Below are 256,898 nucleotides of genomic sequence, written 5' to 3' on the forward strand. Positions count from 1 at the left end.
AAAGAGGCTAGAAAATTTGAGTGAAATCTTAGCTGCTGTAGGATGAAACAAAACAGCAGAGACCCTGCACTAGTGATGGGGCACAGGAGGAGTCTATCTGTGGAAAGAAGTCTCACTGCCTCTCTGCTCAGACAATCCTGAAAGCTGTAAGATTCCCACCTACGGTTTATAAGAGACAGAACTAAAGGCTTAATATTCAAAATGGATCCATCTAAGGTTTTCCTATGCAGACACGTTTTATAGAACAGCACATTGTATTTCTAGCCCGGTGCTTGAGGGAGAGATTTTAGGCATTGCTTTTAAAAATATAATCAAACAAAGAAGGTTTTAGTGGCAATAAAGCACAGATGAAATTAAACTTCAACCAGCATGTGATCAGCTTTGGCCCGTAGGTATTTTAGGTGTGTTTCATGTTACTAGTTTAGCTTCCTAGGCCTGGTTTTGTTTGTACAAGTCTGAGATGTTTTTTCTCCCTAAGGAGCTACTTGTTTTGACAACAATAACACAGGGCCTATACACTAGCATAGGCTCTTAGGCCCTTCTATAAGGCTCAGGAGACCACTGGCACCAAGGTTCCTAGCAGGGAGGGAAATGGTGCTGAAGCTACTGTACCCGGGAGGTTCCACAGCACAACCAAGCGCATCACCTAGTCTCACATCAGGATACTAACAGGGTAGAAGCGGAAGCCAGTAGATTCCAACTTTAGCCCAGCACTAATCTTTACTCTGTCCTCCATGCCCTCACCCATCCCATCATACAGACCCACCTTCTCCCCCCTGACTCCCCACTTTCTGCTGTATGGAAAACAGTGACCCTTTCCTATGGTCCACTGCAACCATCATGCGATGTGTCAGAAACCACAGCCCACCCCTACCTAACCTCAACATAACAGGCAGGGTCTTCTTCTACCATAACCTCCCCCCCCCCCCCCCCACACACACACACTCCTCATTCATACCAGAGACCTCTCCTTCCTCCCATTCACTCATTTTCTACAAGTGACAGTACCCATATGGAGACTAGAGGAGAAAATATAACCCAAAGGTATAAGTCACACAAGCATTTCCCTATGGGGATATGACTTTGGGGCTAATGCTATCTAGCTTTGATACTTAGATGACCCCCATTACTGGGGTATTTGAGCACCTCTCAATCATTAATGTATTTAGCCTCATGTACCCCTGTGAGGTGGAAAAGTGCTATTATCTCTATTATACAGCTCGGGAACTGGAGCCCAGAGAAGTTAAGTGACTTGCCCATGGACATGTAGAAAGTCTGTGGCAAAGCAGGGAATTGAAGCCCTGTCTCTTGAGTCTCAGCCTAGCACCCCCAACCTTCCACTGACAGGTGTTGAGCATTTCCTGGGATTTACCTCCCATTGACCTGAGGGCACACAGGTCTGAGCCACAGAAAAATGATCATATGAGAAACTAACGGCCTTCTGCTCTCAGGATCATGACTTGTTAGTCCCCATCATTGTTAACACCCTCTGTCTGCCTTTATAGGCAGCTCTGAATTCCTCTAGCAATAACCTTCCTTTCTGGATTTTGCTCTTTTTATGAGAAGAGTTACTTGCTGTATAGAAAAGCTACCCAGCAGCTTCACTAGGGTCTTTAGAAGCAACTTTACCCTATTGGAATTAATTTAAAGAGATTTTTCATCAGAGTCTCCTCATCCTGTTTAATTTGGCACCTGCAGTATCCTTCCTTCTGCTAGCTGACTTGAGAGACAGCCATATCTAAGAGCTAGCAATGTCTGTGCCTTATCAAGCTTTACACAACGCACAGATTTAAAGGGCCTGCATCACTAATAATGCTGTGATGGGCACAGGTAAGTGAAGTTACTTTGTGTCCAAGAGGAAGGCTATAGCCATACTCATTTGTGTTGTGATTCTTAGTAGATTCCACAAGCCAGACCAGGTCAGATCTGGAATGGGAACCCTTTGAAGGTGTCAGCCTCTCCCCAGTCAGGGTTTTGAGGCATATTGGCAAGAGTGGGGGAGAGTTTGCACTGCCATAGTCCACGCTCTACTTGTTCTGCTGTCAGAGGACTTGAATCCCCAGGGCTATTAGCCTGATCCCTTTCATTTCACGAAGTTCAGCTTTGTAATTATTACTGTGATGAAGAAATGTACTGATTTTAGATTAGAACATTAAGGTGCCCTTGAACCAGACAAACTAGATACCCCCTGTTAATACCAGCATTATGTTAGTAAATCCTTTTCCTGTGAGCAGAAAAGAGCTCCGTGTGTGCATGTGTGCGAGCAGGAGAATGCGTACATGTAGTATTAAGGGAATGCTGCACGTCAGCTGCTTTCCCTGCCTGAGACAGCTACCCAAAACATGACTGTCTGGAAGGCTCAGCACTCCCTCCCCGCTCCTTTTGTCCCACTCCCCTCTTATATTAAAAAATAAGTCTCTGGCTTGTCTAAGAACATAGCTGAGATTGGATCCGGCCCAGGAATTTAGTGTACGAACATAATGAAGAATCCATTCAGCTTTGCTGTGGTAACTCATGTATTTATGTATTTAAACCACGCCGGCTTTCTAGTTCTTGAGAATAAACAGTCAACAAAAGAGAATCAAAATGTTATGTGACTTGAGCTGAAGTCTGAGCTAGACTGTGGACTCGCTAGAGATACGGGGCCAAGCCCTGGACTTCAGATCCCAGCTCAACCTCCCCAGTTTGGATGAGTGCTTTGATCAGGCTCAGGCCCATAGTGAGGATTGCCTCTTAGGGCCCAACCCTGAGAGAAGCTGAGTGGCCTCACTTTGCATTGACTTCAGTGGAAGACGACAGTGCTCAGCATTCAGCAGGAGGTTCTCAGCATTTCAGAGGATTGGGCCCTTGCTCTGTAGCCAGAGCACCCACGAGATCTGTCTGTGTCTGTGGCTTGTGTTTGCATTTTGCTCAAGCTGCCTTAGGCATCAGGGTGCCACTTCTGAGCATAGTAACAAGGGATCTGCTCTCCTCATGGCTTTTCAGTCCCGGAGTAGCTGGAACACCATGAGGAGACCAGCTTGCATGATATTTTGTCCCATACATAGCACCCCAAAGAAGGTGCAGGGGGGAGCCTGTAGAGAAAACACTCACAATTGTTGTAGAGTTACCAAGACATTCGGGTTCCTGTGGAACTCAAATGAACAATCCTGGTATGTAATGTGCTGTGTGGAGGGGGTGGGGATGGGGGATATGGGATGCTATCATTCACTCTTTAAATGACAACGCTATTACCCTATTTCTTCTTAGTGAAGCAGGTGGTCTCAGCATGGCTACTCCCTCAATAGTTACCAGTACAATGGTGATGCAGAAACAGAGCAATATGTGCAAGCGTCCAAGATTATTGCTACATAATATTTTGTTATGGGTTCCTCACCCCTCCCACATGCTTTTCCTTGGGTAGTTTCTTCCAGTCCCTGCAAGCCCTGGTGTGTGTATCATTAGCAGCCATATACCAGATTCCTGCTTAGATAACCTAATGATGGGGAGTGCGTTATAAATACATAGAATAGCAAGACTCATTTGCCTCCCAAGGACATTGACTCAAAGCATTTGATCACCACTTAACCCGACCACCAGCCCCATCCTTTTTGTCTTGACCAGCAAATGAGACTCACCTCCAGAGCAGGAAGCAGCATCCATCTTGGCCAGTGAAATGGAAGCTGGTGCCATTTTCCACATCCCAGCGGGAGTTACCATGGGACAGGGAAAGGGGAAGTGATGAACTAGAGGTTGTTCTTGAGGTGGTATCTTCTATGAGGTAGCTTGGGATAGGGAGAAGTCATGGCCAGAAAGCTTGTTAGAAAACCCCCTCACATTAATATTTGTGAAAGAGAAGCCTTGTTATTCTCTAAAACCAAGCCTATAATTCACACAGTATTTTAGTACATGGCTTCAGCCACAGATGGGCTCAGCTTCAGGGGACTTGTGACATTTGAGCTGTCTCTGTTACAATGACAAGTCAGATGCATTCAGGGGCAAACGGTAAAGTTCAGTTGTTGCTTCTTGAGTGGTTTTTGGGATGCCTCTGGTGCTAACCCAAGAGGTTGTATGACTCCCAACTGCCTGCTCAGTCTTTCATGTCTAATATGTGGGCTGGGCTCCCTTCTGGGCACGGAGGACTAGTTGTGCGATACGTGGCTCTGCTCTTGGCTTAGAATTCATTTACATTCAGAATGTTGCTATGAGTTCCCAAAGCAAAGGGCATCATTGCACTTAATAATTACTGTAGAACCTCATTAATTCACGCCAGTGCCTAGGCCTGGGAGACCCATTGCAGATCCTGCAAGGAACTCTAGACAGACAGACGACTGAAACTGTCTTAAGTGGGGCTCCAGGCAATGAGGCTTGGCCAAAAGGAGTTCATTGCTGCCTTTGTGCGTCCAGGCTTGATCTAGCACCCACTGAAGTCAACTGAAAGATTCCGTGTCACTTCAATAGGTCTGAATTCAGCTCCTAAGTGAACACTTTTTTTTTTTTAGAATTCCCGTATTTATTCCCATGCCACCAGCATAACCCTGACTCCCATCGCTAGGCTCATGCCGATACAGTGATGGTTCTATCCTGCAGTGGTCACTAACACTCCTTGCCCTCCCTCCCACCCAACCTGCTCTCCTAAGGAGAGGAGGCTTTTCCCACCTAACGTTATGCCTGCCTTTCCTCCTCCTCCCCTCTAATCACTCTCTGCCACCAGTACTTTGTATCCCACTTGCTTTAGCTGTAATTAGTTCCTGCCCACTATGCTAGTACCTATTATGTTTATTTTATGCAAGTAATGAAACCTTACTAAGGCAAGCTCTCACTACAGAGCACTGCTAACAACTCTTTCTTGGGCAGAAGCCACTCTTTTTTGGGGGGGTTTGTGGGAAAAATCAGGCCTGCAGATTAATCAAGTGAGAGGTAGCAGGCTTCAGCTGGAGTTTGATTATTCTGTCACTTTGTGAGTTCTGTAGGACTGCATTGGGGATTTGCTGTAGTGCCTTGCTCAGCCCCTCTGGCAGCGAGTGGATTCATTCTTGACATTTTTCCCTATCTAACTTCCTCTTTGGGTAAGAAGCAGTCCAGCAGGTCTAGCTGTGGTGAGGTGCCAATACCCTGCAACTCTGCAAACCAGTAATTTTCCAGTGCTTTGAACAGGAGTTGGAATGAAGATCAGAGGCACTGGGGCTTCCTTAATCTACTTGGCAGAGGGAAAGTCACTATCTTTGCTGAAGAAGAAGAAAATGCATGTGAAGCAATCCATGGCCGCCACCCAAATTAGAGGTTACAAGTGGAAGGTTATCATATGTGGTAACACTACTAGGAATGTATGGGGGAGGTGTATTTATTTGCACTGCACCGAGCTTTAGTTGTGTGCTGGTTTTGGGCAGAACGCCTACTGACTTCAGGGGAAAGACTTGCACAATCGGGACCATATTCAGCATCTACAGCTTCAGAGAACTGTTGGACTCTGAAAGCAGCAATGCTGGGTCCTTTTATGACATTGGAAGCAGGAAGAAACAGCTTTTACCTAAGCAGAGCCAGAGTGAAAAGGATGGATTTAGATGGAAACACTGGAGGGTCACAGTTTTCACAGTAAAAGGCTTCCTTACTTAGAGATAACTGTTACCTCGCACAGGTAATGCTTGTGAACAAATGAGAGGCTGTGGACTGCCATTGGGTCAATGGGTGGGGAGAGCGGGAGAGAACCTTTTCTACCTCTTCTGAAAATGTCTATTTTCAACCTCCTTCCCCTTTGTTGGTTGTGGAGACTTTCTTGATACATATTGGTACTCTCCATACCTTAGAAGACCAAGGCCAGTGAGACTCAGGGGCATACCACTGTTGGGAATGAGGTGGTATTTATAGTCATCTTGTCTACTTGAAAGGCAAAGCATGGTGAGTGCTAGCAGCTGATTGCTCTTTGTGGGAAGGTTAATAGGCCTTTACACCACTGTTGGAATTATTCAGGGCTGGGCCAAGCAGGTTTTAAAAAAGAATCCCTGTAACTCTCAAAGTCAGACTAAACGTATATCCCCAGCTGTACCCCTAACCCTAACTTTAAAGCAGAACACCCCAGCCCATAGTGGGAATTTTAGATGTACAAGGAATACAGGACTAGCCTCATATGTGCAGCCTGAACTACACCACCGCTATCATGGGGCTTAGGGTACTAATCTAAGAACAACTGACCTCCACACCTGCTAATGCTCCTCAGAGGCGGTTTCCCCTTTGTCTACTTAGAAGTTGTTTTCATATTTCATCAACTCTTGCACTTTTACACTTTCCTGAGACCTAGACAGAGACATGACAGAGGAATTAGGAGAAATAAAAATAGCACATACATGGCACTGTAACTACCTTTTAGACAACAGATTAGTTGTGGTGTTTGTTCATTAAGGCCTTGTCATGTCAAAAAGTTTGGTAGTTCTAAAGATAGGTCTATCAAGCATTATGTGCAAATACCAAAATATTAAGAGTGAGTGAGAATTTGCCTAGTACCCAAACCAACTGCATTTCTGCTGTGAAAGACCAGAAGGATACCCTTTTAATTTCTGTTTTAAAGCTACATCATTGCCTTAGGATGCCTTGGGAGGGATTGATTGAGCTGTTATTTATATCAAGCAAGTTCCACCTTTTAATATCAAGCAGACAGTTTACATCTCATAAACAGCCCTCTACAGTTATATTCTTGGACTGGGAAAGGGACTATATGTTTGATTTCAATTCAACAGAGAGATAACCCGTGTGGTAGCATTGCCAATTGACAGGCAAGGCATTGTTCTTCACCACTTCCAGTGGTTTAAAACTTGTATTCATTCTAATAAAGTTAAACTTGAACTACAGTGGTCATCCAGGCAAACATCTCTGTAAAAGGAGCAGCTGTGAGGGGAAAAAAAGCATTGCGCCTTCAAATCGAACTTCCTGATATATATTCATACAAACAAACCTATTGATTTAACAAGAACATACGTAATGATCTTTTAGAACTGTCCATTCCTTGAACATTTAATTTGTAGGTGTTTTTTAAAGTCCACTTCTGAAGGGGGACTGTCATGTTAAATCTTTAGATAGTAAAAAGTTTCTTTGGGTTATTAATAATACCTTAGATTAATGAGACCCAGGCCCGGATCCTGCAAATGCTCATGCATGTGTTTAACTTTGAGTAGTCCCACTGAGTTAATGTACATAACTGTGTGCAGAATTGGGGCCTAATTTACTTATTACCATTTCTACTGTTTATTTTGTGTACTTCCTTCATCCTAGACAGTGAAACTAGCCTAAAGAGTTAATTTCAGTCTCATGTTCTGATTCCAGGGCTATAGTACCTGAGTTGCAAACAGCGTAAGAGAAATGTTTCAATCCAAACCCAAAACTGATTTAGTTGGAATTTTAAAATATTTACAGTATTTGTATTAGTACTTAAATTTGTTTTTAACGAACCTAAATGTGTGGCTTGAATCACCTGACAGTGGGGAGATGGAGATTTTTAAGGTACCTTGAACTTCATGTTGTTGGTAAATTATACGCTCATTTTGAAATGCTGTTCAGGAGAGGTGATTTAACCTTGAAGGGTCTAGTTTTCCTCACATACTGGCCTCATCCTGGTGGAACTCCATTGACTTAAGTGGAGTTACCTCTGATTGTGTGAGAGGAGAATCAGGACCAAAATGCTTTTGAAAATAATCCGCATCTGATGTATTTTCTGCTATGTCTGTCACATTATCTATTGCACTGAAATACTCTTGTATGAAGACCTTCTGTCTGTCTAGAATCTGACATGAAGAGCAGCATCAGAGAGGAAGGCATTTTCTCATTGATGCCTATTTTTCCATTGTATAAAGATGTACATACAATAATATACAAGGATCTTTGTGAATGATGATGGGTGTTTGCTACTGACAGGTAATGAAATAATAATGAAGCAGATGGTTGGAAAGAAATGTGTTATTTCTCTGTCCATAGTTCTATATTTCAACATAACCAACATTCCAAAGCACTAACATGGCTTAATAAATGTTTAAATACATAGAAATATCATCTGCATTTAATTTACACTAACCCAGTTTTTGGGAAGGGGGAGGAAAGAAACATTTAAAAATGCCACAGTCAGTTTTGATAAATTGTGCTAAAATATTCAGTTGAAATGCATAACATCTCTTTAAAAAATTCATATGGAGTCTAAAACAAACTACTGACTTTTCAAATTCTGCTCATACCAGTATTGAGTTCACTAAAATTAGTCCCATCACTAAGGCAGACACAGTTTGGACTGGACATAAGACCAGAATAGTATTTTGGGGGCAGATTGTACTACTTGCCATGTCAACAGCTTTCACAATTTTATCACAAGTCTCATGCTACTTGGTGGTTTTCTTCAAGCCCCAGCTCTTGGAATCCTGTGAATATGTGAGAATCTGCTTTCATTTAAAAAAAAAAAAAAAAAAAAAGGTCTGGGGGTGGGATTACAAAGAAAAATGATTGCAGATGAAAGTTTGAAAATGTGGCTTGAGTGTATCCTAATACTAAAGTATGCAAATTAAAAAAAACCCACAAAATTATTACCAATTAGAACATGATTTTAAGCCAGTTTCATGACTGGGGAGAGCCTGATGCATTATTTTTGAATGCTTGGCATTGGCAATATTGCACTTGGCTCCTCATGCAAAGGAGGCCCTCATGTGGACGGGGCTTTGTGGATTGCTAGGATGGGCTCCATTCCCAATTCTGCAAGAGATCCATTGCAAAGTCCATAAAGCCTGAAGCTTTCACAGTTTTCTGCTAAGCCCCTTCTCTGCTGTGGAACACTCCTTTAGAAGATCGCAGGGGAAGAGCTCCAGGAAGATGGCCAGTAGTAACCTTTTGTACAGATGGCCCTGGCCTCCAGTGGATTCCCATCGCTCCATGTAGGTCATCTGGAGCTGAGCCACTGACTGTTCTGTGGGGGAGGCTCAAAATCCGCCCCAGCTCCCATGTTGGAAGTATGAGTAAAACTCCTCAGGGGTCCTCACTGACCTTTCCTTACCCCCGTCCCTGGTTGTGGGTGTTTCTGTAAGATGGGGACATCGAGCTCTCTTGACTGTTAAATAAATATTTCTGTTATAAACTTTAAGTTATTTGGTTTCAACTCACTGCTGTCTGCTTCCTAAGCCAAGCAGTTCTGTGCCTTATACCAAATACATGTAAAAGACAGGCAGCACACAGTACGTGAATCACAGACTTTCAAGAATTGAAGGCAAGGCTTATAGCAGCAAAGGCTCTTTGTAGCATCACTGACAGGGTATTTTTCGCTCTGTGTTGTGAAACCTGCATGCGAGCTGAGCTTTAGAAGCAATTCCCTCTGAGAAAACGTGAGCGTCAAAGCTCTACAGCCAAAGACCGGTGCCTCTTTGAGCACAATTTCACTGGTGTCTGGGCTGTATCGAACCATGGTTCCGTTTATTGTACAGCTGCATAGTAAGTAACCAGACATCCTCCACATTCAGCAAGTCATGTGACAAGGCAAGAACTGAAAAATAATGAGAACATGTCTTTTTAATTACTCATCTCACCTCCGAGTCTGGAGGACTTTTGTTCAAGATGAGCCAAGAGGAATAGAGTTTTTTTACTGATATCAATTATACAAAATAAAGATTAACCTTTTCCATACTGCTAACAAAGGCATGGGGGGGGGACGTGGACGTGGACAGGAGGAATCACCTTGTTTGCAGGGCTATCCCACATAATTTGTGCTTAGTATGCCCTTACTGAAGTGCCAACATAGAAGAATGCCACCACACTGCATCTGATCCCAGAAAAGCAGATAAAGCTGGAGCAAATCAGGAAAGGGGGATGGGTGGGAGGGTCTTTGGGGCAGTGTAATATGGAGATCAGAAATCAGACCATCCAGGAGTGGGAACTTGCTACAGGGGGTATCTTGTTCTCATGCTTTAGTAACCTCCGCTGGCAGATATGAGAGTTGGCCAGTCCCAGAGAGCCACCTCCACGTGTGACTGAGTGAAGTATTTAATGGTAGAGAGCAGTATGTATAAGTGGAGAGGGAAACCTCAAAGCTCTGAAGGAAAAAAACCCACAATATTTGGTAGGGGGGGAAAAGGATGATAATTAATAGTGAGTTTTATTTGCAACATGGTTCTATGAACACTGGCTGTTGCGCGTCTGAAAGTTCCATGAGCATCAACCATGAAAACTTTCTATGCCACATCAGACCGAAGGAGCTTTCCTTTCTGATGCAGGGGATAAAACTGTCTCCTTTTCTCAGTATAACAAATGTTGGTGACTTCTGTCACTTGTGAAAATATCAAGACCTGCCTTCTCCTCTTGCCCAGATCTGGAAGAAGCTCCAGTTAGATTCTCATTTGATGTTCAGGGAACCTACAGCTGATACACCTAGTGGTAAAGGAGTATTAAATGAAACAATTTCAATACAGTAATATCACTTGAAAGACCTTCAATACACATTATTTTAAAAGGACATTGTCAACAGGGCCGGCTCCAGGCACGAGCCTAGCAAGCAGGTGCGTGGGGCAGCCAATGAAGAGGGGGACGGCATGTCCGGCTGTTTGGCGGTGGGGCCGTCACTCCCTCTCAGAGCGAAGGACCTGCTGCCGAATTGCCATCGTAGAATGAATGGCAGCGGTAGAGCTGCCGGCGGTTGCGATCACGGCTTTTTTTTTTTTTTCTGCTTGGGGCGGCAAAAATGCTAGAGCCGGCCCTGATTGTCAAGGAATTTTCCCATCTTTTAAAGTCTTTTTTTTTTTTTTTTTTTAAACTCATGGTTTACAAAAACTCTTCAAAATTCAACCACTTTGTATCACAGCACAGTGTTTTTTCATGGCAGGGTCCATAATAATGCTGGGTGACTGGCACTAAGTGAAGAAAAACAAACAAGCCGTGTAGCAATAATTTGAAAAATAGTCCCCTAGAAAGCATTGCGTGGACTTTGCAGATAGCTAGGATAGATGCAATTTTGGGATTTACCATCTTTGAGAGCATCCCTTTATGTCAACTTCACCACTAAATACTTCTCTGTGGCCTGCGGGAACCCATGCCCACAGCTCTTCCTGCGGCCCTCATGAGTTTTCTGTTGAACATCTCACCCAGATTCAGATGGAATAGCAATTGAATTCTACAGCTGCAGAGTCACAAAAGGCCATGGGAATTATTGCTGATGAAAAGAGCTCAGTGTTATTCCCGTGACAATATTACATGTCACTCCTAGGTATTAACTGGGGACAGCTATCATTACACTGTCAGAGGAGTTTCACTAAGTGGCCCATGGCATTGTGCTTTGGAGTTGTTTATCTTCTGTTTAATTCACAATTCAAACACCCACATCATTTCTTATTTTGAATATTCAACCCACCCACAAAGAGAAAATATTTTTATGATTCTTTTATTGAGATGATGTCAGTCTGGAAACAGACGGGCAGATGACAGGGAGAAGGGAAAATGTCAAATTAATAAGGGTGACACGTCTCATCAGTCATTTTCAAGATGCAATCTGCTACATGCTGTAAGATTTTGTCATTCAGATCATCCAAAGAGAAAAACCCTTCCAACATGTCCCTAGACCATCTAAGCACTTATCAACACTGTGACACTAATAGGAATTCATCAAACTGATCCATGTTCATGTCTTAGCAGCAATGCAGTGAATATGTGCGGAGTTCCAACACAATGCCCAGTTCCTCCATTCCTGAAAGCGGGTGGCCCGTTGCTGTGCATCAGAGCAGGATGCTCTTCTCTAGGCTCTCCAGCTGCTCCTCGAGAAATTTAATCTGCTCCTCAAGGTCTTTCTGTTCAATCAGTAAAGAGGTCTTCACTTGAACAAAGTGTTTGTAGTCCTGGAGTTGCTTGTCAGTCAGGTATTTGGAAAGGATACCAGAAACCACTCTTTCCCTGCGATCCAGGTTTTCTTTCAGATCTTTTGCATCTTCCCGCTGTCTAGACAGGAGGTTGTGCCGCTCATTTAATGATTGCTAGTAGGGAAAAAGCAAAAGCAGCATACACCATGAAAACCAATAATTTCTGACAGACTCTAGATCTTCATTCAGGAGCCACAGTGTATTAAACTTAATTACTTCCCCTTGTGGCTTTAGATTCTGGATGGCTTCTCCTAGACTGAAGTACTTTCCCTTGTGGCTTGCAAGGTAAAGGTGGCTGGCAATTCCCATCAACATTCACTTCTTTCATGTTGTCCACAGGAAGCAAGTCAAAGGTAGTAATAATTATATATTTAAAATCCTAATCATCTCAGTATGTCCTGTCTACCCTGCATCTGTCTTGTGTAGATTGCAAAACCTTTAGGGCATAAAGTGTTTTTATTCGTGGCCTGAACAGAGCCAAATATAGTGTCAGTGCATAACAAATTAGTATTACTAATAATACATTAGTAATATAAAAGAATAAACTATAACTATTAGAGAGGAACTTGCTAAACAAAAGTAGTTACTAAGCGAGGGTGGCTTTTAAAACAGTTTATAGTAATTTGCTTAAGCCTGGCCTACATTAGGGAATTTTAACATTTCCCATCACTGCTAACCCTAGTTCAGCTGGACTGGTTTTAGTAAGGTTAGCAACGTGGGAAGTTCTCAATTTTCAGCACCATATCAATTAAACTTGCTCAGAACAAGTCTAATCAACTCCATGCTACACAGGGCTGTTTGAGCCTGAGAGGTGAGGCTCCCAATGTTGCTAAAGCTTGTGCAGCTGAATGATTGGAGATTTTTGTCAAAATTCCATAATATAGACAAGGCTTTAGAGCACTTTATCCAAAGTCCTGAGTAAAGTACCCTAACTAATGTGAAGAGCTCTCAGTCTAGCTGGTTTAGGGGAACTACCCCACTAGAAATTAACTGTTCGCTGGGAACATCTACAACCAGTTCAGCTAACAGCTTAAATGTGCTTTGGCTGAAGAGTAGAGGCCAGGCGTCGCCTTGTTTTAAACCGTGTTAGCCAAAACCAGTTTAAAATATTGTCTAAAACCACTTTTGCTACCATGAGCTCAACTCCAGGGCAGACTGCTCCTGAATCTCCAGGAGGCATCACAGGGTAAGATTCTGGTGGTGAGTTTCTGAATTTGGATTGATTATATGCATTTGATAACGTAAAGGAAAACGATCCACAAGAATACAAAGCTCTGCAGAAAAGGAGCAGCGCTGCTCATGGGGTTAAGATCACAGAGGAACTCTGTCCTCAACTTGTTCCTCATTTGGGAATCAGCAATGTGGGTGGTATTGTGGAAAGGGGCATGTCTTATATAACAAGGACAGCAGAAAAAAGAATCATTCTTAGGACATAATGGCTTTGTCTGCGCTATGAAAAAAAGCAGTGTTCCTAACTCGAGTTAGCTAACTTAAGTTAAATTCCTATTGAAGACAAGGCAATTTGTGGCGTTCACATGAGTTAGAAGGTTGAGTTAAAGACTTTGGGGGATTTCACCTCCAGTTAGGAACACACTTTTCCCCCCCAGTGAAGACAAGGCCATTGTGTTAAATAGGCTTTCCAAACTCAGAAGAAATGATCCTCAGTAGAAAATATCTGGAATACAGGTTTTTGTTCTACACCAACAGGAGACGTTTTAGTGGCTTCCCAGATCATCAGTCCCATATACTGACAGTTTCAAAAGCCACAACTACAGTTCAGCATCTACACAGTGCTTACCTGTTCCTATTACCACCTTGCACTCCTGCTGAAGGCAGAAGCCTAATTTTTCATCCACTGAGCAATTATCGTTCGTGTGAGGCTCACTCTTTTTCTGCTATGGAAATACACCACGCTAATTATTAACTACTACTGGCAAAGCCAGCCAGGGTTCAGATCTGGGTCTAATTTTATGCAGAACTCTACAGTTCTGAGACAGAGAAATGGGTCCAGTGAAGGCCTATCTTGAAAGAGAAGTGTGAAAGAAATAAAGCAGCTAAATCTCCAAGCCTCTTGTGACTCACCTTCTCCTCAGCATCTGTATTCTCGTTGATTTTCCTCATGGCATTTTGGACGCGAGCGAGGCGGCTGGACAAACAGAGCAGCAGGCTCACTACCTTTTCCAGATCACCAATGAACATCAGGTAGCGCTCATATTCATTGGGCTTGCAGACATCTTGTACCATTGCCTCTAGCTCTTTGCCACGCAGAGCATACTCCTTGGTTTCGGATAGGACAAGTTCCCTTTCTTCCCAGAGGGTGTGCAGTTTTGATTGGATGCTAGAAATAAGTTCCTTCTGCAGGGGAAATAAAAAATATTGGAAACTTTGTTACTAACTCCCAGAATCCAAACTGCTTACAGACACTGTTTTTTTCCACAGATTGCCTCCTCCAGATTTTAAACTTTTTTTTAATACTTTCAAGCCTATACAAAAGACAGTTACAAACAAGTTCCAATGACGTTATAAACTATATTATTATTATTTTCACCCCCAAGAGTCAATGTCTGGTAGTTGCCTCAGTAAAGTCAAAGAGTTTGCATAACATACCTGGCAAGGGTAATTAACACACAAAAAAAAGGAAGGGGGAGGAGGAGGAGGAGAACGGTTATAGTATTAAGATCATGTGGTTACTCAGTAAGACACGGACAGTGTGATGGTTCCATTACAAGCTAATTCAACTCACTTCCTGTTGTCAACATAACAGAACTGAATTCTAGGGGGGGGGATTTGAATGAGGCAAGGGAGGTAGGTTGGTGAACAGATTTGGGGAGGGTGTTCCATGCATAGTGGGCAGCATGAAAGAAGGCTCAGAGATGAGAGTGGGAGAAGGATCACACCACTTTTCACTGAAATGCAGCCAACTCTGACATAGAAGGGAGCAGCCGCTAAACAGTGCAGAGGGAAGAATACCACCACATCCACTGTAGGAAGAATTTTAAGTAGGCAGATTATAATTAATTTGGCCACGTTTCTACAACTAACAAGCTTAATTCTTTTGAAGAGTGATGTGGGTTATTTTTAAAGAAGCACAGTATTTCTACTTCAGGAATTATAGTCTAAGCTTATCTCTTTCTCACTACACATGTGAAAGCCAATAGGCCGATGCTATCAACAGAACCTGCTGCCAGTTCTCTGAATGTAAAGATCATCTTTCACTTAGACTGCCAGATGTCATCAATTTAGGGTTCAGATCTGGTCTCAAATACTGTACAATTGTGAATCAGCTAGTGCACAGAAGCTAGTTTTGCAAGGAAGCGTTCAGCTCAGAATCTATCCCTGATCACTCCCACAGTGGATGTCTTTGGCAGATGAATAAAACAGGACAGAATTTAGACAACACCAGTTACAATCAACATACCAAATTCATCATGACTTTAAATGGAGTTATAATAAAGATGAATTTGGTCCAGAAAGTCTCAACGCACTTTGAAGTAATGATATTGTGTGAAAGTATGTTGATAAAAGTGCTTTCCTCTAACACTACACATACCAAATTTATGATAATATCTCAGTTACTGTAAAGAAACCCACACAATCCTTTTCACATTCATATACCTACTTTCTTGGAAGTGATGTCATCAAGGTCACTTGAGCCATCTCCATTCTTAATCAGGATTTGGTTCATGTTAGAATTGGGATCTTCTGTACTGTGACCTGCACTGCGTTCAGCTTCAGAACATGGTTCTGTTGGACCGTCAATACTTTTCCTGCTACTGAAGCAGAAAATAAATATGTTAACAAATGTTTAGAGCCTAGTTCATGAACAATGTGGTTCCTATTCACATGTTTCTAGACTAGCCAGAATCATTTTTCCCCCCAAGCAGGGATGTGTCTAACCTTTGAAAATATCTGGAGCATAAGATTTCTGACAGCCAAGAATGATCATGTTCTCTTCTAATAACTCCAGAACTACTTTGGGATCTCTCATGAAAACATTTCCAGTCTGGCACATTGCATGTGATACACAAAAGAAATCCAACCAAGGCACTATCATAGCTATTCAGGGCCCTATTTCCCAGTCAGAATCCTACCTCTCTTTCTTACTATTTCCTTAGACATTCCTTGGTGTGCCAACCAGAAGATGGGCCACAGAATTTGTTGCTGATTTAAAAAACAGGATCCCCAGGTATTCTTAGCTCCAGTGAATGCATGAGACAAATAGACATTGAGACAGGAAGGAATATGTAATCTCAAACTACTTACTCATTTTCTAGAACAGGCTGCACCTCTTCTCTCATCCTAGCTCCCTTATTCCTGTGTGATCTGTCAGACACTGAAATGTTAACAGGAAAAAGGCCCTCCAGGAGGTCTAGTGCAGTTTTTCTAGTAGGACAAGGGATGAGGATATCAGCCAGAGAATTGTCTTTGGCAATGATTTCCATAGCAAGTTCTTCATATCTCTGGTCTTCAGGGGATTTCAGTCTCCTTTTAGGAAAATCTGTCTCCTTTTCTGGCAGGACACGATTCTGGCTGTTGTATGCTGCTTTTTCATTTAAGGCTGAACTACTGATTTTATCTCCTTGCTCGGACTGAGCTGATGATGCCATGTGGCAATTTATTTTTTCCTGGGAAAGTGCAATATCATTTGCCTCTAATTGAAGACGGGGGGTTCCCTTTGAAGCATTTCCAGCCAGACATTTTACTCTGCATTCTTTTTCCACCTGAGTCTCTTCATTGCCTCCTCTTCTGGGGAACAGAATAGGGATTTCAGGAGTTAGTTCCTTGACATCTGGACAACATGAATTCACAACTCCACTACTGTCTTTATTCTCCTCATTCCTACTCCCAAGACTGGATTCGTCTTTCTCAGGAATCTGGAGTCTACAGGAAAGAAGAAAGAAGTTGCATTCACTGTGGACATTCACTGCTCCACCAGAAGTTCTGGCAGATCAAGACATTGATATTTTCATGGCTGCCTTTTTCAAAGTCTCAGAGCTTCTGAATCTGTGAAAAGTGTTCACTTTGCTTGTGGGCTGGAGGGCCGGGCCAATGCTATATATGTGTTAAATGTGCAACTGCACAGGCCCTCACATTTCTGGGGTCCTCACTTAATCGGCAGTCTCCCATTTCCAGCTCCATCCCTTTGAATTACGCCTACTTTGAAAACATTTAAAAACCCCATTGTACATTGACACCTTGAGATGAATGCATAATACACAAGGAAGCAGAGCCATTGTCGCACTGCTTGCTATCCTATTGTGCCAGACGCCACAGGAAGACCGACAAAATACCAGGAACGTGGTTGAACTAGGGCACAACTTTATTGAGTAACATCTGGGAACCATCTGCAATAACTTGTCCAGTGCAGGTCATTTTTTCTTTGTACCACCTGGTGGAGGGCTGCTGTCAGCCCCCACAACTCCTTTAACTTTGTCCCAGCACTATTACTGGGACTCCATTGCCCTCCCCTAATATGAGGGTTAAGGAGGTGGAGAAGAAGGGGTGGTCTCCTCTCTGTACCACACATCCAACCCCATTCCCCACCTTCCTTAGGAGCTCAACGAGGGTGTACATTCCCACCGAATACATTGATGATGCATTTAGCTGAGTATGGTTTTTCCATCCGCGCCCTTTTGTTGCTTTGTTCTCACTGAATGTCATCAGCTAGAAATTTGGTCCATTCATAATAGTTTCACAGGCGCATGTAAAATACCCCCAATTTTACTAATGTCTTTGTGAAATCTGAAAGCTTTGTAAAACTTGATATTTAAATATCTGAAAGCGGCAGTTCAGCTGAGTGCCCAACCCCACAGGGTTGGAACTAAATTCCTGCCGACCTCTTAGGCTCTGTAATGTTGTTGCTTTGCTCAGCTCCTAAACGCCACAGGCAACTGACTGGCAATGGAGATCTGCTCCTGTAATTGAGGAACTGAACTTATCCAGAGATTTGATTCACCAGAGTTCAGAAAATCAGGATTAGATTTTGCCCTCTGTAGTGAAGGGAACCTCTCCCCAGCCCCCAAGTATTTTCTCCAAAACAGTTTTTGTGACCCAGCTACAATATTGTGAATGGAAGAAACTTCACTGTGTACCTTCTGTTTATTTCTACAGCAAGTGCCCTCTAACTCAGGAAACTGGTTTCAGAGGGGTAGCCGTGTTAGTCTGTATCAGCAAAAACAACAAGGAGTCCTCGTGGCACCTTAAAGACTAACAGATTTATTTGGGCATAATCAGCGGTGAAAGTAAGCCGGTCCAGTCTGGTATGGTGTACCAACAAGAGCCAGTATGCTGTGCCAGACTGGACCGGCTTCCGTGGCGGTGATTTAAAGGGCCCAGGGCTCCAGCCACTGCAGGGAGCTCTGGGCCCTTTAAAGCGCTGCCTGAGCTCCGGCAGTGATTTAAAGGGCCCGCAGTTCTGCGGTGGCCGGAGCCCTGGGCCCTTTAATTTGCCCCTGAGCCCCTGGGCTCCCAGCTGCCTCTGCAGCTGGTAGCTCTGGAGTGATTTAAAGGCCCTGGGGCTCCCAGCCACAGCCGGAGCCCCAGGGCCTTTAAATCTTGAAAGGACCCGCCTCTTCTGGTTGAGGCCACTCCCCCACTCAGGACTCCGGCGTACTGGTACGTCCTTTAAGTTACTTTCACCCCTGGGCATAACCCAGGAAGTATCACCTGAGTTTAGGTAGCCACTCCCTCAATCTGTTCTTCACAAACGACACTCATTTTCTAATTCTAATTCTTTATTAAAAGAGAGGCATAACAGCTGACCGTTTAATATTTTTCTCTTTTTAAATGGGCTGAATACAGATATGGAAGCAGAAGGCAATAGGCAAAGGGGAAATTGTTCAGTGTAGCTGAGCATGCTGGCCCTTTAAACCTGAAAGAGGCAAGAAAACCCTGTTCCAGAAACAATGAAACAAAGACTCAGGAAATGGTCAAAGCAGTAATGGGGAATTAATAGTTGGATGGGAGGAAAAACCTAGGACACTGTCCCTTTAAGGCCCTGGGACCAGGAGCCCTGTGGTGTAGGTGGGGCAGGGCTCCCCTCTCTCCCAGCCAACTAGGAGGAGCTCTCTGAAAGCAGGCAGTATATATGCTGCCTTCTCCCTCAGAACAGGGGAGATGCTGACAGAAGAAGGAATCCAGGGCCAGAAGGCTGTGCTCCTGCTGAGAAGGGCCAAGAATGAGGACTTCATGAGGGGCAGAGTGGGATATAATAGGAAAAGAGCTCTGTGTGGTAGAAGGGGCAGAGCGGAGTATAAATGTTTGGGTTGGGGAGATGGGCTTTATTTTGAGGATTATTTTGAACTCTATTATATACTAAACCTCAGCCTGGGGGGGAGGAGGGTGTTAGCCACAAAAAAGACTGTGTGGGAGTCTTAAGGGGACTGAAGAGGGAAACCAGAGGTAAGCTGCAGTGGAGCCTCTGCTGGCCACGAGGAGGCGATCAGGAGGCAACAACCCTGGTATATTCAGCTATTGAGGTTTTGTGGGTTGCTGCTGCTTTTTGCGGGGGAGAGGTTGGGGGGCGGGGTAACACTTGTTTTAGAGATAAAAGTGAAACATTTATTTAATCCATTCAGTCAGTAGTCTCAGGAGTCAAGGCTTCTCCTTTTGTGCTGGTTTCCTCCTAAAGTTTTGGGCTTCTGCTGCAGCACTTCAAACAGAAGCTTTGATGGCAGAGGCTACTGACTATAGGGAATAAATCCTTTTAGTCATACTGCATTTGCTATATAGAATAACCACAGCCATCTTTTTAAAGTACCCTTTAAATCCAGATTTTGTAACAACTTAAGTGCAAGGATGAACGCACAAAACTGGTGTAGTTTATGCAGCCAGTTTGCTTGTGCAATTATGGTGTTTGTTTTGTGTATGCATGTTATTGCACATCCAAGTGATCATGATATTTGCACATGCAATTACCAAATTCATGGTTGCATTATTGCACAAATTAGTAAGTGTGTAAATGGCCAAACTATCTGGATTTCTGGCCATTCAAATTTCTTAATGAGATTATTATATACAGTGGCTTTTTCACAATGACTATTTTTTCCTCTATCTAAAAATCTGTGATAACTGAATGGAGTCTTATGAAGAGAGAGCATGGAGGATAGGGTTACCATCCATCCAGGTTTCCCCGGACACGTCCAGCTTTTTCAGCGTTAAATGGCCGTCCGGGGGGGGATTTCTAATCAAGTAGAAATGTCCAGGATTTCCCCCTTCCCCTCATGCGGAGTGCGGCGTGGCTGATTGGACGCCTGGCCTGATTGAAAGCCGCTCGCAGCCACTAGGGCCTCTAGCAGCCAGAGTCCCTCCCCCTCCCCCGCTCCCTCCTCCCCCACAGAGCAGCGCGGCTGTGTTTGATTCCACGTGGAGCCTGCATTTCTCCCTCTGCCGGGGGAGCAGGGCAGGCGGTGGGGGGGGTGTGTGTAGAGGCAGGGCAGGCAGGGGGCGCAGAGGCTGCAGGGCGAGTGGGGAGCAGGGGGCACAAAGGCTGCAGGGGCAGGGGGGGCGCAAAGGCTGCAGGGCGAGTGGGGAGCAGGGGGCACAGAGGCTGCAGGGGCGGGGGGGTGCAGAGGCTGCAGGGCGAGTGGGGAGCAGGGGGCGCAGAGGCTTCAGGGGCGGGGCAGGCAGGGGGCGCAGAGGCTGCAGGGGCAGGGCAGGCAGGGGGCACAGAGGCTGCAGGGGCGGGGGGGTGCAGAGGCTGCAGGGGCAGGGCAGGCAGGGGGTGCAGAGGCTGCAGGGCGAGGAGGAGCAGGGCAGGCAGGGGGCGCAGAGGCTGCAGGGGCGGGGGGGGCGCAGAGGCTGCAGGGGCAGGGCAGGCAGGGGGCGCAGAGGCTGCAGGGCGAGTGGGGAGCAGGGGGCACAGAGGCTGCAGGGGCGGGGGGCGCAGAGGCTGCAGAGCGAGTGGGGAGCAGGGGGCACAGAGGCTGCAGGGGTGGGGGGGTGCAGAGGCTGCAGGGTGAGGAGGAGCAGGGCAGGCAAGGGCATAGGGGCTGCGGGGCGAGTGGGGAGCAGGGAAGCACTTAGCAACCCCCAACCAAGATCAGAGCGGGAGGGAGGAGGGGGAATGTGGGGTGCTCAGAGGAGGGGGCAGAGTTGGGGCAGGGACTTTGGGGAAGGGGTTGGAATGGGGGCAGAGATGGGGTAGGGTTGGGGCGGGGAAGGGGCGGTGTTGGGGCGTGGGCGTGACCGGGGCCCCGTGGAGTGTCCTCTTTTTTAAATGTTTGAATATGGTAACCCTAATGGAGGAAGACTGTAGAGATAGGACAGGAGGCAATATCTCTATGCCTTTCTGCTTGGTATGGTTTTGTACCTGTGATTATTTTGAAGATCACATGTCAAATTATGCACACAAAGCAATAATTCAGGAATAGAAAGGTTACCTGGCTTTTTGTTCTGCTTTACTTTGCTTTCCCTCCAAGGCAACTGTCAGGAGAGATTCTGGCATGTCTGTCCTTGAAACTAAAGTATCAATTTGTCCATAGAGACAAGAAGGCTTTGACGTTATTTCTAAGCCATTAGTGACGGAGTCATTGAAGAAAACATTGTCTTCTTCCACAGAAGACAGGGGCAGTGGAGAGTGAAGAGGAGACTCTGAATGTAGTAGTGGAGATTGCAATGTGCCCAGGGAGGATACACACCATGGGGGTAGATTTTCAGTACTTAAGGAAATGCCATAGGGCTTTGTTGTGCTAGGAAGCCTTTCAAGTTTTTGGACTATTGTATCTGATCTCTTGAGCCCCACAATGTCTTCAGTATTTGTTTGTATGGGCAGATTTCCTGATACAGACTTGGTGCTGTGCAGATCACTTTGATGGTTTGCAGCTGAGCTGTTTTTACCACGTTCAAGTCCAGGCACTGGCAAGATGTACAGGCTTTTCATGTGATGAAGCTGATCTGTGCTTTGGCTCAACAATGAAAGTCTTACAGTTTCTGAAATTCCAATTTCTTCCATAGACTTTCCTCTTCCTCTGGCTGTGCAGACTCGCTGCTTTTCATCTCTCACACAGTCTTTTTCCTCTGCCAACTCGACTTCATTCTTTGCTAGAAAGCTAAAGTTTCAAATCATATTTCACATTAGCTAATTACTAACACCACCATTTGGAGGCATTTTATTTATTATATGGAAGTATTTAGTGCAGGTAAAATATAAACCTCACATGACCTAAAGCCAGTACTTGTAGTCTAGGCCCACCAATGATACTCAACTGCTGGAAAAATCATTTTGTCAATCAGGGTTGAAGAGTGTGCCACAAAATAGTGACAGCCTGACGTTGTATTGTCAAGTTTGAGTCATGGCATTGTATCAGTGTGATGCTGTTGTATTATGACTCAGCATGATCTCATATTGAGACAGCATCATGACAGGATGGCACAATTACTTCATCCCTTTTGTCCACAATCTTAAGGGTGTGTTTACACGGAGACGTAGCACACAGCAAGTTGGGGTGTAAATTTACAGCTATGTGGACCCTGCTGGCACACACTGAAAATTCCACCATGCACTTTGATGTAGCAGACTAGTGCACTGTATTTTCACAGCCGGGGTTGCTGTGCACTAAGTCTCTGTGGAGACAAGCCCTAAGAAAAGCACTGTAGACATGTCAGAGACTTCTTGGGCCTGACCGACAAAATGCCAGAGTGAGACCTGGACTGCAGGGTAAATGCAGCAACTGTAGTTATTACGAGGAGAAAGTGGTAGGTAATGGGTAACAATAATGGGGAAGAAACAACTTCAAATGGGATTACAAAATAGAATGGTTACCAGAACCTGGGTAACTTCTGGATAAATGCCTTGAAGTTAGCCAGTTCCTGTCTGGGGGAACGAGATCCTTCTTGCCAGCAGGGTTGGTGTTGCATTAACACAATACACACATTGGGACAACTGGAATTCTCCAACCAATAGTAAAGGCACATGTGTGAGGCCTGCAAGATACTCTGCTCCCATCTTTTGGAGCGATTAATATCCAAACATAGTAAATCTGCACCATTTTCACCGAGAGGTTTGGATTTGCCACCAGAGTTCAGCAGAACACAGCTACTGTATTATGTTGCACAGTAGCAGAACTTGGTGGGTTGGGAGGTAGAGGGAGAGATTATTGTACAGTAGGCGGCTATGGCTTCCTCTATAAATGTAGTACAATGAAACCTGAACTTACAGTCACCTGCATTAATAGCCAGCAAAATTGGTCCCTACAGGATTTCCCTTCTCTCCCATATTCACTTGCCCTGTATTAAGGTCACCTGTGAAATGTTTCTGACCATACATGGACTCACCCACACTTCTAGTTGCATAAAAAATGACCTGCTAACGTGAAGCTGCTCCACCTGAATCAGGAATCTCAGACAGACCACTGAAGGCCTGCTGAGAAGGCTACCCTGTATCAAGCAGCCCCACTACTTAGAATGGCCAAAACAATGGGTGTCATTTTTTTTTGTTGTTGAAGCAGGAATTGATTGCTCCTCTCCCAATTCTTCTGGGCAAGCGAGACAGGGTTAAAATACTAGCAGCTTTTCTATGTAAATATTTATTTAAAATATATTTATAAACTCCATGCTTTAAGCATTCTGACAGGATCTCTATGTTGTTCTTCTGTGGACAGGTCTGGCCTACCCTTTAGGTGCTGTTTTTGGCAGAGATCAGATGGTGGAGCAATGCACTCAAGTGAGAAACGACAGAAGCTATGGTGGTTTGCAATATGGAGTCTTTTACTGTAAAGAGTTCCAGCCCTTTTCATACATATTTTATTGTACATTTTACACCTTGTTGTTGTTGTTGTTGTTTCACAAAGAGGCAAAAATGATTTTTAAAGCTACCTAAAAGGAAAGAAACTGATTTGGGGAATAAATAACCCTATTCTAAGTCTGTGGGATTGTAGGGTCACTGAGAAGAAACAGAGAAGTGCTGAGCCCCTGTGACTCCCACTAAAGCTCCACACCTCTCAGGAGCAGGCCCTGAAGTGATCTCTCTTCAGGTAAAAGCCTTTAGGTGGCAGATGCAGCTCTGTGGGGCAATGGCTGTATTATGCCTGGCTAACTGACATCATGTGAAGGTTGGAAGTGACTCAGCATTTCAGAGCAGGCTCCCAGGCAACACTGCCTTTTCTGCGCTGCTACAGCAGTCCCTGGTGGCAAAAGCACAGAGTTGCTGCCTTTAACCAACATTTCTAAAAAAGCAACCCCTGTCCCTCCCCTTTGGATCTTCGTCGCTTGGAAATAAGATATCATTATTTCAGCTGTCGCCACGTAGGCAGCACAAAGGCTAAATAAAAGAAGGGTAAATAGAAAGCAGAATAAAGACAGCTGTTCTGAAGTCTATTTCCCTACAGTCAGATGCATAATAAAGGGCTAAATCCTGTGGTCCTTACTTGGTTTTCACTCAGTTTTTACTCAGATAAAACTCCCCATAACGAGGTTAGGACAGATTGAAAGCTGGATTAGGACCTCGGGATTAGCCAACAACAACAATTTGGCATGTGCATAGCACTTTGCATCTCTAAAGTGCTGTACAGATATTAACTAACTGATCCCCACAGCACCTTTGTGATGCAGGGAGGCATGGTGTTCCCTCACAACCTCCACTAAAAAACCTCAGACTGAGGGGTCGTATAGAATGGAGGGAAGAGCACAGAGCTGGAGAATCAAACTCCAGATTTCTCTGCCACTGACTCCTTTTGAGGCATTGGCTAAGTCTAATCACCTCTGTGCTTTGGCTTCCCCACTTATAAAACAGAGAGAACATCACTTCTGTACCTCAGAGGTGTTGTGAGGAATAGCTAATGCACCTCTACCTCCATATAACGCTGTCCTCGGGAGCCAAAAAATCTTACCGCATTATAGGTGAAACCACGTTATATCGAACTTGCTTTGATCCACCGGAGTGCGCAGCCCCCCCCCCCCCCCCCCCCCGAGCACTGCTTTCCCGCATTATATCCGAATTTGTGTTATATCGGGTCACGTTATGTCGGGGCAGAGGTGTATAAGGGAAATGCTTTGAAAATAAGCAGTGCTTTTAATGTCTCCAGTCCTTTTGTCTCTGAACTAAGCATGATTTCCTCTGTGATCTTTATAAAAGATTAAAATCTCTAAATAGTATTTTGTACATTTTGGGCCCAAGAAATGCTGAGGGCCTACAACCCCACTGGCTTCAAATGGGAATTGCAGGTACTCCACACCTCTCAGGATCAGACTCTACATTTACAAGTTTTGAGGTAGATTTCCCCCCACTTTGGCAATTATTAAGGCCATGATGATGCTCTCCATTTCTTTTGGGAATATCCACCCTAATATGACAGCACTTCCTCGCTGAAAATGCAACACTGCATTTTATTTGTATTGGAGAGCCTCCTAGAGTTGATGTGTTAGGTTTCCGTTGAAGCGCTGTGAATTATATGGTACCAGTGTCAGTCTGAGGGGCTATGGAAGTTCATGGATTCATATATCAGACTACTTCACAGGTGACTTAATGAGAAGTCTCTCTACTTAGGCCCTGTCCACACTAGGACTGAAGCCATGCTAGAAACAGCAGTATCTAAACATGGCTGATGGGAGCAGGGTTTTACCAGCTCTTGTCTAACAGAGTGGCTGTTTACATTCAGGATTTTCACAAATTCTCCCACTGTTGCTTTAGCACTGGTGCATCTCTATGGCTGTAAATAGCAGGAGGAGCATCCTACCCTGCTCTGAGCTACCCTAGCATTCTCAACAGTTGTTAGCACTAGTAGAGATGCACTGGTTTTACAGCAATGGTGAGAGGTGTTCACAAAAAAACCCACCTCATTGTAGACAAGGGCCATATGACCAGGTTTTTTTTTAAATTCTATTTTATGCCTGAGAACTAAACTAGAATTCCGTAACAAAGTCATAAGAGAGACAACAGATTAAACATGTTTGTTAGTAGCCACATGGCTACCTCGGTGGGGATTAGGCTAAAGCATGGTTTAATAACACCTTTCTGATCCTTGTGCATGCTTGTCAGGGAAACAGTTCTTGAACCCTGCTAGCAACAACTGTGTTTAAACACTGTTGTTGCTAGCGAGCACATGTTTGTGTCCAACATTGGCAGGACCCGTACTTCCAAAAAAATTGGGAAACAACAGATTTCAGTTAGGAATCAACCACACTGTAGGGCATAAAAATTAACATCACATTGAATTTACTGTATTGCAAAGAAACATAGTGAATGTAGTTGCCCACTAGTGTTTGAAAACATTTCTAAAGCAATGTTTATCTGGGGAGGGTGGAGTAGTTCTCACAGCCTTACCTGGGGATGATTGGATAGTTTTCACAACCTTGAATTGATGATGCTGGGAAAGTTGTACATCTAGGAAGGTCCTGAAAATGCAGAAGACTTAACTTGAGCAGCATTGTCAAATTTTTATTGTTTTTGTGTACTCAGCACCTCCCCACGCCTACTAAGGTGGAAACTCAACAATAGCTCAGGTAGCAGTTTACTAAGCATTTTAAGTGTTTGTTTCCTTTCAGTTATGTAATTCCCATCATTCTCTCCCAAGTTAGCATCAGTTTTTTCCCCTTAGAAAAATATGTTTGTTAAGGCTTCTAGATTTACAGACAAAATTGGGATTTTATCAGCACTTCTCCATGACAGGAGAAGTATCAAGGAAGGTACATTTTACATGCCTAAGTATGTGTGAACATTTTACACAGTGTTCAACCCTGCCCCACAATCTAATGAAGCCTAGACAGTCAATAATGTGTTTCATGGTTGTTGAATCATAGAATCTTTTGGATTGGAAGGGACTTCTAGTGAGTTGTCCAACTCATCCCAATGTATAATAGTGGTTATTACTGGCACTTGGATACTACAATGAGTGGTATCCTACAGACAGATACATCATAATAAAATTTATTCTATTCTCCCTAAACTATCCAAAATAGATGGGTTTTTCCAGGCTAGGAGGCAGTCAATTAGGAACATACTAGACTAATTATCTATAGGTTCTTCTCAACTGTGTATCGATCCCCTCTGCTTATCAGAGAATCTAGTCTATCCTCCAACCCAGAAGTAACCCAGACATTCCTGGCCTTCACAGGTATTGTTCTGGGTTACTCTTCACAAGGCTAAGCTCTAACATGCTCACGGTTTGGAAAATTCAAAGCTACAGCCATGGGAACATGAGGTTGAATGATCAAATAGATTGCCTATCAGCATGGCAGGTGAATATTAGCAATACAGGAGCAAAATATTGACTCTACCTTTGCTTGTCTACAGTTCTGAAAATAGGCATCTTTGGTGAGAGTTTCTTATCTCAGTGGCAGTTCCATTAGCTAGAAGACGCTAATGGGGGAAAAGACTCTCTTCTCTTTCCCCTTTGCCTCTGTTTATTTTCCTTATCTTTCTTTTACAGAAATATTGACATACATTGTCCTCCAAATTCTGGCACTGAAAGGTGCATATTTCTGCCCTGACACTGGGTCAATGTTCACTGAGCATGTAGGAAATAAAGCAAACGGCCAATTTTACCTGTTCCAGCAGGCTTCTAAAGTGTTAGAGTTTGCCAGAAGCCACATCATCGTATTACTTAAATTCAAGGCTGTTGTGTCAAGAGCAAGGGCAAAAGGAATCATTCATAAAGACTCAGCATTGTAGTCTTTTATGGTGTGTGGTGAGCTGACTGTTGGTAGCCAAGCAGTTTTGTTCTATATATGTAAATATCTACATCACATGCTCTTCACGACAGTATCTGAGGTATCAGATGAGAACCACTGTTTTATTTTCCTAATTGTGGTACCATAAGTAGCCTAGAGACCTTCTTGCTATCCCAGAATGAGTAATTTTGAGATCTAAGTAGTGTGTGGGAAGTTGTATTATGAGAAAAGATGGATCCATGAAAGGTTCTCTCTCTTCTACCAAATGGAGAGCCACCAACCTAGGAAACAGAAATCTCAGTCCTATAAAACAGATTGCTAAATAAACAGTGATGAACACATATTCATCCTGTGCCAGTCTGCAGTGTTCATGGATTACTTCTACCTGAGAAAAGCAGGAAATCTAATTTCATCAGGGTAACTATCCAAAAGTATCTGTTTAGCTATTTTCCGTTTTTTAAAGTGGCCAAGTGTGAGATTTGAGAAAATTGGAAAGGATGCACAGTTGCAATGTATAACTAGACAAAGCTCAGTGGTTTCTGCTGAGTTTTACTTTGAAAATCTGGGTTCAATTAAAAAAGTCAAAAGTGAAACTCAGATATGGGAAGAAAGACTTCATAAGAGCCAAAATAGACAGACAAACATAAATAAATACATACACAAATAAAATATTTGCACTAATTCTGTCAACTGAAACCCATGGATTTCTATATGGCTTTGCTTTTCAGGCCAAAAAGCACTTAAAAGGTGTTCCCTCAAAAGACTTACCCGGGAGAAAAAAGTTTCTTCTGGTTTCCTCATGGATACTTGGGATATAGCAGGTTTGCAGACTACCCCCCTACCTCCTTGGCAGCCCACCCAAATTCCTCTCCGAATGGTGAAATCAGGCTCAAAATCCAGAAATCTATCCTTGTGGAGTTTTCAGATGAATTTCTACCTGTCCTGTTTGTTTGTCCCTGAAAAAGTATGTAATACTTGGCATGTAAAAGCTTTTATCTATGGCAATGCACTTAAGTTTTCAACCTCCAGGCATACTTATTAGCAATTTGCTAATAATTTAATTTCCATTAAAAAATGAAAACCTACAGTTTGTCTGCAAAGCACTATGCATGCCAATAATTAACAACCATTATTGTCATTAATTAAGCATAATATTTTAAAACATTTTGGTAGGATTGCTTTTAGAACTCCAAACAATTAATTGTATGTTCTCTCTTCTAATCTATTCCTCCAACCAAACTCCAAGGGAGGTATGCACATACGGTTTGCAAACAACTGTGATGTTTCCTATAGAATAACAAACATAGCATCCTCATTTTTTTCTTCCAGGTTACAAGAACAGGCTATAGCTCACTAAGGGTCAGATTATTAATTCCTTACTTCCATTGGTGAGCAATGGGTCTACTCATCTGAGCAACTACTCACCAGTATAAGCAAAGGGTTCACAGTCTGGCCCAAAACTGTAAATTACCTCGTAATATATTTCTTACCCATGCAGGAGAAGGAGATGATTTTGATCGTTCTCGATCTTTGCTGGATGCAGAAGTCTCTGATGGAAGGAGATTTTCAGCTGAAGCACATTTGCCGGTGCAGTTTCTGTCTGTTTCCCTGGCAGCAGACTTGGGTTTTGAATGTACTGCCTCAGTAGCAGAAGAACTAGCACTGTGTCTACTGGTCCAGATCCCTGTGGCAATTAAAGCAGGGGAGGGTTCTGGAATTCTTTCTGGAGAGAGAAATTGGCAGATTACCTCATTATTTTGGGTCTTTCTGCTAATATCTGCACTGGAAGTCTTGCCCTCAGGAAGCCTCTTAGCATTGGAAGGCCTTTTCTGCAGGGGCGGTTTCTGCAGAGCACTAGCGGGCCTTTGTGCAATCTTTCGTTCCATGTATTCAATAAGTGCAGTATGCTGGATTTGCTTCAACTCGGTCTTGGAGAGATTGGAACTGGCAAGCGCACTCCCTCGGTTTTCCAGAATCTTTCTTCTGCCTGCCATTGCATCTTGTTCATTAATTTCATCCGACCTGACCCCTGTGCTTTCTTCCCTCCATGGTACACCCTGATCTTGCTGATCGTCCAGTTTATTGAGCTTCTCGGGTTCAGAATAGCACAATTTCTTTTGTTCTTCTGTTATCCTTTTTCTTCCTCCTATTCGAGCAGCTTGTGGCCTCTTTGTTTCTTCATCTTTACTGCTGTTTTCCAGACACTTGGGAGGATGAATCAATTTAGCATCCTCATTTGCACTGGATAAGGACAACGATCTGAGATGATCAATTGAAGGTCTTTTGGAGGGTTTCTGCTTCAGCCTTATGGGCAAACTCATCTGTAAATCCTTTCTTTTGAAAGATGTTTCTCTCAGGACCTTTCTTTGAGCAACTTTAAGTTTTTCCCTGTAATCATTCTTGAAACTCTCATCCACTGATGAAGCAGAGCTCCCCAGAATTACATCACCAGTCTCATTAATGGTATCATCCCCTGTGCACTGAAGATGGTGTTTGTTCTTTTGAAGCTGGTTAATTTCTCTTTGTATCTCTATAGGTTGTGCAGAAACAGGGCGATTGCTCCTTGGAGAGGTCTTAGGCAAACTCCCTGAGTCCTCATCTTGCTGAGTGTGATTTTTGTGACTCAGAATGTTGGTGTTTTTCCCACCAGAAAGGTAATAAAGGAGAGGAGTTGTCTGCCTGTTTATCTTTTCACTGGCAGAATCATCCTGAGGCTGCCTTTCAAGCTTCTTTTGAAATTCAAGTTGGTGTTTTCTATGATGAACAGGATTTAGGATGTCCTCTTCCTTTGGGTTCATGCTAAGGTCAGGACCGCTATTGTTAGCTTGTGTTTCTCTCTGGAGTCCATTTAGAAATTGGGATGGGGAGTCATCGTTTGGTCTGTAATAAGATGTTTGGTCAGCACTATCAGAAAATTGCTTATTTCCAAAATCCAATTCCCCATGGTGAGTAGGCTCTGTTTCTATACCATCCAAGCAGTCGGACAGTGGTGATTTCTGCATTTTGATCTGTTGATTGGGAAGTAGTTCCCAAACATCATTCCTGTTTTCTTCTTTGGAGCCGGAGCACCGATTCTTGTCCTCAGAGCTGTTCAGTTTCTCCGACATATCTTCACTTGGAAGAGAACTGTCCATGTATTTTAAGCCTGCACTACTCTCCAATACATCCTGATCCAAGCTTGAATACTCTTCAGTCCAGCCTGGGCACTGAATGCAGGGAAACTGTCCCTTTTGTTGGCTGGATTCTGAGACCCGGCTTTGCAAACCTGCTTCTCTAAAGAGTGGTTTGTGTACACCACAGGCAAAAAGATACTGTTTGTTCTCTTGTGTATCATTAACAGCACTGAGGTTGGTATGCAGTGAATGAGAGGACTTAGAGGTCATCTCCTCAGGAATTTTATAAGCTTGGACTGAATTCTGAGTACAGAAAAGATCTGGGGTCTTAGCCAAAGAATCAGATTTTAAATATTCTTGAAAAATAATAGACGAGGGTCTGATGAAAACATGAGGCTTGTTTTGCTTTGTGCCATCTTGGGATGGATCCCTCTCTTCGTTTTCCTCGGTCATTAGCCCCTCATTCTTTGACCTGGATACCCAGTTTGTCCCTGAATCAGAGGGGAGAAGGACATTGCTAATATCCTGAGCACAAGTAGCTAGTTGCACACTATGGTCAAAATGATTTCCAGAATTAGATTTCCCTCTTGTATTTTCAAAATTTCTGGTAGCTTTATAGCTATGAAGTCGTGCTGGTGGTGATGGTGGATGAGGGGGTAAAGCCAGAGGTGATGGTGGCTGATATAAAGTCCCATGGGTAGGAGTGCTTCTGTATTGTCCACTGAGCCCAGTATTGTCGGAGTTCTGATGACTACTCAGCTCCAGTGACTTGTGCTGATGTGTGGGTTTAGGATCAGAGTTTATTGCATTAGGATTATAAATTCCTTTTACATATTCCGAGTCCATATATGGCAACTGCTCTAAGGGCAGACAATAGTTTTCATTATAATATGATGGAGGATGATATTCTGGAACGTTTGAGCCACCAGAGAAAGAGCTGTAAGCAGAGTCTAAGAGGTGGTCTATGCTGCTGATGGATTTAAGTGGCGAGAGCCTGTTTCCATAATCAGGTGAGGCCACTGGCTCCAACAGTTCTGCAATTCTGCCAGCTTGCTTGAGGTTCCATCGTTCTATCTCATTCCCATAGGAAGCCATATCTACGGACAACCAGCTCCTCCAGGAAAAGAATTCAGATTAAGTCTCCCTGCTTGTGACTCGGCACATTTTATTGTATTTAGCACATTTCATGTGTAGGTAGATGATCCTGGAGAGAAAAACAAACATTTGAAACCCAGCCATAGAGAATGATGATTACAGATTTAGACAGAGCCGTAACTAGGCATTTTAGCACCCCGGGCGAGCAAGTATATTTGCACTCCCTACTGGATTTTCCCCTTCATTTCTCTGCCCCATTTCCCCACCCCCACGGCTTTCAGTCTGGGCAGCTACCCCGCTCACCCCACCCTGGTTACAGTCCTGGCTTTAGAGACTATGTACTAGATCCTCAACTGGTGTAAACCAGTGTAACCCCATTGAACCTGAAGTAAATCAGCAATATTGACATCAGTTGAGACTCTGGCCCTAAATATAATCAATGGGGTCTGAGTGAAAATTTTACATTCAGCATATTTCAACCAAATTGTTTTCATAAAGGAGCACAGATTACATGTGACCTTTAAGAAGTGGGAAATCCTGGGATTCCATTCTTTCTCTCGTTATATCAGCAATATCCGGGGTATGTTTCATGTAGTACTGGGGCGGTGTAGGTTTCATTAGTCACTGTGAAAGAGGGAGTCCACTGATTTAAGCACAGGGGTGGGAGCCAAGAAATCCTGAGTTCTAATTCTAGTAGCTTAACTTTTAAAAGTAAATGTTAATGTCTGACTGGAATGTGAAATGTATGTATTTAAATGAGTTACATAGAAAGAAAACACGTGCGACGCTTGCTTCTAAACATAACTTTTGTGCTCCAGTGCCTCTGAATTCCACTGTGCAGGAATGACATTTTAAAAAATAAAATAATTAATCCTGAAGAGATGAAAACTAGATTTCAATCCATTTTTTAGAACCCGATCCATGAATAGCTCCAGGATCATGCTAATGCCTGGCAACTTTATCCAATATTTTCCATGAACTGGTGCGTAACAGGAAATGTACAGGGGGTCATTCCATGCAACACTGAATACAGCAGTTGTTATAACAGCACAAGTCAACTAGTCATCTCTTTAGGACAGAAAGTGAAGACTATCTTATTCATTTGAAAACAGAAAATGTAGGGTGGCAGAATGGAATTACTTGAGTTGAAATTTTGGCAGGATGCTAGGATTATCATCCCAGCTAACACAAAAAGTACCCTGGGGTCTTTTGGATAAAGCAGAGATCCAGACCATTTTACCATTAAAGACATCACCTGCAAGTGGACAGCTCCCCCAACACCAGGCTTGGACATCAATTCATTACTGACTCAAAGGGAAAAGCACCTCCTTCTAAATCACTAATGTGTTTTCCTGCTAGTAGCTTGAAGATCTTTTAGGGTATGTCTACACTGCACTAGAAAGGCCCGCGGCATGGTTGGCCTAGGTCAGTTGACTTAGGCTCATGAAGCTCAGGCTGTGGGGTTACAAAATTGGAGCCCAAGCTCTGAGAGCCAGGATCTAGCCCAAGTCCGAACATAGACACTGCAATTTAATAGCCCTGCAAGCCCGACTCAGCTGATCCAGGCTCTAAGATTCAGTTCCGTGGGTTTTTTTATCACAGTGTAGACATATCCTTAACCAGGTACTGACCTGGTCTGATGTGGAGTTTGTGAGGGCTGGTGGGATTACAGTGCAAATTGGTCGGGCTACAGGTGTACTTGCCCTATTAACCTTTTAAAATGCATGTTTGGAGCCTGTAAGCTGGTATGACTTCCTGCATATTGTAGCTTTATAAAACTGAATCCGTTACTACATTTAAGGTATCACTTATCTATATCAGCTGTTTGTTCAGAACTGAAATAAGTCTCAGTCTGACATTTCACAAATTTTATGCCGGGGCCACTCCAGTGGCATTATTTCTGATTTACACCAGCATACCTGAGAAAAGAACCAGGCTCATTCTCAATGTACCAAACTATCATACCTCCTAAATCCTTTTCTTTTTGTCCTGCTATGCTTGTTAGTCGAAGATACTATCTGTTAGGAGCTGGTTTCAGATTAACTGAACAGAATTGTTTTATAGGAAGGAATAATGATTAATCACCTTTATCAGTATAACTGTCACTCTTCTTTCTAAGTAAGTAAATCCAAGCCTGGCTAGCACACCAGCCCCAATCAAATGAATGTCTTTTGTCAGTATCTGGGCTTTACATAAAGAGTTACTGTACATCTGGTTTGCATGTCTCAAACCCTATTCTGCTCTATTAATATTTAGTTACATTAGCCACACCAAAAGACATTGCTATATAAGCAAAAGGAAACTAATGCAGATTTCAAGAGATTCCTGTCATATTTCTAAGTGTATTGATATTTAATGGTACCAGAAACTGCTGACATCTGTAGTGGTAAAAAGTAATTCACCAAAACTCAGCAGTCATCAGACCCTTTTAAAAATGAAGAGTCCAATACTTTTGCACAGATCATGTCCATTATTTCTGTTCCTCAGGGTAGTCTTCATTGGAACAGTTACTAGAAGGATCCTAATGCAGTGGGAATGCAACAACAGGCTAGAGCTCAAGTTAGCACCAATCATCAACTGCTGATCCAATCACTCTGTGGGTATGTCTGCCCTTGGCAGAGGAGGTGTAAAATCCAGCTCAAGGAGACATACCCACACTAGCTTTGGTAGAGCTAGCACCCTAAAAGAGTGTAGCTGCAGTGCTGTGGGCTAGCCATTCCAAGTACATAGCCAAGCCCGCTGATGGGGGTGGGGTGCAAAGGGGGCAAATGCCTAGGAGCCCGGGTGACTTAAAAGGGCCTGGGGGCCCTGGCCGGTGACGCTCCCGTAGTAGTGGCGGCCGGGAGCCACGGGCCCTTTTAAATTGCCCAGGTGGGCCACAGGGCTCCTAGGTGCACGCGACCGCTGCGGAGCCGGGTCCCGCAGGCCGGCATGGGGTCAGTCCCACAAGTGACAGGATGTCATGGAAGTGACAGGTTCATCATTTCCGCCCTGGCCCTGGGGCCCGGAATTCCTGTCGGCAGGCCTGTACATACCCATCCAAGATGCTAGGCATGTAGTCAGGCAGCCAGTCCATCCTGCCACTCATGCCACCACAGCTACACTCTATATTAGCATGCTAGTTTGATCAGAGTTAGCGGAGGTATGTCTCTCTGAGCTGAAATCTACCTCTCCAGCTCCAACGGTAGACATACCCTGTGCTGCTAATCCAGTCACTCTGTGTAGCTCAAGTGTGGTATGTAGTGCTAAACTGTGGTTTGAACTTATTGCCTCTTGTCCTGCCTGCTGTGGCAAAAGAGAACAACTTTTCTCCATCTTTTTTATGGCAGCCTTTCAAGTATCTGAAGACCGAATTGTATCCCCTGTTAATCTCTTTTCCAAAGTAAAGATACCCAGTTCCTTCTGCCTTTGCTCATATGGTTTACATCCCATCTCTTTGATCATCTTTGTCGCTCACCTCTGGATCCTTTCCAGTTTCTCGACATCCTTGTATACACTGGTGACCAAACTGGACGCAGTGCTCCAGCCGAGGCCTAACCAATGCAGAGCATAGAGTGGTACTATCACCTCCCGTGACTTGCATGCTATGCCTCTGTTAATACAACCTAAATTGCATTTGCCTTTTTGGGGGGGGGGGGCAACAGCCAGGGCCGGCTCCAGGCACCAGCCCACCAAGCTTGTGCTTGGGGCGGCACCTGGAGGGGGGCGGCACGGCGCTCCGTCTCCGGGGAGAGCAGAGCCGCAGTGGGCTCGCCGCCCTCCCCCGGCGCTCCAGCCGCCAGGGAGAGCGGAGCCTCAGCGGGCTTGCCGCCCTCCCCCGGTGCTCTGGCCGCTGGGGAGAGTGGAGCCACGGCGGGCATTCCACCCTCTCCGTGGCGCTCCGGCTGGTCGGGGAGAGCGGCCCACGGCCGGGCTCGGCGCCCTCCCCTGCTGCGTTGGAGGGGGGGATGGGGGCACGGGAGGCTTTTTTGCCTGGGGCGGCAAAAAAGCCAGAGCCGGCCTTGGCAACAGCATCGCACTGTGGACTCATGTTGAGGTTGTGATCAACCACAACTCCCAGATCCTTCTCAGCAGTGCTGCTCCCAACTCAGCTTTCCCCCAACTCTGTATTTGTGCATTTGGTTTTTCTTCCCTAAGTGTAGCACCTTACATTTGTCTTTGTTGAATTTCATTTTGCTGTCTATAGCCCAGTTCTCCAGTTTATCAAGATCCCTCATATTAAGCATGTTCTTAAGTGTTTTGTGGGTTTCTATTTCTAGGACCCTATCCAAAGTCATCTGAAGTGGTACTCTTTCCATTGACTTCAGTGGGCTTTGGTTCAGGTGTTTAATGAAAAGAGTCAAATTAGGGTCACTGTCAATAATACATTATAGCCTAGGCTTGTCTTCACTGCAGTGTATCTCAAGGTAGAACTCAATTATTGCCCCTAACCTGACTCCAGTCCACATACAAAAATCTCTAGCTCAAGTTCAATAATACTTTAAGCTCTAGCGAGCTGGCCCATCTGGGGAAATGGATTGAAGCTTGAGTGCTGCTAACTCTGGAGCTGGTAATGCTGTGGGAAGGCAGCTACATGGTACAGCTTGTTAGCACCAGCTGTTAATCCAATCACTCTGTGTAGCTCCCCTGCCATTGCACAGTGTGGCCAGATTCACTCTTGATTTAATGTTAGCTGGGATTGGGTTTAACATTTAGGGGGTTGTGTATGTGTTTTTAAAATCTGTTTATCTAGGAAAGATGAAGTTTTTTTTTTTTAAATGTGCCATTGTCTCAAAAGTCAAGAGGAAAAATGAACTAGAGAAAAGGAGGGGATAGAGTGAGGAGGAGAAGGGAAGCGGAGAGGAAAAGCAAACTGAGCAGAGGAAAAAGTGAGGAAAACAATGTGATAGAAGGAGAAAAGCAAAGGGTAACTGAAGTGAAGAGGAGGAGGAGATGGAGGAAAAAAACAGGCAAACAGGTATAGTGGAGTAAAACCCAGGAACAAAGAAAAGGTGAAGATACAAAGACAGAGAAAAACACAGAGCAAGAAAGAAAAGATAGCACAGGGAGAGAAGCCAAGAATGAAATAAACGGGGAGAACAAGAATATGATTAAAAAGAGAAGAAAGGAGGTGGATTGACAGGAGACAGCTGGAGCATAAAACAGAATAAGTTGTCCCTACATAATTTCCATCTAGCGTTTTTGCTGCCCCAAGCAGAAAATAATAATAATAAAAAAAAAGCCGCGATCGCAAGCGGCGACAGCTCTACCGCCGCTTCATTCCACGGTGGCAATTCAGCGGCAGGTCCTTCACTCCGAGAGGGAGTGACAGCCCCGCCACCGAACGGCCGGACGTGCCGCCCCCCTCTTCATTGGCCGCCGCAGGCACCTGCTTGCTAGGCTTGTGCCTGGAGCCGGCCCTGCATCTAGTCATCCAAAAGGAACATGCACAACTGATAATTTTTCATGGTACCTCTTACAACGCCATACTCAACCACTCGTAGCAACACTGTACTTCAGCGTCAGAACTGGACATGCTTTTTACATTCAAAATAAATAAAACTCGAAGGAACTAGATTACTCTTCGGGGACTAACCCTACGATAACAAGACTATCTCCTCTAGGCCACTGGTTTGAATCCAACACAGGTCAGTAATGAGTCAATGTTTGCATATTAGCATCCATCACAAAAAGCCACCATCAAAATAGGTGTTAATTAACAACATGATGCTAAGCTCAGCAGAGGCACCATCGAGTGAGCGGTGTGTCAGATATGGTCAGGCTCCTCTGATGGCTTCCCACCACATTGCTGTGAGGGAAATCCCATCTCTGGTTTCCCCTGGCATTTTAAACTTCCCTGGGTCTCAGCAGGTTGCACATCGTTACATCCCTTGGCCCCTCTGGCACATTACTGGGGCACCAACTCTGTTTTGTTTCTTCTTCAAAGAGCCCCTCAACCCACCGGCCTAGGCCTCCAGAAGGAGCACTGATCCCCAGGATACCCCAGTAGCTTAAACACACCTTCTCCCAGAATCTCACTGAAGGTGTGAGCCTTCTGGGTTACAGTTTAACTCTCTCAGGAGGCACGTTGTGGCTGTAGCATATAATACACAGACACTTTGCCCAGAGTTCTACAATGCAGTTGCTCTTTACTTAATCACACATGCAATATCCATACAAAAAATAAACTCTACACATATTTTCCCTTTCTAGCTTCCCTTGAAAGAGCAAAGGCTACTTCTGCCCATTATAAACATCCAGTCTCTTCTGTCAGGTGACTCCCTGGGCAGCATGAGCAGGTGACCACAGAATCTTCCCAGGTGACTTCATTGTTAGGTGACCTCTACCCTGCTAAACCATTTCTCCTGGTTGGCAGCCAGTCTTGTCTAGAACTATTACATTTCAGAGGTATGGCAGGCACATAAATTAACATTAGCCCTCTGCCATCCACCTTTTGAATTTAAATTTATGGAGATATCCTATCTCCTAGAACTGGAAGGGACCTTGACAGGTCATCGAGTCCAGCCGCCTGCCTTCACTAGCAGGGCCAAGTACTGATTTTGCCCCAGATCCCTAAGTGGCCCCCTCAAGGATTGAGCTCATAACTCTGGGTTTAGCAGGCCAATGCTCAAACCACTGAGCTATCCCTCCCCCCAGAGGCAGTCTACCATGGAGGCAAAGGGACACTAAGAAGGCAAAATGGAGTTTGCAGCTTGGCAAAGATACATATAGAGAGTTCATAATCTCACACAGAATTCACAAATTACACAGACAGTTTTCCCAAATTGACACTGAGCCATGAAGACTGAACTGTTCACTCATGCAGTGGCAATCCCTCTAGGTCCCTCTAGGATATGGTTAAGGTGCACCAGCAGCTGCTGTCATTCCCTGTGCTTTATCTATTCTGAGGCTAAACAGAGGACCCCAGCCAATCTAGCACTTTTCACCTGCACTAACTTCACTTTAAATAAATAAATAAAGCTCCCCATCCTAAAGCATTATGGGCTGACTTTGCTCACAGGCTTGAAATACATGTTGAGTAAATCATTTCTAATGCAATTACACAACACAAACAAGGGGCAGTGTACTGTCCAAGGGAAAACACTGGTCAGTTGCTTTTTGAAAGACCTCCACAAAGACTCATTGAGAAGCAAGTACTAGTTGATGCCTTGTTTGACGGGTGTAATAAAAGCTGCCCATTGCTTCAGTGAAGCTTTCATGCCACTCATCCTCTAGCTCAAAACTATACATCCTGTGAAATCTTTCTTAACTGATAGCAGAGGGACCACCAAAATGAAATGCTGCTAGAGACTCCATCTGTCTTCACAGATTGTGCTGTCAGTAGCAAGATATACATCATAAAGACAGGCAAATACTTTCAGCCCTGGGAGCCTAAGAACTCTCTTACAAACACTTCAATGCAATGGAAAAAGCAGCAGTAGCCGCTAAGAGTTCACATATAATAAATGTTCTGTACATGAGTGCAACTCTGCCAATTGTTTAAAAACCACCCTATGTTTATAGGACCAAATATGGAGCACCTGACATTTACACAACACTCTTATTATTTATGATGCATGTATAATGAGCAACATCTTTGCAAACAGTTCACTTAAGCAGATAAAGCAAACTGGCTAAAGACATTTGGAGCTCTTAAACATAACATAGATATTCACACAGCTAACCCACCTCAGCACAGAACCTCTTGGATGTATTCACAGAAGGTATTAAAGCTTGGTAGAGTCAGAGAGGGCCCATCCAGTGACCTGATTCGGTATTTCCCTTTTAAAACTGCACTTAAACCTGATGATCGCAGTGGTTTTAATTAGTTACCAAAATAAAAAGAAACCAAATTCTTCGAAAGCTTCAGTGCCAAGCTCCTTAATGCTGACCCACTTTCCAAAGAGATTCAAATTGTATCCAAACCCAGGCAAAGTTACAGATGATTTTTTTTTTTTCAAAAAGGAAGAACTCACCAGAATTTTAATCTACAATCCCCAATGATGCACAATTCCAGCTGGCAGGGGGAGAAAGATTTCACTGGTGATGCTGCTGTTTGAACAAAAAGCCTCACATTCCTGACTTGTTTCAAAGACAGTCTTGGTATCATTCATTTTGAGCCAAGGGAGAAGGTGGAGAGCAGCCAAGCAGAGGGGCAGCTACAAGTTAATTTATAAAAGGAACTTGGACTTGCAAGGCACAGTAAACAAATTAATTAGCTTCTGGGAAAGCTACAGAAGAGCAGGAGCATAGAGTGGAATTTTTTGCTGGGTTCTTTGGGGGGATAAAATTGTTTTCATGCAAAATAATGCAAATAAGAAATGGAATTAACCAAACTATTTTTAAGTCTGAAAGATCTACTTGACTCTTGGAAGAGTGCTCTCTCTCTCTCTTTTTTTTTTTTTTTTTTTTTCAGAGACAATCCAAACAGACATAGAAGTTATATTCTGGCCCTGAATGAAGAGGCCACCATGTGAAAATGCCAAGCATAATAGGTTTACTAATGGCAAAACTCCCATTGACTTCAGTGGGGTAGGACTGGGGCCACATTTAAGAAGTTCAGGCAGATAAACACTGAGTATCTGGAAAAGAGCAGAGTCCTGGAGCTTTTGAAGCTGCAATAGAAAGACAGAAAGTTTGCTTTGGAATTAGGGGAAGTGATAGCACTGACACAGTAAGGACATAAAATTAGAATCAGAATCTAATGCATGTACCTTCATACTAGATACACTGTTTACATTTGTTAATTTAGCAGATGAGGAACCTTTCATATAGTGCTGACAAAGTGCACAAGAGGGGCATGATTTGTAAAGTGCACAATTGTGCTGCACTCCTAGACCCTGCTGCAATACTCTAAAATATATCTAGTTTGTGTTGATGTAGTTCTGTTTGAAACTACATTGGGAGTTGGGCTGCGATGACCTAGAAGACTTTAATACAAACTCTTAGGGCAGTGGAGAGGCCAAAGGGTTGGACACAATGCTGGTAGTGGTCCCTGACAACTACAAAATGTAGGAAACATCTGTGAGATGGGTGCATGCCTATATGAAAATAAGTGTCCGGCAGGTAAAGAGAGACAAACCAATCTCCTGGATCCAGGAGGGTAACTTAACTCCAGAAGGTAATTCAGTACTAGGGAGGAATATCTCTCAGTACCACTCAGCAAAGGTAACTCAGGTTCTTCAGGATCCAAAGGTCTTGTGGGAAAAGGATGATGATACCTGAATAATACCAGGAAGCCTAGATAGTACTGAGGGGCAGTCTGCCATGTACTCTCCACCCATGGTCTGAAGACAATTTAGCCTTGTTCATAGAAGAGTCCTTGTGCTTCGGAGACACTGAGTCCGGTATTGGTGTCAATGCTGCTCAGGGTTGTTTACCAGATGGCTTCTCAGAACCTGGCATGATCTTTTTAGCTCGTGCTGGGGTCTTGGTACTAGAGGAAGTAGAAGCCTCAGCAATACCTATGCCAGGACACAAGGTCTCCTTAAACCCAGTCTAAGAAGGTGGCTTTCCCCTTCTCTTGGATTCTCATTCTAGACTATAGGGTCTCTTCTTTTTTGGCAGTCTGGATGACTCTGAAGGCACCCTCTCTCCCCGAGTCTTTGCTTACCACAGCAGGAATGGTCATCGGGTCTCTCTGAGCAGCCGAAGCCAATGTACAGGAAGGAGACTCGGAGCCCTCAGTTCTCGGAGAACACTGCATCAACAATAGTTTTAGTCTCCGTCCTCCCTAAGTTTTTGAGACCTGCTTTGAAACCTGAGCAGGGAATAGGAGTCTCTCCAAGGCAGCAGAGGCAGCTTGAATACCTGAGGGGAAAAGACCTGTCTGACAGGGCTTGAAGCCGGGGTCTTGGGCATAACCTGTTGGAAGAGGCTGCAGATTGAAGCCCGAGATAGAACAAAGGCCCACACTGGGCAAAATGAAGAAGGGAACAGGGGAGGAAGGGGCAGGGGGGGAGAGGGGCGAGGTGGAGCACAAAATTGTGCCAAATTAACCACCCCACCCCCACAAAAAGAGAGAAAAGAAATTACTAAGAAAACATAAAGAACAATGAGAGAAAAGTCAGCAAGTGGCATGGCTGGCTATAATGGACATCACAATGCTCTATCTCAAGCTGCAGGCAGTTGAGAAGGAACTGGAGCAGTGGCAGATCCACTTTCCCCTATGTACACTTGTGCTGGAGCACAAGGATGCCTAGACTCATGGACACTGCTGACAAAAATCTCCAGTCAAGAGTGCCCAGGTGGTGCCACATCTTGCAGTGGAATACCATAGGGACAATAACTGGAAGAAGAAGAAGAGGCTTCTGGTTTATTCACAAAACTTTAGAAAATACCAGTTTGTTACTCTAGAGGAATTTACAGGTAAGAACATCTGGTTTAAACGAACTAGCCAGCACTGAATGGGACAATGCACATCCATGCTGTTTGTCTGAAGCCGAACCTTGTCATTTCACATCTTTGAAGTGGCAGGAAAATGATAAGAAGACCTGGAGTGATGGCATAGTGTCCAAATACCACCTCCAAAATGTAGATGTTATGGTAAATGAGACACCTGTTACACTCTTGGGCTTTTTCCCCTAAATCCTGAAATCGGAAACTTCAATCTGAATGTGTTTTAAACAATTATGTGGAGCCAAAACCCCTTTGCATAGGGAAAAGGGAAACACATTCAAAATGCAACTGATATTAAAATGATGCTATTGTTTTCCTAAGTTGCTAAGTGGCTAAGTAGCCACATAGAATGCTGTCTCTGGGTCTTAGACATGTCCCAACAACCTTCTAGTACACAGTTATGGAACAATGTACACATTCCAGGCATGCAGCCTATATTGTCTTTTCCTTGTCAGAGGATTACAATGACATGCATTAAATTAAGAAACGCAAGAAAAAACAGCAGATGGAGTCAAGTGCATTAGTAGTGTATCATTCAAAAATCTAAGGAAGAAATAAAGTCACTAACCATTCAAGGTAGATATTTGATATGGAAAATTAAAGCCAACTTGATTTTCATATGGTTATTATTTACTGTATGTATTACAATAGTGCACAGGGACCCCAACTGAGACTGTGCCCCTTTGTGCAGGGAGAGACAGTCACTGCCTTGAGTAGGGCAGTGGGGCCCAGGACACACACACACACACACACACACCCTGCCCCAGGCCCAGCCCCCACTCCACCCCTTCCCCCAAGCCCGGAGAGTTTACCATCTGAATAAATAAGAAGACAGAGTGTGGCAGGGGAAACAGAGCCACAGAGGGAAAGTGGCTTGCCCAAATGTCACACAGCAGATCAGCAGCAGAGCTGGAGTAGAACCCAGGTCTCTTAAGTCTCAAGAGGGTGCTCTATTCACTAGACCATACTACTTCTGAATTGCCCATACAATGCTTAGCACAATGAGGCCTGGGTCCTTGATTAGGTTCCTAAGCACAACAGTAATATCAATAATAGCAGGGCAATGTAGGGAAGCTTACACTGCTATTGTCCATTCTGCATCTCTTCTGTGGACAGTAACTCTGCTCAGATCAGGTATGGATAACGTGGCGATAAAAACATGTACCCTGTCTGCATTAGAACTCCCACGGCCACTAGTGAGAGTGTAACAATGAGAGATCTCCTGAAAAATCCTACTGAGTATACTTGTGCAAGTGATTCTCTTGTGAGTAAAGGTTGTAGGCTCTGGCACCAGTCCTAAGGCATAGTACAGTTATTCATGGAGTACTCTACTGCTGTTAAAATATTAGCAGCCCAGTTAATAGGGCATGAAAACATTTTAAATTTCTGGCAAATATCTCTGTACAGAGGGAGAATGGTGATCCTAAGCTGCAGCCAGTTAACAAGGACAAATCTTATCCTTCCTTTAAGGATGCGTTTTCCTCCTCTCTTTAATTTGCTCTTCTTTAGATTATGTTGGTTGCTGTTAATTAATCAATTAACTTTCTTGGCATTCTGTACAACACTTATCCAGACTAGACCAAGGCCTGTCTGAGTAGCAGAGATTTTTTTTATCGTGTCTCTAAATTCTCCTGACAATCCAGGGAGAACAGCTCTCCTTGCACTAAACAAAGCATGCAGTGCTGCTGGTTTAGTTACATTATAAATTCACGGGCACAATCTTTCCATCAGTGCAGCCTGAAGCAACACTTAATAAATATGAAGCATGGTTTGAACCCCTGGGGCAGATTTCCCCTACACTGAGTGATTCATGCCTGTGAATAGGTTTAGTAATTGTGAGACATGTATGCTCACTTTGGGATGACCATTTTAGTCTTGGACACTCTTACTTTGGAATGGACTTTTCCAAAGTGAAACATGAAGTCAGTCTATAGCATCCGGAGTGGGTCAGGTCTGTGGGAGAGATGTCAGCCCATCTCCCATCCAAAAATCAGGGAAATTACTAGAAACATCAATGATTCAAAGTGTATCTAGAACAAGCTTTCTGGAGAGGAACAAGGGGTCTCTGGGTATTTCCCTCTCTCCCTTGCTGAGAATCTCTCTGTGTCCATGTTTTCTTTCAGACTATTTGTCATATTTTTTATCCCTTTTTAAACATTTCAGTTTATTCCTCATCACTTCTCTCACCTCCATTCCCCTCTCTGTTCCCCTCTCCCCTACATTTTCACTCCCCTCAAACTTCTAGCCCACTTCCAAGGAGCACAGGTCCCACTGGTCCTCCAAATGCAGCTAATATGATGTGGACAGGTGACAAAATTAATTTTTAGGGGTCACCTTCCAATTGGAGGTGAATTGATGTCCCTAGCAGGCAGTAATTAAGTACTCCACACACTGTGTGCACTATCAAAAATAATTCATCCTGTATATTTAGCATCTAACTGCTTTTCAGTTAGGTCCAACTCCAGCACCATAAACAGTGGAACCTTATTACATTTGCTCCTAGATGATTAGTGGGAGTTAAACTCACATAATAAGTGCTGTAAGACTGAGCCTTATTTAGTGAAGTCATTTTTTTTCCTACTGACCAGCTCCATTCCGGACCCAGTCCTGCAGCCATTATTAATACAAGTACTCCTCTTGACTCACATAAACAATGGCTGCAGCTAGGATCAGGCCCCAGTCTAGGCAGAGGCTTGCATGAACCAGAATAGCAATCTACACAGTATGATGCACTGATACACGTGGGCTTTTCATTCCTCTTCACTACACACTGAGTTACAGTATATGAGAATTTACTCTAAACAGATTGTAAATCTCTTGATCAATGGAGTAAAATCAATCACATCTGAATGAAAGAAATATTTCTAGTTTGATATTTGAGACAGGGAAGGTTGAGGAACTGTTTGCCCCATCTCCAGAGTGTATAGCTTGTTGTTTTTGCCTGTATGTGCAAAAAAGTGTCCATATATGTGCACGTGGACTTCTTTAAACATATGAGAGTCTTTGGCAAGCTTAGTTTTATCATTCAAGTTGAAAGTATAGGAGAAGTGACTTACTCAACAGTCAGTGGCATGTTCCATAGGCACTGACTCCTTGGGTGCTTCGGGGCTGGAGCACCACGGAAAAAAATAATGGGTGCTCTGCACCCTCCAGCCACAGCTCATCAGCGACGCCGTCAAACAGCTCATCGGCAGCTGGGGGAGGGGTTTGGGGAGTGCAGAGCACAGCGAGCTGAAGGGGGCCTCAGGGAGGGGATGGAGCTAGGGCAGAAAGAGGTGGAGTGAGGGCAGGACCTCGGGGTAGGGGGTGGAGTGGGGATGGGACCTCTGGGGAAAGCGGGGGTGGAACACCCCTGGGGAAAAGAAAAACTCAGTGGCTATGGCCTGTTCATCTTGTATTGTGTATGCAGAGGAAAACTGACCTATTTTAGTCCTGCACGCTGCTTGAGAACTGAGTGTTCTCAGGTCCCACTGAAGTCCAGGGCTCTTCCAACAATCAAGCCCAATAGCAATAAAACTCTGAAATCTCATGTGACTGCTCAGGTTTGGCTTTCATTAGATAGAAGCAGGTGGCAAACCATGAACGTTTTAATGGACTCTGTCGCCCCTCTTGATGAATATCTTTCAACCACACCTGTTCCTCTTCTAGCAATTAAATATTTAATATTTTCAACTTTAATCCAGTATTTCATTAATTAATCAAATGCACATTTCCACCTACTGTGTTTTACAAAGTAGGAAGTAGCAGCACTTGGAAATGAGAGCGTTTGTCCCAATCAATGAGTAACCAATCCAACCCAGCAGCTACATTATATAAACTCTAATCCCTGACATATTTGGCCTTCTCTGTCTGTGCAATCTTATTGACTTTAAAACACAGCTGTGTCAATCCCAATACTAAAAAAAATCAAACTGCAGTTTAATGCAGTTAAACCTAGTGGGAAAAAACCCATTGCAGACAATGAGCGTGATTCTCCTTGACTTCAGTGGCATTGCACCTAAATCCCACCATTGTGAGTGAGAGGAGAATCAGGCCCAGTCGTCCCAGAAATGACTACAACAGGCTCATTGTAACTGAGCGATTAAAACATTTTTAAACCCACCCAACACCCATCCCCCTTATACTGCAACACAAAACTGAGTAGCATTCAAGAAACTGTCCAATGTTTCTTTGTGGTGTTTCAGTATAAATGAATTTGAAAGAAAAAGTAGGTTTTCTTTTCCTCTAAGAGCACACACAATCTATTGGGGTCTGATCCTGAGAGCGCTCAACTCCCCCTGGGTAGTCAATACAGGTCAGGGGCAACTACCACCTTGCAGGAGGCTCTCAACACCAGGTAGTATTGGAATCCTGGTTAACATAATACTTCTGCCTTCTAAAATACAGGCCTGATCCTGCAGATTCACAATGCTTGGCCTTTTTACAGACTTCAATGGGAGCTGAGGGGCCTCAGAACTTCTTTAGAGACACCTGCAGCTCCTATGGAGTTCAGTGGGAGTTGCAGATGCTCATCCCTTAAGTATCAGAGCGGTAGCCATGTTAGTCTGGATTTTGGAAGTAAGGATTTTGCTCTCAAATGGCTTCACTGTTGTCTTCACTGAGCTTGATGTTTAATAGCACAAATGGCCATATGGTCAGCATCAGTGAAAGCAATCAGGACATATGGGGGAATTATTCTAAAACTCTGAAAATGGAAATCCCAACAAATTGTCCATTCTGGGAGGGGCTTATTGGCCAGGCAGAAGTAGCACAGGACATTAGATACCAAACAGATGGAGCCCAGTGATCCATGGGAAATCCTGCCCCTTATGTAGCAGATTTAGGATCATCCCTGCAGCATAACTTCCCAATCCATCCCACTCTCCAGTCCCTCTGCCTCCAACAGCATGGCTTACCACTGATTCATACTGCTATTGGCCCCCCCACTGTGTTGTGTGCTCCCACTCCTTCTGAAGGAATAAACTTAATGGAGTGGAAATTATTGATGCTCTGAGCAGCATTAGTGTTAGTGAACTTATCCATCTGAAAATACAAAGTTTCCTCAGGGCATCAGGAGACCATCTCGAGCAGCTGCTACCCTCAAGCCAAGCACAGCTCCTAACCCCAACAATTTTCATGGTGTTCCTCCAAAATAACCGCTGAGATCTCAGGAAAAATGGGGGAGGATGTAGTGCAGCATTCTGCAAATTCCAGCTCTGTTTTACTAGGTTTTCTGGTCCTTTGCTCTCCTGTCCTCTCCATAGTCCACAGCACGAGGAAGCACACAGCCCATAAAGTATTTGCTGGAAAAATATAATCATATGGTTTTGTCTCAGTTACCAGATATGGCCCTAAACTCATATAGCATGAGTTTTTGAGTATTATAGAAACTGAACTACATAGACACTCAAACTATAATGATTAACGAATCCATCACACACACAAAATGCAGTAACTGAGACACTGCTCAGACAGAGTAAGTTTGTTTTATGCTACTGTATTCATTAAAAAGTAAATGGCTTACAATAAGCAGAACAGAAAATGATCACATCCAATTCTTCCCTTTGTTTTTGTCACTAACTACGTACACTGTGTCTGAGAGAATTACATGGGAGGGGAGGCATGTGGAGGGAGTAGTTCATAGCAACTCAAGTTTGCTAATCTGATTTTCTGCCCTGACTGCCACATTTGAAGTTAAAATTATAAACCGCCATCTTCAAGCATGTGAATACACTGTGTCAGCCAAGAACAATGCATCCTGACAGTCTGCAAGTAAAGTACATTATACTTGCAAAATCCTTCCCTGCCCAAAATGGTTTCCTATTTGAAGTAGAACTGCAGAGTAACAGACAGATTTCATTGTTCAACCAGCAAGACAAACATAATCAGGTTAAAAATTAGCGAATGCTAGACAGTTAAAAAAGCTGTCCCAATAGCCTTCAACACAATCCACAAAGCCAGCCCCATGTTGGACAGCCAGTCTTTGATGAACAGCATTTTTTATTACTCTAATTTATTAAACATTGTTGAGCGGTTGAAAGGTGCTATATAAATATCAGTTGTTATCCTTAAGAAATGTAGACTAGAGAGTATAGCAGTGGATTTGGATTCAGGACTCCTGGGTCCTATCATAGCTCTGGTCCTCCTATATGTACTGTATATCTGCTGTTCTTTAGGGAGCTTTATAGTAGTAAATTTCATATTCACACCTGAACATTTTATTATATATTGTTCACGCCTTTCAACACCAGAAAAGAAAAGGTATCCTCTAAACAAGTGTCCATCACTTGATGATAGATCACGGTTGGGAAAAGAAATGCCATTGGAATGGCTGGATGATCTTGGCATGGATTCAGAATTCATATCTCAATTGTAATTTCTCATATCCAGGTTGAAATTATTGTGACAGACACTGTCCAAGTGTCAGAAGAGAGAGGGAAGGGGATGGCTTGCACATTATTCATGTTACAACTCCTCATCCTGGGGTATCAATCCCATAGCTCTATGTTCATCTTCTCCCCCCCACTGTGAAATAGAATAATAATCACGATTAAAGGAAGCACTGCAGTCTTGTTCCAAGAGATTTGGATGTACGTATCTGTGTAGAAACAAGTACGAGGAAGAGAGAGCGGCTGTGGGGGTAGGGTAGAAAAGAGAATAGTTTGGTGAACTGTAAACAGCTACGCTTACACTAAAAAAACAAAAAAATAAAGCACTTCAGTATTTAAGAGCAATGACAAACAACACCAATATGCTAAGCTAAAATGGAAAGACAGTTTCTCACTGTTTTGAAAAGAATCCTTTGTAGATAATGGAATTCACCTTTGAAGCGAAGCCTATAGGAAGGAATTTTTAAAAATACTTTCAGCTCCTCCAAACAATCTAGTAATCAACATTACATTAGTGAAGAGTCTCTACTTGTCCCAGACAAAATTCGATGTCACTGCTGAGACAAAGGCACATATCCTGCAAACACTTAAACATATGTAAAACTTTATTCACATGAGTACTCCTACAGGAGTCAATCTGTTTGCAGGATCAGGACCTACAACTGTATTGTGACTCGGTAACCCACAGTTTGAAAAAGGGCTCTTGGGATGAGATCCACTTATAAAGCAACATAGAAATTGGTTTCTTGTTTATCAATATGATCAGAAGTATTTGTTCATATTTTGGGAAATACAGGAAGACTTCAGGCCAGAGTCTCAGCTGATGTAAATCCGGTGTAGATTCTCAGTTGATGTAACAGGTTTTACTCCTGGGGGAATTCTGCAACACTGCACAATGCAGAATTTTGAACAAATTAACATTGTGCACGCAGAATTTCCTTTCCCCCACAGAAATAGGCTGCAGTGCTGCTAGCCACCACTAGGGGCCACTGGACTCGTCAGAGCCCAGTTTGCACATGGAAGACGCTGCTGGGGGGATGGGGAGGGAGCTGGAGTCCTGGCAGCTGCATTTCCCAGCATGCCCAGAGGGAAGGAGAGGGCACATGCAGGAAACTCCATGCAAACCTGGGACTGAGCATCAGGTTGTTTCTCCCTCTGGATCCCTGGGCTTGGGGGGAGGGGATATGGGTGTCTGGGAAAGGGGGTGGGGGCCACAACTGTGCTCTGGGCGGGGGTCCAGGTGTATTGGCTGGGGGCCCTGCAGGTGGGCTCTGGGGAGTAGGGGTTGTGAGTGTCTGGCCCCCCAGCTGGGCTTGGGGAGGGGGAGGAGATAGGGGTCAGAGAAAGAGGAAGTGGGTGGTCATTGGAGTTTCTTTAACTTTCTACTCCTGGGGGAATTTTTGTGTGTGTCTATATTGTTACAGGCATACTTGCCGACAGGTATTTTGAAATAAATTGCCAAAATATTTGCAACTGGCATGATTACGTAGTGTTATTTTGACAAATAAAATTAGCAGAATTTTAAAGTATTGTGCGCAGAATTTTTAATTTTTTGGTGCAGAATGCCTCTGGGAGTAAGGTTTACACCAGCTAAGAATCTGGCTCTTCATGTTACAGTTGAGGAATCTATTGAAAGATAATACATATTAACCAGGCAAGCAGCTTAAGGTGGAGCAGTGGTTTAGGCAGGGGCGGCTCTATGGTTTTTGCCGCCCCAAGCACAGCAGTCAGGTGGCTTTCAGCGGCACACCTGTGGGTGGTCCGCTGGTCACGTGGATTCAGCGGCATGCCTGCGGGAGGTCTTCTGGTGCCATGCCTTCAGCGTACCCGCCGCCGAATTGCCGCCGAAGCCGCGGGACCGGCGGACCTCCCGCAGGCACGCCGCCGAAGGCAGCCTGACCGCTGCCCTCACAGCGACCGGCAGGCCGCCCCCCGTGGCTTGCCGCCCCAGGCATGCGCTTGCTGCGCTGGTGCCTGGAGCCGCCCCTGGGTTTAGGGGAAGGGAAATCAACTGTTCCAAGCCTGGTTAAGTTTAGGGGTTGGTAGCTACTGTATAATCAAAGTGCAAAAGCCTTTACAAAGGCTGCAATAAAGTCAGACTGTATATTGTAGCCAAAAGTCTACCTTAGTTACTCTCTGGTCATTATAAAGACTCTGACATCAATGTGAGGAAAGAAACAAGCACAATCTGCAGTAATTCCCTGAAGCAAATGGAGCTACACAGGAGTCAAAGCAGTATAAGCGAGAGGACAGTCGGGTGCACTGTTTCCCATGGAGAGGGACGTCAGAGGGAATAAATAATTGTTCAATACCAAGATTTATAGGTAAATCTGTTTGCAGTCACTGAGCAAAAGAATATTGCAAATGTCAGCTTATTTCATTGGTGTTTGGTGAATGTTTCCCCACATACTCATGCAGGTTTGCTGTGGCATGCAGGTACAATGTTATTGGTTAAAGTTAGGGAAAGGCACAGCATGTCAGGGATTCTCAGCCCTTTCTCAGACTGCAAACTCTCTGGGGCAGGGATTGTCTTTTTGTTCTCAGTTTGTACAACGCCTCACGCAGTGGGGTCCTGGTCCATGACTGGCACTATCGCATTACAAATAATAATATAAATACATGAACAAAAAATAAAGGATGTTGATGGATAAGATTGCCTTTTTAAAACCAGCTCCTGGAAATAAGAGAAGAAAGAAAATTTTCCTATTCATCTGCATAAAGTCACAATGTGCAACAGACCTCAGAAGAATGTGAGCGATAAGCGTGTGAAACACAAAGCAAACACTGTTACTAACCTGCCCACATTGTGTCATATACATGATTGTGAATGACCCATTCCTTATCAAGGGACAAATACCCAGGGTAAATATTAGACCAAATTCTTCAGATTCCATTCAGTCGCACAGTCTGCAGTAATAGGTCTGTGTGTCTTACAGATAGAGGCGCTGTTAAATACAGTCACCAGTCACAGGACAAAAATCACCATCACAGCTGATACTAGCCGACGATCTTATTGGAAATCTCAGCCGAAAGGCCAAGGACTGAACGTGCTCAGGAGCCTTTGCTATCACAGACTGCCTGTGCAAGTCATTTGTATGCCAATTTAGATTCAGCTTCTCTGAAAATCAGGACACACTCTCTTTGCCTCTTAGTTTCCACTTCTGTAAAAAGGAGATAAAATCTCTAAATGTTGCTACTGCTATTATAATCAAGGATTTGAACCTCCAGGGCCTTCAATTTCATCAGCAGCAAATTGATTTAAAAATTAGAGGTAACATAAGGAAATACAGCTGATGATGACGACACCTACTCTGTAAAGGTATATATGTTCCTTGCCAATTATCCATATCTGACATGCAACGTTGTCATCTGAAGATATTATACAGTACATCTGGCAGTTAGTGAGATTTCCAAACCTATGTTACAGTTAATTACCTATAAGCTACTCTCAAGGAGGAAAGATATCAAAAGCTGAGGTGAAACATTGCTAGGTTGTAACATACCAGCAGAGGTGGAAATTCACCCATCTGCAGAGAGCCAACAGAAGGCCTGTGCACCACTTATGTCCCAAAAATAGGGCCTATGTGGGACTTGGAGTGGTGCACACACCTTGTGTGGGGCTTCTTCAAAGGGGTGAATTTCACCCCATGGTGTGCCGGAACAAAGGGATTGCAAATCTGCTGCTCTCACTGCACTCTCTGAAGTCTTGCAAATGTCTTGTCCCTTTCCACACTGCTCAAGACCAACAACTTATGTCCAGATCACTTCTACTTTTTAGGCCAAATCTTGGCTATCCTTACTCAAGCAAGATTCCCACAGACTTCAGAGGGAATGGTGCCTAAGCAGTGATGCTAGGATGTCCTTTGGGCAGCTTCTTATCTTGCATACCTTTTGGGACTGAAGATCAGGGGTTTGATCTCTGGCCACAGATTTAACAAGGAAGATCAGAACTCGCTGCTCACAACAATGCTCTGAGAGAGCAATGCTCAGCATCTAGCGGAGTTTGATTTTTTAATAAGAACAGTCACCCACCATATACGTCTCTATCATCACCGACATCAGTGATGTTCCTTATTTGGCCTCACAAATTTCTTGCGGCTTCAATTATCTTGATTCTTGTCTGCACTAAACAGTTTCTTATCTCTGAAAACACTTCCACAGGGGAATGTTCTAGTAAAATAAAATAAATAAATACATAAAATAAAATCTGCTCCTTTCTGAATGCTCCTGTCTTCTTCCTCACATCTTTCCCACTCCATCCCTTTTATCTCCCTATCTTGACTCCCACCCCCATGTTCCAGATCTAGATCTAGATCTGGAACATGGGGGTGGGAGTCAAGATAGGGAGATAAAAGGGATGACCCTGTAAATTATTCTTGTCATGATTTTGTGTTTTATTTTTCCAGGCAACCAGAATAGACTCACTATGAAAACATTCAAGAGCATTTTTAAAGACTAGACTCTTGAAATGTCAGATTGAAAATAATTAATGATCATGTATATGTTTAGATTTAATCACGGTCAGTCTGAATCAAAAAAATTTTAAATCTAGTATCAGGGAAGAAATGTAAACAAAAACTCAAGCTAAAGAAAAAAAAAAAAGACTCTCACCTTTAGATGACTGACTCCCACTGATTTCCCCCAAGACTTCCTGTTTCTGATATTCCTAAAGAATGTCTCCTTCTACCTTAAACACTACTCAGGTAAAATGGTCACTAATAAAAGGAACATGAAACTTCTTAGGCCTAAATCTCCACTTGCTATACTGGCATAAATCAATCGTAACGCAACTTAAGTCAATGGTGTAAAACCAGTGTAAGTAAGAGGAGAATCAGATTTTCTGTTTCAAAAATCTGCTTTGAAAAATGATGTGTATCTAAGAATCACCTCTCTCCAGACCAGTCCGGCAAATTAAAACCAGTGTGGCCATAATGCAACACATCTGTATAAGAAAACCAGGCTACAAAGATAAATTTGTTGGCAACACTAACTACAGCCGAGCCCATTTTGTTTTATTTAACTTATTGGATTGTGCAATGCCCAGGCCTGACTGCAAAGCTATTATGCTCCCATCCAATCTCAAACAATTAGGGACATTTGCTTCTCCCTCCCTCTCCCTTCTCTGAAATTTCTGGATTCTATTCTCTGTTACCTCCTGTCACCTCCTGTAAGGACAGAAGTTGGGCCTCTTCAGTGCAACAATACATTTTAGTTTTTTGTTCACTCAACTTATTTACATGGCCATTCTAAAAGGGGTGAAACTGGGATAAATCCAACACATTCAAAGTCTGGATTTTTTTTACTGATAAGGGACTTTTTTTTTACCACATCAGGGTTATATTTCAAAATAATATAGAGTTCAGCATCAGCACTCCATAACCTCCCACTGGAAAGAACCCGATGGTATCACATAAGTGACATTTTTCATCTGGCTCAGTCCTCAAGCATGCTCCAGTGGGTGACCACGGAACCCAGGTGTATGCCTACGGAGTATATATCACACAGCTGCAGAAATGCAGGGCCGTGATGTAGCTGGTGATGTGCAGTAAGAAGGGACAGGATAATAAAAAGGAACTGGAAGCCCAGAATGAAAAGGTGAATTTAAGGCCAAACGATCCCCACCCAAATCTGTGCTTTGGTAATAGGTGCCTTACATAATCTGCCAGAAGGTTTAGGGAGATAGACATCGGAGTGTAGCCATAAACGCCGAAGACTCTCAAGTGCAATCTTGCCCTGAGCAATGAAGCCTGAGCATTTGAGCCAGCCTAACAACTCCTAAATGGTTGGCATTCCCATGGAGTTCTTGTAATACGCACTGGCATCGTTACAGTGCATCTTTCCCAAAGACAGGTCTCCATTTTATTCACTCAGCAACTGAGGTAATGAATACATGCACTGACTTCATCCACGGTTCTGCTCATAGTCAATTGTCCTGACAGGTTGGCTTTGCAAAACAGATCTCAGTAACTGTCTTGTTGCCAGTCTGCACTCCTTCCCTCTGCTCATAATCTTGACTGAGTACAGCAACTAAAGGAATCTTGTAAGCTCTGTTCTCTTAATGGCCTGACCCTAAAAGATCATTAGAATACACTCAAAGGACTATTTTCTCCTTGATGCAGTAGTATAGTTCCTGTGATGGGTTGGATCACAGAAACCCCCTTGGGAACTGTCAACTGATGTGCCAAGACTATACAAGCCCCTGCTTTCCCTGCCAGCCTGGGACTCCATCACCCTGTCTTGTTGAGCCAAACAAGCCAGTCTGCTTCAACACAGACCCAGGGTCTGAACCTTGTGCCCCAAAGCTGCAGACTTAACTGAAAGCAGCTAACAGAAGTGTTCCTGTCTTTACACTCAGATGCCCAACTCCCAGTGGGGTCCAAACCCCAAATAAATCCGTTTATACAGGGTAAACTGATAAATTGTTCGCCCTCTATAACACTGATAGAGAGATATGCACAGCTGTTTGCCTCCCCCCCCCCAGGTATTAATACATACTCTGGATTAATTAATAAGTAAAAAGTGGTTTTATTAAATACAGAAAGTAGGATTTAAGTGGTTCCAAGTAGTAACAGACAGAACAAAGTAAATTACCAAACAATATAAATAAAAACACTCAAGTCTAAGCCTAGTACAGTAATAAAACTGAATACAGATAAAATCTCACCCTCAGAGATATTTAAATAAATTTCTTTCACAGACTGGACACCTTCCTAGTCTGGGCACAATCCTTTCCCCGGTACAGCCCTTGTTCCAGCTCAGGTGGTAGCTAGGGGATTTCTCATGACGGCCGCCTTTGTTCTGTTCCACCCACTTATATATCTTTTGCATAAGGCGGGAATCCTTTGTCCCTCTGGGTTCCCACCCCTCCTTTTCAATGGAAAAACACCAGGTTAAAGATGGATTCCAGTTCAGGTGACATGATCACATGTCACTGTAAGACTTCATTACCCACTTGCCAGCACACACACGTATACAGGAAGACTTACAAGTAAAACAGGGCCATCTACAGTCAATCGTCCTAGTTAATGGGAGCCATTAAGATTCCAAACCACCATTAATGGCCCACACTTTGCATAACTACAATAGGACCTCAGAGTTATATTTCATATTTCTAATTTCAGATACAAGAGTGATACATTTATACAAATAGGATGACCACACTCAGTAGATTATAAGTTTTGTAATGATACCTTACAAGAGACCTTTTACATGAAGCATATTTTAGTTACATTATATTCACACTCATCAGCATTTCATAAAATCATATAGAGTGCAACGTCACAGTTCCCATATACATTAATGTGCAACAAGGAGACAAACCTATTGGTCTTCAGGGAGAGAGGAAGCTGCATCACAAGTGACTCTAGACTAGAGCACATTCTGGAGGATTACCAGTAATAGCAGTCTCAGAAGATACTGGCTGATGGCTGCCTCCTCACTGGCAAGCAGGCATGATTGATATGAGAACATCAGGAAAGGCTATGAAATTCCCACAATCCCGCTAAACTAGTCTGACATCTTAATTTATTGTACTGGGATCCCCACTGGATTATGTATTCAGGCAGGACAGTGGGGTAACAAACAGGCCAGGCTTGAACATGTGGAGTCTATGTAGCTGGTTGAACATTCCCTTCCATTGACTTGACTAAATATGCTATTTGGCTCCAGGAAAATTAACAACAGTAAAGATCAGTCAGCACAGCCTATGCAGAACTCAAGAGATGGATTGAAAACCATGTTCATTAGAAGCAGCGTATGTTATGTAAATAACAGTGTGCAATCTGCTTGTACCGGATATGGTCTGAACAGACAACTATCACCACCACCATCCCCAGGCATATTTCCCAAACCAATCATAGTCAAGACATAAGTTATAATAAGCAGGATCTTGGATTAGAACCAGTCTTTCTGGACTTTTACTAGAGCTTGGGGTGAAGAAAAAAAGCTCTCTCAAGTCTATGGAGGAGAGCAGGCAAGCAGAGAACTGGAATAAAGTGAGCTGGTTTTATAAAGAATAGTAATTTTCCAGCAGCTGTGTATATTTTCTTTAGTTGGAACAGAAAATTACTCTGAGAGACTTAACGACTGGCTCTATCAGTCTGAGAGGCCCAGCAAAGAGGAGGGTGCAGATTTCAGCTTCTCCATATTATCATTATCCTTTCCATAGACAGAAACTGCCGTCAAAACAAACATTCTTCTCTCCTCCAGTTTCAGGATAGATTGATAGAAACACATTCACCAGGCTGATTATGGCTAGTGTCCAATTTCTTTAACAAAAGTCCTGTTAAATCAAACCACTGCGGCCCTGCTCTCACCACAGATCCCTACCACATGACATCCACGGTTACTGAGGAACTACTAAAACCATGGCATTTAAACTTGATAGAGATGTATTATGGGGATGATCCTACGCCCATTAAAGCTAACAGGAGCCTTTCTATTGACCTCAATGAGGTTTGAGATTGGACATTATGAGCTTCATTAATCTGGACTACAATGCATGAGCAGTCACACTGCCCTGACTCCACTCACAAAGGCGTATCCTATCATACAATGGGCTTAATGTAAAACCTGGGATAGAGTCTCTTGTTTCATTATTCAAAAGTCTTGGTGCCTTCTGGAATCTGGGGAGAATGTCCCCAAGACATTATTTCCAATTTATTTTAGACAATGGATGGGATGGTAAACACATGTGACAGTTAGTGGATTCTATAATATCTGATGTGGGGGGAGGAGAGAAATGAATATATATTAAAAAAAAAAAAAAGAGCAGAGGGGTGTGAACACATAGTTACAGCTAACAGAATACAGCGGATGCCGCTTATTAGCAACTAGTCAGTTCCCAGCAAAAGGTTGCTATTATCTGAAAGTTGCCAATAAGCAAAAGGCAGGTTTATGTGGCTGCAGCCAGGAAAGGAAGCATAGGAACATGTCTTAGCACTTCCTTCTTGGGCTGCAGCCCCACAAACGTGCCTGCAGCCAGGGCCTTTCCCTTTTTTGGAAAAGAGTTGTCAATAAGTGGCATGGCAGTTGCTAATATCCAAAACTTATTAACGTTAAAGTCCATGGGATGGGACTGATTCTCAGAAAAAATGTTGCTAGTAACCGAAAGTTGTCTTTATCGGGACTGCTCATAACCAGAGTCCAGTGTGAAAACTAACCATTTTAGTCACAGCACAAAAGAAGACACTAAGGATTGGGGTTTCAATGTTTGTGATTTAGGAATCTGGATATATAAACCAGGTCTGCTGAAAACAGTTTCCTGTCTGCATCTCTCTGAGGTTTTAGTTTGCACCTACGAGCACAGCTCACAATAATATAGAATACATTGCCTTTCTACAGCACCTCTTTTCAGAAGCTCTCACAGCATTCTACAGACAGACACTGAACAAACCGCACAATCCCACGGTGAGGACAGTACTATCATCCCAGTTTTTCAGATGTGGAAACTGAGGCAGAAAGAGGCTAAGGCCCAGATCCACAAGGGTACTTAGGCACCTAAATCCCAGTTTTAGGCTCCACAAAACTCCTGCTCGGCTGCCACCAAACCCTGCAGGTGCCAAAACTAACTCGGCATCTAAGTGTTCATAGTAAAAGTTCCCTAGGTTCCCTACGTGCCTAAGTTTCTGCCGCTGAGCGTGCCTCACTCTAGACATCCAGATGCTTGTCTCCCACCTAAGCCCCAGAGTGATCCATAAAGCCAAGGAAGATAGGTGGGCAAACACCTGTCTTGCCTGCGGAGCCCAATCTGGTAGGCATGCTCAGAGGCCACCTACTGGATCAGATCCCATTCAAAATCTGGCTGAAGGAAAAGGTGGCAGTGCTGCCCCCCACCTTATCTTTTAGCCCAGTGGTTAAAACACTCACCCGGGATGCGGGAGACTAATTCCCTCCTCTGCCAGAAGGGGAGAATGGATTTGAAGAGGGGTCTCCCACCCTTCAGGAGAGGGCTTTAACTGCTGAGCTATGGGATATTTTGATGTGGGGCTCCCTCCATCTCTCCCGTTGAAGCTGTCTCCCTGTGGATAAATAATTAAATAGTCCTTTGTGCTGGTGGATTGGACCCTGGGTGTCCCAAGGTGGGTGCCCTAACCAGCAGGCTATAGAGTCACTCTCACACTGTCTCTGGACAAATCGCTCTTTCATTACTTACCCACAGGGGAACAGCTACAACAGGGGAGACTGTCGGAGCCTCACATCAGCCTGCCCCTTAGCTCTGTGGTTAGAGCATGCTCCTGAGAGGTGGGAGACCCCTGTTCAAATACTCTTTTTCCCCTTTGCCAGAGGGGGTGAGTGAACCTGGGTTTCCCACATCCCAGGTGAGTTCTCTCGCCACTGGGCTAAAAGTTATAACCAGCGGCGGCACCAGCGCTCCAAGTGCGTTCCTGGGGCGGCAAGCTCCGGGGGGCAGCCTGCCGGTCGCTGTGGGGGCTGCAGTCAGGCAACCTTCGGCGGTATGCCTGCAGGAGGTCCGCCAGTCCCGCGCGTTCGGCGGCGGGTACGCTAAAGCTGTGGGACTGGCGGACCTCCCGCAGGCATGCCACTGAAGGCAGCCTGCCTGCTGTGCTTGGGGCGGCAAAAAAAGCTAGAGCCGCCCCGGTTATAACAATGTGAGGCTGGTGCCCAACTCATTCTCACATGAAATGACTTAGCCACCTGACTCCAGGAGAGGGATTTCCAAATGTAGATCGCTAGCAGAGAGATTGGTGCGTCCCTGCAGCTGGGACACAGGCACCTATCTCGGAGAGAGGGACAGGGTTTAGCATACACCTCTCTGGCTGGTGTCTCCCACTGGCTGGCTTTGTGGATCAGTCTATAAGGCCCCTCTCCTCATTCATTATACTGGGAGCCCAGGCACCTAACTCAGGCTTTGTGGATCTCTTTGTTGGTCCAATGATTTCCTATGCACCTAAACATTAGGTGTTGTGATGCTTAGCATCCCTTTGTGGATCTGGGCCTAGGCAACTTTCCCAAGGTCACAGCATGAAATTACAGCATGATTGGAAAGCGAATTGTAGCATGACTGGGTAGCTCTCCCTCCTTCTAGTCCTGTTCTTTAACTACAAGACACTTTTTGTATAATTTGGTAGCCACACAGTTGTATTTGACTTGTTCTTTCAAAGCCAAGTTGCCAGCCTACAAAATGCAATTACTAACAATAATATTGAGCACTTATATAGTGCTTTGTACACGTTAAGAGCAATGAATAAAACATTATCTAATTAATCACATTTAGTGCCTAATGGAAACTAATGGCTTACTAACAACCTCACTGTTTTGACAACTACCCCTTTCCAAAGACTCTCTTTCTTCAATGTATTTCATCCAGTTGTTAAACACCATTATAAATGTACTTGGACAAGAAACTAGTGTAATTATCCAAAGTCCTCTGAACATTCAGTAGAGAAAGAAAACAAAACAACCAATCCAAACCCAGACACACACACAAATATTACAATAGAATGGTACCTGAGTACAATACTTATCAGAGGAATGTATTTTCCCACATCCCTCAGTTCTGTAAATTTCATAATCATTTATACCTAATCTCTTGCTACACATTGCTATCACTGGTTTCCAAAAGAGTAAATGAAACAAAAGTGTTCCACTAGTTAAATCTAGTATGAGCATATCAATTAGATATGACAATGCAGGTTTAATAACAGGCTGTAAATAACAACTCAACAGCACCGGCTATAACTGAAAACCAGGATGAGGCAGACAGAACAGTAAAGTAAAAAATAAAATGAAATAAAAGTTTTAAAATGTGGGGGTTGGGGGACAGAGATCTCTGTGACTGAAATGTAGGTATGTTGCAATGTAATTTTGGAGCTTCACTGGAGACATGCAATAATAAGGGCGACTGCAGAAGTTAGCTAAAGCCTAGTCAGTTGGCCTTGCCTTGCTTCCTAGAACATGAGAGTTTTTCAGTAGATGGAGGTAGAAGAAGTCTCATTCATCCAGTCATGTGGTTTACAAATTAATCTCAGAGGCAACCCAAGACATTTCACTCCCAGTAATACTTTACACTGCTGTAGCAGCTTCTATCCAAGCATCTGAAAGGACTTTACAACCATTAATCTAGCCTCACAATACCCTGTGAGATCAGCTATTATTATCCCTATTTTAGAGATTGGGAAACTCAGGCACCGAGAGAGTAATCCCCAAGATCGCACAGCAAATCAGTGGGCAGACATGAGAAAACAACTCAGGTGTCATCACTGCATAACCAACTTATGAAATGGAAAACATCACCCTCTGCCTGACATTTCAATGTCAAGACTTTGCAAGATTAGAAGCCCTCACTACTTTTTGTTGAAACATTTTTATGTACATTTTCAAAATTCTTCCTCTCCAAATGTACCAAGTTATTTCTGAGGAACTTGCATTCACCTTTATTTTTCCAGCTGCTCAAACACTACAAAGGGGAATTCTCAGATAGTTGAAACTATAACCAATGTTTCCTGGAGCTGGATTTTCTATGAGCTGAATTCCCCTTGTGCGCCAGTGCAGGGACTAGGGGGCAGACAAATTGCACGTCTCTCATCCAGAACCTGCCCTAATTCATAGCTCAGTTCTCATTGCTCCTTGCAGCAACTCAGCAATAGCTGAGGCATAGGAATTCCCCCAGTCACATTTCCTCCTGCCCCCAGCACATCTCTTGAGGCAGTGGTTCCTGGGGAGGTTGCAAAACCAGCTTAGTGCTTACCAGAGAGGCTACTTATGCTGGGGTTATTCCCCAGAGGGGCTTTATAGCTGCACTGCAGCCTGACTGCAAGGACACAGCTAGCTACAAAGGTGCTGTAGGGCACTGATGTATTGGTCTCCATACAAAACTAAGTGTTTTTAACCCACAGTGTAATCAGCCCTTGTGGGTTCCCTTGGGCATGGCCTCGTTGTTTAACCTGTTTTATAGAAAGTTTCAAAAAAGTACTCATATGCCTCCAGCTGCCAGACCGTCTCTTCACTATTTATCATGTACCTGGATTCCCTTTACCATGCAAATAAATGCATACTCTCAGATTTAGGCCCAGCCCTGCAGGCATGAGATGACCCCCAGTAATAAAAACCTGCAAGCAGAGCTCCTGCGTCTGTACTAGACTGAGCAATATACGAGCTAGAAATGCCCTATTAGATCATCTTTCTCTACCTTGTGCGCAGGATTGTTCCCTACAGTCTTGGGTTCATGGAACAGTGATGGTTTCAACAACTCTGCCGTTTCATTTTTTCTGGTAAATTTCATTCTAGCCTTGTGAATCTAGTCCAATCATGTGTCATTGTCACATATTTTCCAGTGAAAAAGGTCAAGACTCTGGTCATCAACCGCTTCTGCTCCCAAGTGGGTGATACTTCCTGTGATTACATGCCCCTAAAGTCAGCCTTGCTCTTGAGGCAAAACACTTCAAAACATGGTTTTTATAGTTTCCAAAGAGCCCCAGCAAAGCTCTCTTTGAATGGTAGCAAATGGATTCTGGCAGCAGGGATACTGGAGCAGAGCCAAGGGACGCCTCAATGGAGTAATGTGGATAAGTTACTTCTACAGAAAACACAGTTTCCTTTTCCCTTTTGCCATTCTCCCCACTCTGTCCTTCTGTCACAATGTCTCTGTAATTACCCCCATTACTCTGTTCTTCCTGGGGTAGCGTCACAGGGGCCCCCAAACCTTTTCACTTTATGATCTCACAGAACCACCACTTTCTCTCACAGACTATGAAGGAATCTCTTAGGCCCTGGATCAGCTGAATCTTCACTCTGCCCAGATTCACAGCAAATGAGATACTGGGAAACATGGAGTAACTGGAGCGCCACTTTCTGTTATTCAATGTCTGCACAAAACAGATAGGGATGTACATATCATAGTGATTGATGCATTCTAAATAGAGAGATTAGACAAGATGGAGCCATCCAAAATACTCATACACACACTACACTGGTATCTGATTGACCTGCCTTTGGTGAATAATGGACTGAATTAACCCTCTCAGACTTTGAACCTTTGGTTCCAGGGAATCTAGATTGTTCAAATGTTATAACCTCCAGTCTTTCACTGCAAAATACCGAGGTAACACATTATGGTCACAGTCCAGCTTTGGAAAAGATCTGAAAGAATGTGGCTGAGAAATTCTAAAAACAGGACCCAACACACCTTTCAATGGGATTCAGATAGGTGTCAGGGAAGTAGCTTCCTACGCTGTCATGTGACTTGGAGGTTTCATATAAGCAGGACAACACTATGCAGTTTACAGAGATTAAATACCATCCAGCTTCTGAAGCCATTTTCTTCTGTAATTTGTCTGCTCAACAAGTGGAAACTGTTCTTTGATTAATTACCTTCCACCATGTTCAGTGTTGGTGCTGCATTGGAAAGGCAAGGAAAGCAAACAGCAACCACAGATATTTCTTTATCTTGCTAGTCAATTATTAATTAGAGTTTCATTTTTGGCCATCCATTTGACCAGTGATCATGACTCCTGCACTATTTGTTGCTTTGCTGTGGGAACAGAACTGAAAACTTTCATGAATCTGGGAACACATCAGAAGAAGCAGGTGGAAGCGACACTCATCAGGAACTAGTATGCAGAGGTCCTATTTGTTTCCCATAGAAATGTAATTGCTCCCCGTGGCGTGGTGTTCAGGCCCTTTGTCACTCCAGAGAGAGGACCCTGAAGATCTACCACCCTTGTCCCATGGTTTTCCTAGGAGGAGGCTGCACCAAGCCAGCCAACAGTTTTGGGTTTCAGGAATCTTTTTCCAAGGCAGGGTTCAAAGGCAGCCATGGGAAGCATTACTAGCTGAGAGTTAATTAAATGCAATTGAAAGTACTTCATCTCAGCTCCTTAAAAGAAGAATGTGCTACTCTCTGGGATGAGAGGTGGGGAGGAAGGGCAAGGGATTGTACATATGTCAGGACAGGATGCTCTGGGGAAACATAATACCTACCCTCTATGGTTTGCCTTTTTTTTTTTTTTTAAATGTTTACTGTTTGTAAAATTGTATGGAAGGAATGCAGTTAGAAGCTTGATTAAATCAGAACTCCTGCAGTAAAACCCTAATTTTCCACAGCCAGTGCATACATTCGCTCAAGAGATATACAAAAGAAAAACAATTCCAGTCCAGCACTATATTACACAATATAGACTCCTACTCTAACAGGATGAAAATGTCACACTTTTAGGTAGAGGCCATCCATAAAATAACCCAAAATAGCCAATCCAAGAGCACTATCACTCCTACTTGAACTGCCAAATGGTTAATTACAGAACCTCCTGGGCAATAAGGCTCAAATTGTGAAAAGCACTAATTCCAGGGAAAACTGGAAAGGCTTTTAAAACATCCTTTAAATGTTCACCCCCTTTGTGGCTAGATTTAATTTTTTATAAAGGGCAATCCTGGTCTTGTTTTTAAACTGACTTCACCACATTCTCTGAGCAGGCGATGGTGAAGTCACTACAGTAAAGATCGAGAACACTGTTTATAGTTTAGTGAAGAGAAAAAGCAGGCAGAGGATGTGGGTTATTTTGATAAGTAAATCATGCTGACCTCTGAAACTGCCTGTCTGTCGAGTGCAAAGGGCATATAGGAACTTCCTGATTACAGCCCTGGGTTTGTTAATTTGAGATTTTTCTGGAAGCAGCAATTCAGGCTCTTTTAAAAAAATAAAATAAGTCACAAACTACCATAAATCTGTCTCCAAACAGCCACAATTCATTACCAGTAATTTTCAAGCACCTACAACAGAGATGACGGACTCGTCAAAGTTTTGCAGACACAAAGACCCAGATCCTCAAAGCTATTTAGCTGCCTAACTCCCACTGAAATCAATGAGAGTTAGATGCCTACATACCTTTGAGATCTGGGTGAAAGGCCTATCCTACTCCCGGACCTACCTGACTAAAGAAGGAATAATATACCCAACAACCAAAGCTGGAAAACACAGAAGTGGAGCTCATCATTTTATAGTGTTAAAATCTCTCTTCTGAAGGCTTTTCAGAAGTGTGCACCGACTGAGTCTATGGATAGATCAGTAGTCTGGCACCATGTTGGGTCTTGGGAGAGTTGGGTTCAATTCTCTGTCCTGCCATGAGCTTCTAGGTGCCCTTCAGTATGTCACTTATGGCCAGATTTTTACAGCTATTTCGGTGCTTTTCTTCCAGCCCCAGGGATGAAGAACAGCCTCTATGAAAAAAGAAGAACAGGAGTACTTGTGGCACCTTAGAGACTAACAAATTTATTAGAGCATAAGCTTTCGTGGACTACAGCCCTTCGAAGAAGTGGGCTGTAGTCCACGAAAGCTTATGCTCTAATAAATTTGTTAGTCTCTAAGGTGCCACAAGTACTCCTGTTCTTCTTTTTGCGGATACAGACTAACACGGCTGCTACTCTGAAGCCTCTATGAATGGAACAAACAGGAGCTCTGGTCGTAGACTCCAGTTTGTTCAGCGCCTGATCTGAGCAGGAAGGCTCTGAGGGTGGACGAAGAGCCGCCTCCATGGAAAGGAACTTGAGTGTGGCTGCTCTGTCCTTTTTGGGACGGGGCTTAAAACCCCGATGAAGGTGACATCTGTCACTAACACGTGATTCCCCCAGGCATTTAAGACAGGAAGGGTGCAGATCACTCACAGGCATAAGTCTGCTGCAAGAGAGACAAGACTTGAAACCTGGAGACCAAGGCACAAACTGGCACCCAGTTGGGAACTGGGGAAACCAAAGTCTTAAAAACTAAAACCTAACTTTCTAAATATAGCTTTACATGCTCTGAACTAGGCAAAAATGGGTGCTATATATAAGAGGAAGGAGGAAAGGACTTGCAAAAACACAGGCTCCAACAATCATCACAGGGAGTAAGAAGGAACTGAGAGGGCTCAGTGAAAGCCTTATACCTCCGCACAGTAGTGTGAGGCAGCAGAGGGTGCTCATGCCACCCTGACAGATGCTGCTGAGGGGAAAAAAATATCCAACAACTCTGCACAGGATGTGCACACACCTACAGTGGAATGGACATGGGCAATGACTCGGAGAGGAACAGAATTTCCTACTCCTGGTTGAAGCTCTGGGGAGGATAGCAGTGCAAACGGTGCAACAGCTGGCCCTCCTGTGCAGAATCCTGTCATTTGTACCTGTGCACCGGTGGGATGAATAAAGCCAAGTCTTGCCACTAAACACAATGGCAGCATTTGCCAATTACAGAATGATTCCAATATGTAGACCAAAAAATAAATACCTGAAATTTTTTCAAAAAACATTGCCTATAGGGCTGTCGATTAATCACAATTAACTCATGCAACTAATTCAAAAAAATTAATTGCAATTAAAAATGTAATCGCAGTTTTAATCACACTGTTAAACAATAGAATACCAATTGAAATTTATTAAATATTTTTGGATGTTTTTCTACATTTTCAAATATATTGATTTCAATTACTACACAGAATACAAAGTGTACAGTGCTCACTTTATTATTTTTGATTACAAATATTTGCACTGTAAAAATGATAAACAAAATAAATTTTGTTTTTTCAATTCACCTAATACAAGTACTGTAGTGCAATCTCTTTATTGTGAAAGCGTAATTAAAAAAAAAAAAAAACTACATTTGTGTTACATAACTGCACTCAAAAACAAAACAATGCAAAACTTTAGAGCCTACAAGTCCACTCAGTTCTACTTCTCGTTCAGCCAATCACTAAGACAAACAAGTTTGTTTACATTTACGGGAAATAATGCTGCCCACTTCTTATTTACAATGTCACCAGAAAGTGAGAACAGGTGTTCACATGGGACTTTTGTAGCTGGCATTGCAAGGTATTTACGTGCCAGATATGCTAAACATTCGTATGCCCCTTCATGCTTCAACCACCATTCCAGAGGACATGCTTCCATACTGATGACACTCATTAAAAAAATAATGTGTTAATTGAATTTGTGATTGAACTACTTGGGGATGAATTGTATGTCTCCTGCTCTATTTTGCTCACATTCTACGATATATTTCATGTTATTGTGGTCTCAGATGACAACTCAGTACATGTTGTTCATTTTAACATTGCTGCAGATTTGACAAAACGCAAAGAAGGTACCAATGTGTGATCTCTAAAGTTAGCTACAGCACTCGACCCAAGATTTAAGAATCTGAAGTGCCGTCCAAAATCTGAGAGGGATGAGATGTGGAGCATGTTTTCAGAAGTCTTAAAAGAGCAACACACTGATGCGGAAACTACAGAAACCAAACCACCAAAAAAGAAAATCAACTTTCTGCTGCTGGCATCTGATTCAGATAATGAAAATGAACACACTGCTTTGGATTGTTATCGAGCAGAATCCGTCTTCAGCATGAACACATGTCCTCTGGAATGGAGGTTGAAGCATGAAGGGACATATGAATCTACATGCATCTGGCATGTAAATATCTTGAAACACTGGCTACAACAGGTCCATGCGAACAGGGCTGGCTCTAGGTTTTTTGCCGCCCCAAGCAAAAACATTTTTGGCCGCCCACCCACCCCAGCGCTGGGTGCTCTCCCCCACCCCACCTGCACCCCCTGCTGCCCCAGCCCTGGGCTCCCCCTGACCAGTGCTGACTCTGCCCGCTCCCCCCCTCACCTCCAGCCAGTCTTTTTATTTGCCTTAGGGTTTCTGTCCCTTTAGAGTGCACTCACTTCACGTTTAAGTTTTTCTCTATGATCATGATAGCTAAAAATTAGATTTTTTTTAAATGAAAGCCAAGATACTCAGGCAATCTTTTCATTCCTGCAGCTCAGGCTTTAAGAAACAACACATGAAATATCTCAAAGTTCGCAATAAAAATTGCAAGAGCTGGCAACAATGCATGCTTACTTTGTGAACTCTGACAGGATCACAGCACAAGTATGAGAGGGGTAGCCGTGTTAGTCTGAATCTGTAAAAAACAGAGGGTCCTGTGGCACCTTTAAGACTAACAGAAGTACTGGAGCATAAGCTTTCATGGGTGAATGCCCACAAGGTGGTATGGCAGTGTTGAAGTATTACTACAGGCCAAAAATTGCCTGTTCAGTCTACATTATAAATCTGTTACCTGAACTGTACATCTTTAGTATGTATTCTGCACTCCTACAGTGTTACTTAGAATGACACTGACCTCCATTGGTGGAAGGAGCGTAGAATCAGGGCCGGCTCCAGGCACCAGCTTAACAAGCAGGTGCTTGGGGCGGCCAAGGGAGAGGGGCGGCACCTGCGGCAATTCCGGGGCAGCAGGTCCCTCACTCCCTCTAGGAGCGAAGGATCTGCACTGAACTGCCGCTGCCAATTGAGGCTTTTATTTATTTATTTTTTTCCCCAATTGCTGCTGCCGGTCGCGATTGTGGCTTTTTTTTTTTTTTTTTTTTTTGGCTTGGGGAGGCAGAAATGCTGGAGCCGGCCCTGCATAGAATGTGCAATAACGGTGTACAACTGCTATATGAGATGAGATTTTGCCCACAGTACTAGCACTTTGCACTATGAGGTAGTTCTTTATTCTATTCTTTATTTCAGCCACCTCTGTTAAGTTTTCAATAATTATAGACGTCAGCCAAATTTTAAGTCAAAATGACTCCTAACAACATTGAACATTTTTCCTCCTTCAACTTCAAACACAACAAACTGGTTGCTACCCGGCCTGATGAAGAAGATTTTAATCAAGCATAAAGTGAAAAAGGAGCAGGTAAAAAGAATTAACAGACCAGATGGGCACATAACAGTAGAGATTGTGAAAATAAATGAATGAAAAAGATAATCCACTAAGTACTGTATTCAAGATTTTTTTTCATTATCCTATAACACTCAAAATCTTATGCACACCTGGGTGTGTAGCCTGCTTTAACGTATGCTCAAGAAACCAGAACTCCAAATGAGGGTAAAATGCTGCAAACACAAATACCAACCGCTACCTGTAAAAACCTTAAATCACCCATTGGGGATATTACCTTATACTGTTATTTTCATTACTTGGCACCAGCAGGGCTACAGATGGCTGCCGAGAGTGTTGGTTTCGAAAACTAGGTCAGCGGACGCACAAACGCAGAGTAAAAATAAAAAATATTTCCTATTTTCCCCCAAGATCATCCAAGCAGCAGCAGCCTGACAGGCACAGAATAACACTGCTGGAAAAGGTTTCCTAATGACAGACGTCACAGATATGGTTACACTGACTAGTAAATCAACCTAGTTAGTAGGACGGAAGATTGAAATACTGATCTCACAGACATACTTATTCTTTTCTCATTGGAATCCTTCCTACTCGAGTTAATCCCCGGTCACTGTGTTAGAGCAGGAGTATGTTGTAGTTATTCAGTAATTTCTACCAATTAATGTTTTTACAGGACTTTGTCGCTGTATGGCAATATTAAATGCCCATTATTTTAACAAGCCTTGCAAATGCACCATGGGCCAAATCCCAAGGTTCTCACTAGGTTTTTAAATCATTCTTCACTCAGGCAAAGCTGCAAGGAGAGTTTGTCCCCATTAAAATATACTAACACAGACACAAAATCTACTCACCCGCTTTGACTGTAATGATGACCACTACAACAATAAAAAGAACAATGTTATTACAATGGTGACTAACTGCCCCACTTGAGATAGGGGCCCGATTTGCTAGCCACTGCACAATGATATAGGGATTCATTCACACTAGCTAGTGTGCTAAAAACAGTAGTAGTAGCTGGGGTAGCACTGGCAGCTGCTAGTGGTGGCGTGGACTAGCTGCCCTGAGTACAGACCCACTGGGTTCAGGCAGGTTTGTACTCAGCATAGCTAGCCCATGTCACTGCTTGTCACTGCCCATGCTAGTACTACACTAATATTCTTAGCACTCTAGCTCAATGAGAGCTAGTGCGAGTATGTACAAAAGCTGAGAATTACACCTCTACCTCCAAGTGTAGACATAGCCATAGACACACACCCTGCCCCTAGACACTTTAAAGTCTAAATGGCGAAACAAAGGGTGAGAAGAGGAAGAGAGGTACGGAGAGGGGAAGTGACTTGCTCAAGGTAATACAACAGCTCAGAGCTGGGAACAGAATCCAAGTCTCTTGACTTCCAGGAGACAGCAAGGCTGCCAAGGGGGGGGGGGGGGTCAAGTGTGGCAATTTGCCCCAGGCCTGCAGGGGCCCCCAAAATTGCTTTGCTCCAGGCCCCCTGAATCCTCTGGGTGGCCCTGGGACACAGTGCTGCCTTCCTTTCCTCCCGCCAGGTGAGTATTACCCAGGCACATGTGTGTAATTGAGAATAGGAGCGTGGGTTTGCAAATGCATAGAAAGTGAATAGAAGAGTCTTTTGACCTGTAAGACCACCTAGAACTCTTGGATGAAGGCAGGGTTGCCGACTCTGCTCCTCTGGCTGGCACAATGAAACTCTTGTCAATAAGAATAAGGTTCTTATCTGTGTGAGAGACAGAACTTTCCTGGGATTGATCAGACTGTGGAATGAACTGCCCCAGGAACAAAGGACCATCACAAACCTCTCCACCTTACACTCCAAGTGCCAGGTGCATTTGTTCACGCTTCCTTCTCTAACATAATCACATAGCAAAGTGACTTAAAAAAAAAAAACCTTGTTAACCAAAACACTCCACTGCATACACAATTCTTTCACTGGGGAGAGGATGAGAGAATAAGCCACAAGAGACATATGTCAGGATATGTCTGTACTGGGGCTTGAGGAGATAGAACGGCACTAGCTCTGATTGAAACAAAAGGATATGGGGAGCAGTATGAGTGATGGGAGGGGCTGGCGACCCTAAGTACAATCCTGGCCAAGACCCGTACTGGGGTGGCTAGACCGTGACACTGCTCAGGCCACTTCTATTTTTAGCTTGATCAGAGCTAATGCAGGTATCTCTCCTCGAACTGGAATTTACACCTTCCAGCTCCAGTGCAGACCTACCCTCAGACACATCACTAAATGCACTACTGGAAAGCGCTCAGATACCCTGAAAATGAGCATGGTATAAAAACCTATATAGAATAGAATAGCCTGTGGCAATGATTTTATGAAGTCTGCAGATAGGAATGTCCCTTTACCTCAATTCATATTCAACAGAGAGTTTAAATTTGGTTTTCTAAGAGGACACTATTTTAAAAACTGAGTTGGGTTTATCAACCAGAACATGACCACTAACTCCTTGTGTTGTTTTAAATACTTGTCTGGTACTGAAGTAGTTCATGAATCTTTAAGTCTGAACAATCAAGTCATATTTCAACGTCCCATTAGAAAATAAAAACAAACATCAAACAAGTTTCCCACATGTTCCTTTTAAGGACGTACAACTTCTGTTCTATTGAAAGCAAAAACCTAAATGCATTAATTCTTGAATAGCTTCAGCTAGAGAGGCTGCTCATTCCAAAAACTGCAGGACAGTGTTTTATACTTTAATATTAGCCCCACAGTCCTGCCTTCATTGTTACAGAAGACAAAAAGATGAAAGAACGATATTAGAAAATTTACACCTTTAGGCTGCCTTAATTCCTGGTCTATAGGCAGTGGAGTAAATATTCACATTTGAAGATGCTGGGTAGAAGCACAAGGTTTGGGATAGTTTATATTATTCAGTTTGAAGTGATTTGGTAAAACAGAAGCCACTTGATTCATTAGGTGACCAAAAGATCAAGGACATTTAACAAATTACATTTCAGATCATCTAACCTTGAAGTTGTTGCAGCTCAGAAAGTATAGGGTCCCCTTAACTTTCCCATATGGTAGCCAATAAAGCTAATACTTACCCGCAATGAGACTACTGGAATATTATGTGCAATTCTGGATGTTATGTTACAAGAAAGAGGCCAATAAATTAGAGGAACTTCACCGAGCACATCAACAGAATATTAATGGTTAGGAGGGATTGGTTTATTAGATATGATCAAAAGAATAAATTTGCCTAAATGATGACTAAAGGAAAATATAACCAAGTACATATGTTTGAAGGGCTTAAATCCTATTAAAGAGATCAAATTGTTTAACCTGGTCTCAGGAGTTATAACTAAAATTAGTGCCATGACATTAGGCAAAGGAAAAATTTAAGCCTAGAATGTGACAAATTCCCTTTTGAGGCAATACATCATATATGAAATATCAGGCATTACATTTCATTTGATACATACTGTGAATCTGGATAATCATAATCTGTAGGAGGAAAGTGCCCTATTCCAACCGATGTGATTTACCTTGCTACATAGATAGTTTGTATTCATGCAGCACTACCCGAAGGGAGAAACGATGAATTTATCCTTCATAATGCCACCTGATATGATGACTAAGGGCATAAAAATAGAACACTGTCTGAATGAGAGAGTTGCAGCGGTAGCTAAATGTGGACAGGAAATCAGACCAAAGTTCCCAGAGGAGGCAGGTAGCTTTGAAATTATATAATTTGTGACTTTCTGTAATTATTTGTTGTAATTTTTAGGAAATCTTTCATTTTTACCTTTGGCCTCCTCAGGATGCTAGCATAATGCTAGCATTATGGGCCTCAACCTGCAGTGTGCTAAGAGCTTCGTGTGAGGTGCTGAGACTGTCAACTCATTTTGAAGCCAATGGGAATTGACACCTCCTACTGCAGCACAGGAGACACTCAACATTTTGCAAAAAATGACTGTGTATGAGCAAGGATTTTGCAGCTCTGTGTCGCCCTGTATGATGCAGCACCATTCAGCCAAGCTGCTTTTTTTCTGGCAGCTATCTGCTCGTGTGCACTTCAGGGGCTCAGAACGATGGTATTGGGTCTGGTCCTCCAACAGAAGGAAAACAGATACGTGCTCCTCTGTGATTTGTTTTATTTATACTGTTTCTATACTTATAGGGCCAAGACTTTCAGAGGGAGTTGTGTTTATTATCACATATGCATACACCACTGTACGCACAAATGAACACAGACAGACCATGTGGTGCTTTCTAGTTCTCAATCTCCTACACTAACTAAACAGCCTATCCTACCTAAAGTAACCACACAGAATCTCAATAGTCTTCCCAACGGAGTAGAGAAAGCCACATTACTTGTGTCATTTAAAACTAGCTTGGGTGAAGGTGCCACATGGATAAGCAAATTTCTTCTTGCAGCCTCATTAACATGCCTCAGTCCTGAACCAGTGGAACCACTGAGAGAGGTCTCCATGGCATCCAAACCATGACAGCGGGGATACCAAAGTAATGGCAGTTGTACTGATGATAGTAGATGTTGTGATGTGACCACTGATCCATTGGCAGTTGGATGAGACCACCAACTTGAAATGCAGTTTAGGGCTAGGTTCTGCGCCCATTGACATCTAGGATCAGACCATTATTAGGTAAGAAGCACAGACAGAACTGCCAGCCAGCTATAGGAAGCTGTTATTGCCTTAAAGTCTGTTGCCTTCCCCTCACCATCCCATCTTCTTCTATAGATAACAGTATTATATGTCTGGGGCTTAAATGTAATAACAATTCCCATTTAGGAGAGACAATCAGGAATCATGTCTGTAGCTAAGTACTGATAAGAAACAGTACGGCAAAACTCTAATAAAACACAATCCCCAGCAAACTGCAATCCATTTGTTTCTCTTCCAGGGAAAAAAATGAAACACGTAAAACAAAAGAGGGATGTTTAGTTCCCAGGAGACAAGGACCCAGCTGAAGAGGCCCAATAACAGCTAAGGCCTGCTTTTGTCATCAGGTATGCATTCCTTTCTTTGTATACCAAAAAAAATAAATAAATAAAGAGGGCTTCTGTTGGTGTGTTGATATAGTTACACAGCAAGGGCAGAGCCCAGCTCTCTGTTTTCTCTCACAACACTCAGGCACAATGGTGTCCTTATTACAGGGAGCCTAAATAAATAATACAGCCGTCAGACATAAGAAAGGGAAGGAGCATTACAATATTAAATTCTAAAACCAGAATGAGGGACCTTTTCCTACTGAACAAACAGGACTTAGCCCAGTATAATTTGGAAACCCATCAACTTAGACAATGGTCTGATCTAGCAGTTCTTTCAAAGGCAAAAATTCCATTGTCCCAAGAGGGTTACACCAATTACCCCAACTGAGGATCTGGCCTATTTGCTTGGATCCAGGGTACTAACTAAAAGCAGAAGTTACTTACCTTATGTATGTTTTTGTTGGTGCTTCCTTGACTTCAATGGGAGTTTTGATTGTACAAAGACAGCAGTATCTGGCCCAATCTCTCTCTCTCTCTCTCTCTTGAATGCAGATCTGACTCATTAATCTTTTGAGGATTGCAGGCATATCTTCACATTCTGCTAAGCATTCATTTGGCTGGTATTCTGGAAAATGCCAGTTAATCATTTAAAGTTTGGAATCTCTCTGAACTTCAGAAGACATTGGGAGGGCAGAACAACATATAAATCCATTAAATTCCCCACTTGTCATCTTTGTGACCCTGACCTTTAAAATGGGATTTTATGTGTTTAACATTTATATTTTACTAGGAAGAATCTCTTTTTACTAACTAAAAATTTCACTGCCAGCCAAGTGCCTGATCCAGTAAGAGTTTTGAGTGTGGAAGAAACACAAGATTAAGTCCCAAGAAAGTTAAACACATGGATGGTAAAGTTATAAATAATGAGGAATAAATAATATTAACTGAAAAACAAGAGACATAAGGATTTGACTTTTATGGACATTATTTCTTACATGTCCGAAATGTAAGACACATTATAATTGGTTCATTGTATTTTTAGTTTCATAATATAATTAGTCTCAGACATATTAAGTTAACAAGAGAAGGAACACTACAGTTCTCTAGGAGATAGATGGGGAAATTAAGGTTGAAAGCCTCACTTACTTTCTCATGTAATAACAGACATAATGACTGAAGATTTTACATCCAATTGACATGCCTGGCTAAACTTGTAAGTGTTATCAATTAAGTGGAAAGAAACAAAAAGGATTTGATCAGATTTAGTCCAATTATCTTTTGTGGAGGTTTATGTTTAATACATTTCAGGCAAAATTTCCAATGAACACTTGAAAAAAGACCTGGGATTAAAAGTGATATCCAAATAATTAATAAATGTATACATTTTGAAATGTAAAATGTGGCAAGGACATCTGTTAGCAGGAACAACTTGAGGTTTTTACATGTGCACAAGGATAAATATAATAAAAATCATACTTCGTACTTAAACAGCACTTATCTATATACCTTAGAGCACTTATATTACATAGGGAAATCTAAATTCAGAGTTATAAAATAATTTGTCCAAATGCAGATAGTGAGACCGTGGCAGATCTGGGAATAGACTGCATGCCTTCTAACTCCCAATCCCATGCCCTGTCTATATTGTTTCCTCCTAGACCAGGTTACTATGTTGCATACATGTTTCGTGACAACATTTTCAGAGGTCCATTAAAAATAAGCCCAAAATCTTCAAACTCAAAAGACTTAAGACCGAGGCACTCAAATCCATAATTATTTACCTAAATAGAGGGTTTTCAGAGGTGCTGGGCAAACTCCCACTGAAATGCTATTGAAGCACTGTGAAAAGTCACACCACTTATTAGGTGCCTTAATATGGATTTAGGGGCCTAATTATATATCCTGTGTCTGTGGAAGGGCTTCCATATGTCTTCCACATTCTATGGCATGAGGTCTGCCATTTGGAATATGAGAACAGCTGGGGAGAGAGGAAGGGTTGAGGAGGAATAGATACATCATTGAATCATTCTCACCCATGTAATTCTAGGCTTGGTTATGTCTGCATCTGTCTGCTGTGTGTGATTCCTCATCCCCTGCTGGAAAACACCACATGACTGCAACAAGAGCCAGTCTGACTGAGTAGCAGATGCTACTTGTAGAAAAAATAACATTCTCTGGCTCAAACAGCTTATTTCATTCAAGTTATTGTGAGCTATTCTCACAAGACTTTGGTCAAAACTATGGAAATCAGCATTGATATAATATACCTGGACTTCTGTAAGTCATATGACTAGGTACTGCATGACATTTTGATTAAAAGTCTAGAACGATACAAAATTAACATGGCACACATTGATGGATTCAAAACTGGTTAATCGCTAGGTCCCAAAATGTAGTTGTAAATGGGGATTCATCACAGCATTTCTAATGGGGTCCCACAGGAAGGAATCAGTTCTTGGTCCTACACTTTTTAACATTTTTAATCAGTGACCTGGAAGAAAACATAAAATATCACTGACGGATGGACACAAAAATTGGGTGAGTGGTAAATAATGAAGAGGATGGGACACAGTTACAAAGCAAGCTTTATAAACTGGCTTGGTAAACTGGGCACAAGCAAACAATTTGTGTTTTAATATAGGTAAATGTAAATCATACATCTAGGAACAAAGAACGCAGGTCATTTTTACAAGATGGTGGACTCTATGCTGGACGGCGTGACTCCGAAAAAGATTTGAAGGTCATCGTGGACAATTAGCTGAACATGAGCTTCTGATGTAACAAATGGCAAGTGAGATCCTTGGATGCATAAACAGGGAAATTCTAGTAGGCAGAGAGGTTGTTTTACATCTGTTTTTGGCACTGGTGCAACTGCTGCTAGAATATTGTGTCCAATTCTGGTGTCCACTGTTCAAGAAGGATGTGGATAAATAGGAGAGGGTTCAGAGAAGAGCCACGAGAATGACTGAAGGACTAGAAAACCTGCCTTATAGTGATAGACTCAAGGAAAGAAGGTTAAAAGATGACTTGATCACAGTCTACAAACACCTACATGGGGAACAAATATTTAATAATGGGCTCTTCAGTCTAGCAGAGAAAGATATAACAGGATCCATTGACTGTAAGCTGAAGCTAGACAAATTCAGACTGGATATAATGCATAAATTTTTAATAGTGAGGGTAATTAACTGTTGGAACAATTTACCAGATTCATGGTGGATTTTCTATCACACACAATTTTTAAATCAAGATTTTAAAAAATAAAATAAAATGCTTAGTTTGAAAAAAAAATTGAGATATCCTATCACCTAGAACTGGAAGGGACCTTGAAAGGTCATTGAGTCCAGCCCCCTGCCTTCACTAGCAGGACCAAGTACTGATTTTGCCCCAGATCCCTAAGTGGCCCCCTGAAGGATTGAACTCACAACCCTGGGTTTAGCAGGCCAATGCTCAAACCACTGAGCTATCCCTCCCCTAAAAGGAGGGATAGCTCAAAAGGAATTATTTGTTTTGGGAAGTTTTATGGCCTGTATTATACAGAAGGTCAGACTAGATGAGCACAGTGGTCCCTTCTGGCCTTGGAGTCTATGAAACTGGGTTAAATTCAGGGCAATCACCTGTGTTGTGAACAAAAGAGATTTTTATTTGTTCTTACAAAGAAAAGATAAATATCTGTCACTCTCTTCTGGGGGGAAATGAAAGTAGTTCAGTATCCATCGCCCCTTCTATCTTTTTCCTCTCTGCTGAGGCTGACAAAAGAAAAACCAGTTGTTATAGTGGCTTTTCCCAATCCCCGGTCCATCCAGTCTTTATTCATAAAAGTATGCTGAACACTTGGGACAAAGTTCTCCTTTCAAAACAGATTTACTGTGACAATCTTAGTACCTTTCCCAGACCTGAAGAAGAGCTCTGTGTAAGCGCGAAAGCATGTCTCTCTCACCAACAAAAGTTGGTCCAATAAAAGATATTACCTTACCCACATGTCTCTCTAAATTACATATACACACACATTTGCAAGAACAAAAAGCACACAAACTCGGGCTGTTGCCAGGGTCCATGGCAGAAGGCTACCCTGAATAGCTGCATAGCTGACTACCCTGAAAACATGCAGAGATCTGACTCTACAGGGCCTCTAGCAAGAATCATGGAAGGTTTAATGAGGAATGGTACACATTCTTACGCAGCAATACTCACCACCCTATGGCCTCTGCACACAGACTCCCGAGCATTTGACTCCTACTCTCAGAGGAAGAAATTGCACCAGGGAACATGTTATGCAGAAGGTCAGACTAAATGATCTAATGGTCCCAGCTGAATCTGTGGTGGAGTTTGTAAGAGAACAGGGGACTTGGCCTTTACAGGTTCAGATAGCAAGACAGACTCTAATCTTTTGGATGGATGTATTTCTGCAGGCTGTTTGCAGCCGGAATTTGGACTTTTTCGACAGCATACCTGGGCATGTTTGGCGCCCATTTGGGCAGAATCACACCTGTTTTCAGAACATGGCCCATAATGTAATTTTCATTCCATGAACTCCAAAGAAAGTCCAAGCATGGAAGAAGTGCAGACATCCACCTTGTGGCTAAGAGATCTATATGTGGATCAGAGCAGAGCCTTCACATTGCAATCGAATTGTCTTACAAAGAGTCATGTAAAATGGCCTTCTTCAGCGGCAGAGAGGGATTTGAAGGAGGGAAAGTATGGACAGGTGCAAATTGAACATTTGCCATTAGCAGAAAGACCACACTATTTGTGGATTAGACAAAAACATGAATAGTATGAGCTCAGCTGATCTTTAATTGGAAGGGCCCTTAAACATAAATCCCCCAGTAATGTGGAGCATGTGCATACTGCTATTGTGGGGAATTAGTAGAGACAATCTTTTAGACTCAATGAAACAAATATTCCTGATGCAAGCTGAGCTGTTAGTTTTTGAAATTCTCATTTGGCATACAGTATAGCAGAGAGTTTATGTTCTCCTGAGATATCACACAGCTGATGTTCTGAGCATGCCAAAGTGGGGTGGGTACCACATACCATAGTCTGGATGAGTCTCCTTATCAGACCAAGTGGGTATTGGCAATATTGTTTCCTTAAAAGATTTATAAAGGTGAAGAGCCAGTGAGGTCAGTTTGGAAAATTTAGAAATGGGTTGTTTCTCAGAACCCCTGTTTGTTCCATGGGACAGTGTCAATTATGTACAAAGCAGCACAGAATCTTTAATTCTTGTTTCTTTGCAAAATACGATCTTAACTGGGTCATGTTGGCTAGTAGCACTTTAGACAGCAAAACACTGATCAGTAGCAATAAAACTGAATCAAAAACCCCTCAGATGAACACCACACACTTGGACAGCAGGCAGAAATCCAAACTCAAATTTTACAGATTAAACGTATGCTTATAATGGGCCAAGCCAGTTAGGATTTCTTGGCTTGTAACACAGTGGCTAATTTTCTTCATCTTATCGTTGTCATCTAAGGGTAGTTCTTTCAATGCTGTGGAGAGCGGAGGGGAAGGTCACATTTTAAATTAAATGTAATACAAATCTGCAACAATGGAATGTATGTGGTCAAGTTAACCTAATTTGTGTATGAGAGAAAAATGAGGTATCAGTTATATAATGCCATATGCATGGTCTTACACGGTGTGGCATACAGAATTTATATTTTCTATCTTATGATATCACCCAAGCGCATATACAGAACTTGAACTGGGGCATTATATACAAAACAGCATTTAATTTTTTTTAATTGTTTATTTGTAATTCTAAATTGATTTGGACTGAATGACAATGACAGCTTGGAACCTGCAATAGTGGGCCGGATCCAGGACTTGTGTAAATAGATGTAATTCCATTGACTTCCAGTTTACACCCGCTGAGGATCTGGCCCAATTCTCAACATATGGAACTATTCAGTGCCAAAAATGCAAACACTTTATGGCCATAACATTACCATCCTGCTGCCAGTTAAGGATTTTCCAGACCACCAAAAAATGTTCTGATCAGACTATTTATAAAGCACTGGACCATGTTAATTTTTTTTTTAATATAAATGGCTTTTGCCTCAACAAAATTAACATTTCATTGTTCTGGTTTTGTTTTTTAAACTTTTTATTAAGGCAAAGTTACAATACAATGTTTCAATATTCAGTGTAGTATGTTCTTATTCAGGATCAAATTAACTACAGAGAACCTGACTAAGGATTCTGGCCTGCTGGCTGGGGAGCCCTCCTCCTTGAAGTATGGCAGAAAGGATGACCACATTTCTAAATAAGTATGTAACTCTGAGGTTCTACTGGACACCTCGGGGATGGAGGTTGTCTGTAACTCTGAAATGTCAGTAAATCTGAACAAGATGTTATGGACTTCAGCAGTGGGGGCGGGGCGGGGTGTGTGTGTGTCACGGTTTGTGACCCTCCAGAGCACCAGGACTCAGCTTTAGATGTGGGGGAAGTGCTGGTGCTTGGGGCTTCAGCCCCATGGCTCCATTCCGGGCTGAAGCCCTGGGGGGAGGGGGGGCACCAGGGCTCCCCAGGGATCTGCTCACAATTTCAGTGGAAGGCATCGGAGCCTGGAGATTTAGCAATGAGGGGAGCGCTGGGGCTGAAACCGGTGTTCCCCTTGTAGCTAAAGCCCCAGCGTCCCCCATGGCGCTAAAGCCAGGAAAGGAGCCACAGGGCTGAAGCCCCGAGTCCCATCATCCCCTGCAGAGCTGAAGCTCTGAGCCGTGGTGCTCCCGAGGGTCATAAGCCCTGGGGACCCTGAGCCCCACCCCCTGCCCGGAGCCCTGCCCCACCCCTCACCTTGCAGCTGCAGTCCTAACTCCCACCCATCAGCTGAAACTCTGTGCCCCAGGGCCACAGATGCTGCCTTCCTACAGGTCCCAGGGATGCTCAACCTCCTGCTCCACCCCACGCCCCGCCCCCACTTGACCCCTTTCCCTAACCCCCCACCCTGCCCTGCCTCTCCCCCCCCACAAGTGCACCCCATCCCTGCTCCTCCCCCTAGTGCCTCCTGCACACTGCAGAACAGCTGATCACGACAGGCAGGAGGTGCGGGGAGGAGGGAAGAGAGCTGGCTGTTGGTAGGGGCTGAGCACCCACTATTTTTTTCCCGTGGGTCCTCCAGCCCAGGAGCACCCACAGAGTCGGTGCCTATGCCCAAGGCTAAAGCCCCAAGGCAGTAAATTGCTTGTGTGTGTATGTATCTGTCTGTCTCCACTGCTGCCTGATTACTTCCAATTCCAGAGGATGTCTGGTTGACTGGAAAATCCATAACTCTGGTATTCATATCAGAGTACTTGGTGTGAAAGCTTTTCCATCACAAAGACAGTCCACATTATACCACACTTCCATAGGAGGAGGGGGGTCACACATTTCCAATAATCATAGAAACATAGGGCTGGAAGGGACCTCAAAAGGTCATCTAGTCCAGACCCCTGACTGAAGGATTAAGTACACCTAGATCATCTGTGACAGGTGCTTGTCTAACCCATTCTTAAAAATTTCCAATGATGGGGATTCTACAACCTCCCTTGTAAGTCTATCCCACATCTTAACTATCCTTGTAGTTAGAAAAAAATTTCCCTACTTTCTAATCTAAATCTCCCTTGCTGCAGAATGAGCCAACTACTTCTTGTCCTACCTTCATTGGACATGGAGAATAATTAATTGCCATCCTCTGTATAACAACTCTTAACATATTTTAAGACTTATCAGGTCTCCCCTCAGTCTTCTTTTCTCAAGACTAAATATGCCCAGTTTTTTAACCTTTGAAGATGTATATTCCCTTTCCCATATAGAGACCCACTCATCCAGATCAATTTCTTTGTCCTAATCCCTCTCTGATTATTTCATCTGTGTTGTTTTCTTATCAATATCTTTTTCAATCAAAATTGTGATTATATAAATTCTAGCTTGCTCAACTGTGATTAAAGTTCTAGACAGAACTACCTGATATCCAGATTTTATTATAAAATATTTAACTTGTAAATATTGAAAATATGCAAAAAGAACAGGAGTACTTGTGGCACCTTAGAGACTAACAAATTTATTAGAGCATAAGCTTTCGTGGACTACAGCCCACTTCTTCGGCTGCATCCGAAGAAGTGGGCTGTAGTCCACGAAAGCTTATGCTCTAATAAATTTGTTAGTCTCTAAGGTGCCACAAGTACTCCTGTTCTTTTTGCGGATACAGACTAACACGGCTGCTACTCTGATACCTGTCATTGAAAATATGGGATCTTTATATGGTTTACCTTATTACATATCTCCTGGTATGATTTCAAATCAGGACACAGGAACAGCTGTCAGAATTGAGTAATTTCACTCTCAGCTTTTACTACAATGAGTAGTCACTCTAATATTTCCTAGAGAGAAATTTCTGATTGTTAATGCAAGTAGCTAAAAGAGAGGACTTTGGTGACAGGAATTTAGAAAATTTGTCCAAAGCAGCTAAAATGGCCTAGGTGAATGGGTGACTTTTTATTTTTGGTAACTTACATTTCTTTTTAACCCAACAGTTGTACAAATAGCTATAACTAGACCTCAGTCATGTTCATGATCTACTGCTCACCTGCAATTGGTCACATCTTTTAGTTGTGATTCAGAATATAATGAAATAATAATATGCGAAATTAGGGAAAGCTAGTCTACCCCACTTTGTAGTCTTATAGAAAACTTTAGAACTTTATGTTCCATATGAATTTTAATAGCACATCCTGCAATGTTTAATGTCATGTCACAGATACAAACAGGAATGCACTGAAGCAAAAAATAGTACTTTTGGGAGGACATTAATCTTTACTGTATCTACCTTCCAGAGACAAGAAATTTGATATTCGTTCCATTCCTCCAAGTCTTTTATTATTTTATTCCCCATTGGAGGGTAATTTGCATTTAAAAGATTTTTAAAAGATCCAAAAGCCCACTGAAGTCAATGGCCGTCGTTCAATGGACTTTGAGAGGCTTTGGATCAGGCCCTAAATCAGCCAGGAGGAAATGGAGAAGAAATATCCAAAGCAATTCATTTTCCACATACTATTGAAACTAATGTATCCCTATTTTCAAGAAAGTTTTACATTTCTACTGATTCTACTGTATAAATGGTGATGAACAATGAGCAAAGAATACTGATGAACTGAAGAAGGTCAGCAGACAGGGAACGTAGGTGTCCTTAATTGTATGGTTCCCTGCTACTATAATCAACTCTAGGCATTGGAATCAGTATTTTTGCCTTGCCGTTAAAGGTTCAGATCTTACACGGCTGTAAACTGGCATGATTCCATTAATTTCAAAAGCTGATTTATACCAGCTGAGGATCCAGCTAAACGCTACTGGTGAACAAATTCAAACATTATTGAAAAGTTTATAAAGGCACTGCTTACAAATAGGGGGAAAAGGGGTTATGTCTATTATTTTAAAGGCCTGAAATGTTTTCATTATGTTAACAGCAGTTCTTCCCCCATTTCCAGGGCCTTAAATTAGAAATTTGGGTCTTGTCTCCCTTGGAAGACCCTATGGCTAACTGGAGAAACAATGAAATTATCACATCAAAATACTAAAGAAGTGAAACTTAGTCACATAAATCAAAAACTGTTTTTTATTAAGGCTGTTTAAAATGTCTGAGGGATGATTAGACTTGACAGTAATGATATTCCTAACCCAGGTTTTTTCCTTTGCAGGTCACTTTTAAAACTACTGAGCATGCTCACTGAGAATGGACTCTTCAGAGATTTTAGCTGCTAACAATTAAAGAAGTCTCTGAGTACATGCAAACTGCAATTTTCCAAAGACTTATAGTTTGGCCAATTTGGGCAGATTTTTACGAGGGACAGCAAAAAGCACAACCCTGCCATAAAGGCCACTCCCTGGGGAATTTAAACTTTCTGTTCCAAGGCATGGGATCACTAGAGCTGATCAAATAAAAAGTTATCAGAATTTTTTAAACACAGGCAAAACAAAATATTTCCCCCTAACTTCTTTTCTGAAACTATTGAGCTGTTTTGGCTGAAGTTTAAAAAAAAATAATAATAATCAGCCTGAGGCAGACACAAAGCATGGAAAACGTCAGCCTAAACGGTTAACATTTGGCAAAGTTGTGAGCAAATGAAGACAGAGTCTTCTAATGGGAGGTATCAGGCAGCCTATAATTTTGCCTATTGTGGGCCAGATTCTGATACCCTTACTTAGTGAGGCCACTGGTGGATTTAAAGTGTTATTCAGCATGAGAAAGATATCAGGATCTGGCCCTCTGCATGTTATGACTTGTACCTAAACACCAACTAATGCAAAATGACAGCCTCAGTATGCAAAATATTCATAACAAGAGTCTTGAGTCTATAGGTTTTGCATTTTGCCCTCAATTTTTGTAAATATGATCAGTTTTATGAAAGACCTGTGCAATCTTGTGTGTCGTGTCACTTGAAAACAAGACCACTTCTAAGTGGGAGGAAAAAAACCCCACTTTCACTCAAAATGGATCTCTTTTTAAAAAAATATGTACCAAGACATTTTTAAAGTTTGAATTTCAATATTTTGTTTTGACATTAAGTTTCACATCAACATGCACAACATTTTGAAATTCTGTGTAGTTTCTTTTTTAAAAAATTACCAGTGTGTGAAAAAAATTGTAAAGGACAAAATAACCTGCAGCTCTATTATGAATTGTTTTCTGCAATACCTTGTGAAGAAAATTTTTTTGTTGTTGTTTCCACACAGCTCTGCTCAATCCCTGCAATACTGGCATAAAATGCTGCTATAGAGAGTTATTTCTGAGATAAGCATCTTGTTAATGGGCTTCTGCACAACAGGGACAGAAATTTCAAGGCCATTATTGCCCCCGTGATTTTCACAGGAAATAATTGTGTAGATCAAGACCTTAAAATAATAATAAAGGTTCAAATCAGCTACTGAAAGGAGCATATAAATAAAACCACATTGCTGCTTGTCCAATATGTTATAGTAGTATAATTCCAGCACATTCTGAATTATAAAAGGTTTCTTTTCACTTATAAAATATTATCTCAATATATAATGTCCTTTTTCTAAAACCTCCTCTGTTAACAGACAATATTACATTTTCTGATAGTGCACTTACTCGTTTAATACTGCAAAACTGATCAAAAGGCAATGAATGCCCAGGAAACAAACACCATCCCTCCCCCCACCCTCTTTTTTTATTTCAGGTATAGCTGTTTACAATAGGGGATGGGGACTGTGCTTATAATTCACACTCAACAGGTTGGCTTAAAACATCCATTTTTCCAAACATTCCAAAATTTCCCAAACATTATGCAGGATCATTGAACTTTACATTGTTTCATTACATCGATGGTCTTTCTCCCACCTCCCTCCAGCATCACTAAATTCCTCTAGCTCTGTAGCTTTCCGTTCACCGTCACAAAGGCAAGTTAGTTACCTCCAGAAGTGCACACACATTTACAGCAATTAGAACCAATCAGTGTAATTTATATAGCTCATCAGCATGAGCATTCATCAAATCAGCATCCAGCTTTGTCAACAATGATTGCAAAAACACAACAGCCCGGAGCCCTGGCTGCAAACAACCATAATTACCTGCATCCCACTACTTGACCAGTCTCCCTTTGTGCTTCCCGTGAACGAGCTTGTCTTTTTCACTAACTATTGCAGAGAATGCTGTGTCCCTTGCAGTGCCAGCACGTAGCAGAGGCTTGCTATTATTCCTTTACACAGACCCAGGCAGTCTAGAAGGAACTCTTTCCTTACTCTCAGCCGCAGATTAAACTCTTCCAGTTTCTGCAGTTCCCCTAGCTACTTTTAGACGGTAAAGGTAACTGGAAAAGCTCCCTGTCCAATCAGATGAAGGGAGGTGGGGTTAGAATAATGAACCTGAAGCTCTGGCGTCAGAGTAGAAGCATTTCAGCATGACCCAGATCTCCTCCTGCAAAAGGGGGGAAGAAAACACCAGCCAACCCTGGGCAAAAGAATAACAGGCAGTTTTTGCCACTGCTTACAGTACTAGTCCAGAGTGAGCTGGCAGTTAGAAAGAATCTTCAAGGTACAGACACAGCATCTAGGACAGCCAGGGATTCATAACACCTCTGAAGGTGTCCTAGATGCTGGGAGGGAGCAGAGCTAAAGGGGGAACCTCATGTGATTTGTCTTTTACTTAAGAACCTGAGATGGATCCAAACTAAAATCCCCAGAACCGAATGCCCCAGACTTTAGCAATGGATCTGAATGTTGTGGTCTCGACCCAGCTCTGTGAAGGCGCTGTCTTTACAGCATCCAGTCTGAGCTTGTACCTTCCGACAGAGATTGCTTTCCTTTTGGATGGTGTAAAGAGAAGCAGCTACAGAATCCATCAGCTGTTCTGCTGCTCCACTTCCCTAAAAGTGGAGACGCTTTTTTTTTTTGTAAAGTCAGCTACAGATGATGCTATGGAAACTCTCCTGGATTTATTACTTCACTGTCTGTTTGAAGTTACCAATAGGAATTTTTATATTTTAATATTTAACTGCAGCTTGCATTTATCTTACAGATGTGAGATACACCACAAATCCAATGGCAGAATTTATCCTCAGATTTGTTATCCTACTAAGAGATAATAAGGCCCATGCTGAATGAAATCAGAACGGAAGAACTGTGACTCTCAGTCCGGATACTGCTAATAACTAGTTGAGCATTTCCCTTTGCTCAACTGAAGGACTCTGTTTTGGGAGCAGTGGGATCTGAATTTATGGCAGAATTTAAGGTAAAAGGGAGCATCCCTTGAACACAAGCACATGGATTAGTTAGGGAAATACATATATTCTTAGCACATGAAAAACATCTAACGTGAATTTACAACCAAGAGCCAATTTTTATAACTGGAATCTACAATAGAAATGCTGACAGACTAACAATATCATTAATGACTCCCAGTCCTATGTTCACTGGGAAAACCTAGAAGATTATTTAGTACAGTGGTTTTCAACCTGTGGTCTGTGGATCCCTGGGGGTCTGCAGACTATATCTAAGATTTCCAAAGGGGTCCGGCACCTCCATTTGAAATTGTTTAGGGGGCCACAAATGAAAAAAGGTTGAAAACCACTGATTTAGTAGAACAGAAGAGTTGCCTTGCATGGGTACCGTTGAAGGCTAGTGATATCTGAAAGTGAACCGGCAGAACTAGCACAAAGATGTCATTGGCGCCAATTCACAACAGTGGATAAACATCGTACTGTGTCAGAATCAAAACGCATACCCCGTGGAGCTTCCACTGACGGGCCCCGCTTGCAGCTTTTACCACTCTTTTACATATACACAATTGCTACATCTAAATAAAAGAACTGCTTTCCTTTTTGTGAAGATACTCAGGGGAAAAAGCTCTCAGTCTGAGTCATTAGGGATTGACAACAGGAAAACAAACTTATGTTGAAGATAATGCAAGTGCTGAAGGAAAAGGTCACTAAGCACTACCAATTCCCAAGGAGTACAATGCTGCATCTTCCAGTGGTGTCCTGTGAGAAGCAGAATAAACTCCCGGCTCAACAGCAGGCCCTGGCACAACTCCTTCTCCAGCAACTAGGCTTAACCAAGGTGAAGGAGTGCAATTCTAAACAATCCAAAAGGGCACAACTTCCTCTGACATGCACATCTAATACAGGCCAAGTAAACAGGAGTCTTTGGTTAATGCACTAAGATTCAGTATTTAAGCACAAACAGGTGAATTGGATGGGTATCTGCTTGAAATTTACTCAGAGTCCTCCTCTTCCACTAGACTTTTACATAACACTGTAACGGATTCTTTGTGGACCATTCTCTACTTCTGTTGTTCCAAAGTTCTAGGCAGGAATACAGAGGGGATCTTTCCAGGGCACCACAGTACCCAGTGGGAGCACGTTCACCTGTTCTGAGTATATCTAGGACTCCAAACAGAAATATTTGGTAGATACAACTTTGACAAAATCTGTCTCACTCTATTATATTTTTAGTGCACACATGTGGAGGGACTAGCACATTTAACTAATGCCAGTTCAGTGGATGAACTACAGAAATTCTACTTTAATAGAAGTCCCATTACACTAAAAGAATAATGTTCTATGGTACTGGATGGACAATAGTATTAGTAAATGTTCACAGAGCCTTTCACCCTAACTGGCTGGTTCAAATCAGTCTAAGGGTTGGTAATGACTGAAAGATGTTATGCTATGTTATTCAATGGCTTGTGTGAAATGAGTCTGTGACCCCAAGCTAGTTCCCATGTCACCACTCGTTGTTGGTCCTTGCAGACAAGCCAAGGAGTAAATGGGCCTGGAAATGTAACTTCTGTATCTTTGTATGCTTTTTAGTACATGGATCCTATGGGGCTATGCAGTCTAGAAATACTTTGAACGGTAATGGTCCCTCCAGGACAGGGATGCTTCGGGGAGCTGGAACTGCTGCAGTAACTGTTGTGTGGATAGAGAACTGTTCTCTGCAGCTGTCAATCTGTTATTTTTCAGAAGCACTAAATTCTTATTGTTTTAAAATTAGTATCCGATTCCCAACACTGGTAGAGCTGTTAGATTTCATGTGATTTTTGCTTAACAAGCTAAAAATATAGCCTTAATGAACTGCCTTAATGTGGAGTATCCCACAGTCTTCCTTAATGAATTTCAATAGTAAAGTAATGTCAGTTAAGCCCTTGATATTGAAGAGCTCTAAAAACGTACTTCGGAAACACATACCTCCACTGTTGTAAAACTGAAGAGGTTTGGTAAAGACAACACACTTATACCCATACTGCTATTGACAGTCTAGTATCAGAGGACAAAGTTTCTTCTGGTTTTCAGGGACTGAAACTGCCAAGCACCTACTTGCTAATCACATGTTTTCACAACAGGATAAAGTGAAACTCTTCCCACGCTATCACTTATTACGTCACTAAACACAACTATCGAATCACCAAAACAACCGATTACTCTGTCCAAAGTGTCCACAAGGTCATTTATTGTAAATGTTATTTTGGTCAAGAATTTACAGTAATTTTAGACAAAGTGGTAGGAAGGCAATATGGGCTGAACACACAAATGGGCGCCAGAAACTCTGGATTTCAATCGCAGCTTTGCACTAACTTGCTGTGTACCCTTTGGAAGTCATTTTGCCTCCCTGGGTGCCACAATTTTGTCACATGTAAAGTGTGGAATAATAATAACCCATGATATTTCATGTATCTGTTAATATTTGTACAGTGCTTCCAATGATGTAAAGAGCGACAGAAGGTATGTTTATATACATGTATATAACACACCAAATTAGAAGAGAGACTTTGCCATTGGTGAGCAGATCCTTATCCAATATAGAAGTCAGTAGACTGTTAAACATCAGGAATTGACTTAAAATCTTATTTTTAATAAATCTAAATATTAGTGATGAAAAAGGACTATTAGATCATTTAGACCCCGTAACTTTAAGCAGCTATGTACAGGAAAGAAGAGATACCGGCTGTGAACAATGTAAATTCAACTGTGACTACCTTATTCGTTAACATTTGAGAAGTCTGTTAGGTACCATCATATATTCTTTTAAAGCATTGGGTAGCAGGTATTTAAGATTGAGCCCTATGACCTCACTTTTTGCACTCAGTGACTTCATTTACCTGGGATAGTAACTAATTGCTCATATTTTAGTGGCCACAAAATCATGCTATTTCTGTAAACAAATAGAGCATCAAAATCTTTTGGTGTTTATGGTAACAACGAGCTGCCATAAGTAACAAAGAATAATTCTCCTTTTATTTTTAAACACACTATATTTCTAAATTTCTTTGGAAATTGCCACTGCTCACATCTGTCTAGCAACAGCATGATTAAGACGTTTGTGGAGATGTAGTAAGGTAAGCTTCTACAGACAATATTAATGAACTCTGCAGAAAGCACCTGACATTTCTTGTGTTTCAAAGTCCACTGAATCGGCTCAGTGAGCTAGAATTAAAACCCTTGTTTATCATGGCATAACATCTATACCTGTGACTAATGCTTTTGCTGTCTTGTGGAAACAAACAAACCTCAGTACCTAGCTACCGGGCAAAGCCGCACATTCCTCAGTTCTCATTTACAGGAATTTAAAAATTATTAGCAGAAGAACTTACTGACCAGTGTCGTTGGCGTGCTTCTTGATGAAAAAAATATGGGAAGACATGGTTCCTGTCCCAAGAATCTTAAATTTAATAACAGACAGAACAAAATATTTAAGATTATAATGCATTGGAAGACCGGATAATAGTCTAATAATGCTGTGGATTTTTTTTAAAGGGACATGATCAACTCTAATTTGGCTCAGATTTGGAGTTTTATTTAAAAAACTCCGTCTCAATATCACAAACACTTGTGCATATGAGTGGCTACTCATGTAAGTAGTCCCTTTTACTTCAATAGGACTACTCACTTGAACAAGAGCTAAGCAATGCATGACTGCTTGCAGGGAAAGGGATCCAGCTATTTACAAAACTTCAGTCCAGCAAAATTGTTTCTATGACTGTTCAGTTCCATTCTTTTAAAGAAACACACATTCCTCTGTTATGTTTACCATCCAAACTTTTCAACATTGCACTAGTGCAGGAAAACCAGAAACAGAAACTGACTAGAACAAAAGGGAAGCTCACTAGTCCATTATCGTGGAAAACCTAAACAAGGAGCATAAGTGGCAAAAAGTATTTGAACTCCCCCTTCCTCCCCCCCAGTTTTAATAATCTAAGCTCTTGTTACTATCATAGTTAAAGATGTTTGCACCTGAATCTGCAAATATATAATACGGCCGTAGTGCTTACTACCAGGTCTGGTCCCACTGACTTCAGTTGAATCACTCCTGTTAAAAACAACAACATTCGTAATAATAGATGTGTCTGCTGGATCGGACTCAGAGGGTTTTTTAAAAATATTTTTTTAACTTGAGAGTGACCCTTTAATATGGATAGACTTTGAGGAAGAAGCATGTTTCTTACGAGAAATATCTGCTTGCTCTTTTAAAACTAAAATTGTTATAACCCAGGGGTCGGCAACCTTTCAGAAGTGGTGTGCTGAGTCTTCATTTATTCACTCTAATTTAAGGTTTTGCGTGCCAGTAATACATTTTAACGTTTTTAGAAGGTCTCTTTCTATAAGTCTATAATATATAACTAAATTATTGTTGTATGTAAAGTAAATAAGGTTTTTAAAATGTTTAAGAAGCTTCATTTAAAATTAAATTAAAATGCAGAGCCCCCTGGACCGGTGGCCAGGACCCGGGCAGTGTGAGTGCCACTGAAAATCAGCTCACGTGCCGCCTTCGGTACGCATGTCATAAGTTGCCTACCCCTGTTATAACCCATAAATTCTACCCTTTCCCATTTTCTTTGTATTAAGAGCACACATCTTGCTTCACCTCCGTTTCTCACATTCCCTGGGTCAGATGCTGAAAGACTATTAAACTTAAGGGAGATGAAGGAAGTCTTCAATCCAGATGTCAGTGGGAGGAGAGCATAGGCAATACAGTTTGTGATCCCTCTGGGGAAGGAAACTACTAGTTCTTAATCCTCACTCCCCTATGGTGATCGAATATTTAGCTATGCATGGATCAGACTTTTGAAATACCTTGTATGTTATTCTATTGGTTTTAAGTTGACATATTTGTAAAGAGAAACTTTCAACTCAAAAGAGAAATTTTCACATCATATGTTGTAAACAAACCTTTCTTCTCCATGTTACTAATAACACCTTAAAGTATCAAAACAGAAAAAAAAAATTATTATTTTTTAAAAATACTGTTTTTTAAAATCCTTTATTCTACAGGTCCAAAATTGTGTGGACCACATGCTGCTTATTTAATTTTTGCCTTTCTCTTATCTTGAGCAAAGAAAGTCATTTGTCAGTATAACTTTTGTTTATTATCAGTCTCACTTTCATGTTCTTTTTGGACACAAACCACATGCAAGGGGCAAACCCTTGCACCCAGGCAGAACTCCATTGACCTCAATGAGACTCCATTGAATCTGCATGAGTGACAGGACAATCAGGGCCCTTTCTTGCAAAAGCTGCAGGGCAATATTTCTTTCTTTAAATGAAGACAGACAATTGATGAACTGGAAATTTAAAAAAAAATAAGAGTGGAAATATTTTTGTTGGGTTCAGTTTTTGTGAAAAAAAAAAACTTGTTTTTACAAGATCTTAATCTTCCACTTACTGAGAAAGTTAATTATAGTCTGCTAAAGCATTTCCCTCCATGTTTCAATTTTCTTCTCTTCGTAATTTAGAGCTCATGAATGTCATGTCTCCAGTAACTAATCATGCCCTTTTCAGTTAACTACAATGATGACTTTAGTTAGATAAGAACAATAGCAAAATGAACCATTAGCACAGGGAGAGGTGTCCTTGCTTTCAAGCTACAGCTAGCCTCACATATCATTTATTATTATTCTTATGGTTCAGTCTTCAAATTCAGCTGCTTCCGGGTAACCAGTCTCTTTGAATCCTGCCTCCAGAATGTTGTAGGTATTTAGATTGCAGTAACCACAGTCACAACAGATCTTAAAAGCTCCACACACCACAATAAAAAACGCTAATTACCACAGACTGAAGCCCTCTACTTGTGCACAGAATGGCTATAATGTGGTCAGCAGCAGTGCTCTGCTAAAAGCTGACATTCTGTGCTGCACTTCTTACAGAACCTGCAGCTCTGTGGGAGAAAGACCCCTGGCCATTTTGAGACAATCTTTGCATCCTCTTTCCTGGGCTGTTCCAGGGGCAAGTTGTGACGAAGTGGGATTTTATTCACTTTGTTATGTTGCATGTGAGTCTTACTGTCCTATATTATGTGTACCTCAGTTTCCTTGTGTCTTGCACCAATGCTTAGGTGATGGGAATTCGGTGTGTGACTTTCGCTGAGGCCCTGAGGCAGGTGAGGCTCCCCAGCTCTACATGTAGGCAATGCCAATGCCCTTTATAACCTGAGACCCAAGAGGGGGATGTGACCCGGTGACTCTTTCTCTGGGAAGCAAGACAAAGGCCAGGAGGAGGGGCAACAGGCAGGTCGGAGGTGGGGTCGCTGGAAGCTGGGAGACTGTGTTTTTTGGGACTGAGATGGGGGAGTCCAGGGCGTCTGGCCCGGGGTCCCCCAAGATGGACTTGTCTAAAAGTCATTGATTTCTGTGCTAACAAGTTCCGTATTACGCAGTGTTCCTGTTGACTAATAAACCTTATGTTTTACGCTGGCTGAGAATCACTGCTGACTACAGAGTTGGGGTGCAGGGCCCTTTGGCTTCCCAGGAGCCCCTCTCAGGTGGACTCGCTGCAGGAAATGCACAGTGTGGAAGGGGATGCTGAATGCTCCGGGGTCAGATTCAGGAAGGTTGAAGCTCTGTAAACTTCTTGCCCTGGTGACAGTATGCTCAGAGAGAGGAGGCATGCTACCCCAGAGTCCTGACTGGCTCCATATGGAGTAGTTTCAGAGCATCGCCCAATAACTCCATGACACAAGTGCAGCCCATTGGATGAAGTAGGCAATGCAAGGGCTGCCCTAAATTATGACTGCCTCCTCAGGAACCCATTAGCATGGCAACACTGCTGAGAATGCCGGTGATATTATGGGCCAGATTTTCAAAAAAGCTCAGCTCCCACTTGTGGGGGCTGAGGAGAGACGACGGCCAGACTGTCAAAAGCGTTCAGCCTAGTAGATGTATGCTTTTTAAAAATCAGGGCAGGGAGTTGCTGTGCTCTAAGCGCTTTTGAAAATCTAGTCCCAATTGTGGGTACTGAATACTTGAAAATGTAATCCCCAAATATTTTGAAAATCTAACTCCATGTGATCTAGACCTGTTATGAACATGGTTAGACAACACAATGGTTAAAATGCCAGCCGTTAGTTTATATTCACTGTTGCTGCCATCAATGGAGCTGAACCTTGGGTAGTGCATTGGTGGAAATTAGAAAAAAGGTGACAGTGCAATCACACCATATGGTCCACTCAGTCCATGACTTCTCTATTAGGATTGCTAAGAAAGGGGCCAGTTAATATACATGGCTTTTGGTGACTGGGACATTTGACCACTGGAAAGGGCAACTTATTTCACACAGGCCACCAAACAATAGCAATTTTCAAGGCACCTCTAACTAGGACTAGAGTCACACCTGTCACCTAGGTATATAAGCCTCTATAGCTCATTACTACTTCCTTGAGCCATCCAGTCCACCTGATACATATTTAAAACTGTAGCTATCTTTTTAATCCCCTCTCATCTCACAGTGCAGTGTATGCATAAGACTATCTGAGATTTTACTAGGATCCACTATATAGAATTATAGTAAAAGATTTATTATTACCTCAGCATCTAGAAGTTAAGAATTGTTGGAGTGGCTTGATGCTAGCATGTTGGTTGATGGATGCTATTTAAAAAATGTATGGAAGTATAAACCAACCCACACAACAAAACTTTTACATTTTAACTGACCTTAGAAGTGGTAGTGCTCTCCTCTTATCATAACCTAATCCGATGTGAGCAAGCAAAAGAAACAAGGTTACATTATTCGGGTATATAGATGGTTAGCTGAATATAATCCTAATCAGTTTTATAATTAACCTTGCAATCTGAGTGAAAGTATACCAGCCTGACATTTTGTAAGTGAATTAAGCTTTCTCTGAGCTAGCACTCCTTTCTTGGAAACAGTGAGATAGGAAAGTTAAACGATGGGGTGACATTTTACCACACTACTGATAACATGGCTCTAATTAAAAACAACTGACAAGAAAGGAGATTCTCTCAGGTATTATCCTCATAAAATAAAAAAAAATCCCAATTAGACATGTTCAGCAACAGGCAGCTCTATACATTCCAAAAGTAATCAATAGTGCTCTAGCAGAGGTCTTTCAGAGCACATTCCACAGATAGCTGGTAGTGATTGAAAAGCACCCTACTTATTTGGATGCCTAGATTTCAGATTGGAGGTAGAAGGGCTTTACTTAGGGATTGGAAGGTAATCTGAGGGCACTATAAACACAATTACTTTTCCATTCCATTTCTCTAAGACTGGTATTAGTGTCTGCAGAGAAGTGAAAGGCAAGAAGCATGTTAACAGCAAATGATAGCTATAAATCAGTTACTTTACACTTTAATTAATACTTCTATTGGCACAATCAGGTAGTTAAGGGCAAAAACAATTGGTTTTTGTCAGAGAAGGGTTTTTTGTAATTTTGTTTTTATTGTAATTTAAATGAAAAAAAAAAACAACAACTCTGTTTGGAGTTAAACATTTGCCTTCAGTATTTCCAACTTAGCCATCACAGTGCTGAGCCAGGGCATGAGAGTCCAAAAGGGAAACTGACTGGGAATAAAACTAAAATAGGTGACTTACAAAAAATAAATAGTATCCATGGGGAAAAAGAAGTAAGATTTTTAACATTCATTTATTTTTAATTATCTCAGGTATTACTGGTGAGTTTTCTGTTTTGTTTTAAATATATTGGGCCAAGATCAGGCCTGGGTTAAGTGGGTCATTGACTTCAGTGGAGTTGTACCCACACCACCCATGTCTGCATTTGGCTCATTCATTATAAACTGACAGAAAAGTACAAGTCTTTTACAGCATATAGCGGAGTACATCTTAGTTGTTTACAACCACACATTAAATATATTAAACTGTCTATTTTATTCTTGTTGATTTATATAATAGTGGCCACAAACACGAGAACTACATTTTAAATAGCTTATTATACCATCCTATTACAAAATGAAATGTAGCTGGAAATATTTTTCCAGAATCTGCTCAGGTCAGTGAAAATCTCATGTAATGAGAGCTGAGCAGACTTTATGTGAACTTGCCTGAAGGTCCTGATCCAGTGTGCACAGATCTTTGGCTGAATGCCAATCTTTCCCAGCTTGTGAATCACTCTGGGGCTTAGTCAGGAGACAGTGTCTTGACACCTATCATAAGGCAGTAGTGCACAAGCTCAGGTGCCCAGAGTGAGGCTGTACATGCCATCAGGAAATAACCTTGGCACCGAGTGAGTTTGGGTGCCAACTGGGCTAGACAGAAGCTGAGTGGGGTTTGTGGATCACAGTGATGCCTAGAAACAAGAATAAGGTATCTAAATACCCTTGTGCAATGTGCATCCCACCCTAAATGCCAAAGATCACACAAGAAATTAACAGGGTGAGTAGGGATAGGAATTCAGCCATTTCTATCTCAGAGATCCATGCTTAGAACACAGTGTGTTCACTTTTAGTCCCTCTCATTACTAGTATACTATCACTACTTAGCTCACCAGAGAGATCTACCTATAGAAGGCATTCAGACTATGCCCAGAGTGTACCAGAGCAGCTAAACATCAGATTTCAAATTAAAGAATTATTCATGAAGGACTCTTGTTTCCGGTTTCTTTCAGTTACTCTGAACCTTTCCCTCTATTTCCTTCTTCTTCTCTTATTCCCCGTTATCTCAGCTGTGGTACTGTAAGAAACCCAATTTCAGTCTTTCTACAGGAACCTTTTTCTTACCAGCTCATTAAAAGATTATCACTGCGGTTTTTTTAACAGTTACCTTTGGGTGGGCATCGTTATTGTGGTAAAAACATGTTTGAATGTCACAGCTACGTTAGAATCACAAGTTGCTTTGGGGCGGTAACTACAGCCAGCCAGAATAACTATTATTCAGCCATCATTTCTTGTGGTCCCTTCTGGAAGCTAGAGAGGATAAACATGCTAATTAATTAGCACCTTTCTATAATTAATAATGGCTTGTTTGCCTACATGTGCAAAGATTCTAGCCTGAACTCAAATGGCCACTTGGATTCACTCCCCAGCTGTAGGTCTCTCCCTCTGGTGTAATCAGAGAGATGCTGCCTTCCCACTCACACCTGAAACATATTTAAGAGGCCAGGTTTAGTTCTTTTTCTCTTCTATGATATAACCTGTCATGGGGATAGGGTTTTTCTGCTATGACCTCCAGCATCATGGTAATTCCCTGGAGAATCTTCATCTGTTTCTATTACTCTATCAGGTTACTTTCTTCTGTTGCTCTGTGTTCCCCTAGCTCTAGGGATGAGGTAGTGTCTGAGAGGATCCCTGAGCTGTTGCTTGTTCCTGAGGATGAGCCCCCTGAGCTACCTCCAGTGTTGCTATTGCCACCAAGTGTGAGAAATGGCTATGCCCTCTTGCCACCCCTTCTCAAGGTGCTGTCTGACCAGAGACCTCACAGTTGGGAAGATGAGGCCCCAAGACTCCAACCAGATGCCAGAGCCCTGAGATATATGAAGCGGCTATATAAGATGTCTGCCACAAAAGAAGGGATCCCAAAAGCCAACAAAAATCACCTCTACAACACTGTCTGGCTCCTCACTCCATTTGCTGAGTGCAAGCACTACCCCAAGGACCAAATAAAAGGTAGGTGAGGAAAGACTGGGGGGGGGGGGGTAATTAAGACACTCTTCCCCTTTCCTTCAATGGGGTAGAATAAAGAAACCTCTATTCTCTACAGAGGTGTAACTGTTAAATCTACTGACTGACTCTTCCCTTGCATTGAATGGGTTTTTCCACAATCTGCCTCTCCTTAAAGGGAATTTAGGCCAGGCTTCTCCATAATTTAGGCCTTTGACCCTACATAATACCCACATCTAAAGCTATATGGAGTAAAGCAGGAAAAAGAAATAATTAAAATCTGTTGGCTGTCTTTTGTCCTTTTACTGACTTTTAAATTCTGCATTTTACATAGTCAGCAAAATCTGCTTCAGTATTGAGATCTTATTAATGATGTGTTGGGATCCCATTACAAGAGGACTTTTCCAAATTAGTCCACTGTTTCTGCTGTACTTTCTATTAGAGAAGAACCACTCAATTTCCCCCACTTTATGAATATCCATACTTGGAAAGCATGACTTCGGATGAGTTAATTACAAACTGTTGCAGCTGGGAAGCTTCAAGGAGGAAATGGTGGGGTGGGGTGAAAGATGTGGTCAGATCACAAGACTGGCAGTCAGCAATTCTTGACTTCTAATCCTACATATATGGCTGTGGACCTGTTACTTCAACTCTGACTCAGGGTTTCTCCATCCATTTAAAAAAAAAATTATATGTATATGTCTGGCTACAGATGTGAATCTTCACAATATATTTTAAGGCAAAGTGCTCTGTAAGATGAGATTTAATACAAGTGATAAGATTTATTAGTTATGACCTGCCACATGAACTGCAGCCAAACTACCATTTTAGGTACATTACTATAAAATCCCCTGTGTAGCATGGTAATGTAATGCTTGAAAGCAAAAACTAATTATGGGTGTGTCTCCTTTTAAGATGTCTTCTATGTTATAGTGATTCAGGTGGCTAAACTTGAACTAACTCTCCATCTCAATGTGCAGCTATGCTCAAAAAAGCAAACCATTTTAGGTTTAGTGGAATGGAGAATAGCATGAAATACTATGAGCAGCTACACTAAATATGTAAAGCCCTCACTTAGGGAGACCAGTACTGCATAGAATAGTCTATCTCAATAAATAAGGTTGCAGAATTAGAGGAGGTTCAGAGAAGGCTAACAAAGATTAGTCGCATGGAAAAATGCTCCAACTGGAATTCTTTACCTTAGAAAGCAGATGAGTAAAAGGGGAACATGATAAAAGTATTAAATAACAAATGGTATAGAAAAGATCAGGAGCATCTGTCCTCCCTATTTCATAATACAAGAACAAGGAGACAGTCAACGAAATTGAAAGATAGCAAATTCAAAGCTGACACAGGAAATACTTTTATATACAATGCATAACCAGACTGCAACGTTCATTATCACAGGATGTCATGGAGGCCAAGAGTTTAGCAAAATTCAAAGAGGGACTGGATATCTACATGAACAAGAATATCCAGCGTTGTTTGTAGTTAATGAAGAAAAATTTGGAAAAACTTCAAAGTCAAGGGGTTAACTACAACAGGTTAGGATGACTTTCATGGAGGTAGATCTTCTCACAACTACTTATTTCAGGGTTTCTTGCACAGCCTTCTGAAGGGCCTAGTACTGGCAACTCTCTGAAAGAATGTTACCCCTATAAACCAGGGGTCTAACCCAGTAGGCAATTCCTGTCTCCCTGTGACTGACACTAAGGGAGGATATTGCCAACAATCTTGTTTGTATAGCTTCCTTCTCACCCACTAGTTTCTAATACCTCTTAAAAGCCTGCAAAGATTTTTTTTCTCTGCCATTTCTATCGTATTCAGTTTTGCAATTCTTCCTTCCTTAACCTAATAGAAACAGATTTTTGCCTGCTGCCCCTTTTTTTATGAAGCATTACTAGTGTTGGCACAACTGCGTGAACAATGTGTGGAGCCAGCAGGTCAATCGACCATTTGTTGGCTCCTCCAAAATGTTAGCTTGGGGGGGGTGTGGGGGGTGTGTGTGGGTGTGGGGGTGTGTGTGTGGGGGGGGGGTGTTGTGGGTGGTTTTTTTTTTTTTTTTTTTTTTTTTTTTTTTTTTTGACAAATTGATGCATTTTCTTTAGAGTAATAAGGTTTTGGAATCCTAGTGGACATTCCCTGCCAGACTATCAAATTTAAGTTCAATTGAATTTTGAGGTCTAAATTATTTGTTTGATTATGCACATTGTCAAGTAACTACACCTCTACCTCGATATAACGCTGTCCTCAGGAGCCAAAAAATCTTACCGCGTTATAGGTGAAACCGCGTTCTATCGAACTTGCTTTGATCCACTGGAGTGCGCAGCCCTGCCCCCCTACCCCCGGAGCACTGCTTTACTGCATTATATCCGAATTCATGTTATATTGTGTCGCATTATATCGGGGTAGAGGTGTACTGAAAATTGTTTAATCTCTACAGAGACTTTGTTTTCTTTCTCAGAAGACCTTCGCTCAGTGGATCTGCTTTTCAATCTGGATCGTGTTACTGCGCTGGAGCATTTACTCAAGTCTGTCTTGCTCTACTCCTTTGACAGATCAGTTTTTAGTTCTTCTGCCATTACATGCACGTGCCACTTAGCTGTTAAGGAAAATGATCCTTCTGGTCAAGTGTGTCCCAATGTACCTCAGTCAATTACTTTTAATCTGCACTTTGAACTCAGAAGACACAAATGGGTTGAGATTGATGTGACCTCTTTTCTTCAGCCTCTAATTGCCTCTAACAAGAGGAGTATCCATATGGCTGTGAATTTCACTTGTCTGAAAGATGATCAACACCACAACTCTAAACAGGGAAATTCCTTTAACACGGCATTGGTGCCTCCTTCTCTTTTATTGTACCTAAATGACACCAGTGAGCAAGCTTATCGTAGGTGGAACTCCCTTAGGCATAGAAGGAAGAATCCAATGTGGTCCCGATGGAGAAATGATCCACTTGCAGATTCCATGAAAGAAATGGGAACAGAAAATATGCAGAATAAAAGGGCATCTCGCCACCGAAGAGATGATGTGAAAGAGAACCCATCTGCTCCAACTTATAATTTGAGTGAATACTTCAAACAATTCCTGTTTCCCCAAAATGAATGTGAGCTTCACAACTTCCGACTAAGTTTTAGCCAACTAAAGTGGGACAAATGGATAATAGCACCACACAGATACAACCCTCAATATTGCAAAGGTGACTGCCCAAGGGTGGTTGGGCATCGTTATGGCTCTCCTGTCCATACAATGGTACAGAACATCATATATGAGAAATTGGACTCCTCTGTTCCAAGGCCTTCTTGCATTCCTGCTGAATATAGTCCCTTGAGTGTCTTGACAATAGAGCCTGATGGTTCTATAGTCTACAAAGAATATGAAGATATGATAGCTACTAAATGTACTTGTCGGTAACATTTAAACACCACTTTCCTGCTACTTATTTCAGAATATTTTTCCAATACTCTAAGCCATCTGTAGTCTTGACCAACTGAATGTCATAAGTGTAAGTAACTTCTATGAAATAGATATGCTATCAATTTAGCATGGAGTCCGTGGCAGGTATCTGCATAATGGCAACACTTATTTTTGTAGCCCCTTGTAACTAATTGGAAATATGAAATTAGAAATTTAAGGAAATTTTACTTAATTTCCTTTTTATATGGAGAAATAATCCATAACTTGTATCTTTTATAAAAGTGTAAAGGATTTCATTCTATTGTAAGCTTTAATGCTATGGATAAAAATAAGGGGAATAAACACCTGTCATGTCATGGCATTTGTGTGGTTCTTGTTCAGTCTTGCTTGCATCCAAAAGACACTTTATATTTTTGGCAAGTGTCTGAGCACAGAAGGAGAGGCTTTAGTATTTCTGACTTCCTCAATCACTCAATTTTTAAGTATGCTTTTAATGATTCAAACCAGTTCCCTCTCCTGGTTGACAAAATTCAAGGTTATCTCTGAAAAATGGACCACCTGTTTTGTCAAACTATTAGGGCTTTCTTAGAGGTTGGTGGTAAGTGACTATACTACTTATCTGGAGACAGTCCTAATTTTGTACCAGGAAGTCTAACTACATTTCTGGGCAGTAACTAGTAAAAATATTCTCATTCAAACATTTAAGAGAATTGTTTCTACAGTTAGCAGGAAAAATTACACTCCTTACTAATAGGTTATTTAAAACTGGCATTTAGTAACTTTTTAATGCTGCTGCTTTTTCTACTCTGGCCAGCTATGAACAAGAAATAACTGTTCAGACTGTGAACTAAACTTTAGAAATGAAACCATACTTGGTATGATGAGCTTAAATATACAGTTTTGAAAAAAACATTTCAAAAAATAAACAGTTCAGTCACACTTCCTGCTGAAGTTAAATGTTACTTAAATACAGTAGAGTTATGAACTGACCAGTCAATTACACACCTCATGTGGAACCAGAAGTATGCAATCAGACAGTAGCAGAGAAAAAGCAAGTAGAGTGTTAAACTAATAAAATAAGGGAAAGATTTAAAAAAAAAAAAAATCGACAAGGTGAGAATTTTCTGTGCTTTTTTTTTTTTTTATTTTTAAATTAAGATGGTCAAAAGCACCATTTTTCTTTTGCCTAGTAAAGTTTCAAAGTTGAATTAAGTCAATGTTTGGTAGTAAACTTTGAAAAAACCATAATGTTTTGTTCAGAGTTACGAACATTTCAGAGTTATGAACCGCCACTCCCGAGGTGGTGTTAACTCTGAGATTCTACTGTATTTACTGGTATTCCTAAACCTGAATACTTTTTTTAATAAAAAAAGAGGCCAGGCTTAACTGCTTTAATTCTTAAATTCAATATCTCAAATAACTTAATGTTCCCTACTCCTATGGATCTCCAGGTCTAAATCTCTGGTCCTGTTACTATTCTAAACATCTATTCCCATGAACTTCTGCTGTAAACATACACTCTGTAGTGGATACCTGCCCCCAGAGCTCTAGACAGGCAGCTACTGCACATAAGACTAGTTTTAAGTCATTTTAAGATTTTTTTTTTTTTTTTTTAATTGCTCCTGAGTCCCCCTTTCACCTGGTGTGGTTCTACAATGCCTTTCTAGTTCAAAGCTTGCTCCTTAAGAGTAGCTGTTTAAAATGACAATCTATTAAGTATAAAGAGACCCTCTTTTTACCATAAAAATACTCTTAAAATCTGTTTTAGAATCCTGCCAGCTAGTTCTTAGTTCTGTGATAGTGAGCTAGAGCAGTAAATGTTGTGCTGGGAGTTGTGCAGTTCCAAATCTAAAGCACAAGAGGTGAATGTGTGATTTTTATTTTTATGGACATGGGAGAGAGAAAATGGTAACTATCTAGAAAATATACCAAGGCAAGACATGTTCCATATGTGTACTTACTATAATCATGAGCTTCTTTCTGGAAAACTAACTGTTGTACAGTGAGAACTTAAGAAATAGGGACTGTTCAGCTGTCTTTAACTTGAGGCTTTTACAGCACTTCACAACCAATCCTCTCAAGGAAGTATTACTGAGATTATAAACTCTCCTGGGCAGGAATGTTTTTTGTGTGTGTTTTGACAGTGCCTATGACAATGCTGTCTTGGTTTGTGAGTGAGGCTCCCAGCTATTACTGTAATACTAATCCACATTCTGTAGATGGGGGAAAACGGGCACAAACAGATGAAGTGATTTTAATCAAGTTCAGAGAGGAATTTGACTCTCTGTAGTGAGTTCAAGATCCTTACTTTATCTCTTCACTACACCTAATGTAAAAACCAGTCTTGCAAAATCCTAGTGATAAATTACAATGTTTACATAAAGTTTAGCACACCTGATGAGGCTATGCCTATCCTACTTGCCATAGTGGACAATCTGATGTTTGAGGGGAAGACTTAAACCTTCAGAATACAACTAGCAAAGATCCTGATGCTGTAGACTCTTTTATGTGTGTGAAGTTACTGGGTTGAGCTGGGCAAATAAAAGATGATAGGAGCAAGTCCTAATTGTGCAATGGTGTAGCTGCTAGGATGAAGAATTCTAGCCTGATCCTTGCAACTGTTCAGGTTACAGCTTGAGGCAGGAAAGCTGACCAACCCGAGATTTTACAAACTGAAATAAAAACTTACTTTATATATATTAAAAAAAACTATAAAATTCTTCAGCCCTAACCTCAATTTTAACCATTAGAAAATGTCTGCCAAAATACCAAGTGATTCTATTTACTGATCTCTCAAGACCACAGCAGATCAATAAAGTACTTTGTACACAATTTCAAACTGGTGTGAATTTTGACTGTAAACTCTAATCTCAGGCCAGTATGACCCTTCAGTAACAGTACAATATGCTGTCATGTAAAACAAGCAAGCTTGATTCTTATACGTGGCTATTTTCAGTACCCTACTCATCAGACTGGTTCTTCCATCCTCGGTGCCTGGGCCAGCAACAATCTTTCTGGATGAATCATGTGGTGTTAACAGGCTTCTTAGTGAAGATGATGCAGGGCCTTTGTGGTAGGAGGGAAGCACGTGGAAGATGCTGAAGACGAAAGAAACCTTACCCTCCTCTCATTAAGGAAGAAATTTAGGAAACTCCCCAAAAACAAGCAAAACTGGTCTGAATGAACAAGACCTGTGTCAAAGGCAAGGTCAGGGTCTGGGGTTACCAGGTTAATTAACCTATTGGCTGTAATAGCAGCAGCTGCTACTCCTATAGCCCCTATGCATGGAGCAGTATGACCTATTTGGCACAAGCAAGGGGCCTAGTACCTTGACCTTAGAGTGGTGCTAAAGGCCCCAGCATGGTCACCCCACACCCAGCCCTGGCTGTGCTCTACAAATAGAAACAATAATTAATTCACTGAGAGGTGGTGGGAGGGTCAGAGTAACCTCAGGAGAGGTTATGCCTGGGGGAGGGATAGCTCAGTGGTTTGAGCATTGGCCTGCTAAACCCAGGGTTGTGAGTTCAATCCTTGAGGGGACCACCTGGGGATCTGAGGCAAAATCAGTACTTGGTCCTGCTAGTGAAGGCAGGGGGCTGGACTTGATGACCTTTCAAGGTCCCTTCCAGTTCTAGGAGATAGGATACCTCCATTATATTTGGGGATCTGGGGCAAAATCAGTACCATAGAGACTGTGGGTAGTAGTTCCCAATGGGGGAGGGCAGTAAGGGGAGGCCAGAGGGACCCTGGAGACCCTGTGAGGTATTGGGGGGTGGGGCAGAGACCCCATGGGAATAGTGGGGGCAGAGGGACCCTGGAGACCCCCCAGGAGCAGTGGGGGGGACGAAACTAGGGCGACTCTGTGGGAATAGTGGGGGACAGAGGGACCCTGGAGACCCCGCGGGGGCGGGGGGGGCAGAGGGGGAACGGAGGAACCGCAGCGCGTAGACGCGTGGGGGTCCCGTCCTCCTTCGCCCTCTCAGCCTGCAGGGGGCGCTGCCGCCTTCCCGTCCTCTCCGCCCCGCGCTCGGGAGGCGGGGCCAGGCCGCTCGGTGAACCCGGATGGCGCCCCGGAAGCGGAAAGGGGGCCCTGGCAGGACCGCAGAGACGTGACCTCCGGACGTCCGAGCGAGCGGGCCTGGGTGAGAGCGGAGCGGTCTGGGGGAGCCGCCGCTGCCGGGGCCCGGCGGGTATGGCCATGCGGCTGCGGGGGCCGTTCGGGCGGGGGGGCGGTGGGTCTCCCCCAGGGCTGTGGCTGCCCCCGGAGAGTTACTGGCACAGTCCGGCTCCCTCCCTCCCTAATGCGGGTCGGTCCCATCCCCACCCAGCCAGACCTGGTTGTAACCCCGGCCCGAGTCCCCAGTGGCGCTGAAGTGGGATCCCGGGGTGGAAGTTGAAGTAACAGCGCGTAGCTTCCTCTCTGCTCATCCCGCGACTCAGCCCCTTCCAGGTGGCTTGATTGAAATCACCATGTGGAAAGCCTCGATTTAAATCCTTGACTTTAGTCAGCGTTTCCAGTTGTACCTCAGACGTTTTGCGGAGAGAGGTGCATTCTCAGGGGTAGATATAACCCTCCAAACATGTTGATTTTCAACTTAAGTAGAGCCTTTCCGTTACATTCGGTGCATCTTTTTGCTACTTAGTGATGATACACACGATGGTGTCTTCTGGATTCAGAGGCTGGGTCCAAATGCTTGTGATGACTTTGCCAGTCTCTTGCACTCAGTAACACCACCTCTAAGTCCTCCACGGGATCAAGCCTTTAATACAGTTTAATACCTATTGTGCTGTATTTATAAAGCGTGATCTCAAAACTTAGAATTTCATTGACTGATTCTTTATATAGAAAAGCATCCTGTAGCTCAAAGTTTTTGATAGACTTGTGAGTGCAGCATATTTTTTATTTAAATGTTTGGAGAGATTATAATAAGTTTAGGCCTTAACATATTTTGTATTAAATTCAGCTGGATTTATTTTTAAAAAGAAAAACTATTTAAATGTTAAAAATCCAATTGTTTTATCATACAAATCATCGATTTGGATCCATCCTGAGGAATATTGTGTTTAAAATCAGTCTATCTCCATAGTAACTAGCACTTTGCTTTTGCAGTACAGGCAATTTAAAATGGGTGGCCATTTTGGAAACTTGGCAAGAGTGAGGCATGTGATCACTTACAGCTTGTCTCCATTTGAGCAGAAGGCATTCCCTAACTACTTCACCAAAGGAATTCCAAATGTATGGAGGCGATTTCGTTCACAGGTCTTCAGGGTAGCTCCTCGTAAGTCCTAATTCCTTTGTTTGAGTGAATTATTTTAACTTCTGAACTGCCTTGTGTCCCATATGTACTGTATTCACTAACGCCAGAGTTAAATTAAAGATGCTGATTGGTGTCATTTCTGCATCTATATTTCAAAATAATCTTCCCCTGCCCACAAGCATGGAATTTTATGTTAAAACTTTTATAAGAAGATCTTAAATTCAGGGAATAAAACCATCATCAAAACTACAAATGCATGAGACCGTTTGTGGAGCAGGTATGCTACATAAAGGGAGATGAAAGAGAAAATGTTCTAGATATGGGGCCAGCAGCTGTCACAGGTGGATTTAAATCCAGAGGAATGGGCTAAGAGATGTCAGGAGGAACTCTTCATACACCATAGGGCCATTCATAGTACACGCACGATTGCCTCAAATCTAGGCATCCATAATAGGATGATGGCAGAGTGCAAATACTCATTGGGATGATTTTTAGGTGTTTAACTCTTACTTATATTGTCGAGGGCTTTAAAAATCCAAAGGAATCGCCTTAAAACATGGTGATCTCTACAGTAACTTCCAGAGTCTATCCCAGGACTGTAATCAATGCAGCATAATGCAAGACATTTTCACGTATCTACTGTAATGTAACTTGTAGATATTCACTGCTTTTTTTGTTGTTGTTTTGTTTAAGCTTTTGTGCTGGCCTATATTGTTTACACCTGGGGGAACGAAGAATTTGAGCGACTGAAAAGGAAGAACGCTGCTGACTTTGAAAATGATGAGTAATACAGCTAATAGGGAGATCTTAGTGTATTAATGTCAGAGTCCCTTCCTTGTTTCTAAACTTGTTCACATACACACAAAAGGATATTTATTGTAGCAGGCTGCGAAAGCTTGTTCAATAAATCTTAGTTCCTATCCTGCAGTGTTGTGTGGAATTCTTGTCTTTGACTGCTTTGTCTCACTCACAACCGAGGCTCCCTGACAGATTTTAAATTCTGCAGAATCTAAGTTTTCATTTTAAGAGTGTCTAGCCTTTATCACCATTAAAGACATTCCAGACACACTGAATGTAACTGATGCAGTGTTGTCTTCAGGCAGACAAAAGTGAGCTCTGGTCCTTCCCTGAGCTGCATCCCTGGCCCCATCCGCACGGCTCCGCTCCCAGCCCTGCAACAGCCTCGGCTGCTGGCCATGGTTCCATTCCCAGCTGGGGGACAAGGCCGGGAATGGAGCGGCACCTGGCCTAGGCCCAGCTGCAGCTCTGCCCTGAGCCTCAGTCCAGCCCGAGACCCACCCCCAGCCTCAGCCTCTTTACTCCTGTTGGCGTTTCCCCCCTCCCCCAAGCCATGGCTCCAGGGGGGCATGGACAGCTGTAAGGGGGGATGTGACCCTCAAAAGTTTGGGAACCGCTGCCCTATTGTGAAAATGATTACACAATACTGGTTTTATTTAGCTGGCTCTTGTATGAGGTGTCTAATTCATTGGCCACTGGGATAAATTAGGTAGTGGTGTTACCAACACAGAACTGTTTCTCAGTTCAGAGATGGTCCCTGTAAAATAAATAGTCTTTATGCCTGAGAGAGGTTTCTGCTAGGCTATATTTAGATAATTTCCTGTCTGTAATGGCTGTTGTAGAGCTATATTTATACCCAAGGTTTTTCCTTTTCCAGCTTGTCTCTAAAAAGTAATCGGAACATCTGTTTTCTTTTATGGGCAGTCTCAACACAGGCTCTGCCAGGGTATGCTAAAAGGGCTTCACCTTTCTCAGGCCAAACGGCTAAAGAACTTCAGCTAGTTCCAATTGCTTTTCCCCTTTGCCTAGAGCTAGGATGAAAAGCACCCTTCTGCCACTCTACCATCTTGTTCCTCAGGCAGCTGCTGAGAATGTGCGGGGCGTGTCCGTGGCAGAGACACTGAGTGAAATTCTTTTCTCTGAATGCATATTGCCTTTGTGATAACTATCACTGTGTTCCGAGGGCTGCATCTTCAAGGAGCAAGATGATGTAGGAATACTGGCTGCATTTAACCTTAATAGCTTGATATTTACCCTGTTTCCCCGAAAATAAGATATCCTCCGAAAATAAGGCCTACTTACAGTTTTGCCTTTCGTTGTAATATAAGGCATCCCCCCGATAATAAGACCTCCCCGATAATAAGGCATTTTTCATTTCTGAAAAATAAGACATCCCCTGAAAATAAGACCTAGTGCATCTTTGGGAGCAAAAATTAATATAAGACACTGTCTTATTTTCGGGGAAACAGGGTAGCATAGTCCTAACCCTAACTGAAGTGAAGAAGCTCATACTGCTTTGTCGGGAATGGATCAGCCCATCTTAAATGTTTGCCAAGCATGTAGAAAATCCTGAAGATAATGCAAATAGCCTTTCAGTGCTAAATCACCTTGTTGGCTCATCCTGTGCTGATGAAAAATGAGTTACATTGTTAGTTTGACTTTGGGGTTGAGTTATATTTTACTCCTGGGGGAATTGTGTGTGCCTGCAGAAAATGCCTCCTCCCCCTAGCCCATTACTTCACTTCCTTGCAGCAAATGACAGGAAAGCCATGCAGGGGGCAAGGCAGGGGGATGAGTATGTGTGCAGTTTTTTGGGGGGGATTTCCCCCCAAAGGCAAGGTGGGGGGGACACATGGGGTTACATGCTGCTCCCCCCCCCACACCCATTTCTGCAAGCACAGAGTTGCCCTGCAGAAGGAGGCTACCTCTCAGCTCTGCTGACTGCAGCTGAATGCTGCCTTTTTCTAATGCCAGTCATGCTCCCTTTGTGTCTGCTGGGAGCCTTCCTGTTTCTCTGCAACAGTGAGTGCCTGTGGTGGGGCTGGGTAAGGGGAGGGGAATAAGGCAAGGGGGGTGGGTGAAGAGGCAGTGGGGAAGGAAGAGAGGTGGAATAGGGCACGAGGAGGAGAATGTGGAAGTAAGGGGAGGGGGGAAGTGGGAGCCTGGCATGCGGTAGCAGCTGGGGTCCCCTGTTAAGCAAGTCCATCGAACTCTCAGCCCGACAAGCCCAACCCCACCTAGACCCCAACCAGCTACAGCTGGACCCCCACCCCATCAAGCCCCACTCCCCCAGCATCCAGACCCCCCCACTAAGCCCCTCAAACCCAGACCACCCCTGCTGAGCCCCATCTCCCCAGAGTCTATCCCCCCCACAGAGTCCAAACCACCTTCACCTGGATCCTCTGAAGTCCCATTGCCCCTGCAATGAGCCCCTGTGCATCCCAATCTCCCACTGAGCTGCCCACACCCAGATTGCCCCACACAGAAACCTCTCACCCAACACCTGGATTCCCCCCGCCCACTAAGCCCCTCCACATTTGGATCCTGCAGGGCTGACCTTGCCCACCCACATTTGATGCAGAGGGGCAGAACCCCGGGGTGTTTCTCGGACAGGCCCAGCCCTTGCACTATGTCAGGGTCAGGTGCAGCCTCACTGCCGAATCCCTGTACTGGGGGAGGTGGAGGCTTCAGGGTGATCTCCCACCTCAGTGCAACCAGTGGCCTGTGCTCCCCAGTGCCATGCTGGAGCCACATTTATTTATTGACAAATACAATTTGCAGAATTTTAAAATACTGTGCACATAATTTTTATTTTTTGGAGCAGAATTCCCTCAGGAGTAATATTTCAATGGCATCAAAGCCTAAACCTAGTGTACGGAAATAGCTACAATTTCCAAGCCACTATGGCAAACATTGGTAGGTGATAACTTTTGTACTAGTAAGAATGGTGGCAAAGCTCATCAAAGGCAGACTTAATAATACTAGATCACAGTATAAGGCCCATTATTGTTAGAGAAAAGACAGGCTTCCTTTGCAAGCTTTCAGCACCTTAAGAGATTTTGCTTTTTTTCCTCCCTCCCTCAAACACATCTGTTTCAAAGCTTAAATGACAGGTTTAGCCTGCTACAAGTTACACTTTTAATGAGTTTAAAACTTTTTTTTTTTTTTTTCCAAACAATGCTCTACAGTTTGATTTTACTGAACTCGTATCGTTTCTGTATCAGTTCCTGTAATGGACGTCTTCCCTAGGGAAGGACTATTTCTTCAAGCTGGGGAACACATTCTTTCTGCTGCATGCCAAAAGCACTTGGCTACAGCATTTGCTTTATTTTTATTATTTCACTTGCTTTGTCAAGCCTGAGAATATTTCAAGCGCTGAGAGCTGTTGAACTAAAATTTGAGCAAATTGCTGCATTCTGCTGCAGTGCATCTCCACCCCGTTCTTGGATTCACACACACATCCTTCATCCCAAACTTAGTATCCATATCCTTTATGTTAATCCTTATCCGGTAAAGAATGCCATCTGAATGACAGCCCACATCTGATGTCCTTTCATGTCAGAGCTGGGGAAGCTGCCATTACCCATGTTTTACCTGTTCTGGAAATAAAAAGACAACTCGTTGACTTCCACTGCTATGATATTCACCTTTCAGAAGAAATACAAGAGGGGACTTGCATAAGCAAGAAAATAGGGAGAGTGCTGCTTTCTAAACTGGAAGCTACTGTTTCCCAAGGGGGGGGCAGCTATGTTTATACAGCTCAGACTTTCAAAGTCCACTACAGACAAATTAACCGTCACACCACACAACCCACAAGTCCCATTTAACAAATAGGGAAATTGGCACATAAAGAAGGTTATGTGACTTGTACAAGATCATGCCAGGTGAGATTCTAACAGCCTTTCCAGCTCCCTGCTTAAAGTGCTGGCCAGGGCCGGCTCCAGGCACCAGCTTAACAAGCAGATGCTTGGGGCGGCCAAGGGAGAGGGGCAGCACCTGTGGCAATTCTGGGGGGGCAGGTCCCTCACTCCCTCTAGGAGCGAAGGACCTGCCACTGAACTGCCGCCACCGATCGCAGTTTTTTTTCCCTCCCCCCTTTCCCCCAATTGCCACGCGATCATGGCTTTTTTTTTTTGCTTGGGGCGGCAGAAATGCTGGAGCCGGCCCTGGTGCTGGCTGACAATTGCTTCTTGTACTCATCTCTGCTTGTTTGTAAGGGCTGCTAAGTAGGCAATATAGAGACTGGCCAGAGAATGTATTAGGGTTCCTCAGAACAAGATGCAAAGGAAAAAAGGGCTCATCGTCAGCACAATCAATTGCTTCAGGCTCAGCCCTTTTGACCTGCTGTACTTTACCAACTGATCTCTATCTTAAACAGCAGGCCCACAGAGAGGGTTACAAAAGGTTTAATTCTTGCTCCCAGTGAGCTGGTACAGAGGTAACCAGAAGTGAGTGAGTGAGAGCGCGCGCGCGCGTAGGGGAGAGAGACAGAAAATCTGTCTGATGCTATGTAAGGTTTCTATTTTGAACACCAGTCCAATTGGCCTACAAGATAAATGCAAGGGCTGTTTTTTGCATATTTAGAGGGCATCAGTCCTACAACATGGCGTTATAATTGAAATTCCTCCTTCCGAGTTGGCATCAGCAAGTATCTGCACATGAAGTTGTGGAAAACTACTGTACACACTTCTATGTTTGATAGGGATCATTTAAAGCTTTCTGCACTAGAATTTATGTATTTTAACTGTATTGTGTCATTATACAGTAGCTTCAAAGGAACTCAGAATACTTTTCAGCCACTATGCTCTCCAGAATCCTCAGTGTTCCTAAAAGAAGTGTAAGGGAATGGGCTAAAGATATTCATTCCTACACTAACTCTAATCTCCAAAACCCTTCCCTAGATTGATTCCCATTGAGATATAACTGGATGTGGAGTAGATTTGGGAGTCAGGTACAGAGTGCTGCACATGCATAGCACCATAGACAGGAAGTGACCTCAAAAGGTCAAGTCAAGCCCCCTGTGCTGAGCCAGGACCTTCCTTGACAGGTGTTTAGCAAACCTATTCTTAAAACCTTCCAATGACGGGGATTCCACAACCTCCCTTAGAAGCCTATTCTAGAGCCTAACTACCCTTATAGTTCAAAAGTTATTCCTAATATCTAACCTAAATCTCCCTTAGTGCAGATTAAGCCAATTACTGCTTGTCCTACCTTCAGTGGACATACAGAACTGTTGATCATAGTCCTCTTTACAGCCCTTAACATACTTGGAAGACTATCTGTCTGAACATGCCCAGTTTTTTTAACCTTTCCTCAGAGGTCGAGTGTTCTAAACCTTTTATAATTTGTTGCCTTCTTCTCCAATTTCACCACATCTTTCCTAAAGTGTGGGACCCAAAACTGGACACAGTACTCCTGAGACCTTGCCAGTGCCAAGTCCAGCAGGACAATTACTTCCCATCTCTTACATATGACATTACTATTAATACACCCCAGAATGATATTAACCGTTTTCACAATTGCATCAGATTGATGACTCATATTCTATTTGTGATCTACTATAACACCCAAATCCTTTTCAGCAGTACTACTGCCTAGCCAGTTATTCCCCATTTTGTAGTGGTGCATTTGACCTTTCCTTCCTAAGCATAGTACTTTGCATGTCTTTATTGACTCTCATCTTGATTTCGAATCAATTTTCTAATTTGTCAAGCTCATTTTGAATTCTAATCCTGTCTTCCAAAGGGCTTGCAACCCCTCCCATCTTGGTGTTATTCACAAATTTTATACATATGCCCCACTTCATTATCCAAGTCACTAATAGTACTGGACCCAGCCCTGACCCCTGCAGGATCATACTAGATCAGGGTTGGGCAAACCTTTTGGCCCGAGGGCCACATGTGGGTATGGAAATTCATGAGCATTCATAGCCCGCCATACAAATTGGGGGTTAAGGTGCAGGAGGGAGTGAGGGCTCTATCTGGGGTTGCGGCCAGAAAGGAGTTCAGGATGTGGGAGGGGGCTCTAGGCTGGGGCAGAAGGGAGGGGGGGTGCAGGAGGATGGAACCAAGGGGTTCAGAGGGCAGGAGTGGGATCAGGGCTGGGTCCGGGCAGGGCTTACCTCAAGCAGCTCCCGGAAGCAGTGGCATATCCCCCCTTCGACTCCTTCACGGAAGCATAGCCAGGTGGCTCTGTGTGCTGCCCCCGCCGCAGGCGCCACCCCTACAACTCCCATTGGCTGCGGTTGCTGATGGGAGCTGTGGAGGCAATACTTGGGGTAGGGGAGGCATGGGGAACCCCCTGAATGCTCCTACATTTAGCAGACAGAGGGGGGACATGCCACTGCTTCCAGGAGCCGCGCAGAGCCACGGCACACGTGGAGTGGGTCAAGCCCCGGACCCCGCTCCCCAGCAGGAGCTCGAGGGCCAGATTAAGATGTCTGGAGGGCCAGATGCAGCCCCCAGGCCATAGTTTGCCCACCCCTACACTAGATACACCCTCACAGTTTTACAGCAAACCCTTGATAACTACTCCTGGTCAACTATTTGTGTATCCAACTTATAGTAATTTCATCTAGACCATGTTTCCCTAGTTTAAGAAAATGTCATGTAGGGACTGAATTAAATAGCATGAAATTCAATAAGGAGAAATGCAAAGTACTCCACTTAGGAAAGAACAATCAGTTGTATACATACAAAATGGGAAATGACTATCTAAGGAGTACTGGAGAAAGGGATCTGGGGTCATAGCGGATCACAAGCTAAACGAGTCAACAGTGTAACGGGGGGAGGGGGGGGGGAAGGGGCAGCAAACCTCATTCTGGGATGTATTAGCAGGAGTGTTGTAAGCAAGATGTGAAGTATTTCTTCCACTCTACTCCATGCTGATTAGGCTTCAACTGGAGTATTGTGTCACATTCTGGGTGCCACATTTTAAGAAAGATGTAGACAAATTGGAGAAAGTCCAGAGAAGAGCAATGAAAATGATTAAATGTCTAGACAACATGACTTATAAGGGAACATTGAAAAAATTGGGTTTGTTGTCCTGGCTTCTCTTCTCCAGCAACACAACAATTTTCAAACACATAAAAGGTTGTTACAAGAAGGAGGGAGAAAAACAGTTCTCCTTAACCTGTGAGGATAGGACAAGCAGCAATGAGCTTAAAGTGCAGCAAGGGTTAGGTTGGACATTAGAAACTTCCTGTCAGGATGGTTAAGCACAGGAATAAATTGGTCTAGATAATAGAATCATAGAATATCAGGGTTGGAAGGGACCTCAGGAGGTCATCTAGTCCAACCCCAACAAAATCATTCCAGCCAGGGCTTTGTCAAGCCTGACCTTAAAAACCTCTAAGGAAGGAGGTTCAACCACCTCCCTAGGTAACCCATTCTAGTGCTTCACCATCCTCCTAGTGAAAAAGTTTTTCCTAATATCCAACCTAAACCTCCCCCACTGCAACTTGAGACCATTGCTCCTTGTTATGTCATCTGGTACCACGAACAGTCTAGATCCATCCTCTTTGGAACCTCCTTTCAGGTAGTTGAAAGTAGCTATCAAATCCCCCCTCATTCTTCTCTTCTGCAGACTAAACAATCCCAGTTCCCTCAGCCTCTCCTCATAAGTCATGTGCTCCGGCCCCCTAATCATTTTTGTTGCCCTCCGCTGGACTCTTTCCAATTTTTCCACATTCTTCTTGTAGTGTGGGGCCCAAAACTGGACACAATACTCCAGATGAGGCCTCACCAATGTCGAATAGAGAGGAATGATCACGTCCTTCGATCTGCTGGCAGTGCCCCTACTTATACAGCCCAAAATGCCATTAGCCTTCTTGGCAGCAAGGGCACACTGTTGACTCATATCCAGCTTCTTGTCCACTGTAACGCCTAGGTCCTTTTCTGCAGAACTGCTTCCTAGCCATTCGGTCCCTAGTCTGTAACAGGACAGAAGAATTCCATACACTAAGTGCAGGACTCTGCACTTGTCCTTGGTGAACCTCATCAGGTTTCTTTTGGCCCAATCTTCTAATTTGTCTAGGTCCCTCTGTATCCTATCCCTACCCTCCAGCGTATCTACCACTCCTCCCAGTTTAGTGTCATCTGCAAACTTGCTGAGGGTGCAGCCCATGCCCTCCTCGAGATCATTAATGAAGATATTGAACAAAATAGTCCTGCCATGAGGGCAGGGTACTAGACTAGATCACCTCTCGAGGTCCCTTTCAGTCCTACAATTCTATGAATGTGTCAAAAGTCATAATAAACTGAAGGTTTTCACATCTACTACTTCCCTCCTCTGCAGGAGGCCATGAAGGAGAGGAAAATACTATTAGGCTAAGAACACAAAAGCAAACTCCTAGACCAGTTTGCTTCTAAAGCGAAAGTTTTTGGGCAGATGAGAGGAAACTTGCCTTTCATTTTCTTGCCTTTCCTTCTTTTATTATCTACCCCAGTTTTCCTACAAGCTGCTAGTCCACCCCACCAAACGGGGCTGTACTGGGCTATCGCCCAGATGTTTAGGGTACACACAGAGGGTGTGGATAAGAGCTGGCAGCAAAGACAGAGTCATGGAGGAAGACAATATAGTCTTGCAAGTCAGGACTCATTCTAGAAAAGGCTTGAGACAGCCCTTTCTGCCAACACAGCACCCTTTAATTGGCCTTGTGCAACTCTTGGGGACATCCTTACTCTTTAAGGACTAATGTGTTAGGAAAGCGGTTCTCAAACTTTAGTAACCCGAGGACCCCCATTTTGATTTAAAATGTTTTGGAGACCCCCCAAGACCTCCCTGCCCCACCCCCTTCCTAAAGACCATGCCCCTGCTCACTCCCTCTCCTCTCCCTCCCCCACCCTCACTCACTTCACCAGTCTGGGGCAGGTTTGGATGCAGGAAGGGGTGCGGAGTGCAGGCTCTGGGCTGGGAGTTTGGGTGCAGGAGGGAGCAGGTGCGGGCTCTGGCCTGGGGCAGGGAGTTAGGATGCAGGAAGGGGTGAGGGGTGTGGCGCTTCTCAGGCAGCTCCCAAAAGCGACCGGCACATCCATCAGGCAGCAGCTCCGAGGCGGGGGCCCAGGAGGTCTCCACATGATGTCCCTGCCTGTAGGCACTGCCCCCATAGCTCCCATTGGTCACAGTTCCCAGCCAATGGGAGCTGCAGAGTCAGTGCTTGGGCTGGGATGTGCTGGCTGCTTTTAGGAGCAGCGCAGACCCAAAGTCCCTGCTCCTCACCCTCCCTCCCAGTGCCTCCTTCACGCCAGGGAATCTGAAGGAGGGGCGGGGCAGGGGGGGAGAAGAGTGGTGTTGATCAGTGGGACCCATGGACCTCCTGGAGTACCCTCAGGGACCTCCAGGGGTCCACAGACCCCAGTTTGAGAAATGCTGTGTTAGAAGAAAGACTAAGCCTAAATCTGTACAGGGAGGACAGGAGCTTAATTTTAAACAGTCTCAGCTGAAAGATCCATACTTAAATATGCCAGATCTCAAGCCATGTAGTTCATCATAACAAAGGATCTGGATAAACTCTGCCGGCTTTTGACTCTGTTGTGGTGGTACAGGCTCTTTCAAAGCTAATTCTCATACACATACACCACGTTCTCCTGCTACTTTTGATCAGGAAAAGTCTAGATGAAAAAGAAACAGCAGGAGTGGGAGGTAGAATATTTCCACTGCTGAGGTTTTCATCTCAGTCACTGCACAGGGCCCTGGTAAAGATACATTAGGTACCCAATTGCATTCATTTCACCTCCAGCATTTTATTTAAAAGTATATTTTACATATATAAAGAATCCACGTGTGAGAAAGTGGGAGGCATTGCCGTCGTTTGAGTAGAACCCACTCTTATGCTCTCAGCAGCAGAGATTGCTCGTAGTAGTTTACAGTTGAATGTCAAGCTGACAGCAATTTGAAGCTACCTTGCTGCCGCTGCCTCTTCCAGCCAATTAAACACCCACTTGTGCTAGGCCTCCTGGGTAAGCAACAACTGTATCATTACTTTTACTCAGATGCATACAGCACCATGTACATTACCTTTGAATAGGTCCATATTAACCCCCCGGAAACATTTATAATTATGAATTTTGAATGAAAATCATGAAGTACAAAGCCCTTCAGCATTAATAAAAGGACACAAAACACGCCTCTGATGGTGGTGGTGGTATATAATATTTGATGTGGAGAAACTGAGGTGCACAGGTTAAATAATTTGCTCAAGCTGTTTTAATGCACTAAAAGTGAGGAGCAGAATCAAACTCCCATCTTCCACTCTCAAGCTAAAACTATTAGACAATGCTTCCTCCCCTATTTAAGAAATCCACAACATTTTAAGTATTTGCAGTCACAGAAGTGGAGAGGTTACACCTGTTGCTCCCCAGTGAATACACTGGGGCCAATGAGGCCAACAACCCTTTTTGCAGGCAGGTACACAGCCTTAGGTTTAAAAAAAGTAACAGTTTGTATGATCAGTTTCCCCACATACTAAAGTACACATGTAAGAAAAGTAAATATAGTTTGCCAGATGGATAGACCTTGAACTAAGTGACTTTAGTAGACATTAACTTATTAAATTTTTCCTGGTCTCCAAGATGAACTTTGTCCCTGTGACAACTGGCAGCTGATGCAAGGATAGGAATTGAGGCTATAAAAGTCTAGCTGAAAGGTTTGGAAAATTCATTCAGGAGTCCAGCACCTTCCACAAATGCTACCAGCGACTGGCAGCCTATCCAAAGAAGATGCAGTATTTGAAAGTTATAGCTGTCTTACTACTTTGTGCAGCCCTACTGAGCCAGGTAAGAGCAGGAGGAAACATTTTAATTTAAATGGTCAGGCAATTACTAACAAGAAAGTTTATGTGCTTGCATCTATAAAATGCTGTGCAGTATTTAGAGTTAATGGCAGAGTGTGTCTCAATTACTTCAGCAAGTGAAGACAGCACAAGCCAGTAGTCTGAAGTATTCTCTCAGTTCTGACACTGTCAGTTTAGGTCAGTTATTTAGTGCGTCTGCATCAGTTTCTTCACTTATGAATGAGAATGGCTGCTTCCGTCCCACACGTACTGGAGAACCTTAGGTGCTTTTGATATAGAACTTTACAAACGTACCAAGCAAGCATACTTGCAATAAGAATAATGTTATGATCTGACTGCCAAATGAAGCATCTGTAAATAAGTTATTTGCAGTCCATTAAACCCAAGCTCACACTAACTGTGGCAGGAAGCCACTGTTCCTTCATGGCAATCGTATTTCAATTCTGTTTCAGATACACTCTGCTTCCTTTCATCGTCCAAGCTCTCACCTAACAAGGCAAAGGAGGATGACACCTTTCTGGAGAGGGATTTCCCTCAGACCCATAGGAGCCATATGCAGAGATGATAGTGAATGTGTCTCTAGGCTATGCAGGTAACTACTCATTCCCACATGCTTAAGGGAAGGATAAAGGAACAGGAATGTTTCACATCACAGTGTGCAGGGGGAATTTCTGCTGAATTATCACAATACTGGAGATGAAATTTATTCTGGATAGAAAGAATAGCTGCAGCAAAGGTTGGAACAATAGATTCAGCCATTTTTCAAAATTAATTTTCTCAGTGCAATCTGCATGCAGAACAGTTCCTAGGAGTCCTATGGTAGAAGCACTGGCAATGTTTTTTTTTTTGCTCTGTGCTACAAAGATTGCATCTTTTCTAATAAAGATGTTGGAATTTAGAAGTTTGGAGTGTTGGTCTAGCAGTGCTGGGCCCAGGATATTAGAGAGACAAGGGGGGGGGGTGAAGTAATATCTTTTATTGGACCAACTTCTGATGGTAAAAGACAAGCTTTTGAGCTACACAACACTCTTCTTCCGGACAGGAAAGGTACTCAGTGGTGCAACTAAATACAAGGTGGAACAGATTGTTTAGCATAAATAGTTAACACATTCTAAGGGACCATTCTTGCAGGACAGACTTAAGTGATGACTGCTTTTTAGCTTTAAAATCAATCCCCCTTCAAGGAGGTGGTGTCATTAAAAAGCAGCATCTCACAATAAAGGATGGACACATTTTTATTTAGATGAGACTGATAAGGAGCTCAGAAGTCTGAATGTGAATTAGTTCACATTACTAGACACACAGAACGGGGCCTCTCTGCTGCCCTCCCTTTCTTATTTCCTCCAACTACATCTAAACAAAGATACCAAAAAACAAATTACTACTAAATAACTGAAAACTGACTCATACAGGACAGCCCAGGCTGGTGACAATATGCCCAGCACCCTACACCCCCAATCTAGGAAAAGATGGGTATAGTGCGGAGGTAGTGCACACTACATTCACAATGGGAAGTGAAGAGAAAGGGTACCTTTAGTAGATAACAGAAATCAAATTGTTATTTTTGATGCATTTGAGAGAGGTTGTTTTAGACTACTGTTTAACAAAGCTGGTATGTTGCCCCTTAGCCTTTCAGAGTTACAAGAGCAGGTACAGAAAGATGCATATAGAAGGAAAAAGGGATTTCCACTACGCAGTAAGGCATTCAGCATTGTTATCAGGGGTGTAGTGAAAGGACAGGCAGGTGTTCTTGAGCCAGTGTGCACAGCAATAAAGCACACCCACCAAGCAAGGCAAACCAAACCTTGTGCATTTCATCTGCAGAGGAACTGGTTTCAGGTCATCACGTTTTACAATACATTTTTGAAAGAAGACCGCCCTAGAAATCAAACAAACAATCCCTCCCTGCCAACGTGAGTCATTGATGGCATCATTTTTCCCTAAAAAGTGCTTTCAGGATGTGCTGAAGTAAGATTTGAGAACTATTGAAAGAGTACACACCAGATTTACTTTAAATTCTAGTTAGAGGGAGCTGAACCAAACGAACAATGCAATGTACAAGTGTACACTGGACTGAGACCTACATAACTGTGTCAGCCCAAGCCCTTAATGATTGATGCTATGATTTTTTTTGCAGGAAGAATCACTGTTCCATAAGAATTTCCCGTGCGTGATCATCACTACGGAGAAGAAAATATTACCTCTTACAATGTTCAACCTTATATATAAAATATTTATTAACTATCCTTAAGTTAGGACACTTTGAATTATGCAATTGCATATATTTAATATTTTTCAGACAAATATGTGATATGAAATGTTGTAGGGCGTTTCATGAAAGTTGAAAGCATGCACTGGTCTAGACTGCACCTTCTGATGACAAGCTCAATAAAAGACCTTGCATCTCAGTTTTTTTTTTTTTTTTTTAATTGTTCACATTATATGTTTTTCTATACGATAAACAAAGATTTGTATTTAGCAAATAGACTTGCTCTGTCTTGTGTCCAATGAACAAAAAGTCACAGTGGGGGGTGCAAGCTGGGGAGGCACTCCCAAAAGAGTGTGTATTTGCAGCTGGACTATGGACATTTTACCCTTTGGCCGGGTGAGTGCATAAACCAATCATCTCTCCTCCCACTGATACCAGCCAACAGTACTCGGGCAAGCAGCCCTTCTGAGAAAGGGAACATAGAGTGAGCAATCTTATTAAAGAAGAGCCCCAAAATAGCAGATTCCTTCAATACTCCAATGTTTCCAACGGTATTTGGAAGAAAACAAATCTATTGCTGCCAAACTGCTCAAAATCAAGTAAGAACAAGTTTAACTGAATAACTATTTCAGGTTTGATCAGCTTAATTAAGTATTTCAGTGACTATTACCTTTGCATGCTGATCAACAGGGCTAAAAGAAACCGAATCAAGTGAATATCAAAATAAGTCTAGGCTCCACCTGCATAACAGATATTCTTCTCCCTTGTCGTGCATGGCACAGGTAGATATTGAGAGGGCATGAGGACCCAAGAGTACTGAGTTGGAAGATGGAATACCACTGAGGAGGAACCCTACACAAGATACAAGCACAGCATTTATAAAGTTTGATACAGAAAATCTATTTGATATTTATTAAACTTAGTTTCTCCAGTTACAGTTTTGCATTGTACAAAGCATTTTAATGACACAGTAGTTAAAAAGATCTTTACAAATTGAAATGTGATACCCTTTTCTCCAAATATTTTAATTGCCATAAATTTGTTTAAAAATACACATTAAACGCATGTTTCAGACACTAAACTTTCTATAATCTCAATACCACAAAATACATAGAATATACTATACAGATGTGGAAAAATCTAGTTAGTATATAATACTTTGCTCACCATTAACAGCTTTATTACGTGAAATGCACATACTGACTTAGAAATCCTAATTTTGAGCCTCAAAGTACCCTTTGAAATTTCAAATGTATTGCAACAAATAAAATCACAGTTTTTTTTAATGTTTTTGTAAGTTTTGGTTGAAGACCGATGCCTAGAAACAAAATGTAAGACATGGACTTGTCATGTACAAAGCATAGGATAGAGACATCCTGTCATTAACAGTACCTTTCTGCATGATTAACAAGGGCTTTGAAGTGATAGGTTAAAAGTTACCTTCCCCTGCCCTACCCAACCCTCCTCAAAAGAAAATACAACCCTTCTTCACCAAATAATAATAATTTCAAATAAGATAAAGGATCTTTAATAAATATATAAGCACTTTATCCTCCATATACAAAATTTCTTCAAACCATTTAAAAGGGGGGACAAGATACAAATATCAGTAACTGTGCTTGAAAAAGTCATGTCTGGTCCTTGTAGTTGAACTTTCAGATATTTAATGCCAATGCAGCCAACAAATATGGGCTACAATACTTGTGTACGTAACTGCATGATTTCCTAAGGTTATATCTAAAAAATTCAAGACTGGGAACATTTCATTCCAATTTGCCGGTATGGACTCCATTAATAAATATGGAGTTATATCAATTGGAACGGTTGCATTTCTGTTAAGTTTCCAGATGTAATTAAAGCAGGTAAAAAAAGTTTATAGGAGGATAGCCTATATAAACTATCCTGAAGCAGCACTTCAAACTGCTCAACATAGTGTATTCAATGTAATCTCAGTTGAATATTGGAATAGAGAGAGCTAATGCTGTCATTCTCAAAGACTGTTCTATGAACTGGCCAGGCCCATTGCTCTAGCATGCTCACAATGAGACAAGAATATAGTTTTATTTTTATAGCTACCCCTGCTCTTTCCTCCTAACACTGCTATGTTTAAATGGCATCACAGGTAAAACTCCTTCAAAAATAATGCGATTTGACAACATGATTCTTTATGTACTTCCATCTCCAGGAAATCAGTCCTCTTAGAATAGTCTGTGTTTGTCTAACAGAGTTGGCTAGCAAAAGCTTTGGCGACTCTGTTTAAAGATATCTAAGATTAGCTTTGTTGTTGGAAACATACAGCTTTCCATAATACTGATTCACTAGACCTAAAGTAATTCAATCCTCGACCTAAATATTTATGAAATATTTGTTAGGGCACTAACCAATGATTTGGAAGTTACTTGCTCCCCAATGGATAAATTCAAACTTGACTTGCTCAGGCCCTTTTGTAACTGTTTTAATACAAACGCTGCAATGACAGTACATTTTTCTGCTAGGTAAACGAAATATTAAATAAAGCAAAGGTAGTCTCTTTTCTACTAGTTTGGCAAACTACACAGTTGCATGCCTAAGGATTTATTTCACTTGCCCCAGGCAAGTACGAAATTATATTCATAAAGTACTGACTCTCTATATGTTGCGTCATTCATAAATACATTTTAGGGTGTGTTTTTTAATCACAGCAATCAAGCCTCAGCAATCTAAAAGAATATACATTGCACTCCTGTATAATATCAAGATTCCTCACCAGTAAGATGGTGATTCAGCACTCAGTTTAATAAATAATATATCAATATAATCAGTTGCACTATAATCTAAAAACAAGTATAACATATACTTTGGACAGACTGAGTTCATATATATATATATACACACACACACACACACACACACACGTATATATATTCATATACACACATACATGTATATATGTATGTATATATATATATACACACACACAAAGACACATACAATACAAATTGCATACTGCCGTCAAAAGACAAAAAAAGAGCCATCCAATGTGCTCTGTTTTACGGCCAATATTTCAAATCAAAATAAATCATGGGCTATTTTGTTCTGGTGTCCTGAAGGCTCATTTACAATTATAAATGATGCAACTTGTCATTTCGGAACCTGAAAATGTGTCAGCAAATTCAAAATAACGTTCATGTCTGAGCAAGCCTAGTCTGATTATTAAGCTTTTTTTTATTTAAAAAAAAATAAAAAAATAATAAAAAAGAGGTTCACCACTGGGGGGAGGGAAGAATGTGGAGGGATGAATAAAAACTACAACACTGATATGTGTTAAAATATAATCATATAGGGAATCCTTAGTACCAGGAGTCAAGGATTCCTTCATGGTAAGACACTAGTGCAACTTGCATTAGCGCTCAAATTACATGTATTTCCCACATTGCTGCTTAAAGGTTAAAAAGGACAGGTTTTGTTAGCCTGCGTTTTGGCAGAGAGATGGACGCTTATGAACTATTTTCATTTTGTTTTAGCTACTCTATCAGGCAAAATAAAATTATCTCCCTGAAGCAATGGGTTAATCCCAAGTTAGATATGCTTTTGGAATTGTCAAACAGAGTTTAATCCGTTTGAAATGGCCTAAGTCAAGGGAGGAGTGAGTTTGTTTTTAACAAGACCATTGCATATGTCTTACATAGATAAAAAACCTGGGACAATATTCCAGAAGGATTTCACCAGAACGTATACTATTTAGGCAGGACTCTGTCAGTTCAGGTCCCCATTTTGACAGACTGTAAAGAGTCTTCTAGATTTCTTTAGACAAACATTTAGAATCCATTGGTCTGGAGCTAAGGGATACCCTAAACTGGTCTCTTGAAAAATGTACCACCCAAAGATACTGATGAGACTCTAGTTAAGAAAAAACAATATTCCCAGAGATGAGATCATTCCTGCTTACAGCAATGGTAACGGTGCACATAACTGAGCAAGCTAGAAACAGCCATGCTGGCTACTGCAGCCCTATTCAAAAAAAATACAAACAATGCAGCTTCTAAGAAGGTATTTTTATATAGAGTCAAAAGTGTGCTAGGCACTTTAGAGTATTACAAAGGAAAAATAGTTGACAGTGTCCCATTAACCAATATGCAGAGTTTGAGAGAGAAAGTTTAGTCTCTAACAGCGAACACATAGAAACTAACTTACATAGTGATTCAAATAAAAAGGGTGCTCAAACAGACCTGAATGTAGGCTGAAGTATAATGGGGAAAGTCATAGGTTGACTAACTGTCTCCATTTGCATGTAGCAAACTTTTCTGGAAGTACAAATAATGTTGGAACACAAAGGAAGCTCTACGAATATGCAGCTACAGTTTAGTGAAGTTACTAATTTGCAAAACTTCTTAACTCTTAAAGCCCGTAGGACATACTGCAGTACTAAGTAGCGTAGAATTCTATTCCTTCTTTTGAGGTTGCCATCATTTTGGCACTTAACTACAACTACACACAAATTTAGTGCAATAATTTTCCTGAACATGCACGTTCACATCTGATACAGAATAAGGGGGGCAATGGGAGATAAAAAACAAAGCAGCATTCCACAATATCACTCTAATGAGTTCAGAGTTTGACTCTTTAAAAGGAGACCACTGTAACAGGAAGTCAGTTTCTATGACACACACTAGGACTGATGAAAAAGAAATGGAATTTTACCAAAAGTACTGCAGAAGACCAACTCCATACAGTATAAATGGTCCTGCTGTAAAACTTCATCTTGTAAACAGTTCATAAAATCTTCATCTAAAAGTAAGGCATAAGGCACACCAGACATGATAGGGGCATTAAGCAATATTGAAAGGAATATAATTTTTAACCTTTTACTCAGACAATAACCTTATGTGGAAAGGTACTTTGGATTACAACTTCTTAAAAGCAGCCACTTGGAACTCAATGCAGGATTCTTGTTGCACCAACATACTTCTAAAGTGAATATTCTGCTCCCCTAAAACATTAACAGGGGCCTCCATTAACATGGGGGTAAACAGAAGTTTTAAATAAATTCTACATCAGAACAGTTTCACGTCACTGTGAAAGATGTGATCTGCACCCCACAATGGCCATTATCAAGTGATAGTGTCCATCAATTAGCAGACCCAAAAGGAAAAGATGGATCTTAAATCACTTTTTAGGATTTTTGGTTTCCCAGTCAATGGAAATGATACAAACAGTTCTAATAGAAATTATTTATCTGTTCTTTCAACTGTTAAGTTGGCTGCTTCAGTGAGCGTCAAATAATGACAAACAAGGAGACAAAACCTATTTTAAACAAAGAGATATAAAAAAAGCACAAGATTGTCCATTTATGTAACGTTTCCAGTATGCACCTATCAGAGACTGAAGCTCATTCTCACACCACTTCCATATTGCATTAAATGCAAGCTTACTGTAATGTTTTGTGATTGCTATAGTGTTAACCAAGTGTTCTAAATGGTCTTGAAAAAACAACCCAAGTTAGACATAACTAAATATCTTTCCATATACATCTCTTATATTTTCATTTAAATGAAATATCTTAATGTGTAGAAGAATATCTCTGGAACTTTTCTTAAAATTCAGTACAAATTCTGTAATAAAACTGTACTTATTTAAGATTTGAGTCATAGGCATTAGGCATGAAAAACTTGTGTCCCTACACTTTAGAACCTATCAACCCTTATTTTGTTTTACAAGCTCTACCACCACAAGACATTACAGAGTAACAAGCTCACGCAGTACTTAAATAAAGTGTCTACATTTAATCTCTGCTAAGTACTTGATAGGGTAAGTTTATAGGAAGAAATAGCTAAGTCTTAAAAGAGCCCATAACTGGGCTTTGTAAAAATTTTTTTAAAAACAAATGAAAATAAATAGGATTTAAAACTGATTAGTTATGTATTATTGACTGGAATTCCAATCCCACTACAGAGCAGTGAAGCCATATCTTAATATGTAGCCGATTTTAAAACATTTAAATAACTTAAAAATGAGAATACTGAAGAAGTCCATTAACATGATGTGGTTTGGGGTTAAACACACAGAAGAGGATGGGAGACGTGAAAGCATTCCTTGCTTTTAGTGTCAACTAAGCAATGTGTTATGGCAGTCTTCCTTATTGACATGACACAGTGTTGTGGAGAAAATCAGAGGCAGCAAGAAAAGTGTGTTCTACTTTTGATTTCTTCAGTTCAAGATATCACTTAGCATCCAGACGCAACCAATGTAATCCCTGTCGGGTGTAACGCACTAGGTCTGTCATGATGCTCGAATTAAAGATCAGAGGGCCCATAACTTTATCCAGTTCAGCGAAGAACTCTAGAATGACACAAGAAAACAAATCAAACTATTTACATACACTCTCACATTGACTTCCCTCAGGTGGATTCCTCCTCAGTACCACATTCTCCAATGACATACTAACAAATATTACACATCTCTCACAGATGACACCAGAGGAGAGAGAAGAGGTGGAAGGAGGTGAAAATGGTACAGGGATAAAAGATAATTTCCAATAGAAACCTAAACATTTTTGCAAGAAGATGATTGATAGGAACAAGTGGAAAAGGGTTTGCACTGAAGTTAAACACACTCAGAAGTGATGAGTTCCCTCTCAAAGAAATTTGCATATTCATTAAATAAATTTTTAGAAATGGAAATCTGAGTCCATCATTGTAAATTATAAGTTATATCAAGTCCCAAAAATTATATCTGGCTATACATTGCCAGTGTGAAGCTTATTTATACATTCAGAATCAAGATCACAGGAGCAGTCTGAGATATTACTGAAAATCTAATGCAATAATTATCCATCTTTCCCTACAGCAAAACACCAACTGACAAAACATACCTGGTGTACTATTAGTGGATTCTCTCAATGTGAAAGAGCTATTAGCATTTATGGCATAATTCAACACATTTTGTTTTACAATCAGATTCTGCCAAGTCTTACCTCTTTGCTCTTTAGAAAGCTGTTCAGCTTGGTCCCAAATTTCAGTGGCATAGAGAAAGTTGGATGTAACCTGGACATAGCTGGCTGCCATCTGGTGGATTCTCTGTGGAATAGTCACAGAAGAACTGCTCCCTGAAGGGTTGGTTGCCCCCGAAGAGTAATTCCCTGAATTTCCTGGAGACAGCTTCGGAGAGACTGGAGATGGCATACCAACAGGTTTGCTAGTTTAAAAAAAAAAAAAGGACCACACGCATTATTTTTAAAATACAAAATGTCAAAATATGTATGTATTCTGACACATCAAGTTGCATAATTTATTAATCTGGAATTATAATAGTTTGTACTTCTATAGGGCCCTTCCATCTTAGGATCTCTCTTTACTTACATTTAAGTAAAGAAACTAACAAGTTTAAGTGACTTGCCCAAGGTCATATGAAGTGTGCATCAGAGCTGGGAACAGCATCCAAGGTGTGTGGTTTACCTTTATGACCAAACTTCCTCACCATTTAATTTAATCGTTTTTATAGAGGAATGTTTAATAAATGTAAGTTTTAAGGAATACACTTAAAAGAAACCTCTGAACAAAATCAGAACCACATGAAAGGGCTATATTGCCATACATGTTGAAATTTCTCAATCTATTACAAATCTGAAAATCTAAGTTTTATAGGTTACTTCAGATTTATATGTTCTCTGACTACACAGAACAGATAAATACATCAAAATACTACTCTGAGGGTTTAAACAGTACAAGTAAATTGCTCCCTATGTTTTCTCGTGGAGTAGTTGTGTTTTGAATATATTGTTGCAAGCTCAAATGGTTCCAGGCATTTTAGGAAGTCTATTGTCCTCTTAATGCTGATTGAATTCAGCTCCTGCAGATTATTTTATTCCATTCCCTCTCCCCCACAAGATTTAAAATGTCTAAATCAAGAAGGAAAGTAGTTAAATGTACAAGTTACAAAGCTGCTTACCTTCCCATGCCAGGTGACGGTGCTTGAGAGTTATTATAGGAATTCTGTTTGGGAAAAATAAGTTTGCAGGGTGATTTCCAAGGGTATGTTAATTGCTTATTAAAACAAGTTTTACAAATGGATACATTTCTTTGTGATAACCAAAAGTCTGAACCAGTATGGGAGAATCAAAGGACTTTAAATTTGGACAAAATATCCCATTTTACTGCTGACAAACTAAGGCACCAAGAATGTAAGTGATCTGTCTATGGTACATAGCAAGCCAGCAAAAGAACTGGGATTAGAACTCAGGTCTCCTAACTTAATTCCTTCCACTAACCACTAGACTATTACCTCTGGTGGCAAGTTTCATATTTTTTCCAATCTTCGCCTTCTAACAGCAATGTGAAAGCTGTTAACACTGGCATTGAGCAATTAGACTCTTTCCTCAAAAGCTAGAAATTATATTAGCATGCTCTTCTCCTCTATTTAAAGCTAGGATTTCCAAAGAAGCCTACAAGCTTCCAAATAAAATGCCTAATTCCTATTGGCTCCTTGGAAAATCCCAGCCTTAATTCAGATTAAGCAATCTCACCCGAGTTTTAAATGTCCTGAGTACCTCATCTGAAACAACCTAGATTCAAATAAGTGAGTAAAAGGAGGATTTTTTTTCAGCCTCTTGTTTAAACCAGATCAGATTTAAAACAGATTTTTACTGAAAATTCTAGAAAGTCTCATGGGAGTATATGAAAGTTCAGGCAAGCTGGCTAAGAGCACTGCCTTTTGAACCTTGGTAAAGCTGTTAGATGAGCTAAAAACTATTTATTCAAACACCAACTTCTGCAAATGTTGGACAGCTGCAGTCATAAAATGTATCACTAGAAACAGAATTCCCTTAACATCATACATAAAAGTGAAGGTTCAACTTTGTAATGTCTGCAGCCAGGAAGAGGTACTTTTTATCCTCTCTGAAATCTGCTGAATTGTTTATTCTTTAAAGCAGACAAAAGCTAGCTGAAATTATTATAAATGGAAAAGTATTATGCCAAGACCAGTAGGGTTATGACAACATTGTGGTCATGCTGCAGTAACAAAAAAATAGAGTTCTAAAACACTGAACATGAGTTTATTTTAAGAGCCACATTTCCAGATAGGGACATATCAAAGTACACGTGTTAGAGAAATCAGGAAAGTACCTTGGAATTTCCATATTTTTTTTTTTAAAGGACTCTCAGTAATATAGGAATTTTTTACCTTTAGATGTTCTGTCAGTGTTTTAGAGTATTTCAATGCACTCTCCTTCTTCAGTTTGAAAAGCCTTAGATATAACAGGGACTGGCATCGAAGACTAGGCAAAGAAAAATGGCAACACATTTACAACGAGTGTGTGCTTACATGGTTCAATAATGCATGTAAACAGCTAGCAGCTGTGTGTTTTTCAAACATACTCTCTGAGGTATGGAGTCATAGTTCTGCCATCAATAGTAACAATGTTTAATTTGTCAGAGAAACGAAAGATAGTCTAAGCTTGAGCACAAGACTTTAGATACACAATCTTCATTGTCTTTACTTACATAACCAGAGTCCTGGTCACTGAGTTGAGAATACAACCCTAAATCATCGCCTAGACTAGCAAATAAATGAAAGAAATTTATTAAAAAATAAATGAAGCCCATTACACCAGGATGTGCTGATACAACATGCAGAGTCTGACATCACATTTCCACCCCCCTCACACAACACCAAACTGATTCCTGTCCACTCTGTACTCAGCAGCCTGAAGAATTTGGAATATTAGGAAGGTGATTCTTTGACATATACCCCAAGCTGACTAATCAGTAGGTGGGCAAAATGGGAAGATGTTTGGGCTCCCCTAGTCTTCTGCTGCTGCTTCTTTCAACCCTAAGGGTCAGTATGCAGTTCAAAGGTCAAGGCCACCTTTGCAAGGCAGAGGCTCAAATCAGTGCTATAGCACCTCTATCTTTTAAGCAATAAATGTTGATATTCCTGTTTCCAGAAGAATCACTAAATTATTTAATGCGAGCACTATGGCTTTATGAAATATTTAGTGTCTCAGAACAAAGATACAATGGCAGAGAAATATACATTTAACTTGACAGCAACACCGTCAATTTCTCATAACAGGAAAATTCCCCAGCCACATAAGTGTGAGCATGAAAGCAGAGCTACAGACACTCTGATGCTGCAGCTTTAGCAACAGTCTAACTCTACTCAAAAATTCACAAGCATATAAGTAGTCCAAAAACTGTCTGTTTTAACCATTAAGCTTGTCATATCTATAGATCAGTCTTTTCATGCGACGCCCCCCGAACCCAAACGCCACAGTCGGGAGCAGGGCCATGGCTCCCGGGGACATGGGTGGGGTAAGGGGACCGAGGCTGGGGCTGGAGCCACAGCTGGGCTGGGTGCCAGGAGCTGGGGCCGGAGCCAGGAGCGGAGCAGGAGCAGAACTGGGCGGCACTCCCTCCCAGGCCCCTGTTGGGGCTGGCCCGGACCCCGCTGTGCCACCCCAAGCGTTCCTCCGTGCCCTGCTAGGAGAGCGCACCCAACAGTTTGGGGACCACTGCTATAGATGGACCAGACATCACAAGGAAATCAGACTCCCATCAAAAGCATTAGCTTACTGCTCACTTTTCATTAAGTTTATAAGTGAGAAACAAGAACAGATTCTTGGCACTATTCATATCACTTCAGTGATCAAACAAACCTAAAAGTAAACTTTTTTTTGTCCTTAATGTCTCCTTTTTATTCCCTCAATATTCAAATACGCAGGAAGGTTAATAACAGACATGAAAGGGAGACGCTATGCTAGCTCTCACTACCTAAGGTAGTGGTCCCCAAACTTTTTACCTTGTGCCTTCCCTTACCCAGTCTGCACCCCCACAGCCCCTGGGAGCTGGGGAGGGGGGGGTGGTGGACATGGATGGGGTAAAAGGGCCAAGGCTGGGGTGGAGGTGGGAGTGGAGCTTCGGCCAGGGGTTGTGGCCAGGAGCAGAGCTGGGTGGTGCTCCCTCTCCACACCCCCCGTGGGGGCTGGTCTGGGCCCCAGCTGTGCTCCACAGAATGTTCCTCCATGCCCCTCCCCCCCATTCTAAGGTTCAATGAAAACCTCAAATACCTTGGAGCACTGAATTTACAATTCAATTAAAACGAAACAGTTAAAAATACCACTGTGCTTAACCTTTGGACATAGTACATTCACTAATTTGGCTCAAGATGTTTTATTAAACCAAAATATACGTACCAAAGCACTGCTAGCCTTTTATCTGCAGCCGTAGCATCTGGTGCCAAATAATTTTTCAGTTTCATAGTGTATCTGCAAACAAAGACATCAAGTAAATGACAAATAAATGACAACATAAAATAACGCATTATCAGTTGCCATTTCTCATTTAATAGTCTTTTAAGAAAACTATTAAGACTTAGTTCCAACTGCCCTCATATTTTACCAGAGATCCATAGATATTTACTCAAAAGCCTGGATGAGGAAAGTTTTGGAATGTTTTTTGTTTTTAATATTACAGTTTACACTAACATTAAGACCCTTAGAGGAAAGGATTTAAAAGTCCTTTTAAAAAACAACATTAAGCCTCAAAATATGGATAAGGTGGGTAAATTTTTTACAGGTGAGAGATTGCAAGTATTGGTGGCACAATCAAGTATCGAATCTGGGCACCTGCTCCCAGTTCCCTGGGTCTGATCACTAGGCTTCACTTACTACTTGCTTTATAAAGCTTACTTGATTAATTCCACAGTTTCTGAATACATAGGGAACGGGGACTTGGATTCCTGAGCATTTTTCTCCAATGCATTCCCACATTCGATGAAAGACACTACAGCATCAAGATAGAAAACAGCTTTCTCAAACCTGTCAGACTGAAGAGAATGAAACTTTAAAAACAAAAATAGAGAGAAGTGGGAGAGAATTACAGTACTATAGAAGAGTACAGGTTCAGAAGACTTAAACCAACCTAACATTATGTGCAACCACCAGATAGATGTTTTGAGTTCTACTTACCAATGCATCTGCATTGTGCTTTAACTTCTTTGCTTCTTGTAAATAATGATCGGCTGAGTACATCCTACAACATAAAAAAAAGAAATTCTGAGTTTAATAAGATGAAAATTGAATCCTTTTCTGTGTGTCAAGCTTTGTAACTATGGGATCTTTTGACATTGCTTTTTCTTCCTTCCTCAAGTTATAGCGCATATAATTTTTATCATATAGACCTTTCAGTTAAATTTAGTTACTTCGGTTACTTCCAACTATTGTTTTAAGACCGCTAAGAGTCACTGGATTTAGCCAACTTATTCCACATTCCCTAGCCAAGCAAATCAGACACGTTAGCAGAGGTGTCAGCTATCTGACACGTGCTAGTGCAGAGTTCCCAGTCTGCAGATGACAAAGGATAGTATTAACCAGATGTGAAACTTTCCAGAAGAAATCAAGACATGTTCAAATGGAGATTCCATTGTTATTTTTGAACTTCGGTCACACAGGCTGATCTGTGATATATGGCTGCAGGTCCTAAAGCAAGCTCCAAAGCAGGGGCGAGTAAACTTTTTGGCCTGAGAGCCACATCGGGTTTCAGAAATTGTATGGAGGGCCAGTTAGGGGAGGCTGTGCCGCCCCAAACAGCTAGGCATGGTCCAGCCTCCGCCCCCATCCAACCCTCCCGGCTTCTCACCCCTTGACAGCCCCCCCGGGACCCCTGCCCCATCTACCCCCCCTGCCCTCTGTCCCCTGACTGCCCCCAGACCCCCCGCCGCCCCATCCAACCCCCCCCCCTTTCTGACTGCCCCCCTCCGGGACCCCTGCCCCATCCAGCCACCCCTTCTCCCTGACCGCCCCTGGAACCCCTGCCCCTAACTGCCCCCCACCGCCCCATCCAACTCTCCCTCCTTCCTGACTCTGCCCCTCCCACCCCGGGACCCCTGCCCCATCCACACCCCCTTCTCTCTATCCCCTGACTGCCCCATCCAACCACTCCTCTCCTTCCTGACTACCCCTCCCCCTCCCCCCCCGGACCCCTGCCCCATCCAACCACCCCTTCTCCCTGCCCACCCCCGGAATCCCCGCCCCCATTCAATACCCATGTTCCCCGCCCTCTGACCTCCTCCACCCCATCCACACCCCCAAAACTCCCCTGCCCTCTATCCAACCCTCCTCCCCGTCCCCTTACCACACTGCCTGGAGCGCCGGTGGCTGGCGGCGTGGCTGCACCAGGACAAGCAGCTGCACCACCTGGCTGGAGCCAGCCACGCACAGCGCAGCACAGAGCACCGGGTCAGGCCGGGCTCTGCAGCCCCGCTGCCCAGAGCATTGCGCCCACGGCGCAGTGAGCTGAGACTGCAGGGGAAGGAGGGCAGGCAACGGGGGAGGGGCTGAAGCTAGCCTCCCAGGCCAGGAGCTCAGGGGCCGGGCAGAACAGTTCCACGGGCCGTAGTTTGCCTAACTCTACTCTAAGAGTAATTACAAGAGATCTTTAATTTTCTATTTTACTGTATTAAATGCTGTATTTACAAGGTCACTGTCTAAAATCTGAACAAGATTTTCCAAACATACAAATAGTTGAGTTAAACATTCCCCTATTTCACCACAATATGAAGTACTGGGCACACCTGATTTCATTTAAAGTCAGCATTTTATAACAGTTCATTTAAAAGTGAATCATACCCTCCTTTCTTAGAGAGGCACTAGTTGACACTATAAAAGGAAAAAACTAATCTTTAAAAATCAGTTTACTGTAATCTAAAACCAAATACTAAAATGTTTAATTAGAATTATATGGTTACTGCATGGCATAGTCAAAGCCACCCGGGTGCCCTAATTATGCATTTCCGTACCTTAATATATTTGGATTTCTTTTAAGTTTATTCTGAACTCTGAATTTCCTGGCTTTAACATATTTGGCTTGTGGATAACTACAACTTCCCTCTAACTACAGATATATGCTCCGAACGTTAACTCCATCATAACTTGATTTTGTCTGGGAATACGTAGAAGAAAAGCAAACCACTCCCATAATCAGGTTGTTTGAATATGGTCCTTTATGTTGGCCCCTAGAAGTACTTAATCCAAAAAGCAGTAATTTTAGATCACCCTTGAAGTAGTTGACAAAACTAGAACTGAGCCCCTGTAGAGAACACCCAAGTATTTGCATGAAATATTTCATGAATGGATAATCTTGATGTGAATTTGGGAAACATTTTTTTTTACTGATTCACATTCTCCAAAATTTTTCAACTTTGATTACATAGGACCAAATGATTCCATGATCCCAAGAAGGGGAGCCAACTCAGCCCAAAGAGGACAGGCAGACTGGTCTGGTGAGGTGTCAAGTGAGTCTGCAGAAAGGAGACTAGTATTCTTAAAAACGGACATAGGACAATCACATACTGTCAGAATCCACTACTTGCTTGTTTCAGGCCGAGTACGAATGTACAAAGGAGGCCATGGCTCCTGGTAGTGGCTGAGACGACGGCCAAATTAGTGATACATGTGTCAGGCAGGCATACAATTACACAAACAGCATGCAGATCTCCACAGAATAATACTGTACATGCATGGCAAAGAACATCCCCTATACATAGGAAGCTACTATACATTTTACAAGTTACACACCAAAATTAGTGACCTGTTTAGGGAAGAGGAAATGTAACGTGCCTGGCACCTCTCACTGCTCTCACCTGTCATCAAAAACAAGCTTTGCTCTTCGGGACTTTGAGCTGTCTGTAGCTGGGGTAGATGCAGGAGGGCAGTTTGATGAACTGTTTAGAACCTTTTCCTGAGAAGAAATAAATTGCCACAATTAGTAATTATAAAAGCAGTTAGAAATCTGTTTTAAAAAGAGATGATTGTTCATTGCTTAAGTTCCTCCTGGTAGTCTCACACTTGTTAAATGCAAACTAGGTCAGTTTTGCAGCAGGTTAATTGCCATTCACATTTACTACTTACATATCATGGCTTTCAAAGGCTTCTCTCCTCATTGGTGCTCCAACATATGCTGGGGGTGGAGCCAGACCGAGGATCAAGGAACCATAACCAGTTCCCTCACAAGCCCCACTCTCTGATGGGCCAAATGGATCTACGCTAGAATGAATCTGATAAAAGGTTTCCAGGCACAACTGAATTCTCCTCAACTTAGTTATGGCTAACATTCATGTATTTTACTGTCCTCCTAGAAGAGGTGCTGCATGTATTTTTTGCTTTTCTATTCCTTTTAGAAGTATCAACTCTGTAGCATGATTTTTGCTTTAATATTTCAGAAATGGAGTGATCATTCTATTTTTCAAGCATCCAAAATGTGCAAGGAGCCTTCACAAAGAGACATGGCTCCTACCCCACAAAATCATACAACTTCAGCTCAACATAACATAGTAAGTGAGACACAAGGTGGGCAGGGTAATATCTTTTATTTGACCAACTTCTTGTTGGTGAAAGAAACTTGACTGCTTCAAAAAACCCAGCAATATATAATCTCCGTTCACCCACCACCAAAATGCAGCCACTTCAGAACAGAAATACAGCCAGCTGTACCAAATGTTCAGTGACACATGACAAGACTATACTAATTTAAGACAAGAATTAAAACCAATTTAAACTATAAGGAGATACTAATTACCCAAATAAAAAAAATAAATGGCCAGACTTAGTTCAGCGCTAACGCAGAAGGAAAAAAAAAAAAAAAAAAAAAAGGTGCCAGTGAATCTACAATACAATCCCCTGAGGGACCTACAGGCTCCTTGGAAGTCTCCCACGCATGCACTGACTAGACCAACCCTGCCTGCCTTACAAAGTCTGATGAAGTCAACATCTGAGGTGGATGTCTGCAATCCTAGTTTAGATATTTCCCTTGTTTGCTATGACCACCACATCACATTTTTCTCAGTTCCTGTCTATTTGTTATTTCAATCGACACACTTGGCTGTCATGATTAGTTCCTCTGACTTTGCTTCAAACCTTTTCTCCAGACACTACTGAGGTTAGCAATAAAAGATTTACCAAGTACTGCAACATACCAATAACATCCCTAATGCCTCATTAGGCTTTGAGGTTCTGTTTGCTACAGAGGCCTCAAGACAAGCTGGCACCACCACACTACAATGCAATCCAGACCTTGTGAATTAGAGTCACATTTTGCCTTTGAAATATTACGTTCTTGCCATCTGATAGTACAGCAGTCACTGAGAACAGCTTATCATACAGCTAGGTTTAATACCATGTTTTATCAGACATCCTCAGATGTTCTGCACCACCCAACAGTATCCATTTATATAGGTGTGAGCAGGCAGAATCCCTAATTCCCTCTAATATCTACACACCAGTGTAATGCCACAAGAACACATTTAGTCTGAACTTCCTCCCAAGCTATTAGTTTCTAGAGATTTTAAATTTTCAAAATCTCCTGTCCCACCCCATTTTCTCCCCCGACTCAAACATAAAACCTCTTTATTTTCCTGATAGCAGCTAATTACATCCACCTGGTCTGGCAGCCAGGGCAAGTCAGCAGACTAGCTCTTTAGTCTTGGGAAGGGTCCTATCCTGAAACACACCCGAAGTGAGGGGAAGGGGGAAGAGGAGGATTGAACCATCTTTTCCTTTATAGTCAGGATAGAAATACAAGCTGCTAAAATCACAAATGGCTCAATTATTCAATTGCATATAAAATAGTATCATATTGTTCTCCTATTTTACTTTTATATAAAAAACTCTAAAAAATGTCACTGGAATCAAATTAAATGATTAATAAGCAACCTCGATAGTTCGAACACTAATCACATTTGTAAATTTAACATTAGTACCAACCTACCCCCAGGATACTACAATTCTAATGAACAGCTACTGAGTTGTTTTCCATTTACAGGTTTCCTTATGACCCAATTACTTGTGCACTACCACAGGGAGTAAACACCTTTAAAAACTAAATTACATTTAAGCTTAAAGTCAAAGCCTGACAAATTATTGCTTGGATTACACATTGACATGCCAGACTGCACACAGAGAAACGGTGAATATTAGAGGAAAGCATTTACAAAATAAACTTCTTACCTTGACTTCCCTGGCATTGCTAGAAGCCTTCCCTTCTGTCTTTTTTTGTTTGGAAGATGAGTTACTTTTGCTGCTGCTACTCTCCTTATTACTGTTGCTGCTTGATTTTAAGGAAGAAGATTGACTGACTGTTCTCTTCCGGGACCCATGATCTTGTTTGGGATCTTTCTGAAGGACAGGGGCCACAGGAGAAGGGAGCAGATCCTTCTCTTTACCTGCACTTTGCTTTGAAGACCTGCATGAAATGAATAAGTACAGCTTATTTCTAGATACAGTGACAAGAATTATTTTGACCTATGACTGTATATGGGGATATTTATTTTTCACCTCATTTTTAATAACTGGCTTTTGGGCGAACCAGATTGGCCTTGTTTTTACCATTTGATCTTGTTCTGATTTGAAAAGGTAGCAGATTCTAGCCAGAAAACCACTTTTGTTTAATAAAACAAAAACCAAACATTTACAACCTGAAAATGTAATGCCAATGTTTATGCCAACCTGTCTATAGCACTGTTAAGGTGGAGACTTTGTTCTGAATGTTTAGACTAAGAGCTGGTATAGGCATGTATTCTATTTGCCCAAGCAAAAGGGAAAGCTACCCTTAATTCAGTCATCCAGTACATATGTATCACCTCCCCACCTTGACTGTTCAAGGACTACTGTTGGCAATCAATGGCAAGCCTCATGCTTGCTAACCCATCTTCCACTTGGGAAGATAGACATTTGGACAGCTATTTGCACAGTAATAAATTGCTCAAAGAAAAATTAAACACTTTTCATACTATTAATCTAAAGAACATTTGGTTCTTTGCTGACAGAAGACAAATATCAAAGAAAGAATAAACTTAACAGCCCCAGCAGAGGAATCTGCAAATCAGTTTTACAGAGGCTCTGAAAAAATCTTAATATTCACAACTGAACTGAGTGTTACCCTGTGGTATGCAGTATTATTGTACTTGTTGGTCCCAGTATATCAGAGACACAAGGTGGGTGAGTTAATATCTTGTAATGGTCCAATCTAAGATATTACCTGACCTACCTGTCTCTCTGTTACACTTGGTAATTCAGAGTGGCCAAACAGGTTTCTTCAGATTATTCATTACAGTGGAATATGTGGTCCAGTGCACAGATATATTTTTATTGTGTAATCTGAAGTAGCACATATTTTTAAGAAAAAGAAAATCCACAAAAGTGAACAAACTTGCCACTCATTACACTAGGAACCTTGCTAATTTGCACCCTAACTCACTGCAAAATGAATTGTATGTATGGATAAGATTGGAGGCTTATATTTTGCCAGTTGTAGGTTAGTTCTAATCTATGATAATCACAAATATAAATGTGGCCAATTTTTTAAAAAAATGTGGTGTATTTTTTGAAATGATCCAGTAGTTGAAGGATGGGAGTAGAAGTCAAGAGATCCGAGTTCTAATCCTGACTAATCACTGGCTTGCTGCATAACTTGGGGGGGGGGGGGGGGGGGGAATTAAATCTGCAGTTTCCACATCTGCTGAATGGAGAATTAATCACCCATTTCGCAAGGAGTGGATTAATGTGATTAGGTGAAGTGCAGATTGACTAAGTCTTACATATGTTAGTGTTATGCAGCTCATCTATTTTTAAACACTGCCCTGTATTAAGGTAAAAATTAGGGAAAATTAGTTCCAGCAGGAAATAAACCCAGCCTATTCCAACCCCGTTATCAAAGGTAAATGACCTTGAACAAACTATTTTGTAATAATGAAGTAAAGTTGTTAAATTAACCAACTGTTCTTTGTTAGGAGTGAACCGTGTTCCAGTATGCCTGGTTCTGGGAAGCACCTGCATTCTGATTAGTTACTGTGAAAACCCCAAAGTCAAGGTAAAAGGGCAGAGTCTGAAGAGTGGGTGCACATGAAATCTTGCCCCATGAACAGTGAGCTGCAACTGATTTTTTCCTATGTGAGTGGTGGCAAGCAGATATTTAGGGGGAGATTTGTAAGTGCATATAGGGTGTTGGGTGCCAATCTTCCCCTTAATGTATGCTAAACCTTATAGACTTAAAAAACAGCCAATTTTCCCACTGCACTTACTCTCTATTGCTGGAGGCCTTGTGGCCTGATGAAGACTTTTCTTCCAGTTTAGTTTTCTTGCCTTCACTGGCTCTGTTTTCATCATCATTCTGAATAAAGCAAGCACAAGAGAGCTATCAGGACAAAGTTTGATATTTACAGGTTAACTGTCCCTCAATGTTTTACATTTGTCTAGACAATTTAGCAAACCTTTTACAACATATGGAACAGAAGCACTACAGCAGATCTGAAAATCATTCCCTGGGTGGATCTAGCCCATGTTTTAAGATAGTTGACCACAATGGAATTACTTATCCCAAACAGAAGGCAGTAGTGAATGTCAAAATGATCTACCAGTAGAACCAGGAGTGAAATGTGGCTGCTGAAATTACTGAACTACTTAAAATGTGATAACCTAATTTATTCTAGCCAGATTTTCGTTAAAACAATCTACACCTCATTATGCTGATATATGAAGGTCTCCCAATAAGAGTAGGAAATTAATTTTGATTTTGCCAGACCATAGGGGATTAAGAAAAGCACATTTAAAAAATGCTTCATTCAACATTTGTCAATATTACTTTTGATAAGAGTTGATGCTTTATAAAATAGTGGACTGTAAAAATCAAAAGGTTTTGAAAGTGAATGCCTACACACTTCCATTAATCTTCAAATCTATCATAAGCAGTAGCAACAGAAAAACAAGTGTAAAATAATAATTCTAATGAGCAACTCAGCTCGAGATTAGAGTCCAATTAATAAATCTTTCTGTAATGCAATGCAGTAATAGAATGCTCTTTGGCTACGGGACTGTTACAACCCAGCACCCAAAGATCAAAACATGTAAGCAACTGACATTTGTCAGCTGTTGGATTTCTAAAGTGACTGTTGCAGAATTTCTCACACAGCCTGCCTCAGTATTTTGGGGTAGGCCTGAAAAATAGTTTGCCTCTCCCACTTGCCTCAAAAACATACTCATGTCCACCATAACTGCACCAATAGGCATAGGTCTCAGGACTTTGAAGATGATTAGTGAAATGATTCTTTGGGATACAGCCCAAGTTTAATTGGTCCCCCCCCAAAGCCTTCTGTTCCTGATGTAGGAGAACAGCTCTTTATGCTGGTTTCTGTCCATAACAGCCACCATTTTTGTTATATTGTTTTGCAAGGAACAACTGGCCAAATAAGGGGGGGGGGGGGGCATTAGGTTTGAAGCTACTAGAGACTGAGTGCATTCAAGTGAGTGCTAGAACTTGTATAGTAGTGCTATACAAACACCAAACAACATCCTCCTTGTAAGGTAGGTATTATCCCCATTTTTCAGATAAGAAACCTTACCGCCTTACTTTCATTACTTGATGTAGGGCAAAGAGGTAATCTGAGCTGGAATAAGAATGGAGGAATCCATTTGTTTTCAGTCTCATGTCAAGTTCACCAGACCATACTCCTTCTCACTCCAAGAGTGACTGGAGATCAGTTCTTGGTTGCTCAGCAGGGAAGCTGGCACAGTTGAAGGCAACTGTTTGGAAGGGAGCTTGCAGCAGCATTTATACCACCAGTGCCCCTTTGATATTGTGGCGAGTTGGGAGATATCTGCATTATTCTTACATTATGTTTGACTGTTTCCTTATTCAATTTTCTATTGCTGCCCACTTGAATTCAAAGAGCTGAGTCAGACCAAAGATAAGACAGAAAACTGCCAGGTACACACCTTCAGAGCAGTTAAGAGAACAATGGGGCTACTGTAGGTATATGCTAAACATCAAGAGGCCCTGACTTGTTAAAAGATACCCCTGGCAGAAAAGAGGTGTAAGTGATCGGCTTGTCCTGAGGCTGACACACAGAACTGGAAGAGAGGTTGGAGCAGGCACATTCCTTAAGCAGGGCCTAGGCCAGCAGCAGTTAAGAATATGTCTACACTGTAGATGGGAGTAAGCTTCCCAGCCTGGGCAGAAAGACTCATGCTAGCTCAACTCCAACTAGCATGCTAAAAATAGAAGCAAGGATGTTATAGCTGTGGCCAGGAGTGGCGGAAATGCCCTAAAAGTGTGGGGGGAAGGAGGAGGCAAAGACGCCCTCTGGGACTCCGTGAGGAGGGAGGGTAACAGAGCCAAGGCTCCAGCCTGAGCTTGAACGTCTACACCATAGTTAAACAGCCCCATAGCCTGAGCCCTGCGAGCCTGAATCAGCAGACACAGGCCAGCCACTGGTGTTTAACTGCAGTGTAGACATACCCTTATGGCTCCAAATCAGGGCTTCTCATGGGTGATTTCACAGAACTGCAGGAGTCACACATGGATGAAAACCCAATAGATCATTCAGTCCACTCTTCTACCAAGCATCCCTGCATTTTCCTAATAATCAAAAACATTACCAGGCAAAGGCCAGCATAATAGAGATTTTGGCAATCTGCTGATTGAAACATTAGTGCCAGTGCTGGTGTCACTAAGAAAAGGCTATTTACCCAACTCAGTACCCAATGATCCCACATCAACAGTCAATTTCCCAGCACAAATTTCATCATGACAATGGGAGTTACAATGCCTACCAAGCTCTCACACAACGTTAATTCTCCGCCACCTGCCCCGAAAGTCCAAGGAACCCTGAAGCCTAGACAGATTCCCTTCAAAAAAAACAGTACCACTTCTTAATTGGCCAGAGGAGTCTCCAAGACTGAGCACTCTCTTTCTTTGCCACTGGGCTATCCATCTCACCTCAGTAGGAAGCCATCAAGAGATTCAGACTAGATACGTTTTCAATTGATCACTTACCTTATGTTTCCTTTTGCCCTTGGTGGAATTTTTGTCTGAGGCTGGTTTTTGGGACTCTCTTGCATGCTTCTCTGGCACGTTTTTCTTCTCCACTTTGGGTGGGTCTGTGTCCTTGTAAGGCTTCCCTGGTATTCTTGATAAGAGGCTCAGATCGATCTTCACAATAAGTGGATACCGTTCATCTGGATCACTGAGTGGTGAAAGAAGTTCCTTCTCTTCCATAGGAGAGAACATTCTTTGCCGAAAAAAGCTGTCATCCTCCTCCATGGAAGACTTAACAGGAGTCCTATTGCTCTCAGAGTATTTGGGGGTTTGTGATGAAGGAGGCAGGCTCTCGTTTTCATCAGAATCAGAGGATGAGGTATCTGTTTCTATGAATTCCCTGGATTTCTGGGAAGGTTTGCTTGAAGCCTTATATTTCTTTTTCTCTGCTGTAGGCCGAGGGGAAGATTTGGGCTCCTTCTTTATGTTGGGTTTTCTAGAGCCCTTTGTGGCTGCCTTATGCCTGTTTGAGGGCATATTTGTTGCAATGTCTACAGGGGTTTCGCTTTCTATTTTAAGCCCTCCTCTGGGCTCTTCAATAGCGGTCTTGTCTGCCTTCTTGGGCTGCTTTTTACCAACAGTCCTCCTCTGTGTTGTGCTATCACTCTGTGCAGGTGACTTCTGCCTGCCACGACTGCTTTCCGATCCTTTTTGGGTGGTTTTGGAATCTCGCCCAGGAGTGGAGGAAATGGATTCTTTAGACCCACTTTGATCCATATACCCATTCCCAGAACTCTGATCTCGGCCATCTTTTTTGTAGCCTTGTGAAGATGGGATATTACTGTCCACAGAAGACGCTGGTGACACTTTATGCGGATTCACTTTGTTCAACCAGTTGTCAAGTTGCCATTTGTTTGTTGGTGGTGGCTCAGGCTAAAAAAAAGAGGGAGGAGTATTAAACACTATATATTTTCTTCCCCCGTTTTCCTCCAAAGGCTGCAATATTGTGCTGTACACCAAGGTAACAGCTATGCAGAAAGCTGATGGTGCTAATGAACCAAGTATAATGTGTTGGAATACAGTGTAAAAGCCACAGCTCTTATACCTTCACTGTGGAGAGGCTGATTACACAGAGCAGTGACAAATGATTGCTGGCAGAGGATGAGAGGAGCCACAGCGGATGCTGTTGGACCAAGCACAGCATCATGGTGTGACCCAAAACATTGTGCCATATCACAGTTACATCAATGACTAAATGGAAGTTCGTGCATACCATGCTTTAAGCTATTTTATTCATTGTTGTAGTATTACTGTATGAACATGTCTGTCTCCCAAACTTTCAGAGCCAAGTAGCATGAAGTACATGTCAAAGTCAAGTGCTAAATGAGTTTTTTTAAACAGTTCATTTAGCATATCTGATAAACTGCTGCTGAAAATCATTCCAAAATGTTTGTCAATTTTACGCTTTATTTAGCATCTTCTCAAACTATCACTCAGTTCTTAACTGTCAAGATTGATGCAAAGATCATGGTACTCAGGGATTATTGTAGATAGATTATAACTCAAACCAGATATCAAAGCTTACCTCTGGAGATGCACTCTGGGATGGCTCATTAGCCTCACTGTCACTGGAACTACTTTCACTTTCAGAGTCAGATCCAGAACTACTTTCAGATCCACTATGGCTGCTTGAGTCATCCCTGGAATTATCTGCTCCTTCACTATTATGCTGTGAAGGTTCAGAATTGCTGGGGAAAGACAAAAAAGTAAAATAATCAAGACTATGTAAGACATACAAGTTTCACATAAACTTAATTATCTAACAGAAAATTCTACATAATTGAGTACAGCAAATAGACTGGGAAATGATAATTATATAAAAACAATTACTGCTTTATTTTTCAAGCTGTTAAGTATCTACTTGTTGGAGGAGAAAAGCTGTTTGACCAATGATCAAGTTCTAATCACTTCTTGGGTTAGCACAAGCCACAAGTCTACAGTGTCAGACATGGATTTTTAAAGCAGTGAGATCAAATTAGGAAAACTCATCTGCTCAAGTGTTACTTCATTTGCCGTGAACTGCTAAAAATCAGCTATGAATGCCTACCTTCCAGGTGTACTCCTTGGCACTATCTTATCAGAATCCTGTAAATTAAAAATAAATAAATAAAAACAGGGTGAGGAAGAAGCCTCCATAAATTATATTATGTATTGTGTACTGCATGGCGATGAAAACAAAAATAGAGCTCTAATACTCCTTCCTCATCACCACCAACAAACATACTTAGCATATATAGCATCTCTCATCTGAATACATTGGAATAGTTTACAAAATTGCATATTATCCTCAGAGAGGGAAACAGATTAAATTTAGCCAAGTTCACACAGCAAACAAATGACAAAGTCAAAGAGTCCTCCTACACATCCTACTATGGTTTTGAGAGTTCCAATTCCTCTCTACTCATCACCCTGTGTCATTCATCTATCTGTGTGAGGACTGGTCACAACTTGGGTCTATCAGTGTTATTCCTCAATTGTCCAAGGGGCTGATGTTCAGCAACGGAAGGTCCTATTCCCATGCTCAATGTCTCATCAGCATTATCCTGAATGAACGAATCAATCAATCAAGAAAGACTAGGATTGGAAACTAAAACAGAAAATGAACCTGGGATACTAAATTGCAGTGCAGACAATCATCATCATCTAGGTTCCTGAAAGGGCTATTTTTAGAATTATCTAAGATCAGTGCCAAAGATAGGACAATTTGTATTACAGAGAGTTAGTATCAACTAAGGGAGCATCAATTTTCCCAACTAGAGTGACAATCTACTGTAGAAGTAGTAACAGAAAAAGGAAATTTGGTGGGAGTGTTCACATACATTAGACACAACCACCAATCCCAATCCTGAATTAATGGTGTGTGGAAAAATTTATGCCACATATTATTTTGAAGATGTGTTGTCCTTAAATGGCAGGCCACCACATGTGAGGGGGGAGGGAGGAGAGAGGAATCAAACCTGAAAAAGTCTCCTTGTCACTAAGTTTATACTTCTTGAGTACATTCTGTTCCATTTTATGTTGAGGAAAAGGCAATATGAAATTGCGACAGTGAGATTTGGAAGTCTAAAGGCAAAACTGGAAGCAAGGACTCCCACAAATAGTGATTATATATTCCAAAAAGTAGTTATACTGCACTGTTACAAAGTTACTTTGAAAAATCTTGCTTTTAAATTAATGCTTACTGACAAATGTTCAATTTGCAACCAGCCAAGCACTGCATGTTTTTAAAATAGAAACTTAGTATTGAACACTTCAGTTGTGTCTGCTGTACTTTTCTAAAACTTTAATACTTATGGTATATACCTGTTCACCATCACTGTCTTCACTGCTGCTGAGTTTTAAGTCATCTTTCAACATACTGAGTGAAACAAAGAAAGAAAGAGGAATAAATTTTTCATATACTCTAGAAATTAATTCCAAAGTGGTGTTAGGCTATAAACTGATCTAAAATGTTACTAGGAATTTTCCTTTGTTTACAGAGTTTATTGCGTGTGGGAGTACACAAAACAATACTAAAATATTGAATGCTTAAGTATAAGAATCCCTTATACAAAAATATTGTGCGACACACTTTAGTGTGAAAGGACAAGCGACCACTTATAGAATTGTCTTCTTGCATGCAAATGATTAAGAGTATTGTTTAAACAGAATTAAGGAGGCCAGAGAGTGACACTTAGAATTCTGTCATATTTTATTTCACTGCTGTCACAAAAGTTATGTTTCAATATACATATCTCTATCTATTTCACAATCCTAGCATAATGTCTGAATACTGGAAAGACATACATTCATTAAGGTTTTTGTTATCTTTTGTTTTATTTTCACGATTAAAGGCTTTAGTGTATATAAAAAACAGTATCTTACTCTGTTTGGTTTGATTCACATCTGGAGAAGGAAAATGAGAAAGTTAAAAAATAAGTTTCCCACGCAGGTACTTTCGCAGTATGGCTGTTTTAATGAAATTCCTAACATTCTAACATCTTGGGTCTAATCCCCAATATATCTTTTCCCCCCCAAAAAGGTCATTGAATGTTTGTCTCCCCAAAAAAACAAGTTTACTGACTACACAAAGTGCAATCTTGCCCTATCATTTTATTTAAAACAGTATGAATTCATTGCAATAAACTCTCAAGCTCTCACCCACACCTGAATCTAATGGGGGCTTCCAGCAGTTGTCCACAGATCTCCTCAGATTCCCCCAGTTGCAGAAATGGCTCCAATTCCCCCATAGGTGATTTGCACCCACCAAAAATACCAGCCCCAACCATAAGTATAGCATTGTTGAAATATTGCTATGACAAAAGAGCAAAGGCCGGAGCGCCGCTAGCTTTTCTGCCGCCCTAGGTGGCGGAAGGTCCCGCCCCGAAATGTCATCCCCCACATAGGCCGCGGGAAATGCCGTCCCCCCCCAGTTGCACTGGCCCTGAGCAAAGGAAAAATGAAGGGTGTAATCCTTCTATTACTGTCTCTAACACTTAGTGTGGGTAAGCATCTTTTTATAAAGTGACTGCGTAAAGAGGCTGTGTTCAAAGTCATATCTAGTCACAGAGAGAACAGGTTTTTCAGAGGGGTAGAGGAGGGTTACTGATTTTTTACTCCTGTTAGCACTGTGAAGCCTGGACAAACATGGGAGAAAGAAATGGGTTCTATTTCTACTTACACAGTAAAAGGACTGCTAATTGAAGACTTTGCAACTGAATTTGTATAATTGAGGGCAAAACTTGTTTTGCAGAAAGTTATTTCTTGGAGATGATGCATAAGCAAGAACAAACCCAGGTCCACTCTAAGATCTCAGCTTTGCAGGACTGGTAGATAAATGCATATTTGTAAACTGGACAAATTTGACATGGTTGTCACAGTAATAGAACCCCATAATTTTTTTTAAAACTAACTTTTCTGGACATAAATGCATTTTAATTACATATACTACTCATGGGAGAATTCTGCGCCCCTGCGCAATGCAGAATTTTGCAGAAATTAACATTGTGCATACAGAATTTCCTTTCCCCCACAGAAATGGGCTGCAGTGCTGCTAGTTGCCACTATGGTCTGCTGGACCCGGCAGAGCCCAGCCCACACACCGAAGACACTGCAGGGGGGGGGGGGGGGGGGAAGAGAGAGAGAGAAGAGGGCTAGAGGGTTCCTGGCAGCTGCAGTTGCCAGCTAGCTCTGAGGCCTAGTCTTCACTTACCGGCTGGTCCGGCGGCACGCCATCGATGTTCTGGGATCGATTTATCGTGTCTGGTTAAGACGCGATAAATCGATCCCAGATCGATCCCGGAAGTGCTCACAGTCGGCGCCGGTACTCCAGCTCGCCGAGAGGAGTACGCGGCATCGACGGGGGAGACTTCCTGCCGCGTCTGGACCGCGGTAAGTTCGGACTAAGGTACTTCGAATTCAGCTACGTTATTAACGTAGCTGAATTTGCGTACCTTAGTCCGATTTGGGGACTTAGTGGGGACCAGGCCTGAGGGAAGGAGACGGCAGTGCACAGGAAAGAAACCTGGGACCAAGCATCAGGCTGTTTCTCCCTCTGGATCCCTAGGCTCTGGAGAGGGTGGGATCCCACAGCTGGGCTCTGGGGAGCAGAGGTTGTAGGTATCTGAGCAAGGGGTGCCCTGCAACTGGGCTATAGGGGAACAAGGGGTTCAGATGTATTGGCTGGGGAGGCCCCCCCGTGGCTGAATTCGGGGAGGGGAGGAAGAGGGTAGAGAAACAGGAACTGGGTGGTCATAGGGATTTCTTTAACTCTCTACTTCTGGGGGAATTTGTGTGTGTGTCTGTGTTGTTACAGGCATACTTGCTGACAGGTATTTTGAAATAAGTTATCAAAATAATTGAAACTGGAGTGATTATGTAGTATTATTTTAACAAATACAATGTGCAGAATTTTAAAAAATATTGTGCACAGAATTTTTAATTCTTTGATGCAGAATGCCCCCGGGGAGTAATATACAGACAGCCACTAAAAACTTACTTTGGTGTACATATTTGCATTTTCTAGGAACAATTAACCTTTGAGCACCAGGTGTCAAATTTTCTCCCAACTTGCTCATTATAAAGAATAAAGTCACCAAAATTTATGAGGAAAAAAAACAACAACAACACTAATCAAGAAGCTTCTAGTTACACTGTGGGGTTTTTTTTATGGTTGTGTAGCAGACAGATGAAGTGTAATGTTTGGTCTACAGGTACTTTAATATAGTTTGCCACATTTGTATCAACACCTGTATGATAAATGTTTGGTATTCAAGCAGAAGACAGGGCCCCAAATTTAAGCTTCCTTAAGCATATTCCATACTGTATCCTCTAATTACAGAATATCAGAGCCCCCCAAACCATTTTTGTAACTGTTAGCACAGGGATCTCAAACTCAAACGACCACGAAGGCCACATGAGAACTAGTACATTGGCCCAGGGGCCGCATCACTGATACACACCCCTACCACGGCCACTGGCCCCACCCCCATTCCAACCCCTTCCATGAGGCACCGCCCCTGCCCAACCTCTCCCCACCTCCATTCCAACCTCTTCCCCAAAGTCGCCGCCCCCTTCCTGCCCCTATTCCAACCCCTTCCCCAAATCACCATCCCCTACCCCGCCTCCTCCCCGGTGCGCACGGCTCCCCGGTCCTCCCCCTCCCTCCTGGAAAGCGCCAAGCGCTGCCAAATAGCTGTTTGGCAGCAGGAAGCACCTAGAGGTAGGCAGAGCACCAGGGACGCGGCACCCTGGGGGGGAGGGCGTGGCAGGTGAGGGAAGCTTGGCAACCGCAGCAAATAACTCCACAGGCCACGTGTTTGAGACCCCTGTGTTAGCAGCTGAAAGTAGATCATAACTTCACAACCCAGGTAACTGGATTTCTCTGCAACCATGAACATTTATTTTAAAAATGTCCCTCTACCCTACCTGCCCTCCTCATTCTTGTCAAAGTACTGAAACAAAGAAATCCCAAGAATAGAAATCTTCTTTAAATATCCTGCTAACGTTCAACAACAAAAAAAGAGAGCAGGAAAAGCAATGTGCATACATGTGCCCTTGTGAAACAGCAGTTGGTGACATAAAATTTGAGACTATCTTGGAAAGTGTCCTTTTCACGTGGGCTTGGGTAGCCATTTTCTGGTAATCAACAAGAATTAAGATTCTACATAAGAAAAGACAGTTACCTTTTCTGTAACTGGTGTTCTTTGAGATGTGTTGCTCATGTCCATTCCATATTAGGTGTGTGCGCGCTCGCCACATGCACTGGTGCTGGATGATTTTCCCTTAGTAGTATCTGTAGGGGACCGGCTCTGGCGCCCTCTGGAGTGGTGCCCACGTAGCACAGTATAAGGGGCTCCATCGGCTCCCCCCACCCTCAGTTCCTTCTTGCCAGAAACTCCAACAGTGGGGAAGGAAAGCGGGTTGTGGAATGAGCATGAGCAACACATTTTGAAGAACACCAGTTATGGAAAAGGTAACTATCTTTTCTTCGAGTGCTTGCTCATGTCCATTCCATATTAGGTGACTCCAAAGCAGTACCCCTGGACGTGGGTAGGAGTTCACGGACATGTAGGTTGCAACGCAGCTGTGTTGAACCCAGCGTCGTTCCTGGCCTTCTGAGTGATGGCATAATGAGTGTGAACAGAGGACCAAGTTGCAGCTCTACAGATGTCCTGGATAGGGATATGTGCCAGGAAGGCCGCCGAGCTCTCATTGAGTAGGCTCTGACAATCGGCAGTGGAACCTCCGCCAGGTCATAACAGGTCCTTATGCATGAGGTGATCCAATTGGAAATCCTTTGCAAGGACACTGGAAGACCTTTCATCCTGTCTGCCGTAGCAACGAAGAGTTGATTTACGGACAGGCATGACACATTCTAAGTAAAAAGCCAAGGCCCTTCGGACGTCCAACGCGTGAAGACGCCTCTCTTCACTGGTCCTGTGCGGTTTGGGACAGAACACCGGGAGGAAGATGTCCTGGTTCATATGGAAGGTTGATACCACCTTTGGCAGGAAGGCTGAGTTGGGCCACAGCTGAACCTGGTCTATGTAGAAGACCTCAGAAACGCCATAAACGGTCAAGGCTTTAAATTTCAGAGACCCGTCTCGCCGACGTCACTGCCACCAGGAACACGACCTTCAAAGACAGGTGGGAAAAGGAGCAGGAATCCAGCGGATCAAAGGGCAGGCCGGTGAGCCTAGAAAGGATTAAGTTAAGATCCAACTGCGGGACAGGAGCCCATACCTGCAGGAAGAGTCTCTCGAGCCCTCTCAAGAATCTGATCATCATGTCATGAGAAAACACTGTCCTTGGATTGGCGAGCGAAAAGCAGAGATGGCCGCAAGATGCACTCTAATGGAAGAGTGTGCCAGGCCCTGGTTCCTCAAATGGAGCAGGTAGTCCAGGACAGCCTGTATGGAGGAACGCGAAGGAGAGATGCCCCATTCGGATTCCCAACGGGAAAACCTCATCCACTTGGCAGGTAAGTCAGTCTAGTTGAGGGCTTGCTACTTTCCAGGAGGACCTCTTGGACTCCTTCTGAACTGGTCCGGTCCTCTGGGTTCAGCCACACAACATCCACACCGAGAGGTGGAAGGACTTGAGGTTGGGGTATAGGAGCCGACCGTGATCCTGTGACAGCAAGTCTGGTTGATTGGCCAGGGGCCATGGAGGGCCTGCTGTCAGGCTCATAAGCGTGCCGAACCAATGCTGGCAAGACCACGCCGGGGCGATCACAACAACCTGCGTTTTGTCTCTTGATCTTTGCCAGGACCCTGCTGATGAGTGAAATATAGGGAACGCGTACAACAGACTCCCTGACCATGACAGGAGAAAGGCATCGGAGAGGGAGCCTTTGCTCAGACCTTGCAAAGAACAAAACGGTGACATTTTCTGTTCTCTCTGGTAGCGAACAGGTCGACTTGGGGAGTTCCCCACCTTTGGAAGGTCATGCAGGCTACCTCTGGATGGAGCAACCACTCGTAGTGAGAGAAATCCCTGCTGAGGTGGTCCACCAACATATTCTTGATGCCGGGAAGGTGTCAAGCTTCCAGGTGAATCTCGTGGCTGATGCAGAAGTCCCATAGATGGAGTGCCTCTTGACAAAGAGCCAACAAGCGCACTCCCCCTTGCCTGTTGATGTAGAACATTGAGGCTGAGTTGTCCATCAGGACTCGGACCACTTTGCCCGACAGGTGGGCAGGAAGACTCCGTACGCCAAACAGACTGCTTGGAACTCTGACATTTCTGTGCAACTTTGCCTCCTCCAGGGACCACATCCTGTGTCTGGAGGTCGCCGAGATGTGCACTCCAGCCGAGGTCCAAAGCGTCCAACACCAGCTCGATGGAGTGAGGGGGGGTTGTCGAACGGAACCCCTTCCAGGACTGTCCTGCGGTCGGTCAACCATCACAGCGAGGGAAGTATCGCCTGGGAACTAGTAATGATCTTTTCCAGGGGGTCCCGAGACTGGAAATAGACCATACCCAGCCATTGTTGCAGGGCCAGGCATGGCGGACCACGTAACTGCACGCTGCCATGTGGCCCAGCAAGCACAGACAGGCCCTAGCTGTAGTCAGAGGGAACGTGGAGACTTCCACAATGAGGTTCGTCAATGCATGGAACCTGTCCCGTGGCAGGAACGCCCTGGCGCAGGTCAAGTCGAGGATCGCTCCAATGAACTATCCTATGCACCGGCACAAATGTCGACTTTTTGTCATTTATCAGAAGGCCCAGAGAGCGGCACGTGGCTTGAAGCACCACAACATCCCTTTGGACTTGAGACTTGGAACTGCCCTTGACAAGCCAGTCATCAAGGTATGGGTAGACCTGGATACCCCAGTGCCCGAGGTAAGCCGCTACCACGGACCTGCACTTGGTAAACACTCTCGGTGCTATTGCCAGGTTGAACAGGAGGACCGCAAACTGGTAGTGGTGGGGTCCCACCGTAAACCAGAGGAAGCGTCTGTGTCCTTGAAAGATCACTATGTGAAAGTATGAATCCTTCAAGTCGAGGGTGACATACCAGTCTCCCGGATCCATGGAGGGGATAACAGAAGCCAGGGAGACCGTGTGGAACTTTAGCTTCTTTAGGTACTTATTGAGGTCTCACAGGTCCAGGATGGGCCATAGACTGCCCTTGGCCTTTGGGATTAAAAAGTACCAAGAATAGAACCCCTTGTTCCTGTACTCAAGAGGAACTTCTTCCACCACATCCAGCTGCAGCAACCCCTTTACCTCCTGCGCAAGGAGACTGAAGAGGGATGGTCAAGGCAGGTGGGAAAGGTGGGTGGGAGAAGAAAGGAACCGGAGAGTATAACCCTGTTCCACTGTGCTGAGGACTCACTGGTCCAAGCAAGGAAGAAAAGGGAAAGGTGGTTGGTGTATACTGGGACAGATGGATCCAGGGAATAGTCTGGTAGGTCGCCCTTGGGCGCACCCATCATTTGGCCCCTTGCTTGGCACGGGTTGAGCCCGACTGGGCAGAAGGTGGAGGTGGGTAGCTTGCATATTGCTTGTTGCCCGTGGCTCGTTTGTGGGGCTGGTTCTGCCAAGGCTGGCTCTCCTGGCCCTGAGGCTGCTGCAGTTTGAACCATTACGCACCGGGGCTGGGCTGTACAGATCCAGGGTTTTCAAGGTGGTGCGGGAGTCCTTGAGGCTATGCAACTTGCTGTTCGTTTGCTCCGCAAATAAGGCTCAGCTGAAGGGCAAGTCCCGCATGGACGGCTGAGCCTCAGAGGACAACCCAGAGAGGAGCAGCCAGGAAGCTCGCCGCATGGAGACAGCGGAAGCCATGGTGCAGGCAGCAGCGGAGTCCAATGCCACCTGGATGGCTGCCCTGGCCACCGTCATGCCCTCATTGAGAATCGCTTAGACCTCCTTCTTGGAAGCCTCGGGGAGCAACCCTTCGAACATGGCCATGGCTGGACACATATTGAAATCATACCTGCCAGGGAGGGCTTGGTTGGCCACTCTCAGCGGAAGGCTGTAGAATGGATAAATCTTAAGTCCAAAGTGATCCAGCCTCCTCGAATCTTTATTTTTGGGGGTAGCCCTGGGTTGTCCTCGCCTCTCTTTGTGGTTAACCGCCTCTATCACAAGGGAGTTGGAGGCAGGGTGGGAGTACAAGTACTCATGCTTCTTCTTTGGCTCAAAGTACTTGCGTTCGGCCATCTTAGAGATGGGGGCCAAGGAAGAGAGGGTCTGTTACAAGGCATTAGTGATTTTGGAAACCCCTTCATGAAGGGGTAGGGCCACCCTGGAAGGAGCCGAGGAACAGAGGACATCAAAAGGATAACTCCTCCAATTCCTCTGCCTGAAGCCCCAGGTTGGAAGCAACCCTCTTCAAAAGTTCCTGGTGCGCTTTGGTGTCATCTTGAGGAACTGGGTGACTGGGCCCTGTGATAGCCTTGTCTGGCAATGAGGAGGACAATGCCAGTGCTGCGGGAACCTCCACACCCATTGGTGGTCTAGCAGCTTGCTCTCCTGGGTACTCCTGAACCTGTGGGGTCTTACTCCTCGAAGCCTCGAGAACCAGAGGGGGAGGGGATACCAAGGCCGCTGGCCTCTCCAAAGCTCCCAACACCAATCAGACAGTCTGGGATGGTTGGGTGAACTCCCAAGGGTTCCACAGGTACTATGGCACCAGCACTGCGCTCAGGGCCATGGAACCGGTTTTGGTGCCATCGATGCTGGCATCACCACAGGTACCAGGGTTTGTCCCGCAGTCAGGGAACATCGCTCCGTGCCGGAGCTGTAAGTGGAGCGGCAGTACCGGGTGACCAGGAACAGGCAGAGTGGTGGCTCTTGTCCAAACCAGTGTCGGTTGCTGGGACCCGAAGCTGACCTGTCCGAGCGAGTCGGGTGTCTCGGTCAGTGTTTTGGAGACTGACTGTGTTTGATGTATCTGCGTCAGACACGCAGTGATCCACGCCTCGCTACTCGACCGGTACCAGGATGTCAAACGGGACTGGGAGCCACTATGGGCCGGCTGTCGGGAGGATCCTCCTGAGAAGGGCGATCTCCTCCTAGGAGACAGGTGATGATGACCAGGTGATCGGCAGTCTCTGTTCCATGATCGGTCCAGTGATCGGTACCAGGCCCTGGGAGATGGTCGGGGCCAGTCCCAGAGATCTTGTTGAGTGGCATGTGCCCCAGAGGGTCTGCGCCAATTCACCAGCAAGGAACACCTCAAATCTCTTGATCAGTGCCTCCAGTGTGGGGACCAAAGGGGGGGGAAATCTGCTGAGCCTGCCACTCTAGTCTGAGGCATGACTGCTTCGCACAGGCAAGCGATGGCAGGACGTCACTTTCGATGGGGAACAGTGCTACTGAGGCAGGGACACATGCCCTAGGTCCTAAAGCAGGTTTTCCCCGAGACTGGGGTACTGCTGGAGCCGGAGTGGGCGGCACCAGTAGCATCAGAATTTCCTGAGCTGCTTGAAGGGCTTTGGGCATCGATGGCACCTGAAGCTGGTCATGGCCTGCACCGCTATCCGGAGTCGCAGGCAAAGTATGGGATGAGCTGCACTGCTTGACTTGGAGCCTGACTTCCTGAAGGGGGTGTTGAGCTGCCCGGCATGGGTCGTGGCTCAGCTCCAGCCCTCTCTTTGTAGGAGATCATCCCTTCACATTCTTCTTCGACTTCATGACCGGAGCCGTGGACGGCGCCGACGGAGCACTGCGCATGGAGGCCACGGTGCTTGGTGCGGAGTCGGACCGCTGCTCCGGTGCCGGAGTGAGTGCCGACTCCATTAGGAGCGCCCTTAGACAAGTTTTGCGCTCCTTCTTCATCCTAGGTTTAAAGGACTTGCAGATATAGCACCTGTCACTTATGTGCCCCCCGCCTAAGCACCTTAGACAGCAGATCGCTGACGGGCATAGGCCGTTTACAGTGATCCCAGGGCTTAAAGCCTGGGGACATGGGCATGTCCATTCCCCTTGCTGAGTCCCATTCGGGACTAACGACGAATTGAAGACAACTATTAAGGATTTAACTAAGAAACTACTAACTATATACAAAACTATTTTACAGGTTTTCAAAGTTCGCAAGAAAGAGAACGAAAATGCTAGCCGAAGCAGCAGATTTTCCAGCACCATCACTGGTAGCAAGGAGGAACTTAGGGTGGGGACAGCCAGCAGTACCCCTTATACCACGCCATGTGGGCGACACTCCAGAGGGCACCAGAGCCAGTCCCCCTACGGATAATTCTAAGGAAAAAAATTGCAGCACCGGTGCACGTGGCGAGCACACACACCTAATAGGGAATGGACATGAGCAAGCACTCGAAGAAGAACTGTTATATCCACGTTAAAGTGTGGAGAAATAGCTATAGTCATCTTAATGGGCCAAAATCCTTCAAAAACACTTCAGAAATAGTAGTTTGGGAAATACTGGAGAGGATGTTCTAATCTTTTCATAAGAGCAACTTACGATTTCGATTGATGGCCATTAGACGTTTTTGATGAGGGATTATATCTTTCTGGGGGGAAAAAAGAAAAAAGAACACTCCTTAAAAATGAACAGCAAAATAAGACACTTCAAAGTTACAAGAAATAAAAATCCTAGATTAATTTGGAGGCAAGAATGGTTGAGTGAATTTAGCACTTGAGGAATGGAGGGACTAACACAACTGGTTTAAGCCAGATACGATGCAAGCAGGTGTTATGCAAACTTCCCACACAGTTCCATCAATTCACCTCAACCCTGATATGCAATACACCCTTTCTATGCCTGCTTTATGGTTCTCTTAAGCAGAGCCAATCATGCTGAATTGTTCTATTTGCTTCGTGTAGTTATACATGATTTAGACTGGGACTAACAGGATTATTTCACTAATATCAAGTATCAGAGGGGTAGCCATGTTAGTCTGAATCTGTAAAAAGCAGCAGAGGGTCCTGTGGCACCTTTGAGACTAACAGAAGTATTGGGAGCATAAGCTTTCGTGGGTAAGAACCTCACTTGCATCTGAAGAAGTGAGGTTCTTACCCACGAAAGCTTATGCTCCCAATACTTCTGTTAGTCTTAAAGGTGCCACAGGACCGTCTGTTGCTTTTCACGAATATCAGCTTACCTAGATTTGAACTAGAAGATCCAGAGGTGAAAGGCTAGCACAGCAGGCAACTGCACCAACAAGAACAGCGAGGGTATGTCTACACAACAAAGAAAAACCTGCAGCTGGCCCGTTCCAACCAACTTGGGCCTGCAGCACTGTTTCCCACCCTGCAGAGTCCAAGAGCTTGGGCTTCAGCCTGAGCCTGGAAGTCTACACAGCAATGAAACAGCTCCGCAGCCCAAACCCCACAAGCCAAAGTCAGCAGGCACAGCCCAGACATGGGTTTTTCTTTGCTGTGTATTTATTTCAAGTGATTTATTTTTTTTAAGACAGCAGTAAGTTTCATTTATTTTGAATGCTGTGAAAGAACAAATTGTTTTCCTTCTCTCTCAGTTAAAAACACTGTTCTAGAAAAATTTTACTGCTTTCTGCATGCAGAGACATGGTGTTACTCAGCCGGTAGCGTCATGTTAACGTTAGCTTCAGCATCATCCCTACTCAGCTCTGCAGTAGCTGAGTAAGGATCCCACCATTTTGACCAATCAAGGTAGGTCACTTTAAATTCCTAACTTCTGTCCAGGGCACCACAACAGAAGTCAAAATTGAAGTGGTCATAATTTGGTTTTCAATGAAATATTTAGGAGTTGAGAATCACTCCTAGCCTTTGATCAGGCTGGCTTCTCTCCATTTTACAGTGCATTTCTATATGAAGCATTTATAGATAGGCCCATATACCATAGCAATGGGTTTTCTAATTAAGTGTTTGAATTTATTTCCTTAATTCCTCTCTTTATTGTGTGTTTAGAGTAAGTGGCTTGTCAATATAAGAATAAGCCTCTCTGCTTTTACTACTTAATCTGATTAATTATTTGGGGTATGAAGGGTAAAGCCTGATGGAAGTGAACAAGTGTGGGCTGTGTTTCAATCACACTAAATGCACTACCTGTAAATAATCCATTTGAGTCATTCTCGTGGAAAAGGAAAGACATATTTCAACAAGAGCTTTGTTGCTTTTGTTCAAATTCTGAAAAGAACTCTGGTAGCAGCAGAGAGTGAGCATATGCATAATCATACCCTGGAGTTCCTGATATTACCATATTCTCCATTTTGAATTATGCCCAATAAGGTGAGCATGGAGTGCCACAGCAAGGGGAAGCTACAGTGTGGATTGGCTGCTGTCCCCAGCTATAAAACAAACCTATGCTTTATTCTACTACACACATTAATTTGCCTGCTGGACATCAGACTTTCAGAAACGAGGTTCGAGTTTTCACATACAATTATCACTATAATTTTCAATCAGCTCCAAAGAGAAAGCATCTTTCGGAGGATTACAGTAATATGACTGGGTACAGCTAGGTATTTCCTCTAGAAGCCAGCAACCACAATGCAGTTTAATCATTACCTTTCAGATCATATAACAGGACTTGTAAAAGAAAGCCAATTATCTATTTTATAGAGTAAGACTTGAAGAAAATATGGAAATGCTAACTTGGGGTTTTAACCTGTGTGACCTGTCTGGAAGATGTAGATTTAAAAAAAGCCAAGAAGCCCAAGAGGCATTTGGGACGTTAATCATTATGAAAACATTTTATATAAATATTTTTTAAAATATATGAAACTACTTTAAATACTCACTCTGCTCTCCAGTGCCAAAAGTGGACTGTTGAGACTCCTAAGGGAATAAAAAGTTACATACGATTATTTCAAAAGGGAGTTTTAACTAATGATGAAAGTAAAGGCTGAATCATATTGCCCCCTATTCTTCTAAATTACTGCAGTATATTAGGACTTAAGTAGAAGAGTGAAGCACAAGCAAGGAATGAGGGTACTTCATTGTTCCTCTGGGCTCAAATTCCCTGCACCTATCCCAAAAGACATTCCAAGCCCAAGCCCATGCCCATGGTCTTAGCACAGGGACTTACTTCAGTAGGCCTGCCCATACCCTCCTCCTACACCAGCCCATCTGTCCCTCCAGTTACCCATGCAACTTGACACCTAATTCATGTACAATTATCTTAGCAGTGCTCACAAGTTAGACTCATTCACTTATGTAAATTATATACCCAAATTATATGGAAATCTAGCCATGAAAATCAAGCCATGTTCATTCTGGCTCTGACATCAGCAGTAGAGACCCTGGCACCAGAAGCTGATTAATTTCAGAAAATCCAGCTCTCCCCCATGCAGTAGTGTAAAGTCAATCCTGCTAAATGTAATTTAAAAAAACCAAAAGCTTGTTTTATAGTTCTTAAATAAACAGATCTGACTGAGTAGGTACAGGGAGCAGACTGCCGAATAAGAATGTCATATTTATATAGTCACCTTTTCTGACCATAACCTTGTTTTAAAGCAGTCCAGCTTTGGCCCTACAAATATGAAATAGCTGAAAATGCATGACTCAATTTGAAATGCATTACTTAGGAAATTGAATCTAGTATACTTCATTCAAATACTCTTTCACCAGTTTGCCAAGAAGAATCAAGTAATCTACCAATAGTGGGTTGTAGCTTCTATAATAAGCCTGTAAACTGACCTCCCATAGCAAGTGGCTCACTGAAGTGCTGCATGTACATAATGGTATCTGTAAACATTCTGAACAAACAAGGGCTTTACACAACATGTTTAGATGTTCTTAAAAATCTTTTACAGCTTTTCAATTTTTTATTGCAGAGGGTAAGTTGTTGAAGCAGTAATACATGAGGTTTTATTTCTTTGGAGTTCTTCACTGCAGCGTACAAAGCTCACTGTGTTCTGCTAAAGATTCCCTTTTCCCGAAGACATCTTGTTTTATAGGTTTTATTTTAAAAATTGCTTCTTTGGTCAAAGAAAAAAAAAAAAGTAAAAATTTAAATTAACTCAAAATGAAGCCTCGTGACATCTTCCCAGCTTCAATAAATAATTACCAGATAAACTTTGGAAACATGAAAATGGTTAAAGCAATGACAGGTTTTTATATTTCAATCATTCTGACATTCAGTATGTCTATCTGCTATTTGGTTTCTTTTTGCCTCCATGGCCAAAAGTAGTCAGCAGGCCAAATGCGGTAGGCTATCATTCAAAATGGAAGACAGGATAGTGGGAAAATTATTGTGCTGCCTAATTTCAATAGCACTGGTAGACAGCTACCATCCTGGGGTGAGCATACAAATAGCAATTTACATCTGTTTCTTCCTATGTACACATTGTGACTGCTATAAAACAATGTCTGCGCAATTATCCATTGGTGTCACTTAAATGTTTTTAAGTCACACCATAGCATTCCCTGAGGGTGCGCTTTGATGAAGATATATTTTGTTTTAAATCCATTTTCCAATAATCTATTTTGGTTTTGAACACATTTCACTTTAAGAAACTCAGACAAGTAAAAGCACAAGCTTACAGCTACAAAGTTATTTCCAGCAGTATCATCTCCCAGGGGACTACTTAGGAAAGGACAAATGAGAAACAATGGAGAGGAAGGAGACCATATTAATCTAATGGGAGTAACAGCAGACAGACTGGTCAGGACAGGCAATGAAGAGATTTAAGCAGGAAGCAAACTGCACTTAGACATAAAAGGCAGAGAGAGGGAAGACTGGATATAATTGGGGAGAATGGTAATGCAGTACTTAGGTAGGTTGCCAGCTTGGCTCTAGTCCAGGTAGCAGTGACTGAAAGTGGTTGCCATTTGATGGCTGTTGGGTTCTATTTGAAACGAGACTGTGGTCTCAATTCCACTTTCCATATTACTAACTTAACAGCAGCACAATCAACCCTAATCGATGCCACTGATGATACTCAGAGGTCAATGACCGAATAAACCTGGAAACAAAACTCCCTTTCCCTAGCCATCCCTTCTCTAGGGCACAGCTGAGGTACTCCAGGGCAGAAGTTTACAATGCTGCTGTACTATTTGCTTTGTGGAGAGCAGACTTCAGTCTCAGACTCACAATTGAGCAACTTTCACCTGTACAAAAAACGCTTAGCTCTTAAGATGTTTGGGTGGTATGTGTGGATCTACGCACACACATACAGACATATTTTATATACAATACCAATATTCTGCCTTTGGAGTCGGACAGTCGTCTGCAGGAAATCTACGTGAGGCTGGAGCAGTAAACTCAAGCCTCAGACCATGGCTCAAACCAAATGACAGTATACAATTTTCAAACGTGACTTAAGCATTTAGGGTCCTAAGCTCCATCAAAAATTTTACCCAGATTTCTTACAACAAAAGATCTACAAAGGTAATCCTGTGAAGAAGCCAATTTCATGCAGCTTTGTTCTTGCTTAGGACCTGCTTTACCATTATTAAATATGTTAAGGTAATACCAATAGGCCCAATCAAGGAATCTGGGACCACCATGCTAGGCACAATTCACATCAAACAGACAGTCCTTGCCCTAACAATCTAAGTTGACACATTAGACCACTGAAAAGTGCCTACATTTGTAGTACGGCATGCGAGACACACCAAGTGTTAGCACACAAGTAGAATGCTGTGAAACCTAGCAGCATATTACGTGTGAAGAAAGTACAGTTTCTGAAGAGATCAAATCCTCTTAGGACAATACAGCTTGATTAAAGTAAACCACTGTTCTGTTTTGTTTTCTACATTCCATTATGGTTTCAGGCTAAACAAACCCATGGCTCACTAACTTGCTGGAATTCTTGGAAAATATTCCTGCCAAGAATGACAGGGGGTACAACATGGCAGAGGAAATTATAGGCTTTGGATCTGCAGAGAGTATTTAACAGAGTTCCTCATCTAAGATGCATAGTCATGGAATAAAAAAGTTGGCTAGAAGTCAGAAGACAAGGAGAAGCCATAAATGGAATTTTTTGCAAGCTGGTTTAAGAAACACAATCCAGGTTGATAAAGGTCCAAAAATATGACCTATCTTTTTGTTCTTGTATGTCAGCAAGGCCAAGTAATCTAATATAGCTTCTTTCCCCCACCCCATACAAAAGATTCAATATATATGCTTAGGAGGAAAGTCAAGTCAAAGGCCCACAAGCCAAACAATTCATAAACAACCCTACAATAACAAATAGGCACATGTTTGCAAGATAGAGAAAAAACATTCTATAAAGAAACAGATTTCTTCTTCAAGCATATTGGGATTATTACATACTAGTTCTGAATATTATGAAACTTAACTTTGTTCTCTTAATAAAATATTTTAAGTATTACTGCTGGGTTGCCAATTTTGTATTACTCAGCAAATTAAGCTTGGATGAAAGTAGTTTGTGCAAGATTTTTAGATCTATCATTACACTGATAAGATCAGTAAGTACCAAAAGGGAATAGATAATGAAATAATGAGACTAGTTTCTGGATTTTTATCAGGAAGTAAAACTAGGAATTGTTGTAGAATACTTTGTAAATTCTCAGCTCACAGGACAGCAGCAAACAAGAACGTACAGTTCAAAGGGGAAAGACAGGTACAAGGCTGTGCAGGTCCCCCATTCTGCTCTCTTCAGGGAGGATGGGTCTCTGTTTGTGGGTAAGTATTGACAGCAGAGGCGTGGAGTGTCATGAGACCTGGCCAGAGCATTTTAGAGAACCATATTAGTAATTTTCACCACAGCTCAAGGCAGCTACATTAATCTTGGAGATTACATAGAGGACTGTGCTCCGCTCCTCCCAGAAAAAAGCAAGTGATATAAGATGTTAAGAATGAAATAGATGAACATAGAAAAACAACTGACAAAAATAAACTTCAAGTAAAATATACTTATAACTCAACTATTCTCTATCAGGGATCAAAATGGGTCATTCAGTGGGCTCTTACTTTCCTCTGGAGTCTGCCCACAATGCTCCAAAATCTCAGCTTTCATTACAAAAAATAAGTCTAGCACTTATGACTTTGAAGATTATTCAGTTAACATTATAAAGGTTATTTATGAAGTAACATTTGCTAAGTCTGTAAATGCTGAAACAGCGGCAAGGGAGGAGCAGTTCTTAATGTAGTTTTCATCTGGAAATTATCTTTTATTTTGTTTTTAATTAAATATGTTATACATAAATACTAAAAGAGAATGTTACTATGGGATATTTCCAATGATCTGAAGATATGTACTATCAACTTAAAAAAATAAGTTTTATTTTAAACTTTCAGGGCCAGACCTACCAGTGCATATCCCACTACAGACCAGCACAAAGCAGTCATAGTGTACTGTCCAGTTTCCCTTCTCCCTCTTGATCCTACCCACATTCTCATGTGCATTCACACACAGCAGTTTTCCCTTCCTTTCCTACTGAACAGATCTGATGCAATGGTTACTTTTTGAAAAGAACCTTTTAAGATTAATGGTCATGACAACAAAGCTCTTCATAACAAAGTTTCTTCTTCAGCCCCTGCTTATGGAAAATAACATTATTTACAGAAAAATCAATGAAGAACTGCTCTTTCGAAATGGCTGTCATTTCCTATTATTCTCAATGAGACTGAAGCCACAGCAGACAGATACTGTCTCCCAATTTTGTTCCTTTCAGGAAGATACAGCAGTTGAGTGAATGCAGATGGGGAAAGAACAGAATTGTGCTCTTTACAGGGCTATCATGGGTACTGCTGTAAAGCCAGGATGGATTTTCAGACAAAGGGTTACCATGTATTCAAATAAGCCCCAAATGACAATGCACAGTTGAATTTAACAACAAGAGCTTTAAAACCCTGCAGTGCAATTCTTGATCTTTAAAAGGAGTTTCTCTAGTTTTAATGTCACTCAATATTTAACTACTAAACAAATATAAAGTTAGGTTTGTCAGTCACTAACCTTAGTTGGAAAAGGAAATTTCGATGGCTCTGTTTTGCATGGTGTATGAATAGCAGTCAGAGGGGGAGGCCAAGAGTGGGTCATCTCCTGTAAACAAACCAAACAGCAAAAGGCCATTATACGTTAAAGTTAAAACACATCAAAATGTCAACTTTAAAAAGCTATACACACTTGTGTGAAATATTTTTACCTATAATCATTAGATGTAAAACCTAAGAATATTTACTTTAATATTATAGACTAATTTGTTTTTTTTCTGTTTACTATATCCATTTGACAGCATTTTGAGTATGCAGTTCCATTCTCTGCCTATATAATGAACAAACTTTTGCAGAAAAATCTGAAAATTCTTTAAAAAACGTTTGCCCATGAAAATGGACACTAAAATACATTCAACAAAGAAAACACATAGAACTGATAAGCTGCTTTCTGTTCCTCCAAAACTTCTACCAGCAAGTTTAAAACAGGGATGTCAATGTGTGTCAATACTTAGTAAGAAGATCTAGGAAACTGAAGGGCACAACAGGTTTAAGGTTAACAGCAGTTGCAGCAGAAACTGGAATCCACGTACTTCGCACATTGATGATTTTTAGGGAGTCAGATAATGTAAGTGGAGTTCTTGGGACACTGCTGATTTTCTCCCATGTGCAGGCAGGGCAAGTACTCCATTTCCCCACTTTAGCAGTGTTTGTTTATTTAATGAATAAAGTCAAGAACCGGAAGAACAGACAACTTACTTTTAGAATTTCATCCACACAGGTCACGTCACCAGATGCTGATGCCTATAAATCAAAGTTCAGGATTAACTATTATATTTATACCTTTTAAGGCTTCTCCCCCCGCCCCGCCCCTTAACACACCGGATTTAAAATTACGCTTGTTTGTGGCCCAAGTCCTGATGATATTCATCCAGAATCAGTGAGAGAAGTAGCACTGCTAGATTAAAGAACCAGCAATAGTTTTAGGATAGGATATCTCCCAAACTGCAGAAATCCTAGATTTTGTATAGCACTGGCACACAGAAATGAAATATACTAAAAAATCATGTTATTCTAATTCCTTACCTGTATTCCTCACTTAAATGTTAACATGATTTTAACAAGGCAGTGTCTTACAAACATCTGAAAGTTGGGCTTTATTTATTTTTTAAACTATAAGTTCATGAGGCAAGTCACTGGCCACTATCTGAACTCAAGTGATTGAAAAAGCATAATGGTAACCCATAACATGACTTTAGATCTGTTCTCTCATGAACTGCATTATTAATTAGAGCATAATAAGGGCTACTTACAGTTTTGTACTTTAATAATTCCCTGTACCTCTGTCCTAATACATGTAGGGGAGAGGGGAGAGCTGCAATACTGTCTTAGTGTAAAATATAAATTATGCATACATTTATGAATACTTGGCATAGATGTCTTTCCTTATGCATGATTTTTAACCACGGCCATTATTTTTCTACATTTTATTTAGCCAATTTTTTGCAATATCTAAAAGACTCCCAGTTATCGCTATTCAAGTGGCTAAGAGTAGATGCAATAGCATCTTATTAAAATAATTTTAAACTACACTGATCCTCAACATGGCTGTGCAGATGCAGGCAACCTATACTCTACACTCCAAGAGTAGCTAAACCACTAAAACATGTTTAAGCTAAATATGCCCTATACAGAGAAAAAAATATTGCTTATATTCTGAAACCTATTACATTGTTTTTAGAAAACTATAGGTATATTATGCACAACAATTACTACACTTCAAAAAGAGAATTTGGTTTATGCCACAATCGAACATAACCGAGAGTGAAATTCATTACATATGACTCATCAGAAAGAACCAGAGACCATAAAAGCTCCAACATTGTATGCAATTATGTAAAAACCATGACATGCATATTGGGGATGTAGAAGGAAATAAACAAAATTCTCCTTAAAATACAAAAGAAAAATGTGCGACTTCCCACTGACAAACTACAAAGTTGCTTCACTTTCCAATGGGAAGTTCTGTATTTTTATAGTAAGTTAACTGTAGCCATATAGGCTGGGATTTTAAATAGAGCCTATAGAAGTTAGGCACCCAACGCCCTTAAGCACCTCTGAAAATCCCAGCCATTGATGCTGAAAAAAGATAAACCCCCCAAAACTTAGTACCAACTTACATCTAGTGGTTGAGAAGGTATTTTAAGCTTGGTTAGATGTGCTTTGCTGCTAGGCTTCAGCTCACTCATGCTGTTGCTATGAGTTTGACTACTGTAGTGTTCAGAGGACAACTTTGGTTCCATAGACTCCTGTCCATCCATGGGCCTTACATAGGCAGTAGGCTTCTGCAACATTGAACTGGACTTGGACATTAGTGAAGGAGGAAAAGACTGGTTAGAGTGCTGTCCACTTGAAAATGAAGGTACACGGGAAGGTGAGTCCCAGTTGGCATCAGGATCCCGTGGAGATTTTGAGCGCTGATGTTCCTTGCTATGATGATCACTTCCATGAGACCTGGAATGGCTGGAGCTCAATGAAGAAACAGCAGGTGGTTTTCCAGGGCTGGAAGAACGGGATTTGGAATGTTCTGATGCGTGCTGGCTTTTTTTGCGGCTGCTGCTACTACCACCATATGAGTCACGGTCATGCCTCTGGCCACTGCTGCTAGTGTTATTGCCACTGCTCCGCTGACTACTGTGTCCAGTTTGTAAACCTGAGGACCGTTTCTGCGATTGGGAGGAAGTGCTAGGTGCTGGTCCTACAGGAGTCCATTTGCTGCTCTGATGAGAGCTGGTACTGTGTCTCTGTTCACCAAAGAAACTTTGGTTTGATTTTTCATCTGGCGTTGATGGTACTGTTGGTTTGGGAATACCAACAAGCTTTTGTAGAGATCTGTCTCCTATAAGATCCTTCATTTCATCATAATTTCCAAGCATGCTCTGAATACGGTTAGACAGTTGATCTTCTTTGCTGGTCTGTGCAAAGTATAACAGAAATATAAGATTAAAAATACATTTAAGAAGAATTTTTAAAATGAGATTCCTAAATCTAAGATATATACAACTTGGTTTAGGTAAGCTGACTTGACACAAAACTAGAGTAGTAAACCCAAAATTCAGAATTAAGAACTTAAGTTAGCATCCAAGTCTATTTTGTGTGCCATCCCAGTTTCGCCTCCTGTTCTTAATATTTTAATCCCTTTAAATTTAAATAAATAATTTATTAAGTTTAATACGTAAGTAGTAATAAATGGACTCTGCATACCAGTTCAGAGCAGGACGAGGCTGAGATTTTTCAGTGTTGTCAAACGGAGCTAGGCACTCAGTTCCTATTGGTGACTGAGAATCCCAATGAAAATTTCTAGAGAAGTACTAAGTTATTCTCCTAATTAATACACAAAGAACTATGTAGTTATTATTCCCTTCTGATTTCTAAAGCTAGTCATCTTATTTTTAACATTTCACTCATCCTTTTAAATTATTTTATCTTTACTCTCTCCCCCGTCTGTCTTCAAACTATACATATTTTATTCTTAAAGGCTGAAAATCCCACGTAGTAAAAGACCATTTGGCTGTGCACCACTAACAAGAAGCCTTCAGTGGGCTAATATAACTAATAGCATATCCATAAAGCTTGATCAAGTTTAACATTAAATGCAGCTTCCTATTACCAAAAAATGGTAGCTAGATTACAGATATTAGTTTATGAAATATCATAGACTGAGTGCAGGGGGAAAAATGAAAATATTGTAATGGCAGAATCTTCCACAAACCAAGAACTATCTATCAAAAGTAGACAAGACAATTGACTGGCCAGAGAGTCAGAGAAAATTTTGCCTAATGCGTTAGAAAATGATTAGAGGTTGGCACAAACAAAACCAACCTTATCTATTAATACAAGCCCAGTTCAGCTGTTTTAAATAACGACCGTTCAACTGCCAGATAGGTAAGATGGGCTATTATATGCATTTTCTATATTCAATGTCCCCTTCCACACAGTCCTCCAAATCCCTCACTGAGCCAAGATCTTTCCATATAGTTCCTGGCTTTAAATCTCACATTGCAGCCATCATTCTTTCAGCAGAGGATGGACTATGGCTGCCTGCCTCTAGACATTAACGACAGACATCCTTACTGGCACAGCAGGTACAGAGAAAAAAAATATATATCAACTAGGCCACCCTGTAGAGGTCCATGCACACTTATTTTGATAGCTTGTGGGGAAATGGTCCAAAGTACACTGCTTCATCGATATAACGCTACCCGATATAACATGAATTCGGATATAAAGCGGTAAAGCAGTGCCCTGGGGGGGCAGGGCTGCACATTCCGGTGGATCAAAGCAAGTTCAATATAACGCAGTTTCACCTATAACACGGTAAGATTTTTTGGCTCCCGAGGACAGCGTTATATCGAGGTAGAGGTGTAGTTTAAGGAAATAAGAAGCCAACAGTTAGAAAGAAAAATGTAATGGAAAGGTTTAAAGAGCCTTAATGCCACAGTTCCTTTTAAATTCTGCTATAATTCTATGGTAATACAAAATTATTTTTCCTTTAGCCATATGAACTAGGTAGGTGGTTCAGAAGAATGTTTTGTTCAAAGCCCTGAGCTATGATCACAAAATTCTCATAGAAAAGAGTTGTGGGGAAAGTATTGCCGGCCACACAAAAATGGCACTGGCACTTTTAAGGAAAGAATCTAATTATTATTTATGCAGTTCTTACTTATGCACTTCTCACTTTGGACAAGGAAAACGAACCACTTGTTTAACTAATGTTTGTAGTTAGTTTCTAGTCAACTCCATTCATGCTCTAGCACAATTTTGCAGTATTCATTTGTGAACACAGCAGTGGACATTTTGTTTAAGTATCTTTCCAGTAGAATTCTTTCTAGAACCTGGGCCAGAGTTGGGCTGTGTTTATCAAAGACATGAGTTCTATACAGTATAGCGTTAGGTTGGCGATGAACAACTGTACCAGTGATATTACTCCTGGGGGAATTCTGTGTCACTGCATGCGTGCAGAATTCATGTCCCCTGCAGATTTCTTTTCTTCCCTGCAGAAAAATGACTGACAGGGAAGCTGCAAGAGCACCACTCCCTAACTGCACAGATACATTGTTTCAGGCAACCGGAGCAGGTGGCAGAGAGGTAAATCACCGCAGGGCTGGGGATACCCCAGCCAGCGGTTCCTACACTGAGCTGGGATCAGCTGATAGTCTCAGCTGGGCTGGAGGCAGAAGGGGATGGGACTCTCTCTTCCCCTGCAAGAAGTGGCTGGGGCTGTGTTAGACCCACCCCCAGCTGCAGAAAGCTCAGCATACTCCCCTGCTTCCTGCCCCCATCGCTGCTCAGGTGCAAGGGGAGAGGTCACTGTATGGGGAGCTGCTCCCGCATCCGCCCAACCCCCATGCATCCGGACCTCCCATACCCAGACACCCCCACCAAGCCTCACCCCATACACCCAGAACCCCCCTATCCTTTCATACCCAAACCCCACCACATTGAATCTCAACCCCTGCATCTGGAGCCTCCTGCACCCAAACCCCCTGCCTCCGGCCCCTACCCCTGCACCTAGACCACCCCCCACTGAGCTCCCTGCACTTAAACCCCCGCCACCATCCTGAGCCCACACATCCAGATCCCCATGCCACTGCCCCCCAATTAGCTGCACCCAGACCCCCTCCCCACCAAGCACCACTCCCCCCACACCCAGATCCCCCCACTGAGCTCCAAGCACTTTCACCTGGAAGTCCCTGCAGAGTCCCGTTGCCCCTGCACCTGGAACCCTGTCAACGAGTCTCTATGCATCCAGATCCCCCCCGCCCCACACCTAGGCCCTTCACTAAGTTGCCTCCACCTAGATTATCCCACACACAATCCTCTGACCCCACACCTGGATCTTCCCCCCAGAGCCTCTCCACACTTGGATCCTGCCTGGTTGAGCCTGCCTGCCCCACACCTGGTGCTCCTTGTGCAGAGGGGCAGGGCCCCAGGGTGTTTCTGGGGCAGGCCCAAGCCTTGTGCTGTGTCAAGGTCGGGTGCAGTCTCACCACCTAGTCCATGTCCCAGGAGTGGGGAGGCTGCAGGGTGATCTCCCACTTTCATGCAGCCAGTGGCCTGTGCTCCCTGCTGCCATGCTGGAGCCTCTGCATTTATTTATTGACAAATAAAACCTGCAGAATTTTTAAAAATATTGTACGCAAAATTTTTAATTTTTTTGGCGCAGAATGACCTCAGAAGGAGTATGGTATTAAGAACCTCAAATACTATCAGTAGACTAGATAGCAGGGGTTAAAAAAAAAAGCAATCCCCGAACTAATCTTTCAGACTGAGGCTATTTCTCTAATAACCCTTAAATGATTTTTAAGGCCAGTCTGCCCTAAAAAGGTTACAGTGGTAGAATTATGTCGGTTAAGGGTGTGATTTTTGTTTTTACTGATACAGTTCTACTGGTCCAAGCCCTAACACGTGCAGTTATACCAATTCTGTTTACCAAACTGTAATAAGCACTTCTCTGCCAGTATAACTATGTCCATACTAGGAGACCACTTTAACTATAACAGTAACATTAAAGCAGCAAAACTTTCTAATACAGACAAGACCCAAGTCTCATTTCCTCACTTACCAGAGGAGGCTACATTGAAAGAATTTTTTTTTTTTTTTTAAAAGGGTTCTTGAATAATAAAGAATTAAAATCATGGAGGTCATTATCTTACCCTTCGAAAATTAGTTTCTGCCTCAGGCACATATTTATTGTTCGTCTATAGGTGTTGAGTGTGGCCTAAATAGATCCTTGGGAGAGAATCTAGTGTGGGTTTAAAGTCATGGGTAGAGACTTTAAATAGTTTGTAAAGAAAAGAAAAAAAGTTACACCAAACCCTGAATTAGGCTCACAATAGTAAATTAATTTTAAGGAACCTGGCTATATTAAATGGTAAAAACCCCAGGCTATTAAGCAGTTTTGTATTTAAAATCAACCTGCTAGTCAAACTTCCTATTCCTGGGTTTACCTTTAGCTAGAGTACTGTAGATGAAGGTTAGTATGCTAAACAGTAAGCTAAAAAAGCATAAAAAAAAAGGTAGCCTTGACAGACTTGACCAACACTTGAAATGTTTTGGGTGGCTGGAACAATTTCAGAAGGAAACTGAAAAGTTAGCTCAAGTTCCATTATCCTTTTCAGCACGTCCTTTCAAATAAAGCAGTGTCTTTATTCTTGAGTGATATTTTGAGCATCTATTAGTGCTGCTACCTAGTAACCATCCATCCTCACTTTCAAGCCCTGCTTCTTATCACTGTCACAAGAACTGTGCACTAGAAAAAAAATCACGTAAAAAAGTCTAGAAACCAAATAATTAGAAATATGTCTTTTGCTACAAGGAACTGCATTTTTAATAATAGCATAAACTCACAACTTTATATGGTTCAGCAAAGAGAGGAGAGTTAGGTGGAAAGACTTCTTCGCCCTGTTGAATTTCTTGATTTCGCCTTTCCCTTTCTTTCATACGCAGCACATTCCGGTCTTCACGGTTCATGTTGCTATGAACAAAAACATAATTTCTGATCACAGAAAGGAAGTGAGGGATGAAAGTGAACAAAGCTAGTTCCATTGTATGCAGTTTGCCAACAGAATGGTTCAATTGAAGAATCCCCTTATGACAGCAGGAGATATCCAAAATTGAAAAGAAGTTTTTAATTAAACAGCTGGCATCTGTATTTGCTATAACCTGCAGTGAGCAACTAGCTTATATCTGTAAAACTGGTAGAGCTTAGGCAATGATCAAAAATAGAAAAATTCACACAGAATCCATAGGTGAACAAACCCCGACTCCTCCAAACCATTTCACCTGCATAATTAATTTAAGTTAGAATAGGCTGGTTTAAAAAAAGAAGTATCCATTTGCCATTCACTGTTAAAAGCTTCCACCACTTTTTCCTTTTAATATCCCCTGACTGTTCCCCCATTCAGTATACAACCCCCACCCACACTCCATCCCTTCCCATGTCCAATGCTTGGCCTCTACTTTTGCTCTACCTTATTTTGCTTTGTTTTTGTCCCCAACACAGCTTCTTTGGTGTCCATCCTCTATCGTAGTTAGACCTCAGCTTTGCTCTTGTTTTTAGGTTCCCTAAAAAACGACATTTCTGCTCTAAATACATATTTCAGCAAACACCTCAGTCACAGCAATATTGCAGCCTCTCGTCCACTGTCCTGTCATACAGTCAGTAACTACTGATCAGTATGGGTTAAGAAACTGGAAATTTCTCTTTTTAAAGAAAAGTTTACTGAAATCTGACTTAGGAGAGGTCTGCTTCAACTGACACACTGCTTTAATTATAAGCACTAAGGCCAAATTAAAAAAAAGGATGTCTAAAAAGTGTCTCTTTGAACTTGAGAAAGCATCAAGACAAAGTAATTTGGGAAACAAGACTATGAATAAGATGGCACTAGAAGCGGTGTTTGTGTGTACTATTCTTCTGCAAAAGTCGTAAGTGTAAATCAACATTCAGTTATTTATGTAGCACCACATGTGCAAGGTGTTTTACACACAGAAGAAATTAGTGGTCTCTGAAGGATGCTACAGTCTAAATAAGATGAAACAAAATAAAAGGTTACATTAATTCAAGAGACCATTATTTGACTGTTTAGACAACTGCCCAATTATTTTCAAAATGTTTGCTGAAGTATTCTGTTTGAAATCTACATGATAAAACAGTTACTCTTTTCTAAATAAATGAGTAGTCATCTTCAATTTCTATTACTCAGCCTTTTAAATATTTACTTTAGCTTACTTTCACTGTAATTTTTCTCTCTGTATTTAGCTTCATTCTGATTGTCTCATACTCTAAGTTAGTATAATGAACTTTAAGAGATGCTGAAAAGTAGATTAGGGCCAAAATATAGTTTTAGCTTGATTAGTGGAAACATTCAATTTAAAAAGAAAATTGACAGACAGGTTTTGGTTGTACTTAAGTATTTCCCAGCAGTGTCTACAATGCAAACAGAATAAGAGAGCGTGTCCGTTTAGACCATGTCTTGATGGGCAAAAACAATATTTCTTAATTGTGTTAGCTTAACACCAGGCTACAAAATTGTCAGCTAGAAAACCTCTGAATGTACTACTCTGCATCTTCAGGAATGTTAACATGAACAAAAAGCCCTGATAAAATGATTGAAAGCCATTCAGCTTATCTGTTCTTCAAGACTGAGCCCTATAAAAACTGGCACCTGGAAAGTGAAACTGACTAGTTCACGTTGATTGTGAAAACTGACTGAACAACAAAAAATAAACTAATTTTCTTAAAATGGTTACTAATGTAAGGTTTTTGTGATAAAGGAAAGATAAGGGATTCTTTAATTTAAAAAACACAATACACATATGATACATGGAACCTGGAAAATTCATTTCAACTTGATCATGGATATAGAATTGAGAGATAAGATCCTTCTTTGGGCTAGTATCCTGTCTTCCTATAAAAAGTATTGAAACAAAAAGACATTATAGACAACACGAATTTAATTATACAGACTGTTCAATTAAAAGCCACCTAGAACAGCTGCATTTAACTTCTGTGCCTGTTGACTATAAAATGTAAATTTTGATTAATCCTTTCAGCTTTACTTTTTGTTGCTCATCCTAGAATACTTAATCCATATGGGTAATCTAGGCACACCTAGAAAACATACAATTACTACAGTTTAGAAGCATATAAGGTTTAATTAACATTTAAGCAGACTTAACAATTGCAGCTATTTAAAAATATGGTGTAGAGTTCGTAATGTAATAATGAGAAACAAATTTTGATCAGCAATAACTTTTACAAATGAAGACCTGGAGCAACTTCCAACCTTACATTAATAATTAGGACTATCCAAACTAAGTAACAGAAATAGTCTTCTTACTGCACTGAGGGACTGCAATGTGTGCAACAACTTCACGTGAAAAGGCAGTGAGGATGGAAACCTTGGTTTGGGAACTGAGTTCAGTCAGGGGCAACACTGGAATTAAACTGGCTCTCTCAGCTCACACTACTAGACGTATGGAGAACACGTAAATAGAAATATTATACAAGCTACCTGAATTTCTCTCTCCCGCTAACCTCCCATCTTAAACATTATAGTAAAAGAAAAATTTCTTCATAGGAGGTGGATTTGGTTTGTATTTGTTTCACTGAAGCCAATAGTTTAAAAGGGATTCAAAAAATCAGATTAAATCTTCAGTGCTTCCAGTGAATAACAGCCATTAAAATCATTACAAGTTTGCATACTGGCATTATGTTAATAGATTAAACTAATGGGCTGTTGGTTTGGTGGATTTTCATAGCTATATAAATTATCTCAAACAGCTCCCTGGTTGAACAATGGGCAGGTGCTATACAGCTATAAGATGGTCACCTGAGAGAAACTAGATGCAGGTCTATGCTCAAACAAAAATAGTAAGAAGCAAAGGTACTTTAAAAAGCAAATGACAAAGGGTATGTCTATTAAAATCAGTACTGCTACTAATTAACTGATTTTGCAAACTCCTTTAGGTTAAGGCTTTTACAGCCAAATTATAATTCTCAGTGAATTATTTTTTTAAACCAGTTAAAAACTATGAATACCTATCAAAATTAAACATTCTACACAGTTGGTTCATTAAGTTTATAACAACCAAAAGTGATTCTCCTATGCTCTGAGCCTCTTGCCCCAATTCCAATGTCAAAATGCTAGAGCTGGAGCACACATGAAAACCTGGGGGGTGGAGGGGGGGGGGGGAAGAAGAGAGGAGGAAATCACACTAACAAAGCACATTAATAGTCAGACATCACATGAAACCCAAACAAAACACTGACTAAATACTGAATCCAGCTGTGTCCAGTTGGTGGGTTTAGGTTTTATGTTAAAAAGAAATTGTTTTAAGCTGAAACCTATTACCAGCTGATCTTTATGTAAAAGATATCCTTATTGCCACCTCACCCTACCCTCTCACTGAACATTTTATTTCTCATTTTCCCAGTCCTCCTTAGTGTGAGATGGGTATGTCTACACTGCAGTTACTCCAGATGGTCGTAAACCAGGGTGTGAGCACACAGGTTAGCCTAGTCTGGGTCCGAGCAGTTATACTGCAAAGCGCTACCCAAAGTTATTATATTTTTACTGGTACAGCATTCCCCCGTGTCTCTTGCTAGGACTTCTGGGAGCATATCCCATGGTTTTATGCCATGTAATAAGCTGAGCTGCCCAATGAATTGTGGGAGAATGTGGTCCCTTCTGGGCACACAAGGGGAACTACTGCCGGACTATCACCACGCAAGTGCTTTAGCCTGCATCCTTACTGAACAGTGAACATGTTACCAGCCAAGTGAAAGCTCCCAGGTTCTAACCCACAACCCCTCATAGGCTAGCTGGAATGGGTTGAAAGCATCACTAAACTCAAGTAAGAGCAGTGGTTCTCAAACTTTTGTACTGGTGACCCCTTTCACACAGCAAACCTCTGATTGTGACCCCCCCCCATAAATTAATATATATATTTAAACACTATTATAAATGATGGCGGTGAAGTGGAGTTTGGGGTGGAGGCGGATAGCTTGCTACCCCCATGTAATAACCTCATGACCCCCTGAGAGGTCAGAGCCCCCAGTTTGAGAACCCCTGGGTAAGAGGTTGGAGTGTGTGGATGGGAAGGGAAATTAGGGCAATACCTGTTAAACAGTTCAGAGTAACACTGTAGTGAAGACATACCCTAAGAAAAGACAAATCAACTGAGGCAATGCAACTGTCACAAGATGATGGACTTATTTCACAAAGCTATGGCTACAGTGATCATTATTAAGTTAGCACAGTGGTATCTGAGGTTCCGAGTTTTCCCCTCTACTATTACTTAAAAGTAGAAACAACTGTGATAACTGAGTGTGTGTGTGTGTGTGTATATATATATATATATATATATATATATATATATATATAGTCAGTAGAACAAGGTGGTACAGTATTATCTTTTACTGGACCAACTTCTGTTGGTGATAGAGAGAAGCTTTCAAGCTACACAGAGCTCTTCCTCAGATCTATAAAAGATACTCAGTGTCACAGCTAGATACAAGGTCAAACAGATAGAATATGTGCTAACTACTTATGCTAAATTATCTATTTGACCTGGTACTTAGCTGTGACACTAAGTACCTTTTATAGACTTGAGGAAGAGCTCTGTGTAGCTTGAAAGCTTCTCTCTCACCAACAGAAGTTGGTCCAATAAAAGGTATTACTTCACCCCCTTGTTTCTTTAGTATCCTGCAACTCACACAGCTACAACAACTCTGGACACAACAAGAAAAATGTTGACTTTATAGATTTGTGATCTCTGTATGCTCAAACTTTCCTCGAAATTCAACTTAAAATACAAGGACAGAATTATAAAATCATCATGAGAATGGTGAAGTGAGGGTTACTTAAATCCCTGCTGCCATGTTATAAAGAGAACCATTTCCTCTTATATCAGTACTTAAGAAATGTATTGTATGAGAAACTATACTAGAGACAATGGTGAAGAAGCAGAGTACATACTTATTCTGAAAAGGTTTGGCATTTATTTTTTCAATAGACTCATGGTGCACCAACTAAAGACAGCTATGCAAACCAAGTCAGAGTAACCCATCTGAGTCTCAAGTGGTGCAAAGTCTTCAAGGCTTTCATCTTTCACTAAATCATGAATAGCTGTTTTTATTAACTACACATCTTAAATCTGACAGGAATAAAGCAAAGACAAGGAAGCAGGGACCCTTTTTGCCCAAGTATTACTGGCAACATGGTGAAAGGCGATGGATCACTTGATGATTACCTGTTCTGTTCATTCCCTCTGGGGCACCTGGCATTGGCCACTGTCGAAAGACAGGATACCGGGTTAGATGGACCTTTAGCCTGACCCAGTATGGCTATTCTTATGAAAGACATAGAGATAAATAAATCTTTTTAGGCGTATGTCTAGGGATAGGCTTAACGTCCTTTCTTCTCACCATGTCTCCCCCTACTCAACAATCACAGAAATCAAAGAGTTCATTAATTCAGAATCCATCCCATCATAAGTTCATCATGCTCCCTCGCTGACAGCAGCATTGCTCAGTTTTCTTAGACCCATTAAAGCAGCAATCAAAGACAGCTGCCAAAACTGGGTGCCCAAGTAATCCCCCCCCCACACAGCATTCCATACAGAAAAATACTCCCAACTCCAACTTTCCAACCAGGCATTAGTGGTTCTTTAAAGCATGTCTACAACACTTTTGCCTCGTATCCTCCAAAAGTACTCATTTGCACTCAAGGGTTTCTTTTTCTAAAACCGGTTTCATAAAGCAAGAGATGAAGTAATAGCCATTCATTTATTCAGTGCTGCTTAATTGGCTGTGATTAAACAGCAAAGTCCGGTTTGACAACATTTAGCCATGTGCGATAAACAGTCTTCAGAGAGAATACACATATCTAGCTCTTCATGCTGGACACACCCAGTTTCATCAACTATATTAGACATTTTTCACTATATTTCAAATAGAAAAGTAGAAAATTCTGTCCTCTTTCTCAGTACTCAAGATGTAGAATGATACCCCAGAATCCTGTAGTTTACACTTTAGAGGCCCACTTTGTTTTCACAAATTATTTACACGGACACAGGGGAAAGAAAAAGACACAAAAAACTTGAATCCCTTTTTGTATTTCATTGTCAGCCCAGCAGATTAATGATCACACGTGCTCCCCCGGCTTAATACTGGAAGTGTAGCAACTTACTACAAAACTTGCCACCAAATTCTTTGCACAGGCTAAAATGCTACAATGTATCAGCTTACAACACAATTGCTCCCACACTGAAGAACCCAAAAGATCTGCAAAACCCATAAAAGAGGATATATTCTAGAGTAAAAAGCAACAGAGGGTCCTGTGGCATCTTTAAGACTAACAGAAATATTGGGAGCATAAGCTTTCGTGGGTAAGAAAGGACCCTATGTTGCTTTTTACAGATTCAGACTAACACGGCTACCCCTCTGATACTATTCTAGAGTAGTCAGGATAAAGAGTACTACAAATACTACAGAAAACTATAGCCAAGAGCTGTATTAATTTGCTATCATAGGGTATGTCTACACTGCAATTAGACAACCATGGCTTGCCTATGCCACCTGACTTGGGCTATGGAGCTGTTTAATTGCAATTTAGACGTTCAGGCTTGGGCAGGGTCATAGAGCCCAGGCCTACAAGTCTACACCACAATTAAATAGCCTCTTAGCCAGAGTCAGCTGGCATAGGTCATCCGCAGATTTTTAATTGCAGTGTAGACATACCCCATGAAACCTCCTCTCCTGCCACAACCCACTAAGGCAACAGTGTTGGATGGAAAGGTGATTGTGTCCTAGGTGAAGCACATCTAGTGGATGGTGCTCAACTGTAGATCTCCTTCAGAGATCAAAGACTGAGCCCAACCCTGGACATTTTCAAAGAATGATGCAAACCAGCTTTTTCACAAGAGCCTTTCCCCAGTAATTATGCTGAAGAACAAGCCAACATTACTTCACAGACACAGGAGAGCGAAACAGAAATAACTCTCTGATGCAAAGAAGAAAAGTATGGTTTAACAGACCAGTCTAAAGCAATCCGTTTTTTGTATTTGGCTCCTATTTACTACAATAATGGATTCCATGAGTGAGTAAAAAAGATTTTAAAAGGTGATTAAAGTGACATCACTGCACATGACTTCATTGCACTGGAAATGCAAGGTGTGCACAGCTAAACCAAAATCTTGGCAAATTACTGCAAGATGGATTCAATTAAATAGGTATTAAAGTTAACATTTAGTTTGAAGCTATTTCTTTTTTCTTGGCCAGGGAAAAACCAGTAAGTAAAACACTTCCTTCCATTGTGAAAGCGAAGGTCTATTGTACACAAAGCAGCTTTGCACAATATAGTGTGTACAAATAGAAAACTTTATCTAAAGTACACAGAGAAGTGTTGACAGGAAATCACAGAGACAGAAAAGGAAGATTTTGGATCCTCTGAACCCACTCATTTTTACAGGTTGAGGGTTTTTTAAATACCCATTCAAATACTTGTAGGCAAAAAGTTATCCTAGACATGAAGATCCTACACTTGGTTAAAAGTATTGTGGTCTTCACAAATAAGATTAGTAAAAGGTTATTAAAACTGGTAATTAAAATTGCAGCAACACCAAGTAACTAAGAGCCAGAGATAAATTACACAGAACTCTGAAAATATTGTTACATATGGTTAAAGCCGCAGGAAAAGTAAATCTTGCTAACTTTGCAAAGAACAAAATACCCCATTTTATTTCGACATTTCTTTCCCTCGTATTTCTTAACAAAAGGGCTGCAGTTTTCTCTAGGCTCTGATAAATATAGAAGCTGTATTCCATGTAGGGAGGGAAATCTTATTTGGATTGGGATACCTCCAACTATGAGCTTTATTTGCTCTACAAGGAAAGAATTTACTATACCAAATAAGTTCTTAAGTTATAACTCAAGGATTGCAATAAATTCATGATTACACACATGCAGAGAGATCATATTCACACTTGGTCATAAGAGGACCTAAGCCCATAAATTCACTTTGATGAGGGAGAAGAAACACTCCTCTTTTTACTTAAACTCCACCTCTAACAAGGAGGGATCTCCCCTTCCATAAATATCTTTGGGGAAAAACACAGGCGACTTCAGCAGCAAAACCCTGAATATAAAGGCATCTAATATTTGTTCTACACTATCCTTCATGTGAAAGGAACTAAAACTGTATGTTCCGCGTGAGATCAGCATCTAGTAAATAAAGAGTTGGAGGCAAACACATTGATCAACATGTTGAGAATTACAACATGTTGTGATCTTGTCAGCACTCAAGATAAGCAGGGTTAGGCCTGGTCAATATTTGAATGAGAAGCTTCCAAGGAACAAAGAAGTGGTGATTCACTGTGTGGTGCTTTTCCCTCCAAGTTAACAATAGTCCAGAATGATAAAAGGATATACTGTAATGCTGGAGATGCTCACTCCTATGAGACAGAGTGGTCCTAAGCACTTTTGGCCAAGTAAAGTTTGCAGGACCAGGGTATTCATTCTTGTGCCCTAGCCATATTACAGTTTGGGTTATTACATCCTGCTCTGTAGTTTCAACTGGATGTGGTATTCTTCACTTCCTTCCCTTAACCATTATACTGTGCACTATTAAACAGCTACCATTTTTACCCCATAAACCACTGCATCTCAGTGGTGGATGAAGTGATCTTTGTACATAATTTGTCATCATACAACCCATTTGTAAAGGGTTCTTGGATTATTTAAAAAAAAGGAGGCCATATAAATATACTACTACTTTTATTAAGCCAGCAATTCAGACTTGAAATAGATATATATTCTAACATGTTGATGACTAGAGATATTCTAAGCAAGGATTACACTTTGACCAAACTGTAGGAAATTAAAAAACACTAAAAATCTGTTACAAAAAAAAAAAAAACAGTCAAATTATGGGGCAGCTCTAGCAGCACTAGAGTTAAGGTTGCAACATGGTTTCTGTTTAAAGGCAAATTTTCAATCTTCACCCAAAAATACACATAAAATGTTTTAAATAAAATGGAGTTGCAGGGCTCCCAGGAGTAGAGTTCCTAGCTTTGCACTTCCTGCAAGAGGAGCAGCAGACACATTCACAGCCCCTCAACTGACAGTTCCTCCTCTACCCTTTGTCCACTCAAGCCTAAGAGATAGCATGAAGGAACTAAGAAAGAGAAAAGAGTTGAGGGACACAGCTATCAGTTCCTCTCTTTGGACTGCTGTCCCAGGTAGTCAGCTGGCACGAGGAAGGCACTTGGAAGCTGTGTTCCTCTGAGCCATTCAGCTATCAGCTCTCACCCTCTGTCACCCACATAAATCCATCAGGGGAGGAGAGGGGACAGAGGGAGAAGAATGGCTTTCAGGAACAACCACATGACCTTGACTCTCCCCCTGTGGGGATGCAAGAAAGAAATTAACATCACAGTACTTCACATCCTTTACTAAAACTGCCATTTTTTCTATGTCTACTACAGCTCCAGATCATGACTCCTATTCATAAAGTCTAATAGATCCTCATGTGCTGTATGTAGTTCCACTGATCCAGGCAGCACTAGCTGCTGATCAAAATGGAAAAAAGTGGGCAGAATTAACGTTGTGTGGCAAATGAAGCAACACACTAACTGTACATTTCCTATTTTTTACATATTTGTGACTTATGCAACATGACTACAGTACATTCTTTTCAGGGATATGTGGGGGAACCTTAAATTAGGCATTTCTTTGTTCTCTAACAATTGAGTTTGGAGTTCTAAGTCCTACAGCTAGGGAAAGTTGTCCCTAGCCTCTGTCTGTTCAGAGGATGGAGATGGATGGCAGGAGAGAGATCACTTGATCATTGCCTGTTAGGTTCACTCTCTCTGGGGCACCTGGCATTGGCCACTGTCGGTAGACAGGATACTGGGCTAGATGGACTTTTTGTCTGACCCAGTACGGCCTTTCTTATGTTCTTATGTACAGTCCAAAAGAATATGGGAAGAAAAAAAAAAAGTGAAGCACAAGCCTTAACTCTAATTAGATTTTTGTGAGTGAACAGATACTTGAAACAACCTGATTTAGTTTTTTACATGGATCTTAATTCATCAGACCTAAAGCCAATTGGCTTTTATGACCGAAGGATCAAATTCCCCACATCTTTTCAATTCTAGGTCACTAGTGGTTGCTATAATTAAGTACAATGGGAAGACAAACTCTAAAGTCAAATTCTTAGATGTGGTTAGGTCCTGTCCACAGAAGCAAGAGCCAGCCATGTTATAACATGGTCTCCCAACAAAGTTTTGCTGTTTATGTCAAGCAGTATTAAGTCTCCATAATCCTGTTCATTCATGTCCTTAACTTTTGCTTCAAATGCTGGAGCCAAGACAACATTTAAGTTTAATTATGTGAAGCTTGTTTATGCACCAATCATTAATATGACTAATATGGCTTTGACTTCTTTACACTATATAACTTCAGTTGAAAGCATCACACTTACTGCTATGAATCCTGTGGCACTGGGGTTAGGAAAGGAGCTGACTTTTCATAAAGTCCGCAGTAAGCTGTTTTGACTTTTGAACCGTCTTATATTTTTGAAACACAAGACCTGAAACAGTATACATCAGCTTTGAGTCTAGTCAAATCATTTGCAGGAATATAACCCCATATTCTTTCAGGTGAGATGTAAAGGAAAAATAAGGTTTATTTCAGACAACTGGTTCACCCTCTCTCCTCCACTCTCACCAGTTCTCTGGACCTTACTTACAAGGACAGTGCTACATTAAACAGTAAACACAAAATAGCAAATCCCAGAACAGAACAAGTCTGTCAAACACATCTGGATTTAACTTCCACTTCCCTCGGATTATGGAGATACTGCCTCTCCTCACAATTTCTCATGAGACATTCCATTATGTGTCTATCTTGAATTTCAATTTGTATTTCACTGTCAAGCATCCTATTGGATACTGTGCTAAAAAAACATGTTCAGTTTTGATAAATGTGAACTGAACACTATGTAGCTCACTCAGCTCTTCACAACATTCATTGTCTCAAGTTTTCTTAAAGGTGGTGAAGCTGTAAGGAGTGTTAGTGAACAACTCACTCTCTTCTCCCAAGAGATATGGTCTCATTCAAACCTGTGTTCCTCTGCAGGAGGAAATGAGTCATGTGGCACCCAAAAGCAGATACAGCACCCTGAGGACACACCCTCAATTTGCTTCCAATTGTTTATCCACTAATACTGCCAGGGCCAAAATATGTTCAGGACCTGAAACAGAATGAATGTCCCTCTGGCATGATATGCTTTCTGCACTGATGTTTCACAGGCCTTGGCTGCCTCTATGTACATCAACTGACAAACTGCATTTAATTATGATTGATGAGGGGCAATATTTGACAGTGTGTCAAAAATGATGCTGGCTATTTCAAAAATAGCTCCATTTCTAGTTCAGACACAGCTTACATATGAAATTGACTATTCATGCTACCTAGTCAGTTTCAAGTTGCTGTTTCCAGCACAAGATTAGTGTGTAGGAGCAAGTGCAATCACAGAGTGGATCCTACAAAGTGCACTCATTCCTCTCATTCTGGAGAGGAAAGCAATCTGAAAGTCTGGAAAAAGCAATCGCGTTATTTAGGATATCCTGTTGCTCATCTTTTATAAAGCTATTAGAAACTAAGTGTTTAATCGATTAAGGAGATGCATGCTACAAAAATGGAATAAATAATATGCTTTAAAGGATGAACAGCTGCACATAGTCATTTTATACTAAACAGAATATTTTTATCAACTTTGTAATAAAAAATGAAGTTAACTTCACTATAAAGCTTTTCTGAGTACAAAATTCAATTTTAAGCATTTGCAATATTTCTCAAGGCACTGCATTTCTTATACCTACCTCCCCTCCGCCCCTGTCAATCACCTCTGCTTTCACACAAGTTAACTGCTGCTACAGAAATATTTTATTCCTATATGCTCAGCAAGATACTTGAGAGTTGTTACAATACATTACACCACAACATGCCTAGACACTACTGGCCTTTTAGTTTCACTTTTTCCCTCCACCCAGGAGATCCATCATTTAAACAATTTACCAGACTTACCATAAGGTCGTCATGTTCTCAAGTTTTAAGCCCAAAAAATGGGCAAACCAAATATTTGCAAAAAAAACCTACTGAATGACAAACAAGTTTCTTTCCTGGATGTCAGCTGTATAAACAATGCTCCTTTAAACAGAAAATGCTGTCTAAATGACTGCCAAAGTACACAGTTATCTTGTTTAAGAAGTGGTATTAAAGACCATCACACCCAAAGGAAGAAAAAAGAAGATTTTCACAGATCAGCAAAGGAAGCAGAAGATGCCTGCAGCAAAAAAGAAATTCCATTACTAGCAATCTTTAATAAAGACAAACTAAATGCAATTCACTCATCTAGGATGATGAAGTGAAGTTTCAAAGAAATAATCTGTCCAGTGTAATCTGCATAACAATGGCCAAATTAATGTCAGAATATTTGACCAGCCCACACATATAACTTTATATCAAGCGGTAACTTTTTTTGATGCTTCACAAGCAATCCCTTGCTTAACCTATAAATAGCAATCCACTGAAAGACCATAAATATAGTCTAGTCTCTAGTGTCTTATGTAGGTCAGCATGAGGCATTATTTGAACTTCCATGCTAAATTAATATAGTCAGAATGACATAAGGGGCTCTCCATTGTAAACAAGGAGAAGGAAATTAGGTCTATTGGCAGACTCAATCAACCCAGTTTAAAAAAAGTTATATTCCCATTTACTGGAAAAGGTTCTCAACTGTAATGATACACTCATTCTCTACCCAGAGTTCTATAACCGTGCTCATCACCAAATTATCTTAATTTCTTCACACCCTCAATTGGAGTTGAGGCTGCTCAGTCCCTGACTGATACATGTCTGGGGGTTCTCGTTGTGCTGAGTTCCAGACTAAACTAGAATTTCTATTTTCCCAGAGCCAGCCATATAAAAAAGTATTTCTTCCCACCCTGAAACGATCCAGAGGATAATTCTATACAGTCTGTTGTGAGAAGACACTCAAATTTACACACTCTATGGAGATACCAGTCAATCCTTTGATCTAGCCAAAATGGTGCTTACCACAAAACATGCCTAGAGGAGCTGGATGAGAACACAAAGGTGGCCGTATGCCACAGCTGCCATTACACTCCCAATTTACACTGGGAGCTGAACCAGATGCAGGAATTGGGGAACAGCCTCACAGCTGCTCTAACCTACACCTTGCTGTAAAAAATACTCAAGAGTCTGTTCCTTTAGCTGGGGTTGCCAAAGTACACCAGCACTCCAGCCATTCCTCCTTCCTGATATACCCTCTATGCTGAGACCAGTGAAGTGAGCAAGGCAGGGCCAATTACATGAAGATTTCCCCCTCCCCTATGCAAGTGCAATCTTCAGCTCAATGCTTAGGCTAACTATAAAGCTGATCAGTGTTAACTTAATTTAAAATTTAAAAACTGAAATGCTAACAAATATTTTTAAGGCTGTTTTCAGTAATAAAAAGTTGGGAGAAAACTTGAAAACTGGTTCTACAACTGTTATTTGGACTGGCTTTATTTTATTTTTTAGGTTTTACATGCAGAATTGACAGTCAGCAGGCTCTAATTGCCCCTCTTTATGCATGGGAAAACAAACTGACAAAGCGTTAACAATTTACATCTAGGTTTCTCTCTCGGCCATTTGCCCAGCCTCCTTTTGCCAAACTTTGGAATGTTACAAGTGACTGTGCCTACTGCAGTAGTCGAACCAAACCTGTTTGGTCTTCAACTGCAAAATTGTTGTTTGGTCAAAAAGCTCCCTCCTGGTCACCCCAGTAGCCAAGTGGTATGCAAAGATCTCAATTTGCACAATTTGCTCAGCTCATTTCACAGGCATCACCTGGACAAAACAGCAGTAGCAATTCAGGAGAGAAGAATATTGCTGCCTCTTAGAGGTGCCAGAACTTTTGGAGTGGGTGACTCATAATTGCCACAGCTATTAGCATCATTCTCCAGAGTTATTTATTATGGATTACAGTGGGGGACTCGTATAAGGATGTAGCCTTGATTCATCAGATTAGGGTTGTCAAAGACAGCAGATGTTATGCTGGCCATGTCATTCCAATGGGTACTGTTGGCTATGAAACTGACATGCCTTAATCGTATCAATACAATGAACCATTGGCTCGGGTGAACTTTGACTTTGACTCTTGCGCTATGTAGATGTGGCCTTACCTTTCCACAGTGAGAATGAAGCCATTGCTTCTGTTTCCCTCACTGGCAAATTGGTTTTCCTGTCTAGCTAAATTACAAAACTCAATCCCTTCCCAAGTAATAAAGGCCAAGTATACAGTCTAGACAAAAGAACATCCTCTAGTTCTTTTCCTCTCTTCTCTGTGGTAGGGCCCCTAAGCAATACTGCTCTCCCTTTTTGAAGGCCTTCAACCCCAGAAAACAAAGCAGGTGTCAGATCCAACCTTAAACTCTCACTGCTTCTCTTTCTGCAAGTCCACTCCCTTTGCTTTACCAGTCTCTAAGCCCATTAGGTGGATGGGGGTGGGGTCAACCTAAGATATGCAATTTCAGCTAAGCGAATAGCGTAGCTGAAGTCGGCGTATCTTAGGCTGACTTACCTGGCCGCGAGGACGGCAGCAAGTCCACTGCTGCCGCTCCCCCGTCGACTCCACTTCCGCCTCTCGCAAGCTGGAGTTCCGGAATCGACGGGGAGTGCGATCAGGGATCGATTTGATCGCATCTACGCTAGATGCGATAAATCAACCCCCAATAGATCGATCACTACCCGCCAACCCGGCGGGTAGTGAAGAAATGCCTTTAGTTTCCACCTCAGAGACTTGGCTGTCTGGCTGTCTTGCCAAATGACATCCTCTCCTCAGGGTACTTTACTCAGGCACCTTGTTGTCTACTTAGGCCACTTTCCAGGCTCTTTGAGGGGCTTTTTCCAAAGCCCACCCCGGAACTCCTTGGACTGGAGAGACCTAGGGCTCCTACCCTTTTCTAGTTTCACTCTCAGAACAGTAGGTCTAACTCCTTTCCCTGATCTCCCACATGCCAAGAAAAGGGAGCTGAATAGACACCATCCCTTCCAAATATTTTTTCATCCTCCAACACCCAGGCTTGCCTCTGGTTGACAAGTCAGTGTGCCTTCTGCAAAAACAGCATAGTGCTGCACAGTAGGACTGTGAATGGAATGGTATGAGCAATGACAGTATCAAAGAATTTGAGCATTTTTACCACTATGATTTAACTGTACTCATAATGGATCAGATTATGGTGATAAAAATGCCCAATTTCTTCCACTGTTCCTGAAAACTGAGTTGCAAAGTATAGTGAATTACATCTCCTAACATTCTTAGTGCAGACAATGTCTTGTTAAATGCAGAACATCACAAAACCTGTAACAGTGCTCATGCAGAACAGAGTTTAAATATCATTCAGAGAACAATTGCACAAGTTCTCCTTGGGCTCTTCACACAGCAGAGCCAATAAATCTAATAAATCATGCTACTTCCAATAAGCTGAGTTTATTTTAATGTTACTTGACTGGGGTTAAGTACCCTTTTTAAGTCTAGAATTTGCCTGCCAGGTTATACTTTTCTATATTAAAGTACAGCAGTAGTTTTACAGGAACACTAAGAAGTTAAGTGACTTACTTAGTGAAAGGACAGACAATATGATTTTTGGGTTCTGATTCCTAGTACCCCTTGCCCTAACCACTAACCAAAACAAAATTCAACAGAAAGTCTCAACCTCGTTATTTGTTGTCAGTTTTATGAGAAAGGCTGGAGACTTGAGTTTTTTGGATAAATGAAGTCAAAGACAGTTACCCAAACTTTCCCTTTCCCATTTAAGAATGCTGGGAGGGGAAGGAGGAGAAATTAGTGGCAGCTGGGAAAGGCCTGGTAAGGAGGAGAATGGTACCTTGGGAAATTCTAGGTTGAAATGGGTAAGAGGAGAATTGTTGAAGCAGGAGATGTAGCTAGGCTAGTAGGTGGGTGGGGGACGCAGAAGTACAAGCAGAGAGGATCTAGTAGATGGAAGGACCATGAGTGGTCCTGTAGGCTACACACTGGATGCATATAGCTGAACAAGCAACAGGAGCTGCCTGTAGCATGGCAGGAGAGCTGCAGCCTTCATACATGAAGGCGTTCCCAACATGCCATTTAAAAGGATTAAAGGTTAAAACTTTCTAGCATAATCATCACTTGGTCACAAGTTTTGTCAGCAGATTGCTAGGAAACAGCAATAGAACTGCAGCAGCGATAGAGACACGAACACCATTCAATAGCAAATATTTAGAACAATGACAGGTACTTACCTCAAAACATGTTAGAAAGATTAGTAAATATTCATTTAGCTATATAAATCCTTTTCAGTAAGCAGGTGTGACAGGGTCCATAACAGATAGAGAACTTGTGCTGCATTAGCCAGTATTCCTCCCCACCCCACCCCCTCTTGGTTTCCTGTCCTTTTACCTCCATTTGAGAGGTCAGATATTCCCTTATCTTCCACACACTCCCTCATCCAAGCCTTTATTTAAAAAAAAAAAAATTTAATTCTAATGTATCCCTTCTCATGTTATATCTTCCCTCACCATTTACAATCCAATGCTGATGGATCAAACTCAACAATCTGAGCTCTCTTTTAGTGTAAGCTGTTAACATAGTGATCTTTTACACAAACCTCCTGGATCAGGCTGTCAAACAAAAACCATATTCTTCGTAATTCAATCATTATGTCTAAGCAGCATTAAACATGGAGGATGTATCTCATGCTGCTCTAAAAGTTATTACATATTCCTTACTTCTGAGCATTCTATCTTCCCATCTAGAATAGCAAAGGAACTCTCCATAAAATATACAGCTTTTGCAATGTATATCAATCATCTCTCCAGAACAGTAACAGGATTCAGCTATGAAGATCAGCAACCCATTCTCCGGTTTCCAACTTCTCAGTCAGTAGTCTACTAACTTCAAGCAAAAACTCTACATCAACTGTATCCCACCCTAACTCTTCTTCGTTGAGCACAACCAACTACCCGGATATGTACATTTTCCTTCCCTGACTTTTGCCCAAAAGATGCCCCATACTGCAGTCTGCTCTTGACTCCAATTGGTGTGTGTCATAATTAGAAACTGCTGTCCTGGGACATTCTATCACAAAAGCATATCGTAATAATATAGAGATTAATTAGAGCCAGTATAAACAGCTGATTTTAAAATGTCTGATTACTCGTTACATAGCACTCAAATTTTACCTTTAATGGTCTTGTGAATTTTTACCAAACAATATAATCGAAAGTTTGTCTGACATTTTTGTGGGCAGAGATCTTGTGTTCTAGTATTTTGTAAAGATCTTCATAGAAGTTATCATATAATTTCCACTAAAGTCTTGCTGAAAGATGAAGTTACATTTGACAAACTACTGAAGCCACTGAACACAGTTGCTTTTGACTATTTGCTCTTGACTTGTTTTAGCTCTGGCAAAATAAACTTGACAGTTTTAAGAACTTCAGAACCTATACACTCACAAGAACACAAACGTAACCCATCTTGAAATACTCAATTTATCTATTAATTTATTAACGGGGAGAGTTGTGGAATGCTTGTTTTATTAAATTCTGATTCATCTTAAATGACTTTGTAAATGTGTCCTACGGAAAACAAAAACACTAAAAACAAAGACAAGAAGAACTTTTTCTGGAATCCATCAAGTTAAAAAACACAAGCTAAACCTGAAGTTGACATCTGAGCAAAGTTCAGTTGAATTTTTAAATATTTACAGTAACATTGAGACTGGGTAAATATACCAGATTGACTCTCCTAAAGATTCACCAATTATCAGTTTACTGTAAGACAACCTGCCAAAGCTTCAAAAATAAGATTTTAATTAAAACTGCTTTAAAATATTATAGAAAATACATGACAAGAAATGCTTCTCATCCTGTGAAATTTCGGAATACTGCAATAAGCAAAATGGGGGCAGCACTTAACTATTCATTGGAGACTTCAAGGTACTCAGCCTAAGATATACTGATATACGTGGACAGGAGCCCAAAGAAAAACACTGTATTCAACCTCCAGTAGCACCTAATGCTGTCTGAACTTTTAGAAAGGCAATGTTCCAAGCTTCAACCTACCCTAGGAAAAAGACTCCAGGCTGACATTATATGGGAAGGACCCACACTGTTGAAACACACACACACACCCTCCTTTGGCCCTGACCCGACACACACCAACTATTCTAGCGATGGGCCACTCTGCTCCTGACTCACTGTATTCTTAGATACTACAGCAGATACAATTATTTACTCCTGGGGGAATTCTGCACCACTACATAATGCAATATTTATACAGAATTAATGCTCTGTGCATAATTTCCTTTTTCCCCTGCAGAATTGGTGCTGCAGAGCTACTGGCCGCCACTAGGGTAGTTGCGACTGTCTAAGCTGGGGGTGCACCCCATGGCTGGGCTCTGGGAGGTGGGGTGCAGGTATCTGGGGCAGGGAGGGGACCAGCTGGGCTCGGGGGGGGGGGATATGGGCGGGGGGGGCGCAGCTGGGCTTTGGAAGGGGAGGGTGCAGGGCCGGGAAGGGACAGCGAAACCAGAACTGGGTTGCACTAAGGGTTTCTTCAACTCTACTCCTGGGGGAAGTCTTTTTTGTTGTCGTCTGCTGACAGGTATTTTGAAATAAATTACCAAAATAATTGAAACTGGCATGATTATATAGTGTTATTTTGATAAATAAAATATGCAGTATTTTGAAATATTGTGCACAGAATTTTTAATTTGTTGGTGCAGAATTCCCTCAGGAGTAAGAATTACAATGTGAAACTCCTGTAATATGCAGGTATGAGGAGATGAAATACAAGTGAATGGCAAGTTTTGTTTTTGGTTAAATTAGATTTTTAGTAAGGTTTGTGGAGTTTTATTGAAATATTGGTTTTGTATTGCATAAATATTCAACAGCTGACCACTCCATAATTTTAAAGTTTGTGTTTAATAGCATAGTGAAAATGGTGTTTGGAAAGTCAGGTAAGCGGTAGATTTTCCTCAGTGGATAACATCCCACTGGAAAGCTGGCTAAAGTGAGGTGAAATAATTTTCATGTTACCTTTACCTTCTAGAGTTGAATATTTAGACTAGAATTTTCAGAGGAGCCTAATAGAGTTAGGCACCAAACTCCTATTTGCTTTCATTAAGTCCTTTAAAAATCCCAACCTTAATGCAATTATTATTTGTATTACCATAGCACCTAAGATCCCTATTCATGGGCCAGGAAGACCACATTCTGCTGGGGACCATACAAATAGACCAAAAAGATCGTGCCTGCCCCAAGATGTTTACAGTCTAAGTAATAATTCCTGGCACCACCCTGCATGCATACATTATCCTACAGTTATTTTATCTTGTGTATTATGGCATCACCTGGAGGCTCCTGATCAGGACAGGGGTCCCATTAATAGCTACTGTACACACAAAGCTACTATAGTCTCACACTATATAGGTACGGTGTTCCATTCCAGGCATACATTTTCCTCCTATCCCACCCACCCCTACACACAAAAACACTTATTCCACCGCACTCACCTCATCTGCAGGCATGTAGGGCATTAAGAGCATGATTTGCCCCTAAATACACACACAAAATAAAGTTGTTTGGGCAAATACGTGAGGAAAACCCTGTAAAAATGGCTATTGATTGATGCGGATTGAGTACAAGACCTTGCATCATTCAGCCAAAAGAGAATGCACGTTTTTTTTTATTAAGAAAAATATTGCAAGAAAACAGGCAAGAAAGGGAGAAAAGAAAAATCCTTTCTGAGCAGCTTGCTAACGAAAAGCTGATTTACACTTAGGACTGAGTGATTATTAAAACTCTCCACTGGTAAAATGTGTTTCCAGTAGGGTACAGAGTATGGGTGTGTATAAGTGCAGCGTTACTGGTATTTTTTTCTAATTAAATATTCCTGTTATTGATATTATAGGCTAAGAATTCACTGTTCTAGGAACTGCCTTTTTATCCTTTTTCTTCACTCACTGACTACACTTATTTTCTGCCCTGTTAAATCAATATTTTTAATAAGTGTTTACTAAGTTATTCCAGCAATGTGGCTGAGGCACAACTTAACATTTGGAACCCCAGAAAGAGTGTCATAAGGAAGTGAATCAATGGGTTCTACAAATGATATAATAGGCTATCACTGTTCTGTTTAGTTGTGCCAATCAGATTAGATAAGGCAGAGATAAGAGCAGACATATACTTATTCTTTAATTAGAAACTACAGAAAGGAAATGTTACAAAACAGTCTTATACTGCGCAATTTTTCTTTGAAACCTTTATATGTTTACTAGCTTTGCTGTTATATGTTTTAATCTTGTTCTCACAGATATCTAAAATAAATAAGAGAAACTTGATCTAAATACAAATTCTACCTTCGTCTGATACACCTATAAAGACCAAGTCAATTTTTTTGGCCCAAGAGATCTGGACATAGTATGCACAGCCTTCATTTTAAGAGTATTAAAATAGGTAGGAACTGATAAGTGCAATTCCTGAGGTACTTAGCCTGTGCAACCATGGTGAACACTGAACTAAAACACCAAGTGGAAAGAGAGGGCCAAAAGTGATTTATCAGCTTGTACCTATGTTGGGAACCTTTGTATCTCGGTTTAATTTCTGTATGTCTCAAATACACAAGTGGATACTAAGGCCTGGTCTACACAAGTAAGTTTTACGTACATGGCCATGTCTGTCAGGACGATTCCCCCCCACCCCCACCAGCAAAGCTCTGCAGCAAAAGCTCTAGTGTAGGCACAGTTGTACCAGCAAAAATGTCCTTTTGTCACTATAGCTTATTTTATGCCACTTGAGGAATTGGTTTACACCAGTAGAGCGGTCTCTCCAGTAGGGAGTTAATCAGGACAGCTCTATTGGTATATCCATACTATGGATACAATTGTGTTATGGTAAAATTAGTCAAAATGCATGGAGCAGCCATGGTAAAAATGTACAAAAATCAGGCTTTGGTCAGGGCACGACTGAAGTCCAAGCCCTGCTGCAGGGAGCTGAAGCCCGAGCCAAAGTCATGGGGATCTGTTAAAGTCACAGAATCTGTGACCAAATCATTTCCTTAATCCATACCAACAAACCTATGTTACAAAGACTGAGGGCAGGATAAACATACTAGTACCACATAGTGGGAAAACATTGCAAGGTCCTTTAAATTGACAAGAATAAAACAATTCACAGGCAACTTTTTTGGGGGTGGGGTGGGGGGGGGCAACCAATCAGAGACTAGCATTACATTAAGCTACTCTGTTTCATTACGGCTGGAGCATGGTAGTATCTGCTGTAATTATGTAAAACAATTTCCATTAAATCCCTCTCCCCCACATTATTACATGCTCAGCTTCCTGAGAAAATACACAACAGCCTTTTGGGCTGAATTTTCCATGTTTGGACTCTTGTATTTCCTGACAATTTTTATTTTAATTATATAACCTTTAACATGGCTGATAAAACACACTCGATGTAATGGTAAACAAATTTTACACAAGTATTTCCTGATATATGGCAGCCTTTATTATTTCCAGGTTTTCTGTTGGTGGAGGACCACTCAAGACATTTTTTTATACTGGCTTCTTTTAGGGGAGTTGTTTTAGGGATTTTATTTATATATAGACATTTCACTGTATCTACTACCATTGCATCTAATTGCTGTATTTGGTAATAAAAATACAATGAGATCTGTCTAGAACAGTGGTTTTCAAACTGTGGGTTGGGACCCAAGTGGGTCAGAACCCTGTTTTAATGGGGTTGCCAGGGTTGGCATTAGACTTGCTGAGGCCTGGGGCCAAAGTTGAAAGCCAAGGGTTACAGCTCAGATTACAGACCCCCCACCTTAGGCTGAAGCCCTTGAGCTTCGGCTTTGGACCCCCCACCAGGGAGGTGGGGCTCAGGTGGGCAAGCTCAGGCTTCAGTCCCTGCTCCTGGAGTTGTGTAGTAATTTTTGTTATCAGAAAGTGGGTTGCGGTGAAAAGTAGTTTGAGAACCCCTGGGCTAGAAGGGTAAGATAATTCACCATCCTACTCAGGTTTAACCGTTGGCTGCTACTTTTGAATCACATGGCCCTTAACGTCTACTAGTTCTTCCATCTTATTCCTTCCCTAGACATGTTTTAATTTATCATAATCCTGATCTCTGAAGTACTCTCTCCACCTAAGCAGGAAAACCAAGAGGGTTTAAGTAAGAGAGGAAGACAAAGGGAGAAAGAAGAGACAAGAGTTTAACAACCTGGAAGTGCAGCAAGCTTAAGAATACTGATCTTTGGACAGACTACCAAAATTCTGTTTGTGTAAAAAAATTTCCATCACCATATAATTTCACATGGGTGTAGGTGTGTGAATGATTCCCACAAATTTTCCCCTAATGAAAGCTTTCCAGATCAATAAAAGACCTCATTACTTGTATTAAAGTCATTCAGTGATATGGTACATTCCTCCATAAAAAATACATATATTTGCCTAATAATTCCAAACTAACAAGACTTGAGACAGGTACTATACTTCATATTCTAGTTCCTAAAACAGACTTTTAAAGAAGGTATGACAAACATGAAAATTTAAATGTCACTTCTGTCAAATCTTGAAAACTTAGAACCAAGAAGAGTTAAGGAAAATATAATTTTTCCTCTATAGAGTGGTAGCTTAAATATATTTAATCAATTTTAAAAGTGTTACACAATTATTTGTCCTACCTTAAATAGATACCATACAGCAGCCATCAGCAACTTTTGGCACGCCGTTTGCCAGGTAAGCCCCCTGGCGGGCTGGACCGGTTTGTTTACCTGCCGCATCCGCAGGTTCGGACGATCGCTGCTCCCACTGGCCGCAGTTCACCATCCCAGGGCAATGGGGGCTGTGGGAAGCGGCGCGGGCCACAACATGTGCTGGCTGCCGCTTCCTGCCACCCCCATTGGCCTGGAGCGATGAACAACCGTGGCCAGTGGGAGCCACAATCAGCTGAACCTGCGGACGCGGCAGGTAAACAAACCGGCCTGGCCTGCCAAGGGGCTCACCTTGGCAAGCCATGTGCCAAAAGTTGCTGATCCCTGCCATACAGAATTAAGTGCACACATGACTAGAGATCAGATCTAGTTATTATAATGCCTAGAACTAAGGCATATCACTTGATACCCCAAATTCACCACCATTTATTTTCATTATCTTTAAAAAAAACAAAACATATTGTCCTGTAATACTGAGAAGAAGAAAAAACATACCCATTTGTTACAAAAGTCCAGTCTGAAAAATAAACATTGCTTATTAAGACAAAGTAAAATAAAGAAACCTTTGCCAAAAAGGTTAGTGGTGACAATTAGAATGTATAGCAATTAAAGCATACATGAAACAATGAAACAGTGCCCTAGCGGTGAGTGCGCCCCATGACACGTGCCCCCTTGAGGTGAGGAAACATATAGTACAAGGGATATAGAAGTAATATTATGAAAATAAGGCATAATTCAGGCTGAATACTTCAGCAATTCGGGGGGGGGGGGGAGCTTCCTGACGGGGAGAATCATTAGCCAGTGGAATTGTGTAGCCTATTTAAGAGGAACTGGACAGGACTTTTGTAATTGCATAATAGGAACAATCCTGCATAGGCAGAAGAATTGACCTGACAATCTTTCCATCTCTAGTTCCATGATTTTGTGATCCAAGACTTCCTTTTTAATACGGTTATCAATTAAATCAGTATATTTTATACATTTTAACAGTGAAGAATTTAATTTAGGGCATTGTAAGACAATAAAATTGTTAAGTTGTCTTTCACAAATATACTTACACAATCACACGCCTCTGCATTTCAACTTAGGAATATTTTATTCTTTATAGCCATGACAACATCCAAATTGGTATCTTTCTGATATAAGCTACAAAAGTGGCATTTAAATCTAACAAAACAAAAGACTAGTATACTAAGGATATGCATGTGTTTATGTTGAGGAGAGTTGCAAGCACATATTCCTGCACCAGGTAAGACAATACTTCTGAAAGAAATCCACATGAACAACAAACAGTTTGAAATTAACTGGCTGAGAGCAGTTACTGTAGGAAGGACAAGAAATCTAACAACAACAAATCTGAAGCCTTTTCCCATAACCTTCCATCAGTTTTTTTCCATCTAAGCACATATTAGACTAGTCCTGAAGGGAGGTGGGCAAAACAGCATGGCCGGGAAAGCTACATGACATAAGATCCACCCTTCTCTCCCTGATGCAAATCATCTTCTGCAGTCACAGGTGGCTTCTTGAAAGGCACCCACATTCCCTTGTACATATCTGCTGGCCAGCTCAGGCAGCTACCCAACCGTCACCCTCAATTTCATGTCCCTGCTCACAACACTGAAGTTCAATCATGGGTCTCACCAGTTGATACATGATGCCTTCTGTTGAGCTGAAGCAATGGGAAGAAGAAGAGTAGCAAACAGTTAACGCAAGAAACAAACAGGGAAAAAAAAAGACGACAAGCAGGAAAAGGGCAGAAAGGAATGTTGGGGGAAGATTGTGGCAAACTGTTCTGAAGCCATAGCAGAAGAATATGTGGTGGCAGGGGAGCTGCCATCCAAACTAACACAGAAGTGTTGGGAATCATTGCTCCAGTCCCTAAGCTACAGGCCACCGGTCACTGATCACCTCTGACATATTCAAGAAACAGCAACTACAGCTCTAAAAGAAAGCCAGAGCACTCTGGCAAGCAGCCACTAGTTAGAAAAAAAGAGAAGGAACTAAGTAATACAACACTTGCTAATGTTTAATCATTCAAGAAGTTTAGAGACTTCCATTGCAACATTGTTATTTACAAACATTTGAATAAAGCAAATATTATGACTTAAGTAGCTCCTAAAGGTAGCAAGATTTTCCTCATCATTCAGCTATTTCATCAACTATGATTTATGACTGTTCTGGTTTCCATGGATTTTTTTTTTAAATATAAAATTTCTGTTCCGTATTTCTCAGACAGTTTACGAAATGCTGTTTAAGTCATTTATCACAGTTTGAGGATATACATTTAGAAGCAGAAATATCTGGATCTTGAAAGCAACTGTGCCACTGAACTCAACACGCTGATTTACAGACAAATATAAAATACTAACAGTGTACCTTAAAAAAAAAAAAAAAAAACCACTTGTCTGAAGTTCTACTATTAATCCAAGATCATTGTGACCAGAAAAGAATTCGAGGAAAATACTCAAAAATGTGCACTTCATTTTGTGCACCTAACAGCACTCTGTAGTCAGTTACACTATTTCCTCTTTACAATCAGATTCCCTGTTGCAACCTTTTAGATACAGGACAAAGTGACTAAACTAAACTGGCAAAAGGATTGAGGGACACAAACAGCATCTGAAATGCTAGTTTTAATTCTAGATTTGACATTGACTATCTTTTTAAGACTGGACGTAACTATTCAAAATAAGCGGTAAAGAATCTGCACTTCTACGTTAAATGTTGCATAGTGACCCGAAAAGGAATCCTAATATTAAAAAGTGTTGATATATTTAAAGCCTAATAGGGGTAATAAAATGCATCAATAGCAAGAATGAAAGTCAAAAGCAGCAGCATTATTATACAAGTTATTCCACAGATCCCAGTTAAAATAATATGCTGAATGTTGGCCACCCACAGAAATAACAGTATACTGTTACACCAGCAGGGAGAAATATATGGCACCCATGGTAGCATCTGACTTTTTTTTTTTTTTATTAAATGTTTCTCTCACTGGAGAAAAGTCTGTAAGTTGACCAATCAGGTGACTACCACTACTACATCAATTCATTTGACTACACCCTATTTCACAATAACTCCTCTGGGCTGGCACTCCATTACTGTTCAGAAATATTAGAAAAAAGGAAAGAAAACTGGAGAACTCATCCATACTGATGAGGCATTCAACCACTAGAGGAGAAAATATAAATTAAAAAACAGAACTGGAAATTTGGACAAACCTATTTCACTTCAAAGATTAACATGCATCTACTGAGGTAAACAGGACTTTTAACTGACATGATGGAATCAAGACAAAGCACATTATCATATGGATGTTACAGACACTCATATTTTCATGATAAACCAAGAGACTGAAAGATACAGTAGTTAACGAAGGAGGTGAGCCTGGGAAATTTAAAGGCCCCACACTTCTTGCGTCAAGCACCTTTTCACTAACCAGTAGATCCTATGAACACACTGTGTATTCAGTTATTTTGGACTGGATCGGAAGTATTGCTACTTTATTACCCTTGAATTTAATATATTGGCTCAAAACTATGTTATAATTAGTCATCTTTTCGTTCCTATAAATGAATGAATATAGGAACTGAAAATGTAACCATTTGTGTTCTAGTTATTAAAGCATTTTGTGCTTTTTGTTAATAGAAAAGGGAGAACATTGTCCTGACTTCAAGGAATATTGTTTAAGTTGTTGTACCCTGTTTAGCCAAAGGGCAATTCAATCATCACCAAGTGGCTTTGAACAACAAACATCACCTACTGGTTCAGAAAGAAGATTTGATTGTGGCTCAGCTAATAAGCCAGAAACTCTGCCTTCCTCCTACCCCACCCATTACCACACAAAAAAAAAATAAATAAATAAAAATAAAACCCACACAACAACAAAAAACTGTTCAATATGAACGAAGCCACAGACTAGGCCTCCCCACCACTCCTCTGCCTGATCCATCCCTAGAACTGCTCAGTGCCTAAAACACACAGCAAAGTGGAAGGAACAAAGCACTGACGTCAATTACTGGAGGATTAAATCTAACTGCCAGGAGAGGAAGAGGAGGCGGCCTCATTAGCAAAACCACCACCAAGAAAAACCTAACAACCTATAGCCACTTTTACCCAGAGCCAATTTACCCAGAGTAAGTTTTATTTTCTCGAAAAGAGGGAATGCCAGCACATCTGAGTAGAGATTATGTGTATGGCTACACATCTACCCAACTGTGAATGTTGGGGGGGGGGGGGTAAGGAGGCTTGCTCATCTTCATGTATTAATCTAGACAGCATAGGGGCTGATGCCTCTTTTAGCAGGTCACATCTGACATGAAAGAAGCCATCCAGAGCTGAAGGGGACAGAGGATGGGGGAAGCAAGGAGTGGGTGGAAGTTTACAAAGAGACCAAGAGGAGGCTCCGTCCATGAGGAAGAGGTTACTAAAACTGAAGGGGCAACAGAAAGAGTTTCAAGCGGGGAAAGATAGTTGGAAAAGGTAGGTGGGGGGGGATAAAGAGTAAGGGGGGGCAGATACGGGGAACTGGGGAGACGCTATGGCCCCCTCAAGGGGAAGGCGGATTCCGGGGAACTCTCACCCAGCCCATGCTCGGGGACGGAAGGGAGGCAGATGTTCCCCCTCCCTCCGCCCAAGCCCGGGTACCTCTAAAGGAAGGAGGAAGAGGACACAGTCCCACCGCCAGCGAACGGGCCTTGTCCAGACAGACACCCGGGAGCCCCCGCCTCCAGCCCCAGGGAGCGAGACCGAGCCGGAGCGGCCCCGCTTACCTCCGTTCGCTGCTCCGCTAGGCCCGGACCATTTCCCGGCTGCCGCCGCCGGCCCGTCGGGCGGGAGACGAGGAGGCCCAAAGGGGACGGAGGAGCCGCCACTGAGTCAGCGACAGCCAGCAGGAGAAGGGGGCCGCGGCGCGGCCCGGACCCGGGGGATGGGGGCGGGGAGGGCAGGGCCCGGAGCCGGGCACAAAGACCAGGCCCGAGGAGCGGGCTCGGGCCCCGAGATGGGGGCCCCGGGGGGAGGGAAGGCAGGACCCGGAGGGGCGGGGGGGCTCCGGGAGCGGGTCACAGGCGGGGGGAGATGGCGACGGCGGCTCCCCGGGGGTCCCGCCGCTCCATTGCGGGCTGGGCTGGGTGTGCGGCTGGGTCCCGGTGCGGCCCGGCAGGGTCGGGTCCCGCTGGCTGGCTCCTCAGACAGCGACTCCAGCCCAGCTCCTCCCGCAGCCGGGCATTCGGATTACCCAGCAGACATCGCGCTCGCACAGCCCCGCCGCCGGCCACGTGACCCCCAGGCCGGGCCTTGGGAACCCAGCACGTGACCCGGGCGAAGGCAGCAGACACACGCTCCGCCTTCTCAAGGGAAGGCGCGAGATCCCGCCACGTGATAGGGGCAGAGCGAAGGGGAGGAGTTTAGGCTCCCCCTGCCGGAGAAGAGGTGCCCTCTTGATGTGCTGCTGCCCTCAGATGCAGTTGCCAACCTAAAAATTTGAGGCTGTCCAGGCTTGGCTGCTGCCCATCCAGAACACTTAGTGCTCCTCTCTGGCAGACACCAGGCAATGCAGAATGCACTGCCCCGCAACCTGAACTCTACCCCCCAGTACTGGTAAGAGCCATCACTGATTGCCTCTATGTTTCAGCCACGGCTGCCCTATTGTAAGCACTGACTAAATAAACAGGTCATTTTATGGGGTGTATCCCCCCAAATTGCATCTTCTCTGACATCTATATGTTCCCAAACTGCCCTTCACAGTATGAGGGCTATCTGTACTGACTGATGCAGGGATTAGAGGGCAGAAGTAGCGCAGGTGATGTTCCACAGGGGAATCATTAAGGTTGGTAACAGCTGGCAGCAGTTTATGCAGAGTGGATGAAGTGATCAAGGATAGGCAGAAAGGCTGCCGACCCCTAGGATTGACATACTGTACATAGCTGCCATTCATACATACCACCCTAAATGCAACTCCTGCTTTTGTGAGGACAGTCTGAAAGTTTTTCCTACTGTACCTCTGTGCTGCAACCTCACAGAACTATTTAGCATCTGAAAGCATAGGGTTACATCAATCAGGGAAGGTTGGAGCATCATTCAATAGGGGCACAGTTAAGGTTATAGGGCAGGGCTGGTGCATACATATCTCTATATTTACTGGATTTTAGTGGTTTAAGTATCAGTGAACTTGCTAGCGTAGAAGAGTAGGAGGCAGTGCTAGTCAACCTTGACTCTATATTAGTGAAGTTTTTGGGTAGTGAATAGATGGCAGTCTTAAAATGAAGAGTTAACAGGACGTTAGGAATTTGTCAACATCCGTGAGATGTATTTCCTGGTCTGATGCCTGAGATTAGACTTGAAATACACTTGTGGCTGAATGACAACTTGTGACAAGTATATCAGCTGTTGTTGGCTTTGTTTCTTTCTTTGGTTTCTTCCTTTGATCTTTGTGCAATAATTACTTACCAAAACTGTAGTTAATAGTTTGAAGGAAGGACTCCCCCCATTATTTGTCAAAAGATTACATGTAGTTTTAGACTCCTTTTTACATACTTACACATGTATACATTTAACTTCAAAATAAGATTCATCTTAGCTATTATATAGCACTTTTTAGCAGATCTCAAAATGCTTTAACTAAAAGTTACTAGAGGACCAGCTCATTACCTACTTATGTCATATCTACTTAGGTTCTGTGGGTCAAGAACTGGGTGAAGCAGTCACTTAACACATCAATGAAAACATGGATCCAAAATCCCTCCCCTTCACCATGCTCACCATTCAGATTCAGATTCCATACCCACATATGCAGGAGTACTTCAGGTCTGCCAACCCAGGATGAATTTAATCTAGGAGGCATATGGCACAGGAGAAAAGTCCTTAAGATAACCTCTGCTCTTGACTTCTTTCCACTTAAAATCTCAAATATAATATTAAACTTATTTTTTACATAGGTTCACAGGGTATTGCTTATAGCATTATTCCTATACTTGCCAGTTCAGACATTAAGTGAATTCATGGCTGCAGCAGCATAATCTAGGTACACACATCACTTTAGCATCTGAGCATCTGTCCCTTTGAAAGACTGTAGGCATGAGATTTAAATAGAGTTTTTTTTCTTCATTTAGTAATTCTGTCCTTGTAATCCTGACCCATCTACAACTGCTTTCTGATTTTATACAGTTGTGTGCTACTCAGATGAGGTCCTAGTGTTTAAATATTTATGCTTAGCATGTTACATTGTTGAACGCACAGAAAAGGATGGACCCTCTTCCTGTTGAGACTGTTAATTACACTATGTTTGAAAACCATCTTAAGATCCCCTCATGAAAGGCACTAGAAAAAGCCAATCCATCATCATCAATACATGAATTACCAGAGCTGATTTGAGTATTTGCTATAATGCTGCTGCTCTTGGACTACCCATATTCCTTGGTGTAATCTATTTTAAAACTGTTTTTCTGTATTTCCTTTTTTTCCCCAATTCAGCTAACAAAGTTTTTGTTTCCTATGACATTTTATTACATGCATATTAAAACAAATCCATCTAGAATTCCACACAAATTGTTGCTACTCTGGACATAAGAGCCACTCAGAATGTTATGGCACCAGCAGGGCTAGAATTCAGTTCTCCTGCTGCAAAAGGACAGGCCCCCTACTCCTTGAGCTAAAGGACAAACACAGTTGGGAGGTAGGCGTACAGCTGTGAATGTCTGATTCCAACTAACGGGGAACAAAAGTGCAGATACATACTAGCCAGCTAATTACAGTACTTTAAAACAGCAGTCTTTATTTAGACACTAGGCGGTTAGGTCTATACCCCTGCACAGAAGGTAACTGTGGCCTGCAGGAACTTCTGCACTAGTCTGGCATAAACATAACAGCTAACTTATAATTAAAAGGAGGTGCACATTAGCCACAGTGGTTACTGCAACGTCAAGGCTCTGAAGCATCTTTAGTACTGCTCAATATCCCAGGGGAGGATTCAATCTCTATTCCAGCTCATAAAAATCCCCCCCTCTCAACCCAACAATTATGGTTGTGTATGGATCCTGAATTTTCCTTTCTTCCTTAACATTCATGGTAAGGTTGGTTATATGGCTACAGGTCTTTTTGGTTTTTAAAACAAACATACAGAGCATTTGTACGTAGGCTCAAAATTTCAACTTTGTGTGTATTTACCAGTATTGTGTCCTCCTAATACAGATTGCAAGAAGAGGCTCTTTCAGAGTCCTCTTCCTTACTGCGTAAGGTCTTACATTTTAAACAGTTCCTAGTCCTGCTTTTTGTTTATTTTTAAAGAATACTGAAGCGGAGTTCCAGGCCTTTGACTTCATATCAGTGAGATTAAGACCTCTGCCAATGAGTATGATCCCATATTTATTTCTTCATTTAAAAAATAAATAAAATCAACAGGTGCCCCTCCAGTGTTCCAGTGGCAGCAGTCCAGCACAATAGCATTTTTCAGTAAATGTTTATCTTAAGCTCCAGAATCTAACTTTTCATTTAAAATTAAATTATGTCTCTATCCCATACGGTTGCAAAGACCCCTCAAATAGTGAGCAGAATGTAAAAAGATAAGAATGGATGCCCAAGTCTACTGCCAGCCTGTCACGGAGTATTGGGGGACTCAGGGCCCTGCACCCCCGGCTTCCTGCGATTCACCATGACTCTCAGCCAGCCAGTAAAGCAGAAGGTTTATTTGGATGACAGGAATACAGTCCAAGACAGGTCTTGCAGGCACAGACAACAGGGACCCCCTCAGTTAGGTCCATTTTGGGGTCCCCGGGCATTCCAGCCCAGCCCCCCTTGGGAGGTCAGAGCCATTTCTGCCCCCCAGCCCTCTCTCCCTGCCTGCTTCCAGCACTCTGCCTTCAGCGACCCCTCCCACAGCCTTTGTTCAGTTTCCTGGGCTAAGGAGTCGCCTCCCCTTCAACCCCTTCCTGGGTTCTCATGTTACACACTCAGGTATGCGCCCTCGGGCAGATCCCATCCTGCAATGCAGACTATCCCAGAACACTCCCCTGTCAGCATTCACAGACCACCGTGAGAACAGGCCCAGTTCGTCACATCTCTCCCCCCTTCGAGACCGAACTGAGCAGGGTCACTTTAGCCAGTGACCCGGGGAAGTTCGAACCTACCCCCGTTCCCATGGATGCCCCCGCATTTCTCCCATTCCTTGGTGAGAATTATACCAGGCCCCTTCAGTTTTACGCCCCCCCTTAGGTTGGGGGTGCTTGATGGCACTCGCAGTTCGCATGTGGGAAGGTTTATGCGGCCTGCGCCCTTTTCCCACCCCCATACCTCTGGGGCTTCAACTGGGCTGTGGTCTTCTTCCAGCGCTCCAGTCTGGAGGTCTGTGCTTTGGGCTCTTTTGGTTTAGAGCCGCCCTTTTAACCTTGGCCACCCTCTGGAAAGGATCCTTTATGCTGGGCAAGGGTCCTAAAGCTGTTTTTCCCTTGTTCCAGGCCTTCCTCCCCCTTTGACAGGGGTTACAGGATTCGCAGTACTGTCGGACAGTAACAAAGACCCCAGGCCAGTAAAAGCTCCGTAGCAGCCTTTGCTGGGTACGCCAGGTTCCCTGGTGCCCTGAGAGGGGAATGTCATGGGCCCGGCACAGCAGCTGGCGGCGATACTTCTGGGGTACCACCAGCTGCCTTCTGATCCCCCCTGACTCCATTTTTCCTGGGGGAGCCCATTCTCGGTACAGGAACCCCTTCTCCCACAGGAACCTTTTCCGGCCACCTCGTCCCATGGTCTGTACCGCATTGAGGTCGGCCAGGTCCCTTATCTTCCGCAAGGAGGGATCTTTCTGTAACTTGGCCTGGAACTCAGCAGCTGGGACGGGGATGGCCACCTGCTCTTTCTCGCCCGCTGGGCCTGAAGCTGCAGCCTTCCTGAGCCGTGTCCCTGGGCGTTCCCTCCCCACCAGGTTAGGGTCCTGCGCCTCAGGCAAGGCACCCCCCCCAAGGCCAGGGCGCAGTGCCCCTCGCCGGCTCTGACTGCGGGTCACAACCAGTGCCTTTTGGGGGTTGCTTGGCCAGTTCTCCAGGTCCCCCCCCATTAATACCTCAGTGGGCAAATACGGGTGTACCCCCACATCCTTGGGGCCCTCCTTGGCCCCCCACTTCAGGTGTACCCTTGCCACGGGTACTTTGACTGGTGTTTCGCCCACCCCCGTCAGGGTTAGGTAGGTGTTGGGCACCACCTGATCTGGGGCCACCACCTTGGGCCGGGCCAGCGTTACCTCTGCGCCCGTATCCCAGTATCCATTGACCTTCCTCCCATCCACCTTCAGGGGAACAAGGTACTCTTTCCGGAGGGACAGCCCCGCGCCTACCATATAAACCAAAAACCCTGAGTCTGGAGCATCCAGCCCCCTAGAGGAGCTGGCCTGGAGCTCTCCTCCCTCCTTAGCAGGTGGTACTCTGCCAGCCCCTCTTTCCTGGGAATGCTGCCTTTCGCCGGGCTGGGTCTCTACCCAGTTAACCCTCTGTGGGTTTGGTCTGCTCAGTCTGTTCCTGAGCCTAGGGCACTGGGCCCGTATGTGGCCCTTTTGGCCACAGTGGTAGCAGCCCATGTCCCATGGGTCCCCTTGAGTAGGTCGGATGGTTCTGATGCCGGATGCTCCCCTCTGATGGGTTTTTTCTGTATTTTTCCATGGGGAGGTCCCATGGTGACTTTTTCTCTGCGTTGTGGTGGGACTGTTCCTTTGGGACTCCTCCCTTTTATTTCCTGACCGGCTCTTTACAAACTTATCAGCCAGCTGCCCGGCGTGTCGCGGGTTCTCTGGCTTTTTGTCCACCAACCACAGCCTCAGGTCGGATGGGCACCGGTCATACAGTTGCTCCAGTACCAGCAGTTTAATCAGGTTCTCCTTCGTCTGGGCCCCACCAGCCCACTTGCTGGCGTATCCTTCCATGCGGGCGGCTAGTTGCAGATATGAGATATTAGGGGTTTTATCTTGACTCCGGAACCTTTCCCGGTACATCTCAGGAGTCAGCCCAAACTCTTGTAGCAGGGCCCTTTTGAATAGTTTGTAGTCCCCTTTCTCTGCCTCTCCCAGTTGGCGGTACAATGCCACGGATTTGGGGTCCAGTAAGGGGGTAAGGACCCGGAGTTTGTCCGCGGGGTCCACACGGTGCAGCTCGCAGGCCGTCTTAAAGGCCTCCAGGAAGTCATTTATGTCCTTCCCCTCCTTGTATGGGGCCATGATGCACTTATCAAAGCTCCGTGCAGTCCTGGGTCCTCCCTTACTCACCGCAGCCGGGGGTTTGCTGCCCTTCAATTTCGCCAGTTCCAGGTTATGCTGACGCTGTCTCTTATTTTCCTGTCTCTGTTTCTCATTTTCCTTCCGTTCACGCTGATGCTGTCTTTCTTTCTCCTCCCGTTCATGCTGACGCTGTCTTTCTTTCTCCTTCCGTTTATGCTGTTTTTGTTGTTCACGATCCTCCAGCTCTCTTAGTTTTAGCTTTTTCTTCCATTTCAGCCAATTCCGCTCCCCGGATGCCGAACGCCGCCGGGAGGATCCTCTGCTGGCCGGCGAGCTTCGCCGGGGGGACCCCCTGCTGGCCGGGGGGTTCACGGCGCCTTCGGTATTTGCTGGGCTCCTCCCCACCCTTCTCCTAGGCATAGGAAGGAGGGGTCTCGGGAAGCCCTCAGCAGCCGGCTGACCACTCCCAGCTGGGACAGACACTGGTGCCTGCGCTGCATTTGCCAGGCTGCTTCCCTGAGACACAGGGATTAGTTTATTCGCGCGATCTTCCGCCTCCAGCTGGGCAATGAGCTGTTCTTTGGTGAGCCTCCCAATGCGCAGCCGCCTCTGCTTGCACAGCTCCACCAGGTCGCTCTTAAGCCGCTTGGCATACATCTTTCTGCTGGCCACTCACCGGCCTGTGTGCTCACAGCTCCCCACAGTTCCCAGGGGGCCCCCTAGTGTGCCAGCCCTTCTCGAGGTCACCACCTCTTTGCCAGGGTCGAGCTGCAGACTCCTCCGCCCCTGGGACCACTCGCTGCGATCCCCCCGGGGGACCCTGTTACTGCAAAAGTCCTTTTCGCTGGTCACACACTCCCAGGGGTAATAACCGTCTTTTTCTTACTCTTCAGCACGCCTGGTCCCCGTTAATCCCCCTTTGTTTTACTGCTCCCCAGTTACTTACTGCAGGAAGCGCCGTCCACGGGGTGCAGTAGATCCCACCGCTGCCACCAGTTGTCACGGAGTATTGGGGGACTCAGGGCCCTGCACCCCCGGCTTCCTGCGATTCACCATGACTCTCAGCCAGCCAGTAAAGCAGAAGGTTTATTTGGATGACAGGAATACAGTCCAAGACAGGTCTTGCAGGCACAGACAACAGGGACCCCCTCAGTTAGGTCCATTTTGGGGTCCCCGGGCATTCCAGCCCAGCCCCCCTTGGGAGGTCAGAGCCATTTCTGCCCCCCAGCCCTCTCTCCCTGCCTGCTTCCAGCACTCTGCCTTCAGCGACCCCTCCCACAGCCTTTGTTCAGTTTCCTGGGCTAAGGAGTCGCCTCCCCTTCAACCCCTTCCTGGGTTCTCATGTTACACACTCAGGTATGCGCCCTCGGGCAGATCCCATCCTGCAATGCAAACTATCCCAGAACACTCCCCTGTCAGCATTCACAGACCACCGTGAAAACAGGCCCAGTCTCTATCCCATACGGTTGCAAAGACCCCTCAAATAGTGAGCAGAATGTAAAAAGATAAGAATGGATGCCCAAGTCTACTGCCAGCCTGACACAATAACTCTGAGACAACTGCATTTCAACAGGGTATTGAATCTGAGGCTTTATTATAATTTAAATATCAACATTATTCAAAAATACTATCAAGGAGGAAACAAAATCCTAATTGCCTGAAAATGTTGTAACATCTATAGTCAAATGTAACCCTGTAGGTTCCTATAACTTGGAAGTGCTTGCAAAGAAAAGAAATCTGTTTTTGCAGTTTATTTACTTTGTGCATTTAATAGCACTTTGTGTATACGCAGTTTCTCCTTTGATGAAAATACCATTATAAACATCAACAGAGGAGCAGAAAAAAGCTGGAAGCATTTTTAAATTTGCAGTCTGATTTTTTTTTTTTTTTTTTTTTTTTAAAGTTTTCACTTTGACAGAATATCCCTTTTAAATCCTTCGTTTTTCAAAAAATCAAGTTGATTATTTTACTGGTGATCAAGCCATACAAGAAAGTTCAGGATAAATTAACTTGTGAAGATCTGCACAAGCAGCTTTGAGTGGCATCTCAAGTGAGAGGAGAACAGGGCTTGGGAGAATATTTTTTTTTGGATAAACTCAGTTTGACCCATGAATGAGGATAGGATGTTCAGTATAATTTAATTTAAGAAGTTCACTTTAAAAAGAGAGAAATTCCAATTTATGCGTGAAAATCCCATCTACAAATCCATCTCACATACAGCCCTCTTACATGATCTCAGTTAGGGCACCAAAAATCTAAGTCCAGCTCTCACAAATGTTTGATTTAATAAAACTCCAAACAAGAAAATCAAGTTGCCTGTGCCTTTTGTTTTTCCACCCATCAGCAATGTTTCCCCTTGAAATATGATACTTCTCCTCAGGCTATTCTTCCACTAGACTGCATCAATTGCTTCAGTTCAATTAGTAATGGCAGTTTTACTTGTAATGGGGAGGCATTAAATTGAGCCAGTTTAAAGCAGTACAGGTCTCAATAACTACTGAGTAAATGTAACAATTTCTAGTTAGTAATCTTTGTAAATTAATGATAATTTGTGCCTAATTTAGAGCTTTGGAAGATGGTGATTAAAGAAATACCTTTCCTTGTAGAATCAAAGTGAAATAAAGGATCCTTTTAATAGCAAATGAGGAGTTGAGCTAGTAAGAGTTGGATGGCTGAAAGCTCTGGTCAGGCTGGCGGGTTTTGCCCTCTAAGATAAAAATGGCTGGGGATAAATAAAACAGAACGGAGCATGGATTTAAAATTAAGCAGAAATATCACATCTAAGAGCAAGTGATCTAAACTAAATAAAATAAATAAAAAGCCACTTTGTTTCTGGCTATAAAGTATTGGAAGAAGTTCCTTTCATGGCCTATCACTTAATCACTGCTGAATGATATAAAGTGTCCTGAGAAATAGCGTACTGTCTCCTTAGACCTCTCAGCTCAGGGACCAATAAACCAGAAGTTAAACATAGGTTTTCTTAATTTCTTTAGCAGTTGTATTGTTTCGTCTTATCTCCTGCAGACAGCTTCTTGGATCGCCAAGTGTGCCCATTTTCTAAAGTTATTGTCCTCAATCTCTACCATATCAGTAAATTTGCAGTTCAGTGGACTTCCAATGAATATAAACTTAGCAAACAGTGTTTAATAATTTATTAACTTTTCCCATTAAATGGTACATTCTCTAAGATGACAAACAATTTCCTGGTAGTTTTATTTACAGTCTTCAGGATGTTCTGTAAAACTCAATAATGATTACAGACTAAAACACACAACATACATATTTTCAAACATTTAAATAGAAGCACATTTTATTCAAAAGTAATTCTACACACTACTTTTTCCATAAAAATATAAAAAATAGTTTAATTACTATATTTTACCTAAACCAGGATATCTAAGAATTTTCTTTCACATATGATGCCCCCTCCCAAAAAAAGGGAACTCCATCAATAAGAAATTGAAAAGGAGACTGCATCACAAAATTAAATGACTAATGCCATCTGCTTAAATTCACCACAACAGCAAATTAGTTCTATTTAGCAACTTGCAAAAGACATCTTGCAGTATGCAGGGTTGTGATGTTTGTTTGGTGGAATTTTTGGCTAATATGCCTCTTCCATTTCTTTCACAAATGTGCACAAACTTGTCATGTAAAAATAATGGACTGAGCCAAATAATCATTTTATACTGCAAACTATAATGCCAGGTGCCATGTGCCCAACAAACGCAAATTGGCAATCTTACACTACACAATAATTTTGCAAAAATAGCAAAAGGGAAATATCTTCCTTTTGGGAACTATATTTAAAGGTGACTCATTTTTTCTTACTAAACTTCCAATGAAAATAGCTTTTTGTCCTTGCTTTGAAAATAATGTCTCAATTATATTTATGTTACTACCATTTCTCCAACTCATATTCTGTGTGGAAAGCTAAATGAGTTCGGGGGTTGGGGGGGGGGCGGGGAGGGAAGAACCACTATGGCCCCTCTCTTTTTAGGATACATTTAAATTTTATAAAAAAGGCACAAAGATGAAACTCCTAAGCAGCATTAGTTATTATGATTCACCCCTCTCCCCCCCCCGTAACCCTCGTCTTATTCCGATGCTACTGCTGCAAGAGACATTCTTTGTCTCAGAGAATGTTACAGTCCCATGAACTCAGGAAACAGGCAAAGTTGAAAAGACTAGCTAAAGCCTTTGTACAGTACAAACAGCATATGGATCTCTAACAAATTAGCACTAATAAAGGTTTTATGTTGCAATTAACCTTTGACCTGGAAATCTCAGGAAAAGTCATTTGAGAAAAGCTGAGCAAGAAAGTATAATATATTTCTCAGCAAAGGGATGGAAGTCATCCTCTGAGCAATACTGTGCATTCAGTTTAGCCAGATAATGGTAATGCTATTCGAATACTACGCAGCCACTGGTGTTAGAAGCTCTTATTCCTCTTCCTCCTTAACTAGTTTACAGGATTTTCTAAAACATAAATGACACTGCTGTAAACAGAGGGTCAGTATATGACATATACAGCACAATCTGAAACAAGAAGGTTTTGCTCTCTGGCATGTAAACATTAGGGTTACTGGACTTTAGGTCATATAAACAAATCTGATGACAGATTTTTAAACTAAAAAAGTAAAATTTCCCATTAAAGGATTAACCACAAAAATACTCTTTCAATAAGTCTCACTTGCCATGTAATACCTTTTTATGTCCTATGACCGAATATGTAAAACACTTAGAAAGTTTTAAACTGTAGAAATTTTAACCAGTTAAGCTGTTTGGCAATAATGTATTCAAAACCTCCTTAGAGAATGACATTATCGTTCGCTAATACCAGTCCTACATTGTCACCGAACATGGCACCACACTATTTCTTCTTCTTTTTCTTCGGTGGCTCATCATCAGAGCTGCTGTCTGTGCTGGTGCTGCTGCTACTGGAGGAACTAGAATCTGACTCGAAGTCTGAGGAAGAGGAAGAACTACTTGAAGATGGGGAGGATGAGGAAGTGGAGGAGCTTTCGTCACTGTCGCTGTCATCAGAAGAAGAGGAGGAAGAGGAATCTTCACTCTCGGATGAAGAATCAGTAGCTGAACTGATGCTGCTATTGCTGCTGGAACTGGTGACGCTCTTAGACCTGCAAGAAACATGAAAAGGACAGATGAGAGATTTTCTTCCCAGTACAGTGGTCACTGAACAGACCACTACAAAAAACAACGTTCATTACAGTCTTCCAGACGTGACTCTGTCTGAAGGTGGTATTTCCCCCGCTTTCTTGATTCTGTTTTGAACAAATACCCTTAAGCCATTTGAGTAATGGGACAGTATAATACATACTTCCCCATCGTAAAACAAAACAGAACTACAGGAGAAAAGGCAAAGGTTTGAAACTTGGTATGGGTATCATCCTTACTGAGGACTGGGGTCTTTGTTTGGTTAGAGTGGGAGAGAGAGAATAAAAGTTTTAAGTGATAGGAAAAAGTGACTGGACAACAACTAAGATTTTAGAAAAGCTTAATGAAGGTCTGTTCCTTTGCCATTATTGTACATGCTCCCTGGATGAAATTCTGGCCCCACTGAGGTCAATGAGAATTTTACTATTGACTTCAGTGGGACAGAATTTCACCCAAGGGATGCTGCTCCCAAGTTACTGATGGAGAAGGAATCCAACGTACCCACCACTACAGTAACATTTTGTGAGATGGAGATTTTAATAATCTCAGTGAAACTTTCAGAAAAAACAAATCCTTTAAAAATAGCATTATCAAGGGCCAGGAAAAACATGAATATGGGGGTAAATATCATGAAGTCCTGCACGGTCTGCCATTTTTCTGAATTCATATTCTGCAAACTCCAAGCTTTCATTTTGATTTTTAAAAATCAGTCGTTTTCCCATTAAGATGCAGCTACCACAGATGCGCTACCACTCCTAAGCAGTTTGAGGTTTTGGTATGGACAATGCTACTAAGTGCCAAAAATGAACAACACAGGTTTTCCAAAGATACCTCAGCCAAAAAACAAAGGTGTTAGCTCACCTTGCTCTCATTCCATTCAGTCAACTGAATGTCATCCCTAACTGGTACTATGTAAAGTGCTAGAAATATTAAGCATAGGTTCGCCTTTCTCCAGAAAAAAGGAAATTAAATGCAATCATAACATTAAAGGTGCTTCGCTGAAAATCACTAAGTCAGGAAATTCATAAGCTAAAGTTATAACAGCTACATTAACTCTGCCTCATTGTGCATCCACAGTTGTGTCAAATTGACATTCGTGGAGCCATGTGTTAGGATGTTCTGAGCCATTAACAACTTAATATACATCTGTTATCTGTATTTCCCTCCCCTCCCCCCCCCCAAACAGCTGTTTTTTCCATTGAGGGCAGTTTATTTACAGCTGCTCAGGAAGGAATCTCCAGAAAATAAGCTAATAGAAGCCACATCTTAAAGTGGTGTTCGGAATCATTAGGACGGATCACTACATAGGTAGTAGAGTGGGTACTTGCAGATAATGCCTAATAGCTATTCCCTTGATGGAAAGATTTTCGGGGAGAGGGCAAGGGCCAAGGATAGGAAGCAGAAAATCATCTACAATAGAACCTCAGAGTTACAAACATCAGAGTTACGAACTGACCAGTCAATCACACACCTCATTTGGAACCAGAATTATGCAATCAGACTGAAGCAGAGATGAGACCAAAAAAAAAAAGCAAATACAGTACAGCACTGTGTTAAACATAAACTACTAAAAAAATAAAGGGAAAACAGCATTTTTCTTCTGCATAGTAAAATTTCAAAGCTGTATTAAGTCAATGTTCAGTTGTAAACTTTTGAAAGAACAACCATAATGTTTTGTTCAGAGTTACGTAGAACCTCCATTCCCTAGGTGTTCGTAACTCTGAGGTTCTACTGTACTTGCTTTCAGAAGGTTACATAATATATAGTCTGTGGTTTGGTTACACAAGGGGGATGAATTGTTGGGACAGATGAAGAAATTTACTTCCTTGGAACAGGCAGAGATACACACATGGTTTAGGTAAAGCAAGAAAAGTAACGTTTAGATCATGCTCTAGACTTTTTTTTCATATTTTGTAACACAAGCTTTCTCACTGCCGTATGATGCTGTCTGCAGTATCTGAATAATTTTCTGCAGAAAAGGATTTAGGGGTTACAGTGGACGAGAAGCTGGGTATGAGTCAACAGTGTGCCCTTGTCGCCAAGAAGGCTAACGGCATTTTGGGCTGTATAAGTAGGGGCATTGTCAGCAGATTGAGGGACGTGATCATTCCCCTCTATTCGACATTGGTGAGGCCTCATCTGGAGTACCGTGTCCAGTTTTGGGCCCCACACTACAAGAAGGATGTGGAAAAATTGGAAAGAGTCCCGCGGAGGGCAACAAAAATGATTAGGGGGCTGGAACACATGACTTATGAGGAGAGGCTGAGGGAACTGGGATTGTTTAGTCTGCAGAAGAATGAGGGGGGATTTGATAGCTGCTTTCAACTACCTGAAAGGGGGTTCCAAAGAGGATGGATCTAGACTGTTCTCAGTGGTACCTGATGACAGAACAAGGAGTAATGGTCTCAAGTTGCAGTTGGGGAGGTTTAGGTTGGATATTAGGAAAAACTTTTTCACTAGGAGGGTGGTGAAGCACTGGAATGGGTTACCTAGGAAGGTAGTGGAATCTCTTTCCTTAGAGGTTTTTAAAGGTCAGGCTTGACAAAGCCCTGGCTGGGATGATTTAGTTGGGAATTGGTCCTGCTTTGAGCAGGGGATTGGACTAGATGACCTCCTGAGGTCCCTTCCAACCCTGATATTCTATGATTCTATGAATAGATGCATTGATTTTGAAATTCCATTTCAATAATATATCAATAAAATGAGTTTTTATATAAGGCAACCCGAATCAGATCTCTGATACTGCACACTAGATACAGATAAGTGCATCAGAATAAGCAGTAGACTCATGGATCAAAGGAGGCAGAATCAGCCAGAGTCAAAGATCAAGTGTCTTGGGGTTTGCAATCTACCTTCCAAAAGAGTGCCATGAGGGAGGTGGTAAGAGCTAGTGTGGGCACAAGAAAGCCCAAAGCAACCTAAAAGCTATGGGGCACAATTGCAGGAGTTTTGTCATTTCGTATTTTTCTGGTTAAGCCTGTAGCAATGCTACTGGAACCTTAACTTCTGCATCTCTTAACTTCAGGATTTTAAGTATACAACAACATGCTGAGTTGAGTATTTTTGTATTTAATTCTTCCTAATGCATAGTAAGTGTACGTGATGCTTTATAGGCAAATAAATGAATACTGTGGTTGGATCTGAGGAGGCCTATTACACGTGAGAAAACAATTCAAACCAAGAATGTGTAATGTTTTAAAGGTGATCTGCAAAGCAAAAAATATGGGTCTGTCAATGTAAAACTAAAGTCTAAAATCTTTTTGCCAAAATAAAAGGATGTCTTTAATAAAAAAACATTGCTTCTTCAGCTGAGCTGAGAGCTCACCAAGAAATCCACCAGTTAAACCAGCCAAAAAAATCTTACTGCGTTATAGGTGAAACCGGGTTATATCAAACTTGCTTTGATCCACCGAAGTGCACAGCCCTGCCCCCCCCCGGAGCGCTGCTTTACCGGGTTATATCCGAATTCATATTATATCGGGTCACGTTATATCTGGGTAGAGGTGTATATCATAAAGATGCAAAGAAAAGGGCACCTGACCAATATTTTAAAATCCTTTGCACGTCTCCTTTAAAGGAGGGATTTTGAGACAGAGGGCGTTTTCCGAAATGGAGCGTGGGTGGCTGTTCCAATCAGCAGAGCAGCAATAAAGGAGGCATTAAGCTAGAAGTGGGAGAAGACAGTTAGACCATATTTCCATTAGGGACTGTCACACAAAAATGTTGCTCGCAGATATGGAACACATGACAGCACCAATGGCAACTTTATAACAAAGTTCTATTCGTTTTTTATACTAACACAATAATTAAACTGGTCTAGCTGTGGGCTCCCAGCAGCGTTATCACTGCTTCATAAGACCCAGTTTTAGTGTCAATGATAGCTTTGTTTGGTTGGGTTTGGATTGGTTTTGTTTACAGTCGCTAGAAAAACTTTTAGAGGGAGATGGCAGTTCGGAATGGGGAAGAGACAAGGAACAGCAAGCTGGGGAGAAGGAACAATTATTAACTGGAAAACAGTAGTCAATTATTGCAGTTATTTGAAATACAAATAATGCCCTTCTAGCCAAAGGAAGGAATATTTTTTTCTACTAAAAGGAAGAGTATGTAGAGAAGGGAAGATCAAAGAGGAAAAAGTGAAGACAAAGAATTAGAAGGTGAAGGGGTTGGAGAAACTTCAAGTGCTCATAGCATGACTACTTAGAGGAGGCCAATGGTGACAAACAAAATCCTTCATTTGCAATTTCTACTTCCAGTATCTCACACACCCTCTTTCAAATTACCCTCTGCCACAGTGAGTGCAACATCATGCACTGGAACAGCTGCACTTTTAATCTTTTCCCACATACCTTTTTTTCTTGGTCTTCCTTTCTGCAGTACTTTCTCCAGTTCTAATTAAGGGGAGGGGAAAAACAATGGCTTTGATTAATGCAGTGGGAAAAATTAAGTAAACAGGTGCACAGTGGAGTTGAGGTTTATAATAGAAAATCATCATCCCACTGGCAGAAAAGTAAACAATGGGTTGTTATGACTGAAGTTCACTTGGCACATTCACTTTCAGCCATTTTTCAACCCAAGAGGAAGACATTCCCTATAACTTAAAAAAAGCTGTTGTATTTTACCCTTTTAAACATTTTTTTGTATTTGAGTATGCCATACTCTCAGTTACCTTCTGCTAAGGGTTCTCTACCTTAAAATGAAAGTGTCTCTGTCTTCTTTTCACACTGATAGTGTGAAAAGAAGATGTGTACAAGTTTTCTTTACCTAATATCTCAAATTATTAAAACTAAATTTTCAAAATCTAAATTAGTTTTCATCATTTATGCTCTTCATGAATTTCTCTCCTGTGCAATAGAAAGAAAACAAACAGTCCATTTTTATTATCATCATCTAACTATTTCACTTTCAGGTCCTCATGCATTCACACACTGATAGAAAGTTTGGGTTTCAAACACTGCAGGGAAATGCTTGTTTAACAAAATATTTTCCTTCGGAATTAAAAAGGAAATCCCATGGAGAGATTTCTGTTGGTCTTAACTTTTGAGAAAACCTTTCCACAAAGTAGCAGTATTAGGCCAAATTTGCCATGACTGTTCCCTTTTCAATTGATATGGTCATATCACCTTCTCAGCCAACTGCAGAAGTAAACCACACGAGGCCTCTATTTTGCATAGTATTTAAGCATGTAATTAATTCCATCCCTGTTCGGGGAGGTGCAGTGTCTGAGTGGTTAAGGTCCTCAGCTACAATCCTGAAGACCCTGGGTTTGAGTACCAAGTATCAGAGGGGTAGCTGTGTTAGTCTGTATCCACAAAAACGATGAGTCCGGTGGCACCTTAAAGACCAACAGATTTATTTGGGCATAAGCTTTCGTGGGTAAAAAACCCACTTCTTCAGATGCATGGAATTTGAGTGTCACTTGATTTCACACTGAAAGGTTACCTCTAATCACCCAACTGACCATCTTTGATGTGAAGCTGGCCTCATCACTCCCTTGTATGCTGTTGGCTATGAAACGGATATAACCACAGCAGCCCAATGAGCCATTGGCTCCAGAGAACTTTGACTTGACTAATCAGGAAAGCATTTAAGCATATGTTTAACTTTAAGCTTGTATTTACATCCCATTTGACATCCAATGGATTTAAGACCTTTCCAAAAAAGGGATTCTTTCCTTAATCAAGGCCTAATATTAGGAGCAAATTTAGATAAATAGAAGCAAAAACTGTTCCTGGTTTTTACAGTTCAGTTGCTCACATTTCACTTAAAAGATGAGCAGCACTGGATTTTAGAGAACAGAGCTCATCCATACAGTATCCGAAATAATGTTTTGGTTTTTTTTTTTAAAACATAATATTGTAATGAAATGGTACTAGGTAACATCAAGGAGAATGCAGACTTGCCTACCGTCACACAGACCTGCAATATGCTCATGCATTTTGCAGGTCTATGTGACAGAAGGCAAGGTGTCAAGCATTCCCGCACAACTGGTAAAAAGATATGGGTCTGTGTGCAAGAAGAGTGCTTTCCTCACATAATCCCCAGTTGCCATACAGAGAGTTCACTAAACTACAAACCAGGAGCTCACAAATTCTAATCCCAACTCTTTTACTAATTGTTCTCTCTATTTCTGTGCCCTCCACAACCTTCACTAATCAGGGCCTCCTGTGCCACCTTAGAGGAGGCACTTATTCATTCATTCATTTTACATCAGGCAAAGCTGCGAATAGAACCCTGGTCTCTAATTTGCCAAAATGCCTTTCAGAAGAAAGGGCCTAGATTATGTGTTAACCTAACCCATGATAACAGAGTGTGGATTCTTTGTCCCACTCTAGTGGCCAACCAAGACAGAAATTTATGAGTCTGCTACTGCCTCCATACTAATGTGTATTGTCCTGGAGCTCAAGTGGTAGAAACCCATACTTTTAAATCCAGAACTCCCAGGTTCAAGCTCTGCAGATGATCCAAACAGAGACACTATTACACTAGTCTATGCAATCTCTACTCTACCATACTCAGCTCCCAGAGCCAGCAATACAAATCAGGACTCTTCATACCCTACATTCACAAGCAGTTGTCTAACCCAGTAATAAAGTGTGCTGTCTCCCACTCTACAATCTGCTTCATAAGGGGGATAAACAGTAAGCTTTCCCCTATCAGTTATTCCTATAGTTGCCATGGTAGAGGACGATGGCATAGATCTGAAGATTGTGGGATCAAACCTGTGTTGTTGTATTATTGGTCTGCTGCTGCCCTATAGATAAACCAAGGTCTTAATTCTCTACAGATGCATGAGCATTAAATCCACACTCCTCCCCTACACAGAATCACACAGCTGGAATCTGTGCTGGTATGCAAATTAGTTACAAATATGAAAAATTAAGTAATTTGCATGTATCACACAGAGTTGCACAAAACTTGGCAGCTACTGGAATTAAACCTTTTAAGCCTCCATTTGGTACTGTACTTATATCATCATTCACTATGGAAAAGCCAGGGAGTCTGCCCTCAGGATGTTGAGGAGGTACTGCACGTCTCAGCTTTGTACTACATAAAACGTATTACATTTTTAAACAAGCGGTAATTCAGTTTTACACTTTTAGAATCCTACAGCAAATTTTTTAGAATTTTAGAAGCCTTTAAAATTCTTTTTCCATTGTCTTCATTAAGAACATTATTCGTAGTATTTAAAGTATATTTACATTTCATTCTTACGTCACTTCCCTTCCTCACCCCAGCTATTGTACAGTACTTGATGCCTAACAAGTAGGGACAAGGAAATATGTCCCAAATGTTGCATCAAAATTTGAATAAATTTTAGTGTCTAAAAGCACACAGTCATTATGTATTAGAGGGCTTCATAATCAGAATTATTACTTTGTACTGAAGTTCCTCAATTTTAGGTCACACAACCTCCATCTAGGTCAATAACTATTAACTAACTAGAAGGATCATAGTGCAAAATTATTTTCCCACATTACCTAGTCTTGGACAACCGGACTTGTTTGCCAGTGCAAGGCTATATTACATATATAGTTATTCCATTTAAAAAACTACATTTGTCAGAAAATGAAGATGTGAAGACTGACACAATGGCTTTAATTTTGGCCCTTTTAAATGTGTATTACTTTTACAACCATATTGTTCTACGTAGGTTTTTATATGGAATGTCCTAGATTTTTGTTGGGGTTTTTTTAAGAAAAGTCAAAAAAAACAAACAAACAAACAAAAAAAAAACAGTATGTACACAGGTCATAACATAAGTGAATCTCATTATGCTGTAATTATGCACACCAATCAAGTTTTTTAAAAAAAAACCCTCACACCCATCACATCCCCCTTTTCTCTAGAAAACAGATAATTATTTTAAAAAGTGCTTGTGCTAAAACGCATACCAAATTTCACTTTTATAATGCCAAACTATTTCCACATTAAACCTTTTAAAAAGAAATAGTTCAAAACATTTTTTTAATAATAAAAGTATTTTCCTCCACACTGCTCACGTTTTTAAAAATGGCCGAACCATTTTTCGCTCAGACTTTAAAAGAAAATTAACCCTTAGGTGGAGACCTTGTGTAACCCCCACACCTTCTGGGTGTGGTGTTCTGTCCCCTCCAGTGGCACCGAGACCACTTAGAGATTAATGAGGCTGCTACTGCCTTAGTTAAGGCTTTTAGCTCATGCAGTAGAGGCTCATGCATTAAGCTTCAGAGATCCCAGGTTCGATCCCCCCGCTGACAACTGGGATCTGTCCATGTTACACTTGCATAGAAAATTTCAGCCTCAAAAGAATAAAGATTCAGAAAGTCATAAGCAACTGACAAAGGGAAAAATAAAGTTAGAATGAAAATGCTTAAGAAACCTTAAATCCTTGGAAGCAGCAAAGAGTCCTGTGGCACCTTATAGACTAACAGACGTATAGGAGCATGAACTTTCGTGGGTGAATACCCACTTCTTCGGATGCATGGGTGGGTATTCACCCACGAAAGCTCATGCTCCAATACGTCTGTTAGTCTATAGGTGCCACAGGACTCTTTGCTGCTTTTACAGATCCAGACTAACACGGCTACCCCTTTGATACTTAAATCCTTGGGCTTCATTTGGCCAATGGCATTAAGCACTGTGTTGTCTAACCCTGCTTAAAACAAGTCTACACAACACAAGGTTCAACACATCAGCAGCCATTAGTTCTTGCCTATGCTAGTGTTCCTACCATTGCTACCGATAGTGAGTACCATTGCTATTCAGTATATGATAACAGCTAGGAGGATGATCGACATAAAAATTATATGAAATATCCCTTTATGTTCAACATTTTGGAAAGCTTCTCAGTTCATTAAATGACTTCATTTTCTCTCTGAAGGCACTTTTGATTAAAAGGGTGAAATGTTTTGAGTGCTGAATTCTTCTTCACTGGGAGAAACAACAAAATTCTATCTAGGGGCCACAAGAATTAAGTGAAATCACACTTCAGATTAAGGCAAAGTCCAATTTGGATATTTCTTCTTGGTTGCAGGTATCACCTGCCTAGGTGTCTCAGATGTCAAAACTGCAAAGCATGTAGTTCTTTTAATCCAATAAGATGTAGCCCCGATATTTCTAGGAATAAAAAATTGGCAATACATATGAATCCATATCTTGCTCCCCTATTTGCTTTTTATTCTTCAAACTAAAAACAAGGAAAAACCATGCTCCTGATACACTGTTAACATAGCACCTATGTTTTTGTTGGTGGACACATTTATGGTGAGACTATAAAAATGACACATCACATACTTTTGTAATTATGCTTATTGTCCCCACACTAGGAAAGATGTATACAAACTGTTTTCTAAGCCCCATGTAAACATGTAATAAGGTAAGTGGTCAAGATGTCCAGAAAACAATGGACCCATTACAAAAAGGCCCCATTACTTATTTTGACTTTATTCCAGTGACCCATTTTTGTTTAAAAAACCTGTTTGACCTAAGTTATAACAGGGAGATACCAAATAACCTGTGGATACTGTGGGATACAAATACACGTGTATATCCTCTGATGTACGTACAGCAACTATTAATGTTAATGGGAGTTACACATACAGACTGAAGAGAATGAACACAAAAACCAAGCAAAGAAAACTGACCATGCTACTATAATCTCCCAAACACAGTCTATACATACTTCTGCTAATGGTTTTTAAGCCTTAGACTGGCTGATCTTACCTTTGTTGCAACAATAGTCTGTTTTCTTTTTCTTTCAGAGCTTTCGCTAATTCCACTGTCCTTGATGGTCTGTGCAGATATTTTCTTTTCCCGGTACATTCATAGGTCCAATGTCCAAACTCTAAACACTTCTGACATCTCACATGCTGCTTGTTTGCCTCCCTACAAAAATACAGAATTTGCTTAAGAGCAGGTTTGTATTTAAAGTTGGGATATTTAAGCACAATCAACACTATCTATTGAAAATTACATGGTGCATTTTAGCATACCAGTCCTAAGACAAAGTATTTGTCTTGTTTAATTTGAGCTTTAACTGTCTGCCTGTATTTATTGGTGCTTTAGCTTTTCTCAAGTCAGAACAATCCTGCATTTCATTGGGGCAGACAAGCACATGCATATACCTGCATATAGTCAATGGCAGGGTTGGGTCCTTTGTGATTACTGGAATGTTCCTGTATCAGTTATTTATCAGAATGAACACAAAGACACTTTTCTATTCCAGAACTGGAGCTCTCAAGTCTCTTTCTGCTGAAGTGGTAAAGACTAAACTACACTTTGCTCTTGGTTGACACATTGGCAAATGGTGTGTGGCCAGCATTTTAGACTAATAACTCCTATTGGTTGGTCTCTCTTTCAATCTTTCCTCACTCTGCTTGGAGTTCATAATTTCCCATTCCCTTCAGAATTTAAAATTCATAAGCAACTATTAAAGAGTTTGAAGAAAAGTGGAAGTGGAGCAATTCTTAAGTTTCAGCCAGTGAACAAAGGTAATTCAATTATTGAAAACACAATTCTTGTCCCAAACTATCAAATATTTTGGCAGCATGTTTTATATTCCTGCACCAACAGCGGGCAATATGGTTACATAAACATAGATAAATGTTAGTAAATTGTACCCGATGTTACAATCTCCGAAGAATTTGCACCTGCCTCCATAGTTTTTTCAAACAAGCACCTACAAACCTGTTCCTATCCATTGAGTCAGTTAGTTGCAATATTTTGGGCAGCCTAATTTTCAAATCATGGGAGTGTAGTGATTAGAGGCAGAACAGAATGTCAGACTAAATAGGACACTGTGTTCCTTGTGGGAAATTAAAGAGCGATCCTACAATTTCAGCAGCCAGTTAATGACTGCTATCACAAAAGATGCAACTGAGGCATGTGAAGTTCGAAGGTAACATTTTACTCTGTCCATCCCAAGTATAACCTGACTCTGACTTTCCTGCGTGCATAATTCACTAGAGTTAGCCATGCAAAATTTTACTCACCTGCTTCCTGAGAAGGTGTAAACTATTAATTTTTCACCATCGTCACAGTAAACATGGGTGAATAATTTTGAGCCCACATTGGTAAATAGTCAGAGAGTTTTGCAATACTTTGCTAGAAATCACAGAGGGAAAAAACTTCCTTTCAGTTTAATATGGGTTAAAGGAGACTCTGATGATATACTCATCCTGAAGAAGTGAGTTCCCACTAACAACTTTTCACTGACACAGGAAGGGAGCTAAAGTTGTTTCCTCTGTTTTATTTTTCCCTCCCACTCCTCATTAATTTCTTTATCTTTAAAATAAAATATTTAGCACTTTTACTTTGATTCATATTTACACTCCCGAGAGGTAGGTATTAGTCTCCTTTTACAAATGAGGAAATTAAAGCAGAGATATTAAGTGACTCACCCAAGGTCACATCACAAATTGGTGCCAGAGCCAAGATTAAAAAATAGGATTTTCTGACTCCCAGTCTTCTGCTCAATTTATTGCACCAAGCTGCCTTTCAACTCTGCCTTTTACCCCCTTCCCTCAACTGAAAGACTCACTTCAGAAAGTTCAGTCCATTCAGAGCCACTCAACAGCCACATACTACTAGAAAGAGGAAAATTCCTAACTGCATATTTAGCATTTAGACACAGTGAATAGGAGGAGGATAGGAGGAAGGAGGAGAGAGAGGCTATTAGCATTGATGGATGTTTTGGTTTGGTGTGAAACTATGAGTCACCTACTGCGGTACAGAAGAATGGCATGGTTCACTGGCCTTTGTCATCACTTACTCAGGCTCCCAGGTCTATCAAGTTTCTAATAGTCATCCTGTCTATAACATCCAACACCTTTTCGAGACTAAACTTCTCTGGCTTCTTGTAGTAGCCCTAAGGAGAAATGGTGCTAATTTAGATTCAATAGGGAACAAATAAGACTCACAATTAATTGCACACAATTAACTTTGAGAATTTAATTTCAGTAGGGAACAGTACTTTTAGTAAGTAGGCTGAACAAGATTCTAGGGCTACTGAAAGTTTTTTAAAGTTTTATTTTCTCAAGCTCCATTTCTAGACTCCACCGAGAGAATGTCTGTGAATACTGAACTGCCTTGAGACACATGTTGCACTCAATGGTCAGCCCCCCATTAGTCTACTAATATAACTCTACTTCAAATTTTACAAAGGTTAAAAAAATAACTGAGGGCTAACTAGGTGTATTTAGACTACCGAATACATGGCGTTGTAAACAAAATGAGGCCCCAAACAGCCAGTAAACCGTCACTGATATTTTATGTGGTGGATGGCACTTAATAGACAAATATTAAAAAAGATCTTTGCTATTAAAACTTTACCGTATAGGTTTGGATGTAACATAAAAACCTTGCATGTGCTGGAGGGGTATCCAAACTAATTGAAAGATACTGCTTCCAGCCCCCACTAAGAAGAGGGGCTGAAACACCTATATACTGTAGCAATATATGTTTTACTAGACATGCTTAGAGATAGATGAAGATTCTTATGCCGCCGGCCTATTCCTCCATGGAGATTAGTAGAAAAGGAAGATTTTTCTGCTGCATCAACTCCCTGCCAACTCCTACAGAAATCAGCCTTGTCTCAACTGAAGCTCAAAGGAGGAGGAAGTTTGGTACACTGAATCCAGGGTTTTTTTGGTCAATGTAGTCAATCTCCAAGAGGAGGTAACTAGGTTGACGGAAGAATTCTTTTATCAATGTAACCGCATCTACACTGGGGGTTAGGTTGACCTAACTCAGGGGTCGGCAACGTTCAGCACGCGGCTCGCCAGGGTAAGCACCCTGGCGGGCCGGGCCAGTTTGTTTACCTGCTGACGCAGCAGGTTCTGCCGATCGCGGCCCCCACTGGCCACGGTTCACCGTCCCGGGCCAATGGGGGCGACGAGAAGCGGCGCGGGCGAGCGATGTGCTGGCCACAGCTTCTCGCCGCCCCCATTGGCCCGGGACGGTGAACCGCGGCCAGTGGGGGCCGCGATCGGCCGAACCTGCTGCGTCAGCAGGTAAATAAAACTGGCCCGGCCCGCCAGGGTGCTTACCCTGGCGAGCCGCGTGCCGAACGTTGCCGACCCCTAACCTAACTAAAGATGCAAAACTTTTCACAGACCTGAGCGACATAGCTAGGTTGATCTAAATTTTTAAGCAAAACCAGGCCTTAGACTTCTGGCTCTGCCACAGATGCCATACGTGAGCAGAACTAGCACAGTTCCTCCACTTAATGAACACGCAAACACAAACAAACATTCAGCTTTTGGTGCCAACTCAAACCAGCACATATCTTCTCTACTGGAAAACACTAGAAAACTAGATAGTACAACCAAACAAAAACATACCATCACTTCCAAGTCCCAACACCACTCATCTCCTGACCAAAAAAGCAGACAATTCCACCCAAACCAAAATAAAATCTAAATCTAAAAGCAGTCTAATCAACGAGGGGGAAAAAGATCAAACAAACTAGACTGCTACAGATTTCTAAGCACAGCCCTAACAGCAAATCTCATACAAGTGAAATGGACAAGACTAAGGCCTTGTCTACACTACTAAGTTTTGTCGACAAAAGGCAGCCCAAAACAGAGCATAGAAGACATGTTCCAGGGGGTATCGCACTTCTCCAATGCAGAGAAAAGGGAATGCAAGGAGTGGAGGGAAGCCGAAAGGCAGGACAGAAAAGAAAATCAGAAGTTTGTTATGGATGCTTCTGAGCAGATGTTTAAAGTCATGGAGGAGCAAACGCAGATGCTGAAGTCCTTAATAATGCTGCAGACTGAGCAGATGCATGCATGCCCTCCCCTGCAGCACATTCAGAACCTTTTTCCATGCACCCCTCCCCAAACTCCACCAGCACAGTCCTTTCTGCTTTCCTGGACTTCTCAGTTTCCCCTTCACTCCACTCCCTCTGACAACTTTAAAAACGATAGCTGGACCTACACACAGCTCTGAACGTCTGCCCTTCCCTGGTACCTCCTTCCCCACCAAGCATCTTTGTGTGAGTGTGTGTCGTTTCTTGTGCAATAAAAGCAAGTTTTTGAACAGTAACTCATCTTTATTTGTTTCCTACAAATTGAGATAGCAGGCACTACCAGTACATACACAGGCATTTTAACCATTTGCTTACTAGAATGTAATACCCAAAATGTCACCATTGCTTCCTAGGAAAACTACATGTAAATGTAACATTGCAGCACCAATCACAGAGATACACATTATTGGTTCTCATTTTCAAAGTGTTGCCTCAAAGCTTCCCTGATTCAAATTACCCAACTCTGGGCCCTTCTGACAGCTCAAAATCAGCAGCCAAGCAGTCTGCCTCAACACTCCACCTCTAAGCAAACCTTTCACCCTTCGCTTCACAAAGATTATGCAATACATTAAATAAATTAATGAAGAATATCCTATCTCTTAAAATGGACCTTGAAAGTCATCGAGTCCAGCCCCCTGCCTTCACTAGCAGGCCCACGTACTGATTTTGCCCCAGATCCCTAAGTGGCCCCCTCAAGGATTGAACTCACAACCCTGAGTTTAGGAGGCCAATGCTCAAACCACTGAGCTATCCCTCCCCCCATGTAGTTATGCCTATAGAAATATTATCCTCATTGAGGTCTAACCTGCCATAAAAGCATTGCCAGCGCTTCTTTAATCTGCCAGAGGCACATCCCACAGTCATCCGGCACCTACTCAGCCTGTTGTTGAACCGCTCCTTACTGCTGTCCAGGTTTCCTGTGTAAGGTTTCATGAGCCATGGCTGTAAGGGGTACGCCGGGTCTCCCAGGATCACTATGGGCATTTCAATATCCCCCACTGTAATCTTCTGGTCTGGAAAGAAAGTCCCCGCTTGTAGCTTTCTATACCGGCCGGTGTTCCTGACGATGCGTGTGTCATGCACCTTCCTCGACCACCCCATGTTGATGTCAGTGAAACGCCCATGGTGATCCCCAAGCGCCTGCAACACCATGGAGAAGTACCCTTTCCTATTGATGTACTCCATTGCAAAGTGGTCTGGTGCCAAAATTGGAACGGGTGTGCCACTTAGCACCCCTCCAGTTAGGGAAACCCATTTCTGCAAAGCCGTCCACTATTTCACACATATTTCCCAGAGTCACGGTCCTTCGTAGTAGGATGCGATTAATTGCCCTGCACACTTGCATTAATGCAGCCCCAACAGTTGACTTTCTGATTCCAAATTGATTCGCAACCAACCAGTAGCAGTCTGGAGTTGCCAGCTTTCACATGATTGCCACACACTTCTCTACCAATAGGGCAGCTCTCATTCTGGTGTCCTTGCACCACAGTGCTGGGGAGAGCTCCGCACATAGTTCCAGGAAGGTGGCTTTCCGCATCCAAAAGTTCTGTAGCCACTGCTTGTCATCCCACACCTGTATGACAATACGATCCCACCATTCAGTGCTTGTTTCCTGAGCCCAAAAGCAATGGTCCACCCTCTGCAGCTGTTCTGTGAATGCCAAAAGCAATCTAAAGTTGCTCCTATGCATATCACACAGCATGTCAGGCAACTGGGAGTCTTCTTCAGTTAGGAACGTCACAATTAACTGCACTGCCATCCGCGATGTCTTCATGACAGTTATCAGAGCATAAGAGAGCAGTGCGGGATCCATCTCTTCTCACAAAGATGCCGGGGTGCACAGCAAAGAAGGGCCATTAAAAATTCCATGAAAGAAAGCCAGAAGCCCATGGAATGCTGGGACAGAAAGCAATGCATCACAGGACATTGAGCCCGGTCCCAAGATGTGCCACGATCTGCTCCACCTTCCCACAAGACCTAGTGGCAGAAGGTGTCGAGCTGGACTGTGGGATACGTACCCACAGTGCACTGCTCACACTGTTGATGCCAGTGCCCCAAGTGTGGATGCGCTCTGCTGAAAGAGGGAGTGAGTGTGAACATGCAATACCGATTTTTATTATAGCGCTTTTTGTGTGTCGACATAACTTTTGTTGACAAAACTCTGTACTGTAGACAAGGCCTAAGGCAAGCTCATACTGAACATGGGATCAGTGACTATAAACTATAAATGGAAGCTAGGGGATAAGTAGCACAATGCAAAACACATATAACCAATATGTAAAAGGAAAAGTTGAAATGGAGAAACTGTTCCAAAATGAAAGGGAAATAATTATTCCATAAATCATTAGAAATTATTAAACTTTCCACTGAAAAGTAAGAAAACTATGTAATCCTGGAAAAAGAAAGAAATGCAAGAACACTATCCAGCCCCATTAATCACATCTGAAACAGACAAATATGACAAATAATTACAGGGAACAAACTCCCACAAACTACAGTGAAATCCTAAACAGTCGTTTGATGTACTTTATCTACTGGTACCCTAGGCTTATCTTTAGCTCACTTGGCTTGAAAGGCTATAAAAGCACCTAACAACAACAATTCATTTGAAATTACTTTGGCCAAGTTACTTTAAGGTGACCTGCATAACTTAAAAACAAAAATGTAGGCTTATGCTTTTTTCTGTGCACTTCTGTAGATGTGTTAATAAAAGAGACCTGACGTGATTCTTTTCTGCCTTTCTTTTGATAAAATTTAAAATATTGTGTTTTCTCCTGGTTTACTTGTGGACCTCATGAATCTCCCAGCGGTGTGTATTGTGAGTTCTCACACCTTAACTGAAAGGTGGGGGTGTTGAACTTTTAACATTTTGTGGAAAGAATGCCATAATTAATTAATTAGACATTGGTGTTAACAACTACTCAAAACAATCGGACTAAAACATCCTTCCTCTCTCAGTCATTCAGCTTTCATTCTTGACTATTGTAATACCATCATTTCACTAGTTCTTCGATCACCATACTCTGCCAAGACACACAAGATCTGAATTTCTGGTGTAAAGAACAAGCAGAATATTTTCTGAACCTTTGAAACGGGGGAGAAAAAAAGCCCATTTAACCTCTTTGTTTATCAGGGGGCTGATCTGTAATGGTACTTAACTATCTCACGCTGATAGTGAAACTCTTAGTTTGTTAACATTTGTAAAGAGCTTTGAAATCCTCAGATGCAAGGAACTAGAGAGGTGAAGAGTATTTATTATTCCTATAACGGCCTGTACCATGGTTCACTTTTAATCTTCCAAACTATATTATAGAATTTGTTTTTAAGAATCAGGGAGCAGCAGGCCTGTCCCAGTTCACAGACAGGGTAGAATTAGCTCTTTCTGAGAGAAAGTACTTCATTATCCACTCCAACGAAAGATTTACAACTTAACTTTAAAAGAAGAAAAATCTGCTCTCATGCTGCGGCCCTTTACCCGTGGGACTGTCCCCCTATGGGGGAGGGAGGGCTACTCTCCAGTGCTGCAAGGTGCACGTCAGACACCTGAGGAGCTGTGGAGATGAAGGGTCCTGTACACATGCAATGCATTATCTACTGCCCCTCACCACCGCCTATCCCACGGCCCCTGGCGTACGTGACTGGGCTGGCCAGCCACCACTACCCGCCCCCCTCCCGAAGGACTTGCTCCACACCCAACTTGCAGGCTCTCCGGGATGGGTGAAGGAAGCGATTCTCCTCCCCACGCACCACCCGAGGGGCCCAGGCACACGGGCATCACCGACTCCACCGGGACTCCCCGCCGAGGCGCCCCCTCCCAGGAGAGCCCACGTCTCTGAGGCTTCCCCTCCAAGACAACCCTCCTCTCCCCTGCCCACGGGACCCCGCTCCTCTCGGGCTACCACATGAGAACAAGCCCCTCGGGGATCCGCTGTCACCGGGGACCCTCCCTTAGCCCCCGGCCCGGCGCACTCACGCCTGCCGCCGAGCGATGAGTCGGTGCATGGGAGTCGCCATCTTAGCCCCTGACCGGAAAGTGAGGGGAGCCGACGACAGGCCACCGCGCTGCATGATGGGCAATTCCGCCCTCCTCCTCCTTCCCCATTGGGGGAGAAGCCGGCAGCTGCCTGCCACAAAGAGCCAGGCGCCAGGCGGCTAGAGCGGACGCGCGTTGGGGCCCGTCATCCACCACAGCTCTACTCCTCCGGGGGTGGGGGGAGGCCTACCTATTGGCTGGTGCTGCTCCCTGCCGTTCCACTGGTGCGCTCAGCTGCTGCCCAGTCTCCTTCTCCCCCGGGGCCTCTCGCCCTTCCTTGGGCCATGTGCATGACTGCCCCCCGGGCAGGCCATCCCCCTCTTACCCACCTGTACCCACAGTGCATAGGCACCAGTTGCCGTCTCTCGTTTCGGTCTTGTGCTGGTCTCTTCACACTTCTGAGTGTCACATTGATGGATTTAGGTTTCAGAGTGGTAGCTGTGTTAGTCTGTATCAGCAAAAAGAACGAGTAGTTCTTGTGGCACCTTGGAGACTAACAAATTTATTTGGGCATAAGCTTTCGTGGGCTAAAACCCACTTCATCAGATTCATGCAGTGGAAATTACAGTAGGAAGATATATATATACACAGAGAACATGAAAAAATGGGGGTTGCATACCAACTCTAACAAGACTAATCAATTAAGATGGGCTATTATCAGCAGGAGAAAAAAAACTTTTGTCGTGATCATCAAGATGGCCCATTTCAAACAGTTGACAAGGAGTAACAGTAGGGGGAAAATTAGCATGGGGAAATAGTTTTTAGTTTGTGTAATGACCCATCTACTCCCAGTCTTTATTCAAGCCTAATTTAATGGTGTCCTGTTTGCAAATTAATTCCAATTCTGCAGTTTCTTGTTGGAGTCTGTTTTTGATGTCAGCGACCACACAACAAAAACACTAACCCAGGAATCCATCCTTGCAACAAAGCCCGTTGCCAGCTCTGTCCACATATCTATTCAAGGGACACCATCAAAAGATATAATCACATCAGCCACAGCATTAGGGGCATTCACCTGCACATCTACCAATTTGCTATATGCCAGCAATGCCCCTCTGCCATGTACATTGGCCAAACCGGACAGTCTCTATGCAAAAAAATAAATGGACACAAATCAGACGTCAAGAGTTATAACATTCAAAAACCAGTTGGAGAACACTTCAACCTCCCTGGACACTCAATTACAGACCTAAAAGTCACAATTCTTCAACAACAACAACAACAACAACAAACTTCAAAAACATAAAATTCACTGCAAACTGTTGGCTGATGTTGTCACCATCTCAGATTGTGCTTTTGGCATTATCATACAGATCCTTGATTAGTCTAATTATTTTTGCTGGTGTTCCTTAATATGCCCTAATTCTTCAAAGACTGTCTCTGTGTATGCTGTCAAAAGCCATCTGCAAGTCCGTAAAAATTACCATGAGAGGTGCTTGCCACTCCACACTTTGTTTTATAACGTGTCTGAGAACAATATGATCTGCACATGATTCCATGGTTTAAATCCTAAATGGTCAAAGTTCATTTCACTCTGGGCCTTCATAAACCCACACAGGGGGCCCCAGGTATCAGCCAGGTATGTTCTCCATTGAGGCCTGATCCCTATACACAACTCCTTCCTCTTGTTAATTACATTTTCCTCATGGTGAACACTTCCCCCAATGGGGTTGCCCCATCTTGGCCCTTCTCACAAGCCCATATTTCCTTCTGTCTTCCCCTTCTTTTCTGGGGAAGATTATTTTGGCCCACAGGGTTCGGTTAGACCCATTATTGCCTCCCAGACACTCTCATTTCAGGGAACTGCTGAACTGAGTGAGTTTGTAGTGGTAGAGCTGATTCTTTCCTGGATTAGTTTGGATGGAACACTGATTAGAGAGAGGAAAAAATCCTTCATCACAAGAATGATAAACTTAAATGGCTTTAAAACTTCAATAATCCCAAAGGAGCTGAGGTTCCCTGGAATTTGGGATTTCTAGTGCTTAGATACCACAGTGATAGACACTATAGACAAACCAAAAATAGATACATTGTCCCCATTTTATTAAGGTCATGTTGCTTGCCACTCCATACTTTGTTTGATTCCTGCTGTGTTCAGGGAAACAGGACTTTGTAAATAAATAGGATTGCATCAAACATACATCTGACTCCATCACCAGTTCTTAACTTGGATAACTGCTCAGGTCATAAGGTGTAACAACTGGTCTTGTTTACCAGTTCATGTTCTGACTGTGTCCTTGGCTTGGCCACAGAGTTCCTATGTGATGCTAGGCAGTTACATAAACCAGTGTTACCACTTTGTGTTTTTGTTGCTATATTAGGCTCTAGAGATACTGTCAATATAAATGTATATAACACATTTCACACATACTCACATGCTATATTTTGGACAAAGAAGTACCCTTCCTGTGGGTTGCTGGGTTTTCTTAGGTTGGTTATATTTTTAAATATATACAACTAATATAGGAACGCATCGCAACTCTGAGCCAATCCAGTGTTCTGTTTGTGTGCAGATTAAATCTACCAATAAGAACTCTTGACACACATACAAGCCCTTCACTCTACCAGTTCATTTCAACCAATAGAATTGCAGTATACAAATGAAGTGGAGAAGAAGTACCTCTGATGTTAAATGCCACCACTTCGAATTACTTGAGTTATTGACAGATGCTTGACTGTAACCATACAGTTTGGTACAATTCATAATAATTATAACCTAGTTTCCTCACATAACAATTCATAATAATTAAAAACACACAAATGTACAAGGAAATTTAAATTTGTGTAAAATTTGCAACTGTAGAAACACTCTGGCTTTGAGTTAGAGAGATTCAAGCATACATCAGACAGTCCTCAAATTTCAAAAAGGAGTCATTTAACTCATTAGAAATCCTAACAGTTCAAAGGTTGCAGAGTAGCAGCCGTGTTAGTCTTTAACAGCAAAAAGAACAGGAGTACTTGTGGCACCTTAGAGACTAACAAATTTATTTGAGCATAAGCTTTCGTGGGCATACAGTATATGCATCCGAAGAAGTGGGCTGTAGTCCATGAAAGCTTATGCTCTAATAAATTTGTTAGTCTCTAAGGTGCCACAAGTACTCCTGTTCTTTTAACAGTTCAAAGTATTTACTTGTAACTTTCCCAGAAATACAATCTCACCCCTACATGCGTATATGTTAATTTTATCAGGCCCAGTTTCTATATCTCTCCATAACAGAAAGACTAATACCCTATTTCAACCAAAAAGCTAAACTCTGCCTCAAATATGGAGCCATGATTATGGATCCATAATATATTAAATAATAATGATCTCTCCAAATAATGGGAATATTCCATTTCAATAAGACACACTTACCTATATAAATCCACGAATTCTATAATTAAGTGTAAATAAATACAATTCTGGTGAATCATGAGGCAGGTTTTTTGCCCCACTCCATATAGCCCAAAAGGAATGGAGTTCCCAGCTATGCCAGCAGCAGTCATACAATGTGTGCTCTATTAATAATAATAGCATCCTCTTGATACAGTGGCAACCAATTAAATGTTGCCTATGGCTGATAAGATAGTAAAAGGTTTTGTTATATATAAACATTTCCAGCTCATCAGAGTTAATTATTGTATGGCTCATTCCTGAATCTAATGGCAGTTCCCAGCTCCAAACATTTCAGCTGTAATGTCTAATGACTGATTGCTTTTGCCCTGTGCTTCGGGTGTCATACTGTATTTGGGGCTTTAGCTGGCTTCTAATCCCTGTGTCCTTTTAGGTGATATGTTGTGCTAATCCTGTGATTACTCACATCTGGATCCTGCACCTTTCTTAATTTCGGATGTCCAATATCTGATACTTCACTCATAATTATCTTCTGTAGTATCTGACTCTTGTTTACTGAATCTACTGCCAGTACCTGGTGTTCAGCTGAATCCTGGTGGTGGTATCTCACTTCTGATGGTGAAAGTAAGCAAGGAGAACTTTCTGTCCCAGGACTGAGCTAAGAAACTTCCTTAAGACAAGATAGCTGACAACATATATTTGTAACAGTCCATAATTTATTATAATTTGTTTGTCTGCTACCAGCTTTTATACCACTTACATCTAATCCTGTTCAGAGAGATCTTGACAACACAATGGTAAAATCACCTGTCCTCTAACTCTACTAATGCTCCCATTGTGTCTAGCACCAGTGGCATTGCACCAATGATAGTGCAACAGCAGGAGATTTCTCTAAAATTGGCAGTGTAGAAAGGGCCTCTGATTACAGGGTGCAGGCTTTGTACAGGAAACTCACATGCCAAGCTGTTCCATAGTATGTTGTTTGTTGCCAAAGCGTGGTGGGGTTTTACTTGTGTTGATGCTTCAATTATGCAGCTTCTAGGAGGGCATTCCACTTTACATCCTTCTTCCACTGAGGGCCCTGGTTTCAGGATCTGCAGCTGCCTTGGCCCTGACTTGCCTCTTGAACAGCAAAACCAGAGGTAATGCACTGACATGCTGATTAATACAAGAATCTGATTATAAACATCATCCAAAACCCAGACTAAATGTGCAGTATTCTTATACATAGGGTTACCATACGTCCGGCTTTTGGGGGCTCAAATCCCCGTCCAGGGGGAAATCCCCAAAAGCCGGGCATGTCCGGGAAAATCGGGAGGGAGGGAGGGCTCGGCCGGGGCCTCTTTGGCCAGGGCCGGTGCGGGGCCGGGCCGGGGTCGCGGGGCCGGGGGCATGGGGCCGGGCCGGGCGCGGTGCCGGGCGGGGAGCCGGGGGCGCGGTGCCGGGCCGGGACCGGGAGCCGGTCCAGGGTCGCGGGGGGGTGCGCTGGGCCGTGGGGCCGGGAGCCGGTCCGGGCCGCCGGGGGGTGCGCGGGGCCGGGAGCCGGTCCGGGGTAGCGGGGGGGTGCGCTGGGCCGCGGGGCCGGGAGCCAGTCCGGGCCACGGGGGGGGGGGTGCGCGGGGCCGCGGGGCCGGGAGCCGGTCCGGGGTAGCGGGGGGGTGCGCCGGGCCGCCGTGGGCCGGCAGTGCTGGGCGGGCCGGGGGCCGGGGCCGGCACCCCAGGGCCCGAGCCGACCCAGGCTGGAGCCGCCGGGGGGCCAGCCTGGGCCGCGCCTCCTCTCCCCACACTCCCCCTTACCTGCTTCAGGCTTCCCGCGAATTAAATGTTCGCGGGAAGCAGGGGAGGGGGCGGAGACTTTGGAGAGGGGGCGGAGTTGGGGCATGGGCGGGGCTGGGGGCGGGGCCCCGTGGAGTGTCCTCCATTTGGAGGCACAAAATATGGTAACCCTACTTATACAGCACTCAGACCATTTGAAGGGAAGAGGATGGCTCAAGGGAGTTGCTTCTACTCAATGAACTGGCTGTGCACATCAATCCTGCCTTAGCATGCTAGGTTGCTATTTAAAGCTGCAGTATCATTAACATACTTCTAAGTGGACCTGGCAGGAAAATTGCTTTCCAAAATGCTGCACCCTTTGTGTGGAAAGGTGAGACTGGGCACAAAGTGGGGGAAAAGCCTTGAAAAAGTCTCTTTAGCTGCCAATCACATGAACATTGAGCTGCTCTATAGCAGTTCATCAGAAGGAACAGGCAAATATTCCTGCTGTGAGTCCCAGTCTAAGCTTTAGCATTCTTCCCCCCCTGAACTGCTCCTTCCATATTTTTCCTGCAAATTTATTTCTCATGAAAGCAAGATATCAGATTGGCCCTGAAACGACAGTCTTCTGTTTATCACAGAACTAAAACAGCCTGGGCAGCAGCAGTACACGTTTCCCATCACAGCCTGCAATGGACCAACTCTAAGGGTGAAAGGGTGGTTAAGTCTCCATAGACATAGACCATCTCTCCTTTGTCAAGACTGCTCTATACTAGTTCCAAGTGTGGTGGTGGCTTTAGTGACAGGGATGCCTGCCCCTAGGATTTGAACTGAGACCTACCAAATTTGTTTTCCTAAAGTCACCAAACAGACAATAGATGGTAATAATATAGGGAAAAAAGGAGAGAAAGAGAGCGGAGTCTCACACAACAAAGAAGTTATAAGCCTGAGGCACTAAACACAACAATGGAACTTTTGGTAGTTGTGGATTGCGGGGGCAGGGGAGAATATATGTTTCTTTCACCCCTTGGTGTCAGGCCTCTCCTGGACTGTTCAAATCTGTTGCTCCTTTAAGGAGTCAATATTCACCAGTTTGCTACTTTAACTGGAGTTACCAAACAGTTCAATTTACACACAGCACTGGATTGGTTTAGATTAAAAAATAAAACAAGTTTATTAATGAAAGAAGATAGGATTTTAAGTGAATTCAGGTATAAGAGAGAAAGTTAGAAATGATTACAAGCAAGTAAACGTAAAAACACACATCTAAAGTCTAAAACTTGATCTAGTAAGTTTTTGTTCAAGGCTTTGTTTACGATGGCCTTTCTCACCCCCAGTCTTCCAGCAAAATGGTGAATGACCCTTTCCTTGGTCAGGATCTCTCCCAGAAGCCCAAAGGTGCTGATGCCTTTGTTTTCTTAGGTGAAAGAGAGATAAGTTGCAGTTCTCTGCCCCTTTCTTTTATAGTCCAGTGAACCTCTGAAGAAGATTCTTCTGAGGGTTACCCTTCAAAGTAAAGTTTATTCAATCAGTAAAGAAGGTGACATGGAGTCTGGTGGTGAAGAAAGCTCCATGCTTTTTCTTCCCCACTTTGTGTTTGCTGAAATTCAAATTGTTCTGTTTCCTGCTATCTCCTCCCCCTGCTGTTCTGAGGACCCTGTTTACTACTGATATATATAAACTGAGGTAAACACACATTCCTTTTTGAAGATAGGCCTGTTTAACAACTTTTGCCGAGGCAGAGCAGTTTTGAATATGTGCTAACATCATACTTTATTTATACTGTTGCTATATACATTTCATGATGATATGATTGATCAGCAAGTTATTAGATTTTAAATTATACCTCACAAGGCATATTTTGTACAAAGATTATTATGATAATTTAACACGATAACAAGGGAACAGCGAACCGCCACCACTGGGAGCTCCAGATGGCTGTGCCTGTTGACAGTCAATGTAAACAAACTGTCTCGTGCATGGCCCACCAGCGGATTACCCTGACGGGGAGCAAGTTGCCCACAACTGTTCTAGATAATACTTAGTCCTGCCACAAGTGCAGGGGACTGGACTAGATAACCTCTCAAGGTCCTTTCCAGTTTTATAATTCTATGATATTGTGTAGGATGTGAATACAGGGGTCTTTTTGGTCACAAGTTTGAGTAACTTTATTGGAGTTTACAAAGCTAATACATTAAATTCCTTACCAGATTCTGATTTCAGTCAGAGCTGTATAGAACTGGCATAACTTCATTGACTTTAATGGAGTTATTCTAGATATATGCCCATGTGGCTGAGAGGAGAATTTAGTCTTTTTTATCTAAACATACTGGTAAGTTTCACATTAGAAAGTCTCTCAGCCTATTTTTGATTTTACTTCAGCTTTACACTAGTGTTTCACACTGGTTTCAATTAAGGTACTCTTTATTTACACTAGTGTAAATCAGAACAGAATCAGGCCCTGTTTGCCTAGGAAAGCAGAATTGGGAATATCAAAACAAGTCTATTAAAACATTTTCTTTTAATAAAGTTGAAACACATTGTTTTAATTTTATTGGTTTGATATTTGTAAACAAGCACACCTGTTCCACAGCACCTCCTTCTGCCTCAGATGGTTCTACAGCCCCCTAGCCTCAGTTTCCCTTCACCCAGGAGCTTCTCAATAAATCCACAGAGGCCTGAGTCACATAACGCCCCTCCTTGGGGATTAGTTTATTAACATACAGTAGCTTCACACAATCTCTTTCACCCCAGATTCCCTCCAGGCACTGACTCTTCTTTCTGAGATTCATTTTGTAGCTTCAAACATAGCCTTTCTTGTCTGAGGTCTGGCTTCAACTGTTCACTGGATTTCAGCCCTCCCAAACTGTTCCTTATCTCCCTCTTAGAGTCATGTGATTACCAGGCCCCTCTCCATGGGACTATGTTCTCTGGAATCTCAGGTTGCTCATTTCTGAAGGCTTCCACAACTACTTTCCAGTCTCCAGTCTCTCAAGAGCTCTCCCTTGAGTTTAAGCCACCCCCAAGCTGCTTTTCTCTGTCTCCAGCAGCACTTCCCTTCCTCTTCTGACTGCCTTTTCCCAAGACACTCCGACCTGCCTGCCTGTCCACCCTTCCCTGCCTTATAAAGCCCACGTAATTCCTTTTAATTCCATTGGACAGCAGACAATTGGTCACAGGTGCTTTTCCTTTCACCTTGTGACAACTATATTATATTATCAAAATGATAACATTGAAATGAAGTGCTTCAGCCTTATCAAAATGTTTCAGTAACTTTTCATGGAAAGTTTTCATGAAATCGATACATTCAGGCAAAACATTTTGATTTCTTTTCATCAGTATTTTCTGACAGAAACTGTCCTGGGTCAGCAATTTCACCGTTTTCTTTCTCTGATTAATATCTTCCCCACTTTCGAGTTACCTAACCATGTAAAGGTGACTTGATTCTTTTTGTCTGTGCATCAGATTACCCTGTTTTTCTAGACAATAACCAAATTATTTATAGAAAGAAAGCCAGCAGTGGAGTTAAAACTTAGGTCAGAGCCCTGAAAACATTCAGATCTGGAGCTTTAGTTCAGGACCATTACAGAGAGAGGGTCAACCATAAAATCTGGATTTGGACCTTAACTTCCCCAATGTTCATGGGGAGGTGGGTTTGGGCTCTTGGCCCAGTACTGCTCCTTTACTCCCTCAGTCTCTGTGTGAGGTCTTTAAATCCCATCACCCCTTTCACCCCCATAAAACAAAAATAAAAACAAACAAGCAAACAACACCCAACTATTTGTTCTCTATTTCATAACTTCCCAGGCGAGTAATATATTCTCCCATCCTGTATATTTTTCTGTGAGTTGCATAATATTTTGCTAAATATATTATGACACACTGTTTACCTGGGACCATGGCATCCCTTTTAGAAATTTCATAATAAATCACTGAAAATTTCACACTTGATCATTCAACAAGTAATAGAAGATCTGACAAAAAACACAGAATATTGTGTAAACCAGATTGTGATCCCAATTACATGGAAGTAAATCCAGAGTAGGTCTAGTGACATTAACGCAGATACTCAGGATTTGCACTGATGTAATTGAGGACATGTCTATTTAGTGATTTGGTGCATAGCAAACCAGGTGTAAATCTACATCATTCTGGCCTGCCATGCACAAAGTGGCCATGTGAATCATGCGGCTACGTATTAAAAATCCTGTAGTACACTTTGATGTACTGCTGTAGTACATGACAACAGGGTCCACACTCACTTCGTGCACAGCAGGCTGGAGTGTGGTAGATTTAAATTATCATCTAGAGACGCTCTGAGAGCGGAAACTGACCCCATGTGTTAAAATTCCAAGCCTGTGTAACATCAGATAGCTACAGAACACATCTTGTAAACAGCCCACATGATTACATGGCTATGTTAACATGGAAAGGAAGCTGGGTGACAAATTACCGGCAATAATTTAAAACGTAGATGCCTAAAATTAGGTACCTAAATTATTACTATTATTTAACATTTATACTGCAGTAGCACCTCAACTAGGTTGGCACTTCATTATCCTAAGCACTGTACAAATGTATTGAATATGATAGTCCCTGCCACAAAAAGTATACAATCTAAATTAAAGTAGCCTGATTGTCATAGGTTTTGACCACCCACAACTGCCATTGAAATCAATGGTCTCCACACCTCTGAATATCAGGCTCTTTCATTTAGGTGGCTAAGTATGGATTTATTGTCATAACCTCAGGTACCCACAGTCAGGGCCGACTCTAACTTTTTTGCCACCCCAGGCAAAAAAGAAGAGGGTTGCCCCCCCCGCTAGCGCCGCGCTGTCGTACCCTCCTGCGAATGCCGCGCAGCCAACCCCCCCCAGAGCCGCCGAAATCCCCGCCCCCCAGCACCATGCCGCCCGAAGCCCCGCCCCCCAGAGCGCCACGCCACCCAAAGCCCCGCCCCCCTCCGAGCACCACGCCAAGCCCCCGCCCCCTCCGAGCGCCATACCGCGCCAGCCCCTGCCCCCCTTTGAGCGCCACACCAAGCCTCAGCCCCTCTCCAAGCGCCATGCCGCACCAGCCCCCGCCCCCTCCAAGCGCCAAGCCCCCGCTCCCCTCTGAGCACTGTGCCGTGTCAGCCCCACCCCCGCCCCCGCTCCCCCAGCACCGCGCCAAGCCCCCGCCCTCCCGAGCGCTGCGCTGCCCAAAGCCCCATCCCCCTCCAAGCGCCGTGCCGCCCGAAGCCCCGCCTCCCCGAGCACTGCGTCGCGGAAACAAAAAAAATCCCTCCAGCGCTGCCTCGACGAACCAATAAATAAATAAATAAAAACCCGAGCGCCGCCCCGCCCCAAGGTGCCCCCCCAAGCACGTGCTTGGTTGGCTGGTGCCTGGAGCCGGCCCTGCCCACTGTTGAAAATGCTGGGAGAGGGCAGGGTTCTTTAAAAAGGAAAAGCCAAATGTTTTCATTTGGAAAATAACAGCATTTTATACACTTGCACTTGTCATTTTGAAGATCAACCTCTCTCCTTCTGAAGGTTTCAAATCTCTTTCACACTGTGCCTGTGAACTTGACAGTATGTATCATTTTCTAGAGGGGGCATCATTGGTGTAATGTTCCCATGCCAACTATTGTTGCCATTCTAACTGTTTCCTCTCTGAGTTCCTGTGCGGTGAGTGTTCCAAGCATCGGCCTATAAAAATTTGTGATATTTTTAGACCCTGAGCTCACATTTCAGTGAATGCTAAGTATCTTTGTGTGTCAACAGTTCATAAATGTCTCCCACTGGAGTGTGAAGCATGTCAGCGTAGCAAAGACGTAATGTGGGCAGTTTGTGGAAGCTTACATCATTAAATACATCACTGGAATTTATTAAATTGGTTTAAAATGAGTCCACAAACATTTCCATCCTGGAATAAAGCCAGCAGAATGTAATACATGAAAAGCATCTTAGTGGGGTACTACAGGTTTCAGGCTAGGGATTGGTAACTGGATGCAGAACCTTTCATTTGTTGTTCATTAATTCAAATCTAGCCCTGGTTGGTAGTGAATGAAAGCTGTTACCAGTGGCTTCTTGGTGGCCCAGATGAAATGAATTTGGTGCGTTTCTACTCATCCCCTACTGGACAGGTCCCTGCACCACAGAAATCATTGTAACATTTAGAATGCATGTTGGCAGTCTCAGCGGGGAGTAAGGACTGAATGGGTATAGGGATTGACCTCTCCTCTCATCCCAAAACATGGTCCCTTCACTTCAGCATGAAGGCTCATTGGACCACATCCTTGAATTCAGGCACATCCCAAGTATATGGGCTATGTGAAGTGAATTTCCCTGGGGATTCACAGGAGGAAGGAATCTTCCCCCACCCTAAACCACTGAGTGGTATCTGTCAAGAACGCAGCCTTGCTACTCAGACTAAGCCAGAGAGAGAGAAATTGATTCTCCAGGGTTGTCTTCACAAGCCTTAAACTGAGTATGTTAAAAAATATATATAGAACATTGTCACTTGACTAGAGGGGTTCTCACAACAATTTTTTTGGTGGCCTTAGAAAGCCAACTCTTGCTGGTGGCTGCTCAGACAATTTTTCCTAAAACAATTAACTTTAGAATAAATAAATAAATAAATAACTATGATTTGGACACATACATGTGCATATTTATGTAGGGTTTTTTTGCAGACTCAATCATAAAAATAATGTACAGTTGTCTCTATTCTTTACTGGACTTAAACAGAATAGAAACACAAATAAGGTGCTTGGCATGTTCTTGTCTTTTTTTATTGTTTCTTTTGCTCTTTTGATTCCATTTTTTTAGACTTGCTAGCTAGTCTGTTTCTGTGAAAAGTGATATCTGAATGTTTGTTAATATCACTTTTCACAACAGCAGACTTCTTAGCTAGCTGGGAGGCAGCGACAAGTGATATTAACAAATGTAGAAATACAGATGCTCCCCGACTTACCCAAGCATTCTGTTCCAGAATGCCTTGTATAACTCGAATTTTGCGTAAGTTGGAAATGCAACCATTACGACTATTACGCAAAAAACCCAAACCCAAAACCAAAAAACCCTCCTATTTCTAGCTTACGGAACTTTTTCCGTAGGTATAGATTTGTGTAAGTTGGGTTTGCGTAACCCGGGGGGCGTCTGTATCACTTTTCACAGCAGACTTACTCAGCCCTGGCAAGCTGGGGGACAGATTAAGCTTTGGATGGGGAGATGGGTAGGGAGGCAGCAGGGGTTATGAGGTGGGTGGTGAGCCCCGGGATGGTGTCCATCACTGCAAGCCTGTGCAGCCAAAGCACAGAGCCCAGAGCCCGTGGCAGGAGCCCACTGCCATGCGGTCAGAGCCTGCCACCCACCACCCCAGAGCTGAAGTCAGAAGCCTGAGCACCACTGCCCCCAGGAAGATGGTGAACTCGCACTGGCTGTCTGCTCCTCCTGTGTTTGTGGCTCCAGAGGGGGGGCAGGGCCCAACCCCTCTTGGCAGCCCCAGAAGAGGGGCTGCTGCTTTCTCTCTCTCTCCCTCCCCATCGCCACCCAGAAGGCTGTGGCCGCAAGAAAAAACCCTGGTTGCCGCATGCGGCCACGGTGGCCACATTTGAGAAATGCTGGACTAGATGGACAATCATCTTTAGACAGCATCATCCTGAGCTAGATGAGTTGTGTAGGTGTCCTTTGCATTTTGCTTAAATACATATCTTGTTAAAAGGGAGATATAAGCAATGCTTGACTTCTGTACAGCAATAGTGCAATCTTCACCCCTGAATTAACACTGTTCGTTCTTTCTGCCTTGCAATCTCTTTACTGATCAGTGAGTCACAGAAAAGCCATGTGTCATGAGGCAGTATGGGCCATTTAGGGAGATGGGTTTAGCCCCACCTGTGCCTGATTAGCTGCCAGGTTATGGGTTTGAGGCCAGAGGGCAGGTGATAGCCATCAGGTCACCTGGTCCTTGGAGCAAAGCCAGAAAGCAGCTCATTTGGGGAAGAAACCTGGAAGAGGCCTAGGTTTAGGGGTAAGGCTTTGGAAGGGGATTCTCAATGCCAGCCAGTTGGAAGACACCTACTGTGTAGGCAGAGGCAGTGAAGCAGAGATTTTAGGGGGGATAGGGAGCATGTTGGACTGTTTTTGTTTTGAAAAATAAATGCATCTATGAAGAAAAGGATTGAAATTCTGCTACTATTGAGAGTTATTTTGGTGCCCTGGCCAGTGAACTGGCCTTACACCATACAGTTCTGATTTATATAGCAAGCAAGTATCAAGAAGTAGAATAGCTAAGAAGTAGAATAGGCATCTTAGAAGTTCTCCAGTAGCTGTTGGACCTGGGAGTTATTGTTTCAATACTCAGTTCTTTACACAGTTCTTTCTTTCTTTCTTTCTTGGGAAGAGGGGTCATCCAGTCTTGACACTGTATGAAATGTGAAAACATAATTCATAAGCACTCAATAAACCATCTTTCAAGTGTGAAGGAGATTTACAGAAACCAGGGTAAGATAAAACATATCTTTACAACTGTTCTTTACCTACAAATACTTGAGGTGCTTGCAGTGGGTGAAAATGACTTCCATGTAACCTTTTATATCACAAACAGTGGGGATGTTCTGAGAACTGTGTTCTGTGCAATATATGATTCATATTAGAATGCGGGGAAACATGATACTCCAGATACCCTGAATTCAGGAGATTGCAAACGCCACTTGTGTTTGAATGTCCCAGAATAGCACTATGAGCTATACATTATATGACATGCTTAGACTATTTATAGCAGTACAAGGATTGTCTGTGGCTGATATTAGCTCTGACTTATTTTAAGAACATATTGATTTTTATGTTTGGCCTGCATTAGTGAATTGCGGGGCATGTCACTATAAACAAGGTCTGGGGCACAGAGGCAGATTTGCAATATATAAATATTTCTGCTTAAAGTATCTGTTAAACATGCAGGCTATGGAAAATGAAGGTGGCCACTCAATCTGCTAGGTAATATTTGTAAGCTATTATTTATTTGTGAAATTCCCAGAAGGTCTTGTAACATCAATAGTGAGTAAGAGTGTACCAACGAATCGATCATGCAAACTAGAGAATAGGAGCATAACGAGGGTGGGATGGGAAATTAATGAATATTTATAGTCTTTCACTTATAACTTTCTACTGAAGAGCTCTGCTAGAGAGGTCCAGGCTGATTCTGTCAGATGTGGTATTAACAAACCTCAACCACAAAAGGGATGTGCTCTGGAGAGGTGCTGAGCTTTAAGTCACTGGGAATTTTGCCGGAGTAAGGACTGAGTAAAACCTAAGTGCCCGATCCATCTCTTGTTAAAGTCAATGGGAAGACTTCCATTGGTTTTACTGGGACTTCCATCGATTTTAATAGGACTTCAAGATTTGTCCCAATATTTAGGACAAATATCCACTTCTGTCTGTAAATACTGGTAAAGATTTCTTCACAGTGGGCATGAGATGTTGAAAAGAACCTAAAGAGGGTAGAATATTAATGTAAATATTCCCCTCACCCTTCGACAGGTGAGTTTATTGTGCCCTACCACAAATATTCTCTAGTACTTTGGGCACCTGTTCTTCCACATCTCTCTCACACAATCTTCATGAGCAAAACTTCTGTCATTTAACTGGCAACATTATGTAACACAAAATAATTATGAATTTAAGATTAAATATTCTGTTCAGCTTTGCATTATGATCTATTTGTAGGAAGTGTTGTATGTATCATCTCTTGTGGCTGTGGGACCCACTGATATAGGACAGTGACATCGTATTATATTTTCTGTAAAAGTCCCCCGATTTATGTCTTTCTAAGAGTTTATGTATCATGTTGTCAGTTTCTAAGTATTGTATAGGGCACTCTAATAATATGCATACCCTGAGGACATTTCTGGAAGCTGATCACAGCGCAGTAATACGACACCTCGTCCACGCTGGCACCGCGGCGCTCCAGCGAGGGCGCAGCAGACGTTATTCCACTCGCCGAGGTGGAGTACCAGCAGCGCTGTAGCCTCAGAGTCAGAGCACTCTACATGCCTTGCCAGTGTGGACAGGGAGTGAGCTAGTACGCCCGGGGCTCCTTTATTGCGCTGTAACTCGCAAGTGTAGTCAAGCTCTATGTCAGATGAGTAGGTTCTCTGCTCTTTCTTCTCTTACAGTTTGTCAGTAATGGATCTTCATAATTCCTGTGACTATTACATAGATGAACTACTTGCAACTCAAAGCAATGAAATGGCATCCAGCATATAAAGAGTTGAGAAGCATTTGGGGCCAAATTGTCTCTTTGGCAGGCAATAGTTTCATGAGTTTCAGTCCATACATTCTCCATCTTACATTTACTTGAATGTAAAAGCAGCTGATCGATAACTGAAGTGACAAAATCTTGAGACTATTGTAGATGTAGTTATCAAATTTTGAGGCCTTTGTTTTTTGTTTACTACCATTCCTTTTAAATTTCTATCTCTGTCTATAGATACAGCATCCATTTTCTACTCAGAGCAGCTGCAGTCTGTTACAGCGACAAAACACACTGTCCTTTTGTATGGAGACTTTTTTTTTCTTTTTTTCTTTTTCCCCTTTATCTGAAATAAAATATGTGGTTTCTCTTTGTATATGGAAAAACAGAAATGAGACTATCCCACCTATTTCCTTATCCAGAGTTATTACCATGTAAGAACAGTGTGCAGGCCTCAGTTCTGAAATAGTATCATTATGCAATTTGCTGATCTGCAAATTAAGTAGAGTATGCAGGGTATTGGGGGTAGCTCAGGACTGCATATGTCTTATTTACATAAGCAGTTTATACATTTAAATGGTATTTACTTGAGTGAAATCATTGTACTTTCACAGGAAAAGAGAGCAAAATTCAGCCTTAGGGTAAGGAGGTGAAGTTCCCCCCTGAAGTTAATTGAAATAGTGTTTGCTTACACGTGGGTTGAGTTTGGCCCAGATAATTTCTTAATATACCGGGTCATTTCTCTTTGCCCTACATCACCCTGTCAATAATAATTTAGCACCAGTGCAGTAAACCTTATATGCAAATGTGTCTGGCGTCTTGCTTATTATAGCAGTGACAAACTGGCATACCCTCCATGACTTCTAGCATGGCAGAGTGTATTCAATGTTGATTTATCATGCTCCAGCTTCTCTGGAACAATTATATCCCGTGACAGAATTATATTTCCAGTTAATCACAAAATGAGAACTTGCAGATGTGTACAGCAATCAACCAGGAAACATGGGGTACCTATCATTCGCTTTGCTTCTACTTTAGTTTCATGTTGCTCTAAAATATTTTCCCACTTTAATAACATAAAATAATTGACTCAGTCATAATGTGCACTTCTCAGAAGTTCATATTTGTACATCAATTACAAAAATAATGCAACTTAATCTTTCCCTGAAAAGTATTTAAAGAATATTAATTGCCAAGGTGGATTGTTCAGTAGTTACAGAGATAAGGGGGTGGGCGTTTTGGCTAAATTACAAAGCATAAGGAGTAAGAAAGAAAAGTAGAACAGACCTTACCAAGCAAAGAATGTAAATTCATGAATGGAAAATGAAGCCTCATTTTTAAAAACACTGAATACATGAGTTAAACTAGCCCATGTATGTCTAACTTTCACCAACAGCACCTCATGTATGGCCACAGACAGCTTTACAATGAATTTTTTTCAGAAAAATTTCTCCAGTGTCTATCCCCCTGAATACCTAGCACACTTCCCTTCTGCTTACTCAAAATATTTAGTGCACACTGGTTAATGTAAAGATATTCTCATTTTCCATTTGTACTTGAAATTTCCAATTTCCAGCTGTGATAAACTCAAAGGTCTTGTGCCAAATCCATGTCTGCCATTCAGCTCTTGCCTCCTGGAGGTGTGCACAGGAGCAGTAGGTGATGGTAGTGACTCTGCACCAACAACGAACCCATTGAATTAATTTCCCTCTACTCAGCATACAGTATGGGAGGCCCTGGCCTCAGCTGACAAGATTTTGCTGTGACATTAGAGCAGTGGATTTGAATTGAAAGTGGCACTGATAAACATCAGCAACAGCACATCTATCGGTTCCAATTAATTCTATATGATGCCTTTTCTTAAGGCAACTAGGTTTGTATTTCTTGCACACTCAAAACGCCAGTAGGAGTCCTTGGGAATTTGGATGTTCATGGAATGAAGGATTAGGTCCAAATTTGGAAATGAGAAGTGATAAAATTTGGCTACATTGATACAAACCCATTGGCATGAGCAGACTATGATGAAGCAGACTCTGTGTTCACTGGGTGCTGATGAACAGGGGTAAAGCCCATGATAATACATGTGCTGTACTTTTGTATGCTGAAGTAAAGAAGATTATCAGAGTAGCAGGGATAGTTGCACCTCTGAACCCCTTTCTGAGTGCACCCCTACAGCTGTCAAGCATTGTGACTTAATCTCTCCTGGGGTAGAATCACTCAGTTCCCCACACTTAGACAAGGTTTTGGACTACTGTACCCTGTGTATTCACCACGCTTAACCAGAAGGTCCTACTGGGTTTGGCATTTGCCGTTCTCTTCCCTTTGGGAGCCTGTGACCAGTGGTGAATACAGTGACCACGTAGCTTTCTAAACCAAAGAATTGTTTAATCTTAACAGTAGGAATAAAGCAATTAGAGAAAAGGATTTTAAAACAACAAAGAGTCTACATGCATGTCTATCTTACCTAAAGCTATACCATCCATTTATGATGGGCCAGGCAGGCTTCATTTCCACAAACATGTCAGTCTGAGTAGCTACCCAGCAACAACTACCTTGGAAAGGTAGAGAACAACTTTCTATTCATCCAGAGTTTCTTTGTCATCTTGGTTCCTGGGCTTTTCATCTTGCTTGTCAAAAAACAGTTTGGTAGGCTCCGCAGAGGGACTAGTCTAAGACCCATTGAAGCCAATGGGTCTCTCATTGTCCCATGACCACCCTCAAGTGTTTGGTGGGAAGTGTCTTACCTTAAGCCATTGGGTCCTTCATGCCTGATTTTCCTTACAATCCGGTAAATATCCCAATAAGCAGGTCAACATATAGTGTTCATAAATAATTACAGAGATGCTCCACATCTGTCACAAAGATTCTCTCTATGTATATTTGAAATCCATGGTCACATTGATTTAACTTCATTCAGATGTATCTAAACTGTTGCGTATTTATGCATGAAGTCTATAAAGAAATTGCACTTCTCCTGTTGCACAGGTAAATGCCATGAAAATGAAGTTGTGTTTCTGAAATGGAAATATTGATTGGAAGGGTCAATAATGTTAAATAAGCAATTAGAAATGGGGGAAAAAACAGTTCTTAGTCTTTCAGACTGCCTTCACAATGACAAAATTAGATGTCAATGAAACAACTTAAATAGGAAAATGCAGGATTTCAGAATTTGACCCAATATGAATTCCAACATAAGACGCATATACCATGGTGCCAGACATCTGTATCTACATCATACTTCACGTATTCCTGAGCAAAATACTATAGGATAAGCCCTCATTATTTACTGTATATTGGCAGAGATATGTTGTACATAATTAGATACACTGTAAAAAATCATGGTGTAGTGGGTAGGGTACTGCGCTAGGCGTTAGGAGACCTGTGTTCTACTCTTGACTCTGCTCCTGACCTATTGTGTGACCTTAGGAGAGCTGCTTCCCTGTTCTGTGCTAATGTGTTAAAATGCAGCTTGCCCTGACTACACTAGAATTGTAAAATATTTTAGCTAGCAATTAAAAAATAGACCTTTTATCTTAGCCTACACAATCCTTTGTGTTTGTACAATGCCTAGCACAAAGGAGCCACAATCCTGGTTGGGGACTGTAGATGCTACTGTAATACAAATAATGTATCCAGAGTTTTGGGATTAAAGTGGTTTTAGACACATTTATGGACTTGGCCCTTGCCATCTGGAGTACAACTTTAATTAATCTCCCTTACTCATTGACTCTCCATCTATCTTCAAGTCTCATCTGACAACATGTCTTTTTTTCTTGCCTGTGTGGCTCTCTCATTTATTAATGTTGGTGGCTCTGTAAATTATTGGCTTGCTCATGATCCCATTGAAGGTAATGGGAAATTTGCCAATGATTTCAATGGGAGCAGATCTATATTTAATTCAGTAAAATGTTCACAGATTCAGTTTGTGTGAAAGATGCTACTTTAACAAAGTTGTATTGCACAGATTGCACAAAGCAAAATTTTAAACTTACATCATGTTCACATCTCACTGCTTAGGAATTCACTGCAATGCCTTGTATATCAAAATGAGAATAAATCACCAAATGCTTTCTGTTTTATTCCAGGCGGAGAAAGCAGAGAAACGCTGTTTCATTCTGTGTGTCTGTGTTTACTGGTGTTGCAGGCTAAGGGCCAGATTCAATATAAACTCAGCCTTTTGCACCACGGCAGCCTACATAACCCCCAAGAAATTTCATTTTTTTTCAGGATTACAGAGTTTGCTATTGGTTTCTGTGATAGATAAAATGGATGGAATTTATATTGAACCCAACCCTAAAATGCCAACGAATGTTGAACATACAGTGGATACAAGACTTGGAAATCTTCAAGGAGACCCCAACCCCCCATGAAAAGAGACTTGAATTATGCCAAACTCTTGCTCAGCCATGTTGCAGCAAAATTCACCATGGGAAGCCTTTGTAGACAAAATTCCTCCTGGAACCACATGAATCTCTTTTTTTCTGCTTTCTGAAGCTAGATACTTGTAATGACAAATCATCCAACACAGGATAAATTAATGCCTGACTTAAACACACACAATCCCAATGGAGTTATCCTTGCCTACACTTGCGCTGAATTTGTCTCATACTCTATCATTTGACAAGGAGTATAAACTTATGGAAACACATTAATGGAGATGATTTCCAAGGGAACTTAGTGATACTGCTCCTATAAGAGGTCATACATTCTTAACTTTAAGCATGTGCGTGCATCCTATTTGTAAACACCTACCTGAATTTAAACATGTGTTTAAGTGCTCTGCTGGACAGAGACGGATTGCTGAGTCAAGACAAGGGTGGTCAGAATTCCAGAACCAAAAAATAAGAATGGTTAAGTCACTCAATCTTTACATCTTGTCTTCTTCTACTATGCCTGAAACAGCCTTTCATTTAACATATGCAAAGTACTCTCACTCTCCTCCTTCAAAAACTCAAGTCACTTGCTGTTGGGGCAGGCCATCTAAAAATGCCCCTGTACCACTCTGCTTTTGTACTGTACAGTCCTATCTTGTCCAGTACTATTTCAGCTTGTACCCATAACAGTAAACACTTTGTGGCAGAGAATACTGTCTGTTCTGCACAGCTCTCCAAGAATCCAGAGCTAGATACATCTATGGTGATATAGAATCTATAATTAATAAATACTACTAATAATTAATAGGGCAAATCCACTCATGTCAATGGGAGCTTCAGGTACTCCGGACAATCCAGGAGTTGGCCCAGTAATAAATTACTAATAAAAGCTAATAATTAAGAGTTTCATCTATGGGGGATTTCCAAATGCACATGACTTCAGTTGGAAGCCAAGCACTATGAAAAAAGTAGTTAGAAGCATCTGTAGCCCATAAGTGATTTTTAGACAGACCAAAAGGGCATGACATAGTGGTGTGAAATTTGAGATTTAATGGAAGAAAAAATCTGCACATTCTCAGCATGCATCCTGGACATCTGCAGAGATTTGTGATGGTGGGGATTTCCTGCCTTTGAAATGGGTCTAAGAACTGCCTTACTTTCTCTAGCTAGGAAAAGTAGGGCAGCAATGTCAATAAGTAGGGCATTGACTGTCCTACCTCAGGCCAGGCACAAAGTAGATTGTCTTGCTGGAAAAGTAGGTCAAGCCAACCTCCTATTGGACATCTAAATACCCTAGGTCAGAGGTGTTAAACTCATTCTGCAGAGAGGACCAAATTACATTTTTAATTACAATCTGTGGCTCAAGGTAAAAATGTAGAACTGAGTACATCCCTTAATCCATAGCAGAACTCTCACTGAGGTTAATGGAAGATTTGAACAGAGATCAAGGATAGAACAGTGCCTTTGTATAATAAGTAAACTTTTAGTTATTATTATAATTTAATCAATATCTTATCATTATTGCATTATCACTCAATGGGCAAATCTGCTCTCCTTTAGGTCACTCATTATCCTTACCCTATGTTTCTTCCCCATCCTCCTTTTTCTCTCCCTCGTCTGTTTTTGGGTCTGTCTGCACTTTGAGTTGGGTGTGAGATTCCCAGCTTGAGGAGACATATCCATGCTAGCTCTGATCAAGGTAGCACACTGAAAATAATATGTAGCTGTGACAGCGCAAATTATGGGCAGGGCTAACTGCCACGAATATGTATCTAGCACCTTTGACAGGCATGCACTCAGGGCAGCTATCCCCTCTCACCACTGCGGCTACACTTTGGTTTTAGTTACACTTGATCATAGCTAGTGCAGGTATGTGTCTTTGAGCTGGGAATCACACCCCCAGCTCAAAGTGTAGACATACCTTCACTGTCTCTTCTCTTTCTGTATTTGTTCCCAGAAGAAACCGCTTTGCTCCCTCACCCCCCATCCAAGGACTTCACTCCCAACCCCTTTCCCTTTTCATTGTTAAGATAAGCAGTGAAGAAGTTAATGCTTACATTTAGAGTTGGGAAGGGAACTTTAGATCTCCCCATGAATAATGGTAGGCAGGGAAGTTCATACTTCTCAGAGAAATTATTTCCAGCTGTTTACAGACTTAGGCAGATATCACAGTACTGGTTTATTTTCAGTTAACATTTTAACGGTTATTTTTGCAACCATGAGGGCTAGAAACTTCAGGCTAGATTCTGATCTCAGTGGGCTTGTCTTCATTAGTAATTTGACTATAAAGTTATGGCTCAATTGTTCCTGTGAACTCGCCTCCTCTCCAGACACAACACTCCCCTCAATTACATGTTGCTGTTGGAATCACTCAAGGCAGATGGCCCTGTCAGTATGTATAGGGCACACCTCAAGTGAGCTTCCCTTGAATGCTGCTCACTCAAGCTCTCTTTGCTGTAAATGCAGATTAGCACCAGGACACAACAATCAATAGGCATTAATCCTCCAGTTCCTTCCCACAATTCCCACAGTCGCATAGCTTCATAGCAGCTCTATCGAACTCAACGGTTTTATAACAGAATAACACTGGGATAACTGAGATTGGAACCCTGTCTTTATCTCTTTTTTTTAAATAAAATATTAGGTACAGCAGATTCTGAATATGCCATGTTGGCCACATAAGTACATCATGCGGGCCAGATATAACCCACGAGTCAAATGTTTAAAGCCTTTGTTCTCAGTGCTATTTTTGTCAGTGATTCACAACTGCTTGTGGTCTGCACCCCACAAAATGGCCAAACAAACAAAAATTCTACAACCCATCATATCCGATAATCCTTAAAAAGTACTGTGAGATTTGCAGCCTGGGATGAATTTTCAGCTTTTTTGTGGTTTGGAGGACTGATGGCGGTGGGCTTGCAACATAAAAGTGGTGGAGGTGCTTCTCTGTGACTGCCCTCTCCTATCGCCGCACAGAGGGTTCAGTTCCACGGCAGCGTCGTTCCAAAAGCCTGTACAGCCAGCTCCACAACCCTGGCCCTTGCTGTGTCTTTGGAATGCTCAGCTGGGCCATACTACATATACTGTCTTCCAGGCTGGTGTTTGAAAAACAGCTTCAAACACCAAAGTGGGGTATATCCAGGTAGGTGGATATATACAGTCTGAAGGTGGGTTAACAAAACAGGTTCTAAATATACATTATTTCAGAACAATATAGGTGTGCTGATGGTGTTTGTAATTAAACAAAAAGAATCAGGAGCCCATAAGGATCTGTTACAAACTGATCAGATGTTAGAGGTTGCTCTAAATCAGGGGTTCTCAAACTGGGGGTCGGGACCCCTGAGGGGGTCACAAGGTTATTACTTGGGGGGTCGTGAGCTGTCTGCCCCCACCCCAAACCCCACTTTGCCTCCAGCATTTATAATAGTGTTAAATATAAAAAAGTGTTTTTAATTTATACGGGGGGAAGGTCGCACTCAGAGGCTTGCTGTGTGAAAGGGGTCACCAGTACAAAAGTTTGAGAACCGCTGCTCTAAATTATGCCCACAGTTGGGCAAGCCAGAATATGCCAAAGCTATCTTTTCCCATGCTCCCACTTCTTCACCACACTCCGCTCGGCTGGAATGGAGACCTGGAAAAAGAGTGAATTAATACAGCCAAAGGTGTTAGAGAAAATAGGATGAATTTTAGCAAGTATATCTGGGGGAAAAATACTAGAGAGAAAGTAGGTCCAATAATAAATGAAGAGGGGAAGTAAAATCATGAATGGCTCTTAAACTGCTCTTTTTAAATCTATCAGTAGAAAGGACAGTTAATAATAGAGTTTGTCAGTTAGGAAGTAATGAAGACTTTGTAAAGACAACTATTGATAAAGAACAGATAAGGGAGTATTTAGAAAATATGTACATATGCAAATTAGTGAATCCAGAAGATGTGCTGTGGACAACAAAATAGTAAGCAAAGACAATTAAGATCTATTTCCACTGTAGAGAGGTTTAATCACTTCATTTTATTAAAAGAGAGTAACAAAAACAAAAAATGAAAAATAAATGAAGGAAGGAAGGAGACTAAAACAATTGAAAAATGAGGGCAGGTTTCTTACAACTCCCAGATCTGCGAACAAATGTTATTTCAAGATGACCCTTCTGTGGTTTGTAATATTTGGTGGTTTTCTTAAAGTCTGAAATCCTGGTGTTATGGGATTACATGAGAATCTCATCTTTAATTTATTAAAAAAATAAATTTCTAGCACTCCTTTTTTTTTAATGACTATCGCTTGTATTCAAGTATGACTATGATTCAAAATCAGTTTCCACATGTAGGGTTCAGGAGACGTGCCAAGGCAAGTTGGTGTCTACATTTCCTCCTACTGTCGGCCAAGGTGGCACAACGATATTCTGTTGCTCATTCTGCTTCCTTCATAGCAGAGTGCCACGCTTGCCTGTCCACCTAGGCCATTAAGTCCAGCCCAGCAGACAGTATGTGCCACTTGATGCAATCCTGGTAGTGGGGTTTGGGGCGACCAACCTTCCTACAGCCTTTTTCAAATTCACTGTGTAGAACTATCTTAGGCTGTCGATTGTTATCCATACATATAACATGGCTGACCCAGGTCATTTGCCTCCGTGCTAGCATGGCTTCCGTGCCTAGCATGGCTGCCAGCCATAATACTTCACTGTCGGTGATTTTGTCAGACCATTTGATTCCCATTATGCTGCGTAGGTGGCGTTGTTGCAGACAGTTAAGTTTTTTGATATGGTGACGATAAAGGGGGCAGGTCTCTAATGAGTATGGAAGACAAGGAAGCACAACAGCTCTGTAAAATTGGCATTTTGTGGATACTTTGACTCCCTGTCTTGTCCATAGTCTTTTTTGTAGATGACTGAAACCTGAGACAGCTGACTTTAAGCGCGCTGAAAGTTTTTTGTCAATGCTGATGTCATCGATAACTGTGCTACCTAGTTAGCAGAAGGATTTGACATTGTTTAATTGGCAGTCATTCAATTTTATTTCTGGTGGTGATGAAAGTGATGGGTTTCTGCCAGGAGATTGTTGGTACAGGATTTCTGTTTTCTTTACTTGAATACAGAGGCCAAAAAGGGATACAGCATGGGCAAAGGAATTTAGAAGATGTTGCAGATCATTCTTGGAAAGGGCAACAAATACTGAGTCATTGGCATACAGTAGGTCCGTTATTTCACTTTGCTGGGATTTGCTTTTGGCCTTGAATTGGCGGAGGTTTAGAAGTCCTAGTTACAGAGGAAATATTGAAAAAGTGACCCAGGCTCAAATCCAAAAGTCAAATAAAAAAGTATCCAAAATGTATTGTTTGAAAATCTAGTGAGTTTTTAAGCCAATCTCATGAATTTTTGGAACCTGATTCATGATTTTTGAACACTATTTTCTTTTTCTTACCTCTGTACTGTGTAAGTACTTGTTTTAATTTCGTCTAGCAATAAATGCTAACTCTATTCATTAGAACAAATTCTGTTTCCTGCTCTGGCTCCTTAACAACACTCTTTACAGTATTTATTTCAAGGATGAAAAACTGGCTGCATTGAAGTCAATGGGAGTTTTGCCATTAACTTCAGTTGGGTCAGGATTTTATCTCAGAGCGACCTAGAGTCAGCCAGGCCAGACTGCCATAGGTTAGTTGGTTTTGGATTGGTTTTTTCATTGGTTTTATACACTGTATTGTTCAGAACATTCTCTTTTGGGTTTGTGAGTTATTTTCCCACATATGCAGTATCTGTTTCTCTACTCAGTTCCTGGCTGAATCCCAACATACTGCTGTCATAGCAGAGGGTGAGCAAGTCACATGCTACAGACAGGTGTTGGGAGGTTGTCATAGCCTCAAGTACACTAGTATTAACACCCCCGTGACGTGAGTCTGGTGATGTACTCCAACCCATCTCCTTGCAGGGGATCTCATTCTCAAAATGAAAGTGCATAAAAAAGGAAATATGGTATTTTAACTTTAAGCTGTGACTGCTGATGTGTGGTACTATACACTACTCACAGAGTCACAGGTGCAGCTTTGTTCTTTGATGTTGCACTGTACACCCAACGACATGAAAGCTTAAACATTTCATTAGGTTCTTTTTCATTACCACTATGATGCAATTTGCAGCCCACCTATAGCTGCCAAAGGGGTGTAACTGAACTTGTTATAAGGAATTACAAACATCCAGAGCAATGACTACTCAACAGTCTTTGGGGTAAGAGCCCTTCCTGCTTTAAATATTGTGAATTTCTCTGCCATGTGTTAGACCTATCATTGTAACCTTGAGCAGGAAAGCGGAGAAGTGAACGCAGAGGTAGAGAAAAGGAAACATTGTGGTTATAATACATTGAATTTGTATGTTTTATCTCAGAATTAAAAACCACTTCCCAAACATTAATGAAGCTTTATGACACTTTTGTGAGTTAGGTAAGTATTATTATCATGTCTATGTTACAGATGGGTAAACTGAGAGCCTGCATAATTTCTATCCTTCTCTCTCCCCAGTCTGTGTCTTTCTTTCTCTTACTTTTCTATTTTAGTGGGGAGTAGTCTTTCCTCTCACTTGGCCCACTGGAGCAGCCAGTCCACTCTCACCAGGGAGCATCCCGTTAGCAATCCTATCCGACCAGGGGAGTAGCCTGCTCTATTGGAGAGCAGCTTGTTTGCTCCCTGTCTTGACTCACCAGAGAACAGCCCAGTCAGCCTCCTGCCCCTGTGGCAAGCCGCCAGCCTGCAATCCTATCCCACTGACAGAAAGCAGCCAGTCTGCCCTCCTGTGGTACCAGGGAGCAGCTTGTCCACTCTCCTGTTCTACCAAGACCTCAATTATATATTTATCTAATGACTGTTGGAATCCATCTGACACTGAAGCTTCTGGTTATATCACAGTCATTCTCCAAACACAATTAAGACATAGTTTGTCTTTGCAGCATAAATGGGGCTAAGCTGTGTTTTAATCACGTTCTCAAAATGTGACAGAGTCTTGAATTTTTGCTTGACTAGTCAGAAACACAAGCAAAACATGGTATGGACCAGTCTGCACAGCAAGATCCAACTATGTTTTAACTGTTGGGGCCGTTATGTCTTAGCTGGGCACCCCCAGCATGGCAGAATATTTACTTAATAATAAATACTACTTATCTAAATAGCGCTTTTCATCCGTTGATCTCAAAACTGTTTTACATTGCAGAGGGGATATAGGAAAAGTTAAAACATTTATAATTAACTCCTTAGTTGCTGTATAAACTTGCCAGGCATGTCAGGACAAATGCACCTCCATTGTTAACCTGCTTATACCATCAATATTCCACTGAGATTTCAACAGAACATCAATAGACAACAGACAGACTCTTCAGGGAGTTCCATCAAGTCCAACGGGCCTTAGGGTGTTACAGTAGGAAAAATGAGGGGAGACTCAACAGAGATTTGGACATGTTAGGGAAGACCTGCTGATGAGGTGAGCTGTTAAAATCTTTTTTCTTCTCAGGTATACGATAGTGGTGAGCCAAAAAATGATAGTATCTCAGCAGACAGGAGCTCTTTATGTTGAAAGTGCAATGGTCCTGCCTTGAATAATCTTTGAATATTGCCAACACCTGCAATTTTATCATGTCTCATGGTATCTGGTGTTTTTCTTAAAGTCCATGATCCTGGAGACAGCTGATTACATGAGAACTGTAGATTTCATTTAACAAAAACAAGTACTTTTATGCCTTTATAGTTGCAATGAAAGAATTAAAAATTCTGTTTAAACAACAGAATGCACATCCCCCCAACATTTATTATTTATAAAATCATGGTTTTATGCCAATTTTATGATATTTGTATGCTTGAGGACGGCAGTATTGCTTTATACTTGTGATAACATTCTGAGTATGGTCCTTCATAAAACCAAAAGAATGCAGGTGATGGGTCTATAATATAAGGGCTTTCAGTGTTGCTAATTCTCACAATTTAATCACAAGTCTCACAATATTTAGTGTTATTCTTAAAGCCCTAGCTTCTGGAGACATGGGATTACATGAGAAAAACAATTTTCTTATAATGAAAATATAAATAAATTTCTAACCACAATGGTTGCAGAGAAAAACTAGAAAATGTGCATTCTAGGGGTTCAAAAACCAGAAGGCAAATAAACAGAACCCAAAATTCACTGTTTTTTTTAATCACATGATTTGGGGTGGACATGGCTCATGATTTTTGAGCACTTGGGATTGGCAGTTCTGCTTTTACAGAATATAGGTTATTCTAAGCAGATGCTTGATGCGATCTACTCATATTTTGGCAATGCTTGTTGAATTTGTCATTCCAATAGAGTATATTTGAACTGAACTGTCTACACACTTCCCAAGATACACAAACAAGGGAACCCAAGCAGACCCATCATATCTGGCCATGGCATTGTTACTGAAGGAATATCAGGACTCATAGAAACTATCCTCAAATCACTGACCACACAAATGGCCACCTTCCACCAGGACACATCTAACTTCTTCCAGAAATTCCGCAATATTGACAACCTCCTTCAGAATACCATCCTTGCCACAATTGATGTCACCTCCCTATACACCAACTTCCCTCGCAAGGACAGCATCACTGTCTGCCTCAAATATCTACAAGACAATGGACAACACTCACATATCCACCCCAAACATCACCAAACTCATATGCATTTCATCCTCACTCATAACATTTCACATTCACCAACACTTTGTCAAACCATGGGAACAATCAGGATAGTAGGATGGCTCCCCAATATGCCAACCTCTTCATGGGGATACCTTGACAAAGAATTTTTGGACACATGCACCACAAAACTAATGATATACCTGCAATACACTGATGATATTTTCACCCTCTGGACAGATGACCTAAACTCCCTCAGAGATTTCACCCTTTCACCCATCCATCAAACTTTCTCTAAAACACTCCCATGGAAGCATCTACTTTCAGGACATCATGATCAGCTTCAACAATGGAAGCCTATAGACAGCTATATACAAAGAAACCCATGGATCACCACACTTACCTTCGCAGATCCAGTATCCATCCCAAAAACACCAAGAAATCTGTTATTTATAGCAAGGCCTTCAGATAACACAGAATATACTGAGGTGAAAGTCTTGGATATACGCCCTAACACATTTAAAACCAATCAGTACACTCCACCAGAGAAGAAGATCACATAATGGAACGGCCACCCAAATACCCCAAGAAAACCTGCTTCAACATGGAAAAACAAACAAACCTCCAACCGCACACCCCTCGTTGTCACCTATCACCTCACACGGGGTCACAGACAAGGTATCATCAAACAATTACAACCCATACTTGATGAGAACGACATCCTGAAAGAAATCTTTCCCAAACTCCCTCTTCTGGCTTTTAAACAACCTTCCAGCCTCACCAAGTTTTTCATCAGAAGCAGACCAGGACCCACCAACTCAAAATGTCACCCGACACTGCCATAACAACACATACAAAACCTGCATCTGAAGAAGTGAGGTTCTTACCCACGAAAGCTTATGCTCCCAATACTTCTGTTAGTCTCAAAGGTGCCACAGGACCCTCTGTTGCTTTTTACAGATTCAGACTAACACGGCTACCCCTCTGATACTATACAAAACCTGCAGACATATCTCCAATGCTATGATAAACAACACATCTTTCAAGATCCAGGGGTCCTATATATGTCTATTGTGACATGTGGCATATCTCTTCCAGTGCACTAAATGACCTAATAATTATGTGGATGAAGACAGACAATCACTTTTCTCTCAAAAAAATTAACAGAAAAATGATAAAAGACAACAACACTGTATCACCCATGGGCAAATACTTTTAATAAAACGATCACTCCATATTTGACACTTCAGTCCTTGTACTCAAAGGAAACCTACACAACACTTTCAAAAGATGAGCCTGGGAGCTTAAATTCTAACTTTGCTAGACAGGGCAGGTCTACACTACACTACAATCTTGCATTAGCACAGCTATACTGAGGCAGCTGCGCCGCTGTAGCACTTCAGGTGAAGATGCTCTAAGATGATAGGAGAGAGCTCTCCTGTTGGTTTAATAACTCCACCTCCACGAGAAGCAGTCTACACGGGGAGGAGGGGATTAAAGTCTGTACCGTATAACTATGTTGCTCACACCCCTGAGCAATGTAATTACTGTATTCCGAAATGAGTGTTTAATGTAGACCTGGCCTAAAAAATCATGGTTTTAATAAAGACACTGGATTTATGGTTTATTATAGCAATCTATAACCCGCTAACCCTCCTATGACTGCAGAGGTGTTAACAAGCCAATACAAGTTGTGTTAGTTCAGCATAAGTAGTTATCTGTTCCACCTTGTATTTAGCTGTGGCACTTTTGAGTACCTTTCCCAAACCCAAAGAAGAGCTGTGTAGTTCAAAAGCTCGTCTCTTCCACCAACAGAAGTTGGTCCAAAAAAAGATATTACCTCCCCCATCTTGTCTGTCTCTGACAGATATCTCTCTCTGTCTATAATAAGAAGAACAGGAGTACTTGTGGCACCTTAGAGACTAACAAATTTATTAGAGCATAAGCTTTCGTGGACTACAGCCCAGTGGGCTGTAGTCCACGAAAGCTTATGCTCTAATAAATTTGTTAGTCTCTAAGGTGCCACAAGTACTCCTGTTCTTCTTTTTGCGGATACAGACTAACACGGCTGTTACTCTGAAATCTGTCTATAATGTTGCCTTTGATCCAACTCATACTCTGGATTCCGGCTAATCTGGATTAACTACATTCAAATCTGTATAGGCAATGGGAGTGACTGTGGTTTTGCACCGGTGTAAGAACAGACTCTGAGGCGGTGTGCGTCACTGTCTCTCTGAGGTACTGTATTTCAAGGCAGTGGTGTGTGGGGCAATGTTGGGCCCTGGCTGGAGCATTCGTGCATGAACCCAGCCCAGGGTGGGACAATTGGATATTGCCCAACTCTAGCCCCCAGAGTGAGGCCGGGGCTCTGTGAAGGAACCAGGCCCCCGGGGGCAGGGCAGAGCAGGAAGGTGACGTTGCAGGTGCGGAGGCTGTCAGCCCGCTGAGGGCAAGGGACAGGGCCTGAGGAAGTGAAGAAAGGGGGAGGAGCCGTGTAGAAGGAGACGAG

At 42.3% G+C, this 256,898-nt stretch overlaps 5 protein-coding genes across 11 annotated transcripts; 2 read left to right on the plus strand and 3 right to left on the minus strand.

The window, feature by feature from the left end:
- Nucleotides 1-7,908: 7,908 nt before the first annotated feature.
- SHROOM1 (shroom family member 1) lies at nt 7,909-84,806 on the minus strand. Of its 3 annotated transcripts, none has more exons than XM_054037296.1 (9): nt 84,623-84,806; nt 73,490-73,670; nt 28,943-31,769; nt 26,107-26,177; nt 21,227-21,895; nt 16,110-16,727; nt 15,466-15,616; nt 13,929-14,201; nt 7,909-11,960 (listed from the first exon to the last, which is right to left on the minus strand). In XM_054037296.1, exons 3-9 carry the CDS (start codon nt 31,658-31,660, stop codon nt 11,706-11,708), a joined length of 4,755 nt encoding a protein of 1,584 aa, XP_053893271.1. In that variant the 5' UTR covers nt 31,661-31,769; nt 73,490-73,670; nt 84,623-84,806; the 3' UTR covers nt 7,909-11,705. The 3 variants fall into 3 exon arrangements, with proteins under 3 accessions (XP_053893271.1, XP_053893269.1, XP_053893270.1); XM_054037294.1 differs by having other exon boundaries at nt 15,466-15,619; XM_054037295.1 differs by lacking the exon at nt 73,490-73,670 and having other exon boundaries at nt 15,466-15,619.
- An 11,150-nt stretch (nt 84,807-95,956) lies between these two features.
- Nucleotides 95,957-100,040, plus strand: GDF9 (growth differentiation factor 9). Its single transcript, XM_054038745.1, has 2 exons — nt 95,957-96,401; nt 98,860-100,040. The coding sequence occupies exons 1-2, from the start codon at nt 95,957-95,959 to the stop codon at nt 99,807-99,809; spliced, it is 1,395 nt and encodes a 464-aa protein (XP_053894720.1). The 3' UTR covers nt 99,810-100,040.
- Nucleotides 100,041-103,851: 3,811 nt separating this feature from the next.
- On the plus strand, nt 103,852-105,990 carry LOC128841906 (cytochrome b-c1 complex subunit 8). The gene is made up of 3 exons (XM_054037419.1): nt 103,852-103,954; nt 104,923-105,091; nt 105,764-105,990. The coding sequence occupies exons 2-3, from the start codon at nt 104,938-104,940 to the stop codon at nt 105,856-105,858; spliced, it is 249 nt and encodes an 82-aa protein (XP_053893394.1). The 5' UTR covers nt 103,852-103,954; nt 104,923-104,937; the 3' UTR covers nt 105,859-105,990.
- A 13,777-nt stretch (nt 105,991-119,767) lies between these two features.
- On the minus strand, nt 119,768-197,103 carry AFF4 (ALF transcription elongation factor 4). Of its 3 annotated transcripts, XM_054036550.1 has the most exons (23): nt 196,644-197,103; nt 169,516-169,609; nt 168,893-169,019; nt 163,663-164,457; nt 162,242-162,286; nt 161,505-161,591; nt 156,381-156,417; nt 154,121-154,169; nt 144,576-144,596; nt 144,015-144,069; nt 142,759-142,796; nt 142,237-142,399; nt 140,670-141,584; nt 137,920-138,008; nt 135,848-136,082; nt 133,486-133,583; nt 130,814-130,877; nt 130,535-130,671; nt 130,040-130,111; nt 128,029-128,122; nt 126,796-126,839; nt 125,822-126,042; nt 119,768-125,187 (listed from the first exon to the last, which is right to left on the minus strand). In XM_054036550.1, exons 3-23 carry the CDS (start codon nt 169,013-169,015, stop codon nt 125,069-125,071), a joined length of 3,501 nt encoding a protein of 1,166 aa, XP_053892525.1. In that variant the 5' UTR covers nt 169,016-169,019; nt 169,516-169,609; nt 196,644-197,103; the 3' UTR covers nt 119,768-125,068. The 3 variants fall into 3 exon arrangements, with proteins under 3 accessions (XP_053892525.1, XP_053892526.1, XP_053892527.1); XM_054036551.1 differs by lacking the exon at nt 169,516-169,609; XM_054036552.1 differs by lacking the exons at nt 168,893-169,019; nt 169,516-169,609.
- A 9,102-nt stretch (nt 197,104-206,205) lies between these two features.
- Nucleotides 206,206-226,426, minus strand: ZCCHC10 (zinc finger CCHC-type containing 10). 3 transcript variants are annotated; one of them, XM_054037950.1, is made up of 4 exons: nt 226,398-226,426; nt 217,949-218,110; nt 212,593-212,634; nt 206,206-208,209 (listed from the first exon to the last, which is right to left on the minus strand). In XM_054037950.1, the coding sequence occupies exons 1-4, from the start codon at nt 226,412-226,414 to the stop codon at nt 207,942-207,944; spliced, it is 489 nt and encodes a 162-aa protein (XP_053893925.1). In that variant the 5' UTR covers nt 226,415-226,426; the 3' UTR covers nt 206,206-207,941. The 3 variants fall into 3 exon arrangements, with proteins under 3 accessions (XP_053893925.1, XP_053893924.1, XP_053893926.1); XM_054037949.1 differs by lacking the exon at nt 226,398-226,426 and adding an exon at nt 226,009-226,091; XM_054037951.1 differs by lacking the exons at nt 212,593-212,634; nt 226,398-226,426 and adding an exon at nt 226,009-226,067.
- Between the last annotated feature and the right edge of the window lie 30,472 nt (nt 226,427-256,898).

Source organism: Malaclemys terrapin, chromosome 8 (assembly GCF_027887155.1).
Source record: "Malaclemys terrapin pileata isolate rMalTer1 chromosome 8, rMalTer1.hap1, whole genome shotgun sequence".
Classification (NCBI taxonomy): domain Eukaryota; kingdom Metazoa; phylum Chordata; order Testudines; family Emydidae; genus Malaclemys; species Malaclemys terrapin.

Excerpts from the sequence above, each read along its gene's own strand:
- SHROOM1 (XM_054037295.1), bottom strand. The coding sequence starts at position 31,660 with ATGGCTTCCTATGGGAATGAGATAGAACGATGGAACCTCAAGCAAGCT. Across the intron at positions 14,202-15,465 it reads ATGACATCACTTCCAAGAAA|AAGGAACTTATTTCTAGCAT; the intron begins GTAGGTATATGA and ends TTTCCCCTGCAG. Across the intron at positions 11,961-13,928 it reads ATACAGATGCTGAGGAGAAG|CAATCATTAAATGAGCGGCA; the intron begins GTGAGTCACAAG and ends TTTCCCTACTAG.
- GDF9 (XM_054038745.1), top strand. The coding sequence starts at position 95,957 with ATGACCTCCAGCATCATGGTAATTCCCTGGAGAATCTTCATCTGTTTC. Across the intron at positions 96,402-98,859 it reads CCCCAAGGACCAAATAAAAG|AAGACCTTCGCTCAGTGGAT; the intron begins GTAGGTGAGGAA and ends TTTCTTTCTCAG.
- LOC128841906 (XM_054037419.1), top strand. The coding sequence starts at position 104,938 with ATGGGTGGCCATTTTGGAAACTTGGCAAGAGTGAGGCATGTGATCACT. Across the intron at positions 105,092-105,763 it reads GGTCTTCAGGGTAGCTCCTC|CTTTTGTGCTGGCCTATATT; the intron begins GTAAGTCCTAAT and ends GTTTTGTTTAAG.
- AFF4 (XM_054036551.1), bottom strand. The coding sequence starts at position 169,015 with ATGAACCGTGAAGACCGGAATGTGCTGCGTATGAAAGAAAGGGAAAGG. Across the intron at positions 130,672-130,813 it reads AGCACAATGCAGATGCATTG|TCTGACAGGTTTGAGAAAGC; the intron begins GTAAGTAGAACT and ends CATTCTCTTCAG. Across the intron at positions 130,112-130,534 it reads GAAACTGTGGAATTAATCAA|ATACACTATGAAACTGAAAA; the intron begins GTAAGCTTTATA and ends CTTTGTTTGCAG.
- ZCCHC10 (XM_054037949.1), bottom strand. The coding sequence starts at position 226,049 with ATGGCGACTCCCATGCACCGACTCATCGCTCGGCGGCAGGC. Across the intron at positions 218,111-226,008 it reads CTCATCGCTCGGCGGCAGGC|GGAGGCAAACAAGCAGCATG; the intron begins GTGAGTGCGCCG and ends GTATTTTTGTAG. Across the intron at positions 208,210-212,592 it reads AGGAAGACCAAGAAAAAAAG|GTCTAAGAGCGTCACCAGTT; the intron begins GTATGTGGGAAA and ends TGTTTCTTGCAG.